We start from the raw sequence: 288,358 nt of genomic DNA, 5'->3' as shown, positions 1-288,358 counted from the left end.
AGGTGTGTAGCTTCATGTTTAATTTATACCCTCTGCTTCAATCGAACATCCGCTCCGTCAGCACAAGGTTTTTGTTTGAGCGGAAGGCATGGAAGCAGAAGGTTTAAATTAAGCTTAAGTGCTGGAACAAAAGCATGCTCACCATACAACAGGTTGGGATTTGGTTTGGTGACAAAACACAACCAAGCCCCCCCGTTCCACAGGGATGCTGGCCCATGTTGACTCTGACTCCAACGGATTTAACAAGTGACATCAATAAGGGATCATAGCTTTCACCTGGATTCACGTGTTCAGTCTATGTTGTGGAAAGAGCAGGTGTTCCTAATGTTTTGTACACTTAGTGTATAGCCGCTGCTGCCGAAATGAAATCAAGTCAGGACGCCAGACAGAAAGTCAGGCAGGACATCAGACAGGAGTGTCTCTAGCTCGGTCCCAAATAGCACCCTACTGTGTATGGCTCTGGTCAAAAGTAGTGCAATAAATAGGGAATAGAGTGACATTTGGGACGTAACCTGTGTTTACTCTCCCTTACTTTCAATGCTGCTTATCTGCCAACCCCAGCACACTGCCCTCTGAAGGCCATTCAGACAAAAACAAAAAGCTCAGTTGCCATACAAGACAGAGTGGTGAGAGTCAGAGACAAGATAAAAATATTAATCACACCAGGCATGTGAGAACCTCGCACTTCGGCTTAATGTACAAGGATTTAGTGCTCTATGGACTGTACGTGCGGTATGAGTCTATGTCATGTTTTGGTCCATTTAACACTGAAGCACTGGGCGGAATAGAGAATAGAGACATTTGAAAGGCAGAGCATTCTCTCTTCCTCGCTCTCTCTTTCTAACACAATGCTATCTCAGTCTGTTCATAGTACTGTAGTGCCAGTACCACAACAGACAAAAGACATCAAAAGCCATTTTCTTACTAACTGCTCTTTGAAAATGTATTAGGCAGTGTTTTCTGCTGCGTACATGGAATGGTTGATTTATGCCAGAGCATATAAGTCACCCTATACCTTACATACCCTATGGGCCCTGGTCAAAAGTAGTGCACTAAATTGGGAATAGGTTGCCATTTGGGACTCGATCACTGTATTGATTCTCCTACATCTGTTCGCTGAAAATGAAAGTCACTCAGAGGAGCGTTGATAAATGTAGGAGGGAATAGGGGATGACAGGTGAAAAGGTCCTTCAGAAAAACCAGCCAGAGAGAGAGTAAGAAAGGGGGACGGACAGACAGACAGACAGACAGACATAAAGAGAGAGACAGACAGAAAGAGAGAGAGTAAGAGAGGGGGGTTAGGGGGCGGACAGACAGACAGAGAGACAGAAAGAGACAGACAGAAAGAGAGAGAGAGCTCTGATTTTCTTCTTTCCAAATGATGACATTTGATTTTGGCTGCTGCTTTTAGTATGACAGGTAACAGAGAGGAAGATCGATAGCGCTCCTTTTCATTCTCTCACCACCTCCTCACCTTTCTTTTTTCTCTCTCTCTTTCTTTTTTCTCTTCTTGGTCTCCTTGCGTTCTTTCTCTGCATCTCTCTCCTCTTGGGTCGTTTCTCCTCTCTATCTTTGTATCTCTCTCTCCCCTTTATTTATTTATCCACTGTGCTTGTGATATCCCTCTCTCCCCCCTCTTTCACTCTCTCTCTGTCTTCACTACACATATCTTGTGGATGACAAACGATAATGGTCATTACCCCCTGATGTAAAGAATTTAGCAATTACTCTCTCTGCATGACAAGCTCCTGGAAAGCCCTAATTTAGAGATAAGATTCAAACACCCCATAATCATCAGCCAGCAACAAGGAAATGGAAAACACAAATAACAAAATGGTGACTATAAAATATTCACTGAATTCCACCTCATCTAAACATGTACATCTCTGACACTGACAGACATTCAACCAACTACTTTGCGGAGGCAACAGAGAGAAAATCCCCATTTGTGTCACGACTCAAGAAAGGATCTGGGATTCTGGCAGCTTAAGTTACACATGCCAGGATGCTGTGCTGTTCGAAAATACGCCATATGTATAGTGTTGATTTGTGTCCCTCTGGCTCGAGATGCGTGAGGATGTGGAATCCAAGAAGCTTGTCTCTGCTGCCAGTATCTCCCTCTGTGAGAGGATAAGGATGGTTGAATCGTGGTGTGGTGTGTAGACAGAGAGAGAGGCACACACACTGGGCAGCTATGCAGGCCCTGCTCCCTCCCTGGACCCCTGCTCCAGTGACCAGAGTCAGAAAGGGTGTGCATCCCAAATGGTACCCTGTTCCATTTGCACTACTTTTGATCAGGGCCCATATTGATCTGGTTAAAAGTAGTGCACTATATGGGTCATTCTATGGCATACAACTTCAAACATATATCAGGGAGACACATTTATTTAACTAGGCAAGAACAAATTCTCATTTACAATGACAGCCTACGCTGGGCCAATTGTGCACCGCCCTATGGCACTCCCAATCACGGCTGGATGTGATGCAGCCTGGAATTGAACCAGGTACTGCAGTGACACCACTTGCACTGAGATGCATTGTCTTAGACCAACACGCCACTTGGAAGCCCAAGTATGTGTGTGTGTGTATATATATACACACATGGTATATATATATAGGTATATATATAGGTATATATATAGGTATATATATTTTTAAGGTATCTGTGACCAACAGATGCATATCTGTATTCACAGTCATTTGAAATCCATAGATTAGGGTCCTTATATGAACTGTAAATCTTTGAAATTGTTGCATTTATATTTTTGTTCAGTATATATATATATTGAACAAAAAATAAATGCAACAATTTCAAAGATTTACAGTTCATATAAGGACCCTAATCTATGGATTTCAAATGACTGTGAGTACAGATATGCATCTGTTGGTCACAGATACCTTAAAAACAAGGTAGGGGCATAGGTCACGAAACCAGTCAGTATCTTGTGTGACCACCATCTGCCTCATGCAGCGCGAGGCATAGAGTTGATCAGGCTGTTGATTGTGGCCTGTTGAATGTTGTCCCCCTCCTATTCAATTGCTGTTTGAAGTTGCTGGATATTCACGGGAACTGGAATATGCTGTCGTACACGTTGATCCAGAGCATCCCAAACATGCTGAAAAGGTGACATGTCTGATGAGTATACAGGCCATGGAAGAACTAGAATATTTTCAGCTTCCAGGTATTGTGTACAGGTCCTTCCGACATAGGACTGTGCATTACAATGCTGAAACATGAGGTGATGGTGGGGGATGATTGACACGACAATGGGCCTCAGGATCTCGTCATGGTATCTCTGTGCATTCAAATTGCAATCGATAAAATGCAATTGTGTTTGTTGTCCGTAGCTTATGCCTTCCCATACCATAACCCCACCACCACCACCAAGGGGCACTCTGTTCAAAACGTTGACATCAGCAAACCTCTCACCCACACGGTCTGAGGTTGTGAAGGCGGTAGGACATACTGGTAGGTATTGTGTTGTGTGACACACCTGTCAGGAGGATGGATTATCTTGGCAAAGGAGGAATGCTCACTAACAGGGATGTAACCAAATTTGTGGGATCTTTTATTTCAGCTCATGAAACATGGGACTAACACTTTACATGTTGCGTTGATATTTCTGTTCAGTGTATTTCTCAAACACTTTGTTTGTTGCATATTTGAAATGTTTACCTAAATTCCTTACCACCTCACAAAATGTGTCACTACTGAAACATATTGGAAAAAGTAGCAATAAAGGGAGAACCATGCATAGAAATGATCATTTTGATTAACTTTCTGTTGCAGATACATTTTAGAAATTGTATTTCCATACCAAATTAACAAAACTGTAAAAACATGATTTTTAGCCTGATATTCAAAACCTTTCAATTGAATTTATTTACACTCTCCCTGCCTCTTTCTCCGTGTTCGTGCTTTTATTTGCAGATTGGGGACAGGTGGAGCTGATTGGGTCGTTAAGGTGACAAGTTGCACCTGGGTTTGGGATCAACTAAGATCCTAGTTCTCTCCTTCCACAAGCACCATTTTGTTTTGTGATCTGGTTGATTATGTTTTTGAATTAAGCGTACCCTTCAACACTTACACACATTTTACCTTCATCCATGCATATCCATTACATGCCTACTTTCACACTTCACAGGTTAGTTTTCCTTTGTAGTTGTATACTTTTAGTTATTTAATAAATATTTGTGTTACTCCTTAACTGCCAACATGTGGACTCCCTTGTTTGTCACCATCTAAGAGCCAGGTTGTGACAATTTATTTAGATAATATTATCTCTATTCTCTGTCAAATGTTCAATGTTGATTGTATGAATCTGAAACGTGTTGATTTGAATTACTTATGCATCTAATAATTGTTAGGCGAAACGATATTTAAACATCTTTATTTTGGCAAAATAACAGGCCCTTTGGTGTCAATCATAGAGATAAATAGAGGACTTTAGATGCAAATAACTCGTTTTGGTGTAGGCATTGCCATTGAGGGCTTCCACCATTTAAAAATAGTCAACTGGGTGGTGATTCCTATGGGTTGGGAGTGTTCAGCCAATGATCAGAGAGCATTGACTTCTTCAGATTGGTTCGACTATGGTATGCAAAATGAAATACTAAGGCAATCCAGTATCCAGGAGCCAAGACAAAGATGTATACCAGGAATTGGTCACAAGATCCAAACCCAGTGAGCTGAGACCATGACAATTTAAAGACATCATGTATATGGTCTCGAGTGGTCTCAATACCAAGACCACTAGATCAAGATTCCATTGGTCCTTTAATTGTAAGAAACTCAAGTCGAGTAAACTTGAGTACAGTACAATATAGCTCATTATACTGTAGACATCTATGTTTTGGCCAAATAGATATCAATGTTTGGGCTTTTGAAGGTTTGGAGCCCCCTGCTGGCTATGCATCTAAATACTTTTCCTGAAGTGTGCACTTGTCCACTATCCAACATGGTGGTCCTCTGTAGCCCAGTTGGTAAAGCATGACGCGTGTAAACTTAAATTGGAGATGGCCTCACTGGCTCTGCCCTTGCTGTCACAGACACCGTAATGGCACAGATACAAAGATGAGACCTCTGTATCTCTATGGTGTCAATTGTTATGGTTGTGACCGTTTCGGTTTGGACCATTTTGACTTATTTTAGACTTAATGAATCCCCATGGCTAACAATATGGCTATCTGTCTTTCATTTGGACAGATGTATATCCCAGCAATCATATACTGTATTTTAGTCCCAAAACCATACTTGACATATTTTGTGATATATTACAGATCGGTAGTGATGCCTCTTAAAAACACATTAAGATTTACTAACTTGCTCACTCTTTCTCCCCATGCTCACTACATTTTCTCCCATGCTCACCCATTCTACAGTCTTTTAAAGTGTGAGTTTCGGCAGTGACAACCAAAGTGGGGACAGCATTTTTCTGAAAAAAATGTTTAAAAATAAACAATGAATGATTAGATCAGCATCTTTCAATGTAATAATAGAACAACCCAAGATATTCTATTGAAATAAGTGTTAAAGCCTTATGGACAGCCACCTCAATAGAAACAGGTGTCTAAATAGTATACTATATTAATTTAACAATATGTTTGTTATTGCCTTAGATAGAATTGGAAGATATCATGATGTAAAGACATGTTCTAAGTTTGGAGACTTAACTGTTTTTTGGGGACAGCAATTTACACCCCCTTTTGTAGAATCACTCATACAGGGAATAATGTGCCATTTGGTATGCAACCAGGAACTGCATCAAAAGCGGTGCAGCTGTCCCTCTCTAATCTTCTGGGATGTCTTGCAAAGTTTCCATCTGCTTGCTCTAGTGGTGAGGAGCCAGCCCATCGTCCTGCCTGAGTCTGTTGTCTCTCATGGGACAGCCTGCGTTGGTCTCTCTCTCTCTCTCTCTCTCTCTCTCTCTCTCTCTCTTGCTCTCTCTCAAATGTTTTTCTAAGTTGGCTGCCAATCATAACATAGATATTGATGGGAGACATATGGAAATGCATTGCTGCACAAAGAAAGTGAGTGTCCTATTCAGAATCTTTATGATTCATCGCCTGTTGAATGGTCGTGCTCTCTTTCTTTCCATAAAACTTCAAAGACGAATGCAATGAAAAGACTCATTCCACAACATCGGTTGGACGTGTTTTCGCTGCATGTCAAGTAGAACATGCATTGATCTGTTTATGGAACGAAGCCACCTTTCAATAGAGGTGCAGTTCCTTGCTACCAAGTGGATATGGGTTTTTGTGATCTGGGTTGAGCTGAGACAGCGAGGTGAAAGAAAGAAACGAGACCAAGGGACTTGTTCAAGGATTCATTTGTCATCAAGACCTTTAGATACAAAATGTCAAATGCATATTCACCGTGGAGGAAGGATATGAGCAAGCAATAATGAAAGTTACACAGAAACACAGACAAACAGGGCAGGAGAAAGCCAGGGGGAAATTTAGGCAAAATTACATTTGACTTTATTACACCCTATGAGATGAGTTTTCTCTCATGTTGTTTACCGTGTTTTGGAGGTTTCAATTTACGCTGGCACCAGAGGAGGCTGGTGGGAGGAGCTATACGAGGACGGGCTCATTGTAATATCTGGAATGAAATAAATGGAACGGTATCAAACACAGGAATAAAGAACTCTCCAGGAAGAAGAAAGGTGGTGGTTAATGTTTAATGATTAACTACTCATGGTGTGATTGTGATAATGTACAGAAACTCAAGTCCTTTTATTCACCCGACCTAGAATACCTCAAAATCAAATGCAGATCACATTACCTCCCAAGATAATTATTTTCGGTTATAGTCACAGAAGTGTATATTCCCCCTCAAGCCGATACCACGACGGCCCTCAGGGACCTACACTGGACTTTGCGCAAACTAGAAATCACATATCCTGATGCCGCATTTATTGTAGCTCGGTATTTTAACAAAGCAAATTTGAGGAGAACTCTACCAAAGTTCTATCAACACATTGACTGTAGTACTCGCTGGTAAAATCCTCGACCACTGCTACTCCCCCTTCCAGGATGCCTACAAGGTCCTCCCCCACCCGCCCTTTGGCAAATCAGATCACGACTGCATTTTGCTCCTCCCTTCCTATAGGCAGAAACTCAAACAAGAATACCTGTGCTGCCTCCCGGGTGGCACAGTGGTCTAGGGCACTGCATCGCAGTGCTAGCTGTGCCACCAGAGACTCTGGGTTCGCGCCCAGGCTCTGTCGCAGCCAGCCGCGACCGGGAGGTCCATGGGGAGATGCATAATTGGCCTAGCGTCGCCCGGGTTAGGGAGGGTTTGGCAGGTAGGGATATCATTGTCTCATCGTGTACCAGCGACTCCTGTGGTGTGCCGGGCGCAGTGCCAGGTCGCCAGGTGCACAGTGTTTCCTCCGACACATTGGTGCAGCTGGCTTCCGGGTTGGATGCGCGCTGTGTTAGGTTGTGGTTTGTGTTTCGGAGGAAGCATGGCTTTCGACCTTCGTTTCTCCCGAGCCCGTACGAGAGTTGAAGCGATGAGATAGTAACTACTAACAATTGGATACCACGAAAAGGGGGTAAAGCACTTTTTTTTTTTTATAAAAAAAGAATACCCGTGCTGGTCTGACCAATCGGAATCCATGCTTCAAGATTGTTTGATCACGCGGACTGGGATATTTTTCGGGTAGCCTCTGTGAATAACATTGCCGTGTAAACGGACAAGGTGACTGAGTTCATCAGTAAGTGTATAAGGGGTGTTGTTCCAAATGTGACTATTAAAACCTACCCGAACCAGAAACCATGGACAGCTGGCAGCATTTGTGCAAAACTGAAAGACCGAACCACCGCATTTAACCAGGGCAAGGTGACTGGGAATATGGTTGAATACAAACAGTGTAATTATTCCTTCCGTAATACAATCAAACAGGCAAAATGGCAGTACAGAGGTGTCGCAATTCAACGGCTCAGACACGAGACGTATGTGGCAGGTCTACAGACAATCATGGATTACAAAGGGAAAACCAGCCACGTCGCGGACAACAACATCTTGCTCCCAGACAAGCTAAACACCTTCTTCACCCGCTTTTAGGATAACACAGTGCCACCAAAGTGGCCTGCTCCCAAGGACCGTGGGCTCTCGTTCTCCATGGCCGATGTGAGTAAGACATTTAAGCATTTTATACCTCGCAAGGCTGCCCTAGCAGCGTTTTTCGGACATATTCAATCTCTCCTTATCCCAGTCTACTGTCCCCACATGCTTCAAGATGGCTACCATTGTTCCAGGTAACTGAACTAAATGACTATCGCCCCATAGAACTCACTTCTGTCATCATGAAGTGCTTTGAGAGACTACTCAAGGATCATATCACTTCTACCTTACCTGTCACCCTAGACCCACATTATTTGCTTACCTCCCCAATAGCTCCACAGACGATGCTATCGCCATAACACTGCACACTGCCCTATCCCATTTGGACAAGAGGAATACCTATGTAAGTATGCTGTTCATTGACTATAGCTCACCCTTCAACACCATAGTACCCTCCAAGATCATTATTAAGCTCGGGACCCTAGCTCTGAACCCTGTCCTGTGCAACCCGGTCCTGGACTTCCTGATGGGCCGTCCCCAGGTGGTGAAGGTAGGAAACAACACCTCCACTTCGCTGATCCTCAACACAGGTGCCCCACAAAGGTGCATGCTCAGCCCCCTCCTGTACTCTCTGTTTACTCATGATTGCGTGGCCACTCACGCCTCTACCTCAATCATCAAGTTTGCAGATGACACAACAGTAGTAGGCCTGATTACCAACAATGATGAGACAGCCTACAAGGAGGAGGTGAGGGCCCTGGTAGAGTGGTGCCAGGAAAATAATCTCTCCCTCAATGTCAACAAAATGAAGGAGCTGATTGTGGACTTCAGGAAACAGCAGAAGGAGCACGGCTCTATCCGCACCGAGGGAAACGCAGTGGAGAAGGTGAAACGCTTCAAGATCCTCAGAGTACACATCACTGACAATCTGAAATGGTCCAGCCACACAGAGGATGATGAAGAAGGTGCAACAGCGACCAGCATGAAAGGATGTCTCGTCAACCTCAGGAGGCTGAAAAAATTTGTCTTGGTCCCTAAGACCCACACAAACTTTTACAGATGTACAATTGAGAGCATCCTTTCGGGCTGTATCACCGTCTGGTATGGCAACTGCACCGCCCGCAACCTCAGGGCTCTCCAGAGGGTGGTGCGGTCTGGCCAACGCATCACCGGGGGCACACTGCCTGCCCTCCAGGACACCTACAGCACCCGATATCACAGGAAGGCCAAAAAGATCATCAAGGACATCAACCACCCGAGCCACGGCCTGTTCTCCCCGCTTACCATCCAGAAGACGAGGTCAGTACAGGTGTGATCTTTACAGACAGTCCATAACCACGCATTCATTCTCTCAAGATGCTAAAATAAAAAATAATATTTCTACACTCCGGTTCCCGAGTCAAAATGTACATTTGGTGTATAATTTTACTGAAAGAAATGGTTCATTCTGTAGGTATTCTGACCTTGAACTTAACATGCTATTCACCAGCTATTAGTTTGGCCTCATGGTGGAAAGTGGTTTCCTTCCTTTCCCGCAACTGAGTTAGGAAGGACGCCTGTATCTTTGTAGTGACTGGATGCATTGATACACCATCCAAGGTGTAAGTAATAACTTCACCGTGCTCAAATAGATATTCAATGTCTGCTTTTTTGCAAGGCAATGGAAAACCTCCCTGCTTTTTGTGATTGAATCTGTGTTTGAAATTCACTGCTCGACTGAGGGTCCTTACAGATAATTGTATGTGTGGGGAACAGAGATGAGGTAGTCTTTCAAAAATCATGTTAAACACTATTATTGCACACAGAGTGAGTCCATGCAACTTATTATGTGACTTGTTAAATACATGTTTGTTATACTTTCTGAAGGCATTGTATGTACATGAAGGCAAGGTAAAGTGAATAGGCATCAGGATAGATAATAATACGATTAAAATAAAGAACATATTAGCAGCAGCATCTGATGAGTGTAAAAGTGTGTGTGTATGTTTGTGTCTGTATGTGCACGTATGTGTATGTGTGTAAATGTTGTGACAGTATGCATATGTATGTGTGTGGGTCTTGTGTGACAGTGTCAGTGTAGTGTGCGTGAGTGAGTGAGTGAGCGTGTATATAGTGTGTATACAGTGCATACGGAAAGCGTAGTGGAGGTGTTGTTGCCTACCCTCACCACCTGGGACTGGCCCGTCAGGAAGTCCAGGATTCAGTTGCAGAGGGAGGTGTTCAGTACCAGGGTCCCCAGCTTGGAGGGGACTATGGTGTTGAATGCTGAGCTGTAGTCTATGAACAGCATCCTCACATAGTTAATTCCCCTCTTGTCCAGGTGGGAGAGGGCAGTGTGAAGTGCATTTGAGATTGCGTCATCTGTGGATCTGTTGGGGCAATATCTGAATTGGGGTGAGTCCAGGGTGATGGTGTTGATGTGTGTCATGACCAGCCTTTCAAAGGGCTTCATAATTGTTTGTTTGTGTGTGCGTGTGTGAGTATGTGCATGCATGCCTGCTCCAGAGCAAATATGCAGATTAGAACAGAACAGCAAAGAGCTTCCTGCTGCACTCAGCTCCATAAGAACAGTGACGGTCACACACACACACACGGACGGTGCTTACAAGTGGTGTTGTGCTGTGTGGACGATGCTGGGGGTGACGGTGGGTGCACATCTGTCCTGCGGCTTATAGTTTCACACAAACAAACACCCTGCCTGGGCCATTTGTTTCTGTAACCTGGAAGGGAAGGGCAGCCACAGGCTGCGTGCCATAATGGTGGCACAGGTAATAAGAAAGATGATGTGTATGTACAGTATGTGTGTGTGATGTGTAAGGGTGAGAGAACATGAAAGGCCAAGAGCTCCGAGGGGTCACCCATAACAGTACAACAACAGGAGGAAGACAATTGTTGATAAAGTGCTGAGTATAGAAAAGTTACATTTTAAAACAAATTTGATACAATAAAATCATAATAAAACATGCAAACTGGATCAATTAAATAAATAGATAAATAAATAGTTACATAATTGGAAATCCCACCAAGGGATGAAGGGATTAAGTGCTACAAAGATAAGTGCTATTTTAAAGTGCTTGACATAATAAAATTCAATATAAAATCTAAAAAAGACGAAACCAGACTGAGAAAATAAATACGTTATTTTTTATTGAACTTCCTCCTCGTGTCGGTGGCCCCTTCAGTTCTCTAAATTAAGCCCTCACTAACTCCCACAGTCCATGCTTTATCCTACTCTTTACCACTCAAACCGAGTGGAGCCAAGGTCTTGAGTTTTGCTATCAACTGGTTATGGTTTGGTTTGTTTTAAGATCGGTGTCGGTTGAGCTAATGTGAGCTAATGAGCTAATGTGATTAGCATGACGTTTTAAGTAACAAGAAAATTTCCCAGGACATAGACATATCTGATATGGGCAGAAAGCTTACATTCTTGTTAATCTACCTGCACTGTCCAATTTAAAGTAGCTATTACAGTGAAATAATACCATGCTATTGTTTGAGGAGAGTGCACAGTTATGAACTTGAAAATTTATTAATAAACCAATTAGGCAAATTTGGGCAGTCTTGATACAACATTTTGAACAGAAATGCAATGGTTCATTGGATCAGTCTAAAACGTTGCGCATACACTGCTGGCATCTAGTGGACAAAATGTAAATTGTGCCTAAGATGGAATAATACAGTGTGACCTTTCTCTTGCATTTCAAAGATGATGATTATTTGATTTAACATGTTTCAAAAAAATGATTTATTATCTTTTACCAGATCTAATGTGTTATTTTCTCCAGCATAGTTTCACATTTCAACAAACTTCAAACTGTTTCCTTTCAAATGGTATCAAGAATATGCATAGGCAGTTAGATTTGGACATGTTATTTTAGGCGAAAATTTTAAAAAAGGATCTGATCCTTAAGGGGTTTCTGTTTATGCTGGTATCAAACCAGCCTATTGCAACTTTCTTCCCTGTTTCTATATTGTACATCCTACTGGTCTGGAGAGGGTGGGAGAACATTTGGTTTAGGTTTAATGTTAGGGTTAGGATTTGGTTTTGGGTTAATGTTAGGGTTTTTGTGGTTGTGTGTGTGTGTGTGTGTGTGTGTGTGTGTGTGTGTGTGTGTGTGTGTGTGTGTGTGTGTGTGTGTGTGTGTGTGTGTGTGTGTGTGTGTGTGTGTGTGTGTGTGTGTGTGTGTGTGTGTGTGTGTGTGTGTGTGTGTGTGTGTGTGTGTGTGTGTGTGTGTGTGCCTGCCTGCCTGCCTGCCTGCCTGCCTGTTTGTGCATGCATTTCTTTAGAGGGGAGTTGAGCACAGGTTTGTGTATTGAGGGTATAGTCTGTATCCTGTATATTATCATCTTAATGACCTAATAAGTCATGAAATGGTGTAGCAGCGTCACGTTAGAGAGCACAGTTGGAGACAGACTGGAAACAGCGTCCTCCCCGCGGTTTTATGTTTTAATCCACTGGGAGACCAATTAGCCTGACATATTTTGTATTAAGATATTGAGTCGAGTCATAATTTAGATGCTCCTGGTGCAGTTTGACACTCCTGGTGTAATTTTCCCTGCACAGTAGAACAATGTTATGACGGTACAGAGAGCAGGAACAAATCATCTAAGGTGGTAAAAGTTTGAATGAATTTTGTAATCTAGCAGCACTGGGCAGTGTATATTCCACTGATAGAAAGACGCTGTCAACCTGTTTTAATGATTAATGACATAATGTTCCTTTGATCTACAGTAGAACAAAAAGGTAAATGCCATTGTTTTATTCGTTTCTAATCTAACTTGCTTAGAAAATCTGAAATGAAACATTTATGGAGTTCAAAAACTATGCAGGGTAAAGTACGGGCACACTTGTCACACCGTTGAAAGAGATTCATTTTGCAATATGGCATCTTCAAAGTCTTCATGGTTGGCTAACATTCTTCCTAACAATGAGAGGAAAGGGATATGGAAAACATGCGTGATGGACTAAAATGTTTAAGTTTTTGTGTGTGTGTGTACATGCACACATGCACGTGCACAGATCCATGCACAGTCTAGCATAGCCTACATCCTCAACACCTCACAGTCAAAAACGTGTAAATGTTCGGTCTGCTTTTGCTTAGAACCATTATTATATGATTCCAGCACAGGTGCAGTAGCATGTGTATTATTTTACTGAGCATGTAGTACAGTGTAGCACAGTACAGGAGTGTACAGCATAGCACAGTACAGTATAGCACAGTACAGTACAGTATAGCACAGTACAGTATAGTACAGTACAGTATAGCACAGTACAGGAGTGTACAGCATAGCACAGTACAGGAGTGTACAGCATAGCACAGTACAGTATAGCACAGTACAGTACAGTATAGCACAGTACAGTATAGTACAGTACAGTATAGCACAGTACAGGAGTGTACAGCATAGCACAGTACAGGAGTGTACAGCATAGCACAGTACAGTATAGTACAGTACAGTATAGCACAGTACAGGAGTGTACAGCATAGCACAGTACAGTATAGCACAGTACAGTACAGTATAGCACAGTACAGTATAGTATAGTACAGTACAGTATAGCACAGTACAGGAGTGTACAGCATAGCACAGTACAGTATAGCACAGTACAGTACAGTATAGCACAGTACAGTATAGTACAGTACAGTATAGCACAGTAAAGCATAGCACAGCACATCAACATACAGTACAGTATAGCATAGTACAGTATAGCACAGTACAGTACAGCATAGTACAGTACAGTATAGCACAGTAAAGCATAGCACAGCACATCAACATACAGTACAGTATAGTACAGTACGGCATAGCACAGTACAGTACAGTATAGTACAGTACAGTATAGCACAGTAAAGCATAGCACAGCACATCAACATACAGTACAGTATAGTACAGTACGGCATAGCACAGTACAGTACAGCATAGTACAGTACAGTATAGCACAGTAAAGCATAGCACAGCACATCAACATACAGTACAGTATAGTACAGTACGGCATAGCACAGTACAGTACAGTATAGCACAGTACAGTACAGTATAGTACAGTACAGTATAGCACAGTAAAGTATAGCACAGCACATCAACATACAGTATAGTACATTACAATACAGTACAGTACAGTAAATTACAGAACAGAACTCTGCTCTAATTTAGATGCTGATTCATAGAATCACTTGACACCACCTCAGGGACAGGTCAAATGTGAATTATAATTTGAAGCCTATCATACAATTATGTAATAAGTTATATAATAAGGTATTATATATTCACTTGATTGCCTCACTACCATTACATCAAATCCATTAGTGCACTGATAGCACTCTTGGTAACCTTCAATTATACTGTACCTATTCAGTGCCTAGTGGAACAATCTTGTTGTAAATTCATTGTTTTCTTCTGCATCTCTGTTGTTCTGAATTTTTTATACGGATATAGGTAATTGTAATGAAGTTTACCGGAGATAATATTTATTGCTCATTTCCGTAAGGCCACAAGGTGTTGAAAATGTAATGTGGGATACCATGTGAAAACCTCCAAGACCCTATACTGTAGTCTACTTTTACCACCTCAAATACCTGCAACACTAAAAACAAAAGCCGGTGGGGAGAGGAGAAGATATGTTAGAGACCTAAAGAACCCGTATGCTAATTGCAGTGTTGACTGTAAACCATCAAACATTAATCTTGGTATCATGAAGCAAGCCGCTGGGTGCGTCCCAAATGGCACCATATTCCCTATGTAGTGCACTACTTTTGACTAGGGCTCATAGAGCTCTGGTCAAAATAGTGCACTACATAGATAATAGGGTGCCATTTGGGACGTACCCTTATATCTAGCTCTCAGCTCTTTTTAACTTGTCGGAAGTTCATGGGACAAATTGAGAATGATTAGCTTCGGGGTCCGATGCAGACTGTTTATTAAGGAGGAGTGCATTTGTGTTTACTACTGGTAAAGCGCTGAGGAAGAGGAATAAAATAAGGAATGATGACTCATGGCTTTGTCTGATTAGATGTTAGAACTCATCATAGATTCTACAGTTCTCTAAGTTCCGCTGATGAGCTCCGACCCTTCTATATTACTCTATTCTGTTCTCATTCCATTTTCATTTTATTACAGCTTTTCCATAATTAAGCATAATCTCCATCCATCTCCCCTGTGATATAAATTAATTTAGAAAATCTCTGACACCACAATTAATTTCCTGCCTGACAATGACAATTATTGATTCAGTGCTCCATCTGAGATCCCTTCTGAGATACAACACACATGTTGAAATAAATGTGAAATGTGTATAAGGATAATAGATCAGTTTGGAATGACTGTTAAAGAATGTGTGCATTTTTTTTTAGAAAGAATGTAGAAGACAGAGTGTTGTTGTTCTGAGAATCTATTTATCTGGAGTGGCAACTAGAGCTCCTGGTTTTAATCATAGCTCTCCATTTGGTTAATGAAGACATAGACCTCTAAATCTGATAATAAATGGTGTGGCTGTTGAGGGGACTAAATGACTTAGTGTTACCTTAGATAGTAAACTCTAGTTGACTCTTATCTTGATTATTGTCCAGTCATGTGGTCAAGTGCCGCAAAGAAAGACCTAGTTAAGTTGCAGCTGGCCCAGAACAGAGCGGCACGTCTTACTCTTCGTTGTAATCAGAGGGCTGATATAAATACTATGCATGCCAGTCTCTCTGGGCCAACAGTTGAGGAGAGACTGACTACATCACTGCTTCTTTTTCTAAGAGACGTTGTGTTGAAAATTCCTAATTGTTTGCATAGTCAACTTACACACAGCTCTGGCACACACTCTTACCCCACCAGACATGCCACCAGGTGTATTTTCACAGTCCAAAAATCCAGAAAGAATTCAAGAAAATGTACAGTATTATATAAAGCCATTATTGCATGGAACTCCCAAATCACATAGCGCATGTGAACAGCAAATCTGGTTTAAAAAAAACAGATTAAGCAACATCTCACAACACAACGCCTCTCCCCTATTTGACCTCAATATTTAGTGTGTATTGATATGTAGGCTATGTGTGCCATTTTTACATTTAGGTAGTTCTGTTCTTGAGCTGTTCTTGTCTATTAGTGTTCTGTATTATGTCATGTTTCATATTTTGTGCGGACGCCAGGAAGAGTAGCTGCTGCTTTCGCAACAACTAATCAGGATTCTAATAAAATACCAATACCAAGATATTAATATTGAATGGAAGGAAGTCATCTATCAAGTTTTCCAGGTTTGAAACTGATTCTTATAGATCTACATTCAAATTAGACATTGGGGTGAGATCTTCATGATAATGAGGTGGAATGAAGGCAAACCAGCATGTGAACTCAATTCAATCATTTCAGTACAACATTACTATCCCTCACGGGGAAATTCACTTGGCATCTGTGCACCTTATTAAAAAAGTAAGACGGCATAATCATACAAAGTACATTGCAAAGGCAACACACAAATGTCTCTCATACTGAACTAAGTGGCTCAGTTGGTCTAGCATGGTGGGTTCGATTCCCACGGGGGACCAGTGAGAAAATGTAGGAACTCCCAGACAGATCTTGAGACTGTCAATCCCCCTCCTCCCTCCATTTTATATCCACCCTCGATCCTTCACCCCCCCATCAACTTCCTCTTTAGATACCGACAAAGACCATTAATCAGTGCGAGAGAGAGAGAGAGAGAGAGAGAGAGAGAGAGCGTGAGCTGACTTGAAAATAGGCTGTAACTGCTAACTGCCTCCCTGCAGTTTCTGCCACAGATGATTATCGCTGTGACGATTAAAGCTGTGAGTAATATATCCTCCAGGGGTACTGAACGCGTACAGCCCGCCCGTCCATTATTACACCACCGCAGCTGACCTCTCATTAGCAACATCATGTCCACTGGACAGGAGTGGATGGGATAAGGGGACGGATATGGGATACGCTGCTGGGGAGTGTGATGAGGCTACTGCCCTTCCCTCAGGGAAAAACAATCACAGTTGATATGAGCACATTATTAAACGGCTGATGTGATGGCGTCTCTTCTCTTCTCAGTCATTTACAGCCTTGTTCAGTGTGTTGACCCTGTTTGACTTGATGAAAGAGTGAAATCTTAGTCATGTTTGGATTAGATTGATCATAATGAGGTGTAATAGTTTGATGAGGGTGTGGGGACCATGAAATGTTCATCAAAGTCAGATTGTGTTAAGCATTATAAAAATGTATTAAACTACTTAATAATAAAACGCAGCCGTTGAAAATCAACAAACTTTGGACGTTAGATTTCGAGTTGGTAATTTACGGCTTTCCATACAATCCTGCAGGATGCCAATGAGACATGGAATAAGGAGCTTATTATCATCACTCAGTAGCTCCATGCTTAGTCATTTTTCACCAAATATGTGTTCTGTGCTTTCTGGGGTGTGAAATCGCTCAAATAAATGGAGTCTCATTTTTTTTCTGCAATGTAATCGTCTGATAATGATAGGCTCAGAGCGAGAGGCGTGGACGCTAATTTCACATCAATTAATACCATTGAGGGGGAACTAGGATAATGTATTTAGTGTTATGCAAACACAGCAGACCATATTGCTTTCATTCCATGACCATTAGGGGATTATAATTTATAATTGGATATTTGAATATAAATCTAGATCCAGGAACCAGGTACCACACGTGTATTAGAAGAAAACACACTGATCAAGGTAAAACTTTTAAATATGGGTACATTAATAAACAGTAATCAATGCATTAGTTAATGCATTAGTTAACACTAGCTAATGCTTTTGGCTACTGCGTTTTGTAAGTATATTAAACCTGCTGGATGAAATGCAGAGGAAAGTTGTTGAGCCAGGTCACGGGGCCATTGTAACTAAGCTTGGGATCCATTTACTCTGTTAACAACTGTGAAAGGGAGTATACCAGTTTGGATTTCAGGGTAATTGTAACTAACAACCACTTTCATTCCCGAACCAATCATCCTGCATGCACATTCTGCACTCACTGGCAGTCAGTGGCTTGGCTGGTATTGCTGTATTTTCTAAGCTATTTACAAGTGGTATTCCAATCAATAGCAGACTATGTCTCTGTCCCAAACTGCACCCTATTCCCTATAATGTGCAGTACTTTTAACCAGGGCCCATAGGGCTTTGGTCAAATGTAGTGGACTATGTAGAGAATAGGGTGTCGTTTGGAGTGCAGCCTTAATGTCTACACAAATGGCCCTCTTTATCTGTCTTCTGTCAAAAGAATATTGTCTCCAATTGGCCTAAAACATTGGGTTATTTATCTGTCACAGACAGCCTGTTGCTGTTGAATGTTGTTGGTTAGTTATGTGTCAGAACAATATATAGAATTCTCAGCTGTCTATCTTTCTATTCCAGAGGTGACATGCATGTGTAGAGCTAGAACAACGTGTCTTGCCTTTTGCTTGAAGGGCATACCACTCACCCTTTCCTCCTTCCCTCACTCCTTCTCATCCCTCACTCCTTCTCCTCTTTCCCACTCCTTGATGGATGGAGGGAAGAACAGATCGAAGGTTGGAGAAATTGAATTTATGGCAGATGGTTCTACTCTTAATGATACTTGGTTGGTTGGTCCGCGGCACCTGCCTTCAATTCCCACCTACCGACACCCACTCACTCACTCACCCTTCAAGGCAACATGTTACATTCCTTTACCTGGGGTGGTTCCCAAATGGTACCATGCTACCTATTTAGTGCACAATTTTTGTCCAGGGCCCATATGGCGCTGGTCAAAAGTAGTGCACTATTTAGGGACTAGGGTGCCATTTGGGATAAACACTGTTGTTTCATTGCTTCAACCAATGCAATTTCAGTATAGTTTTTCCTTCCTAATTAAATATCAATTTTCTTAGATTGTTTTGGTCCCATGACAGTGATGTAGTTAGCTAGTGGAGGGGTCATTGATGTGAACTTGAGAGCCTGTAGTCACATATGCATTCATGCTAGATTTACAGCGGCAATAAGATTTCTTCCACAAAAGTCCAGGATCAATATTTAGCATTGAGCGTGAATGCATAATTTGGTTTTTATACATTTTTATACTTTTTTTTTTTTTTATATATATATAAAAAAGATACTGCCTTTCCTTTCAGAAAGGAAATAGGTATATAAGAACCCACTCTCTTTAGTAGAAAGAGTGGCAGTATCTTTTTTTCAAGACCATCGTTTCCTTCATTTGATTATAATTCATGTGAACAACTAACACAGCCAAATTTTAATTACCCTGCCTGCATCCAAAATGGCCCCCTATCCCCTATATAGTGCACTACTTTTGATAGGGCTTTGGTAGTAGTGTACTATATAGGTAATAGGCGGCCATTTGGGATACACTCAAGAAGATCACAAGATGTCTGCCAGCCTGTAGATTTGTTGAGGAAATCATGTTCAGCAGACTTGTTTCAAAGTCATGGCCAAAGACCCTGAAGGACAGATCCATCACCTGGGAAAAGGAATGGGCATCTCTGATGCATTCACTAACTGGGTGATGAATGAATTGCAGCTCCTAAATTTATCAGGGGCAGTCTACCTTGAAATCGGGCTAGACTTTCATCTCTCTCGTTTGCGCACACGCACGCAGACAGACAGACAGACAGACAGACAGACAGACAGACAGACAGACAGACAGACAGACAGACAGACAGACAGACAGACAGACAGACAGACAGACAGACAGACAGACAGACAGACAGACAGACAGACAGACAGACAGACAGACAGACAGACAGACAGACAGACAGACAGACAGAGAGAGAGAGAGAGAGAGAGAGAGAGAGAGAGAAGAGGATACACAAGGTGTCCTACTCTCCTTGACCTATCCCAGCCTCCCAGTATTCCATCAAAACCCTAACCCCTATAGCATAAAAAATATGGATGTTTGACCAAACATTTCATGGTTATGGGAATAATATTTTGTAAATAGTGCCAGTGGTGTAAAGTACTTAAGTAAAAATACTTTAAAGTACTACTTATGCTTTTTTTTCTGTATCTATACTTTACCTTACTATTTATATATTTGACAACTTTTACTGTTACTTCGTTATATTCCTAAAGAAAATAATGTACTTTTTACTCCATACATTTTCCCTGACACCCAAAAGTACATTTTGAACGCTTAGCACTGAATGTGTAGCCCCATTTCTTAGAAGTGAGCTATTGCTAGATTTCAGACATTCGTCTATGTATTCAGTTTGCCAGTTCGCACAGTTTTGAACAAAGTCACTGCACCTTGGGAGAGGGAGGCAGGCACCTTGGGCAAGTCCTACAGACACAAGGACCTGCTTACCATTGTATGGATGCCCTCTGTTATATACAGTATATTACCCATAATCCTACATTTACTGGTGACTGTCAACAACCACCACAATGTTGTTTTATATTTATTACATTTCATCCAATAATAAGATAGGAGACAGTACATTCAATTCCCATAGTTCTATCATAGAAGCTGTCTCTCGTTTACCTGTCTCATACTGTACACTCTTAGAAAAAAGGGTTCCAAAAGGGTTCTTGGGCTGTCCCCATAGGAAAACCCTTTTTGGTTCCAGGTAAAACTACTTTGGGTTCAATGTAGAAAAGGGTTTTACAAGGAACCCAAAAGTGCTCTACCTGGAACCAAAAGGGTTCTACCTGGAACCAAAAAATGGTTATTCAAAGGGATCCACCTATAGAGGATCACAAGAGTGAGGATGATTATATCGGACTGCCTTTCTGTTTTTCTTTCCCATTTCCTGTTAGTGTTCCATAGTGGTGTTACCGTGTCTTTACGTATTTATGATTATATCGGACTGCCTTTCTGTTTTTCTTTCCCATTTCCTGTTAGTGTTCCATAGTGGTGTTACCGTGTCTTTACGTATTTATGATTATATCGGACTGCCTTTCTGTTTTTCTTTCCCATTGCCTGTTAGTGTTCCATAGTGGTGTTACCGTGTCTTTACGTATTTATGATTATATCGGACTGCCTTTCTGTTTTTCTTTCCCATTTCCTGTTAGTGTTCCATAGTGGTGTTACCGTGTCTTTACGTATTTATGATTATATCGGACTGCCTTTCTGTTTTTCTTTCCCATTTCCTGTTAGTGTTCCATAGTGGTGTTACCGTGTCTTTACGTATTTATGCTTATTTCTCTTAGCCTGCTTTTTCCAAAGGATAATACTTCGATAAATAGATCACTTTCTCATGGTTCGAGTAATATGCTCAACCCAGCAACCCTTGGGTAAGAAGGCTTTTGGATGATTGACAATATTCAGGTTAGCTGATGAAACAGGGTCACCTCCTTTAGTAGTCGGGGGGAATTTAATTAGCATCACAACCCTGTGATGGGAAGAGAAGAGCAGCTGATTAAAATGTTCTATGCCTCTCGAATACGAGAAAGGACATTGAACAAAATACAATCTTCAATACCGCTTTAGTTTAAAAACAGCAGGAGCACGAACAAGGACCAGGGGTAAAGAATAGAAAAATAATCATTTCCACTGAGATTGAAGGCAACAATAAGAGGTCACAGCGAGGGGGAAGTGGTGGTGGAAAGAGTATGAACGTTGTATTTACCTTCCTGGCCTTATCTAAACCTAAGAAACATTTCTGGTATGATTTAGGTCCATGCTGATAATGAAGGCTACTGGATTCTCAAATAGTGTTTTGCGGAGGGGAAACTATTTGAATACACATTACAATGACCATACTTTTGCATCATAACATTGCATTTCTGGTGCTTGTTTTTCTCCTTTATTTTACTAGGCAAGTCCATTAAGAACAAATTCTTATTTTCAATGACGGCCTAGGAACAGTGGGTTGACTGCCTGTTCAGGGGCAGAACGACAGATTTGTACCTTGTCAGCCCGGGGGTTTGAACTTGCAACCTTCCGGTTACTAGTCCAACGCTCTAACCACTAGGCTACGCTGCCGCCCCGGTCACTCAAAAAATACATTTGCTACTTATTTACTGCAAACCCATATTTCTTTTTGGAATGGATTTTCTTAAAGTTCTAAAAGTGGGGCGAAAACAAAAGCATTCCTGTATATCATTTGAAAATACAGAATATTGTTAAAGGAGCCCAGTGCTTTTGTCTTGACTAGATACAAGGATTCAGAGGATTCAGAGGATTCAGACAGGGTAATTTACCCGTGATTTTCTGTTAATCCTGACCATCTATATATTTCACTGCAGAGATGTCTTTGCACTCTAAATGTACATGTAATTGCATAGGTTCACTTCCACCCTTCGGAGAATGTGATGTAAAGAGAGTGACAGAGAAAAAGTAAAGGAGGAGGTAGGTGGAAAAGAGGGATTGGCGTTGTTTACAGAAATGGTACATATTACCATGCGTGTCAAACCGTTAAAGTCAAACAACTATAGCAATTAGAATCAGCAAGATGAAACATAACTCCAAATCACAGATCATATCTATGTGATTATGGCTGTGTACCATGTTTGTTTGAAGTTCAGAAGTATTGTCGATGTAGAGTGAAGTTGATAAATGGTTCGAATTTTTTAAACTTTGATTTATACTTTTGAGTCCAAGTTTCTGGGAGGTTTCTTTTTTTTTGGAACTACCCCTGAAGTTTTCCTCTTTTTCACAATGAAAAGAAGGAGACTTGAGCAGTAGAAGCCACAGTAGATGAATGGTAGTTTATGATGTTTCACTTCAAGCACATTTAAAAGCTGGAACTGACTGGGAGAGGATTAGGAAATACGTTTAAAACTGATTACTGCACAGATTCTTCTTCTGCTGGCACCATTTTCTCAGATGCCAATAATTACATTCTTAAAAGTTTTTCTCTCTGAGAGGGTGATGGAATGTCACAGTAAGTATATGCATTGGCAAAATTATAAAGCCAAGAGAGAAAATCACTCCATTGATTTTTGAGAGAACTGTGATAGGACAGAGATTCTCTATGTTGACAACAGGGATGAGAAAGACGATAGAGAGAGAGAGAGAGAGAGAGAGAGAGAGAGAGGGGGAGAGATATGGAGCCAGCTAGGAGTAAAAGTCATTCAACTTAATCCATGGTAGAAACCATCAGTCAATCCATTTTTATCTTCTGTGGTGTCCTTCTCAATGACACTGCATCTAGCTACAGCTATACACCGACCCGATGAGTCATTTCAGAGACATACACTAAGTGCTTAAGGCAATTTTAAAAATCTAGTAAACATGTTATAATATAAGATATTAATTAATAAAACATGCATTCTGCTTATAATAGTAAAATATATATACTGACATCTGTAACTGTATATCTGCCTTTTGCCTTCCCTATTTTAACAACCTGTAGTCCTCACAACATGCTCAGTGAATCCAAAGAATGCATGAAAGGTACTGTAAGCAGTGGTGAAAGATGGTGAAAGATAAAGATAAAAGCTGCCTCTCCTCCCACTGTATATCTGACTAGCATCGCCATCGCATGACCTGGTTTGAACAAAACATACTTTTCACGCTTTCTGCTTTCTGTTCCTCTCTATTCTTCTTGCCCTGGAGTGGGTGCATTTTCTGTTTTCACTGAACTCTCATGGCATGTTGGAGCAGGGTCCAGAACTGGGTTCAAATACCATTTTAAATCTTTAAAATACTTTGAGCTTTTGCTTTAGCCTGCCTGAAGTGCCAGGTGTACTGCACTTTGAGACTTTTCTATTGGTTCCATTGCAACAGGTAAGCTTAATCTAGCACAGATACAGTATGTATGTACAGTAAATGATTTCAAATAGTATTTGAACCCATGTCTGGCAGGCTAATAGAAAACTCAGAGAAAATATGGAGGGCTATGAATCAGCATGATGTCACTGTTTGACTTTACTTGATAAAAAGACGACGGCCCTCCTCATGCCTGGCTGGGTTTCTACTCTCACATAGTGATGGAGAAATATAGGTTATGGCCATAGGCTGTGAATCACATTGAAGTGGGAAGTCTGAGTCTTGCTAAACATAACATGTCATTTTCTCTCTGAACTAGTAAATCTTCATCTTTGCAAAAAGGACAAAGATGTCTCTCAGAATTTGGAAGAAAAGCAGTTTCATTTGAGGGCAGCCATGTTGTCAAGTTATGAAGTCAGAGGTCAATTTTCTTGCCAAGTCCCTGAGTAAATACAGTGAGGAAAACAAGTATTTGATCCCCTGCTGATTTTGTACGTTTGCCCACTGACAAAGAAATTATCCGTCTATAATTTTAATGGTAGGTTTATTTGAACAGTGAGAGACAGAATATCAACAAAAAAATCCAGAAAAATGCATGTCAAAAATTTTATAAATTGATTTGCATTTTAATGAGGGAAATAAGTATTATTTTGGGTTATTTTACCTGAAATGCACAAGGTCCTTTACTCTGACAAATAATCCACAGATAAAATGATGAACCGAATTTGTTTCTCATCATCTCTCCTTCCTTCAGCCTTCTCTTTCTTCTTTGGACTTTATATGGCGGTTGGCAACCAACTTTACAGCATTATTACAACCAACCGGAGAGTGGACCTAAGTTCATCAATCACCCACGTGGGTATATGCTCCTAAAAACCAAAGATGAGATGGGAGAGGCCGTACTTGCTGCTCATTGAGAGTCACAAAAATAACCAATTTCTATTTTAGGGCCTGGCCACGCAGACACTCGCTCTCTCGCGCTAGCAGTGTGGGTGCAATGACTGAATAACATGTATGTGTAAATGTATTTTGCGACGCGAGCGGTGTGGTCAGCATGTTAGTGTTTCAGACAGTTGCAATTGACCTTCAAAGAAAGAAAGGGAGATTTCGGTTGTTGTTTTTTTGCCACCCGTGAAGATGTTGTTGATATGGATTTTGTGAGACACTTGATACGTGGTCATCTACTAGCTTCCTCTTTGCCTTCACAAACGTCTAAGAGCTGGGAGTGTAAGCTACATTTTAGCACCAGATCCCATCCAGCACGGCAGCAGACATACATAGAAACTGTAAATGAGAACAAGCATACGGTCACCACTTACCAGAACACTTCGTTCTTTGATGTCTAATTGCACAATGCTATTGCTATAGTTACCTGTGGAACTTTTTAAATAAACACGGCGATTGTCACCAATACGAACTAACTGTCAACAGTGTGAAACTCAAATAAATCCAGAAGATGTCAAATGTGTCTCAGGGCCACTATTCAAAAAGCATCTTAGAGTAGGAGTGCGTATCTAGGATCAAGGTCCCCTATCCAATCTTATATATGATCTAAAAGGGAAAATGTATCTTGTATCAGTACACCAGATCTGAAATAGTGAGTGAAACACAGTGAAATAAAGTCTGTGAACATTTATTTTTATTTATCCGTTATTTTACCAGGTAAGTTGACTGAGAACACGTTCTCATTTGCAGCAACGACCTGGGGAATAGTTACATGGGAGAGGAGGGGGATGAATGAGCCAATTGTAAACTGGGGATTATTAGGTGACCGTGATGATTTAAGGGCCAGATTGGGAATTTAGCCAGGACACCGGGTTAACACCCCTACTCTTACGATAAGTGCCATGGGATCTTTAATGACCTCAGAGAGTCAGGACACCCGTTTAACGTCCCATCCGAAAGACGGCACCCTACACAGGGCAGTGTCCCCAATCACTGCCCTGGGGCATTGGGATATTTATTTAGACCAGAGGAAAGAGTGCCTCCTACTGGCCCTCCAACACCACTTCCAGCAGCATCTGGTCTCCCATCCAGGAACTGACCAGGACCAACATACGAGTGAAAGGTTAAAATCAGAGTGAATCTCCACTGACTCACTAGAAATGGACAATGTGACTTTTATTTGTGATGACATTGGTTGTAGTGCTACAAAGACAGGTTTGGAAAATATCCAGAACAAGGTTGTCATTCTGTAGTATGCTATGTCAGAGGGCTAAATCCTTCATATTGTAATAACAAATCTATGTCAGAGGGCTAAACCCTTCCTATTGTAATAACAAATCTATGTCAGAGGGCTAAACCTGTATATTATAAAAACAAATCTATTTCAGAGGGCTAAACCTGTATATTATAAAAACAAATCTATGTCAGAGAGGTAAACCTGTATATTATAAAAACAAATCTATGTCAGAGGGCTAAACCCTTCATATTGTAATAACAAATCTATGTCAGAGGGCTAAACCTGTATATTATAAAAACAAATCTATGTCAGAGGGCTAAACCTGTATATTATAAAAACAAATCTATGTCAGAGGGCTAAACCTGTATATTATAAAAACAAATCTATGTCAGAGGGCTAAACCTGTATATTATAAAAACAAATCTATGTCAGAGGGCTAAACCCTTCATATTGTAATAACAAATCTATGTCAGAGGGCTAAACCCTTCGTATTGTAATAACACCTCTATGCCAGATGGATTCACCTCTATATTATAATAACACATCTTATTTATATGTTGCTTTTACAGATGGTCCAAGCTCTTTTCACAGTACAGAGACCTTGAGATTGTGTCTGGTACATTTATTCTGTACATATGGAGGGATCCTCTTAGGCTTTGTACATAAACAACCTCATTACACTGAAAATAACCTGCTCACTCTCCATGCATTGTGTCTCTCCATTCATGTTTAATAATGATCTCTAGTCTGTTAATAAGGCCATCGCTTGTGTATTGGGTGGTGGCATTGTATATTGTAGAGCTGCTAGCAAAGATGCTTTACACTGAGTGGCACACAAAGAGACATACAAATGGTTTGAGGTCATTCCAGTGTGGTTTGCATCCCAAATGGCACCATGTTCCCTATACTTTTGACCAGAGCTCTGTGTGCCCTGGTCAAAAGTAGTGCACTATAAGGAAATAGGGTGCCATTTGGGACGCACACTTGGATATGTTTTTACCCAGGTAAACAAAACTGGCACACTATAAACTTAGCTCCTCCGTCGCCATCTATTTTGGATGGGAGCAACATGGTGCAGCAAGCTCTGCAACATGGTGTAGCAAGGGCTTGTTGAACCATAATCTCAAAGTTTTTGTGAAGCCACCCACATCAGTTGCGCACACAGACACACATGTGGATGCAATGCACACAATCACATGCACACATACACAATCACACATGCACCAAAAGTTTTGGAAAAGTATTTTAAGAATTTTACACCATTGATTTTACATGTGTTGATGACAACAAAAAGCAGAACAATATGCTTTGTACTTACACATCTGAATTGTTCCTGAATGACAAGGACAATTGTGACATATTTTTCCAAATCCTCCACTTTGTTCTTCATGAAATGTTTTTATTTTTATTTTTTACTTAGCCTTTATTTAACTAGGCAAGTCAGTTAAGAACAAATTCTTATTTACAATGACAGCCTACCCCAGCCAAACCCTAACCCAGACGACGCTGGGCCACGTGTGCGCCGCCCTATGGGACTCCCAATCATGGCCGGTTGTGATACAGCCTGGAATCAAACCAGGGTCTGTAGTGATGCCTCTAGCACGGAGATGCAGTTCCTTAGACCGCTGCGCCACTCGCGAGCAGATTTGAACTTCAAGCTGGGTCATTTAGGACCATCAAGTCTGCATAACCCTTCAGAGCTGTTTTAGAGGCTAGACAGCCTTTCAAATCTCCATTACCTACATCCAACTTCTCAAAACTTACTGTACCAATTATTATTTCATTCAGCTTTCCACGGACAAGCTACAAAGACATGCAGCAGTGGATCCAAGGCCTTTCTGTGATGCCACCTCCCTATATTATTATTTTTTCCTCTTTAAATGGTTCTACTATAACCCCTTTATCATCTAAAGATTTTTCCTAGAACCCTGTATGAACGGTTCTACCGAGAACCCTTTTACCTTTAACGGGTTCTTTCTATAAACCCTTTATAAATAGTTCTACCAAGAACCATTTTTTTCCTTTGAAGGGTACTTCTTAGAACCCTCTAGGAACGCTTCCTCCTGCTGTAACGGTATTCGTCGTCTGAGTAAGAGGAATCATCGGACCAAAGCGCAGCGTGGTAAGTGTTCATGCTTTCTTTATTAAAACTGAACACGATAACAAAATAACAAAGGGAATAACCGAAACAGTCCTGAAAGGTGCAAAACACTAAACAGAAATTAACTACCCACAAAAACCCTGTGGGAAAAAGCTACCTAAGTATGGTTCCCAATCAGAGACAACGATATACAGCTGTCCCTGATTGAGAACCATACCCAGCCAAAACAAAGAAATACAAAAACATAGAAAAAGGAACATAGAATGCCCACCCATATCACACCCTGACCAAACCAAAAAAGAGACATAAAAAGCTCTAAGGTCAGGGCGTGACACCTGCCTTGTTAGTCTTTAAAATGTAAATCTTTATGACAATACATTACAAGGCCTTTCTTTGAGGGCCTAGTTATATCCTATCACAGCGGTGTTAGGAAACTCCAGAGGTGAGTTAGAGGCAATAATCAAACTGTATGTACATGTAATAGAAAGCCTACACGTCCCCTAACATTAACAAACAGTTGTGGCTAACACAAGTCAAATGGAATATGTTAGCTAGTGTTAGCTAACGTTCACAAACTATTTTCCTTGTTGAACGCACCACTGGTTTACAGGCCACATCAGACCACATCACATCAGACCAGAATCACATTACACTGGCTTTCAAAGTGATATGTAATTCCTATTGGAATCCAGACAGAGTGAGGATATCCAACAACTGGAACTTTTAATCACCAGCAACTTGCATTCAGAATGACTTCTTCTTCTTTGGAATTAGGCTGGCCGATCACATCCAACTTTTAGGTGTATAAACCGCCACCCACTGCACTGGAGTAGGCCAGTCACGACCTACCTAAGAAAGTGAAATATAGACCTAGACACCACCACTTACACTACCCGATTCCACTACTTTGACCCTATCTCCTCCAGCACCATGCCAATGGCCTGGGAGGACAGGACACCACCCCTCACCACACCCTGCAAGTCAAATCTCGTATACCCAAACACATCTCAGCAGCTGCCACCACAACATCTATTTTCTGTGATTTACATTTCATTTCTGCGGTTACAGTTGATAACCATTGCAATGAACGCTAATAAGCCAACCTTACTGAAGCATAAGTCACTTGTTGGCCCATCCCTCTGTGCTGGCACAAATATACTACTCACTGGAATCCTCTCAGGATCCCGCACCCTTGACCCATCCTCCTCTACTCTCTTCGCTGCCTCAGCATACGACACTCTCTGCAATACTCTGACTCTTGCCACTTCAACCTGCCTCTCTCGCACCGGACACTTCCGACCCCCAGCAACATGGGCATCCCTACAGTTAACACATAACTTTATCCACCAAAACTACACATTCCTCTGTCCCATGCCCTCCTGCACACTTCCCACATCTTGGATTCTCCTTCCTACACACTGCTGTGACATGACCATAAACATTGCACCTGAAACAGCACAGTGGATTCTGCACAAAAGCTCTAACAGGATAACTGATATATCCTAACATGACTTTGTCGGGTAGAGATTCTGACTGAAAACTCAAAAGGACTGACAGTGACTCCTCTGTTTCACCAAGCTCTCCACCGGGTCTGCGATGCACCAAACGGCGGGCCTCACAAACACCAGGAATCTTCAACTTCAATTTCTCCATCTCCACACAACGCTACTCCAGAAATCACTCCTTTCAATGGTGCCCTGTTCCTAAGAGCAAAGCAAGAAACAGATCTTGACCCAAGTTACGTGACATGAAACACCTGCTCCCTCTGATCCGAGGAGACACAAACAAATATCACAAGTCCACTACAGGTAACCTTCACTGACTCAACTGCACCCAACTCTTTTCACACCCACCCTGAAACCAATAATGTCAATCCTACTGGGCCATATTCTTCTTTATCATGCCCAAACTCGGCAGTCCTCACTACAGGTACTTCATCTTCACTCTCGTCAGGTTCCATCTCTGAGCTAGTGGAGCACGTATCCCTCTTTTTGCAATTGACAACCAACCATCCCCACCAAACCGCTTCCCTCTACACTCTCGTCACTTTCAATGACAGCCAGAGTACGGTGGATTTATAGGTGAAATCATCTGAACTGGAACAACCATTTCAGTAATGGTTGCAATAAGGTAGTGGCAGGTAGCCTAGTGGTTAAGAGTATTGGACCAGTAACTGAAAGGTTGCTTGATTGAATCCCCGACCTGACAAAGTATTTAAAAAATCTGCCCCTGAACAAGACAGTTAACCCGCTGTTTTCAGGCCATCATTGTAAATAAGAATTTGTTCTTAACTGGCTTGCCAAGTTAAATAAAGGTTTTGAAAAAATAAGTCCAACTAGTAACAGATTGGATTAGTTTAGAGAAATTTATGTTATTTATATTTGTGTAACATAACATAAAATCAACCAATCATTGTTCAGGCAAAAACACAGATACTGAAACAAACAACTTTGAAAATCAACCTGCAATAGAGCATGCTGGGAAATATGATAATAATGGGTGTGGTGAAATTCAAAACAAATTGTATTTGTCACATGCTTCGTAAACAACAGATGTAGACTAACAGTGAAATGCTTACTTAAGGGGTCCTTTTCCAACAATGCATAGTTAAAGATAAAGATAAAAACAGAAATAGTGACATGAGGAATAAATACATTGTGAAAAATGAATAACAATAACAAGTAAAAAATAACATGGTTACAGTATATACAGGGAGTACCAAGTACCAAGTCGATGTGCAGGGGTACAAGGTAATTGAGTTATATATGTACATACAGTGCATTCGGACAGTATTCATGCCACTTGACTTTTTCCACATTTTGTTATGTTACAGCCTTATTTTAAAATTGATTAAAAAAACATTTTCCTCATGAATCTACACACCATACATCCTAATGACAAAGCAAAAACAGGTTTTTAGACATTTTGTATGTCACATGCGCCGAATGTAGACCTTACCGTGAAATGCTTACTTTACAAGCCCTTAACCAACAATGCAGTTCAATAAATAGAGTTAAGAAAATATTTACAAAATAAACTAATGTAAAGACATGTAATAAAAGTTAAACAATAGAATTACATAAGAATAACGAGGCTATATACAGGGGGTACAGGTACCGAGTCAATGTGTGGGGGTACAGGTTAGTCAAGGTCATTTGTACATGTAGGTAGGGGGTAAAGCGACTATGCATAGATAATAAACAGCGAGTAGCAGCAGTTTAAAAACAAGGGGGGGTCAATATAAATAGTCCGGGTGGCCATTTGATTAATTGTTCAGCAGTCGTATAGTTTGGGGGTAGAAACTGTTAAGGATGCTTTTGGACATAGTCTTGGCACTCCGGTACCGCTTGCCGTGTGGTAGCAGAGAGAACAGTCTATGACTTGGGTGACAGTCTATGACTGACTGGAGTCTTTGAATTTTTGGGGGGGCCTTACTCTGACACTGCCTAGTATATAGGTCCTGGATGGCAGAACGCTTGGCCGCAGTGATGTATTAAGCCGTCCGCACTACCCTCTGTAGCACCTTATGGTCGGATGTCGAGCAGTTGCCATGCCAGGCGGTGATGCAAGTGGTCAGAATGATCTCGATGGTGCAGCTGTATAACATTTTGAGTATCTGGGAACCCATGCCAAATCTTTTCAGTCTATTGAGGGGGAAAAGATGTTGTCGGACTCCTAATTTTTTCAAATCTTAAATCTTTGTCCAGTCGCAGGTAAGTAATAGCTGTTCAGATGTCCAGAAGCTGTTTTCGGTCCTAAGAGACGGTAGCAGCAACTTTATGTACAAAATAAGTTGCGAAAAAACAAACAAAATAGCACAGGTGGTTAGGAGCCTATTAAATGACAGCCATCTCCTCCGGTGCCATTATTATGTAGTCAGTACTTTGTTGAAAAACCTTTGGCAGTGATTACAGCCTCAAGTCTCCTTGGGAATGACACTACAATGTATTTGGGGAGTTGTTTCCATTCTTCTCTGCAGATCCTTTCAAGCTTTGTCAGGTTGGATGGGGAGCATTGCTGCACAGCTATTTTCAGCTCTCTCCAGTGATGTTTGATCGGTTTCAAGTCTGGGCTCTGGCTAGTCCACTCAAGCCACTCCTGTGTAGTCTTGGCTGTGTGCTTAGGGTCATTGTCCTTTTGGAAGGTAAACCTTCACCCCTGTCTAAGATCCTGAGCGCTCTGGAGCAGGTTTTCATCAAGGATCTCTATGTACTTTGCTCCATTCATCTTTCCCTCGATCCTGACTAGTCTCCCAATCCCTGCCGCTGAAATCCCCACAGCATGATGCTGCCACCACCATGCTTCACCGTAGGGATGGTGCTGGGTTTCCTCCAGATGAGACGCTTGGCATTCAGGCCAAAGAGTTCAGTCTTGGTTTCATCAGACCAGAGTATCTTGTTTATCATGGTGTGAGAGTCCTTTTAGCTGGCTGTCACGTGCCTTTTATTGAGGAGTGGTTTCCATCTGGCCACTCTACCATAAATGCCTGATTGGTAGAGTGCTCCACAGAGGAACTCAAGCTCTGTCAGAGTGACCATCGGGTTCTTCGTCACCTCCCTGACCAAGGCCCTTCTCTCCCGATTGCTCAGTTTGGCCGGGAGGCCAGCTCTAGGAAGTCTTAGTGTTTCCAAACTTCTTCCATTTAATAATGATGGAGGCCACTGTGTTCTTGGGGACCTTCTACGCTGCAGAAATGTTTTGGTTTCCTTCCCCATATCTGTGCCTCAACACAAACCTGTCTCAGAGCTCTAATGACAATTCCTTCAACCGCATGGCTTGGTTTTTGCTCTGACATGCACTGTCAACTGTGGGACCTTATATAGACAGGTGTGTGCCTTTCCAAATGATGTCCAATCAAATGAATTTACCACAGGTGGACTCCAATGAAGTTGTAGAAACATCTCAATGATGATCAATGGAAACAGGATGCACCTGAGCTCAATTACGAGTCTCATAGTAAAGGGTCTGTTTTTACTTTAATAAAATGTGCAAACATTTCTAAGAACCATTTTTTGCTTTGTCATTATGGGGTATTGTGTGTAGATTGATGAGGGGGACAAATTATGTCATCCATTTTAGAATAAGGCTTTAACGTATCAAAATGTGAAAAAAGTCAAGGGGTCTGAATACTTTCCGAATGAACTGTATATAAAATGATGAAGGGAATACCAGATACATGCACAAATATTCCTATTTAGGTACAGTTGAAAACACTCTTAAACCTGTATTTTAAAACAGATTACTCAAACTCCTGATGTTAAAGTTTAAACACTGAGGTAAACACTAAACACTATTAAAAGAAAGGAAAACCAATACAATAAAAAAAAGCTTCTGGCCTTTCAAAAAAAATCAACAAAGAACCCTTTCTTCCAAAAACGATTGTTAGGATGTGAATGATTCTAGGTAGAACCCTTTGCCTTACAAAGAACCCTCTTCTTCCAGAAAATAGTTATTCGGGTGAAAAATGTTCTTGGTAGAATTTTTTTTTCTAAGAGTGTTATTGCAAACAGCATAGCCACATTCACTAATGTACCAGTCAGAACAGAAGGCTCTGTTAGATTCTGTTATTTACTTCAGCAGAATAGTCCTTTCTAAGAGACATAAACTGTAGGATCTTCAGATGAAGTAAATAAAGTACATCAGTGGCAGCAGGAGCCAAATGTATACCTCAACAGTGGACCTATCTCAGGTCAGCCACCTCTACTTCTGTCTGGTGGAACATACTGACTCTCTCTCTCTCTTTCTCTCTTTCTTGCCATGTCTCTCTGTTTATCTCTCTCTCCAGGAAGGATAGGAATTTAGATGTAATAAATACATGAACAATGGAGAAAGCACTCATCTCCAATGATAGTCGACATAAAGCATCTCTGATCGCCCTGCTTCTTTGCTGCACAGGAGATGTAAAAGCTAGTTCATAATAAAATTTATCTTTGGCTTGCTTCCCAAATGGCACCCTATGCCCTACATAGTGCACTCATTTTGTCCAGTGCACTGTGTAATGAATAGGGTGCCATTTAGGGCAGTCTTTATGTGCCAACCAGGGCAATTGGACACCAAAATGTAGGGCTAAAATAATGAATAATTTACATCCTCTAGAGCCATAGGCAGCCTTATATACCAACGACTGTAATAATTGTACTATAAATATCGATGTAGATTTCGGGTTATGAGCATATTTACCTGTCATGTGGAATGGAATAGGACTGACATGTTTGAGTTGTGATATAACAGGAACTAATAGCAAGAAAGTGGTTTTATTCACTCCTGTATATTATTTAACCACAACAGGCAACACATGTACGCCTGCTTGCTTTTGGCTTAATTAAAGGTTAAAGTAAGTAATTACACAATTCTTGACAATAACTTATACAGTGTTAATGCTGTCAAGTAAAAGGTAAGTGTGTGTGTGTGTGTGTGTGTGTGTGTGTGTGTGTGTGTGTGTGTGTGTGTGTGTGTGTGTGTGTGTGTGTGTGTGTCTGCTCGTGTGTAGGGTGAGTATTGGTAAAGTGGGACACTTTCAGAAAAGGTGCTTTCCAGAACTGCCAAATTGGGACACCTTGATTGGCAGAGTGGGACACGTGCTGTCAAGTAAAAGGTGTGTGTGTGTACACTTGTGTGTGTATGTGTGTGCGTGTATGTGAGTGTGTATGTGCATGCACGTGTGTGAATGTGTCTGTCCCTCTCAGGTACAGAATGACAGAGCAAGCTTATACCTCGAGCTTAAGTCGTCCTCTCTAATCCTTCCCAGAGGGGAAATATAGTCATTTAGTTTGAGGGGGAAACCTGTCAATCATAGAAATCACACAGAGGTCAAGGACAAGGTTTTCATGTCTTTCTCTGCTTGCTAAATCAAGTACATCCTACATTCAGGTAACACGGATATTCTTCACAAAATATAAAACAGAGCAGAATTTCTCAGGCATTTTCCTACAATTCAAACTATTCTCCAGATGGAAGGGAAAATCAAATGACCACTGTGAAAAATAATGAAGTACCAGGTACCATGTACCAGGGAAAATAGTATTTGATCCACTGCTGATTTTGTACGTTTGCCCACTGACAAAGAAATGATCAGTCTATAATTTTAATGGTAGGTTTATTTGAACAGTGAGAGACAGAATAACAACAAAATAATCCAGAAAAACACATGTCAAAAAATGTTATAAATTGATTTGCATTTTAATGAGGGAAATAAGTATGACACCCTCTCAATCAGAAATATTTCTGGCTCCCAGGTGTCTTTTATACAGGTAACGAGCTGAGATTAGGAGCACACTCTTAAAGGGAGTGTTCCTAATCTCAGTTTGTTACCTGTATAAAAGACACCTGTCCACAGAAGCAATCAATCAATCAGATTCCAAACTCTCCACCATGGCCAAGACCAAAGAGCTCTCCAAGGATGTCAGGGACAAGATTGTAGACCTACACAAGGCTGGAATGGGCTACAAGACCATCGCCAAGCAGCTTGGTGAGAAGATGACAACAGTTGGTGTGATTATTCGCAAATGGAAGAAACACAAAAGAACTGTCAATCTCCCTCGGCCTGGGGCTCCATGCACGATCTCACTTCGTGTAGTTGCAATGATCATGAGAACGGTGAGGAATCAGCCCAGAGCTACACGGGAGTATCTTGTCAATGATCTCAAGGCAGCTGGGACCATCACCAAGAAAACAATTGGTAACACACTACGCTGTGAAGGACTGAAATCCTGCAGCACCCGCAAGGTCCCCCTGCTCAAGAAAGCACATATACATGCCGGTCTGAGGTTTGCGAATGAACATCTGAATGATTCAGAGGACAACTGGGTGAAAGTGTTGTGGTCAGATGAGACCAAAATGGAGCTCTTTGGCATCAACACAACTCGCTGTGTTTGGAGGAGGAATGCTGCCTATGACCACAAGAACACCATCCCCACTGTCAAACATGGAGGGGGAAACATTATGCTTTGGGGGTGTTTTTCTGCTAAGGGGACAGGACAACGTCCCCGCATCAAAGGGACGATGGACGGGGCCATGTACCGTCAATCTTGAGTGAGAACCTCCTTCCCTCAGCCAGAGCATTGAAAATGGGTCGTGGATGGGTATTCCAGCATGACAATGTCACAAAATACACGGCCAAGGCAACAAAGGAGTGTCTCAAGAAGAAGCTCATTAAGGTCCTGGAGTGGCCGAGCCAGTCTCCAAACCTTAATCCCATAGAAAATCTGTGGAGGGAGCTGGGAGAAGATCTGCAAAGAGGAGTGGGACAAAATCCCTCCTGAGATGTGTGCAAACCTAGTGGTTTGCAAGAAACGTCAGACCTCTGTGATTGCCAACAAGGGTTTTGCCACCAAGTACTAAGTCATGTTTTGCAGAGGGGTCAAATACTTATTTCCCTCATTAAACTGCAAATCAATTCATAACATTGTTGACATGCATATTTCTGGATTTGTTGTTGTTGTTATTCCGTTTCACTGTTCAAATAAACCCACCATTAAAATTATAGACTGGTCATTTCTTTGTCAGTGTGCAAACGTACAAAATCAGCAAGGGTATCAACACATTTTTTCCCTCAATGTATGTTCTACTTTAGAAATACTTCAATACTACTTGAGAATACCATCATCCTCATGTTTTAATATATTGCTATCGTTAAGAATACATGTGCATTCCGTTACTCTACAATGTTTGTTTGTTGGTTGATAGTGGTACTCTAACACGTAATATTCAACAAAACTTATTTTCTCAAGTATTTTCCTCAACTATCATAATTTCCTTCCATTACATTCTAGGGCTTTTGTCATAACATTTTGTGGAGCCTCCTGTCTCCCAGAACCACAGCTGTGCCTGTCGCTCTCTGATCCTCACACGATTCATACCTGATATGTAGTGGAAACGCTGGAAAGCTGCCGCCCGAGGACGGATCTTTGAGGCGTTTGTTGGAGTACTGCACGACAGAATTCACTCTCTTTTTCTCTCTCTCACTCTCTCTACACCTTAAAGATGTCGTTTACAGTCGTCAATCTAAATATGTTAAAGGCCACCATTCTGTCTGAAATGGAATGCTTGAATGTTAGTAATTGTGTTTTAGGATATTGTGAAGAAATTATCAATCTATGCTGTAGGTGATGGAGGGTGCATTTGGTTGCGTTCCCATCAATGTTTCTAAGTGTTCTCTGTTGGCTCAATCTTCTCTCTCTCACTCACACACACACAAACTGCAGCAAAACCACCAACACATCCCACAATCAAAAGTGTTACAGATAAATTGAAATAAAAACACGAAATCCACCCTCTGTTCTTTGTTCCTTGTAAACCAGCAGGATATAACTCACCCCTTTCAATTTCTCAACATACTGCTTTGTCAAATTCTTATTAAAGGTAATTTGATTGGGTTGTCGAACCCATTCCCTACCATGACTTTATAGAATTGAAATAGCTCAAAAGCATAATGCAGCCTGATGGCATGCCGCGCACATCCTCAACCATCGTCTCTCTTCACTTGTTCTCTCATTAGAATTTCATGCCGTGACGGTAAGATTCTGTTCTTTCCCCCTCGATTCCTTCACTCAGAAGAGAACATGGATTGTGCCCCTTCCCACCTCCCTCCCTCCCTCCCCCTCTTCTCTCCCTCCGCCTCACCCAGCTAGTTATGACTACAATTCACCCTGTATCGACATTGAGCCTCCTCTCATATTCCTCTGAAATTAAAAGTTTAGTTATATGGGAGCTACTTGGCTTTAACAAACAGAAATACAGTACCAGTCAAAAGTTTGGAGAAATCCACTCATTCAAGGGTTTTTATTCATTTTTACTATTTTCTACATTCTAAAATTACAGTGAAGACATCAAAACTATGAAATAACACATATGGAATCATGTAGTAACCAAAAAAAGTGTTAAACAAATCAAAATATATTTGAGATTCTTCAAAGTAGCTACCCTTTGCCTTGATGACAGCTTTGCACATTCTCTTAACCAGCTTCGTGAGGTAATCACCTGGAATGCATTTCAATTAACAGGTGTGCCCTCTTAAAAGTTCAGTTTTGGAATTTCTTTCCTTCCTAATGCGTTTGAGCCAATCAGTTGTGTTGTGATAAGGTAGGGGTTGTATACAGAAGATAGTCCTATGTGGTAAAATACCAAGTCCATATTATGGATCAGCTCCAATAAGCAAAGAGAAATGACATTACATCATTAATTTAAGACATGAAGGTCAGTCAATGAGGAACATTTCAAGAACCTTGGAAGTTTCTTCAAGTGCAGTCGCAAAAACCATCAAGCGCTATGATGAAACTGGCTCTCATGAAGACCACCACAGGAACGGAAGACCCAGAGTTACCTCTGCTGCAGAGGATAAGTTGATTAGAGTTAACTGCATCTAAGATTGCAGGCCAAATAAATGCTTCACAGAGTACAAGTAACAGACACATCTCAATATCAACTGTTCAGAGGAGACTGCGTGAATCAGGCCACATGGTCGAATTGCTGCAAAGAAACCACTACTAAAGGACGCCAATAAAAACAAGAGACTTGCTTGGACCAAGAAACACGAGCAACAGATATTAACCACCGGTCCTGGGATTCATCATTACGCACACCTGGCATCAATCATTACGCACACCTGCACGTTATCATGATACTCACCTGGACTCCTTCACCTTCCTGATTACCTCCCCTATATCTGTCACTCCCTGGTTCTTTCCTCAGTCAGTATTGTTCCTGTGTTTATGTGTAGAAGGTACTGTTATGTGAGAGAGTGAAGGAAAAGCAGAGTGAAGGAAAAGCAGCCAACAAGTGCTCAGCATATGTGGGAACTCCTTCAAGGCTGTTGGAAAAGCATTCCCCATGAATCTGGTGGAGAGAATGCCAAGAGTGGGAGGTTACTTTGAAGAATCAAAAATATTAAATATATTTTGATTTGTTTAACACACTTTCATAGTTTTGATGTCTTCACAATTCTACAATGTAAAAAATAAATAAAAACTCTTGAATGAGTAGGTGTCCAAACTACTGACTGGAAACTGCAGATGTCCAGAGTATGAGACTGTACAATTGGGGATCAAATATAACCTGTAATATCGAGATGGACGCAAGCACTCTAGCTGGTAATGTTGTGTTTTTCTCATTTTAATTGAGTACCTGAGTACAGAACTGAAATACAGTACTTGTATAGTAACCTCAACCTAATTGCTGCGTGCATTAAAAGTAAGCCGGCTGGTGGACGAGACTACTTCTACAGTTATACAGTTACATTCCCACAGCACTGCTTCCTTTATGTAGGTAGAAAATGATATACAAAGTACTCAACATTCATCCCCCTTATGAGAGCAATCTAGTTACATAAGTAATTATTAACCTGGTCCTGTGACGCAAATACACAGTGTGTTAACCTGGTGGAACTAGCCTGATCGCTGTGTATATTGTCATTAGCAGAAAACTGTTTCATAAGAGGCCATCTCATTGGAGAGAGAAATTCTCTTCTGGTGCCTATGACCTCTCGACTGGGCCCTTCAATGGCACATCAACACAACCCACACAGCCTGATGAAAAAGAGAGAGTGATGTGAGGTTTTAAAGAGTGGTATGTTCTGTGGGACTGACCTCGAGGGTGAGAACTTAACCCTTTCAATAGAAAGGGAGCTGCTTACATAACCAACAGAGCAGTCACCAAGGTGGGTATAGCTAGCTAGAGTACAAACCCATAACCCTACTCATGGTGGGGAATCATTTGCTCAGCTGGATTTGTCCTGAGGAAACACATTACGACGAGAAAATGCCGCTTTAAGAATGGGAACGATTGCTCATGGCCCCTCTTAAGAACTATACCCTGGCAAATCCCAGACTCGTCTTTGATGGGCTTTAACTGAGCTATTTTGGACTACTTTAGTGGAAGCGTAAGACAAAGTATGTCCAGAAAGAAAGAAAGAAAGAAAGTTACAGCCGCCCCTGTGCTATTTATGGTTTCACAAATTCCATTAAAGATCCTGCTATTTTCCTTCTGTGCCTTGAGGTATAAGAGGTTGAGAATGTAGCAGACAACAGAAGCAAATACTTAAAAACAGCCATTGGCCATTCCTATTTCTTGAATCAGTGAGGGCTACTCTGAGCCTAATGTGTGTGCCAAGTGTGTCACAAATTGCACCCTATTCCCTATATAGTATGGGCTCTGTTCAAAAGTATATTGGGAATAGCGTGTCAATTGGGATTCAGACAGAGTACCTCAGGAACACTTTTAAGCTGCTCAGGAACAACTGATAACAATCAGATAACAACAAACGGGACAAAGGTAGTTCTCTAATATTTTAACTGCATAGTTATTACTTAAATAAGGGAACAAAACAACAATTCATCTATTCGGTATTGAATAATCAGAATGAATGATTAGGAGAGTTGGGAATAGATGTTGTTGTTGTAGGGACTAAGTTTGATGAACTTTTTAATCCAATATTGCCCATCCCCAAACATGCTTTTTTTGTGGGATAGAGTCTTTAGTCACTGCAGTCTCTCCCCACTGGGCACTTTAGTTTGGATTTAGGATAAAAGTTGGGTAAAAAAAGATGGAATTGAAACTTTTCTATGTCCCGTTTCATGGCACCTGACCACATCACTGTAGTCCAGGTGTGACAAAATTAGGGCCTGTAGGACTTGCCTTGTTGATAGTGTTGTTAAGAAGGCAGAGCAGTGCTTTATTATGGACAGACTTCTCATCTTAGCTACTGTTGCATCAAAATGTTTTCTCCTCTAAGGCCAATTTATTGCCTACCTCTCTACTCTTCTACATTTGCACACACTGTACATATATTTTTCTTTATTTTCTTTTGTGTTATTGAGTGTATGTTTGTTTATGTGTAACTCAGTGTTGTTGTTTTTGTCACACTGCTTTTCTTTATCTTGGCCAGGTCGCAGTTGTAAATGAGAACTTGTTCTCAACTGGCCTACCTGATTAAATAATGGTGAAATAAAAATGAATAAATAAAACATGTTTTGACCATGACAGTATACAATCCAGGGTTACTCCAAGCAGTTTAGTCACCTCAACTTGTTCAATTTCCACATAATTCATTACAAGATTTAGATAAGATTTAGCGTTCAGTGAATGATTTGTCCCAAATTCAATGCTTTTCGTTTACATATTTAGGACCAACTTATTTCTTGCCATCCATTCCGAAACTGACTGCAGCTCTTTGTTAAGTGTTGCAGTGATTTCACTTGCTGTAGTAGCTGACTTGTATAGTGTTGAGTCATCCGCATACATAGACACACTGGCTAAAAGCCAGTGTCATGTCATTGGTAAATATTTTAAAAAGTAAGGGGTCTAGACAGCTGCCCTGAGGAATGCCTGATTCTACCTAGATTCTACCTTTACCTGATTCTACCTCTGTGTTCTGTTAGACAAGTAACTCTTTATCCACAATGTAGCAGGGGGTGTAAAGCCATAACACATCCATTTTTCCAGCAGCAGACTATGATGGATAATGTCAAAAGCTGCACTGAAGTCTAACAAAACAGGTCCCACAATCTTTTATTCATGGATTTCTATCAGCCAATCATCAGTCAAAAGTGTAAGTGCTGTACATGTTGAATGCCCTTCTCTATAACCGTGCTGAAAGTGCTGAATGACTTTTGCTTCCCTCCAGGCCTGATGGCACACACTTTCTTGTAGGCTTAGATTAAAGATGTGGCAATATTGTCCACTATTATGCTCAGTAATTTTCCATCCAAGTTGTCAGACTCTGTTGGCTTGTCATTGTTGATCGACACCAATACTTTTTTAACCTCTTCCACACTCACTTTACGTAATTCAAAATTACAATGCTTGTCTTTCATAATTTGGTCAGTTATTCTTGGATGTGTAGGGTCGGCGTTTGTTGCTGGCATGTCATGCCTAAGTTTGCTAATATTAGCAATAAAAAAAATCTATCAAAAAGCAATTTCCTTTAAGGTGCTTCAAAGCTTTTTACTACCATTCTCTATATAATTGATCTTTGTTTCATAGTATAGTTTGTTCTTTTCATTCAGTTTTAGTCACACGTTTTCTCAATTTTTGATCTGAGAGACTAGATGGAAATGGCAGAGGTTTCACTTGAACATGGGAGGGGACAACAAGATTAAAGACAATATGTAGGCTTCTAGCTGCTTCATATGATCATGTGGGATGATTGTTCACGGTTTGTTTTCTATTGCAAAATGCTGTAAGTCCTTAAATCACAGCATAGCTCAAACAGGTTATGTAGCTATTGGCCTATAGTTACTTTATACAGTATCATCGTGGGATGAGCCCCATTTGTTGGTTTGTCATTCTATTGTAAACTGAAAATGCCCTCTCTTTGCTGTAAACAAAATAAAACATTTTGGTCATTCAAGTGATTAGCCGGAACATTAGAGATATGAAACACACTAAACTAATCTGGAGAGACTACAGCTAATCGGCTTGCTGTGTTGTGTTTGCAAAAACACAAGTGCCTAACATGTTTGGGCAGCCGCCACTGCTAACACTAATACACTGAGTGGTCCGATTGTTATTTTGTTGCTTTGTGCTGTTTTCTGTCCCCATCTCTGGCGGGGAGATAAAAGCTCTCATTTATGAGCAGAAAGAGAAAAAGTGTTCCCGCTCATCTCCAGAGCAAACAAATCAAATTATAAGAGCCTGTTACTTTGTCAAGCATTTCCTCTTTTATCTTGCACTGATTAAAACTCCCGTTGGAACCGTGCGAAGACACACTCGGCTGCGATTGCTGATAATGTTTTGAAGTCGCTGCAGTGAGTAAGGAAGCAGGGAGCAGGGAGGGGGCAATGACTTCAAATGGCAATCTAACTCGAGATTTATGTTTTTGTCCCTGTAGGCAAAAAAGAAAGCTTAGCTCATGTCCATGAACGATTGCAGATCTCATTCTTGGTAGCAGAGCAAAATACTTGACTATGTCACGCCCTGATCTGTTTCACCTGCCCTTGTGATCGTCTCCATTCCCTCCAGGTGTCGCATATTTTCCCTGGTGTATTTATCCCTGTGTTTCCTGTCTCTCTGTGCCAGTTCATCTTGTATGTTCAAGTCAACCAGTGTGTTTTTCCCGTGCTCCTTTTCTATTCTCTTTTTACTAGTCCTCCTGGTTTTGACCTTTGCCTGTTCTTCTGGACTCCGTTCCCGCCTGCCTGACCATTCTGCCTTCCCTGACCTCAAGCCTGCCTGCCATTCTTTACCTCTGGAACTCTGAACTGGTTTAGACTTTTTTCCTGTCCACGACCATTCTCTTGCCCTCCCCTTTTGGATTGTTAATAAACATCTTGGACTCTAACCATCTGCCTCCTGTGTCTGCATCTGGGTCTCGCTTTGTGCCCTTATAGACTAGCTAGACACCATAATCCATCATGCATCTTTAGGCTATTGTTAAGCAGGGAGTAGAGTGCTCTAAACAAAACACAAAATCTACATTTGACAGAATGGTTTACTTATCTCAACTAAGTCTGAGTCTGTTATTGCATAAGCATTGTATCTCTTGAGAGAGTTGGGGGGGGACAGAGACAGTAGGCAGGTTTCCATTGACCCAGGCTTATTCTACAAAAGCTATTTTTCTAAAGATCAACAAAATGTTGACAGGGGTGGATTTTAATTTTATTGAACCTTCTTTATTGTGACAAATTATGATGGAATGGTGTTTATTGATTTTTTTTTTGGCTGAATTCATTTGAAGTGGGTCACATGATGTTAAACGTAACTATAAAGCCCCACTCCACATTTAACTCTAAATGCCTACTGCTTGCGAAATACATTTTTTCAACTATGAAAAATAAAGTTTCCTTGCAGGGCAAGGATGGTCCTGACTTTCAAGAATGCCTGGATTACTTCGTCTTTCTTTTCTGGTTGGTTGGCAAGTTTCACCATCCAATTATTTCAGATCTAGAGGAGTGCAAGTTCCTTTGGAACATGAGAATTATTAGAATATGGCAAATCTTTGTCAATTATTGCATTCTATCCTTGCTGGCTTTCGCAGGCTACCTGAGATATGGAACAGATAGGTGGGAGGGCATACAGGCTATGGACAATTTTTTTAATGCGGAATTTGTCTAAATGGGTAATGGAAACTCTTCAACCACTACATTTCTATTCGACACTAGGTGTTTTTTTTTATAGGTGTGACGCCATTATGTCCAGCTGTTTTGGTCGACACAAGATAGTTAAATTTGAAACGCACCCTAGCAGGGAATTGTTGCATCTATTTTCTATGGGAACTTTCTAAATGTCGACTAAAAATCACTGCACAAGTGAATGGAAACAGCTACTGACAGAGATAGCGAGAGACACAGAAAGAGAGGGAGGGAGAGAGAGAGACAGAGAGTGCGAGAGGGGTGGGGAAAGAATGACATATTCAGTCACTAATAATGTAATAAAAACAACATTTCTCTGTGATTTACTCTCTGCATATCATGTGCTATTGTTTGAAGGACGAAAAATGCAGCGACCTGTTTGTAGAAAACATAGCGATATATAGGCCTACAGTAGATACACAACACATTATAGATGTTATAGTCATTTATAAGACCATGCAGATGGGAGGAACTCTAGTTACATCTCCTACATGCCTCGAGTGTCTCGGGACTCGGGAGCAACAGCTGGTGCCGGGTCATAAAGTTGATCCATATGTTGTGTATAAGCACTCAAGGGAGAAATAAACAACGCAAGCTGATTGCAATAGCACCATTGTCCTTGGTGCTGAAATGCGGCTGAGACTTTGGCAGCGAGAGATCTGCGTTTATCTTTCACCACACAGCACTTCAAGGGTGTTAACTATGATTTTAGGGAGTTATCACGGAGCACATTTTTTATTTTCAAGGAATATGCAGTTGTTGAAACTGTTGAGCTGAGTTCTAAAGAGGCTACAAAGACACACACCAATTTCCGACCTAAAACAAACAACGACTTCAGCTAAAATAGTGTGGCAAATAAGTGTATATCTACACATTTAGCTACCCCACTCTTACAGAGTAGCTAAATGGACTAGGAAATTGTTGTCAATTTAACATGGCTGTTTACTCGCATTGTCTGCAACAACAAATATATTTCTGAAACTTAAGCTTTCAATCGAGTTGTCTGAAAATGTTTGAAGATGTGGTCCTGCTTATATTCAAGTAATGCTAAGCTTCAGATCTTAATCAAATACTTTGTGCTACACTTTCAATGATTAAAGACTAATCTGAAATATTACACATGAATATATTATTTCCCTCAGGGTTGTGCATGGTGGTTTTTTCCCGAAGTGATAATTGCAGTTATCAAATATGAGAGATTATTTGCCTTGATCTTGTTATTCTTATTGGCATAATTTCAGAAAAACTATCATGCCAGTGTTCAATGTTGATTACATTGTACGCTACATTGATCTATATGCTGCCATAGGCATACATGTGGTGTTCTTTGAATACATCTTGCATGTATTTTTAAAGATCAAAGAAATATACAAACAAACAGGCTACTATGTAAGGTCTAACTGCATACTGCTAAATGCTAGTTTAGGACACATATATGGAGCAATTTCAGTGCCAACAGAAATTGTGTTTGAATTTTATAATTTATAATTTGTATTAGGATATTGAATTTTAATTTAATATGTTTGAATGTTTAATGCACAAATTTATAAATATAATACATTTGACTAGTATTTCATCATTTGAGAATGAATTTTTCATTCAGTTTTCAAAATCTATATTTAATTGAATATTCAAATTTGATATTTCTATATTCAGTTTCAATATGGTAATTATTGCATTCATTGTTTAGAAACCATCATGGGGCTAACACAGCCTAGTGACATGCAGGAGACCTGGTTCGAACCCAGTCAATCACAAGAACAAGATTAAATGGGTAGTGGAGAGGCTATCCTTAGAAGGACTATAACTGGGCATTTCAACGATATTCTTATAGGGGCCAGATTTGAGTTTTCTAACGCAGCATGTCATCATAGAAGGGAACAGAAGGCACATCCTAGCTCCAGAGAGTAGTAGCTTTCAGGAATAGCTCCTAGCCAAAATGTATCAAACACTAGAGCCAAATTAATTGAAGGAAAATAAATTAAACATGCCACCTTGGCTTCAGAAACTTACGACAGTCAGCGTTTGAATCTATCTGTTCTCCTCTACCTGTCCTGGCTTGCAAAGTACCAGGACATTGTCTCTGGCTTTGAATCTGAATTTAGAGAACTGAATTTGAAAACTGCATCTGAGAAGTTGAATTTGAAACTTTGATAAACTTGAAATGATTGTCTGTGTATCAAGTTTACAAACTATGAAAGCAATATCTACCATATTGAAACTGAATATTTAAATATTGAACTATATTGAAAGATCCTTAAATGAATAATCTTGCTCTTCTGTTACACACACACACACACACACACACACACACACACACACACACACACTCTTTAGTCTGGTGAGTTAGTGACAAACTATAATGATGCTGACGCTAGCTTTTCTTTTCACGGATAGTTGAGAAATGGACCAATAATGAGTGTGTGATTAGAAGGCCGTGGGAGCCTCTCTGCCATGCCATCAGTCCTGCTAATGTCCAGGCTGGGATGCTTACAGGCCCCGGGTGTATTCACATGGGAGGACTGGTGGGAGGGGACACAAACACTGGTGGTTTAAGAGAAGGAGAGAGAAGGAAAAAGAGACAAAACAGGTAGCCTGCTGGTTCCATTACCATATACTGTAGTCAACGTTTCTGCAAATGAGAGTTGTAGACTGAATCATAAATAGACTGGATTATTAGGCTAGCACAGTATCCAGGTGTACAGGGGGAAGGAGGTCAAAAAAGAGAGGGGTTAAACATACTAGTATATCTGTCTGTGCTATAACATTCACACTTCAGACAGAGGCTTCCATAGGGAGTGTTTTCATAGCACACTACAATCACAACCAATTTATTTCTAATTATTATGGTGTTTGCTTTTCCAGATGTGTCTGAAGGTGAAATAATGAGTGTGCACTGCACAGTCATCTTATCTTACATCCATGCAAGAACCGTGGCTTTCCTCCTCAATTTGACCAACATTAACAGCAAGAGTTTGCTGAGATATATTCAACATAATCTACCACGTTTACCACGATAATCATCAGCTGCCTAAAATGACAGAGCGTCTATTGTATCATCTTTATATACAAAATATCAAAAACTAGGACATTTGGCTAAGAATTAAGACATGGCATATGCTCTGCCTATAAATATATGGCAATATGTTTGTTTGAAGTGCTTTGTTCACAGGCAGTGCAGCAGACAAGCTGGTTGGTAAGAACACAAACACCAGTGAAATATCCCTGAGTAAACTCATCCAAGTGCTTACACTGCATATAAACAGCACAATTTTGTAACCATGTCAACAATAATTACACAGCAGTATCATTAAAACAGCCTCAATCAATAGCTTCAACAGACGGATGGTGCCAGAAACAGACACCTCACAAGTCCTCAACTGGCAGCTTCATTAAATAGGACCCGCAAAACACCCGTCTCAACGTCAACAGTGAAGAGGCGACTCCGGGATGCTGGCCATCTAGGTAGAGTTCCTCTGTCCAGTGTCTGTGTTCTATTGCCCATCTTAATCTTTCATTTTTATTAGTCAATCTGAGATATTGACTTACAAGATGGCGTAGCAGTCCTGTTTTGTTTGTCTTGTCCCGTCCCCTGTATATATCGCTTTCTTCGTATATATTTTTTATATTTTTAATCACAATTTCCATCTACGGACTGAAAATACTCTCCTGCAACCGCCTCACCCAATGTGGTATGGATCTGCTATTTCTAATACTTTAGAACCAGAACTCCCATCAGAAGCTAGCCAGCTAACTAACTAGCTACTAGCTAGTAGTCAGTTAGCCACTGCTAGCGGTCATCACCATTAACTCATGTGGCGGATGAATCAGAATTAGTTGGGTAACATAGATAATTAAGATGTCTTATCTGCATAATATGCTTATGTGATATACTTGTTATTAGAATGTATCCCTTTAGACTTTGGTGTTGGCAGTTGCACTTCTTCCCTCAGCTGGGGCTCAGTCACTTGGGGCCCAGAGAGGGGAGAGGTCAGGCTTGTCTTTCACATGTCCTTGGTGCTATGCAGAATATCAGAAAGGGAAGAGGACAGGATGGAACATTGTCTTCATATGTGAATGTGTCTTTACCTATTCTTAAACCATGTGAAGGGATGGCGTGATTAATAGGGAACCAATTACTTGTCTCCACAATGTCTGTGCGCAAGTCACTCTCTCCTTTGGCACTGGGGGAGGTGTATGGCAGTGTCTGGAACCATTGTATGTCATCTCTGGTGTTGCACTTATCCTGGGATAGTATATGACCTAGAGGCTCACTCCCCTCAGTGAGCTTGTCCAGGAGTGGGGTCAAGAAGGGGTTTTACTTGAGATTGGAGTATCTGGAGTTGAAAATTGATTTACGCCATTGGATGAGTTGGTGTTATTGTGCTATGAAGTACCAGGAACTCCCGGTCACTTTTCACTAGGACTCCCGGTCCTAGTGAAAAGCTAACTGTCCCGGTTGATATATTATCGAATAGATATTTGAAAAACCCTTGAAGATTGAATATAAAAAACATCTGACATGTTTCTGTGGACATTATGGATATAATTTGGAATTTTTGTCTACGTTGTTGTGACCGCTCTTTCCTGTGGATTCCTGGGCATAACGCACCAAACTAACAGAGGTATTTGGATATAAAAAATATCTTTATGGAACAAAAGGAACATTTGTTGTCTAACTGGGAGTCTCGAGTGTGAAAACATCCGAAGATCATCAAAGGTAAACGATTAATTTGATTGCTTTTCTGATTTTCGTGACCAAGTTACCCGATGCTAAGTGTACTTATTGTTTTGGTCGAGCGATCGATAAACTTACACAAACGCTTGTATTGCTTTCGCTGTAAAGCATAATTTCAAAATCTGAGATGACAGGTGGATTAACAAAAGGCTAAGCTGTGTTTTGCAATATTGCACTTGTGATTTCATGAATATGAATATTTTCTAGTAATATTATTTGACTGTGACGCTATGCTATTCAGCGTTGCTAATGACAATTATCCCGGATCCGTTATGGGTTGTTCAGAGAGGTTAAGTATAACTCTGACTCATGTGATAAGTTTGTCTCTCCTCATTTGATAAAACAGAAATTAACCACCACACTCAGACATCAGCCAGCGTCAGCCCGGTCAATTCCTGTCAGTCTGCTCAGCATGATATCAACCTAGAGCCTATCGGACTGCTTTTGTCTACCACATCTCCGGATTCCTACTACAAACTCTGAACCTTTACAGCGGATCATCACAGCTAGCTAGCTGCTATCGAAGTGGCTACTCCTGGCTAATGTTTCTGTCCCGAAGCAAGCACCAGTTAGCCTGGAGCTAGCTTTTGCCAATTGGGCATCTGAGGGGGTTTCTACAGGCTCTTCTGTTGCGACGTCCCCCACAGGCCCATCTGCTTGCCTGCCAACCCCGGTCTGCTAGCTGTCAGAATCACCGTGTCTACAGCTCGCCTAGTTACTCACTGGACCCTATGTTCACTCGGCTACACATGCCTCTCCCTAATGTCAATATGCATTGTCTACTGCCGTTTTGGTAAGTGATTGTCTTCTTTCACTGTAGAGATTCCAGCGCTGCTCAATATGCCTTAGCTAGCCATTTTGTTCCACCCCCAACACATGCGGTGACCTCACCTGGCTTAAATGGTGCCTCTAGAGACAAAACCTCTCTCATCCTCACTCAATGCCTAGGTTTACCTCCACTGTACTTACATCTTACCATACCCTTGTCTGTACATTATGCCTTGAATCGATACTTCCATGCTCAGAAATGTGCTACTTAGACTCTGTTCCGAACGCAATAGATGACCAGTTCTTATTACCTTTAGCCGTACTCTTACCCTACTCCTCCTCTGTTCCTCTGGTGATGTAGAGGTTAACCCAGGCCCTACAGCCCCCAGCATCACTCCCATTCCCCAGGCACTCTCATTTTTTGACTTCTGTAACTGTAAAAGCCTTGGTTTCATGCATGTTAACATTAGAAGCCTCCTCCCTAAGTTTTTTTTTCACTGCTTCAGCACACTCCGCCAACCCGGATGTTCTAGCCATGTCTGAATTCTGGCTTAGGAAGGCCACCAAAGAATCCTGACATTTCCACGCCTAACTATAACATTTTCCGACAAGATAGAACTGCCAAAGGGGGCGGAGTTGCAATCTACTGCAGCGATAGCCTACAGAGTTCTGTCATACTATTCAGGTCTGTGCCCAAAAACTTTGAGCTTCTACTTTTAAAAATCTGCCGTTCCAGAAACAAGTATCTCACCGTTGCTACTTTTTATAGACACCCCAGCTGTGCCCTGGACACCATATGTGAATTGATGGCCCCCATCGATCTTCAGAGTTCGTACTGTTAAGTGACCTAAACTGGGTCATGCTTAACACCCCGGCTGTCCTACAATCTGAGATAGTTGCCCTCAATCTCACACAAATTATCAAGGAACCTACCAGGTACAACCCTAAATTCAAAACTATGGGCACCCTCTTAGATATCATCCTGACCAACTCGCCCTCTAAATACACCTCTGCTGTCTTCAACCAGGATCTCAGCGATCACTGCCTCATTGCCTGCATGCGTAATGGGTCCGCAGTCAAACGACCACCTCTCATCACTGTCAAACACTCCCTAAAACACTTCAGCGAGCAGGCCTTTCTAATCGACCTTGGCCCAGGTATAAGGATATTGACCTCTTCCTGTCATTAGAGGATGCCTGGTTCCTCTTCAAAAGTGCTTTCCTCACCATCTTAAATAAGCATGCCCCATTCCAAAAAAATGTAGAACTAAGAACAGATGGTTCACCCCAGACTTGACTGCCCTTGACCAGCACAAAAACATCCTGTGGCATTCTGCATTAGCATCGAATAGTCAGGAATAGTCAGGAACCAATATACTCAGTCAGTTAGGAAAGCTAGGCTAGCTTTTTCAAACAGAAATGTGCATCCTGTAGCATTAATTAGTTTTGGGACACAAGTCCATTGAGAATAAGAGCACCTGCTCCCAGCTGCCCAATGCACTGAGGATAGGAAACACTGTCACCGCCGATAAATCTACGATAATCAATCATTTCAATAAGCATTTTTCTACGGCTGGCCATGCTTTCGCCCTGGCTACCCCTACCCCGGCCAACATCTCAGCACTCCCTGCAGCAACTTGCCCAAGTCCCTCCCCGCTTCTCCACCCAAATCCAGACAGCTGATGTTCTGAAAGAGCTGCAAAATCTGGATCCCTACAAATCAGCTGGGCTAGACAATCTAGACCCTCTCTTTCTGAAATGATCAGCCAAAATTGTTGCAACCCCTATTACTAGCCTATTCAACCTCTCTTTCGTATCGTCTGAGATCCCCAAAGATTGAAAAGTTGCCACGGTCATAACCCTCTTCAAAGGGGGAGACACTCTAGACTGTTATACTGTTATAGACCTATATCTGTTATCTGTTATATCCAAACTGTTATAGACCTATATCCATCAGGCCCTGCCTTTCTAAAATCTTCAAAAGCCAAGTTAACAAACAGATCACCAACTATTTAGAATCCCACTGTACCTTCTCCACTATGCAATCTGGTTTCCGAGCTGGTCATGGGTGCACCTCAGCCACACTCAAGGACCTAAACGATATCATAACCGCCATTGTGCGGTCTTCCGGCGCCGAGAGAGATGGCCGCCTCGCATCGCATTCCTAGGAAACTATGCCATTTTTTTTTTTTACGTGTTATTTCTTACATTGGTACCCCAGGTCATCTTAGGTTTCATTACATACAGTCGGGAAGAACTACTGAATATAAGAGCAACGTCAACTCACCATCAGTATGACCAGGAATATGACTTTCCCGGAACGGATCCTGTGTTCTGCCTTTCACCCAGGACAACGGATTGGATCCCAGCCTGCGACCCAAAACAAAGACGTCGTAAAAGAGGGAAACGAAGCGGTCTTCTGGTCTGGCTCCGGAGACGGGCACATCGCGCACCACTCCCGAGCATACTTCTCGCCAATGTCCAGTCTCTTGACAACAAGGTTGATGAAATCCGAGCAAGGGTTGCCTTCCAGAGAGCCATCAGAGACTGTAACGTTTTTTGCTTCAAGGAAACATGACTCACTCGAGAGACGCTAACGGAATCGGTGCAGCCAGCTGGTTTCTCCACGCATCGCGCCGACAGAAACAAACATCTTTCTGGTAAGAAGAGGGGTGGGGGCATATGCCTTATGGTTAACGAGACGTGGTGTGGTCACAACAACATACAGGAACTCAAGTCCTTCTGTTCACCTGATTTAGAATTCCTCACAATCAAATGTCGACCGCATTATCTACCAAGGGAATTCTCTTTGATTATAATCACAGCCGTATATATTCCCCCCCAAGCAGACACATCGATGGCTCTGAACGAACTTTATTTGACTCTTTGCAAAATGGAAACCACATATCCTGAGGCTGCATTCATTGTAGCTGGGGATTTTAACAAGGCTAATCTGAAAACAAGACTCCCTAAATTGTATCAGCATATCGATTGCGCAACCAGGGCTGGTAAAACCTTTGATCATTGTTATTCTAACTTCCGCGATGCATATAAGGCCCTCCCCCGCCCTCCTTTTGGAAAAGCTGACCACGACTCCCTTTTGTTGCTCCCTGCCTACAGACAGAAGCTAAAACAAGAAGCTCCCGCGCTGAGGTCTGTTCAACGCTGATCCGACCAATCTGATTCCACGCTCCAAGACTGCTTCCATCACGTGGACTGGGATATGTTCCGCATCGCGGTGAACAACAACATTGACGAATACGCTGATTCGGTGTGCGAGTTCATTAGAACGTGCATTGAAGATGTCGTTCCCATAGCAACGATTAAAACATTCCCAAACCAGAAACTGTGGATTGATGGCAGTATTCACGTGAAACTGAAAGCGCGAACCACTGCTTTTAATCAGGACAAGGTGACCGGAAACATGACCGAATAGAAACAGTGTAACTATTCCCTCCGCAAGGCAATCAAACAAGCTAAGCGTCAGTATAGAGACGAAGTAGAGTCGCAATTCAACGGCTCAGACACAAGAGGTATGTGGCAGGGTCTACAGTCAATCACAGAATACAAAAAGAAAACCAGCCCTGTCACGGACCAGGATGTCTTGCTCCCAGGCAGACTAAATAACATTTTTGCCCGCTTTGAAGACAATACAGTGCCACTGGCACGGCCCGCTACCAAAACATGCGGACTCTCCTTCACTGCAGCCGACGTGAGTAAAACATTTAAACGTGTTAACCCTCGCAAGGCTGAAGGCCCAGACGGCATCCCCAGCCGCACCCTCAGAGCATGCGCAGACCAGCTGGCTGGTGTGTTTACGGACATATTCAATCAATCCTTATCCCAGTCTGCTGTTCCCACATGCTTCAAAAGGGCCACCATTGTTCCTGTTCCCAAGAAAGCTAAAGTAACTGAGCTAATTGACTACCACCCCGTGGCACTCACTTCCGTCATCATGAAGTGCTTTGAGAGACTAGTCAAGGACCATATCACCTCCACCCTACCTGACACCCTAGACCCACTCCAATTTGCTTACCGCCCAAATAGGTCCACAGACGATGAAATCTCAACCACACTGCACACTGCCCTAACCCATCTGGACAAGAGGAATACCTATGTGAGAATGCTGTTCATCGACTACAGCTCAGCATTTAACACCATAGTACCCTCCAAACTTGTCATCAAGCTCGAGACCCTGGGTCTCGACCCCGCCCTGTGCAACTGGGTACTGGACTTCCTGACGGGCCGCCCCCGGTGGTGAGGGTAGGTAACAACATCTCCACCCCGCTGATCCTCAACACTGGGGCCCCAAAAGGGTGCGTTCTGAGCCCTCTCCTGTACTCCCTGTTCACCCACGACTGCGTGGCCACGCACGCCTCCAACTCAATCATCAAGTTTGCAGACGACACTACAGTGGTAGGCTTGATTACCAACAACGACGAGACGGCCTACAGGGAGGAGGTGAGGGCCCTCGGAGTTTGGTGTCAGGAAAATAACCTCACACTCAACGTCAACAAAACTAAGGAGATGATTGTGGACTTCAGGAAACAGCAGAGGGAGCACCCCCCTATCCACATCGATGGGACAGTGGTGGAGAGGGTAGTACGTTTTAAGTTCCTCGGCGTATACATCACAGACAAACTGAATTGGTCCAACCACAGACAGCATCGTGAAGAAGGCGTAGCAGCGCCTCTTCAACCTCAGGAGGCTGAAGAAATTCGGCTTGTCACCAAAAACACACAAACTTCTACAAATGCACAATCGAGAGCATCCTGTCGGGCTGTATCACCGCCTGGTACGGCAACTGCTCCGCCCACAACCATAAGGCTCTCCAGAGGGTAGTGAGGTCTACACAACGCATCACCGGGGGCAAACTACCTGCCCTCCAGGACACCTACACCACCCGATGTCACAGGAAGGCCATAAAGATCATCAAGGACAACAACCACCCGAGCCACTGCCTGTTCATCCCGCTATCGTCCAGAAGGCGAGGTCAGTACAGGTGCATCAAAGCTGGGACCGAGAGACTGAAAAACAGCTTCTATCTCAAGGCCATCAGACTGTTAAACAGCCACCACTAACATTGAGTGGCTGCTGCCAACACACTGACTCAACTCCAGCCACTTTATAATGGGAATTGATGGAAATTGATGGAAAATATATCACTAGCCACTTTAAACAATGCTACTTAATATAATGTTTACATACCCTACATTATTCATCTCATATGTATATGTATATACTGTACTCTATCATCTACTGCATCTTTATGTAATACATGTATCACTAGCCACTTTAAACTATGCCACTTTGTTTACATACCCTACATTACTCATCTCATATGTATATACTGTACTCGATACCATCTACTGCATCTTGCCTATGCCGTTCTGTACCATCACTCATTCATATATCTTTATGTACATATTCTTATCCCTTTACACTTGTGTGTATAAGGTAGTAGTTTGGAATTGTTAGGTTAGATTACTCGTTGGTTATTACTGCATTGTCGGAACTAGAAGCACAAGCATTTCGCTACACTCACATTAACATCTGCTAACCATGTGTATGTGACAAATACATTTTATTTGATTTTGATTTGATTTGTCTTCAATGACCTGGCCAAGGCTTTCGATTCTGTCAATCACCACATTCTTATTGGCAGACTCAATAGCCTTGACTTCTCAAATGATTGCCTCACCAGGTTCACCAACTAATTCTCAGATAGAGTTCAGTGTGTCAAATCGGAGGGCCTGTTGTTCTGGATCTCTGGCAGTCTCTATGGGGGTGCCACAGGGATCAATTCTTGGGCCGACTCTTTTCTCTGTATACATCAATGGTGTCGCTCTTGCTGATGGTGATTCTCTGATCCACATCTACGCAGACGACACCATTCTGTATACATCCGACCCTTCTTTGGACACTATGCTAACAAATCTCCAAACGAGCTTCAACGCCATACAACAATCCTTCTGTGGCCTCCAACTGCTTTTAATGCTAGTAAAACTAAGTGCATGCTCTTCAACCGATTGCTGCCCGCACGCACCTTCCTGCCTGACTAGCATCACTACTCTGGACGGTTCTGGCTTAGAATATGTGGACAACTACAAATACCTAGGTGTCTGGTTAGACAGTAAACTCTTCTTCCACACACACATTAAGCATCTCCAATCCAAAATGAAATCTAGAATCGGCTTCCTATTTCACAACAAAGCCTCCTTCACTCATGCTGCTAAACATACCCTCGTAAAACAGACTATCCTACCGATCCTTGACTTCGGCAATGTCCTTTACAAAATAGCCTCCAACACTCTACTCAGCAAACTGGATGTAGTTATCACTGTGCCATCTGTTTTGTCAGCAAAGCCCCATATATTATCCACCACTGCCACCTGTATATGTACTGAGGCCTTCACTACATATTCGTCACCAAACCCACTGGCTCCAGGTCATCTACAAGTCTTTGCTAGGTAAAGCCCTGCCTTATCTCAGCTCACTGGTCACCATAGCAACACCCACCCGTAGTACACGCTCCAGCAGGTTTATTTCACTGGTCATCCCCAAAGCCAACACTTCCTTTGGTCACCCTTCCTTCCAGTTCTCTGCTGCCAATGACTGGAAGGAATTGCAAAAATCACTGAACCTGGAGTCTTATATCTCCCTCTCTAACTTTAAGCATCAGCTGTCAGAGAAGCTTACCGATCACTGTACCTGTACACAGCCAATCTGTAAATAGCACATACAACTACCTAATCCCCATATTATTTATTACGCTCTTGCTCTTTTGCACCCCACCATCTCTACTTGCACATTCATCATCTGCACATCTATCACTCCAGTGTTAATGCGTGTTAATTGTTAACAGTGTTAATTGTGTTAATTAGCCAGGTCGCTGTTGTAAATGAGAACATGTGACGAGTTTCAGAAAAAAGGTGATTGTTTCTGGCCATTTTGAGCCTGTAATCGAACCCACAAAATGCTGATTCTCCAGATACTCAACTAGTCTAAAGAAGACCAGTTTTATTGCTTCTTTAAATCAGCACAAGTTTTCAGCGTAGCTAACATAATTGCAAAAGGCCTTTCTAATGAAAAATTATCCTTTTAAAATTTCTGAAACTTGGATTAGTTAACACAACGTGCCTTTGGAACACAGGAGTAATGGTTGCTGATAATGGGCCTCTGTACACATATGTAGATATTCCATTAAAAAGCTACAATAGTCATTTACAACATTAACAATGTCTACCCTGTATTTCTGATCAATGTGATGTTATTTTAATGCACAAAAAAAGTGTTCTCTTTCAAAAAGAAAGACATTTCTAAGTGATCCCAAACTTTTGAACAGTAGTGTAAGTATTCAGACCCTTTACTCAGTACTTTGTTGAAGCACCTTTGGTAACGATTACAGCCTAGAGTGTTCTTGGGTGTGGCACACCTGTATTTCTCCCATTCTTCTCTGCAAATCCTCTCAAGCTCTGTCAGGTTGGCTGAGAAGCAGAGCATTGCTGCACAGCTATTTTCAGGTCTCTCCAGAGATGTTCGATCAGCTTCAAGTCCGGGCTCTGGCTGGGCCATTCAAGGACATTCAGAGACTTGTACCGAAGCCACTCCTGCATTGACTTGACTGTGTGCTTAGGGTCTTTGTCCTGTTGGAAGGTGAAACTTCACCCCAGTCTTAGGTCCTGAGCGCTCTGGAGCAGGTTTTCATTAAGGATCTCTCTGTACTTTGCTCCATTCATCTTTGCCTCAATCCTGACTAGTCTCCCAGTCCATGCCACTGAAAAACATCCCAACACCACCATGCTTCAACGTAGGGACGGTGCTAAGTTTCCTCCAGATGGGACGCTTGGCATTCAGGACAAAGAGTTCATGGTCTGAGAGTCTTTAGGTGTCTTTTGGCAAACTCCAAGCAGGCTGTCATGTGCCTTTTACTGAAGAGTGGCTTCCGTCTGGCCACTTTACCATAAAGGGCTGATTGGTGGAGTGCTGCAGAGATGGTTGTCCTTCTGGAAGGTTATCCCACCTAAAGCTCTGTCAGAGTGACCATCGGGTTCTTGGCCACCTCCCTGACCAAGGCCCTTCTCCCCCAATTGCTCATGATGGTCGGGCGGCCAGCTGTAGGAAGTTCCAAACTTGTTCCATTTAAGAATGATGAAGGCCCCTGTGTTCTTGGGCACTTTCAATGCTGCATAAATTAAATTAGGTATTAGATGAGGGGAAAAAAATACAATTTAATTTAATCTATTTTAGAATAAGGCTGTATCGTGACAAAATATTAAAAAAATTCAAGGGGTCTGAATACTTTCTGAATGCACTGTATTCTGAGGCAGAGCAGAGTGGTTGTAAAATAGACTGTAATGGCAACAGATGTGGTGTTCCATAAGACATTACATTTCTAACATCTACCACAGACTGCCAGCCTATAACAGGACATGATGGGAGAGGAGAGACATTGTCTTGATGCTTCAAATAAGTAACAACTGCCCTCCCTCCTGATTCCACAACAAATAGATGCGTTTCCTGAACAAAGCAGGAGACAATAACTCTCATTGATAACAGAGGGGATGTGCACGACAAGTGAGGTCCTGTAATGTGTAACACACACATTCACAAGCAGGCACAGAAACGCACACACACTGCCTTCTGCAATAGCCCTGACATAGCTGTGCACCAAATTGCCTTTGAACAGCCAAGAGGAGAGGCAAAAACAATTACCTGACAAGTGAAGGAAAGGAGGGAGACATATAATATCATTAAACGGTTGGCGTGGGGTCTTGGAAAAGCTAATTGGAGTTCATTTCGCTCAATTTTAATAAAGCTAATGAAGGGAGCAGTGTTGTCGCATCACACAACACTTCTCTTCCCATTATCTGGTAACCATAGCAGCGGGATGGCAGCGGTGTGTGCGTGTGTGTCTGTGTGTGTGGGTGTGCAGGATGGCGGTGTCTGGATGATGCAGCATGTAGATTTGATGTAGGAGAGAGAGAGTGAGTGTCACATGTAGTCATTAGGAATGGGACAGGAGTGAGAGACAAGGACACACAAACACAGTCATTAGGACTGGGGTAGGGTGGGAGTGACATGCTGAATACGGGAAGCATGCACCTGCGGGGAGCAGAGACGTTTACATACGACTCCAGTGGGGACCATCAGTAAGCGGGCAAGGCCCTAGGAGTCGCGCGACACCAGCCAGAGAGAAGGGGCGGACACTAGGGTGTACAGGGAGGGACGAGGAGAAAGAGGAGGAAAGGGAGGAGGAAGGGGAGGACGATAAGAGGAGTCACAGGGAGGGAGATGGCCCCTATAGGAGCACCAGCCAGAGAGAAAGAGCAGAGATTAGTGCGTATCGGGAGAGAGGAGGAGAAAGAGGAGGAGGCGGGAAGAAGGAGGAGATGGTAGAGGAGGAAGAGAGACACAGGGATGGATGGGTCCTTAGGAGGAGCAGTAGCACCAACCAGAGAGAGAGGAGGACAGTCACAGCAAACAGAGGAAGAAAAGAGCCACAACTCACCCCGCCCCGATAGGACGGAAGCAACAAACTGACATTCAGCCTGTCTGTCACGAGGGTTCTGGAACCATTATCACCTATCAGGATTGAGGGAAAGCAGCGTCAGCAACCAGCCCTCGACAACCAACACCCTGCTCTCACATTCACACAGGCAGACATTCTCCCAATCAATGGGCTTTAATGACATCCATTTTCCCTCTTTCCCCTTCAATAAAGCCAGGAAAATGTCCCCAGGTCAATAGCTGCTAATAGCTGTATGTGAGAGGGAAATGTTTCATGCAGTGTCTGGGGAGCATTGAAGAAGGAAGAGTGTCGTTAGTTTGGTGTCACACTCGTCTATTACCTATATAATAGCCATGAGAGGGTGTAGATGGTCCCTAAATATGTCTTCTAGGGCCGGGGATTAGCTGTATTTAGCAGACTTCTCTCAATTTATTGCTTTAATTACATGGTATTTTCCCCCCGTTATTTAACCAAGTCATTGAGAACACATTCTCTTTTTACAATAACGACCCGACCAAGACAAGGCAATAACCTGTGCAGCAAAGAAGAAAGGTAAGGACATTACAAAGCACCCATTTCCTAAAAAAACTCCAGAAAAACCTTAATACATATTTACACCACATATCATTAAAACACAGGGGACACAACTAATAGCTACTGACTCTAAAAGCAGTCACAAGGCTAGATAACCAGGTCATGTAAAACTGTTAATGAAACTGGGGGTGGAGATGAATTGGTTGGGTTTGAAATCCTGCCGGGCTTTATTCCAGTCAGTAGCACCAGTGTTGAAATGTTTAGGAGCCAGAGTTGGAGCAGGATGTGGTTCACGTTTTACTTTCACCCCCCCACCCCTCCGCAATTACTATCCATTGTTAGTAAAGGAGGGTGGTGTTGACATTGACATAAGAGTGTGTAGGAGTGTATCGATTATCCTTGACGCTGCCATTCAACGAGAGGCTTGACCCTACAGTAAACTAGTCTCCATAGGCAGACGGGTTGCCTCCCACAAAGTATGCAATGTTCCAGCATACATGTATGCACATAATAGAACATCAGTTTGGCATAAGAGGAACTAAGTCACTGCCGCAGCTGTGTGTATCCCCACACCACATTTTCATTATTGAATCTTTAATTAGGCAAGTCAGTTAAGACTAATTTCTTATTTACAATGACGGACAACCGGGGAAGAGTGGGTTAACTGCCTTGTTCAGAGGCAGAACAGATTTTTACCTTGTCAGCTCAGGGATTCGATCCAGCAACCTTTCAGTTAGCCCAACGCTCTAACCACTAGGCTACCTGCCGCTAGTTTGCATCAATTATCTTCCCTAAAAATCACTGCCAATGCTTTGCCTACCAACTTTGGTTTCGAATTGCGACATTGTTGCATGTCTGCCTCATGATTTGTTGGGACAGTGGTCTGTCTGAAGAGGACCCACCTTTTCCTCAAAGTTACCAAAAGAGCATGTATGTCATATCCACCAGACCCTAGTCACTGCTGTTGCCTAGGGTCGTATTTATGAGATTAATGGTAAACAACGACAAAGAGTCCTGTCTGTCATGCAGTACTATGATCTCAAATGATGACACTATCATTTATAACATACAATGACTGAGGCTGGAATTCAATCCGACATGCCATCTTAAAAAAGAAAGAAAGAGGAGGGAGTGTACCTGGTAGCAGCAGTAGTAGGTTAGCCCAAAACCCCTCTGTGACTTTGGTGAAAAACAGCTACTTTTTTAATATGATACGACTGTATGGGTTCAACTGAATCAAGCCCTACGTCATCAGCTTGCTTTTATTATATATTTTTTTAAAGAGTGAAAGAGGGCAGATTTCCTGTCTGCTGTCACTATGTTGAAAGCAGACGCAGGCTTTTGAAGGACATTTATAGAGAACATACTCCATATGCCCGCGCCTCCCAAAAGGCCAGACCTAATCTGTCTTCAAAAAGCGAGAGACCTTTACTGAAGGGCCCCTGAAGACCCCTGTGGTTTCCGCAGTGCTGCTAGTGTGTGTGTGTGTGTGTGTGTGCACAAATGCGAGTATGTGCTGGTACAAGCTCATTCAGACTGATGACTCCATGAGAGAGGCTGTCATCAAAGACATCTGTACCCACCTAACATCTATCCCTCAACACTATGACAGTGTCTATGTTCCAATGGTACCCTATTTCCTATTTAGTGCATTGCTTCTTTTGACAGGGGCTCTGGTCAAAAGTAGTGCAATATAGGGAATAGGGTGCCATTTGGGACACTACCACAGTCTCTCTCCTGCTCTCACCCCTGGCCTTACTGAATAATATATGGAGGAAGCTGAGACGTGGCCGCTGAGGGGTAGGGTGAGGAAAGGAGTTGGTATTCTGATTCTATTTGGGTGCAAGGGGTTGCTGGTGACAAGAAAGCTGTCCAGATATCCCTCCCTGCCCCATCAGATCAAATCAGAACAATAGTGATCTCACTTTCTCCAACAGGACCCAAAGTCATTGCTAAGATTATTACTTAAAGTGGCATGCATGCTCCGGAACGTTGCAAGCTGAAGTATGTCTAGGGCAATGTCTGAGTAGAGGTTAACTAGTAAAATCACTGGTCAATTTATGCCCAGTTTAAGACAGTTCTGAATAAATGAAAGTATGAGGAGAACAGAATAGTTACCTACTTTATCCTGCAAACATAAATCTTACAAATAGCTTTCTGGAAAACGTACTAACCTTGAAATGACAAAAACCTCGTTCAAAAGACCCTTATTTTCCTCTCAAATGGAACTATTCTGAATGCCACGACATGTACTGTCAGAATTTTCTACATGTATTTATTTAAAAAGAATACTGTATATAGGCACCAACATTATATTCTGCTGCCAAGCAACCAAAAGTGAATTCTGTCTTCTTCTGACTTTTCTATGATCTCTATTCTCTCCTCAATGAGTTGTTTTTGTTTTGATTAGTAAATGGTGACATATTATTATAAACCAAGCCAAGCTCTTGAGCATGCTTTAAATATAAAAGAAAATATGCAAATTAATATAGTCACACTAAGAGAATAGACTCCCACTCAATGGACGATACAGAAATGTAATACTTGTGTTTCGCACAACATACCACCAGCTTCCATTAGAATCTAAAGATGATTGTTTTTAAATCTAACAAAAATAACTGTCTCAAAATAGGGTGCGAGTGTGAAAACACGGCACATGTATTGACTCAGACAAGGTGCAAGGCATAGTACTTGATAGTAGACATTAAACTTGTTGATTATCATTAGGCATTTCTCTTTGATTTAGAGCCTCTTCACACAAACCTTTCATAAAAAATACCGTCAGCTTTTCTATTACTCAAATGCAAACTTGCGTACTTTCTACATCTCGACCACCATCTCTGGAAGTAGCGCATGACACTCGCCCAACTGTTGCACCACTTGAAGCAGGGCAGTGTAAACAGAATTGTCCAGTTGAGCCAACTATCCTACATTACATGAATGGTAATAGTAGGGCAATGTTTTTGAAACAGCTGAAATGTATATATATTTTCCTGATATTTAAAGAATTGTGTTTCATTGAGTTAACTGAAATTGCAGTAACAGCCTGTTATATTCTGAAATTGTCGCAGTAGCTGCCTGCTGGACTGAGTCACTTACAGTATGGAAGCCCATCCCCCACCACCAGAAACATGTCAAATGTAGATCATACAAATAGAATATGGTTTTCCTAGGGCCATAGTAATACATCAGCTGTGCTGTGCTACGATGGGACCAGATTTGTTTTCTAATCAGGGCATAAGGTTAAAATTAAAAACTCCTGGCCCTAGGGAGGATGAAAACAATAAAACCATTTACAGACAAATCAAAATCAAATTGTCACATGCTTCGCAGATAACAGGTGTAGACCAACACTGAAACGCTTACTTTTCCAGCAATGCAGAGTTGTATTAATTAAAACATTAAAATAGTGACATGAAAAATAAATAGTAGTCCGGGTAGCCATTTGATTAACTATTTAGCCGTCTTATAGCTTGGGGGTAGAAGCCGTTGGTTCCAGACTTCTGCGATTGAACAAAAACTAACATGGCTGAGCTCGCAGTATGGAGGATTGCATTGTGTAGGCCTTCCCAGCTAGCACATTTGGTTCCTTGGAAGTTGTGGGATAGAATGTTTTTGGTTTCCCATTGGTTCTGGGAACAAAGCCATACATTTCCTGACCGGTAAAATTTGTATTCTTTTTTCATTCTGAGAACAAAAGTGAACATTGCTTGTTCTGGGAAAACATTTTTTAGATTGCAGGTAGGTACTGTTTTTCTGTGCTCCATTTGATTTACTTAACAAATAAGAAACACTCAGAATGTGCACTTATAAATCATAACAATTTTAATTAAAATACAGCTGTAGACAGAAGTCAAAGATCAAACATCACACATACAACTGATGTCTCTCATGAGTTCTGCCCCATAGGAAAAGTCCAAGTTGCTTTTATCTTGCTTGTAGTCAACCCCCTGTGATGTCACTGCATACGTCATTACCTGCTACTTCTCAGACCAAGCCCATGCATACACAGCTATACTAACTTGCAAGAGATACAATAGTTCCAGTGTTTTCTAAGGCCTCGGCAGTAAATGTCCACTCCTCCAAGTTGACTTATAGAGGTATGTCTGACTAGCCTCTTATCTCTTCTACTCTCCTGCAGGGCTCTTTGTTCATCTTTGTAATGCTTTCTCACAGACCCCATTTCTTTCTAAGAGGCAGAGACTTAGAAAAGATTGGAACAATTCTTAAACCGTACAATTAATATATATTGTTCATCTGTAGTCTAGGACCCTTTAAATGTAGAGGGGTCCCATAGCCCCGCCCCTTCTATTAATACAAAATAAGAATAATCAATTATTATAATACATCAAACATTTGGTGCAGCCCCTATCATGACCCCATCAGTACTGTGAATGTTTTACTATGGTTCCCTGAATGTTTTCCTAGGTGGTTCCCGAGAACATGTTTCAATAAGTATTTTAATAACCCTCCTAGCTTAGTTTGTATTAGAAGCAGAGTAATTTTGCATGTTGACAAATCATGAGGAATTTTATTTAATGTTTTGGGTGGCGGGTATTCGACTTTCACTTATACCCACATTTTCAGTCGCATTTTGCTTTTACCACATGTAAAGACTTGCAAGATATTAATAAAAATAAAGCCTGGTTTGTTATAATGTAAGTTAAGCCTGTACTTTTATATTCAGATAAGAGGGTTAATCGTTCATTTTTGATAGGCTAACGTTACTTGATGAAGACATGCTATAATATCCTCTGTGCTTTAGTCTTGAAGCTGAAATGTAATATGTAGCCTACATACGAGAAAATAAAGCCTTTAATTGCTAGCACATACATGCTTGTGAATTGTTGCATTAGTCAAGAGTGTAATATGTTATGTTTCATATGTAATATGAAATGTCTGTTATTGTTGGATAGTTTGTGATTACTGGCTAGTAGAGGCTACTGTGATATTTATGGTCAATCAAGATTTGGACCAAGAATGTTTAGTTTCCAGTCATAATAAAAGGTAAGGCAAGGTTGTAATGTGAATTGAAAAGTAGAATTATCTTTCGCCACCAAGCTCCTCAGACTCTCCTTCATATCTCGTAGCGAGACTAGGGTTAGAGACACACACACACACAGACGGATAGGGAGAGCAGTGGTGTGTATTCATGGATGCCAAGGGAGCCAGGCTTCCCCCCAAAAAAATGTATCAAGAGAGAGATTTTTAAAATTTAATTTATTGTTAGTCCTCTCTGTGTTTCATAATTTCCCTTCAATTCACAAGAGGCTGAATGTATTTCACCGGAGAAAGCATCAGAGCGAGCGAAACAGCGCCCCTCTGTCTCTGTATGTGTAGCCCATCTATCGGATTCTGTCTGGTCAAAATTAGGAGGACATTGTTGCCTCCTGTAGGATTGAATGCAAGGGAAGCCAGTGAGCATTTGGCCTCCATTGCTAAAAAGTATCAAATCGGTGTTGGGCTAAACTGAATGAACTGAACTTTGAATGGTCCTGGCGCACCAAGATAAAGTGTCAAGGGAAACTTGAATTGTTGCGTCGTTGTCCTCCGGTGGCTAACTAGCTAGTTAAAATTTGCCCCTTCCTAAATTAGCCAAGGATGGAGATACAGATTTGTACATGTGGTATACTTAATTCTCCGTACTGGCCAATGATAAAGGCGATTTTGATCCAAACATAAATTCATACATTGTTGTGCCTCTGGCCTGAGATGGAAGTTCAATATGTAGCTAGATGTAGTAGGCCAATGTTAACTAGCTGTCTTATTGTTGCCCATGAAAAGGAAGTTAGGCTAGCGAGCAGGCACTTTAGCCAAGTAGGTTAGGATAACAAAAACTAAAAGCGTGCACTGTATGACAGAGTCAGAGACTGTTTTGCCAACATGAAAGAAGATGGCATTGGTGTTTCTCTGCAAGTAGGGTGAGTCAACATGTTTTTTCTACTTGCACAAACGCACACAGAAATCAGAACCATGGCCAGCCACATCATATTTAGCTTATGTTGGACAAAAGTACTTTTGGTATCTTTTAGTTGTCACTGCATTAGACTAAGCATAGGCGATTTGATGTTGAAATGGTGCTGGAATAGTGGAGGCAACTCATGTTGTTTTCTTTGCGACTTGCGTTAACTCTCCATGGTTCTAAATCAAGAGTTGTTTAGTAGTCCGAAAATGTCAGAAACATCACCCACATACAGCTACTTAGAAAGAGGCGGAGACAGAGAGGAGGGTGGAGAACAGGGAGTGGTGAGGGAGGGAGACATTTTCTCTGGAATGTTGGAAGCTATCAGAACTGACATGTAACCATAGACATTCTCAAATCTCTGGCTTTATCTCTGTGCCTGTTGACCTGCATCTGTTGATATCTACCATCTGAACCCTAGCAGCGCATTGGAAAGAGGTGCCTCTCTGTTACTTTAACAAGAGGAAAATATGGTCCGTCACGTTTACAAAATGGTCCACTAGGCCATGGATTGGCTGTGTTTTCTTCAATTGGTAGTAGACATATTTTGGTTTTGGTGACAGCTAGATTGGCACTGCTTTGTAATTCCTTTGTAAGAGCAAGCATCTATACTGTCTGCCTCCTTGACAATTGCTTGTCGCATAATAACCAAGGCCCTTGTGATTCACAGAGAGAAATCTGCTTCTCAAATGGTACTCTATTTCCTATATAGTGAACTACTTTTGACCAGAGCCCAATGGTCCCTTGTCAAAAGTAGTGAACTACATAGGGAATAGGTTACCATTTGGGATACAAAGATGATTCGATGTGCAGGAAAGTCATTTGAGGGGAAAAATCAGTCACCGCAAATGACAAGTGCAACGATCATCACTCTATCAAGGATGCCTGATTTTGTACTGTGTTGTACAAAGGTTTTCAGGTACATGTCAGTGAGTTGCTAATAAAGGACGGTTTTCAAATGGTCTGTTTACAAACAAATCATTAAGAAAGTGTAATCATAAATGGAACAAGCTTCATGATTTGCTGCAATCACAGTAACCTCTGGGGGAAAAATATTAGAATATTTATGCTGGGAGTACACTGGTGCATAGCCCGTGTACTCCCAGCAGAGGGAGCCAACGTCATGGCACGTACCTCCCCTCTATCACCAACCCTCGGTGTAGACCTCCCGGGATACCACTATGTGGTATCGACATTGGCTCCCTCTGGTGGGAGTACACGGGCTGGGCACCCCGACACGGATGGCTCCAAGTAGAGGTAATTAGGGGAGAGTGCCAACCAGCTGTGGAGGCCACATAAAGGGAGCACCGTGGCACACTGCGGGAGAGAACAGAGAGACAAACACGGAACAGAAGCTGAGAAGAAGGACCGAGCCAAAGCTACGTGATTTCGTTATGTTAATTGTATTGCCTAGTAAAGTCGTGTTTGCTGAGTAGAACCTCCCCCTCGGTGTTAATCTCTGCACGCTCAACCCAACACCCCACAGTTTACCACAAACGGTGGAGAATGCAGGCAACTCAGTAGCTTTGGGTGCCGTGGGGTCAAGCGTACAAAGGAACTGGTGGCTCAGTTTATCCTTAACCAGCAGAAGCAACATGCTCTCCAGGAGCAAGCACTGGAAGAGCAGCACCAACAAAACCTCAGACTGGTAGAGGAGGTAGCACAGTTGTTGGCAGGGATGGCCCAGGAGTCTAGCCCGAATCAGTTCCGGCATCCCCCAGCTCCGGGGTAAACCGGATGGCGAGTTTTGTTACCTGTTGGGCGCACACCGAGACAGCCCCGCCGATGATTCTTGTAGAAATCGATGGTGTCAACACCAGTGCTCTACTGGACACCGGCAGCATGGTGACCCTGGCCCACCCGCAGTGGCTGAGTGTCCTGTGATGAGTGTCGTGTGTACATGGGGACACGAAGAGGTACCCAACTGAGCCGGTGTGGATAACCACCCCAAGGGGAGAGTGCCAGATGCGCGTTGGGGCTGTTTCTAACCTGCCCGTACCCATTCTCCCCGGTAGAGATTTCCCTCTTTTCCAGGCACTGTGGAGGAGGGACCTGGGGAGGCACGCACACGAGGTAGGAAGGAGAGGAAAAAGGAGAGGTGTCCACTGGGCCCGAGATGAACCCGGACGAGAATGTGCCGGGAAGCGAGCCATCGTCTGAGGAGGACCTCAGGCTCCTCTTCATGGAGTTGGAAGCACCAGACGGACCTCCTGACATGGGAAAGTCACACGGGTCGGTTCGGGATGGCCCAGTTAGAAGACCCCAACCTCCAGAACGTGAGGAGCCAGGTGATTGCGGTGGATGGCATGCTGTTACCTGGGGTAAGGGAGTGACGCTAACCCAACTTCGCCATCAAGCATAATTTATTGTAACAGGTAGTAAAGCACAAAGGGGAGACAAAATAGTTGTTACCCATACCCACCCTGTAAGTTAGGACTATCTAGCAGATGGAGAAAACCAGGGAGCAGATCGGGAAACGGTTCTACTGGCCCAGAGTCAAGCACGCCTTGGAGGACTACTGCCGTACCTGCCCGGAGTGCCAGATCACAGCTCTGAGGGCACATTATAGAAACCCTTCAGTTCCCTTGCCCATTATAGGGGTGCCGTTTGAGCGGGTGGCGATGGTTTTGGTGGGTCCATTGGTGAAGACCACGAGGGGACACCAATACATCCTGGTAATTGTGGATTAAGCCACGCGGTATCCTGAGGCGATCCTGTTACGCATGGCGGCAGCGAAAGGTATCGCACGAGAGCTCTTCCATTTATTCTGCCAGGTGGGTATTCCGCTGGAAATTCTGACTGACCAGGGCACTGCATTCATGTCGCATGTAATGAAAGTCTGCAATCTATTACGAATCAAACAGGTGAGGACCAGCGTGTACCATCCACAAACAGACGGGCTAGTCGAACACTTCAATAAGATCCCTAAAGCAGATGCTGAAGAAGGTCATCGAGAGACGGGAGGAACTGGGACCAGCTGATACCCCACCTGATGTTCTCGGTGCGCGAGGTATCCCAAGCGTCCACTGGGTTCTTCGTCATTGAGCTCCTGTATGGCCATCAGCCCCGTGGGCAGCTGGACCTATCCAAGGAGGTCTGGGAAGAGCAACCAATCCCCCTGCGCAGTGTGGTGGAGATGAGGGAGAGGATGATGGCGATTTGGCCAGTGGTGAGGGAACACATGGCCCAGGAGCACGTATACATCCGGGGGGGCCCAACCACGAGAGTTCCACCCGGGTGATAAGGTCTTGGTGCTGATCCCCATAAGAGAGCAAATTCCTGGCTATGTGGCATGGGCCCTATGACATCGTTGAGTGGGTAGGCGACATCAATTATAAGCTTTACCATGATAACTTACTGAAGAAGTGACACGCACGAGAGGCGCTGTGCGTAATGTGGACCCGGCCACTGCAGAACCAGCCATCTGTCGAAGTTGCCATGAGGGAAGACCTCAGCCCGATCCATTAACAAGAGCTCAGAAAGTTGGTTCAGCGGAATACGGCCGTGTTCTCCGAGGTGCCAGGGCCCACGGATCTTGTGGAACAAGGACACGTCCAAGTGAAAAAGTGAGTTAAAGGCCATACCGGATACCGGAAGCACAGAGAGCAGCGGTCAAGCGCGAAGTGACGACAATGCTAGAGATGGAGGTACTGGAGGAGTCACAGTGAGTGGTCTAGCCCTATAGTGCTGGTACCAAAACCAGACTGAACCGTCCGCTTCTGCAATGACTTTCGGGGCCTGAACGAGGTCAGTAAATTCAACGCCTACCCCATGCCCCGGGTGGACGAACTGATCGACCGCTTGGGGAAGGCAAGATAAGTCAGCACCCTGGACTTAACGAAGGGGTACTGGCAGGTTCCACTGGCAGCGACCTCCCGGGAGAAGACCGCCTTCTCCACCTCAGGGGGGCTACCGGGATCTTCGTTTCGGGCTCCATGGGGCCCCAGCAATCTTTCAGCGACTCATGGACCCCGTCCTGCGCCCGCACTTAGTACGCTGCTGCTTATTTGGATGACAATCGTGCACAGTGACAGTTGAGAGTCCCATCTCTGTAGGTTACAGGCAGTGGTGGACGCGCTAAGGGATGCGGGGCTAACCGCAAACCCCCACAAGTGAAAGCTGGGCTACGCCGAGCTGGAGTCCCTGGGTTATCAAATCGGAAGGGGAAATGTGAAGCCGCAAGAGGAAGAAAAAAACGCTGCCATTAGGGAATGGCTGGTCCCCCGAACCAAGAGGCAGGTGAAGTCGTTCCTGGGGTTAGCAGGCTACTACAGTCAATTTGTACCGAACTATGCCACAATAGCTTCTCCACTCACATATCTAATGAAGGCACGTCTACCCCAGACTGTGTCTTCCATCCATCACACCAAGGTGGTGTTCCACTATGTTCGCAACCAGTACTCATCACCTTGGACTTCTCAAAACACCTCCTGGTCCAGACAGACACGTCTGACACAGGGGTAGGGGCTGTCTTGTCACAAGAGCAGGAAGGCAAGGCGCACCTCATGTATGTCAGCAGGGAGCTCCTTGATTGTCGAGGAGTGCCTCGCCGTGAAGTGGGCACTGTACACCCTCATGTATTACCTCAAGAGGAAGTTCACCCTGATCACTGACCATGCCCCCCCTTATGTGGGTGGCAAGAGGTAAGGACACGAATGACAGTGCCACCCGCTGGTTCCTATCCTTATAGCGATTCTCTTTCTCTGTCATCTACAGGTCGGGGGCCCAGCACAGCAATGCGGACACCCTCTCCAGGAGGGATGCAAACCAAGCCCTGAGCACGCCTCCCTCCTGGTCCATAACACCATCTCCTCCATTCTTTACGGTTGGAAATACACATGCAGAGATCATCCGCACACCCACAACGTGTCTCACAAAGACACGACGGTTGGAACCAAAAATCTCCAATTTGGAAATTGGACAAATTTCCACCGGTCTAATGTCCATTGCTCGTGTTTCTTGTCACAAGCAAGTCTCTTATTAATGGTGTCCTTCAGCAGTGGTTTCATTGCAGTAATTTGACCATGAAGGCCTGATTTATCCAGTCTGCTCTGAACAGTTGATTCTGAGATGAGTCTGTTACCTCTCCTCTGTGAAGCATTTATTTGGTCTGCAATTTCTGAGGCTGGTAACTCTAATGAACTCTGGGTCTTCCTTTCCTGTGGCGGTCCTCATGAGAGCCAGTTTCATCACAGCGCTTGATGGTTTTTGCAACTGCACCTGAAAAAAAAATGTTCAAAGTTATTGAAATTTTCCGTATTGACTGACCTTCATTTCTTAAAGTAATGAGGGACTGTCGTTTCTCTTTGCTTATTTGAGCTGTTCTTGACATAATATGGAATTAGCCCTATTTGGTAAAAGACCATCTTCTGTATACCACCCTACCTTGTCACAACACAACTGATTGGTTCCAACACATTAAGAAGGAAAGAAATTCCAGAAGTGTACTTTTAAGAAGGCCCACCTGTTAATTGGGCCGCTCACGGACATTCAGAGACTTGTCCTGAAGCCACTCCTGCGTTGTCTTGGCTGTATGCTTAGGGTCGTTGTCCCATTGGAAGGTGAAACTTCGCCCCAGTCTGTGGTCCTGAGCGCTCTGGAGCAGGTTTTCATCAAGGATCTCTGTACTTTGCTCTGTTCATCTTTGCCTCGATTCTGATCGGTCTCCCAGTCCCTGCCGCTGAAAAACATCTCCACATTATGCTGCCACCTGCCACACCAGGTTTCCTCCAGACGTGAAGCTTGGCATTCAGGCTAAAGAGTTCAATCTTGGTTTCATCAGACCAGAGAATCTTGTTTCTCATGGTCGAAGTTTAGGTGACTTTCGGCAAACTCCAAGCGGGCTGTCATGTGCCTCTTACTGAGGACTGGCTTCATCTGGCTACTCTACCATAAAGGCCTGATGTGGTGGAGTGATGCAGAGATGGGGAGAACCTTCCAGAAGGGAAACCATGTCCACAGATGAACACTAGCGCTCTGTCAGAGTCACCATCGGGTTCTTGGTTACCTTCCTGACCAAGGCCCTTCTCCCCCGATTGCTCAGTTTGGCCAGGTGGACAGCTCTCAGATGAGACTTGGTGGTCCCAAACTTCTTCCTTTTAAGAATGGAGACCATTGTGTTTTTGGGGATCTTCAATGCTGCAGAAATGCCAAGTGTGTGTTTGCGCCTTTCCAAATCATGTACAATCAATTGAATTTACCATGGGTGGTAAATCTCAAGGATAATCAATGGAAACAGGATGCACCTGAACTAATTTTCGAGTCTCATAGCAAAGGATCTGAATACTTATATAAATAACGCATTTCAGATATTTAATTGGCAAACAAAAATCAACCGTTTTCGCTTTGTCATTATGGGGTGATGTGTGTTTAATACATTTTAGAATAAGGCTGTAACGTAACATTAAATAGTACACGCAAAACACCAGTCTCAATGTCATCAGTGAAGAGGCGACTCAGGGATGCTGGCCTTCTAGGCAGAGTTCCTCTGTCCAGTGTCTGAGTTCTATTGCCCCCATCTTAATCTTTTCTTTTTATTGGCCAGCCTGCAACTCTGCCTAGATGGCCAGCATCCCGGAGTCACCTCTTCACTGTTTACGTTGAGACTGCTGTTTTGCGGGTACTATTTAATGAAGCTGCCAGTTGAGGACTTGTGAGGTGTCAAACTAGACACTAATGTACTTGTCCTCTTGCTCAGTTGTGCACCGGTGCCTCCCACTCTTTCTATTCTGGTTAAAGACAGTTTGCGCTGTTCTGTGAAGGGAGTAGTACACAACGTTGTATGAGATCTTCAGTTTCTTGGCAATTTCTCACATGGAATAGCCTTCATTTCTCAGAACAAGAATAAAGTGACGAGTTTCAGAAAAAAGGTATTTGTTTCTGGGTTTTTTGAGCCTAATCGAACCCATAAAATGCTGATAATGCTCAACTAATCTAAAGAAGAACAGTTTTATTGCTTCTTTAAATCAGCACAACAGTTTTCAGCTGAACCAACATAATTGCAAAAGGCTTTCCTAATGAACAATTATCCTTTTAAAATTTCACACAGGAGTGATGGTTGCTGATCATGGGCCTCCGTAGATATTCAATAAAATCCTTTTATTTTATTAAAATCAGCCGTTTCCAGCTACAATAGCCATTTATAACATTAACAATGTGCATTTCTGATCAATTTGATGTTTTTTTTTTAAATGGACATTTTTTGTTTTTTTATTTCAAAAACAAAGGACATTTCTAAGAGACCAAACTTTTAAAACGGTAGTGTATATCTCCACACTGAGGTTGGAATAATACTTTGAGACCGCCTAAAATGTGCCTGTTTTTTGTGGGATGGAGTTTTGGCCTGCCTGGTGGCAACAAGGCTAAATAAATAACCAAGTGCTAAACTAGTTAATAGACCAATAAGAAAGAGTTCCAACCCTCTCCGCCAATAACAGCTAGTTTTCCCCTCCCCACTCAGACCAGTCCCAGACAGCTTTATAAAATTTGAGTTGCAGAAAACATGGAATCACATATTGCAGACATTAAATCCAAATTCAGCAACACTCAAAATATGTATTGAACTTAGGAAATCAAGTAAATGTATTGAACTTCATTATTTGCCCATGTTAATCATAAGACATGAACAAAATGTACACAAGAATGCCCGTGTGCACGTTGTGCGCCTATGTCTAGTCTACTCTTTGTGTAGCCGTTAACGATAATGCTAATGATAACTGTCTGCGAATAGATGGAAAGGCTTTCCCAAAAACCTTCTCAATTAAACATTAACAAAAAAGAGAAAACAGAATGAATTTTCCCCCTGAAATACTTAAATCTGATTTTATAGGACCTCTCTTAAGACCACCAAAGGCAAGTCTAACAGATTGTACTGAGCAAGAGAGCTTTGGGCTGATGCGCTGCACACACACAGGGTAGAGTGAATACAGTTTAAGGAGAGGAAGGGGCTGCCACATACAGACACACAGTAGGAGGCTGCTGGGGTAGGGGGGGGTGAAGCTGATGGATTTTAATGATGCCTTGGGTGTGCCTTTATGCACACAAGCAATAACCACAGTGCAAAATGTCTCTAATGAGAGTTTCCCAACACATACACTGTGGGTGGAAGTGATGCTGATTTTCATTTACTAGCCCATTTATAGGCCACTTGGTGATAACGCAGTCAATATGCATTTTCAACAGCCAGCTCCTTAAATCAACATCATCCATGAGAGCTTTCAGTCCTGCAGAGCAATATGTAAATATATGGCTCTGGCCTAAAACAATGGTCCTGTACTCAAAGAAAATCAACACGTGGATTTTTACACTCACTGTCTGCCCACGTAGCAGATTCTATTGTCCTCAACCAAAGTGTCCATGTCAGTTTCCCTCTGAGCCAGGCGAGTGTGTGTACGTGTTAACAGCAGCAGTCACATGCAGGTTTGGTCAGATGGCTCGCTGAGATTAGGCTACAGAATTTAAATCAGACTTTTATTAACATCACTCCGGTTTCGGGTTTTAGGAACAATGTGGTGTAGAGCTCTGTATTCAACAAAGTGTCTCAGAGTAGGAGTACTGATTTCGGACCAGCTTTGCCCTTCAGATCATGAATACGACAGGAGGAAACCTGGTCCTAGATCAGCACTTCTACTTTGGGAAGATATGTAATAGAGGTTCTGAACAGGTAATTACATCCATTTAGAGAAGACTGACGTCAGTAGTACAGCAGGGGAATGGCAATGTCAATATTCACACTCCTGCTCAAAACCCCCATTACACTTTGCTCTGAAATATCTGCAAATCACAGAGATGAGCCATTGATCCAGGATCAATTAAAAAAATGGCTTGGGTGAAAGCGAACATGCGGTAGTTAGATTTGTGACTGCAGACACACGCCAACAGTAGATTTATGACTGATGATACACACAGAGAAAGGCCCAGCCAGCAGAAAATGTCCACAGTAATAATGGCTATCAAGTAAATGCTATTCCATTAGCATTGCTACCCCATCACAAGCCACAAAGAGACCAATTCTTGATTAAAACTAACTAGACAGGAGAAAGCCATTTGTTACAGGCTCATTTAAAAAAGGACAGAGACACTGAGCACTCTGATCACATATGGGGCTTCCACAAACAGAGGTCAGGGCCTTGCATTTAGCGCCGACTAAGCAGCAAAAACACATTAATTGCCGATCCTTGAAAGGACGCTCCATTATGCGAGGCAAACAAACCTCTCATCGGGTTTAATTCAGATGAGGGGTGTAAAGGAGACATGAGACAAACAACAAAAAGGCACTGAAGACATTGATGAATATTACTCCTGGCAGGGCCTATTGATTCAGAGTGTAAAGGTTGGGAGAGGGGACATTGGATTTTAGTGGGGAAGGACTTGTCGGACATTTCTACCTCAACAATCAGGGTCATAGAATTGAGATGGTGAGGCAACAGGTAAGGTAGAAACTGACCTGTTGGCTAAGTTAAAGTGGGTATGAAGAGTTGTTAACATACCAGTACAGTGGTATGTGATCGGTGGTGACTGACAGGTGTACTGTATATAAAGAATAATGAATGTATCCTCAACAGCAATGGTGTAAAGTACTTAAGTAAAAATACTTTCAGCCTGAAACTCTTTCTAAAGACTGACTTCTAGTGGAAGCCCTAGGAACTGCAATTTGGGATGACTTGGGCTTATAATTATAGTACTAGCCATTGAAAATAGTGGTATAAAGAGTTTTTTGGGGGCATTTGTACTTTACTATTCAACTTTTACTACATTCCTAAAAGACAATACTCCATACATTTTCCCTTACACCCGAGAGTACTAGTTACATTTTTAATGCTTAGCAGGACAGGAAAATTGTAAACTTCACGCACTTATCAAGAGAACATCCCTGGTCATCCCTACTGCCCCCGATCTGGCAGACTCACTAAACACAAATGCTACTTTTGTAAAGATGTCTTCGTGTTGGACTGTTCCCCAGCTAGCCATACATTTAAAAACTAGAAAATGGTGCTGTTTTGCTTTTACTCAAGTAGTATTTTACTGGGTGACTTTTACTTGAGTCATTTTCTATTAAAAAAGGTATTTTTACTTCTACTCAAGTATGACAATTGGGTACTTTTTCTACCACTGCTCAACAGTAAGTACAATGCATTCAGAAAGTATTCAGACCTCATGACCTTTTCCACATATGCTACATTACAGCCTTGCTCTAAAATTGATTAAATAGATTTGTCCCCCTAATAATCTACACACAATACCCCTTAATGACAAAGCAAAAATATGTTTAGAAATTTTAGCAAATGTATTTTTTTTTAAATGACCTGCAAGATCACATTTACATACAGTACCAGTTACCTTGGACAGGAATATTCATTCAAGGGTTCTTATTTATTTAGATAATTTTCTACATTGTTGAAAAATAGTGAAGACATCAAAATAATGAAATATCACACATGGAATCATGTAGTAACCAAAAAAAAAGATATCAAAAGATATTTCATATTCTTCAAATAGCCACCCTTTGCCTTGATGACAGCTTTGCACACTGGCATTCTCTCAACCAGCTCCATGAGGTAGTCTGGAATGGAATGCATCAAATAGGTGTGACGCACAAAGAATCGCAGTGGCTGTACCAACTCCAACAGCATACCCCCAGAGAGCCATGTTTCCGTGAAACAGAGTATGCTACATTCCCTGATGTCTCTCTGGAAAGCAAACCTTGTCCTAATTTTGTCTACCTTGTTATCTAGAGACTGGACACTTGCGAGTAATATATTCAGAAGCGGTGGGAGGTGTGCACGCCTCTGATGTCTGACCAGAAAGCCCCTCAAGTCTACATCATCTGCGGCAATGTTGTTTTGGGTCAGCCTCTGGAATCAGTTTGAATGCCTTGGTTGGTCTTAACAATGGATCAACTTCGGGAAAGCCGTATAAATGGTTGTAGTGCTGGTAAGTTGACGCCTCTGATATCTAATAGTTATTCCCGGCTGTATGTATAAACACTTAAGGTTACCTGGGCTAACAATGTAAGAAATAATACATATAAAATACCGCAAAGTTTACAGACAAGCCAATCAGTTGTGTTGTGACAAGGTAGGGGTGGTATACATAAGATAAACCTATTTCGTAAAATACCAAGTCCATATTATGGCAAGAACAGCTCAAATAAGCAAAGAGAAACAATAGTCCATCATTACTTTAAGACATGGTCAGTCAATGCGGAAAATTAAGAACGTTGAAAGTTTCTTCAAGTGCAGTCGCAAAAACCCATCAAGCTCTGATGGAACTGGCGCTCATGAGGACCGCCACAGGAAAGAAAGAACCCGAGTTACCTCTGCTGCAGAGGTTAAGTTCATTATCGTTACCAGCTTCAGAAATAGCAGCCCAAAATATATGCTTCGGAGTGTTCAAGTAACATCTCAACATCAACTGTTCAGAGGAGACTGCGTGAAATGTATTTAGAATTCAAGGCACACTAAACCAGCATGGCTACCCCAGCATTTTTCAGCTATACGCCATCCCATCTGGCATGCACTTAGTTGGACTATAATTTGTTTTTCAACAGGACAATGACCCAACACACCTCCAGGCTGTGTAAGAGCTATTTGACCAAAAAGGAGCGTGATGGAGTGCTGCATCAGATGACCTGGCCTCCACAATCACCCAACCTCAACCAAATTGAGATGGTGTGGGATGAGTTGGACTGCGAAGTGAAGGAAAAGCAGCCAACAAGTGCTCAGCATATGTGGGAACTCCTTCAAGACCCTTGGAAAAGCAATCCAGGTGAAGCTTGTTGAGAGAATGCCAAGAGTGTCCAAAGCTGTCAAGGCAAAGGGTGGCTATTATGAATAATCTAAAATGTATATTTTGATGTGCTTAACACTTTGTTTTAACACGATTCCATGTGGATTATTTCATAGTGAAAATATAAACTATCATTCAATGTGGAAAATAGAAAAAAAATAAGAAAAACCCTTTAATGAGATGTCAAACTTTTGACTGGTACTGTTACATTTTCCGACCCTTTACTCAGTACTTTGTTGAAGCACCTTCGGCAGCGATTACAGCCTTGAGTTTGACACTACAAGCTTGGCACACCTGTATGAGGAGTTTCTCCCATTCTTCTCTGAAGATCATAGCATACTCTGTCAAGTTGGATGGGGAGCATCGCTGCACAGCTATTTTCAGGTCTCTCCAGAGATGTTCGATCGGGTTCAAGTCCGGGCTCTGGCTTGGCCACTCAAGGATATTCAAAGACGTGTCTTGAAGTCCCTCCTGCGTTGTCTTGGATGAACCTGAGCTCAATTTCTGGTCTCATAGCAAAGGGTCTGAATACTTTTGTAAATAAGGTGTTTCTTTTTTAAAATAAAATTACAAAATTCACTTCCTCATTATTGGGTATTGTTTGTAGATTTGTCAACTCAAAGGCAATAACATCTTTAATAAATGGAACGCACAAAACGTACAAATAGAAATGGTTAAGTTTCATCTTCCCAGCCAAGTCCGATAGCTATTCCACGAGTGAATTAGACTCATCTAATGTCAATATCACAGATACAAATTAAAACCTTAAGTCAATTCAATACATTATATATATTTTTATAAGCAATAAAAAGGTCAATATAACAGGAGCAAAAAAAACTATAAACAGACAATTTACCAGATGAAAAGACAATATGAAAATGTGTCCATTTCCCCCTCCTCCACGTATTAATGGTGCAGTTCAGACAAGCGTCGCTCTTAGAAAACATGGCATGATTCCGGCTGAACGGCAGATCAAGGAAACTGTTACTGAAATGTGTTAAGTGTAGAAATAAATGTAAGTCCTATCCATCAGCTTTGAGCCCCTATGCACTTGTGTAGATCTGAAAGGAATGGATAGTGTAAGCAAAATGGAAATAGTTCAGAAGTCTCTCAGGCATGGTGGAGCTATTACAAAATGTCTTATACCAGGGCAATCCATTCCTTTCAGCTCTACACAAAGCCTACAGGCTATTTGTAACAGGGATTGAATCATGACAATAGAATAAAAACCTTCTAGGTAAAATGGTTCTACCTGTGCTGGAAGATGGCCAAAAATGTAAAAAGAAATTTAAAATGTTTAAAAATATATAATGGACAGAATGCTTGGTTACAGTCTTCCTCTTCCCTTCCAGTGGTCCTGATTGGTTGCAACTAGGGATGCAAGATAGATCTGTGAGCATATCAGAAATCTACCGATATTAACAAAAAATGCCAACATCGGCATTGGCCCTATGTCTAGTTTAACGATGATGTGCAAAACCGATTTCAAAGCTGATGTGTATACCTATATAATGTAGGAAGATGACGTAATGACACCACGAAAAATACAGCACTACACAGAAAAGCAGAAAAATACTAAGCGCACACTTCCAACAACTAAACATCTGTTCCAAGATAGCGTAGCACTCGGACTTCTGTTTTTGTTTTGTAAATCTAGTTAAAAAATATATATATATATCTCAATTTCCATCTACACTGAACATAATCTCCTGCAAACCGCTTCACCCAATGTGTTATGGATCTGAATTTTTTTATACTTTAGAACTGGAACCCCAATCAGTAGCTAGCCAGCTAACTTGTTAGTGGTCAGTTAGCTTGGACATAAGCCAGCCTCTTCGGGACAGCCTCCGTCTCTGTCCCGAAGCAAGCACCAGTTAGCCTGGAGCTAGCCTCGAGCTAGGACCATCTCCCGGCTAGCTGAAGAGATCCATCAGCCAATTCCTGGGCTTCAATACCTCTTTTGCAAATTGGCCTGGACCCCTTTACTGCCGACACGGAGCACCGCCGATCCATCACGACTGATCTGCCGACGACAGCGTCCGAGGGTGTTTCTACAGGCTCTTCCGTTGATGTCCCCCGCAGGCCCATCTGCTTTCCCCGGCCTGCTAGCTGTCTGAATCTCCTTGTCTCCAGCCTAACTACTTACTGGACCCTATGATCACTCAGCTACACATGACTCTCCCTAATGTCAATATGCCTTGTCTACTGCCGTTTTGGTTAGTGATAGTCTTATTTCACTGTAGAGCCTCCAGCCAAGCTCAAAATGCCTCATCTAGTCATTTTGTTCCACCCCCAACACATGCGGTGACCTCACCTGGCTTAAATGGTGCCTCTAGAGACAAAACCTCTCTCATCCTCACTCAACGCCTAGGTTTACCTCCACTGTACTTACATCCTACCATACCCTTGTCTGTACAATCTATTCTTCCGTGCTCAGAAATCTGCTCCTTTTACTCTCTGTTCCCAAACACACTAGACGACCAGTTCTTATTGCCTTTAGCCGTACGCTTACCCTACTCCTCCTCTGTTGATGTAGAGGTAAACCCAGGCCCTACAGCCCCCAGCATCATTCCCATTCCCCCAGGCGCTCTCATTTTTTGACTTATGTAACCATAAAAGCCTTGGTTTCATGCATGTTAACATTAGAACCCCCCCCCCCACAAAAAAAAAAACACTACTTCAGCACACTCCGCCAACCCGGATGTCCTAGCCGTGTTTGAATCCTGGCTTAGAAAGGCCACCAAAGAATCCTGAAATTTCCACCCCTAACTATAACATTTTCCAACAAGTTAGAACTGCCAAAGGGGGCGGAGTTGCAATCTACTGCAGAGATAGCCTGCAGAGGTCTGTCATACTATCCAAGTCTGTGCTCAAACAAATTGAGCTTCTACTTATAAAAATCCACCTTTCCAGAAACAAGTCTCTCACCGTTGTCGCTCGTTATAGACCCCCTTCAGCCCGAGCTGTGCCCTGGAAACCATATGTGAATTGATCACCCCCATCCATCTTCAGATTTCGTACCTAAACTGGGTCAACACCCCAGCTGTCCTACAATCTGAGATAGTTGCCCTCAATCTCACACAAATGATCAAGGAACCTACCAGGTACAACCCTAAATCCATAACCATGGGCACCCTCTTAGTTATCATCCTGACCAACTCACCCTCTAAATACACCTCTGCCATCTTCAACCAGGATCTCAGCGATAACTGCCTCATTGCCTGCGTGCGCAATGGGTCCGCAGTCAAACGACCACCTCTCATCACTGTCAAACACTCCCTAAAACACTTCAGCGAGCAGGCCTTTCTAATCGACTTGGCCCGGGTATCCTGGAAGGATATTGACCTTATCCTGTCATTAGAGGATGCCTGGCTGCTCTTCAAATGTGCTTTCCTCACCATCTTAAATAAGCATGCCCCATTCCAAAAAAATGTAGAACTAAGAACAGACATAGCTCTTGGTTCACTTCAGACTTCACTGCCCTTGACCAGTACAAAAACATCCTGTGGCATTCTGCATTAGCGTTGAATAATCAGGTCAGGAACCAATATACTCAGTCAGTTAGGAAAGCTAAGGATAGCTTTTTCAAAACAGAAATTTGCATCCTGTAGCACTAATTCCAAAAAGTTTTGGGACACTAAAGTGCATGGAGAATAAGAGCACTTGCTCCCAGCTGCCCACTGCACTGAGGATAAGAAACACTGTCAGTCGATAAATCTAAGATAATCGAGAAATTCAATAAGCACTTTTCTACAGCTGGCCATGCTTTCCAACTGGCTACCCCTACCTCGGCCAACATCTCAGCACTCCCTGCAGCAACTTGCCCAAGCACCTCAAACACGCTGAAGGTCTTAAACGATATAACCTCCACCGATAAAAGACAGTACTGTGCAGCAGTCTTCATCAACCTGGCCAAGGCTTTCGACTCTGTCAATCACCGCATTCGTATCGGCAGAGCCAATAGCATTGGCTTCTCAAATGACTGCCTCGCCTGGTTCACCAACTACTTCTCAGATAGAGTTCAGTGTGTCAAATCGGAGGGCCTGTTCTCAGGACCTCTGGCAGTCTATGGGGGTGCTACAGGGTTCAATTCTCAGGCCGACTCTTTTCTCTGTATATATCAATGTTATCGCTCTTCTTGCTGGTGATTCTCTGATCCACCTATACACCATTCTGTATACATCCAACCCTTCTTTAGACGTTGTGCTAACAAATCTCCAACAGAGCTTCAACGCCATACAACATTCTTCCGTAGCTTCCAACTGCTTTTAAATGCTAGTTAAACTAAGTGCATGCTCTTTAAACGATTTCTGCCCGCACCCTCCCGTCCGACTAGATTCACTATTCTGGACGGTTCTGACTTAGAATATGTTGACAACTACAAATACCTAAACGTCTGGTTAGTGTGAACTCTCCTTCCAGACTCACATTAAGTATCTTCAATCCAAAATTAAATCTAGAATTGGCTTCCTATTTCGCAAACAAAGCCGCCTTCACTCATGTCGCCAAACATACCCTTGTAAAACTATAATACCGATCCTTGACTTCGGCGCTGTCATTTACAAAATAGCCTCCAAGACTACTCAGCAAACTAGATGTAGTCGATCATAGTGCCATCCGTTTTGTCACCACCCACCACTGCGACTTGTATGCTCACTGGCTGGCCCTCGCTACATATTCGTCACCAAACCCACTGGCTCCAGGTCATCTATAAGTCTTTGCTAGGTAAAGCCCCACCTTATCTCAGCTCACTGGTCACCATAGCAACACCCACCCGTAGCACGTGCTCCAGCAGGTATATTGCACTGGTCATCCCCAAAGCCAACACTTCCTTTGGCCACCTTTCCTTCCAGTTCACTGCTGCCAATGACAGGAACGAATTGCAACAAAAAAAATCTCCCTCTCTAACTTTAAGCATCAGCTGTCAGAGCAGCTTACCGATCACTGTACCTGTACACAGCCAATCTGTAAATAGCACACGCACCTACAGCATCCCCATATTATTACTTACCCTCTTGCACCCCAGTATCTCTACTTGCACATTCATCATCTGCACATCTATCACTCCAGTGTTAATGCTAAATTGTAAATATTTCACCTCTATGGCCTATTTATTGCCTTTACCGCCCCGCCTGACTCTTCTACATATGCACACACTGTACATAGATTTTCTACTGTTATTGACTGTACATTTATGTGTAACTGTTGTTTTTGTCGCACTGCTTTGCTTTATTTTGGTGTGTGTAACATTTAACTAGGCAAGTCGGTTAAGAACAAATTCTTATTTACAATGACGCCCTACCCCGGCCAAACCCAGAAGACACTGGGCCCTATGGGACTCCCAATCATGGCCAGATGTGATACAGCCTGGATTCGAACCAGGGACTGTAGTGAAACCTCTTGCACTGAGATATAGTGCCTTAGACCGCTGCGCCGTTTGCGTGTTAACTATTTAACTGTACTAGAATGCTTAAAAGGCCGCAAAAATGTTACATATCGGGTATCGTTTTATTTGGCAAGGAAAATATCAATATCGGGCAAAAATGTTATAATTGGTGCATCCCTAGTTGAAACTTCAGGAAGTCATTGAGGCGGGGGATCAACATGAGTGAAGCCACATACTTTACTTACAAAAAGAGATAGAATGAGGGAGATGCTATAGAGATGGATGGAGAAATGCTATGGAGATGGATGGAGAAACAGAAGGGGCATGTGTTCTATGCCGCTGACCGCCGTCGGATGACAAACGCTCCTCTCTGCAGTTGTCCCAGGTAGATCCTCATCTTTGTGCTGTCACTGGTCTTCCTCACCCAGATCTGTGAGGGGGAAACAGAACAAATTACTCATTAGCTCTCCATGCAATAAGAAAGAGCATATCTGTAGGGGAAAATCACAAGTTCAGTGGATGAAAAAGCAGCAAAAATTCCTAACATTCCACAGCATTTTAAGTCATGCAGTCTAAGATTCCAAAACTGTAGAAGACATACAGCTAAAACGCATAGCTGTAGCTGTGTAGCCTGGCACCAGATCAGTTTGTGCCGTTTTGAACTACACTGAACAAAAATGCAACAATTTCAAAGATTATACTGTGTTACAGTTCATGAGGAAAAATCTGTAAATTTCTATCAATTACGCCCTGACCTATGGATTTCATATGACTGGGAATACAGATATGCATGTGGGTCACAGATACCTTAAAAATGTAGGGCCGTGGATCCAAAAACCAGTCAGAATCTGGTGTGACCAACTCTTGCCTCATGCAACATCTCCTTCAAATAGAGTTGATCAGGCTGTTGATCGAGGCCTGTGGAATGTTGTCCCGCTCCTCTTTAATGGCTGTGCTTAGTGGCGGTAACTGTAACACGCTGTCGTACATCGATCCAGAGAATCCCAAACATGGGTGACATGTATACAGGCCATGGAAGAACTGGGACATTGTCAGCTTTCAGGAATTGTGTACAGACGCTTACGACATCAGGCCTTACATTTTATGCTGAAACATGAGGTGATGGTGGAGGATGAATGGCACGACATGGGCCTCAGGATCTCGTCACATTATCTCAGTGCATTAAAATTGCCATTGATAAAATGCTATTCTGTTCATTGTCTGTAGCTTATGCCTGGATATACCATAACCATGGGCACACTGTTCACGTTGTTGACATCAGGAAACCTCTCACCCACACAACGCCATACAAGCTGTCTGCCACCTGCCCGGTACAGTTGAACCGGGATTCATCGTGAAGAGCACACTTCCCCAGCGTGCCAGTGGCCATCAAAGGTGAGCATTTGCCCACTGAAGTCTTTTAGGTCAAGACCCTGGTGAGGACGACGAACACGCAGATGAGCTTCACTGAGACGGTTCGTGCAGAAATTATTTGATTTTGCAAATCCACAGTTCAATCAACTGTCCGGATGGCTGGTCTCAGACAATACCGCAGGTGAAGAAGCTGAATGTGGAGGTCCTGGGCTAATGTGGTTACACATGGTCTACGGTTGTGAGGCTGGTTGGACATACTACCAAACTTTCTAAAATGACATTGGAGGCGGCTTATGGTAGAGAAATGAACATTACATTCTCTGGCAACAACTGGTGGACATTCCTGAAGTCAGCATGACAATAGCACATACCCTCAAAACTTGAGACATCTGTGGCATTGTGTTCTGTGACATTTTAGAGGGTCTTTTGATTGTGTCCCCAGCAAAAGGTGCATCTGTAATGATTGTGCTGTTTAATCAGATTCTTGATATGCCACACCTGTCATGTGGATGGATTATCTTGGCAAAGGAGAAATGCTCACCACCAGAGACGTAAACAAAATTTGAGAGAAACACGCTTTTAGTGAGTATGGAACATCTCTGAGATCTTTTATTTCATCTCATAAAACATGGGACTAACACTTTAAATGTTGCGTTTATATTTTTTTGTTCAGTGTAGTATGCAAGGACTAAAGACAGCCGGTAGCCTGGTCTAAGATATTTGTGCTATAAGGGTCTGACACCCACCTCGTTTGTTCCCACAGAGCTGATGACACAGCTGATCTTGGTATTCTCCTTTGACTCCAGGTAGATGGCTTGGCCCTTATGGTACCTGACAGGATCAAGACAAGAACAAAACTACATGAGCCAAAAAAAACAGTAGCAATTAAACACTTCTCATGCTGGAAATGAAAGTATGATCATTATCTTACCTTGTAGTCAGTAGCCATTTCAGACATTTCTAAGCAGTGTCCTTAAAAAAACTGACATTTAAATTAAAAAGGCAAAATATTTAAATGTAGTTCCTCTAATGTTTAATCGACTGACATTGAGTGAGGGGGTAAGAGCAGGGATCAGTCCATTCAGGTAAGAATGTCATACAGTACCAGACAAACGTTTGGACACCTACTCATTCAAGGGTTTTTCCTTTATTATTACTATTTTCTACATTATAGAATAGTAGTGATGTCATCAAAACATATGGAATCATGTAGTAACCAGAAGTGTTAAATATAAAATATATTTTGATTTGTTTAATATTCTTCAAAGTAGCCACCCTTTGACTTGATGACAGCTTTGCACATTCTTGGCATTCTCACAATCAGCTTCACCTGGAATGCTTTTCCAACAGTCTTGAAGGAGTACCCACATATGCTGAGAGCTTGTTGGCTGCTTTTCCGCCACTCTGCGGTCCTACTCATCTCAATTGGGTTGAGGTCGGGTGATTGTGGAGGCCACGTCATCTGATGCTGCCCTCCATCACTCCTTGGTCAAATATTCCTTACACAGCCTGGAGGTGTGTTGGGTCATTGTCCTGTTGAAAAACAAATGATAGTGGGACTAAGCACAAACCAGATGGGATGGCGTATAGCTACAGAATGCTGTGGTAGCCATGCTGGTTAAATAAATCACAGAGTGTCACCAGCAAAGCACCAGCAGACCGCCGCCATTCTTCACGGTGGGAACCACACGTGGAGATCATACGTTCACCTACTCTGCTTCTCACAATGACACAGTAGTTGGAACCAAAAAAGTCAAATTTGGACTCAGACCAAAGGACAGCTTTCCATCAGTCTAATGTCCATTGCTCGTGTTTCTTGGCCAAAGCAAGTCTCTTCTTATTGGTGACCTTCTGAAGTGGTTTCTTTGCAGCAACTCAACCACGAAGGCCTGATTTATGCAGTCTCCATTGAACAGTTGATGTTGAGTTGTGTCTGTTAATTGAACTCTGACACTTATTTGAGCTGCAATTTCTGAGGCTGGTAACTAATGAAAATATCCACTGAAGACGAGTTAACGCTGGGTCTTCCTTTCCTGTGGTGGTCCTCACGAGAGCCAGTTTATCATAGCACTTGGTTTTTGCAACTACACTTGAAGAAACTTTTTTTAAAGTTGAAATCTTCCAGATTGACTGACCATGTCTTAAAGTAATGGACAATCGTTTCATTTTGCTTATTTAAGCTGTTCTTGCCCAAATATGGACTTGGTCTTTTACCAAACAGGGCTGTCACAACACAATTGATTGGCTCAAACACACTAAGTAAACAAATCCCACAAATTAACTTAAGGCACACCTGTTGAATGAAATACATTCTAGGCGACTATCTCATGAAGTTGGTTGAGAATTCCAAGCATGTGCAAAGCCGTCAAGGCAAACGGTGGCTACTTTGAAGAATCTCAAATATATTTTGATTCGTTTAAACACTTTCTTGGTTACTACTTTATTCCATGTGTTATTTCATAGTTTTGATGTCTTCACTATTATTCTACAATGTAGAAAATAGTAAAAAATAAAGAAACCCTGGAATGAGTAGGTGTGTCCAAACTTTTGACTGGTACTGCACACACTATCTATTTAATGTAATTTTAAAAGGTAATCTAACAGAATCTGCTTGTTCTGTATGACAGCCAACCAGGTAATCTTGGATTATCATATACTCTGTCTGGGGAGAGTCATCCTGAGGTAAGAGCAGAAGCAGCTGGAACAGACTAAACAGACAGTAATCATTTTGAAAGGAGATGTAGATAGTACATTTCCCTGTGGACGTGGTATATCCAGTATCCTCACCAAAGCCATATAGTTTCACAGTTAACAACAGAGTGAGACTGATAGCAGCAAGCACTACTTAGTGGTCCATCACCTGAGCCCTCCCTCATTTCAAAATTTAGAGGCTACATGAAAGTCATGGAAAGGAACACGTTTCAAATTTCCTGTCTTCAAAAGGAATTATTCATTGACGTTTGATGTCCTATGCAGGGAGCGCTCGACTCTCCCCCTCTACCATAAGGGCCTGAGAGGACGGATTATCCAAGTAAAGCCAACATTCAGTCCTTTCTGTCAGAATGGCCAATGCCATGTTCTTGCTCCATGATAGTGGAATGTAAATCCATGGTAGCAGATAACTAACATTCCCACCATTAGTAAGACATAACCTTTCTCTATTGACCAGAGGGCAGATAGTATTTTGTAGGTAAGTCCACTAAAACCTTTGCAGACATGCCAGAAATACAGCCAGTAAAGGCTACAATTCCTGTTGTATAGTATTTATACGGCTGTGTGGCCATCTAGTGGCTAATAAGTCAACTGCATCATGGATTAAAAACTCAAAATTCTATAATAATAAACCAGTTTAGTAGGTCACATGTTTTGCCCCATTTTTGGGGATTTTTTGGGACCTAAGTTTGACTTTATCAACCTAAATGAAAATCCCCCTTTTCTTCTGCGTTTTTAAAAAAGTCTAATAAAACAAATTAAAGTGAAGATAAACAAAGGCCATTGTGATTGAACAAGCTTCGCATGCATTTACATTAAACTTAAATTAAAAGCAGTCTCCGATAGCCACCGGTCCCTTTTAAAAGGGGCGGCAGGTAGCCTAGTGGATAGATTGTTGTACCAGTAACCGAAAGGTTGCTGGATCGAATCCCCAAGCTGACAAGGTAAAAATCTGTCATTCTGCCCCTGAACAAGGCAGTTAACCCACTGTTCCTAGGCCATTGTAAATAAGAATTTGTCCTTAACCTACTTACCCATTAAAAAATTTAAAAAACACATTTCACTGCAATTACATGGGATTCAAGGCACGCGGAATGAGAATGGTGCTGAAGCTCGAAAATCAGGGGTGCATGATAGGCAGCGAAGTCTGACTTTTGATGGATTTGTCATTACAATGTCTATACGGTCACATTGAGTTTTCAAAAATGTTTTAAGCAAAAGCTGTGTGCATTAAGGAAATAGATGTGTGGCTAAAATAGAAGCCCGTCTCCAATAACCGCTGGTGTGTTCAGTGATTGAAAAAAAGTGAAAACTACTGGGCTATTAATTGAAGTTTTACAGTATGTATGTACAGTGCATTCAGAAAATATTCAGAGCACCTCACATTTCCCAAATGTTCTGATGTTACAGCCTTATTCTAAAATTGATTGAAGACATTTAATTCCCTCAATCTACACACAACACCCCATAATGACAAAGACAAAACATGTTTTATTATACACTGCTCAAAAAAATAAAGGGACCACAAACAATGTAACTCCAAGTCAATCACACTTCTGTGAAATCAAACTGTCCACTTAGGAAGCAATACTGATTGACAATAAATTTCACATGCTGTTGTGCAAATGGAATAGACAACAGGTGGAAATTATAGGCAATTAGCAAGACACCCCCAATAAAGGAGTGGTTCTGCAGGTGGTGACCACAGACCACTTCTCAGTTCCTATGCTTCCTGGCTGATGGTTTGGTCACTTTTGAATGCTGGCGGTTCGTTCACTCTAGTGGTAGCATGAGACGGAGTCTAGAACCCACACAAGTGGCTCAGGTACTGCAGCTCATCCAGGATGGCACATCAATGCGAGCTGTGGCAAGAAGGTTTGCTGTGTCTGGAGGCGCTACCAGGAGACAGGCCAGTACATCAGGAGACGTGGAGGAAGCCGTAGGAGGGCAACAACCCAGCAGCAGGACCGCTACCTCCGCCTTTGTGCAAGGAGGAGCACTGCCAGAGCCCTGCAAAATGACCTCCAGCAGGCCACAAATGTGCATGTGTCTTCTCAAACGGTCAGAAACAGACTTCATGAGGGTGGTATGAGGGCCCGACGTCCACAGGTGGGGGTTGTGCTTACAGCCCAACACCGTGCAGGACGTTTGGCATTTGCCAGAGAACACCAAGATTGGCAAATTCGCCACTGGTGCCCTGTGCTCTTCACAGATGAAAGCAGGTTCACACGGAGCACATGAGACAGACGTGACAGTCTGGAGACGCCGTGGAGAACGTTCTGCTGCCTGCAACATCCTCCAGCATGATCGGTTTGGCGGTGGGTCAGTCATGGTGTGGGGTGGCATTTCTTTGGGGGGCCGCACAGCCCTCCATGTGCTCGCCAGAGGTAGCCTGACTGCCATTAGGTACCGAGATGAGATCCTCAGACCCCTTGTGAGACCATATGCTGGTGCGGTTGACCCTGGGTTGCTCCTAATGCAAGATAAAGCTAGACCTCATGTGGCTGGAGTGTGTCAGCAGTTCCTGCAAGAGGAAGGCATTGATGCTATGGACTGGCCTGCCCGTTCCCCAGACCTGAATCCAATTGAGCACATCATGTCTCACTCCATCCACCAAAACCACATTGCACCACAGACTGTCCAGGAGTTGGTGGATGCTTTAGTCCAGGTATGGGAGGAGATCCCTCAGGAGACCATCCACCACCTCATCAGGAGCATGCCCAGGCGTTGTAGGGAGGTCATACAGGCACGTGGAGGCCACACATATTTTAGTGTTCCCTTTTTTTTGTTGGAGCAGTGCATTTTAGCAAATGTATTAAATATATATATATTTTTAAAAACCTTCATTATTCAGACCCTTTGCCATGACACTCAAAATTGAGCTCAGGTGCATCCTGTTTCCATTGATTATCTTTGAGATGTTTCTACAACTTGATTGGAGTCCACCTGTGGTAAATTCAAGTGATTGGACATGATTTGGAAATACACATACCGGTCTACATATTGTCCCAGTTGACAGTGCATTTCAGAGCAAAGACCAAGCCATGAGGTTGAAGGAATTGTACTTAGAGTGCCGAGACAGGATTGTGTCAAGGCACAGATCTGGGGAAGGGTATCAAAACATTTCTGCAGCAATGAAGGTCCTCAAAAACACAGTGGCCTCCATCATTCCTAAATGGAGGAAATTTGGGACCACCAAGGCTCTTGCTTGAGATGGCAGCCCAACCAAACTGAGCAATCGGAGGAAAGGGTCCTTGGTCAGGGACGTGACCAAGAACACGATGGTCACTCTGACAGAGCTCCAGAGTCACTCTCTGTGGAGATGGGAGAACCTTCCAGAAGGACAACCATCTCCGCAGCACTCCACTAATCGGCCTTTATGGTAGAGTGGCTAGATGGAAGACACTCCTCAGTAAAAGGCAAATGACAGCCGCTTAGTTTGCCAAAAGTCACCTAAAGGCCTCTCAGACCATGAGAAACAAGATTCTATGGTCTGATGAAACCAAGACTTAACTCTTTGGCCTTAATGCCAAGCGTCACCATCCCTACGGTGAAAAATGGTGGTGACAGCATCATGCTGTGGTGATGTTTTTCAGCAGCAGGGACTGGGAGACTAGTCAGGATCAAGGGAAAGATGAACGGAGCAGGGAGATCCTTGATGAAAACCTGCTCCAGAGCGCTCAGGACCTCAGTCTGGGGCAAAGGTTCACCTTTCAACAGGACAACAACCCTAAGCACACAGCCAAGACACAGGAGTGGCTTCTGGACAAGACTCTGAATGTCCTTGAGCGCAAACTTAAACCCGATCGAACATCTCTGGAGAGATCTGTTTTTGCTTTATCATTATGGGGTAGTGTGTGTAGATTGGGGGGGAAAAAAACAATTTAATCCATTTTAATATAAGGCTATAACGTAACAAAATGTGGAAAAAGTCAAGGAGTCTGAATACTTTCCGAATGCACTGTATGTACCATCTCTTGTCATAGTAGAGCTTTCCTTCTTCGATGCGGGCTTCATAGCGCTGTGAAGGGACCTCTACTGGAGTGGTGGGCATATGGTCTGGAGAAGACGGAGACACTGGGGGAGAAAACATGGCATGAGAACACAAATCTATCTAGTCATTTCAATGTAAATAGTTAACTTACTAACACGGCCTGGGCAGGTTTTTATATTAAACAATGGTATCTAAAAATTAATATAATATTTTCTGAACTAAAATCCTTTAATAACTTGATGTACTTTTTCTCATTTTAGCTGAATAGGTCTTTAGACTAACTGAAACAATCATAAGAGTAGTAAAACCTGGATGCTTGGGGGACTTCAGCTGCTTGTTCAGTGTTCGCAGATCTTCCATTATCTGTTCGTCTGTTAGCAAATAGTTTAACTGAGGTGTGCCTAGTTAAGGACAACTCTTATCATAATTTGTACCCAGATACTCCAAATAATATTTCTGTAAATAGCAATATTTGTTATAACAGCTGTGCAAATTAGAAATGGGAAATGTACTGTAACGAAAGAAAATAAGTAAAGACAAGATTGTTATTGAAGACAGATGGATTCTGCACAGCGCATAGCTTGTGTCAACCCTTATATAAACAAGCAGAGAGTTGTAAAGGATATCAGGTGCAGGTTTCCTTCGTTTGTCTGGAATGGGGACTGGATCGTTGGGCCTCCTCCTCAATTTCCGGGTCATGATGGGTTTCACCTCCATAGAATCTAGAGGGAAACAAACCATGAGCTCACTGCAGCTGACACTCAAAGAAATAAGTAAAACAGATTAAATGTATATCAGTATATTGATAACTATAATATATGTAAAGTATTCTCATTACGTAAAGTTACATGACCTTACAGGTTTTAATAACATTACTACACAGTAACAAGATCATCAGCTGAGTGATTAGCATGAAATATGCACATTTTGAGTAAGAGAACACAATTCATCTAAGACTAGGCCATTTTAACTGGCACCCATGTTAATACCAAGGCTGTGAGATCTGAGATTGGCTTAAAAGCTCTCCCTCTCATCTCTAAAACACTTCCACTGCATGAACAGAAATAATTTAGCCTACATAGTCTTCTTTCCTCAAATTTTCTCTCTTTCTCTCATTCTTTTTAATCCCCATATGAGGGGGGAAGATTTCTCTGTTATCTTTTTCAATGATTCTCCTTACCGCCGGTCAACTCCATTGTTAATTTCTCATTCTCTATCATCTTCTTCTTTTCCTCCAGCTCAGAAATTAAATTTTCCTTCAGCTCAACCTTCTTATCGTCAAACTCCTTCACCGCCGCTTTTTTCTCTTTGATGTGGTTCCTTTCCACCTGTTCTGTCTGTGATAGACAGAAAAAGAGGAGAGGCACAGGGATGTTCACTGTGTCAAAAGGACATCATGGCAGGCTAATTATTCAATGGAATTACAATGTTAAGTAATAATATCAAACATGTCTTACCTCGAGTTGGAGGAAGAGATCTGTAGGAAACAGACAACACAATGGTAACGCTCATGTTAACTGAAACATCAGTTACTCCCCGTATGTCGCATTGACTTGTCACAAAATCTGCACATCCTTGGGTGAGTTCAAGATCAAATTATAAAGAATATGGACTCTACACGTGGAAAACTACTAAAAACACCCATCTAGTTCAAAAACAGTGCACAGTGATCTTACCAGCATTGCGAAGTCTCTCTTTATATTGCTGGTCCAGCTTCTTCATTCTCTTCTGGTACTCCTGAAGTGTTCCTGCAGAGATGAGAAAACAGCATGTAACGTCCAACGTTCAACCAATTTTTGCAAGGAACAACACTACCTCTGAAGTGTCATCGTAACAGTTGTGTCAAATGATAAAGGTCTGCTAAGCTACTACTTCAGCATGTTGAGGGATTTATGACATTGCTTATCAAATAGATTGTAATTACAGTGAGGATGATTAGAGTATAGGATAGGCCAAATTCATAAATAAAGTAGCCTTTCACATGCCTTAGCTTGCGTGAGACAGAACAGCTCATAGGAGCAGGAGCCTATGTCTGTAGCGTGAGGCAGCTTGATGTACAAATATACCCCATGGACAGGATACTAGTCTATCACAGGGCTTTACCGCCAATCTCCTAGATGCATCGGGTCCCATTTTTACAGTCTTGGTTATGACTCAGCTAGGACCCAAACTCCCAATCTCAGGGCGGACACTAACCACAAGGCCACGGAGTAGGTTGAATTCATAAATTAAAGGGCTCCCGAGAGAGGCAGCGGTCTAAGGCACTGTATCTCAGTGGTAGAGGCGTCACTACAGACCCTGGTTCAATATCACAACCGGACGTGATTGTGTGCCGCTCTATGGGACTCCCAATCGGCCCAGTGTCTTCCAGGTTTGGACGGGGTAGGGAGTCATTGTAAATAAGAACTTGTTCTTAACGGACTTGCCTAGTTAAATTTTAAAAAACAATAAAATAACTGCAGTGAGGATAATTAGAAACAGTGACATTACCTTCTTGGAGTTGCGTCAACTGCCTTTTCAATGATGCCAACTTGTCTTTGTACATCCTGCAACAAAACAAACATGATTATCACAACCAACTACTGTATCTGTACATTTAGTCCTTCAAGATCGGGCTACATTTTGAACATCCCATTTGGTCCATGTTGTCATCTATTCCAGGGCTCTCCAACCCTGTTCCTGTACAGCTACCCTCCTGTAGGTTTTAGCTCCTACCCCAGTTGTAACTAACCTGATTCAACTTATCAACAAGCGAATTATTAGAATCAAGTGCGCTACATTAGAGTTGGTGTGAGGGTTGGAGAGCCCTGATTAATCTATCCAGCGTAAACATGCATTTTGGGGAAAACTCACTGTTCTTTAATTTCCACATAGTCATCCTCGTTGTGTTTCGCTAGGTCAGTTTCACTGGCGTCTTCAGTGTCTGAAAAAGGGCAAAAAAGCCTGATGTCAGTTATTAAAGTATACTAGCTATAACCTTAAACCTTAAACCTAAAGTACCAAATTAGGCAATATCATATGGCATGCCAAGACATTTTCAGAACACGTTGGTCAATCCCATTCCCAAACCAATGATATGAATACTTTTAGGACATGCGGTCCTCCATAAAGAGACCGGAAATCGTAGTAACGTTAAGACTAATAAAAACATATGCACACAGTAAAGTTAACATTATTTGCGTCACCCATGACTCGGATACCAGGCATTTGTTTAAACTTACATAAACGCATACCAAAACACAGAAAAACGATGTGCGGAGGCTGATAAAAGGGCACAGGTTCCCCCCCACTGATACATTCAAATATAGCTTGGGTAGTAGCTAAGTTAGGTAGCGAACTACCTAGTTTATCCTAACTGACTTAGCAGGCTACTACGGTCACAAGCAAAGTGGTAAACTAGCACGCTAGACATTCCGCGAACAACCTGGCTCTTTTGTATCAACAACTTCTCGCTGAAACGTCGCAGAAAGAAATGTACTACGGCAGAAAGCTACCGACTCAAGTAATTAGTCGTTTCTCATTTGACCAGCCAACTAATTCTCAATAGCGAACGGTTTACCTTGAGCGCCGAACGTTTGCCGCATGTTGACTTGCTAGCACAGTTGCTATTGCGTAGCTGATGGAGCCAAGTTCCAGGCGTGCGGTGTGATGTGGCAAGCTAACGTTAGCTAGCTTAGCAACGACTCACTCAGAAGACTTGGTTAGTTAGCTAATTAAGCGAGTTTCTTAGATTCAATCTCGTGAGCTTGACCTGTGTTTTGCCGAACGTTGCGTGACATTACCTACCTAGCTACCCTGACTAGCTCGTTAGTCAACTAGCAAACGTTGGTTGCCAAGCTACTGAGCTTGCCAGCGCAAAGGTTTTGCCGGTTACTTGTCAGCGGATTGTACTTTAACGTTAGCTAGATATCTCCTAGTCGACAAATTACGCTAGCTAGACAGTTTAAAAATGGATGACCTTACCTTTGATAAAACGACTATCCATCAAAGTCAGTTAACATTGTTGGCTAGCGTCATTGCTGAAAATTTGAATGAGCTTGGCCGGGCCTCAAAATCTAACTATCCAACCACCATCGACATGCAAGGATAATTACAAAAATACAACACGTTTCATATATATTTCACACCAAGAATGTGTCAGAACAGGCCAATCAATTAAATCATAGGTGGTAAAGCCATTTTCTTGTCACATGTCAATGTTCTAACGTTACTGAGAATTACTGCCTGCCCTGACTTGTTTCTAACTTTACTACTAATATTTTTAACATTAAATGAGCCAGATGGCAGAATCGAGACTCCAGTGCATGGGGGTAACAAGATGAACGCGTTCTACGTTAACTTTAGCAATCTGTCCACCACCAGACCAGAACACGGTTTGCTGTAACGTTAACTCGTTAGAAGACTTTTACAACCAGGCTTGGATGCAAACCATGAAAGTTGAAAAATACATGAACTCCTCCCCGTGACAGGTAGCTTTCTTGCCAGCTAGCTACTAACATTACTCCTCGTGTGAACCAGAATATGGCGTTTAAAATGAAAATCGCCATATTCAACGTCTCCTGTAAACCCTGCCTGATTCTGGTTCACTCGTCGTGGTGCCAGATCCACCACGAATCAGAAGCCTGTGGTGTAGTGATGGGTCGTTCGCGAACGAGTCGGATCTAGAGCCATCTCGCATATCAGAAGAGCCGAATCTATTTATACAAATATAAACAAATTAAGATATGAATAATCAAAAGATTTGAATTAATATAATTAACTAATTCAAAATACGAAATAAATGAATAATAAGCCTAAATGCTCAAGCGCACACACATTCGTTCTGACCCTCTGCTCAGACTAACAGCCTCACCTGTTCCTGTCAAATCAGACAGTGTCAACCAATGACCAAATATGCGTAAGGGAGGGCCGAGCCGAGCAAACTCACTCAGTCACACACTTAGCAGCAGAGGAGAGAGAGGAAGGACAGCTGTGAAAACAACAGCTGGAAAATTAGTCGGAAGCACAGTAGCATTTGGATGCATTTTAATAATGTAGACAATGTTAGAGCACGGTGTAGAATTTGCCAAAACAAAATCTTATAAAGCCAGTTCTACGCAAAACCTACACCGGCATATGCAAACTGTGAAGCTAGCGAAGCTTCGAGAAACTAGCGAGCCTGCTAGTGATAGTGGTGGAGCCAGCACCTCCACACGTGGAGATGTATCCACTCAGTTAAGTAGGCCTGCTCCGCAACCCACAGCAACACAGTCTTCTATGGACCGGTTTATGCCAAAGTCTGTCTAGCAAAACAAGGCCAAATTGATATTGCATTGGCTAAAATGATTGCCACAGATTTCCAACCGTTGAGGACCAAGGTTTTGAAATTGTGTACATTGGATTTAGACTATTGCTATCATTTCTAAGCAGGAAACCCTTTCAAAATCACTTACTCCACAACTGTAAGAGAGCACACAGGCTTCAGTGCGGGAAGGAGTCCAAAAAGCTACTGCAGTTTGCCTGACTGCTGGACATCAAGGGTAACCAGTTCTTACATGTTGGTTACATGTCACTTCAATGAAGATTTTTCAATGTCTAGCTGTCTTCTGGACTGCTTGGAGTTCAGCGACAGACACCTCAGAGAACTTGGCAGAGGAATTGTTGAGTGGCCAGAGAATGGCAAGTAGATGGAAAAGTAGTCTGTTGTGTTAGCGACAATGCAGCTAACATAACCAAAGCCATAAATGTTTAAATGGACCCATCATCCATGTCTTGCCCACACAATCAACCTGATCGTAAGAGATGCTCTGAAGGTGATGAAGCCCACTGTGGACAAAGTGAAAGCAGCTGTGGAATACTTCCACAGGAGCACAGTAGGTGCTGAAAAACTAAAGTCTACACAATGCCGGATGTGGATAACTGAGCTGAGGCCTAAACAAGACTGCACTACAAGGTGGAATTCAAAATTGTATATGTTTAAGCGGTTTCTTGAGTCAAAGGATGCCATCATCTCTACCATGGCCATTGTCAATGCACCTCTGACCCAAGAGGAATGGGAGGTGGTGGAGGTGTGCAGAGTCCAGGAATCCTTTGAGCAGGTCACTGTGGAGAGGTACAGTAAGTAACATGAACTAATAAGTAACTTTTTTCAGCTATGTGACAGCCTCAAATGATATTCCTGTGACAGGGTCTGCAGCGAATCACAGCCAGCCGCTAGAGAGAAGCAAATGTAACCACAGGACATGCGACAGAGTTGGACACCCTATTTTCATCAATGGACAGAAAGTTTCACAGAATGGAATATAATCACGTGCTATCAGAAACTGCGGCACTTGACCCCAGGTTTAAGAAGTTAGCCTTCAGTGATGCCAGAGCGATTGATAAGGCTCTTCAAAGAATAACCTCAGCAGCAGGGAGGGACAGCCCCAGCAGTCAGTTGGCTCAGGCACCAGGAAGAAGAGGGAGCAGAAGCACCAGCAGTAGTGCCACACCTGTCTGCTGTTTGGATGCTGTTTGACGAGAGAGAAACTGGGGATGCAGCACGAAGGAATCCCTCAGCAGATGCCATAATGGAGGTCCGATCCTATTTGGAGGAGCCCCTCCTACAAAGATCTGCAGATCCTCTGAGCTGGTGGAAGAACAAAGCCTCTGTCTACCCATGGCTTACTAAAGTCATGACAGGGAGACTGCATGGTGGCCACATCAATTCCCTCTGAGATGGTCTTCTCAAAAACGGGACAAATAATTACTGAGAGAAGAAACCGCATCAGCCCCTCAAGTGAGGCAGCTTGCATTTCTGAATGCAAATCTCTCATAAAAGCAAAATATGGTCAGCATTGCTGTGTGCTGCTGGTTATAACATGGCACTAAAGAAGAGAGATAAGAGGGACTAGTTTAATGTTTTAAGTGGGTTGCTGCAGTTATGCACATTTATTTCTCGTTGATATTGTGCAATATTCTATTATGTTCAGATTGTATTCGTTTTGAATGGTTAGATTTATGCACTGTTTATATACATTAAAGTTATACTTTAAATGCAAATGTTTAGTAGCATTCTTTTTCATAAACCAATGCATTTTTAAATAGATTAAAGGTAGAATATAATTTCATTTATAATAATTTAATTGTTTTAACATCAATTATAGTCAAACTATTGCAAACTGTTTGACTTAAAAAATACAAAACATTTTTTTTAAAGAGCCGTTAGGGAGCCAAAAGAGCCGTCTCTTTTTGGTGAGCTGAGCCGACTCACTGAAAAGAGCTACTGTGTTGTTGATTAAACTGGCCAGTCATCTTTTTTTTTGTTTGTTTTTTTTTCTATTAAGTAACAAAACAAATACAATAATAGAAATATACAAACAAGAGTACATAAACCTAACAGTGTTACATATCGAGATTGTCATGTCTCTTGTCAGAAGGCATGGACCAAAGCGCAGCGTGGTAAGTGTTCATGATAAATTTATTACTCAAAACACTCGAACAAAATAACAAAGAGTGAAAACAGAAACAGTCCTGTCAGGTGCAGACACTAAACAGAAAATAACTACCCACAAAACCCAAACGAAAAAGGACAACTCATATGATCCCCAATCAGAGACAACGATAGACAGCTGCCTCTGATTGGGAACCACACCAACATCGAAATAAAGAAACTAGAATGCCCACCCTAGTCACACCCTGGCCTAACCATGATAGAGAATAAAAGCCTCTCTATGGCCAGGATGTGACAGTGATACATTTTCAATTTGTCAAAAAGGTTTATGATACCTTTTGGTTTTTACACTTACTGATAGAATTTAAATGTAATTTTGAAATTTTCTTAGACAAATGTGTAGAGGGGTTTGTTCACTTCATTTCATGGATAAATTGTCTGCCATGAAAAATAAACAAATTACCAATTAAAGTTAAATCAGGGTCCATATCATATGGATCAAATTAAAACAATATAAGAGTCTTTCAAATTAACATTAATAGTAGCTAGTTTCTTTTAAAATAAAATATTTTAACTCAACCCAAAATCTTCTGACATAAGAACAATCCCAAAATAAATGGTCAAGAGTCTCTGGGCTACAACCACAAAATACATGTTATCAATAGTTATTTTGAAACTGTGTATAATAAAGATTTTACAGGGTAGATTCTTTGAATTAGTTTGTATGATATTTCTTTCACCTTTTTAGATATACAGTATTTCCCAGACAACAAGACTTTGTTCAAGTTCACTTGTCCTAGGGCTGCATTTTAGTATATTCTAGCAGAGGGAATAGTAACATCTTGACAGTTTTCTTTTATACACGTTATTACATTTATAGTTTAAAATGTCAATTCATTCTAGTCATACGGAGGCTACAAAATCCTCAACAGTAGCACTTGGAGTACTGTTATATTCTCACAAAAGAAGAATAGCACCTTTAGGGACAGCTCTAACAACTATTTGAAACTCCTCGGGATTTGTGTGTTCTCATGAATTCTGGATAATCATATAGTTGTCCATCATTATGCAATCATTGTTTAACCCAGATATGGAAAAACAAAGACTTGTTTTTGTATCTTATGACTATTATTCCAGATTGTATATCTATGTGGGGGAAAATTGTTTGTACATGAGGTTCCAAGTTAGAAGTACTTGTTTATGAAAGTTAGCAAACTTAATTGAGATCTAACCCACATCAAAGTTGCATTTGAACAAGAATTCTAGACCACCAATCTGTTGGAATATTACATTTGGGACTATATTCCAAATGCAATCCTTATTTCTTAAATAGTTTTGTATCCATTTTAACTTAGATTATATTATAAGTTTTAAAATCCAGAGCATTCAACCCTCCCTCACTTTGTGTTCTACATATTACCCCTTTTCTTAAACAATGAGGTTTAGTCCACCATATGAAGTAAAATCATTTAGTATCAACCATTTTAGTTACAGAGGAACGTCCAAGGCAAGGGAGGTAAACACCAACCTTGACAGACCTTCAGATTGACAAAAGTACACGTCCAGAAAGAAAGATCTCCTAATAACCAGCAGTTAAATCTCTTTTCAATTTTCTCTACAATATGAGATACATTTAAGTTGTCCCTTTCTTTCTGATCGTTGCTAACTTTAATACGAAGATATGTGATCACATCTTTTACAAGGATATTACATAGAGTTTAAGGTCACATTTTTTCAACGCAAATAAATCACATTTTCTAATATTCAGGGATAAACCAGATACACGTGAGAAGGCATTAATACATTCAATAGCTTTCCTGACTTCAATATGTTATTTAAAAAAAAATGTGGTGTCAGCAAATTGTGAATATTCTCTCTTTATCTTGTATCTGAATACCCCTAAAACTATACATATTGATATTTTGCCATAACTTGTGACCCCAAAATATAAAAGCTGGCCATCCTTGTTTAATTCCGCGCCTAATGTCGAATCTCTGTGAAGTTAATTGGGATAATTTAACAGAGCTGTTACTATTATTGTAAAGTGTCTTAACTATACTTCGAAAATAGACCAAACCCCCAAAAAGAAAATGTTCAACTGTATCAAAAGCCTTGTAAAAGCGTACAAATAAAGCTATATTCCATGTGTGGTTAGCTAGTTAACTACGGTACTGTAGCTATCGTTACATCGTTGCTCAAGCTAACGTCAGCTCAAACGTACTGCCTTTACAGTTAAATGGGAATGAGTTTATAAAAAAATATTTTTTTAATATAATATTTAAAAAAATCTAACGTGAATTAATGTTCCTTAGTAAATATAACAAGTGTAATGCGTTAGCCAGCTAAAGCTAACTAACGCGTCAGTGACCCTAGCTAGTTTAGCTAACGTTACCTTCTTCCGAGTCTATTCCCCTGAAGCTTCGATCATCGTCCTCGTCCACACTATCAAGTTCTTCTTCATCATTGTAATAATCTACCATCGGTGATAGTAAAGTGGAAGCCATATGATGGCTAGCTAGTAAAATTGTAAACAAACGTTAGATAAACAATCGATTTGAATTGCTGTACATAACAAAACAGCGCCTACGTCTGTTAAGACCCCAATATATGTGAGATGGCCGCCAACGCGCCTGACCAAAATCTCAAATTCACAAAACTAAATATATATTTTTGGGGGGTGATTTTATCACACCGTTGTGGTTAAAACATGTACTAATTGAATCACGTGTACGTTAAATAGCCGTTTTCCCTATAACTGCACCTGATGTGTGTTGTCTAAGTAGGCATTTACGAGGTCAGTCCTCGTGCAGAGCGCCACGATTTTCGAGGTGTTGTTGTTGCTGTTGTTGTTGTTGTTGTTGTTGTTGTTGTTGTTGTGATGATTCTTCTTCTATAGTATTTAGAGGTGCATGCCGCCACCTACTGCGTGGGGTGAAAACTGGGGAACTTTAACGTAGAAAACACAGGGGGGAAAACAAAAACATAATGCATTGTTTCAGCCATAAAGTCCTGGAGATCCAAAAGCCTTTTTGTTGCATTCACAATTATGTCATGTTTCTTCGATTTCTTGCTAGTTTTACTTGTACAATGTATCACCTGCACAATATACACAACAAAATAAACCTTCTAAACTTTCAGCACTTCAGGATCCCTCAACTGATGAACAACACTTTCTGCAGGCTGCAGGGGCATCCATTGCCATTTCTTACTCATTTGCACTTGCTCCTTCTGCCATTTGCCTGCCTCTTTATAGGAGACTTGGTGGAAAGCCCGGATTCTTGCTACTTCGACCTCCTTCACCAATACAGGGCCTTCCTGGAACTCGGGAACGTGGTTTCCACCACAATTGCAGCACTGTGTATCCACTGACTCTTCCACAACATATTTATTCCGTCTGCACACACTTGCCACAAGGCCCAACTTTTTAAATTCAAGACACTGTAACGGTCCCTTCCAGACTCCTACCACCCACCAAAGGACGTTGGAGTACAAAAATCTGTTAACCACTTAACCAAGGATCTAAATTTAACCTTGTGTAATACCCTAGATGCAGTCACACCTCTAAAAACAAAAAACATTTGTCAGAAGAAATTAGCTCCCTGATATACAGAAAATATCCGAGCCCAAAAGCAAGCTTCCAGAAAATTGAAACGGAAATGACGCTCCACCAAACTGGAAGTTTTCCGAGTAGCTTGGAAAGACAGTACCATCCAACATTTTTTTTTACTGTCGCGTAGCTAACTAAAAAGTAGCATTCCCAAGAGAGGATGGCCTTCACTTCAGCAGTGATGAATTCATGAACATTTTTGATGAAAAGATCATGATCATTATATAGCAAATTACGGACTCCTCTTTGAATCTGCATATTTCTCCAAAACTCTGTTGTCCTGAGTCTGCACAGAACTGCCAGGACCTAAGATCAATGGTGTCCTTCAAGTTTTTTCTTCCTGTATCTCTCGACACATTCACGAAAATAGTAATGACCTCTAAACCTTCCAGCTGCCTACTGGACCCTATTCCAATGAAACTACTGAAAGAGCTACTTCCTGTGCTTGGCCCTCCTATGTTGAACATAATAATTGGCTCCCTATCCTCCAGATCTGTACCAAACTCACTAAAAGTGGCAGTAATAAAGCCTCCTGTAAAAATCCAAAACTTGACCTGGAAAAAATAAAGAAAAAAGATTGGCCTATATCGAATCTCCCATTTTTCTAAAACATTTTTGAAAAAGCTGTTAAGCAGCAACTCACTGCCTTCCTGAAGACAAATAATGTATACGAAACGCTCCAGCCTGGTTTTAGACTCCATCATAGTGCTGAGACGGCACTCGTGATGATGTTAAATTACCTTTAAATGGCATCAGACCAAGGCTCTGTATCTGTCCTCGAGCTCCTAGACCTTATTGCCGCCTTTGACACCATCAATCACCAAGTTCTTTTGGAGAGATTGGAAACCTTAATTGGTCTAAATGGACAAGTTCTTGCCTGGTTTAGATCTTATCTGTCGGAAAGATATCAGCAGTGTTGTGTTCGATTCACCTGAAGTGAGACAGATTCAGATTCAAGACTGGGGGGGGCAAGACCGAGTCAAAACCGAGTCCGGGAGGGGGACAAGGGGTCCCTAGACCGAGTCAAGACCAAGACCCGAAAAATGCCAGAGTCCAATTTCAGACCATGATTGAATTTTTGTCAAATCAACACAGTAATAAGAGTTCAAAATGTCCAGTATTTCTGTGTTCATATTTCAGAAAAAACATATGGAAAAGACATTCAGAATGGTGAAAAAATGCATGCCGAGGGAAATTAGAGCCACTCTACAAAGTATTACTAACTCAAACCCAGTGGGAAACAATGAGGGCCTTTTTAGGACTTACAAAAAATAAAATATGAATAACTCTAATTCTACTATTATTTTCAATGATGTTCTTATTTAATCTCTTCAGTTTTTATTGGAAAGGAAATGGTTAACACTGAAGCGAGGCAAAAATATCCAATCAGGATTTTTCTTTGGTGGTCTCTGAGGAGAAAATTCTATCTAGCTAAATCAGCCATTGGCTAGGAAAGAGGGTGGGAAGAAAAGCCGATCAAGGATGGGTGTGACGGGGAGGAGATGGCAGAAACTTAAGTTTTGTTTGAAATTGCTAGTGAGTCGGGTGAAGCTAATAGTACAGAAAGTAGGAATGAGTGGGTTACATTGGTGAAGAAAAAGAGAAACGAGAAGTAAAGCTGTAGTAGGAAAATAGGAAACCACTAGACACGTTTTTAGTCGGAGTGAAGGTTTTGGATCAATGCTACTTGGGAAACATTCCAAGGAAAATCTGAAATGTGTTGGAGGAAAGTGTGGTGTCGGTGAGAGACTTCAGAAGAAGTCTCAAAAAGATGGAATGTTTCTTGTATGGATTTTCGTAGCCGGGCACCTATCAAGGGAGTTATTTCTGGGGTTGCGTAAGAAATAAAGGCAGAGTATATTACTGAAGACATTGATGGAGTGGTTGGTGCACGTCAACTGACCTGTATGGTAAATAAATTCACTTCATCCATGCTACTGCTCTTTGAAGAGTCTCTCCCTTCTCATATAAAGTTAGGATTCATGTCCTGTAAGATTTTTGTGCACAATTTTTTTTGTGCACAATCCCCTTCAGTGTCATAAATGTCAAGTGTGTGCAGAAGGGAAGAGTATTGTATGCCAGATGAAGTCAAATGCTGCAACTGTGGAGGTGAACATTTACCTGAGTTCCTGGAATGCTCCGTTAGGGTGAAGGAGAGTGAGGTGGCAAGGGTAAGGAGTGTCCAGCGTGTCTCCTTTTTTGAGGCGGTGCGAAGATTGGAAGGAATGAGTAGCGAGGAAGAAACAATTGTAGTAGTCATCACCATGAGCAGTAAGGGGTTTTCATCAAACAAAGGATAGTGAAAAACTACATGTTAAAAAGGTGGACTCTACGTTTTTGGGGTCTTTGTGATTTCAGAGCCGAGGCTGTGCAAGAAATCCTGTCGGTGAGTCTTCTGCCATCACAGGCCCATGAGCCTGTGTAGGGATGTATTTTGGAGTGGACTGTGATTGAAGAAGTGGGATGGGTTTTGTCAGTTGATGTGTTTAATTTTGAATTTTGTATGGTGTCATTTTCCCCCTTTCCCGCAATGTTTTTTGTTTCTTATTCAATACCATGTCCAGCTGGTGGCGGTAATGCACCATTAACATTGGATGCCCATCGCCGCATCGAAGAAGAAGCCATTGATTGGCTAGGCCATCAGAAGCTAGATAGAAGGCATCTGCCATTTAACTGTATTAGGGCAAACTTTGTGAGGGAATAAACCAATCACATTGTGACTTCTAAAGGGTGGGACCGATTTTACAAAAACAAATGGAAACTTCTGCCTTCTCAAAGGCCAACAGGTCACTGTGCAATTGCAAGCTGTAGTTTTCCCACAGACTAGTAAGCCATCTTTTGTTATAGGCTAGTTTGCAGTGGCTGCAGCAGGTGTTATTGAAGAGGATGTTGTTTGTAATTTGTTAGCTTCTCCCTTTTCAAGAATAACTTTCAACAAGAAGTTCATTTTCAAATTATCGTCATCTGGTGAGTGGAACTGTGTTTGTTATTGGAGCTCGCTAGCTGTTGTTAGCCATCTCTTTGAAAATAACATGTGTGAAACATTGTTGCATTTAAACTTTAGGTCCCTAAGTTACTTTGTGCTTAATGTGAAATGTTTTGTTGTAATGGGAAGTAATAATTTAGATTGGTCAATTTTGATTGGGAAATGCTTAGCCTAATGGTTGTGTTTTTGTATTCTTATTATAGGGACCTACTGGCTTATGTCCGAAGGAATGGACTGCTTATCCTTTAACATCATGCTGTGTTTGACTGCTGTCTTTCCATCGGCCCTATGCAGTGGTGTTGTGGTGCCTGGAGAAGTGGGTATACTCAAATTTTGGCCAAGATTTCTCAAATGGCCTACCCAGTGAAGGAAAGGCTCCTTATGTGAAAAGTTTTCCTATATATTTAAACACTCAATCACACTTAGAACATAACATTTGTTGTTTTTCTATTTAAAAAAAAAACTAAGTCCACAACAATGCTTAAACCAAATAAGGAGACCATTTTGGAGAAGTGAGGAGTATTTTTGTAATAATAATGTATTCTTTATTTGTTTTTGCTCAATCTGATTTAGTGGGCCTGGCTCACTAGTGTGTGGGCATGTGTCCAGGCCCACTCATGCCCACGCCCCTGATGCAAACAGTACACGATGACTGACCTGCGCATCACAAAAAGCCTTTGGACCAAACTCATTCAATACATGGTTTGCATACCCATTGTTGCCTTAGTTAGCGTTTTCTATCTACCCTACCGATGACATTCCTCTGTGCGCTCCATGCCAAACGCATGTGACTTTATTTCACGTACTTTGTGATTGTGTAGGTTAATTTGTGCATGATGGTACTACATAGATTGTACTACATAATTGATAAGTCATATACCTACACTACTCTAATATGCATCAGTGGGGATTAAGAAGTGAGTATAAGCAATGCTCACTGGAAAAAAAGGTGGTTATATGATATATACAGTTGAAGTTTACATACACGTAGGTTGGAGTCATTAAAACTTGTTTTTCAACCATTCCACAAATTTCTTGTTAAAAAATTATAGTTTTGGGAAGTCGGTTAGGACATCTACTCTGTGCATGACACAAGTCATGTTTTCAACAATTGTTTACAGACAGATTATTTCACTTATAATTCACTGTATCACAACTCCAGTGGGTCAGAAGTTTACATACACTAAGTTGACTGTGCCTTTAAACAGCTTGGAAAATTCCATAAAATTATGTCATGGCTTTAGAAGCTTCCGATAGGCTAATTGACATCATTTGAGTCAATTGGGGGTGTACCTGTGGATGTATTTCAAGGCCTACCTTCAAACCCAATGCCTCTTTGCTTGACATCATGGGGAAATCAGCCAAGACATCAGAAAACAAATTGTAGACCTCCACTAGTCTGGTTCATCCTTGGGAGCAATATTCAAATATTCAAATGCCTAAAGGTACCACGTTCATCTGTACAAACAATAGTACGCAAGTATAAACACCATTAGACCATGCAGCCATCATTCCGCTAAGGAAGGAGACACATTCTGTCTCCTAGACATGAACGTACTTTGGTGCGAAAAGTGCAAATCAATCCCAGAACAACAGCAAAGGACCTTGTGAAGATGCTGGAGGAAACAAGTGCAAAAGTATCTATAGCCACAGCAAAACGAGTCCTATACCGACATGACCTGAAAGGCCGCTCAGCAAGGAAGAAGCCACTGCTCCAAAAACCGCCATTAAAAAAGCCAGACTACGGTTTGCAACTGCACATGGGGACAAAGATTGTACTTTTTGGAGTGGAGGAGAAGCATCAGCGTAGCCAGGGAGTGAAGCAGTGACAGGACTATGATACAGCTCACTTCACTACCAGAGATTACCCGGTTTACCCGAGATTGCCCTCTGGTCTGATGAAACAAAAATATAACTGTTTGGCCATAATGACCATCATGATGTTTGGAGGAAAAAGGGGGAGGCTTGCAAGCCGAGCGGGGGTGGCAGCATCATGCTGTGGGGGTGCTTTGCTATAGGAGGGACTGGTGCACTTCACAAAACAGATGGGCATCATTAGCAAGGAAAATTATGGGGATATATTGAAGCAACATCTCAAGACATCAGTGAGGAAGTTAAAGCTTGGTCGCAAATGGGTCTTCCAAATGGACAATGACCCCAAGCATACTTCCAAAGTTGTGGCAAAATGGCTTTAAAGACAACAAAGTCAAGGTCAAGTGGTCATCACAAAGCCATGACCTCAATCCTATAGAACATTTTTGGGCAGAACTGAACAAGCGTGTGCGAACAAGGAGGACTACAAACCTGACTCAGTTACACCAGCTCTGTCAGGAGGAATGGGCCAAAATTCACCTAACTTATTGTGGGAAGCTTGTGGAAGGCTACCTGAAATGTTTGACCCAAGTTAAACAATTTAATGGCAATGCTACCAAATACTAATTGAGTGCATGTAAACTTCTGACCCACTGGGAATGTGACGAAAGAAATAAAAGCTGAAATAAATAAATCATTCTCTCTACTATTATTCTGACATTTCACATTCTTAAAATAAAGTGGTGATCCTAACTGACCTAAGATAGGGAATTTTGAAAAACTGAACGTATTTGGCTGAGGTGTATGTAAACTTCTGACCTCAACTGTACCTGCACATAGCATCTACTACAACACTGGCCCTTTTGTGTTTTACAAAATTGTACTTCTGCGTTGGTATTACAGTTGCTGTTCTTTCAGTATCATGACCTAAGACCTAGGTCCAATAGATATAAAGACTGTTCAGGAATTAATGTATCAAGAAGTGTGTGTGTGTGTGTGTGTGTGTGTGTGTGTACAGTTTAAGTCGGAAGTGCATCACGTCATGCCAGGGTTTTTTCCGCTATACTCGACTTGAGTGGGTTGAGTCACTGACTTGATCTTCCTGTCCGGTTTTGCGCCCTTTCGGGCAAGTGAATTGGAGATCTTCATGGGCTATACTCACTCTTGTCTCAGGGCAGTAAGATGGTGGTCTGTTGATATCCCTCTAGTGGTGTGGGGGCTGTGCTTTGGAAAAGTGGGTGTGGTTATATCCTGCCTGGTTGGCCCTATCCGAGGGTATTGTCGGAAAGGGCCAAACTGTCACACCACCTCCTCCTCTATTCTTCTGTAGATTTTGGCAGCTAACTTTAAGGTGCATTACTGCCATTAACTTAACTGGAGTGTGGACCAGAGACAGGGAAGGTCTAAATCCTGGAGGCGAAAGAAACCCACACCTGTTTAGGCGAGGTGCTGGCTAGTGGAGTAGAACACTTGAAAAAGAAAAGGAGCTCCGCACACTCTAGGAGCTCAGATGCAATAATTTAATAACCTAATAATTTTAATAACCTATTAAGGTCTAAATGTTACCCAATATTCTCATCTCCCTAAGGAAACAAAATATATAATTAAATACTACACCCCCTGAAGATTTCTCCAGCAGTTCATTTAATTTTGGCTCTTCAACCTCATTACGCCTCAAATCTAATAAATCGCTCCTTTTCCCTCCCATATTTCTGGCACTGAAACAAAACATGTTCCACTGTCCATCTCCTCCTGACAATGATCACACCTCCCAGTCAGATGTTTCCCCACCAATTTCAATGTACTATTGAGCCTTGTGTGTCCCAGTCTCAGCCTTGTGATTACACTTTCCTCCCTTCTCTCTCAGCCTGATGACCTCCCTGCCCCCACCTGTTCCTGAATCTTATACAAGTGTCTTCCTTTTCCACAACCCTTGCCATTTTGTTTTTAACCACTATTTTTAATTAACCTCATGGCTTCACTGATTTGACAATTCCATCTCAACATTAGGATATTTAAGAGCCTGCTTGGTGATAACCTGCCATCCTCATTCCCCTCTACTCCCACATGAGCTGGTACCCATAGGAACATCACAAATACCCCCATCTGTCTCACCTTATACAACCACTGCAAAACTTCGTACAACACATCCTGTCTGCTGAGAGGCAAATTAATTTAAGCTCATCAGTGCTGCACAGGAGTCCGAGCAGATGACTACTCTGTCTGACCTCACCACCTCCACCCACTCTGCAGCCAAGAGTAGGCCCATCAACTCCATTGTGTAATCAGATAAATGACCTGTTGCTCTTTTTATCACTGCCACCGTAAAACTCAGGAACACTAAAAGCTGCACCTGTCCTTCCTGCTTAGGGTCCTTAGATCCATCTGTGAATATATTCAAGAAAGCATAGTATTGTGTTCAATGTTCACGTACAACTGAATCTACTCCTTCCTCAACAGCTCTTACCCTCTCAATCAACCCTAGATATATCACTGGCTTAGGGAGCAACCAAGGTGGGATAGCAGAAAGAACCACAGAGGGGCTAAACTCTCTCCCTCTCTCTCTCTCTCTCTCTCTCTCCATGCCATTGCCTATCCACCCAAAACTTGTATTCAGATTTTGTTCATGTACCCAGCACTGTGAGCACCTTTTTCTGTAGACTGTGTAACAATATGTTGTTGTAGATTTACCCAATATGTCATGGTTAGCTGTTGTCTTCTTAACTTTAACAGCATCACTCCCAACTCTACCTGTATCGCTGCCACTGGAGAGGTCCTGAGTGCTCCTCAAAATATTCTCAAGGCTTGGGTCTGGATTACATATTGCTTTTTTAAAGATGCCTGAGCTGCTGATCTATATGCTACACTTCCATAATCAGTGATGACCTTAACAGCGCTATATATAGCATTTAACTCCATTCTATCTGCCACCCACTCCATTCCTGATGGGCAACGCATCACATTCAATATTTTTTTTCCCTTTGACAACTACTCTGTTAATATGCTCTGTTCATGTCATTTGAGTGTCAAACCAGACCCCCAGGAGCCTAAACACTCCTATCCTCTCCAGATTCCTTCCATACAACTTCAAGTATATTTCCACCCCAATATCCCTTCTAGAAAACTTCAACTGAAAACTTGAAGCCCCACCCGATGGACCACTGCTCAACTTCACTGATTGCTTCTTGAACTCTCCTGGCTGTATGGGCAATATTTCTTTAGCTCTTCCACAGTGCCCCGTCATCCACAAACAATGACCTCTCAATATCAGGTCTCACCTGGTATAATACATCCTCATTATGGAGAACAACAAAAATTACTTGACACTTCCCTGGGGGTTACCATTATCTACCTCATAGCTTTCTGACATAGAGCTCCCCATGTATTGATCGCCCAAAAATGAAATCCTTTATCTAGTTAAAAACCCTTCCACCAACCCCCATCATATCCAGCTTTAAGTAGGCCTTCCTTCCAAATCATAGGTCTTCTTAACAATGAAGAAAACAGCTACCACCACCTCCTTATTTGCCTGTGCCTTCTGTATTACTGACTCAAGTTACAGTACAGGATCCATCGTTCCCCTGCCTTTCCGGCACCAACTTTGATTTGGTGATAATAGTCGTCTACTCTCCAGAAAGTAAGTCGGCTTTTCCGTTATCATCCTTTCCATAAGTTTACATACATGAGATGCCAACGTTATCGGGCCAATCGCTTGAAGGACTAGTAGGTTCTTTCCCTGGTTTCCATATCGGCACTACAGCCTGCTTCCAACTTCCAGGCAGTTTCCCTTCCTGCCACACCTTATTGTATAAAGGCCCAATACTTTCCCCGTCACTGAACTGAGCCATCATGATGTAACACATCTCATCATTTCCAGGAGATGATAAAGAGTGCAGTAGCTTAAACTGTGTTATCTCAGCAAATGATCCTCCTCACTACTGATTTATGTTTCTTTATACTGAATCAGGTGCTGGTAATTATGGGACCTTTTCAACATTCTGAAAGCCCTGATCCTATTCTTCACAGCTTCTCTACACTCTTCAGTCCACTAGGGAACTGTGTTACTCTTTCTCCCCCTTATACCCATAGGAATCACCTGCCTTGCGGCCCCTACTATTGCTCCTCTTACTCAATCATTTACTGTTTCTATATTTGAATCGAGATCAAATATCGCTTAACTCCTGAAACTGACCCCACTCCGTTTTCCCAAATATCCATCTCCTCAATCCATTTCCTAATGAATCTTCCACCCTCATTCCTACAATACACATGATATGATAGTGATCACTACCCACTGTAGATTTCTCCCAAACCTCCCAACTACATCTGCCTGCCGTTGAATTTGAGTTAGATCCTGAGCAGATTAATTTGTAGTTACTGGGTCAATCCTTGTTCCCATACCATCATTAAGACTCACAAGCCCTTTCTCATCAAGTAGTTCCTCCAACACTTGTCTATTGACATCAGTCCGTAAGCCTCCCCAGAGCGTACTATGAGCATTAAAATCCCCACACCACATTATCTGTCTCCTATCTTGACCTTTTACATTCCCAAGGGCCATCAACTCTCTAACACAGGTTGTAAAAGTTCACTATACCATGTTCCCAACCACACCTCTACCTGTTCAATTCCCTCTCCCACATGCCTACACTACCGGTCAAAAGTTTTAGAACACCTATTCATTCAAGAGTTTTTCAAAATTTGTACTATTTTCTACATTGTAGAATAATAGGGGAGTGGCGATAGCATGTTGGAGTGAACGGCTGTTTGAGAGGCTCCCACAACTTTCTACGAAACAATCTAACTTAACCTACTTCATCGCACTTTTTACATGCGTCTCTTTTTAATACAATAGTTTAACTTTTTATGTCAACATGTTGAGTAATAGGCGACTAAAGGACAAGAAATCTCCATCGGAGGCCTCCTCCCCACCAAACAACGAGACGGCCATGGCGGAAGGCACAGGTAATATCATGACACTTTCAGAACTTACCCTGGCTCTGGGAGAACTATGTGTTGCTATAGCTGAGGATTTCAAGGCTGCTATTGAACTGGACTTAGAAATCGAGAGCACCATTCGAACAGTTGCTTCGCAGGGCCAGAATATTGTCGATCTTGAAGGCTTCTGAATTCAATGCTGGTAGGATCGATGAGTTCGAGAAGCTATGCACATCTTTGCAGGACATTGCACAGAGGCTTTCCGTGAATGTGGTCGACTTGGAGTGCCGGTTCAGAAGTCATAACTTTCTCATTGTTGCTCTGGCAGAGAGAGTGAAGGCTGGCTCTCGACCCAGCAACTTCTTTGCCAACCTACTGAGGGATACAATGGAATCGGAAGTTTTGGCTTCTGATCCGCAGCTGGATGTTCAGGAGTCTTATGGCTTGGGGGCAGAAGCTGTTTAGTAGCCTCTTGGACCTAGACTTGGCGCTCCGGTACCGCTTGCCATGAGGTAGCAGAGAGAACCGTCTATGACTAGGATGGCTGGACTCTGCATTTTCTTCTTTGGACTTTATATGGCGATTGGCATCTAACTTTCATAGTTACCATGACGACCAAACAAACTCAGTTCATCTTTCAATCACCCATATGGGTATCTGCTTCTATAAACCAATGAGGAGATGGGAGAGGCAGGACTTGCACGGTGCTCAGCATCACAAATAGAACTGACTTCTATTTTAGCACGCAGACACTCATTGGCTGACACTCGTTGGCACACGCACAAGCAGTGTGGGTGCAAAAATTGAATACATTTATATTTAAATGTATTTTGCAACGCTCGCGCACGCGACACGAGCGGTGTGGTCAGTATGTAAGGCAGCTCCAAAATGCAAGTGTTTCAGCCTAGATCAGTGCTTTCTGTAGTGGTGGTCAAGTCAGCAGAAAATACCAAGCATTGTGCCTGATTGACAGAACTGAGCCACTTATGGGACAGTATATCACTAAGTCTAAGGTTAGAGTTAGAAAATTTTAGCCCCTTGGGTTCTGCCATAGAGTTTTATTATAAGTGCCCATCCAAGAAGTTCTAAGGTCATTGGCCACAGATTGACATCAAATCACGTTATATCTACAGTCGCTTTGATAGTACTTTCAAAGTCTTAGCTAGCAATCAAACATTATTGGTCACATACTGTGGATGATAGCGGGGTGAACAGGCAGTGGCTCGGGTGGTTGTTGTCTCAGCTTAGAGCGCTGATCTTGGATAAGTTTCTGGCTTTTTAGAACATAACGAATATGATAACATGGATAGGGGGGGCCCTTATCCAAAATCAGCACTCCTACTTAATACAGGCTGAAACAGATTGCCACCCAGTGAGAGGTGGACCCATAGAGTAGCTGGTGAAAGGAACAACTGCACTACTAGGTCCAGTTAGAGGGGGTGATGACTCAGTGGAAACCGGGGGAAAAAATAATACAGGTTTATTGCCAGCCTCATACACCAGAATTACAGGAGAAACAGGAAGTAGTGATATAGGAAGTGTGACATGGTATCTATAGAAGACAGGAATATTTATTACACAGTGGTATAGCTAAAGATATACCAATAGTAAGAGTATTAGCAGATAACATGGAATACAATAACAAGGCTATACCAATAGAAATGTCAAGTGTACAGCAGGAGGATATTCATAGGTAGGTGTAATGGCAGGCTATAAATGTGATTTAACACAACATTGATAAAATCTAGCAAGGAATAGGAAGCAAGCTAACATGTTAAACAATTTAACATCCTCAACCGTTAACAATTTAGCTTAGCATGTTAGAATTCCGGATATCATGAGGGGCCGCCATCTTGGAATGGTCACATTATAATAACTGGAAGTGGCGGGTACGGTAACGCATGTTGGCCAGAGGCCATATTGAATATGGAAAAATAACCTTGCGGCCATCTTGAACCTAATAGGTTTCAATGGCAAGTAGAGTAAATATTGGCCCAACAGAAAAATGATTAATAACGCGACCATAAGGGGATAAACTGGCTATGTAACATGATATACTACAGCAACATGATATTGATATCGCTACCAACTAAGTAACAATAATGACTAGTAACAGCACATACAGAAAGTAACTATAAAAGCACTCTGGCTGCAAAGTCCATTTACTCTGGGCAGTGATGCACACACACACACACACACACACACACACTAAAGTAGTCCAGAGGTTGTAGCACAAAAGGTGTTCACCAGTTGTAGTCCTTGGATGTGGAAGTCCAGAAGTGAAGGGTGCAGTTTGGATGCGCCTGTGTCTCTAATTTCCCTGTGCAGCTGGAGTAGGCTGAGGTTAGAGCAGCCTAAACTGGTCCAAACCAGATCCCTCCTTAATGGTGATTGGTTGCATCAGTCTGGTGATCAGTGATATTTTCCTGGCTAAATGGCAACCAATCAGAGGTCAGTTGACCAAGGTCAGGGGAGGTGAGAGATCTTCAGCCAGACACATCGGCACTGGAATGAGGAGAGGTGTCAATGAGGAGAGGTCTCGGTATGCATCTGGACCCTGACACCTCTTTTGATGAACATATCAAAAATATTTCAAAAGCAGCCTTTTTCCATCTTTGTAACATTGCAAAAATCTGATATTATTATTTTTTGTCCAACAATGATGCAGAAAAGCTAATCCATGCTTTTGTCACTTCAAGATTAAGGCACTACACAAGCTTTAGCTAGTGCAAAATACTGCTAGAATCTTGACTAGGACCCAAAAATGTGATCATATTACTCCAGTGCTAGCCTGGCTTCCTGTTAAGACTAGGGCTGATTTCAAGGTTTTACTGCTAACCAACAAAGCATTACCTGGACTTGCTCCTAAATATCTCACCAATTTGTTCCTGCTGTACATACCTACACATACGGTATGGTCACAAGACGCAGGCCTCCTTATTGTTCCTAGAATTTCTAAGCAAACAGCTGGAGGCAGGGCTTTCTCATATAGAGCTAAATTTTTATGGAATGGTTTGCTGATCCATGTGCGAGACGCAGTCTCAGTCAGTCAAAGCCTTTAAGTCTTTATTGAAGACTCATCTCTTCAGTACGTCCTATGATTGAGTGTAGTCTGGCACAGGGGTGCGAAGCAGCACGGGCCTGACACTAGAGTGACGAACCACCCTTGCTGTCTCTGGCAGGCTTGCGCTTCGTGCGGCGGTGGAGACCTTCGTGGGCTATACACGGCCTTGGCTCAGGGTAGTAAGTTAATGGTTTGTTTTATATCACTTTGATGTTGTGGGGGATGTGCTTTGGCAAAGTGGGTGTGGTTATATCCTGCCTGGTTGGCCCTGTCCGGGGGTAAATTTGGACAGGGCCACAGTGTCGTCGCTTCCTCTTCACACCAAGACCTGAGCCCTAGGACCATGCCTCAGGAATACCTGGCCTGACGACTCCTGGATGTCCCCGTCCCCAGTCAACCTGGTCGTGCTGCTGATCCCGTTTCTGCTGTTCTGCCTGCGACTATGGAACCCTGACCTGTTCACGGAATTTGCTACCTGGAATTTTCATTTAAAAAAGCCTGTCAAAACGCATCACTGCTGCCCTGGCCCCCTGGACTGCAAGGGAGCCATGAGGCATATTCATTTAATTTGTTGCCTGTTTTTGGATCTATCATTCTCAGGTGTAACACCAGATGGCAGTGTCGCCTCAGATTTTATGAACATTGTCACGTGACACATTCGGTCAGAATTGACATTTCTGTGACCGACATTCACGATTTCAGTGTTCAATTAACATGTTCGTTTGATGTGGGCATGAATAATGGACTGAGACCTCATACAGTCTGCCCAAGTATTCATGATCGTTTTTAACATTTTATATTTATTTAAAGCAAAGGAAGGATGTCTGTGATGATCGCTTATAGCAGATAACCGATTAAATTGTTGTCCTCTTCTGTGACTCTGAACTCGATTGTTTTGCCTTGTAATACATTGCACATAATATTATGTCAAATTGTGTCGAGTTAAATGTCAAATTTGACAAGAAGCGTTCTGATCAGTGCACTTTTGATCAATAATCAATGGACATTATCTACACAATTGTGGCACATATAGGGGAAGAAAGGTTGAATGCTTGTTTTTGTGACAAACTATAACATTTCTGGAGGTGCATCGAACTGCTTCTTGACACAATCTACGAATTTATTTTTCAGCCTGTCAAACTAGCTGTCAGTGACGAGGGGCTGTACTCGTGTGTTAGCAGAGGACTCTCTAGCCCTCATTCAGGAAGTCCTGACAACTCTTCAGAAAGTCAAGTCATCTCCTCCGGAGTTGGACTAAATGTTATTGGAGACGTGGGATTCATCACTGGTCAGTTTATACATTGGTTTATTCATGATGTGTATATCTTATTGATTTCAACGTTTTACTGTTGTAATTTGCTGACCTCATGCAGTACGAGAGACACTTAAGTTCCTACAACGCTGCCATCGTGCCTTAGTTTCCACAAGCTGAAGTCGAAGTATGTTACTGTGAATTGAGTATTTCCTAGTCATGCTACCAGGCTAATGTAGATTCGTCTTCATCATGACTCATAGCTTGCCAGATAACATGACTTACTGCCAAAGTTAAGATTTGAACGCATCTGTTGTATTAACGTCAGTCTGTGACCAGATAGGCAGCCAGTGGAGTGCGTATGGTAGTTAAACTGTGCAAGCCAGTTAATAACTGTTCTGTTGGTTGGTTACACCTGCTCGCAAAACAATTCTCACTATCGGTTTCATTGAACATTGTTTGTACATACAAGGCTATTTAATCGATGAAAGTATTGCTTGGCAAATGAGGAACAGAGGACGCGTTTTCATAAAAGCACCTGAGCTCATGGGTAAGTGTATTGCCAACAAATGACAAGCCAGTGTGGTACGCAAACTGAATCGCTCGATAAATAGTACACCATGTTTTCAAACCTGTATTCAGTTGATCAAAAGCATTTAAACTTTATTTTGCTGTCAATTTCGAAAATGGTCATTTTGTTCCAAGAGACGTTTTACTTGATCATTGGCGAGTTGTCACTAGACAGATGGGTCTACAGTGTAGCCAGACTGTCTGGCTGTGACAGACTGTTTTCCAGCAGACACATTGTTGCGACTGAACGCTCTACAACCATCTACTTGATCATATTCTGGACATTCTACGATTGATTGATTGCCATACATCGACGACGATGGCATAGCGCAATGCACATGTTAGACAATGTCAATGGAATGAGCCGATATAGACAATACAGTAACTGACAGACAGAAAAAAAAGTACAGTGCGCCTATTCTATTTGTGCTCGAAGCAAATGTTGGACTTGTGTACACTGGGTAGGCTAGTTTAATGACATTGACGGTTACATTCAAAACATTATTCTGTTTTCATTTCCCGTCTTTTGTCATTTGTGCAATGATTTCAAGCAGAGCTTAGCCACTAATACAGAGCTTTTGTTTCCGTAATCTGCATAAAAGTAAATGTAGGTTAACATGACCCGCTTGAAATGAATGATTTTAAATGGCTAAAATAGCAGCCAGTGGAACAGCCTACAAAAAGCAACCTGACTTCATGATGTCATCTCTTTATGTATAGAGCTTGAGTAGCAAACTAACATTTGTTTTTAATGAACATGCAATAGCTTGCAATTTCCCAAGATATTGCCTTAGCCATGTGAGGTCATGAACTACCATATTTAGCATATTGGTATTCAGAGCTTGTCTTGTTTATTCTGGTTGCCAGGTGTATGTTGAAACCATATTCGTCTTTTAGAGGGGTTTGTTTATTTTATTTATAAATTTAAAAAAACAACTTGAGTTAAGGAAACAAATTAATTCATAAATAAACATATTCTTTCATTACATAAATTGCATAAGCCTATGCTTTCCCATCCAGTAACCTCAAGTAGGCCATCTAGGTCATCAGTAAGTCTCTGGTTCTGAGAGAGAAGTAGCTATGAACCAAAAGTTACAGTGCCAGGCCTACTTTTCGTTCCATAAGGATGCCTGCATCGCCTGGCTATCTAGCTGATAATACTGGTATCTAGGCCAGTTAAATGTTTATTGTATCAGGATGAATGTTTAATTGAAGACAATAGCCTGTAATAGGTGTGTGTGGCCAAAGTTCAACTGAACTTGCCCTTTCAAATAAAATTGTATTTGTCACATGCGCTGAATACAACTTTACCGGGAATTGTTTGCTTCAGAGCCCTTACCAATGATTCAGAGTATAAAAAAACCACACAAGGAATAAAATGCATAAGAATGAAGCTAAATATTTGTATTTTACCATTATTTAACTAGGCAAGTCAGTTAAGAACAAATTCTTATTTACAATGACGGCCAAACCCGGACGATGCTGGGCCCAATTGTGCACCGCCCTATGGGACTCCCGATCACGGCCGGATTTGATTCAGCCTGGATTCGAACTATATACAGGGAGTACCAGATCAGTGTGCAGGGGTACAAGGTATTTGAGGTAGATATGTACATTAAGGCATGGTAAAGAGACTAGGCATTAGTATGGATAATGAAAGTAAGAATTAAGAACAGAGTATATGATGAGTGTGAAAGAGTCTTGGTGGTGTGTTTATATAGTGCCTTCAGAAAGTATTCATACCCTTGACTTGGTCCACATTTTTTTGTGTTACAGCCTGAATTCAAAATGGATTAAATGTATATTTTTCTCACCCATCTACACACACAACCCCATAATGGCAAAGTGAAAACAAGTTTTTATAAAATTTGGCAAATGTACAGAAATATATGATTTACATAATTATTCACACCCCTGAGTCAATACATGTTAGAATCACCTTTGGCAGCGATTACAGCTGTGACTATTTCTGGGTAAGTCTCTAAGAGCTTTGCACACCTGGATTTTACAATGTTCACACATTATTCTTTGAAAAATTATTCATGCTCTGTCAAGTTGGTTGTTAATCATTGCTAGAGAGCCATTTTCAAGTCTTGCCATAGATTTTCAAGCAGATTTTAAGTCGTATGTAATTAGGTCACTCAGGAACATTCAGTGTTGTCTTTGGTAAGCAACTGCAACTATATGGGTCCTTGTATTTTAGGTTATTGTCCTGCTGAAATTTGTCTCCCAGGGTCTGTTGGAAAGCCACCTGAACCAGGTTTTCCTCTAGGATTTTGCCTGTGCTTAACTCTATTGTTTTTCTATTTATCCTAAAAAACACCCTAGTCCTTCCGATGACAAGCATTATCCATAACATGATGCAGCCATGCTTGAGAATATGAAGAGTGGTACTCAGTGATGTGTTGTTGGATTTGCCACAAACAATGCTTTGTATTCAGGACACAAAGTACATTTCTTTGCCACATTATTTGCATTTTTACTTTAGTGCCTTATTGAAAACAGTATGCATGTTTTTGGAATATTTTTATTCATTACAGGCTTCTTTCTTTTCATAATGTCATTTAGGTTAGTTTTAGGGATGCACAATGTAGCGGTGAACATATCGGAATCGGCCGATGTCTGTTTAATTTAACGCCGATGTGCAAAACCGATGTCAAAGCTGACATGCATACCTAATAAAACGTAGGTACATGACTAATGACGCCACGTAAAATGTTGTGCAACACAGCATTCCTAACCTAGCCCACAGTCTGCTGTGTGGATCAAGCAGTCAACAAGTCAACAAGTCAAGCAGTCATTTGAAAGAGTAAGAACATTTCAGCGAGACAACTCAAAGGCGAAATCCATTAAAGCCAAGATAATGGAATTCATTGCCCTTGACAATCAACCGTTCTCTGTCGTGGATGATGTTGGCTTTCGCCGACTGGTGGAGCACCGGTACACACTACCAAGTGCGCTATTTTTCAGATGTTGCCCTACCGGAGTAACACATTAATTGCGTCACTGTTTTTAGCTTCATGACATACTGTCATATTATGGAAAGCCGTTTGGATCTTTGCGTGTCAAAAAAGATACAGTAGCGCTGTGAAGCTGTACAAAACAATCTGCAAACACCGGCCACAAACGATGTGTGTTTACAATACCGCGTTGGTAATAAAGCATAATTTGTTCGACCGCAACTTGTAGGGTAGCTAGTGTTAGGTTAGTACCTAGCTTGCACCAATACAACTAGCCTGAAAACAATGACCAGTAGAAACTGCAGTCATTTTCATTACTCTTAGCAATGATTTAGGAATCCTTATGAGTAAGTATTTGCTTGGTTGCCACTTGGTGTTCTCCTATTGAAATGGAACTTCAGTTCATGAAAATAAATAGCTAGCCAGCTACTTAACCCTGTTGCCCAGAGCTAACGTTATAAGCAGCCAGCTAGCTTCATCTGGCTAGTGAGGCTAGTAACCGGACCGGGTTATGTGTTGTGAAGCTAGCCACAATAAGGATTAGGCACAATAGTGGAATTTGTGGTTTAACTTCAAAATAAAATAACGTCATTGACAGTGATGCGAATACAATTTTATTTTGAAGGCTAAAGCCCACTGTTGTGGCTAATCCTTATTGTGGCTAGCTTCACAGATGGGTCTGACCACGATTAATCAAATAAGAACTGTCTTATAAATTAGGGTTATTTTAGATGACACCTAGATATATAGTTTGCTAGCTAGCTATAGCTGCTGAAACAGATTTGTCGTTTTGCCATGTTTTTGGGGAAGAACATTGACAGAACATTATGACAGCAATGTAGGTGCACGATACAACATTACCAGCATCGTAGCATACGTATCGGTGAATCGTTGTGACATGAAATACGAGTGATTGTGTAAGAACTATGTAAAAAATTCAAGAACGTGTTTAATTATTATGTGACGTGCAGTCATATTCAGGTCCTGATTGGTCAACAACTGTTATTTGACATGCGAAGACCCAAACGGCGTTCCATAAGTCCTGGTTGAGAATGAAACGACTGATCAAATGCACAATGAAACGGCACAGCAAGTAAGTGAAATAAATAGTTTTTGATTATGTTTTACTGGTATTGGAGACATACGTAAATGCCAACAAAATAACTTTTTTTGTGTGTGTATCCTTTTATTTAACTAGGCAAGTCGGTTAAGAACAAATTCTTATTTACAATGATGGCCTAACCCGGACAAAGCTGGGCCAATTGTGCGCTGCCCTATGGGACTCCCAATCACAGCAGGATGTGATACAGCCTGGATTTGAACCAGGCACTGAGATGCAGTGCCTTAGACCGCTGCGTCCGTGTGTGTGTGTGTTAACTATTTAACTGTACTAGAATGCTTAAAAGGTTGCAAAAAAACGTTTATCGATCATTTTTTGGGGGGTTTTTTTTGGCAAGGAAAATATTGGATATCGGTATCGGCCAAAAATGTAATATCGGTGCATCACTAGTTAGTATTGTGTTGTAACTACAATGTTGTTGATCCAGCCTCAGTTTTCTCCTATCACAGACATTCAACTCTGTAACTGTTTAAAGTCACCATTGGCCTCTTGGTGGGTTACTGGGTTAAGAACGCCTGTATCTTTGTGGCGACTGGGTGTATTAATACACCGTCCAAATTATAATTAATAACTTCAAAATGGTCAAAGGGATATTCAATGCGTTCTTTTTTATTTTTACCCATATACCAATAGGTGCCCCTCTTTGTGAGGCATTGCAAAACCTGGTTTTGTGGTTGAATCTGTGTTTGAAATTCACTGCTCGACCGTACGATTGTATGTGTGGGGTACAGCGATGAGGTAGTCATTCAAAAATCATGTTAGCCACTTATTACACACAGTGAGTCCATGCATCCTTATTATGTGACTTGTTAAGCACATTTTTACTCATGAACGTATTTAGGCTTGCCATAACAAAGGGGTTGAATACTTATTGACTCAGCTTTTAATTTAAATAATTTGTAAACAATTCCACTGACATTATGGGGTATTGTGTGTAGGCCAGTGACACAAAATCTCAAATTAATACATTTTAAATTCAGGCTGTAATACAACAAAATGTGGAAAAAGTCAAGAGGTATGAATACTTTCTGAGCTCACTGTAGTGTGTGTGGTACAGTGCCTTGCGAAAGTATTCGGGCCCCTTGAACTTTGCGACCTTTTGCCACATTTCAGGCTTCAAACATAAAGATATAAAACTGTATTTTTTTGTGAAGAATCAACAACAAGTGGGACACAATCATGAAGTGGAATGACATTTATTGGATATTTCAAACTTTTTTAACAAATCAAAAACTGAAAAATTGGGCGTGCAAAATTATTCAGCCCCTTTACTTTCAGTGCAGCAAACTCTCTCCAGAAGTTCAGTGAGGATCTCTGAATGATCCAATGTTGACCTAAATGACTAATGATGATAAATACAATCCACCTGTGTGTAATCAAGTCTCCGTATAAATGCACCTGCACTGTGATAGTCTCAGAGGTCTGTTAAAAGCGCAGAGAGCATCATGAAGAACAAGGAACACACCAGGCAGGTCCGAGATACTGTTGTGAAGAAGTTTAAAGCCGGATTTGGATACAAAAAGATTTCCCAAGCTTTAAACATCCCAAGGAGCACTGTGCAAGCCATAATATTGAAATGGAAGGAGTATCAGACCACTGTAAATCTACCAAGACCTGGCCGTCCCTCAACTTTCAGCTCATACAAGGAAAAGACTGATCAGAGATGCAGCCAAGAGGCCCATGAACACTCTGGATGAACTGCAGAGATCTACAGCTGAGGTGGGAGACTCTGTCCATAGGACAACAATCAGTTGTATATTGCACAAATCTGGCCTTTATGGAAGAGTGGCAAGAAGAAAGCCATTTCTTAAAGATATCCATAAAAAGTGTTGTTTAAAGTTTGCCACAAGCCACCTGGGAGACACACCAAACATGTGGAAGAAGGTGCTCTGGTCAGATGAAACCAAAATTGAACTTTTTGGCAACAATGCAAAACGTTATGTTTGACGTAAAAGCAACACAGTGCATCACCCTGAACACACCATCCCCCTGTCAAACATGGTGGTGGCAGCATCATGGTTTGGGCCTGCTTTTCTTCAGCAGGGACAGGGAAGATGGTTAAAATTGATGAGAAGATGGATGGAGCCAAATACAGGACCATTCTGGAAGAAAACCTGATGGAGTCTGCAAAAGACCTGAGACTGGGACGGAGATTTGTCTTCCAACAAGACAATGATCCAAAACATAAAGCAAAATCTACAATGGAATGGTTCAAAAATAAACATATCCAGGTGTTAGAATGGCCAAGTCAAAGTCCAGACCTGAATCCAATCGAGAATCTGTGGAAAGAACTGAAAACTGCTGTTCACAAATGCTCTCCATCCAACCTCACTGAGCTCGAGCTGTTTTGCAAGGAGGAATGGGAAAAAATGTCAGTCTCTCGATGTGCAAAACTGATAGAGACATACCCCAAGCGACTTACAGCTGTAATCGCAGCAAAAGGTGGCGCTACAAAGTATTAACTTAAGGGGGCTGAATAATTTTGCACGCCCAATTTTTCAGTTTTTGATTTGTTAAAAAAGTTTGAAATATCCAATAAATGTCGTTCCACTTCATGATTGTGTCCCACTTGTTGTTGATTCTTCACAAAAAAATACACAGTTTTATATCTTTATATGTTTGAAGCCTGAAATGTGGCAAAAGGTCGCAAAGTTCAAGGGGGCCGAATATTTTCGCAAGGCACTGTACCAGTCATGAGTTTGGACATCTACTCATTCAAGGGGTTATCTTTATTTGAACTATTTTCTACATTGTAGAATAATAGTGAATACATTATAACTTTGAAATAACACACATGAAATCATGTAGTAACCAAAAAAGTGTTAAATAAAGCAAAATATGAGATTATTTAAAGTAGCCACCCTTTGCCTTTAACAGCTTTGCTCACTCTTGGCATTCTCTCAACCAGCTTCACCTGGAATGCTTTTCCAACAGTCTTGAAGGAATTCCCATATATGTGACCGACCGGCTCAAATCGGTCTTATGTAGTAACATTTGAAATTGTGTTTTTTACATTGGATAAAATGATTGACTTAGAGCTACCAAATGGTTTATCATATACTACAGTTAAGAAACAATGGGAAAGTATTTTTGCTTTTAAACTTGTAACTTTAAACTTTTGAGAAAATGTCCTCCTGAATCTTTTAGTACTACTACTGGAGAGCCCTTCTTTGTCTACAGCCATTCAACATCGTTCAAGTTCCTAAGAAATATTGTTTCCCAACGAGAACCCACTGAACAGACAGAGACCTAAAAAAAATAATATTCTGAACAGTTAGTCCTCTGGGTTTTGCCTGCTACATAAGTTTCGTTATACTCAGACATGATTCAAACAGTTTTAGAAACTTCAGTGTTTTCTATCCACATCTACTAATAATATGCATATCTTATATTCTTGGCATGAGTAGCAGGAAGTTGAAATTGGGCACGCTATTTATCCAAAAGTGAAAATGCTGCCCCCTATACCTTCAGAAGTTAAGAGAGCTAGCTAGGTAAACAAGGAACCATAATCACAACTAATGATGTTACTAACCTGCATGAATCTGCAGGTAGCTAACCTACCAGGTTCAATGCTAACTAACTAACATTAGGCTATAGCTAGCTATGCACATGGCTCTTTCTGTCAAAATTAGAAATGTGTAATATCTGAAAATGTAGTTAGCTAGACTGTTTTACATCATTCGTGGATGGACGTGTCTCCTGTTGCCATGGTTGCCCTTAGTTTGAAGATGTAATCCGGAGACAGGTGTTAACTCCGTCTCCTTAGTTATCATAATCGAATTCCACAGATTTTCAAAACTTGGTCCTCCAGAAAGTGGAGAGCAAAATTTATGCTGTTTTGATACACGATACATAAAACAAAAAAAGCTGCGTTGGACAGAATTACCTAGACTTACTGACCAGCTCAAATAGTCAAACATGCTACATGGCAGACTGATCTCCCAGCATGTCAAGCCCACTCATGATCTCTGCCAATCATGGCTAGCTGGAAGGTTGGTGTCTTTTTATGTGGCTAAACCAACTAGGCTCGTAATACATTTTTTTTGCCTTTTTTTCTGCCCAATTTCGTGGTATCCAAATTGGTAGTTACAGACCTGTCCCATCGCTGCAACACCCGTACGACGGACTCGGGAGAGGCGACGGTTGAGAGCCGTGCATCCTTCGAAACACAACCCAGCCAGTCCTCATGAGTCCTCACGAGAGCCAGTTTCATCATAGAGCTTGATGGTTTTTGCGACTGCACTTGAAGAAACTTTCAAAGTTCTTGAAATGTTCCGGATTGACTGACCTTCATGTCTTAAAGTAATGATGGACTGTCGTTTCTCTTTGCTTATTTGAAATGTTCTTGCCATAATATGGACTTGGTCTTTTACCAAATAGGGCTATCTTCTGTATACCTCTCCTACCTTGTCAGAACACAACTGATTGGCTCAAACGTATTAAGATGGAATGCAATGAACCTTTAACAAGGCACACCTGTTAATTGAAATGCAGTCCATGTGAATACCTCATGAAGCTGTATGAGAGAATGCCAAGAGTGTGCAAAGCTGTCAAAGGGTAGCTACTTTGAAGAATCTCAAATTTAAAATATATTTTGATTTGTTTTACACTTTTTTGGTTACTACATGATTCCATATGTTATTTCACAGTTTTGATGTCTTCACTATTTTACAATGTATACAATAGTAAAAATAACGAAAAACCCTTGGACACGTCTACTCATTCAATCTTTTGACTGGTACTGTATGTCTTGTGAGTGTGTGTATAGTCAGTACAAGATAATTAAATGTTTACACTGACTAACAATTCAGTACTTTTATGGCTTGGGATAGAAGCTATGTCAGAGCCTGTTCTTCCAAGAGCCAATGTTCCGTTACCGTTTGCTTGACAGTAGCAGAGTGAACAGTTTATGGCTTTGGTGGCTGAAGTCTTTGACAATTTCCTTTGACACTGCCTGATATAGAGGTCCTGGATGGCAGGGAGCTGTCCCCGGCATGTACCGGGCCGTCCGCACCACCATCTGTAGCTCTTGAAGGCGGTGCATTTGCCATACTAAGCGGTGACGCAGCCAGTCAAGATGCTCTCGATGGTGCAGCTGTAGAACTTTCTTCCATTCACCGCCCCCTGTCATCTGAACACTGTTAGTTTAGCTTGTCTGTTAAATATTCCGATGTGACATCCTCTCTGCCTCCCAAATGGCTCTGTATGTAGTGTACTACTTTTGACAAAGGCCCATAGTGCACTACATAGGGAACAGGGTGCCATTTGGGATGCACACCCTGTCAGACATATTGTGTATCCATGATCTTTTGGCTGGTTCAATGGTTGTGAGTATATGGTATGTGTGCATTACATACAAGTAGCTGTCGGAGAGAGAAAGAGACTGAGCTTGTGTCTCAAATGGCACCCTATTCCCTTTATAGTGCACAACTTTTTTGACCAGGGCCTACTACTTTTGACCGATTCCCAAATGGAATTGGGTGACATTTGGGACAATGGCAGGCCCAGCCTCCAGGTCTCTCTCACAGGCAGGCATACTCTATTTCAGGTGGAGGTTTATATACTGGCAACAAAAAATAAAATACAAAAAAAGTATTGCTCTGAAACTCGAAATTGAGCAAAGCATCCCGTTTCCATTGATCATCCTTGAGATGGTTCTACAAACTGATTGGAGTCCAGCTGTGGTAAATGCAATTGAATGGACATGATTTGGAAAGGCACACCTGTCTATATAAGCTCCCACAGTTGACAGTGCATGTCAGACCAAAAACCAATCCATGAGGTTGAGACAGGCTTGTGTCGAGGCACAGATCTGGCAAAGGGTAACACAATATTTCTGCAGCATTGAAGGTCCCCAAGAACACAGTGGCCTCCATTCTTAAATAGAAGAAGTTTGGAACCACCAAGACTCACCAACCACAAAGACAACCTGACACAGCTTGAGAGAATCTGCAGAGAAGAATGGGAGAAACTCCCCAAATACTTATGTAAATGTGATATTTCTTTTTTAAATTTTTTTATGTATTTTTCCTTTGTCATTAGGGGGTATTGTGTGTAGATTGATGAGGGGAAAATAAAACAATTTAATCCATTTTATAATGAGACTAATGTAACAATGTGGAAAAAGTGAAGGGGTCTGAATTCTTTCCGAATGCACTGTATGTCAAACAGCGGTTAAGGTTAACGGCAAATCACTTTTAGTGTAATCCTGAATAGGCTAATTTAAGAGCAGCGAGCAGTCAGCCACTAAGCAGGTGAGCAGAGCTACAAGGGCCAGCATGTGGCCTGAGAGGACCTGGGCCCATTCTAATTAGCACTGATAACAGTGCTCCAAGGAAAGCCTCATCTCTAGCGCTCTCTCTCTTTCTCACCTTATGTCTTTCTTTCCTCCCACTGTCACTCTACCCCACCAGGGATATACATCTTCCCTTTCAAGACGATTCAATACATATCTAGATACATGGGCTCCAATACAGTGCAGGAACGATCCATTTTAGTTTGAAACGATTCGATGCGATACTGTTTGATTAGAGGAACGAATCGATGTGATGTGCTGACATTTGTTCCGTTACAAATAAAAATCTGCTGCTGATGGAGCTTGTGAGCTGAATGGGCAATACAAAATATTTAAGTGCCTTTTTAAATGGGGTATGGAAGTATTAAAGTGACTATGCATAGATGGATAATAAACAGACTAGTAGCAGCAGCGTAAATGGGGGGGGGGATGCAAATAGTCTGGGAAGCCATTTGATTAGCTGTTCAGGAGTCTAATGGCTTGTGCATCGGTTTGAGTGCGTTAAGAACTGCAATGCTGCTGGGTTTTTCATGCTCAACAGTTTCCCGTGTGTATAAAGAAGGGTCCACCACCCAAAAGACATCCAGCCAACTTGACACGACTCCATTGCGTCCCACAGTTAACATGGGCCAGCATCCCTGTGGAACTCTTGACACCTTGTAGAGTCCATGCCCTGACAAATTGAGGCTGTTCTGAGGGCAAAAGGGGGTGCAACTCAATATTAGGAAGTTATTCCTAATGTTTTGTACACTCTGTGTATGTAGTCACCTGAGCTGTAATGGAGGCAGACTAGTGGTCATCTACCACCTCACTAACAGAAAAGGGGGGGGACAAATGTAGCCTATGCTTTTTTTCTCCTCATACTTTTGATCCAAAATCACCATCACCCACTTGTCTTTTTTCCAGATGTAAGTGTTTCAACTGGTAATGTATCAATATTTACAGTAGGGCAAAAAAGTATTTAGTCAGCCACCAATTGTGCAAGTTCTCCCACTTAAGATGAGGCCTGTAATTTTCATCATAGGTACACTTCCACTGACAGACAAAATAAAAAAATCCTGAATCACATTGTAAGATTTTTTTATGAATTTATTGGCAAATTATGGTGGAAAAGGATTTGGTCAATAACAAAAGTTTATCTCAATACTTTGTTTTCTACCCTTTGTTGGCAATGACAGAGGTCAAACGTTTTCTGTAAGTCTTCACAAGGTTTTCACACACTGTTGCTGGTATTTTGGCCCATTCCTCCATGCAGATCTCCTCTAGAGCAGTGATGTTTTTGGGCTGTTGCTGGGCAACACGGACTTTCAACTCCCTCCAAAGATTTTCTATGGGGTTGAGATCTGGAGACTGGCTAGGCCACTCCAGGACCTTGAAATGCTTCTTATGAAACCACTCCTTCGTTGCCCGGGCGGTGTGTTTGGGATCATTGTCATGCTGAGAGACCCAGCCACATTTCATCATCAATGCCCTTGCTGATGAAAGGAGGTTTTCACTCAAAATCTCACGATACATGGCCCCATTCATTCTTTCCTTTATACGGATCAGTCGTCCTGGTCCCTTTGCAGAAAAACAGCCCCAAAGCATGATGTTTCCACCCCCATGCTTCACAGTAAGTATGGTGTTCTTTGGATGCAACTCAGCATTCTTTGTCCTCCAAACACGACGAGTTGAGTTTTTACCAAAAAGTTATATTTTGGTTTCATCTGACCATATGACATTCTCCCAATCTTCTTCTGGATCATCCAAATGCTCTCTAGCAAACTTCAGACGGGCCTGGGCATGTACTGGCTTAAGCAGGGGGACACGTCTGGCACTGCGGGATTTGAGTCCCTGGCGGTGTAGTGTGTTGTTTCTTTGGTCCCAGCGCTCTGCAGGTCATTCAGTCCCGTGTGGTTCTGGGATTTTTGCTCACCGTTCTTGTGATCATTTTGACCCCACGCGGTGAGATCTTGCGTGGAGCCCCAGATCGAGGGAGATTATCAGTGGTCTTGTATGTCTTCCATTTCCTAATAATTGCTCCCACAGTTGATTTCTTCAAACCAAGCTGGTTACCTATTGCAGATTCAGTCTTCCCAGCCTGGTGCAGGTCTACAATTTTGTTTCTGGTGTCCTTTGACAGCTCTTTGGTCTTGGCCATAGTGGAGTTTGGAGTGTGACTGTTCGAGGTTGTGGACAGGTGTCTTTTATACTGATAACAAGTTCAAACAGGTGCCATTAATACAGGTAACGAGTGGAGGACAGAGGAGCCTCTTAAAGAAGAAGTTACAGGTCTGTGAGAGCCAGAAATCTTGCTTGTTTGTAGGTGACCAAATACTTATTTTCCACCATAATTTGCAAATAAATAAATAAAAAAATCCTACAATGTGATTTTCTGGATTTTTTTTCTCATTTTGTCTGTCATAGTTGAAGTGTACCTGTGATGAAAATTACAGGCCTCTCTCATCTTTTTAAGTGGGAGAACTTGCACAATTGGTGGCTGACTAAATACTTTTTTTTTGTGTGTGTGTAATTTTCTCTAATTCATTATGCTGTGTTTAAGTTTAGCACCATCGTGCGTATCTGTGTTAGACAAGGGCTGATGGAATGACCCTATACACCTTTATTAACAGTGAGAAGCACACATTTTGATAAATGAGACTCAGTATGTGCAATGCAATATAACTGGCAAAGGCCTGCCTCCCTTCCCCCATGCCTATAAACTGACTTCCTGTGTATAGGGCACTGTAGGCCTCCCTGAGTTGGTGGTGGGGGCAACCTGTTGTGAGTGAGTCCCTGCTAGTGCATTGCATTCACATTTCCTCCTCCCCCTCTTCTGCTGATGCGCAACACAACTCTGTCATGTGTCTCAGCTGAAAGCCTTGAACTTGTTTCTCTTCTTTCCTTCTCCGCCTTCTGCCATGTGAGAGAAGCCTTACTTTTGAGAAATATATAATAAGGGGATGGTATATAATAAGAGAATTGTCAGTTATAGCCGTGTGTGTGTGTGTGTGTGTGTGTGTGTGTGTGTGTGCATACAGTGCCTTCAGAAAGTATTCAGACCCCTTGACTTTTTTCACGTAATGTTACAGCCTTATTGTAAAATTGATTTACATTGAGAAAAATAAACACACAATCTACACAAAATAACCCATCATGAAAAAGCAAAAACAGGTTAGACATTTTTGCTAATTTATAAAAATTAAAAACCCAAAATATCACATTTGCATAAGTATTCAGACCCTTTACACAGTACTTTGTTGAATCACCTTTGGCAGTAATTACAGCATTGAGTGTTCTTGGGTATTACGCTGCAAGCTTGACACCCCTGTATTTGGGTAGTTTCTCCCATTCTTCTCTGCAGATTCTCTCAAGCTCTTATGTTGGATGGGGAGCATTGCTGCACAGCTGTTTTCAGGTCTCTCCAGAGATGTTCGATCGGGTTCAAGTCCGGGCTGTGGCTGGGCCACTCAAGGACATTCAAGGACTTGTCCCGAAAACACTCCTGCATTATCTTGGCTCTGTGCTTAGGGTCGTTATCCTGTTGGAAGGTGAACCTTTGCCCCAGTCTGAGGTCCTGAGTGTTCTGGAGCAGGCTTTCATCAAGGATCTCTCTGTACTTTACTCCGTTCATCTTTCCCTCGATCTTGACTAGTCTCCCAGTCCCTGCCGCTGAAAAACATCCCCATAGCATTATGCTGCCACCACCGTGCATCACTGTAGGGATGGTGCCAGGTTACCTCCAGCCGTGACCTTTGACATTAAGTCCAAAGAGTTCAATCTTGGTTTCATCAGACCAGAGAACCTTGTTTCTCATGTTCTGGGTCTTTAGGTGACTTGGCAAACTCCAAGTGGGCTGTCATATGCCTTTTACAGAGGAGAGGCTTCCATCCTGCCACTCTACCATAAAGGCCTGATTGGTAGAGTGCTGCATATATGGTTTTCCTTCTGAAAGGTTCTTCCATCTCCACAGAGAGATCTATCAGAGTGACCATTGGGTTCTTGGTAACCTCTCTGACCAAGGCTCTTCTCCCCTGATTGCTCAGTTTCGCCTGGCAGCCAGCTCTTGATGGTTCCAAACATCTTCCATTTTGGAATGATGGAGGCCACTGTGTTCTTGGACTTTCAATGCTGCATAATGTTGTTTTTTGGACCCTTCCCCAGATCTGTGCCTCGACACAATCCTGTCTTGAAGAGCTACGGACAGTTTCTTCGACCTCATGCCTTGGTTTTTGCTCTAACATACACTGTCAACTGTGGGACCTTTTATAAAGACAGGCGTGTGCCTTTCCAAATCATGTCCAATCAATTGAATCTACCAGAGGTGGACTCCAATCAAGTTGTAGAAACATCTCAAGGATGATCAATGGAAACAGGATACACCTGAGCTCAATTTCGAGTCGTAGCTAAGGGTCTTAATACTTATGTAAATAAGGTCATTGTTTGTTTTTAATAAATTAACAATAATTTCTAAAAACCTGTTTATGGCGGTATTGTGTGTAGATTGCTGAGGCTTTTTAAAATTTTTAATCCATTTTAGAATGAGGCTGTAACATAACAAAATGTGGAAAAAGTCAAGGGGTCTGAATACTTTCCAAAGGCACTGTGTATGTGTGTGTGTGTGTTATATATATATATATATATTATATTGCTCAAAAAAATAAAGGGAACACTAAAATAATACATCCTAGATCTGAATGAATTAAATATTTTTATTAAATACTTTTTTCATTACATGGTTGAATGTGCTGACAACAAATTCACACAATTATCAATGGAAATCAAATGTATCAACCCATTGAGGTCTTGATTTGGAGTCACACTCAAAATTAAAGTGGAAAACCACACTACAGGCTGATCCAACTTTGTAATGACCTTAAAACAAGTCCAAATGAGGCTCAGTAGTGTGTGTGGCCTCCACGTGCCTGTATGACCTCCCTACAACACCTGGGCATGCTCCTGATGAGGTGGCGGATGGTCTCCTGAGGGATCTCCTCCCAGACCTGGACTAAAGCATCCGCCAACTCCTGGACAGTCTGTGGTGCAACGTGGCGTTGGTGGATGGAGCGAGACATGATGTCCCAGATGTGCTCAATTGGATTCAGGTCTGGGGAACGGCCGGGCCAGTCCATAGCATCAATGCCTTCCTCTTGCAGGAACTGCTGACACACTCCAGCTAGTATGTCTTACATTAGGAGGAACCCAGGGCCAACCGCACCAGCATATGGTCTCACAAGGGGTCTGAGGATCTCATCTCGGTACCTAATGGCAGTCAGGCTACCTCTGGCGAGCACATGGAGGGCTGTGCGGCCCCCCAAAGAAATGCCACCCCACACCATGACTGACCCACCGCCAAACCGGTCATACTGGAGGATGTTGCAGGCAGCAGAATGTTCTCCACGGCGTCTCCAGACTGTCACGTCTGTCACATGTGCTCAGTGTGAACCTGCTTTCATCTGTGAAGAGCACAGGGTGCCAGTGGCGAATTTGCCAATCTTGGTGTTCTCTGGCAAATGCCAAACGTCCTGCACGGTGTTGGGCTGTAAGCACAACCCCCACCTGTGGACGTCGGGCCCTCATACCACCCTCATGAAGTCTGTTTCTGACCGTTTGAGAAGACACATGCACATTTGTGGCCTGCTGGAGATCATTTTGCAGGGCTCTGGCAGTGCTCCTCCTTGCACAAAGGCGGAGGTAGTGGTCCTGCTGCTGGGTTGTTGGCCTCCTCCACGTCTCCTGATGTACTGGCCTGTCTCCTGGTAGCGCCTCCATGCTCTGGACACTACGCTGACAGACACAGCAAACCTTCTTGCCACAGCTCGCATTGATGTGCCATCCTGGATGAGCTGCACTACCTGAGCCACTTGTGTGGGTTGTAGACTCAGTCTCATGCTACCGCTAGAGTGAAAGCACCGCCAACATTCAAAAGTGACCAAAACATCAGCCAGGAAGCATAGGAACTGAGAAGTGGTCTGTGGTCACCACCTGCAGAACCACTCCTTTATTGGGGGTGTCTTGCTAATTGCCTATAATTTGTCTATTCCATTTGCACAACAGCATGTGACATTTGTTGTCAATCCGTGTTGCTTCCTAAGTGGACAGTTTGATTTCACAGAAGTGTGATTGACTTGGAGTTACATTGTGTTGTTTAAGTGTTCCCTTAATTTTTTTGAGCCGTGTGTGTGTGTGTATATATGTGCCAAGACAGTAGCAAAGCACATCAAATATTAAAGCGTTGCGCTGTCAAGCTTAATGTTCTGCACTGATTCTGCACCAAATGGCACCATATTCCCTTTTTAGTGTACTATTGTTGACCAGGTTCCATAGAGCTCTGGTTTAAAGTAGTGTACTATATAGGGAATAGAGTGCCATTTGGGATGTAGGTCGGGTTTAACTATAAGAATGCTTTCTCGGATGACTAGGAAAATTATGCTCCTCCAATCTAAGTACCCTACTTTTTCCTTTCTTTTAACCCTCTAGGCCTCTAGAATGCTGCTGTAGATTACTAAGAGTATAAGAACTCATTTTCTCACACATTTCAAGCAGACATGGCTCAAAAACAAATGACAATTACAAGTTAACTTTGTTTTAAAGAGCACAACCTCTTCTATAATATGGCACCAAAATCATGGTAATAAGAATACCATTATTTTGCCTTCCCTTGTGTAAAGACATTATCAGACAATTGTTAACACTAAACAAAAAAACTGAGCATTTAAATTGTAGTACATTAGACTAAGTTACTCAAGTACAATATTATTTACATATTATAAATAAACCAAAATGTGACCAGATAACAATATTTCAAAACCCACACAAAGTAGGCTATTTGATTGACAATGATTACTTCTGTAACAATGTAAAAATGCAACAAAAAAAAAAATCTAAAATGTCTCAAGATTTAGTACAAAATATAGAAATAGTTGCCTACTTTGACAATTCAGTGAATGCAAAATGTTTTAGATGGAGAAATATTCAGAAAAACTCCAAATGTACCAAGTATTAGATCTGTTCAGAGACCATTTTAGTATACAATTTCCCTAATAATATATGTAGGATAAATTCATATTTCACACACACTTTTTAGTGTTTGCATTTCACCTAAAACATGCCATTGAACTTCTGGAAGCATGGCCTTACATTATCTGCAAACCATTTCACACCATTTCACACTTCTCTGGAGCTTGACCTCCATAATGGCCTTGGAAGTTCTTTCGATTGGCCCTTACTGTGCCTCAATAATAGATGTTGGCGTCAAGCAAGCCTCTCACTAGAGGAATGGAGGAAAAATAGTTGTCTGCGTAAAGCTGGTGGTGTGACAATAGGTAGCCTCTTATGAGCTCCATTACAACTCTGTAGGCTAAGCTGAGCTATTTTGCTTCATCCCCGCATGTACCTACTTAGCTGCTCAAGGCGGTTGTGTGGCATTTTGCTAGCTATATATGGAACCCTGAGGGCTGCATCAGTAGATCAGTAGCCGATGAGAGGGTAAGCAGTGGATGCCCACGAGAATATTGATGCCTATGAAGCATTTAATCTCCTCTTAAAACGTGCCAAACCATGATGGGGAGGCATTGGATGTGTTGGCGGACAGGTTTGTGTTAAGAAAAAACTGACTCCTACCACTGTTTTAAAAACAACTCCAAAACCCCTGCCACTGTCACTTTAGGCCAAGGCTGTGTGGTACAAGGGTGAATGGTGGGACTTGGGGCAGAGCACTTCATGGAAACTTAGTCTCCCCTCTGATGTGCTCTTGCTCCTCCACTTCCTGTGCTTCTTGCTCTCACTCTTCTCACTCTCCTTTCCCTCTCAACTCTACTCTCTTCTCCCTCTTCACTCTCCTCTCTCTCCCCTTCCTCTCTCCACCCCTCCCTGCGCCTCATCTCTAACTCCTCTTCTTCCCTGCCTTCTGCTGCTGAGCCCTGACTCTCCACATCACTTCCCTCAGTTTCACTGACCAAGGAGGAGAGAGTGGGAGGAACAAAAAGGATACAATTTGTGGTCCGGATCATAATCTCTCTTTCACTCAAACACACTCTCTCCTTACCTTTCTTTTTCTCAGCTGCACACATACTATCTAATCAAGGTCAGTGTTTAGGGCAGTGTTTCCCAAACTCTGTCCTCGGGACCCCAAGGGGTGCACGTTTTATTTTTTGCCCTAACACTACACAACAAAGCTTGATGATTATTTGAGTCAGCTGTGTAGTGCTAGGGCAAAAACCAAAACATGCACCCCTAGGGGTCCACAGGACCGAGTTTGGGAGACCATGTCTTAAATTGTTAGTTACAACACACCATAACACAACCATGTGGTACCCCAGGAAGAGTAGCTGCTGCATTTGCAATAGCTAATGGTAATCCTAATAAACTAAATAATGATGCTATACAGCACTTTCATTCAACCAATCAATCATCAATGAAAATCATTTTATTAAGCCCTTAGTGGCCAGATTTTTTCTCAGTTCATTGTGTGCACACAAAACGATGTTCACAGATTATAACCGTAAAGGCGATTATATGGCACACACACTTCAAGACCCATGGTCAGATGACTTAGTTAGCTGTTTGTCTTTGTGGAGGGGAGTGAGATGATCATGTGACAGCGTTCGAGAGCGAAGCACAATGTTGCTGCCTCCACCTGACAGCCAACTACAGAGTTAGCTGATTAGTTACAAAACTGGGACAGTTTCCAAATGAATAGCATCAGTAGAAACATGACAAAACCATCAACTTGTTAGCTGGCTATGTAAACAAATATCACTGCAACTCAATATCATTGGAGCTCCACTGCACAGGCTTCTACCATAACGCGATAGCTAAGCAAGCTGTCAAATACAGTGGCTTGAGAAAGTATTCACCTCTCCTGGCATTTTTCATATTTTGTTGCCTTACATCCTGGAATTTAAATATTATATATATATATTTGGTACACAACCTACCTACCACTTTGAAGATCCAAATATTTTTTTGTGTAACAAACAAGAAATAAGACAAACTGAACTTGAGGGTGCATAACTATTCACCCCCCCCAAGTCAATACTTTGTAGATACACCTTTTGCAGCAATTACAGCTGCCAGTCTCTTGGGGTATGTCTCTAAGCTTGGCACATCTAGCCACTGGGATTTTTGCCCATTCTTCAAGGCAAAACTGCTCCAGCTCCTTCAAGTTTGATGGGTTCCACTGGTGTACAGCTATCTTTAAGTCATACCACAGATTCTCAATTGGATTGAGGTCTGGCCTTTGACTGGGCCATTCCAAGACATTTAAATGTTTCCCCTTAAACCACTAGAGTGTTGCTTTAGCCGTATGCTTAGGGTCATTGTCCTGCTGGAAGGTGAATCTCCGTCCCAGTCTCAAATCTCTGGATGACTGAAACACGTTTCCCTCAAGAATTTCCCTGTATTTAGCACCATCCATCATTCCTTAAATTCTGACCACCATGCTTCACTGTGGGGATGGTGTTCTCATGGTGATGGGAAAAGTTGGGTTTGCGCCAGACATAGCATTTCTCTTGATAGCCAAAAAGCTAAATTTTAGTCTCATCTGACCAGAGTACTTTCTTCCATATGTTTGGGGAGTCTCCCACATGCCTTTTGGCTAACACCAAAGGTGTTTGCTTATTTTTTTCATTAAGCAATGTTTTTTTTCTGGCCACTCTTCTGTAAAGCCCAGATCTGTGGAGTGTACGGATTAAAGTGGTCCTATGGACAGATAGTCCAATCTTCGCTGTGGAGTTTTGCAGCACCTTCAGGGTTATCTTTGGTCTCTTTGTTGCCGATGATTAATGCCCTTTTTGCCTGGTTCGTGAGTTTTGGTAGGCGGCCCTCTCTTGGCAGGTTTGTTGTGGTGCCATATTCTTTCAATTTTAAAAAAAATGTTTAGAATATTTTTTTTCTAACCCAACCCTGATCTGTACTTCTCCACAACATTGTCCCTGACCTGTTTGGAGAGCTCCTTGGTCTTCATGGTGCCGCTTGCTTGGTGGTGCCCCTTGCTTAGTGGTGTTGCACCCTCTGGGGCCTTCCAGAAGCGGGGTCTTTCAGAACCGGTGTGTGTGTATATGTACTGAGATCATGTGACACTTAGATTGCACACGGGTGGACTTTATTTAACTAATTATGTAACTTCTGAAGGTAATTGGTTGCACCTAATCTTATTTAGGGGCTTCATAGCAAAGTGGGTGAATACAGAAGCACACACCACTTTTCTGTTTATTTTTAATAATTTTTTGAAACAAGTAATTTTTTTCATTTCACTTCACCAATTTTTACTATTTTGTGTTTGTCCATTACATAAAAATCCATTTAAATGACAGGTTGTAATGCAACAAAGTAGGAAAAACGCCAAGGGGGATGAATACTTTAGCAAGGCACTGTAAAAGGAAATCAAGGCAATGTATAGCTTTTATGAATGTCTGTAATTTGCAAAGATGACAAACCATCAGATAAACACATTATTCTAATCTCTATTTTTTGTCTAGTTAGCTGGTTGTTTGTATGGCTAACGTTAGGTAGGGAAAGTGACAGCTTGACGCTTTGAGCGCGGCACACATTTACAGCTACACAACTTTTCTTGCTTGACAGATTATCCTGACGTTTCCCTAGCTAGTTAGCTAGCTATAGCAAGCAGCCTGGGTTGTTTCCATGTGAATTACTTTGGTAAAAACAAGATGAAACAACCAACTAGTTAACTGACTATACTGGACCCACAGCTAAACACTGTTCCACTGCTGATGTACTCACCTGTATCAACCCGGTGATCATGACAGTATTTGCTAATCTGAGTGCTACTCCCTAAATTACACAGCATCAAACATCGACAACACCAAACGCATATCTGCAGTTTACTTATTTCACTCACCTCTGTCATCACTTCTGAAGTCCAAGGACGTATCCAAATAATTTTCACCAACCAACATAAACACAGCATGTTGCACAGCTAAAGTCGAGTCCGCTTCGGGCCTTTCAATTTGAGTAATGAAGTGGGACAAAATAGTAAAAAGTAATGACTGCATACCTTGTTTCTGGTTGATGACAACAGCCATGCGAATAAGACATCAGGTTGTTGGCAAGTTAATTTTGCAATATTGACCAAGATATTAATGTTAGAAAAACCAGACCTTACGCGGCTGCTATAGTAATTTAAAGAATGTCCATCGAAGGCCGATATGGGTTCTTAAAGGGTTATTAATTATGATTTGAAAAGACCGCAAACCCTGCGTACTCTGGGGGTTTGAGGCGAGAGGTCAGGTCTTGTCCCAAATGGCACCCTATTCCCTATATAGTCCACTACTTTTGACCAGGGCCCATAGGATCTGGTTAAAAATGGTTCACTGTATAGGGAATAGCCAGGGTGCCGTTTCGGATGCTGAGTGGGTACAGATGTTGGGTAACGGGTACTCTGCCAGCACCACTATATTTAATTACCAATATTGACCGCATCCTACTACCACCTCACAATAGACACCCTATTCAGAACGGGTGTTACTCTAGGTCACTGTACGGGTGCCATGAAGGCAACATTTGTTTGTGTAACGAGGTGATCTGCTACACACCCAACCATTTTGTTAGGAAACGTGCAGGAGATACACAAGTGAAAAAGGTGTCTCTGCACACAGATGCAATTTCAGTATGTAATATCCAAGAGATGCAATTTCAGTCTCGCTTAAACATTTAGTCAGAATGTCTAATGACCTTCGTCGGAGCATAACCTATTGTTTGTTTGAACACCAGACCAGAAAGCTTGCCAGCCATACTGTCAGCCTAATCAAAGAGGTGTGTGTGTGTGGAAGATTGGATGCTCTGTCTGCTCTGGTTTCATGTCTAGCTTCTTCTCCCTCTGTCCTAATGTGCTGCTCCACTGTTTGTTTCAATGCCTGGAGGCCTAGCTGTCGCTCCGAGACATCCCTTCCCCTAGTTCTCTCTTCATCGTCTGGTGGAAAGTGTGCATTTGCCTCTTGGATGGATGACTGTGGAAAGAAGGAAGGAGTCACTGGGACATGTGAATGTGTCTGCTTATGGCTCATCATGGTCCACCAGTTGCCCCAGTCAAACCTAAATCACATGCAGGGGCTAGTTGAGCACACTCATGGGGAGAATTTCAATTGTATTTCCTTGTGTCCTCTTCTCGACTCCTCAAAAGACATTGGCTGAGAAGGTTTGAGGGTGAGGAGAGTGGATGTGACTCATGCGGAATCAAATAAATACATTTGAGATTCACCCTATGGTCACTAAGGAAGGTATGGTCTGTGTCTAGTGATTGGGAATGCTGTCCCAGTGACTGTACTCCCACCCAACACACACTCCAGAGGATCCATCCATTCTCAGTGTCTTTCTGAACTGACCATTTTAATCTGAAATACTTGGTTGGAACTTCGGGAGCAGCAGGGTGCAGCTGTCATCAGACAGGAACACAGAGCTGTGGAGCAGATATATTCAGTAGAGCAGCAGAGAAGCAGCCATTGAGACTCTAATGTAGGCTAACCAACGGCTATGTACATATGCCGACCTATTTGCGCCAGGCAAATGTCATAATTTTCTTCCACACCAATGTAGACTCTAGCCAGTCTCCTGGCTGGCTTGACATTTAATTCACCTTACCTACCCCCTGTCTTTACAGATATAGAACAGATTTTCTGCCGGGGGAAAAAAATGCTCTGTGAATCTGTCCCCCCCCCCTCTGCCACCAAGCTGCCTGTGACTGAGCCTACATGTGGGAATGTGCATCTCCCTCTTCATGACCGATTCGATACGCATCTAGATACATGGGCCCCAATACGATACAGGAACTATACTTTTAGTTTGAAATGATTCAGTTTGATTAGGGGAGCAAATTGATACAATTCGATACACTAAAATGTTTTGCATGAACTGATTCAATTTCCATTTAAAATGAATATCTGCTGCTGATGGGAGCTCAGGAGCTGGGCCTCTCTGAGCTGGATCTGTCTGAGAACTGCTCTAAACTGTGTGTGTGTGTGCGCGCGCATGCATCAATGGTGTGTGTGTGTGTGTGTGTGTGTGTAGGCACCTGAGCTGAGCCATAGGGCAGACTGCACCTAACACCCCACTATCAGATTAGGAGTGGGGGCAATTTATTATTTTTGTCCCCCCACTTTTTTATCTTAAATCACCATCACCCACTAATTCACTTGTCATTTTTGCAGATTAAACCATGTTTTAAGGTACTTCCATGTCAATGTTTATATTTAGAAATTAGCATGGCATTTAGAAAATTAATATAAAGCAGCTTTGGATTTGATCCCAAACTCAAAAGTGAAGGTTATGACCATTTGGAATTTTAAAGTGAGCTTCTCCCGCTCTGACCAGTGAATGAATGTGACCATGCGCAGCTGGCAAAAATGATTGCTGTAGGAAATGACCATGTTCATGTGAAAATGACTTAATACACCACTGACTGTTTAAAGCAAAACTACCTAAACTATTTATTATTTATCAAATCCCCGAGCTGACAAGGTACAAATCTGTTGTTCTGCCCCTGAACAGGCAGTTAACCCACTGTTCCTAGGCCGTCAATGAAAATAAGAATTTGTTCTTAACTGACTTGCCAAGTAAAATAAAGGTAAAAAAAATCAAATAAATTGCGACCAAGCTTTAACTTGACTGATGTCTTGATGTTGCTTCAATATATCCACATAATTGTCCTTCCTCATCATGCCATCTATTTTGTGAAGTGCACCAGTCCCTCCAACAGCAAAGCACCCCTACAACATGATTCTGCCACCCCCGTGCTTCACGGTTGGGATTGTGTTCTTCGGCTTGCAAGCCTCCGCCTTCTTCCTCCAAACATAACAATGGTCATTATGGTCAAACAGTTCTATTTTTGTTTCATCAGACCAGAGGACATTTCTCCAAAAAGTACTATCTTTTCCCCCATGTGCAGTTGCAAACCGTAGTCTGGCTTTTTTATGGCGGTTTTGGAGCAGTGGCTTCTTCCTTGCTGAGCGGCCTTTCAGGTTATGTCGATTATAGGACTCATTTTACTGTGAATATAGATCCTTTTGTACTTCCAGCATCTTCACAAAATCCTTTGCAGCACTGTTCTGGGATTAAGTTGCACTTTTCACACCAAAGTACATTCATCTCTAAGAGACAGAGTGTCTCCTTGAGCGGTATGACGGCTGTGTGGTCCCATGGTGTTTAAACTTGCGTGCTATTGTTTGTACAGATGAACGTGGTACCTTCAGGCATTTGGAAATTGCTCCCAATGATGAACCAGACTTGTGGAGGTCTACAATTGTTTTTCTGAGGTCTTGGCTGATTTCTTTAGATTTTCCCATGATGTCAAGCAAAGAGGCACTGAGTTTGAAGGTAGGCCTTGAAATACATCCACAGGTACACCCCCAATTGACTCAAATGATGTCAATTAGCCTATCAGAAGCTTCTAAAGCCATGACACAATTTTCTGGAATTTTCCAAGCTGTTTAAAGGAACAGTCAACTTAGTGTATGTAAACTTCTGACCCACTGGAATTGTGATAGTGAATTACAAGTGAAATAATCTGTCTGTAAACAATTGTTAGAATAATTACTTGTGTCATGCACGAGGTAGATATCCTAACCGACTTGCCAAAACTATAGATCAACTATAGAACAAGAAATTTGTGGAGTGGTTGAAAAATGAGTTTTAATGACTCCAACCTAAGTGTATGTAAACTTCCAACTTCAACTGTAGCTAGCTAGTTTACTGCTGCGGCTAGCCACAAAGTCATGTTTGAAAGTTGGACCGTTTTGAGGCTCTAAAAGTGTTCTTACACATTGATTTTGAACATTCAAAGTAACTGGGAAACGTCCATGGCGTGCTACAAAACTTCTGAGTGATAGGAAGCACAAGCACCACCACCAATCAGCCGACACCACTGTACTATACCACATACTATGACAACTAGCGTAGCCTTGTCAGCAAATGACTGTGGCCTGAACACACTCAAATCCGATTTGGTCACTTGTATCTTGTTGTTTGGACAGTCAGTAGTCCAAAACGGATTTGAAAAACAGAACTGAATTGAGCATGAAGGCCTGCAGTCTGAGCAAGGCTTTAGAACAGGGATATGCCTACCTCTCGTTAGCACGAGCAGATGTGTCTCCAGCACTGTGCGCAGTTATGACAGTCCTAAGCAGTTACGTGCACACACGTTTGATAGACTTCTGAACTGAAGGAGAGGGACGCATCAATTTAATCACGAGATAAGAGGTATTTTCGGGAATAGAACAATGCGAGTTAAAAACATTAGAAATCCCCAGTTCACTAATGTTTGAATCGGTTTTCTGACCTATGCATGTTGGCATCTTAAACATTTGTACCTGGACTGATACGCATCAGTGAATCCTTACATCTCTACTATATTGGCAGAAAAGCAGTAGGTCTAGGCTTGTCATACTGTACATCTACTGCTCTTCTCCCCGTATGTTTTCTTCGAGTGCGTAGACGTGTACAACCCGCTCAGTCATGACTCATGAGAGAGGAATTCTTGGCAAATCGGCCTACAATGACTGGGTGAGGGACGCAACGCTAGCGAGGAACTTAATTGCTACCTTTCCAGTACAAAATGCGCTGCCTCAGATTTTCTGCTGGGGGGGAAAAACGCTCTGTGCGTGTTTGCATCTGTCCCCCCTCTGCCACGAAAGCTGCCTGTGACTGAGCCTACATGATGAAGCCATACTGTACTTGCTCAGTTGAATAGGCCGCCATGGTTGTCATCACCCAGAGAAAGAGGCATGGCTGACGATTGTACTTGTCTTCTCTGCCCACTTGTAGGGTAAGGCCACTTCTTTATATGTCCACAGATTACTACATTCCAAATGAGTCTACTTCAGACATTTAGCTTCCCCCCAATTGTCCAAATATCCTCTCCAGTCCTTCTCACTTACTCCTCCTCGCTTCCTCTCCTTGTTTCCTCTCCTTCATCAGTACTGGTCTGAAATAAATTTACCTGCTGACTGATCTGAAAGCCAGACATAATGAGCGGTCTTCCACCATATTGTTTTCCCTCATCAATCACCCGATTAAGGGAAGGAGATAGGAATGAGAGGAGGATGAGAGCATGAGATTTTTTTGACTTTTGAAAAAGAGACATAGCTGATGGCTGTACTTGTCTCCGCTCTGCCTACTGTGCTGCTGTACACTGCCCCTGGGCCTAGGTTTAATTTAGCTCATTAGAATAAGGCAGAAGCTCAGTATTTTTAGACCGCATATACTGTATAGAGGGCCTGTTGATAAAATGTAAGTGTCATGGCTTTTATGTGCCATGCTGCGGTTGGATTCCCGAGCAAACCAACCGAACCCACAGCGGAGTAGCTAGCAGCTACAGTACGAGCTTCTAGCTAGCTAGCATTGCAGAGAGGGGATGCCAGCTTGGTTTAGAGTAGGTGATTGTGATGGACACATTTGCTGATGTGAGTGGGAAGTGAGGTAATGCACTGCGTCGGTCGGTCGTGGCGGATGGTTGTCTATTTTTGGGCTCTCCCTCAGTCTGCCTAAAGCGCTTTGCCTCACCATCACTCCACCACTCCACAACAGAGCTACTCGCTTCTCTGGCTGACCAACATAAGCTTTTAACCATTTCTAATCTAATGAAGTGTCCTTTTTGAGAGAATCATATTTGATTATTTGTTGGTTGGTATAGCTGGAGTGGCACCGTGACCAGTTGGTGGCAATAATGTAGCCTTCCCTCATTTATAGTGTGCTGCTGACTTATATTCTTTTAACGATATGTTTTCTAATTTAGCGATACCTACATAAAGCTGACTCTGGGCCTGATGATGTAGGTCAAGATGCTTGATCATCATCTGTTGGAGTTGGTTTCCCAGGGCAGAAACTAGGTCCCTTTCCAAGCTCTTTCACTCTCTGTGCCCTGGTCTCTTGGTGGATGTAGCCCTATGTAATGCTGGGACTGGATATTCTCCATTGGGTCAAGTGGAGATTTGCCTGGCCTATGATGAATCTGGGGAGACTGCGCCATGCTCAATGGGAGCCAGCAGTGAATCAGGCTAAATGTGATTTTATTTAAGTCTCTGACTCTCGCTCTCTCTCTCTCTCTCTCTCTCTCTCTCTCATTTTTTATTTTTTTGCCAGGAAACAACCCTGTTTGTCTGTGTGTGTGAGTTCCCTCTCTTTATCTATAATGCATCACAATGCCAACAAATAAATTGAGTTTAACCCCCTATTTTGAACCACTGGGCCATCTACTGTTGTAGATGTTGTTTTGCAGTCTTAGTAACTGATATGTTGGACTTTAACATTATAGCCCTCCCATAATTGCCACTAGGATCCTTTTTATTAAGCATTGTATTTGAATATTGTTCTAGAATCTATTGAATGGTGTTTTCATGCTCTGATTAAACAAACACAGTTCATATGTAAAGGGTATTATATTATCCATTTCTTGCTTAGTAGTCCATACTGCCTAGGTTTTATATGCCTTTGTGAGTCTGAAGAGCCTGAGGTTGAACTGAACAATAGCCCAATTAAACTGTGACTCGCTGTAAACTGTGCCATCCTCTCTCTCTCTCACACACACACCACTCTCTCCCTCTCTTGCGGACAGACAAACACACATTTTGTTCTTCTATCCTCGTGGGGACCTAAAATTAATTTCCATTCATAATTTTAAAAATCCTAACCTCTAAATGTAAACCTAACCCTTATCCTAACTACTATCCCTAAAGCTAACCACTAACCCCTTAACCTTACCCTAATTCTAACTCTAACCCTAAACCTAACCCCTAAGCTTAACATAGCCTTTGTCCTCATGGGGATGTGGGAAATGTCCCCACGAGGGAGAATTTTCCTCGTTTTACAATCCTTTTGGGGATTTTAGATCCCCACAAGGATAGAAGAACCAACTCACACACACACACGGGAATAGATGTGCTGCTCCGCACAGCTGATGGGCTCTGAACCCTACATAAATTCTTCTGTAGGAAATGTAATTTTCTGAGAATCAGAGTGAAGGAAACAGAGAGCAGGCAAGACAATGAAGAGAACCAACAGACGGCCAATCTCTGCCTCATCCTGCACACTGCCTTTATGACCTCACAGTCCGCTTAATACTTCCTGGTATTATGGCCAGATAATATAATGGACATAAATGCCCCTTTATTAAGGAAAACCTAATCTGCATCTGAAATGGAACCCTATCCTCTAGCTTAGTGCACTACTTTGTGGTCTTTTATCCAGTCGAGAATAGTGCATTATATAGGGAATAGGGTACCATTTCGGACGCATGGAACCCTACTCCCTATATACGGTATGAAAGTATCGTCGTCCTAGGTTAGGGCTGGGCGATATATCAAATGAACTAGTTTGTTTTAACGTGATATTCCAAATGCCTGTATCACAAGAATCAATTTATTATAATTTTTTCATTTTTATGAGCGTTTGTCCGCTTGTTCTCGTTGTTTTTTTGGTCTTGTTTCCTTCGCTCCTTTTGCTGTGACTGTGCACCTTCCCATTTAAACACACACACACCATACTCCTCCCCCTGCTACTCACAACAACAAAGATGAAAGCACTTGTTCCTCTCTGACAAGTGGTTTCAACTCGCTATTTGCCTTTGAGGTTTGGTCCAACAGAATCTCTCATAATGGACATCGAAACACATTGAGACATTATTTTACTGTAATAGATGAGAACTTAAACTTTCCAACGATTCTCTTTTTATGTCTCAACTCCTCAAATTGTGCGACAAGCAGATCCTACTAAAATGGGAGTATCAATGAACATTGATTTTGCTAAACGAATGTGCAGTTTCTGTCGTGCGCTGGTACCGCTAGCAGCATTTTAGCCACAGACTTATACTAACTAGCTATCTAGTCTGTGTTTTTATAAATTTGAAATTAACATAAAACACAATTATATAAGTAATTGGCAACTCATTCTGAGAAATAAGGTAGGCCACTTGATTTCAACATCTGAACAAAGTGGACAAGCTAGCATGCTGTTCAAACAGTTGCAGACAGACAAATTGTTATATGCACACCCTTCTAACTGTTATACATTGTTAGCTAGCAAATAGGTCCAAGTTGGCTATACTTGAAATATAAAGATTAGCTGGCTATTCTCTAGTACATGGGCTTATGCTTGAGAGAGAATGCCTGCTACAAGTTGGTACTTATTAATGAATGTGCATATGCATGGTTCTGGTTAAATTTGTAACAAAAAGGATATTTTGATAAACAGACTTGAAAGAAAGATCAGTGATTATTACCAAAAAAGCAGGTTAAACTATTTAGAAAAAATAATTACATTTTTGTTGGGTCTTATGGTTGTGGAAGCCTTACAGTGCATTTGGAAAGTATTCAGACCCATTTACTTTTTCCACATTTTGTTAAGTTACAGCCTTATTTTAAAATGGATAAAATTGTTTCCCCCCCCCCCTAAATAATCTACACACAATACCCCATAATGACAGAAAAATAATTTTTTAGACATTTTTGCAAATGTTTTAAAATTAAACAACTGAAATATCATCTATACATTGGGGCGGCAGGTAACCTAGTGGTTAGAGCGTTGGGCCAGTGACTGAAAGGCTACTAGATCGAATCCCCAAGCTGACAAGGTAAAAATCTGTCCTGCTCCTGAACAAGGCAGTTAACCCACTGTTCCTAGGCCATAATTGTAAATAAGAATTTGTTATTAACTGACTTGCCTAGTTAAATATATATTTTTAAGTATTCAGACTATTTACTCAGTACTTTATTGAAGCACCTTCGGCAGCAATTACAGCCTGGAGTCTTCTTGGGTATGACGCCAGAAGCTTGGCACATCTGTATTTGTGGAGTTTCTCCCATTATTCTCTGAAGATCCTCTCAAGCTCTGTCAGATTGGATGGGGAGCATTGCTGTACAGCTATTTTCAGGTCTCTCCAGAGATGTTAGATCAGGTTCAAGTCCGGGCTCTGGCTGGGCCACTCAAGGACATTCAGAGACTTGTCCCAAAGCCACTCCTGCGTTGTCCTGGCTGTGTGCTTAGGGTCATTGTCCTGTTGGAAGGTGAACATTCGCACCAGTCTGAGGTCCTGAGCGCTCTGGAGCAGGCTTTCATCAAGGGTCTCTCTGTATTTTCTTCCGTTCCTTCTTTCCCTCGATGCTGTCCAGTCTCCCAGTCCCTGACGCTGAAAAACATCCCCACAACATGATTCTGCCACCACCATGCTTCACTGTAGGGATGGTGCCAGGTTTCCTCCAGATGTGACGTTTGGCATTCAGGCTAAAGTGTTAAAAATTGGTTTCATCAGACCATAGAATCTTGTTTCTCATGGTCTGAGAATCATTAGGTGCCTTTTGGCAAACTCCAATGAATTTTACTGAGGAGTGGCTTCTGTCTTGCCACTCTACCATAAAGGCCTGATTGATGTATTGCTGCAGAGATGGTTGTCCTTCTGGAAGGTTCTCCCATCTTCACAGAGGAATTCTAGGGCTCTGTAAGAGTGACCATCTGGTTCTTGGTCATGTCCCTGACCAAGGCCCTTCTCCCCCTAATTGCTCAGTTTGGCTGGGCGGCCAGCTTAAGGAAGAGTCTTGGTGGTTCCAAACTTCCATTTAAGAAGATGGAGGCCACCTTTTTCTTAAGGACCGTCAATGCTGCAGAAATGTTTTGGTACCCTTCCCCAGATCTGTGCCTCAACACATCCTGTCTCTGAGCTCTTTGGACAATTGCTTCGACTTCATGGTTTGGTTTTTGCTCTGACATGCACTGTCAACTGTGGGACCTTTTTATATAGACGTGTGTGCCTTTTACAAATCATGTCCAATCAATTGAATTTACCACAGGTGGACTCCAATCAAGTTGTAGGAACATCTCAAGTATGATCAATGGAAAAAGGATGCACCTGAGCTCAATTTCAAGTATCCTAGCAAAGGATCTGAATACTTATGTAAATAAAGTTTTTTTAAATATTGTTTTATATATATTTGCAAAAATGTCATTATGGGGTATTGTGTGTAGATTGCTTAGTATCTTTATGTATTTAATCCATTTCAGAATAAGGCTGTAACTTAACAAAACGTTGAAAATGTCAAGGGTGAATACTTTCCGAAGGCACTGTATATTTACCCTAGGTATAATTTCACAAGCCCTGAATTCATTAGATTATTGCTGACTGTTTCAAATGCAGTGCATTTGACCTTTTTTTATTTGACAACAAAGCTTATTAAGAGACTAATTCCTGGAAAATGCTGTCACTTTCATAGCATATAGTGCTATACTTAGGGAATAGGGTGCCATTTCAGACACATCCCTAATCTATTATACCCCTGTGATATTCAATGGGAGAGTAAAGCCTGAACTGTGCCTTAGTGGAAATGGGAGAGCCTTAGGAGCCGTGCTCTCGGTATATTGAGCCTTAGGAGCCGTGCTCTGGGTATATTGAGCCTTAGGAGCCGTGCTCTGGGTATATTGAGCCTTAGGAGCCGTGCTCTCGGTATATTGAGCCTTCGGGGCAGTGCTCTCTGTATATTGAGCCTTCGGGGCAGTGCTCTCTGTATATTGAGCCTTCGGGGCAGTGCTCTCTGTATATTGAGCCTTCGGGACAGTGCTCTCTGTATATTGAGCCTTGATGCTGTTCTGCTCCCTGTGATATATTTCGCTCTTCTGAATGAAGTGGCTCTCCATGACTAATTCAGGGCCTTGTATTGCAAATATTTCATGAAGAAATACAAAGAAGATTTACCCAATGAATTATTGAAGTGAAACACAAGAGGAGATATGGTGTGTGTGGTCGTCTCCCTGGATGCTTGACCTAAGCAGAGCATGTGCTAGATCTCATGAGGGTGGGAGGTTGGTTGGGGGAGATTGTGGGGAGAGGGGCAGTGGTAAAAGTGCTGGTGATCCTCTGAGGAGGTTGTTAGCCGTGGTGGCTAGCCAGGCAGAGAAACGCTAACTAGGAGGATACACAGTTCCAGTACACAGTCGCAATTGCTAGTAGCAGTGCTGATGTGTCTAATTCTTCCAGCTTCTTCAGATATCGCTCCCCATTTGATTTCTATGAACCACTGCCAGAGTGGAGCTAAAGCACCATAACGGCATATTATATGTGGGGTATATTATTATTTGTGACCTGGCAATTTCACCCTTTAAAACCTCTTCAATGTAATGGCAAAACAGACATACCCAAAAGTAACTGCTATTCATCTGTAATTACATGATTGTGACATGCAAAAACGTGGTATATTTGGAAAGGAGACATCTGGGAGATTGTGAGGAAAGGATCAGAAGATAGGAGTTACATAGTTCAGAATACACAAGATCAAGCACACACAAAATGTTATTTTTTTTTATTTTGAAAGTAATCTTTCATTGACAAGCTATAAGTGAATTATTAATGACTAGAGCTGGAAACACATCAGATGGCTTCCACAACATATGAACAATATATAAAAAATGGGATTGATAGACCTAAAAACTAGAAATAGGCAGATATTTTACTAAGTGATGTCAGGTGTGGTCGCGGGACGTTTCCAAGTCTCTCTGAGCCAGGTAGCGATAGTTTGCATTACGCATAACCGGTACTAGGCCTTGCTTTGCTTTGTCCCATCCAGGTCATAGGTATATCCCTGGAAAGCTTATGTCATTGGCTACAAGAATGTCAATGTGCATAGTAGCCAATACACTGTGTAATGGATGCCTACAGTGCGTAAGCAGGCAACATCATATTTTTGATGCTCAAAGATAGTCACTCAGGGGACGTTCGACATTGCTATTAAGTCATACGTCATCAGATAACATTGGCAATAGGCTAGATTTGTTCCTACCAGCTTAAGGATTCATTTGATACCCCCTCCCCCTTGAGCTATAGCTCAAGCACAGACCAAATCGAAGCTTACATTGTAAGATGTTTGCTATTTGGTGAAAACTTTGTATAAAATAAATATTTTGACTCTTGGGCTGGTGATCAATAACGGTAGGTCACAGGCAGACAGAGAAGATATCCTTATGATCTGTGGAGTCCCGGCTTTCGGTGTGTATCCAACGTATTTCGTGTTTATTTCGTTTATGCTTCACAACGCTACCCGGAATGTAGGTAGCAGCCATCTTGAAATGAGGTCATTGGGTCGGCCTGCCCATATACATTATTATGCCCATATATGGTAGTAAGTCACAAAAGATTTTGAATGCACCAGTCAATAGCCAAGATACTCAGCTTCCGCAGACACCCTGCTTCTCATACCAGACTGAATTTTTTAAATTTCTTTTTTATCTAACAGGGTCCCCAAATATGGGTACTTACATTTTAAGAGGTTCACCCTTAATTTTCCATGTTGGGATAAATACAGTTGTGTTGAATTGACAGAGGAAAGGTGGAAGGTTGGCTAGGCAGAAAGGATGACACCAGAGCGGTTATAACAGATAAATATGGGCCACAGAGTGATGATATCGAGGATAGCCGACAACGGAGAAAGGTTAATGTGTACAAGAGCTGGCACTTCACAGCTGACTGGCTTGGCTGTACACTGACCAGAAGAGAGGAGGGCTATTTAAAGATGCAACAACTAGGATGGGTTGCTACTAATGACTTGGATTTTGCCTTTTGATTCTGGACAACGTAAGAAAAACAATATAACATGAGAAATGGCATAGTGGGCCCAATAGGGAAGTAAATTGTAATAAATTTGACAATTATATAATTACTCCTGTCTATGTACTTCACCAGAAAGCATGACTTGGCCACAGAGGAGTCGAGGATCATTAGCTTCTTTAAAAAAATTGTTGTGGATTGTTTCAAATCACAAGCTCGTAGGCCTATGCCTATTTGGCAAGCGTTCGTAGGAATAGGCCTAGCTGATTATTTCATTGCGGCTGTTACTGAAAAGCATATAAAATCTGTGTGAAGATAGTGTGTCTTGAGTATAATTAAACATTTTCAAGCAAGAAGAAAAAGGGTGTGGCGAAGATATAGGCGAGTTTCTCTCCAGAATGGCTCAGCTGTCTGCCGTCAATTCTTGCGTGTTCATTGTGTGAATTGTTTGCCCTTTGTTTATTTTGATCAGTTCGCCATTTACATATGTCATAAATAGTAAATGTACCGTTAATCTCCGTCCTTTGGTTACATACTGCCTGTATTCATTTCTAATTTACCGTTCTCATTCTGAGTGGAAACTTTGTTTGCAGAGTTCACCACCTGCTACACTTGTGAGAAACACGTTTTGGTTCATTTCATAACAATCTTTTCCAAATGTGTACCTTTTTTTTTTGTTGTTGTCTTTTGCTTGCTCCATGTGAGCAATGAGCATGTCTGGTTTCTCTGTCTTGATAATGTCGAGGGAGCGCGTGTGCCTGAGCACGCGTAGAAGTACCTGGCCTGCTGGCGGGAATGTATCAAAGTGCCCATTTGGGGAGGTCTGATTTCTGATTGTCTTTACTCACCATGTTTTTATGCATGGGCTTTTCTGCAACAGTTTCATTTACCAGCTTTTAATTTTTTTTGTATCTGCCGAAAGCTGGCAGTTTACTGGCTAACGGAAACCCTGACACACACACACACACTCACTGAGGTGAAAAGATGTTTTGACGGCTGAGCGCACAAGGAGAATTGTGTGCATGTCCCTGTTTGTGTGTGCAGTGAAGATGGGTGGGTGTAGTGGGGTTAAGGGGGGTTCTAGTGGTACTCACTATACCAGGAAGTCCATGCCTGTAGTGTCTTTGTATAGGCCGGTGTCACTCACTCACTGCTAATAATTTTAAAGGGATCCATCAATATTTCAGTGCCTTAGATTTAAAGACTCCATGGTTAAATACAGTTCTACAGCTTATTGAAGCGTATTGATTTTTTTAATGTAATGGTCCTCAGTATTACACGTCAGTAAATTACCCCTCGCATGATGTTTCCTAGCGTAAATCATTTCCAGGGAACTGCACAATTACAGCGGCACAATGCCACATTAGAATCATACTTCAGTCAATACTACTACTACTACCACTGGGTGTTAGCCTACCTAGAAACCATTGTGGGTCAAATAATACGTAAATTCACACAGCACCACAGGGCTGAATTCTAACCGTTTTATTGAGAGACACGATGATGCTGGGATGAAACCGAAACAGTGCAGCTGTGAGAAAAAAGAGAATCTCCTAGCTGTAGAGTTCTGAGCTTGCATTAATTCCCAAATTAATTGCAGGCAGACTTTACAGGGATAAAAGCTGAAATCCCAGTCCTAAACCCATGGGCCTTCTCCCTCTCCTCTCTCCCCTGTAAACTCCTAACCATGATGTACATAATTTATACTGTCAGTGTATATTAAAGAAACAGGCGGCGCAGAAGAGCACGGGGGAAATGACTCAGTGGCCTAGATGCAATGTTTCCTTTTTGGCGTTTCCTCCCACCCCTCTCTCTCTCTCTCATTCTTTCATTCTGTAGCTTTTTCGTTTTCTCTCACCATCTCTCTCTCTCTCTTGTGCACGCTTTTGTCTATTTTATTCCCTCTTCATCTTTCTCTGTTCTGTCATTCTTCATTTGTCTTTTTATGCCTGTGTTGATCATTCTCTCTTGTTCTTTATTGTTCATTCTTATATATATTTTTATAGGAGAACTAATGCAAGGATGTAGGCAAGGCTTGCTACATCGTCATGCCTAGGCCATGTCTCGATCCTTTTCATTTGCGCAACACACAACACTTGCACCTTGCTTTCACAACCAACCACTTCAATGGTACGTTTTCTCTTCAGGTCAAACTCGTCTGTTGACTTGCGTCTTCGCTTACATGCTTGTTTGCATCTTCGCTTACATGCTTGTTTGCAAATTGAATGAGAGTGCACACCACACGTATTTCCCTTGTTTGACAGACGTAAGGAGGAAGTTGCAGGGGATTTTTTGGCAGTTAAATTTTGCATGTCTACAGATAATGTTGTTTTTTTTTAACCAAAATCAACTGCCTCTTTTCAAAATGTCTGCCCCCTTGTTGGAAGGGTCGCTATAAATCTACTTCATCCAGCATATTATAAAGTTGATAGAGCTGAAAAGATGGTAGTTCATAAATGTTTGCCAATGAATCACAACCCTTCTGAGAGCTCAGTGGCTGGTCACAGCATGACATCATTACACCCACTTCAGGAACAAGGCAGAGAGAGAGAATCTGGGGCTGCGTCTCAATACTATACATTTTGCTTCCTTTCCTTCATTTGCACTTATGAAACTGACTGTAAATTCCCAATAGGTTCTAGTGCTGTCCTCCATATTGCTGTCCCATATCCTGTGTGGAAGAGAAAAAGAAGACACTATTGAGATTCACTCCTAGTATCAATGCGCTATCAAGTGTGTGTTCCGATCAGTACAGGGAAAGGTGAGGAAAGCGACATTAAACTATTGAGATGGACTCTAGGTCCAACCTTTTCTCCTTACTGACCTCCATACTGTGGATCAGTCAATGAAATCCAACTCCTGTCCTCTCATCCTGCCCTAGTTACGCCACCCTCTCCACCAAACCCCAAATCACACGAACAGATCTAGTCGTGACAGATCTAGTCGTGACACCTCATCTCGTTGCAGCGGGACATTGACCCCGTTAACACACTGATCTAATGTGTCGAGCCAAAGTGTAGTATCTGTTCATTTGATATTTTAAATATTTAATGGTGTAAAGCTCATGAGCGGCTCTGGATTTGCGTGTATGCCAGAGCCTGCCCTGGGATTGTACTGTGGTGGGTTTTGTCTTTTTGCGCTGCGCTTGATTCTGTGCTCGCTGTGAAACACGATTTGCATCCCAAATGGCACCCTGTTCCCTATATAGTGCATTGCATTTGACCAGAGCGCTATGGGTCCTGGACATAAATAGTGCACTATACAGGGAATATGGTGCCATTTGAGGTGCAGCCGTGCAAGCAGACCGCTATTAATCTTCCTGGTTCTCTTGATTGGAAAATCCTGTTGGGCTTTAGCATCAGAGCAGCCCTCTACTCCAGTCCCCCTCCCCTTCCTCCTCCTCTCTGAAACTAGATCAGTTAGTGTGCTAGTGTGTGTTGGGACACAAGTGGAATTGTGTGTAAATTGTGTAGGTGTATGTTATAATATAGTGTGTACAGGAGTGTTTGTGTTTGACTGTGTGTACACAGTACTGTCCAGTGTGTGTGTGTGTGTGTGTGTGTGTGTTTGCTCATCCACACACTCTTCTCATGCATTTTACATGGCCTAGTGGGAGCTGTAGCAGCAACTTGACTCACTGGCTTCTGTAGACATTTCAACACAAGCACTTGTTACGGTTGTGTCAGGGGCATCCATGGGACTGTGTGTCTACTCCTCCCCCATGTACTGTATCAGCTTTGCAGTTGGTAGTTGGCAGAGCTAGGCAGGCTTGTAGCAGCCAGCCTGTCAGTGGATGCTGAAGCTGTCTGAAACCAAACCCTAGCCATGACACAGTGGGTGTAATTCATAGTTAATCCATACACAGTGACGGACTCACATGGGGCAGATTTTATACTGCACCACTCGCCAGTATCTCGTTTGCAGGGCTGTTGAAAATCGATGTGGCTGGGAATTGATAGCGTCATAAACAGACCTAGGGTCATTGCCCAGTCCTAGTCGATGGCAATACAGTTGAGCTGTTTTCCACACTGATGGGAATGAGTACTTATCAAATGGTCTGATGTTCCTTTCAATATCTATAACTGCAAAGGCAGCCCCGTGTCAAACCATGGCTGTCAATCAGAAGACTGGGATCCAGTATGGGAATTACAATGACCTCAATATCCCCAGTATGATAGTCTTGGGTGGGGTACATCTCAGTAGTCTAAACCCCCATCCACATCGATGGAACAGTAGTGGAGAGGGTAGCAAGTTTTAAGTTCCTCGGCATACACATCACAGACAAACTGAATTGGTCCACTCACACAGACAGCATCGTGAGGAAGGCGCAGCAGCGCCTCTTCAACCTCAGGAGGCTGAAGAAATTCGGCTTGTCACCAAAAGCACTCACAAACTTCTACAGATGCACAATCGAGAGCATCCTGGCGGGCTGTATCACCGCCTGGTATGGCAACTGCACCGCCCTCAACCGTAAGGCTCTCCAGAGGGTAGTGAGGTCTGCACAACGCATCACCGGGGGCAAACTACCTGCCCTCCAGGACACCTACACCACCCGATGCTACAGGAAGGCCATAAAGATCATCAAGGACATCAACCACCCGAGCCACTGCCTGTTCACCCCGCTGTCATCCAGAAGGCGAGGTCAGTACAGGTGCATCAAAGCTGGGACCGAGAGACTGAAAAACAGCTTCTATCTCAAGGCCATCAGACTGTTAAACAGCCACCACTAACATTGAGTGGCTACTGCCAACACACTGTCAATGACACTGACTCTACTCCAGCCACTTTAATCATGGGAATTGATGGGAAATGATGTAAATATATCACTAGCCACTTTAAACAATGCTACCTTATATAATGTTACTTACCCTACATTGTTCATCTCATATGCATACGTTGATACTGTACTCTGTACTACTGTACTCTGCCAGGTCGCAGTTGTAAATGAGAACTTGTTCTCAACTAGCCTACCTGGTTAAATAAAGGTGAAAAAAAAAAAAAAAAAAAACTCTATATCATCGACTGCATCCTTATGTAATACATGTATCACTAGCCACTTTAACTATGCCACTTGGTTTACATACTTATCTCATATGTATATACTGTACTCGATATCATCTACTGTATCTTGCCTATGCTGCTCTGTACCATCACTCATTCATATATCCTTATGTACATATTCTTTATCCCCTTACACTGTGTATAAGACAGTAGTTTTTTTTGGAATTGTTAGTTAGATTACTTGCTCGTTATTACTGCATTGTCGGAACTAGAAGCACAAGCATTTCGCTACACTCGCATTAACATCTGCTAACCATGTGTATGTGACAAATAAAATTTGATTTGATTTTTGCTTCCTCCTTGTATGGATCCTGTCAGTTAGAATGGAAAATGCAATTACCTCCATGACCCTATTAATGCAGTAGTCTCGGGTTGGCTGCGTCTCAATAGTCTGAGGTGGCTCTGTCTGCAATGATGTAGCAGAGTTGGACAGGCTGGCTAGAAGAGGTTGGTCAGTCCCAAATGTATTTAATCCCAGTCAATTCAGGAAGTGAAGCGGACATGGACTTTCAATAGCCAAAGCAAGAGAACAGCAACATGGGGTAATTTGTTCAGCTCCGAATTCCCCATCATATTTACTAAAGTCTAGTTCCTTCATTAACTGGAATTGATGTGCAAATTGAGGTCAAGTGAAGTTTCTCCCTCGACTGATCTAGGGTCAGCCGTGCATTTTCCCGTATTGGTGAAGGTTAGGATTCAAGGGATAAGTAATCTGATCCTAGACCTCTTTACCCAGAGCAAAGGAATTGACTTCAATGTAGGACTTCAGTTTCTTATCCTGCTGAACTGGATTTCAAACGACAATGGCCAGCTCGTGAATTAGATCCATTGGTCTGGTTAGGATGGTGATTGAGAGATTTGGCAATTAAAGCCTAACCTCTTTTAGAATGTCATTAAGACCTACTTACCTCATGCCAACCTTTTGGCTTAATGCCCAGTCAACCCCTGATTTACAAACAGTCCATTCATCAAACCCCCCTGATCAACGGTCACTACTCCTGGGAGAGGCAATGGAGGACGTGATTGGACAGTAGCCTAATTGGACAGTAGGAGGAGTAAGTAGTCTGGTGTTGGCTAAACTACATGTGATAACCTTTAGCCTAACTAATGGATAAATACATAGTGTGGCCTAATGGCCTCCACACTGTATTAGGCCATAGCCAGTTACACAAAACAAGCCCACATGCATTAAGAGTTTGTCACATAGTCAGGAAAATGTCTTGGCCCGAAGAGAGAGTATATCAGTCTAATAGTTGGGCTAGTTTATGTATGAATTATTCTTCCATTCTGTTTTGGTAAGGTCGTCTTCCCAGAGAACCAAACTGTCAGTGAAAAGTTCACCGAATATTTTGGGATCTGTGACGGTGGTTCGCCCCCGTACGATGACGTGAGTTCACTCAGGCCTCGGGATCCTGTCTCTGACGAAGGGGGTGTCATGTCAGGGGACTGCTCCAACGTGTGGGTGTGTAGGCGGGCCACACAAACACTGAGCTTTTGCCCTTTTGCTGCCTCTGCTTGTTTACCAACCCGCCAGCAGCAATCATGAACAAACAGGCAGTACACACACACACACATGATCATCATAGCCTACAGTTTTGACTTCATCCCAATCAGAGCCGTTTTGGAATTTTAGGTTAGGGTAATTAGCCAGGCCAATGTACACAGTCATCGACTTAACTGTTGGGTTAAAAATAAACTTTTTTTCTGCAGCTTTACTTTTACTTTTACACTTTGTTAATATCAGTAGCATTTCATTATTATTCTAGTATACAAATTAAGAACTGTCAGATTGAAGAGGAATTCTGAAAAATACAGATTCTGATTTTTTTGACGCACCAAGTCCGATGTGTTTTTCCCTCTACTTTTCTCATCAATTTGCATAACGCTGCTGTGGTCATTCTCTGTGGCAATATGATGTTCAAAGTGGCTAGAGAGGATGCAGCAATGGGAGAAAAAACATATACTACTGGAAAAATGTGCTTCTTAAAATATTAGTTTACAGGCTATGCATCCTATAGGATGAATTATGAAAGGAGCTTGGCGACAGATCATTCAGTTGCAACCCATTTCATGAGAGAGGAAATGCAAAACTGGCACCTGTGGTCAAAGATGAAATCCAGACAAGCTAGGCCTACTTTAGGAAGCTTTCGGGAATGGCGATATTAGCAAACTCACACACGCACACCCACCTAAAAGGACCATCCATCAATCAAAGCCGACTCACTCAGATACAAAAGCAAATCACATTTGTCCTTTCCCAAAAATGTATTAAAAACCTTGCCTTAGCTTCAAATCCTTTCTGTACGATATTCCCCAAAAATTATAGGATAATGCTAAATCAGTGTAGCCCATCATATAAATTGACGAGGACATTTTTAAGAAGGTTATATAGAGACAGCTGTGATGGGCATGAAGATGAAATTGAATCCTCACGCAGGCAAGGTGCCCCTGAGCAACAACTGCACCCCGGGCACCAGTGACGTGGACATCGATTAAGGCATCCCCCCGTACCTCTCTGATTCAGAGGGGTTGGGTTAAATGCGGAAGACACATTTCGGTTGAATGCATTCAGTTGCATTCAACCGAAACGACTAGGTATCCCCTTTCCCTATAGTATTTATCAGCGTTGATTAGTCTATAAATTAAGAAAAGATTCCGTATCAAATTATACCATACCAGATTGGATAGGATTGGCACATTGTCCATTTGACACAACACTAGCACATTCTAGGCCTTCAAGCATGAACAACCTTGTCGACTGCTGTTGAATAATTAATGAATAGGCAGACACATCCAACATTTAAAATATCTATTTATTTACTAGCAAGCAATGAAAATCTGCATTGTATAAAATAAACTCTACACATCAAACTATTTGTTTTACTGAAGTGCCAAAGCCTAAGCAGGGCTCTCCAACCCTGTTCCTAGAGAGCTTCCATCCTGTGGTTTTTCGCTCCAATCCTAATTTAGCACACCTGATTTGATATAATTAGCTGGTTGATAAGCTGAATCAGGTTAGTTACAACTGGGGTTGGATTGAAAACCTACAGGAGGGTAGCTCTCCAGGAACATGGTTGGAGAGCCCTGGCTTATAGGCTAGCGCTTCTACACCCCCGCACATCTAGCGGATTAGCTTCTCGAGCATCAAACGACAGTTGGAAAGACGAGGAGTTATAGACCATTTAATAGATGGACTATAGAAGCAAATCAATTGCTTATAATAATTAGTAAACACGCGGTTAGGTGAAGCTTATCTACGTGAAGATAAAGTTAATACAAATGAATAAAAGGCCTATTTAAACGGTTTTGACGGTTATTATAATTTTCATGGCGGCCTTCATCCACAAATCAGTTACACGGTTATTCAATTACAGTCACAGCCCTAACCCCAGTCCCCAAGCACCTTTTCCAATGCTGGGTGCGTTCTAGTACTTCACTTGCGGAGTCCGCGAGAGATGTGTTTGTGTTGGCTTGATCTGTTACACCGAACTGGAATAAGTGTGTCAGTGAGTGAACAGATTAGTGTGTGTGTGTGTGTGATGCCAGTGGAAAATTACAAAGTTTAGAGGATGACAGTCGAGGCTGGCTGCATTTCTATTGTCATTTATCAGAATAACTGTTAGGCCAGATTTTTTCCCCTTCTACTTTTACAGTGCATTTACTTTTTGGTGCAAGACACACACACACACAGTCTGAGTCTTCCTGCATCTGTGTGTGTCTGTGTCTGTTTGTGCGTGACTGTGTGTGAGACTTTTGGACCAGAGATGTGCTCCCCTTCGCCCTGCATCTGCCTCTGACTGTAAACTATAGTTACAGGAGCAGGGTGAGCGAGAGGGCAGGTGCAGAGAAACCATAAAGCCTCCCCTTCACTCCCTACACATGGGGTACTTATTTTGTATTTAGTATATTCAAGTTGGAAAGACAAATCTAGGTTAGCTCCAGCCCTGGGGTGGAAGTAGATGTGTTTTTCCCCCCCTCTTGTTCTCCTGGGGAAATGACTAGTTGTTGAAGCACACAACTCCAAGAAACACAGATTGAGTGTTTTTGCAAAAGTCATCTTCAAATCCCACGCCATCGTGTGTATGTCAGGCCAGTGATTCAGCTAAGCAGAGGTGGTAGTAGATGCTCAGAATTCAGAACTCCTATCTACTGCCTTGCCCTTGTGCAGTGTGTATGTACACCACCGTGTAGGCTGTTGATGAAATCAAAAATGGAATCAGTTGATTCATCATGTGCACAGGAAACAGCGGGTGTAAACGGTACAGTGAAATGCTTACCTGCCGCTCGCCATCAACAGTGCAGAATAAATGTAAAGCAGCAAAGCTAATCAATAGACAGTAAGTAGATGAATAAGAAAAAAAGAACAGAACATGGAGGAGTTCATAGTAGATCTTGAAATAGATGACCCTACAGCCCACTATCAGTGCCCTATGGATTCTCTGACTGGATGCATCTCAACAATGAAATGTTGCTTCCTCTACCCAGAGAGAGGAGATGTGGAGAGGGAGAGGAGGTGCTACTTTGGACTTTGAGATGCACTCCCTGCTTCTCTCCCAATCCCAAATCTTGCATCACTCCTTTCTCTCTCCCTCCTCCTCCTTAACTCTATTCCTTGCCCATCCTTCCCTCTCCCCCTTTCCTTCCCTCTCTTCTTCTCTCTCTCACTCTTTCCTTCTCAGTCTTTCCTGTCTTTCCTTCTTTCTTTTCCCTCCTATCCTCTCGCTCTCCTCTATCCTCCCTCTCTTCTCCTCTCTCACTTTCTTTTCCCTCCTATCCTCTCGCTCTCCTCTCTCCTCCCTCTCTTCTCCTCTCTCACTTTCTTTTCCCTCCTAAAGATACTTTTACTTGAGTCATTTTCTACTAAGATAGATCACCTAGTAAAATTCTATTTGCGTAAAAGTCTAAAAGTATTAGGTTTAAAATATACTTAAGTATAAAAAGTAGAAGTAGAAATAATTTCTAAATCCTTATATTATGCAAACCAGATGGCACCGTTTTTAGAAAAATTACGGAAAGCCACGGGCACACTCCAACATTTAGACAAAATTTACAAACGAAGCATGTATGTTTAGTGAGTCTCCCAGAACAGAGGCAATACGGGATGTTCGGTTGAGAAGTGTGTGAATTGAACTATTCTCCTGTCCTGCTAAGCATTCAAAATGTAACGAGTACTTTTGCGTGTCATGGAAAATCTATGGAGTAAAAAGTACAACATTTTCTTGAGTCTAGTGAAGTAAAGGTAGTCAAAAATATAAATAGTAAATTAAAGTACAGATACCCCAAAAAACTACTTACAGTTGAAGTCGGAAGTTTACATACACTTATGTTGGAGTGATTAACTCTGTTTTTCAACCACTCCGCAAATTTCTTGTTAACAAACTATAGTTTTGGCAAGTCGGTTAGGACATCTACTTTGTGCATTGGATTTTCCAATGATGTCAAGCAAAGAGCCACAGAGTTTGAAGGCAGGCCTTGAAATACATCCACAGGTTCACCTCCAATTGACTCAAATGATGTCAATTAGCCTATCAGAAGCTTCTAAAGCCATGACATCATTTCCTGGAATTTTCCAAGCTGTTTAAAGGCACAGTCAATTTAGTGTATGTAAACTTCTGACCTACTGAAATTGTGATAGTGAATTATAAGTGAAATAATCTGTCTAAACAATTGTTGAAAAAATTACTTGTGTCATGCACAAAGTAGATCTCCTAACCGACTTGCCAAAACTTTGGGATAGGTGGGACGGTAGCGCCTGGCAACATCCGGTGAAATGGCAGAGCGCCAAATTCAAATTAAATTACTATAAATATTAATCTTTCATGATATAACAAGTGCAAAACATCAAAATAAAGCTTAACTTGTTGTTAATCCAGCCAAGGTGTCAGATTTCAAAAAAGCTTTACGGCGAAAGCAATGCGAATATCTGAGGACAGTGTCCAGCACACAAATGCATTCCACATCATTTTCAACCAGGGAGTTGCGACACGAAAGTCAGAAATAGTGCTATTTTATATGCCTTACCTTTGAAGATCATCTTCTGTTGGCATTCCAAAAGGTCTGTTACATTACAAATGGTCATTTTGTTCGATAAATTTCTTCTTTATATCCATAACTCAGTTTAGCTGGTGCGGTTCAGTCAATTATCCATTTAGTTTTCATCGGTCAAAATGCATACAAAATGAATCCCAAACGTTACAAATAAACTTATCCAAACAAGTCAATCAACGTTTATAATCCATCCTTAGGTTCCCTAATACGCAAATAAACAATCAAATTTAAGACAGAGAATCGTTATTGTCTTTAGCGCGTTCTTTTTGTTTATCTCCGGTATCTCGGCCATGCGCATGGGAACACTACAGCCAAAATGGGAGGCCTTAGAAAAACTACTTCTCCCTAATTTTTCCAAAAACCAGCCTGAAACTCTTTCTAAAGACTGTTGACATCTAGTGGAAGCCCTAGGAACTGCAATCGGGCATGATTTCGCCCTATTATAAAAGTGCCAGCCATTGAAATCAGTGGTAGGATGCAAAAACATTTTTGGGATGGTTTGTCCTCGGGGTTTCGCCTACCATTTCAGTTCTAAGAGTCTTAGAAACTTTAGTGTTTTCTATCCAAATCTACCAATTATATGCATATCTTAGCTTCTTGGCCTGAGTAGCAGTTTACTTTGGGCATGCTTTTCATCCGGACGTCAAAATACCACCCCCTATCCCAAAGAAGTTAACAAGAAATTTGTGGAGTGGTTGAAAAACGAGTTTTAATGACTCCAACCTAAGTGTATGTAAACTTCCGACTTCAACTCTGTGCTTGTAGTTTGTCCACTTTATTATCCAGCGATTGTACCAAAGGCCAATTGTACCGATGGCAGATTAGCTACTGGTCGCCAGATCCTTACAAGGCACCCCAATCTCTTTCCGCAATATCTCCGTCTTTTTCTCCTGCGAATGACGGGGATGAGGGCCTCGTCAGATGTCTGGAGTAAATCCCTCTCGGCCGACTCATTAAAGATATATTCTTCATCCACTACAAGGCGAGTAGTCGCTGTTCTCATGTCAATAAGCTCTTTTCGGTCATAAGAGAGGTGCAAAATAAGTTACAAACAAAACAGCATAGTTGGGTAAGAGCCCATAAAACGGCAGCTATCCCCTCCAGCGCCATTCTCTCAATATGTTGTGTATGTGAGTGTGTGTGTGTGTGTGTGTGTGTGTACAGTGCCTTAGGAAAGTGTTCAGACCCCTTGACTTTTTCCAAATAATGTTATAGCCTTATTCTAAAATGGATAAAAACAATTGATTTAAAAAAATCCTCAGCTATCTACACACAATACCCCATAATGACAAAGCGATAACAGTTTTTTAGAAATTTTACCAAATGTATTCAAAATAACAGAAACCTTAAGTATTCAGACCCTTTGCTAGGAGACTCTAAATAAATTGAGCTCATGTGCATCCTGTTTCTGTTGATCATCCTTGAGATGTTTCTACAACTTGATTGGAGTCCACCTGTGGTAAATTAAATTGATTGGACATGATTTGGAAGGCCACACAACTGTCTAGAAAAGGCCCCACAGTTGACAGTGGATGTCACAGCATAAGCCAAGCCATGAGGTCGAAGGAATTGTCCGTAGAGCTCCGAGACAGGATTGTGTTGATGCACAGATCTGGGTAAGGGTACCCAAAAATGTATGTGGCAATGAAGGTCCCCAAATACACAGTGGCCTCCATCATTCTTAAATGGAAGAAGTTTGGAACCACCAAGACTCCTCTTAGAGCTGGCCGCCCTGCCAAACTGAGCAATTGGGTCGGAAGGGCCGTGGTCAGCAAGGTGACCAAGAACCTGACGGTCATTTTGACAGAGCTCCAGAGTTCCTCTGTGGAGATGGGAGAATCTTCCAGAAGAACAACCATCTCTGCAGCATTCCACCAATCAGGCCTTTATGATAGAGTGCCCAGACGAAAGCCACTCCTCAGTAAAAGGCACGACAGCTCGCTTGGATTTTCCGAAAGGCACCTAAAGATTCTCAGACCATGAGAAAAAAATATTATCTGGTCTGATGAAACCAAGATTGAACTCTTTGGCATGAATGCCAATTAACACACCTGGAGGAAATCTGGCACCATCCCTACGGTGAAGCATGGTGGTGGCGGCATCATGCTATGGGGATGTTTTTCTGCGGCAGGGAATGGGAGACTAGCCAGGATCGAGGGAATGATGAACAGAGCAAAGTACAGAGAGCTCCTCGATGAAAACCTGCTCAGGACTTCAGACTCGGGGCTCAGGTTCACCTTCCAACATGACAATGACCCTAATCACACAGCCAAGATGACGCAGGAGGTGCTTCAGGGCAAGTCTCTGAATGTCCTTGCATAGCCCAGCCGGAGTCCGGACTTGAACCCGATTGAACTTCTCTGAAGAGACCTGAAAATAGCTGTGCAGCAACGCTCCCCATCCAGCCTGAGAGAGCTTGACCGGATCTTCAGAGAAGAATGGGAGAAACTACCAAAATATGTCATACCCAAGAAGACTCAAGGCTGTAATCACTGCCAAAGGTGTTTTCAACAAAGTACTGAGTAAAGGCTCTGAATAGTTATGTAAATGTGACATATCCTGTTTTTTTATGGTAAGTTAGCTAACATTTCTAAAAACCTTCTTTTGCTTTGTCATGATGGGGTATTGTGTGTGTCGAACTATTTAATCAATATTACAATAAGGCTGTAACAAAACAATATGCGGAAACGGTCAAGGGATCTGAATACTTCCTGAAGTCACTGTGTGTATGATAAAAATGTAAAAATCATGCCATATAATTGTGAGTTAAGCCAAATTTGACTTTTGAACTAATTTAGACTTGCCTAAAAAAGGGAGTGAATACTTATGCAGCTATTTTATTAATTACATTTTTATTCATTTGTATAATTGGGATTTTATTTTCACTTTGACATTATGGAGTATTTTGTGTAGATCAATGACAAAAAATTACAATTACGTCTAATTCAACCGCACTTTGTAACACAACAATGAGAAAAAAGTTCAAAGGGGTGTAGACTTTATAGGCACTGTATGTCTAAAAGACACATCTGGATTCCGAATTTGTCAGGATATGGTGCACATTCACAAAACTGCAACTATGGAAATGTTCTGTATTCTCATTAATGGGTATTCAACTCTTACCCCACGAGGTCCAGAGCCTGCTGGTTTTCTGTTCTAATTGCACACACCTGTCCCAGGTCTAAATCAGTCCCTGATAAGAGGGGAACAATGGAAAATGCAGTGGAGCTGGCTTCGAGGTCCAGAGTTGAGTTTGAAGGCTCTAGAATATAAAAAATGTGTCATGTAAAGATATCCCCTGATATGGACCCCTTTCACCCAGTGTGTCCTGACACTAAGGTTGGGCTACCGTTTTTAGATTAGACACAGATCAAATGGGTCTAGACCAGAGTAAGGGTCAATGTATATTTAGTACTCTATGAGGACAGCAGTACTGTAGTAGCACTGTAATTATAGTAGCACCCCGCCTCACACGTCACTCCCTATTGACTCAGCTGTTTACGGCTGCCTGCCTGTCATAGGTGCTTGATCAGGTATGATGGCGTGGTCTTTTTTTCTCTTTCTGCCTCCTTTTCATCCATATCGCTCTCTCTCTCTCTCGCTTCCTCCACTTTCTCCCTCTGCCTTCCATCTGTCCATACCCCTCCCCTCCCCTTCTCTCTCTCTCTCTCTCTCTAAATCCCTCTCTCCTCCATCCCTTCTCGCCCTCCCTGATTCTTTAAATGTGTAATGATCCACTGTGAATGGCACTGGGACACAATCTCAACTGAATGTGTAAAACTAGCTGTGAGTGATTGTTTAAATATTTACTCCATTGGGTGTGGAGTGATGGGGCACTTTGCTTGTTTGTTTCATTCATGTTGTGTGTGTACTCTACGTTTGAGGACATGTCTTGCACTTACTCACATACACTAAAACACTACACACTCACACACACACAAACCCTGCACACACCGCATTCAGCCAATCACATTGTTGTATGTGGGTGTACTGTGTATCCGTTTGACTAGTCTTGCACTTATTCACACATGTAAACACACACAGCACAAGCACAGGATAACACCCTGTATTCCAAAATGATGACCACAGCCATATTGATCTCAACAAACGACCTCAACTTGGAATTGAGAGGTCATCTTTTCTCTGACCCTAAAGAAGCTCTATGGCTTTAATATCCAACTACACTTTGCTCAGGGTGAGAGATGGAGGGGGATAGTGGCCCGGTAAGTTTAACGTTTGTGTGAGTGAGACCGTGTGTGTTTATGCCTATGCCGAGTGTGTGAGTGCCTATGCTCCCAGAGACGAGGTGTTGCATGGGAGGTGTTAAAGAACATGGAGCAGTCCCTAGAGCCTTGCCAGAGCAGCTACGTTTTTAAGCTGGGCCAGGACTGAATATTGCATATTGCCACTTAGATGGATCATATATATGTGACCGACCGCCTTGATTTGGTCTTATGTAGGAACATTTGCAATATTTATTTTTATTTTTACATCGGATAAAAGTAGAGACTCAAAGTTAGAAAGTTACATGTCATACACTGCAGTTGAGGAACAATGGGAAAGTAATTCTGCTTTGAATGTTGATAAACTTGTCACCCCACTTTTGAGAAAATGGCCCTTGAATTATTGGGAACACCTACTGGAGAGCTCTTTTTTTTGTCTACACCCATTCAGCATCGTTTACACCCTCTTAAGCCTTAACCCCACCCATCTATTTAAGGATTCACATGAGGCCATGTGGTAAACACAAACTAATTTGATTTGATATAGCATATCTGTCACATGCATAGGATACAGATGGTATAAACGGTACAGTGAAATGGGTTGCAATATCAAAAACAAAGTGTCCAGATATAAATTATTGATCATTATTAGATTACCCGACACACTTGTCGAAATTGATGGGTGAAGAAAATGCTATAACCCCCCTCCAGCTCCATCTAGCTTAGTGGATGGGTCACTATTGTCTAGACATGTACACACGTTCATGAAGTACAATCGAAAATCCTTAATCACCACCAGACACACCTGGCAAATTTGATGGGTCATGTAATAATCTGGCCAAAGTGGAGTCTTGTTTAGACATGTAGCTAGCTAGCTAAACAATTAACCGGCATAATCCCAACTCATACTACTACCAATACAAACGGTTTGTCATAGCTGTTGTGTGAATCTGCATGTAGCTAAAGCTAACAAACTAGGTTCAATATTAGCTAGCTAACATTGGGCTATAACTAGCAATGCAAATGGATTTCTGATTAGAATAATATTACTACACAGATCATACAAGTAATGTTAGCTAGCGAGCCAGCAAGCTATCGTTTGCTAGTTAACTAACAGTAGCTTTTACATTGCAATAAAAATGACTTTCTGACAAAATTAGTAACTTCTAACTGAAAATGTAGCTCGACTCTTACCTGTATACATGGATGAACACTTCACGGCAGACTAACCATTTAACTCTGTTTTGTTTGTAGCTACATCTTGTTTGGCCAGCGTTGTGTCAAGTCACTCCGGTTCACACTGAATGTAGCAAAACTTTTGTCGTTCTCGATGGCTAATGTTATACCTTTCAAAAACGGCGTGGTTGAAAGGACTGGCAACACATACTGAACAGCTCACGTTACAAAAGCATTCTACATGCTTAACCAACCAGGTTTGCAATTTAACAATTGTATTAGTATTTATGGATGGAATACACGTTTGTTATTAAGATTCATGAAAGTTCACGTTCCAGAAGGGATTTCTGCCTAAAAAAGTATTTTGATAACATTAATTTTTTTAACGTTAAAATGCCTCTCCTGTGAAGTAGTGACGTGCGGCATACGCCTAGTTTCTTGAAACGAGTCTCACACACACACACACACACACACACACTATTAGTAGCTATATTAACCCCTGGTGAAGCGGTCACTCATAGTATAGGTATATTACTGTAAAGTGAACTGTAGAGGTGGGCCTTTTATTGGGTAGAAGTCATGGGGCAGTGCCTGTATTCATAAATGCAGTGCTTCAGAGTAGTAGTGCTGATCTAGGATCAGGTCCTCCGTGTATTCATCATGATCTAAAAGGCAAAACTGATCCTAGAGCGTTTAATGAGATCTATTTTAGCCTAACTCCCATGATTTGTAGTGAATCTTCATAGAGTAGGGATATTATGTTCACAGTGTCACTAAGCTGTTGAGATGTGAGCTGCTCAGACTGCTCTGAAAATCAAAAATATTCTGCTTTGTAGCAGGAGACTGTGTGTGTTATTATTCACCTTATCTGAGATGAGTCACTTCTATAAAATCCCAGCTGGCACCAAAACAGGACTCAGAGTTAACTGCCATGTTTGTACATGCTGTAATCAACTGTAGGCCTACATCATGTGGTACAGGTGTGTCAAAAAGCAAGCATTGGTCAAAACAAGCTTTGTGATTGGTTGAGACGCATTTTAAGACTTGCTTTAAAACCTCTAGTGTCGAGCAATCCCGTATCCGGGAGCATAATCATAGCCTCAAGCTCATTACCATAACGCAACGTTTCCTATTCATGAAAACCGCAAATGAAATGAAATAAATATATTGAAACACAAGCTTAGCCTTTTGTTAACAACACTGTCATCTCAGATTTTCAAAATATGCGTTACAGCCAACGCTAGACTAGCATTTGTGTAAGTTTAGCATGTCATAATGCTATGCTAGGCTGTGCTGGCAGCAGGCAACATTTTCACAAAAATAAGAAAAGCAACCAAATTAAATCATTTACCTTTGAAGAACTTCAGATTCTTTCACTCAGGAGACTCCCAGTTAGATAGCAAATGTTCCTTTTTTACAAAAATAATATTTTTGAAGGCGAAAAACTTGGTTGGCTGCTTGGCTGAGAAATCGACCGAAAATACTTCAACTATACTTCAACTATAACGCCAAACTCTTTTCAAAATTTGCTCCATAATATCGACAAACACGGCAAACGTTGTTTAGGATCCATCCTCAAAGTGTTTTTAACATATGTATTCAATAATATATCCGTGAAGGCAGTTGGTTTCTCATAAGAAACTATTGGAAAAATGGCTACCTCAGTATTTTACGCAACGTTTTCTCCGGGAGACACCATGCGTCCACTCGCCCTATATGGTCTCTTACAGCCATTCTCCAATGGAAATGCCTAAAAAGACGTCACAATGCTGCAGACACCTTGGGGAAAACGTGGAAAACGTAAGCTGACTCCTAGCTGCTTCACAGCCATATAAGGAGTCATTGGCATGAGGCTGTTTCAAAAAATGTGTTACTTCCTGATTGGATCTTTATCTGGGTTTCGCCTGTAACATCAGTTCTGTGGCACTCACAGACAATATCTTTGCAGTTTTGGAAACGTCAGTTTTTTTTCTTTCCAAAGCTGTCAATTATATGCATAGTTGAGCATCTTTTCGTGACAAAATATCTTGTTTAAAACGGGAACGTTTTTCATCCGAAAATTAAAATAGCGCCCCCTATATCCAAGAAGTTAAATAAAAAACTGTTTTACAACAGGTAGGCCTACAACACAAAAATAGGCTACTTGTTTTCTGTTCTGAGTATGATCCCTGTGCATCCACTGTCCCATCAGCCCAGCCAGGCAATTTGTTAACTTGATCTCAACTGTGAAAAGCATTATTTCTCCTTACTTCTAGCCTAACATTTGGTTTGCAATAACGTGGGCTTGTACAAATGTTGCTGTTTGCCTCCTCACCTTTGCATCATTGTTTCAATTTTGAATAGCGATCTCCACTGGCCCATATGAACGTGTCAGGACAGACAGCTTTTCTGATGCTGGCAAAATAATGCTTTAGCATACTTTATATATATTATTGACTGTATTACTCTTATTGACTGTATGTTTGTTTATTCCATGTGTAACTCTGTTGTTGTATGTGTCGAACCGCTTTGCTTTATTCTTGGCCAGGTTGCAGTTGTAAATGAGAACTTGTTCTCAACTAGCCTACCTGGGTAAATAAAGGTGAAATAAAGGTGAAATAAAATATGCAAAGACGTGTCAATCTAATAACAAGTCAAACTAAACGAAATGCAACTGGTTTGGTGTCTCTCCAGCTAGCAAAATGGAAGAGCTTGCATAGCATCATCTAGTGGGTGATTGAAATAAATAAATTGTCAGTGTTATGATTACAATAATTGCCTTTTCTGTAAAATGGCCTGGCAGTAGGCTACAAGTGTAGACTGTATTTCTGCTTGATGAGTATCGATGATTGACGCACTATATTCAGCACCATTGACAGCACTATCACTGTCAGCAGCAGCACTAGCAGTGCCTGCCTGTCCATAGCAACCTGCCCAAACGGACATTGCCAATCGAACTAACTACACAGAGGGGTTGGATGACAACGATGCCAATCAAACGAACGACCTGTCGGTTTGAATGATAGTAAATCAAACTAATGACCAGTTGGCCCTAGATTTGTGTTGGGTCTATATTCTCATGATGAAATAGTAGCCTGTGAATACATTTGATCAAAATAGTGTTTTTTATTTAATTGGTAACTCATTGTAAAAAAAAGCAGTTTCCTAAACACATTTTTTATCACTGTTAAATAACATTTTTTTGCACAGCTGGGCTGTGGTCTTAGATGCAGGGTGCCAGCTAAAAAATGTGTAACAAGCCATCGTGAACAATTGCTTCAATTCACATAGTAGGCCATGCCAAAAACAAATCACTGTCTCTGTGGCCTACCGAAGACACTGACAAACACACACACACACACACACACCAACCATCCTTCTTTCCTATCTGTCCTCATGTAACAGTATAACTTTATACCGTCCACTCGCCCATACCCGGGCGCGAACCAGGGACCCTCTGCACACATCAACAACAGTCACTCACGAAGCAAAGCCGCGGCCCTTGCAGAGCAAGGGGAACTACTACTTCAAGATCTCAGAGCAAGTGACGTCACCGATTGAAACGCTATTTAGCGTGCACCACCGCTAACTAAGCTAGCTGTTTCACATCCGTTACACTCAGACACATTCAGCCAGGCTGTGTCTCTGTTAGCCAATAAGTGTCTGAAAGATGTCTTTGCGGGTACACTGTCTGTTCTGCCCATAGATCACTCGCTCGCGCGCGCACACACACACGGTTACACACCAATAACAGTGTCTGAAGGCCATCTCCTGCCATTGGCTACGAGGCCTTCTCTGACCTAGCTCTGTTAGTTACATCACCCAATATATAGGACCCCCTCTCGTTCCCTCTCTTGCCCTTTGACCACTATCCTCCTCTCCTCTTCTCCCCTCTCTCTCTTTCTCTCTCACTGTCTCTCTGAGGAGAAGAGTTGAGGACTTAACTTTCCCGAGGCTCCTGCCTCCTGCGTCAGTTTTTGTTATAAATCATGCAGCAACACTCACAAGAAGCACAATATCACTTTCCTTTATTTTTCAATCTTTTTATACCAAACCTTATCCTGAGGCTTGTGGTATCGAACAGTAATAAGTCGTTTGGAGAAAAGAGGAACTAGTTCTCTGAGTAAGAGGTCAGGGGTCCTTGGTTGAATAATAGTCTATTTTCTCTTGGCTGATTTTTGTCTGGGTGGGTATTCATAACGTGTTGTTGTGGTGTTTGGCCACTGACAACATGACCAGACTCTAGCTAGGTGCCAGAACAGGGTTGTTCTTGTGTCTTTGTGGATGAGGATGTTCCCACCACCTGTCAACTCAGTGTATGATAGGACTGCACTATACTCTAGTCTGAGCGATTTAGTACTTTTTGAGGTCGTTTCGGTTCCATTCTTATTTTTTTTAAATCATGGTTTTTGTTTGCGATTTCAAAAAATATCTTTTTTTTTTAATGCTGTAACAACGCAGAATAAAACCAGTGTTTCCCCTATGTGCAGGAATAGTTTGCTTTAACAACTTGAGAAAATCAGATCTGGGTTAAAATAGATTATATAGTTATTTTCTGTGTATTTGTCACATGCTGTTGTGCAAATGGAATAGACAACAGGTGGAAATTATAGGCAATTAGCAAGACACCCCCAATAAAGGAGTGGTTCTGCAGGTGGTGACCACAGACCACTTCTCAGTTCCTATGCTTCCTGGCTGATGTTTTGGTCACTTTTGAATGCTGGCGGTGCTTTCACTCTAGTGGTAGCATGAGGCGGAGTCTACAACCCACACAAGTGGCTCAGGTAGTGCAGCTCATCCAGGATGGAACATCAATGCGAGCTGTGGCAAGAAGGTTTGCTGTGTCTGTCAGCATAGTGTCCAGAGCATGGAGGCGCTACCAGGAGACAGGCCAGTACATCAGGAGACGTGGAGGAGGCCGTAGGAGGGCAACAACCCAGCAGGACCGCTACCTCCGCCTTTGTGCAAGAAGGAGCAGGAGGAGCACTGCCAGAGCCCTGCAAAATGACCTCCAGCAGGCCAAAAATGTGCATGTGTCTGCTCAAATGGTCAGAAACAGACTCCACGAGGGTGGTATGAGGGACCGATGTCCACAGGTGGGGGTTGTGCTTACAGCCCAACACCGTGCAGGACGTTTGGCATTTTCCAGAGAACACCAAGATTGGCAAATTCGCCACTGGCGCCCTGTGCTCTTCACAGATGAAAGCAGGTTCACACTGAGCACATGTGACAGTCTGGAGACGCTGTGGAGAACGTTCTGCTGCCTGCAACATCCTCCAGCATGACCGGTTTGGCGGTGGGTCAGTCATGGTGTGGGGTGGCATTTCTTTGGGGGGCCGCACAGCCCTCCATGTGCTCGCCAGAGGTAGCCTGACTGCCATTAGGTACTGAGATGAGATCCTCAGACCCCTTGTGAGACCATATGCTGGTGCGGTTGGCCCTGGGTTCCTCCTAATGCAGGACAATGCTAGACCTCATGTGGCTGGAGTGTGTCAGCAGTTCCTGCAAGAGGAAGGCATTGATGCTATGGACTGGCCCGCCCGTTCCCCAGACCTGAATCCAATTGAGCACATCTGGGACATCATGTCTCGCTCCATCCACCAACGCCACGTTGCACCACAGACTGTCCAGGAGTTGGCGGATGCTTTAGTCCAGGTCTGGGAGGAGATCCCTCAGGGGACCATCCGCCACCTCATCAGGAGCATGCCCAGGCATTGTAGGGAGGTCATACAGGCACGTGGAGGCCACGCACACTACTGAGACTACTGAGACTGACTTGTTTTAAGGACATTTTAAGGACATTACATCAAAGTTGGATCAACCTGTAGTGTGGTTTTCCACTTTAATTTTGAGTGTGACTCCAAATCCAGACCTCTATGGGTTGATAAATTTGATTTCCATTGATAATTTTTGTGATTTTGTTGTCAGCACATTCAACTATGTAATGAAAAAAGTATTTAATAAGAATATTTCATTCATTCAGATCTAGCATGTGTTATTTTAGTGTTCCCTTTATTTTTTTGAGCAGTGTATATCCAAAAGCATTCAAATATTCATTGAACGCAGGTCTGTGGAGAATCACAACTAGGCTATACAGCCAACTCCTTGATAAGTGCGCGTTGGATAAGTGCAAACAATTTCACAACATTTCGAAGCACCAATGCATTTATCAGGAGTCTGACTGTATTTAAGCTATGTGATATGTAAAGTGTTTTTTGACCACATTCTTTAAGCATATCCTCTCCCATTCTGTGTTCCCTCAGGTTTTCCCCCATCTGTTCCAGTCATGGAGCAGCGGAGTGGGCTGTAGACCCACTCTGAGCCCAGAGAACAGCAGCAGCCCCTCATACACTTTCTAAGGTAATGTGGTCGTCTAGCACTAGTAGAACATTTTTGTCCAATGCCTCCTCCAGGTAACCTATATTCAGACTAGTCTGTACTGTATGCGTTCTGTGCCAGAATCATCAGTCAACCATCAGAACATGTCCTCAAAATCAATATTCAATCCATTCTGATCGATAAATGTATTCACTTTGAACCATTTAGTCCTTTGTCAATCAAGCCTGCTCCCTCCATATTGTATTGCAACCAAGCAGGCGACTGTAATGGTTGCTCATCTGTTGCTGCTCTACATACGAGAGCCGGTGTGATGCTGCCTTCGTGAACCAATCACTCAGAATTCAACTCTTCTCTGGGAGAAGAGAAGCAAGCTTTCTCTTGCCACAGCTTGCTCCAGTTTCTCTCCCCCCACACACACACACAGACCAATATCGCTCGGAGGAAAGCTGGCTGCTGAGTCAGAGTAGTGCAGAGCCCAGGCAGAGCGCTGGGGGGGGTCCTGGGGAGGGAAGGAGTGGGAGGGAGTGTCCCTATGTGTGTCTGTGTGAGATTGAATGACCTAAACCCTGTATTAAAGTGTGTTATTTTCAAGAACACATGTACTCATTTTACATTTCAGTCATTTAAACATGCTCTCTAATCCAGAGTGACTTGCTCAAGATATTTCAACTAGTTGGCTTGGGGATTCGAGCCAGCAACCTTTCGGTTACTGGAATGACACTTAGCTGCTAGTCCACCTGCCACCAGGGCTGATGAGTCCAAGGCTGTCTGTCTTGATAAGTATGGCTTTAATAAAGTGAAGTGATTCTCTATGGGAATAAATACCATAGTAGAATACCCTATGAAAAGCCCTAATTCTACTCTGTTATGTCATGGTATCATGAAGTAATTTTCACTCTCTCGCCTTCCTCTCTCCTCTCTCTCGCTATCTATCCCACCATATGTTATCTCAACGCACAATTTGCCAAGTTTATCTTTTTCTTTTATTACAAGTCCCCGGCTGCGTTTGAATCCGTTAAGAATTCCCACAGTCTGTATAATTCCTGATTCCTTAATGCGGAGGGCCGTGAGCCGCTAAACCCGCTGCCTTCGCATTCAACTCACTCGTAGGAGTTCAAATGGAATACACAATCATTGGGAGAGATGGAGAGAGGAACAGAGGAGAAGAGAGGGATGGAGTGAGTGAGAAAGAGCCATTGCATCCTCCTCAGAGTTCATGTTTGGCCGAGTGTAAGAGATGAGACAGAGAGAGAGAGAACTCCTCAGTGTGTTTTCACCCAGTCCATCTACATCAATCTCACTGTACCAGGCAGCTATCAGTGGAGTAGAGCTCTGGCATATGTGTTACTGCATGTGTGCGAGTAGCCATGCATGGGTGCATGTGTATGTGCACGCACATCCATGCGTGTGTGCATGTCAGAGCAGAGCTATAGAATATAATATTCAGCAGCCTGATGGTGGTCTTTCATAGCAACACGTTTAGAGATGAATTAGTAATGGCAGTGCAGGGACCTCAGGGAACTCACAGCGTGAGAAACAACTGTGTGCGTGCTTGCATGTGTATTTGGGCAAGAGGAGATGTGAGGGCATGTCTGTTTATGAATATTTGTAATGGGAGGGTGTGTGTGTGTGTGTGTGTGTGTGTGTGTGTGTGTGTGTGTGTGTGTGCGTGCGTGCGTGCGTGCGTGCGTGCGTGCGCGCGCGATCATCATTATAACTCTAATAAACTAGTCCATCGCAATTACATTACCTCCCCTCTCTCGCTCTTTACCCACACGCCTACCCACGCACACATAGTGCCTTCAAAAAGTATTTCTCCCCTTGACCTTTTCTACATTTTGTTTTTAGAAAGTGGGATTTTTGTTTTAATTTTTGGACAACGATATACACAAAATACTCTGTCAATGTTTACCAAAAATGAAAGAAAAATCAAACACGAATATTTCTTGATTAGATGGGTATTCACACCCCTGAGGCAATACATGTTAGACACCTTTGGCAGCGATTACAGCTGGGAGTCTTTCTGGGTAAGTCTCAGAGCTTTGCACACCTGGATTGTACAATATTTCCCAATTATTATTATTTTTTTAATCTTCAAGCTCTGTGAAGTTGGTTGTTGATCATTGCAAGAAAGCCATTTTCAAGTCTTGCCATAGATTTTCATGCCAATTTAAGTCAAAACTTTAGGTCACTCAGGAATATTCAATGTTGTCATGGTAAGCATCTCCAGTGTAGATTTGGCCTTGTGTTTTACATTATTGTCCTGCTGAAAGGTGAATTTGTCTCCCAGTGTCGGTTAAAAAGAAGACTGTAGCAGGTTTTCCTCTAGGATTTTGCCTGTGCTTAGCTGTCTTCCGTTTCTTTTTATCTAGGCTACCCGGGGCGCCAGGGTAACCTAGTAGTTAGAGCGTTGGACTAGTAACCGAAAGGTTGCAAGTTCAAATCCCCGGGCTGACAAGGTACAAATCCCCGGGCTGACAAGGTCGTTCTGCCCCTGAACAGGCAGTTAACCCCCTAGGCCGTCATTGAAAATAAGAATTGGTTCTTAACTGACTTGCCTAGTTAAATAAAGGTACAATAAAATATTTTAAAAACCCCCTAGTCCTTGCCGATGACAAGCCACATGTTTTTCAGTATTACTTAAGTGCCTTGTTGCAAACAGGATGCATGTTTTGGAATATTTATATTCTGTACAGGATTACTTCTTTTCACTCTGTCATTTAAATCAAATCAAATCAAATCAAATTTTATTTGTCACATACACATGGTTAGCAGATGTTAATGCGGGTGTAGCGAAATGCTTGTGCTTCTAGTTCCGACAATGCAGTAATAACGAACAAGTAATCTAACTAACAATTCCAAAAAAAAAAACTACTGTCTTATACACAGTGTAAGGGGATAAAGAATATGTACGTAAGGATATATGAATGAGTGATGGTACAGAGCAGCATAGGCAAGATACAGTAGATGATATCGAGTACAGTATATACATATGAGATGAGTATGTAAACCAAGTGGCATAGTTAAAGTGGCTAGTGATACATGTATTACATAAGGATGCAGTCGATGATATAGAGTACAGTATCTACGTATGCATATGAGATGAATAATGTAGGGTAAGTAACATTATATAAGGTAGCATTGTTTAAAGTGGCTAGTGATATATTTACATCATTTCCCATCAATTCCCATTATTAAAGTGGCTGGAGTAGAGTCAGTGTCATTGACAGTGTGTTGGCAGTAGCCACTCAATGTTAGTGGTGGCTGTTTAACAGTCTGATGGCCTTGAGATAGAAGCTGTTTTTCAGTCTCTCGGTCCCAGCTTTGATGCACCTGTACTGACCTCGCCTTCTGGATGACAGCGGGGTGAACAGGCAGTGGCTCGGGTGGTTGATGTCCTTGATGATCTTTATGGCCTTCCTGTAGCATCGGGTGGTGTAGGTGTCCTGGAGGGCAGGTAGTTTGCCCCCGGTGATGCGTTGTGCAGACCTCACTACCCTCTGGAGAGCCTTACGGTTGAGGGCGGTGCAGTTGCCATACCAGGCGGTGATACAGCCCGCCAGGATGCTCTCGATTGTGCATCTGTAGAAGTTTGTGAGTGCTTTTGGTGACAAGCCGAATTTCTTCAGCCTCCTGAGGTTGAAGAGGCGCTGCTGCGCCTTCCTCACGATGCTGTCTGTGTGAGTGGACCAATTCAGTTTGTCTGTGATGTGTATGCCGAGGAACTTAAAACTTGCTACCCTCTCCACTACTGTTCCATCGATGTGGATGGGGGTGTTCCCTCTGCTGTTTCCTGAAGTCCACAATCATCTCCTTAGTTTTGTTGACGTTGAGTGTGAGGTTATTTTCCTGACACCACACTCCGAGGGCCCTCACCTCCTCCCTGTAGGCCGTCTCGTCGTTGTTGGTAATCAAGCCTACCACTGTTGTGTCGTCCGCAAACTTGATGATTGAGTTGGAGGCGTGCATGGCCACGCAGTCGTGGGTGAACAGGGAGTACAGGAGAGGGCTCAGAACGCACCCTTGTGGGGCCCCAGTGTTGAGGATCAGCGGGGAGGAGATGTTGTTGCCCACCCTCACCACCTGGGGGCGGCCCGTCAGGAAGTCCAGAACCCAGTTGCACAGGGCGGGGTCGAGACCCAGGGTCTCGAGCTTGATGACGAGCTTGGAGGGTACTATGGTGTTGAATGCCGAGCTGTAGTCGATGAACAGCATTCTCACATAGGTATTCCTCTTGTCCAGATGGGTTAGGGCAGTGTGGTTGAGATTGCATCGTCTGTGGACCTATTTGGGCGGTAAGCAAATTGGAGTGGGTCTAGGGTGTCAGGTAGGGTGGAGGTGATATGGTCCTTGACTAGTCTCTCAAAGCACTTCATGATGACGGATGTGAGTGCTACGGGAGCGGTAGTCGTTTAGCTCAGTTACCTTAGCTTTCTTGGGAACAGGAACAATGGTGGCCCTCTTGAAGCATGTGGGAACAGCAGACTGGTATAGGGATTGATTGAATATGTCCGTAAACACACCGGCCAGCTGGTCTGCGCATGCTCTGAGGGCGCGGCTGGGGATGCCGTCTGGGCCTGCAGCCTTGCGAGTGTTAACACGTTTAAATGTCTTACTCACTTCGGCTGCAGTGAAGGAGAGACCGCATGTTTCCGTTGCAGGCCGTGTCAGTGGCACTGTATTGTCCTCAAAGCGGGCAAAAAAGTTATTTAGTCTGCCTGGGAGCAAGACATCCTGGTCCGTGACTGGGCTGGGTATCTTCCTGTAGTCCGTGATTGACTGTAGACCCTGCCACATGCCTCTTGTGTCTGAGCCGTTGAATTGAGATTCTACTTTGTCTCTGTACTGGCGCTTAGCTTGTTTGATAGCCTTGCGGAGGTTAGTATTGTTGAGGTTAGTATTGTTGAGTAACTGCAATGTTGTTGATCCTAGGGCTGTTGCAGTGACCGTATTACCAGCAGTTATGAGTCATGACCGCAGTAAAATTCTAAATGACTGTTGAGTCACAGTAATCTCCTTTTATGCACTCTGGACATGTGTTAGTAGTATCCAACTCGCTAACGATCATCAGGTAACTAATGGCCTGGTACTCAGGGCTTGATTGTCCCTCTAACCACTCTGACATCAATGCAAATGCAATTGAAAATCACATCAAACACTTATCATTCAAACAGTATGTGCTTTTAAAACTCACCTCACTGTGATTGATCAATTTGAAGAAAGAAGTTCAACAGCAGATTGAAACTGAGTGTAAAACATGGTTATTGTGGATGTTATTTCAAAGCCTAGCACATGAAATGGACAGAGCTTTTTAAGGTGATAATTAATTCAAAACTACTATATGCATATTATAGTTTATGCATAATCATAGGCCTATATATAAGCCCAAGTCTAAAATCAAATCTGAATTAAAATAATGATTGTGCTGTTACACAATGCATAGCCAAGACATATTACCCATGGCAGAAAAACATTTAAAAAATGATTTGAAGTCTTTGGTACATAATTGGTAGCTTAAATTAAACAAATTCAGAGTTGGCCTACAATTAAAGTGAATTTGTATTTTATTTTGAATAGCCTAGTAAAAGATAAAAAAAATATTTTCATTTATATGCTGACACATTACCTTTTAGCTACAGGAAAATCTCACCACCGAGCGTCTCCATCTTCTCCCCTCATTCCTTTCTAAAGCGGGCAGAAAGAGAGCTGTCAACAGTTTAATGAAATATGTTTTGTTGTGAAAACATGTTACTGTTGATGTTCCTGGACAGATTTAACTTGGTTTCCCAAATGAAGGACTGGGTAGCTGTAGGAACAGGGTTCGAGAGCCTATGGAAGGCTGCATGTTCCTCAAACAGTGCTTGATGAATTGAGGGAATTAACCGGAATAGACTTCCAGACCTGAGTGAAACATTTAAAAATGGCCGCCATTCCAGTGCATACAGATGACTTGTATTTTGTCTCCTGCCCATTTGGTAATGAGTCATTCTAAATCAAAACTATTTTAACAAATGAGTAAAGACTAGATTAAATTGAAAGTAGGTGATGGGTGAAAATGTGATCACTTGAAAAGGGAACAGTGGGTGCAGCCTATAGCCCCATCATTCTATATCATATATCCTTTTGATTTCTAAGGCATTCTAAGGTTTGTATCATTCACAGCTAAAGTTGCCAAATAACTCTAAATCTAGCATATAAGAGCTGTTTCAAATGACCACTTTTACGCTCAACATAGCCACTTCATATGTGCACTCGCACAAATATCCTTTCTGTTTTATTCAGCTAACCTCAATTATACGTTGTCTTAATATAAAACCACATGATATAAAAGAATGGCACGGGACTTAAGCATATCTTGTCTGCTAAGTGAGCAAGCCTATGGCATGGTGCACAGCCAGATAACATTCAGTAGGCCAACTCATATTCTGTTCTTCCTGAAATACATTTTTTTCATATCATGTTTCTTTAGACCTGCCTAAAATAAAGTTGATTTATTTTGATGGTGTACAGTGCCTTGCGAAAGTATTCGGCCCCCTTGAACTTTGCGACCTTTTGCCACATTTCAGGCTTCAAACATAAAGATATAAAACTGTATTTTTTTGTGAAGAATCAACAACAAGTGGGACACAATCATGAAGTGGAACGACATTTATTGGATATTTCAAACTTTTTTAACAAATCAAAAACTGAAAAATTGGGCGTGCAAAATTATTCAGCCCCCTTAAGTTAATACTTTGTAGCGCCACCTTTTGCTGCGATTACAGCTGTAAGTCACTTGGGGTATGTCTCTATCAGTTTTGCACATCGAGAGACTGAATTTTTTTCCCATTCCTCCTTGCAAAACAGCTCGAGCTCAGTGAGGTTGGATGGAGAGCATTTGTGAACAGCAGTTTTCAGTTCTTTCCACAGATTCTCGATTGGATTCAGGTCTGGACTTTGACTTGGCCATTCTAACACCTGGATATGTTTATTTTTGAACCATTCCATTGTAGATTTTGCTTTATGTTTTGGATCATTGTCTTGTTGGAAGACAAATCTCCGTCCCAGTCTCAGGTCTTTTGCAGACTCCATCAGGTTTTCTTCCAGAATGGTCCTGTATTTGGCTCCATCCATCTTCCCATCAATTTTAACCATCTTCCCTGTCCCTGCTGAAGAAAAGCAGGCCCAAACCATGATGCTGCCACCACCATGTTTGACAGTGGGGATGGTGTGTTCAGGGTGATGAGCTGTGTTACTTTTACCTCAAACATAACGTTTTGCATTGTTGCCAAAAAGTTCAATTTTGGTTTCATCTGACCAGAGCACCTTCTTCCACATGTTTGGTGTGTCTCCCAGGTGGCTTGTGGCAAACTTTAAACAACACTTTTTATGGATATCTTTAAGAAATGGCTTTCTTCTTGCCACTCTTCCATAAAGGCCAGATTTGTGCAATATATGACTGATTGTTGTCCTATGGACAGAGTCTCCCACCTCAGCTGTAGATCTCTGCAGTTCATCCAGAGTGATCATGGGCCTCTTGGCTGCATCTCTGATCAGTCTTCTCCTTGTATGAGCTGAAAGTTTAGAGGGACGGCCAGGTCTTGGTAGATTTGCAGTGGTCTGATACTCCTTCCATTTCAATATTATCGCTTGCACAGTGCTCCTTGGGATGTTTAAAGCTTGGGAAATCTTTTTGTATCCAAATCCGGCTTTAAACTTCTTCACAACAGTATCTCGGACCTGCCTGGTGTGTTCCTTGTTCTTCATGATGCTCTCTGCGCTTTTAACAGACCTCTGAGACTATCACAGTGCAGGTGCATTTATACGGAGACTTGATTACACACAGGTGGATTGTATTTATCATCATTAGTCATTTAGGTCAACATTGGATCATTCAGAGATCCTCACTGAACTTCTGGAGAGAGTTTGCTGCACTGAAAGTAAAGGGGCTGAATAATTTTGCACGCCCAATTTTTCAGTTTTTGATTTGTTAAAAAAGTTTGAAATATCCAATAAATGTCGTTCCACTTCATGATTGTGTCCCACTTGTTGTTGATTCTTCACAAAAAAATACAGTTTTATATCTTTATGTTTGAAGCCTGAAATGTGGCAAAAGGTCGCAAAGTTCAAGGGGGCCGAATACTTTCGCAAGGCACTGTATATTCAATTGATTTATTATACTTAAAAATGTAATGTTCCAAAGGCGCATATCAGCTGCTTGCATGCATGGATGCTAAACATGTTTGTTAATTAACGCTGAATTACCATGTTACCGACAGTCTTTTGCATGACATTAACCGGCTTACAAAATGTCGTGACCGCCACAGCCCTTGTTGATCCAGCCTCAGTTTTCGCATATCACGACCATTAAACTCAGTAACTGTTTTCAAATCACCATTGACCTCATGGTGAAATCCCTCTCCAGCATCTGATTTGGGAAGGACGCCTGCATCTTTGTAGTGACTGGGTGTATTGATATACCATCCAAAGCCTAATTAATAGCTTCACCATGCTCAAAGGGATAGTCGGCGTCTGCTTTTAAAAAAATGTTTACACATCTACCAATCGGTGCCCTTCGTTGCGAGGCATTGAAAAACGTCTTTGTGGTTGAATCTGTGCTTGAAAATCACTACTCAATTGAGGGACCTTGTAATTATCTGTTTGTGTGGGGTACAGAGATGGGGTAGTCATTCAAAAATCATGTTAACCCCTATAATTGCACACACAGTGATTCCATGCAGCTTATTATGTGATTTGTTAAGCAAATCTTTACTCCTGAACTTATTTAGGTACGCCATAACAAAGGGGTTGAATACTTATTCACTCTAGACATTTCAGCTTAATTTTTTTAATGAATTTCGAAAATGTTCTACAAACAGATTTCTACTGACTATGCGGTATTGTGTGTAGATCAATGACACAAAATCTAAATGTAATCCATTTTAAATTCAGACTAATGCAACAAATGTGGAACAAGTAAGGGGGTGTGAATACTTTCTGAAGGCTCTGTACTATATGCACCCACTCATTCATTCACGCGGACCCAAATGCATGCTTGTGCACTCCCCCATACACACGTGAGCATATTTACACACACACACACACACTAATCTAAACCGCTTCCCTAAACACCTCCCTTAGCACAACGGCATTCATAGATCCTCAAATTATTCCTGAACACACACCAAACGGTGTAAGTGGGTAGAGGGAGGACAGGGAAGCAATTGTTGAACCAACCCAACAGCACTGTTACAACCTGTTGTTGCCTCGTTGCGTCATATCACACATTTCTACTGAGAAGGAGAGGAGCAGGAGGAGAGCAAAAAAAGAGGGAAGAGAGGGAAGTGAACTGTCCCTTGAGTGAGCATGTGGCTTATTCATTTTCTCCATTTCTATCTTGGACCCTCTCCCCTCTCTCCTTCTATCACACTCATTTACACTGTGTGGACAAAACATTAGTACTGACTGGGTGAATCCAGGTGAAAGCTATGATCACTTATTCATGTCACTTGTTAAATCTGTCTAAAAGACCAGTTAAAGAAGGAAGTCTTGAGACAATTGAGACATGGATTGTGTGAATGGGCAAGACAAAAGATTTAAGTACCTTGGAACGGGGTATGGTAGTGGGTGCCAGGCGCACTGGTTTGAGTGTCAAGGACTGCAACGCTGCTGGGATCCTCACCCTCCACAGTTTCTTGTGTGTATCAAGAATACTCCACCACCCAAAGGACATTCAGCCAACATGACACACTGTGGGAAGAATTGGAGTCAACATAGGCCAGCATCCCTGTTGAACACTTTCAACACTTTATAGAGTCTATGCCCCGACTGAGGCTGTTCTGAGTGCAAAAGGGGGTGCATCTCAATATTAGGAAGGTGTTCAGAATGTTTTGTGCACTCAGTGGCTTTGAAACCTTTTGAAACCCCTACCACGTGGGTAAAATCACTGATGCTCTCTCTCTCGTGCACTCTTCTCTCTCCTTTATTTTCTCTCTTTATCTCACCTCTCTCTCTGTCTCTCTGTGTTCTTTTATCTGGTGGAAGCTGTCTATCCAGATTGAGCGGGGGGCTTTACGTCAGGTTTTATTTGAAGCTCTTACTGGAGAGGTTTGAGCTCAACAGGAGGAGAGGGGAGACCGACCAGGATGATGCAATGAAGAGACACACACACACACACACACACACATTTGGAATACTTTATTTGGATTCACTGTCAAGCCTATAATCATGGGAAACAAAAACACGGTCTCTGCACTCTCTCTCACTCACACACACACACACACACACACACACACACACACACACACACACACACACACACACACACTCACACTCACACTCTCTCTCACAGTGTGTTTTCCCTGTTGGCATGTCGGAAGGGCCAGTGAACGATTGCAGGATGTTTGAATACATTATGATTTTCTATAGCTAAAGGGTGTATTTATCATTCTATGTAAGGTCTATAACAGCAGAGGCCAGTAAGAAACATGGCGCCTATTTCATTCAGAACAATCTGACCATGAACTGAGAAGTTGCCAGTAGTTTACCCATTCCTAACTCTGATATCAGTGGTGGAATGAATCAATGTTTTTAAAAACGTCTAACCCATATTTTTCACAGGTTTTGCAAAGCAGTAATTATGTAAGTTGTATGTGTGAACTGAACTTTAGTTTAACAGAGTAACGCTTCATTCTAAAAAGCAACGGTTCCTTGTGTATCCTTTAGGGGTTCTTCAAATTGAAACTGTGGGGGAACCCCTATAAGTTCTTTGAAGAACCCTTTTAATGGGTCCTCAAAGAACCTTTTGAATAACCTTTTGCGGTTCATTTTTGAACTAACCCCATCACCTAATTATTATTGTTATTATTATTATTCACAGTAATATGCATAACACTAATATCAATAACACAATATTTTAGTTGTCCGTGTTTAATGATTTCAGTGGCAAAGCAGAATAAAAAATCCAAGTATGAGGTAAACTCCCAGCAGGGCCCCAAGTCCAATGGGTATATCCACTGGTGTGTTGCTATTGATGTTCTCCGCATCCATAGCCAGAATGATTTTTGCAGTGCATGGTGAATCGAACGGGCTTCCTGTTATATTCATCAGAGGTGTAGGGAGGTTGAAGTCTCTGAATCCCCCAAAATAGTAATTATACAGATCATTAACAAAATATGCACACGACAGCATTCATACCTTGTGAATGAAAAAAAAAAAATGTTTTGATAATGTTTTTCACCTTGTCCATAATGTAGAGGCCTATGGGATGAGGTAAATGTGATCTGCATAACATACCAATAGACATACCTCTTGTATGCCTCCTCGTCTGTATACCTACAGACCCAAAAGTGAGCAGTTCAGTCATCCTCACCCAATACAGCCAGCCTTCAACACATTCTTATAGCCTACATATTCTTACCTCTTTGTTGGTTGATATCCATTGAATTGTGTCCGTTTTCTATTTTTTATAAAGATTGGCACAAATATAAAAAGATAGATGGTATCATCATAAAACAATATCAATTTAGACATACATGGGACAAACCTTAAATTGAGGAGATCTTACAAATGTTCAGTTAAGTGCCTGCGCCTGTTGTTCTTTCAACTTCAAATCCAAATATTTCAGTTGGGCAGTTAGGTTCCTGCAAGAACCCCCACCAACTAAGGAGGTTCCTTGATGAACCTCACCTCCTATAGGGTTATTGGAATAACCTTTTTGGGGGCAAATTTCAGTGCCAAGAACCCTAAGGTTCTTCAAAAAATTGAGAGGATCTTTTTGAACCCATCATGTTTTGAGTGTATAGCAAGAATCTAACACAATGCACAGTATTGTAATGTACACATTAGAACCCTTGTACCCAGGCTGTCATGCATCGAGAAGAGGGCACAACAAAGCCTATTCCCCCTCAGGAGACTGAAAAGATTTGGCATGGGTCCCTCAGATCCTCAAATGGTTCTACAGCTGCACCATCGGGAGGATGGTTGCATCACCACCTGGTATGGCAACTGCTCAGCCTCCGACCGTGTACGGCCAAGCTTCCTGCCATCCAGGACCTCTATACCAGGCGGTGTCAGAGGAAGGCCCAAAACATTGCCAAGGACTCCAGCCATACTAGTCATAGACTGTTCTCTCTGATACCACACGGCAAGCGGTACCGGAGCGCCAAGTCGAGGTCAAAAAGGCTTCTTAACATCTTCTACCCCCACGCCATAAGACTCTTGAACAGTTAATCAAATGGCTATCTTGACTATTTTCATTGTCACCCCCCCCATTTTTATGCAGCTGCTTCTCTCTGTTTATTAACCATGCATAGTCACTTTAGCTCTACTTACATGTACATATTACCTCAATTACCTCGACTAACCGGTGCCCCCGCACATTGACTCTGTTCCGGAACCCCCTGAATATAGCCTCACTACTGTTGTTTTATTATTGCTCCTTAATTATTTATTATTTCATTTTTTTCTGGTTAAGGGCTTGTAAGTAAGCGTTTCACTGTAAGTAATTCCACGGATGTGACAAATACAATTTGATTTTATTATGGATACTTCCTACATATCCTATCTGTTTTTCACACCATAACGCCCTCAAACTCAACTCTGGACCTCGAAGACAGTTTCACTGCATTTTTTCATTGTTCCTCTCTAATCAGGGACTGATTTTGACTTGGGACACCAGGTGTTTGCAATTATCCATTTAATACCCATTTAAAAATGAAATTCAAATAATAATAAAGGAGGCGACAAGGACAAAACAATATAACTTGAAACTAACGTAAACCCCCTACAGTGGTTACACAAGGTTTTTGATATATTTTTGTATCTGGAAAGAAGACGTAACTCTTTAGTAAGAAGAAACTTGTGAGAATTATGATGACGATGTTGAGTGTCTGTGTGTGTTCCTGTCTCAGCCTGTGTACACCGTGTTTTTCTGCCTGTGTAAAAAAAAAATACAAAAAAAGTGTATGTGCGTAATCATGTGGCCCTCTGCTCTCTCTGTCTGTGTGTCCGTCCCTCCAATGAGATTAGGGGTTCTCCCATGGAAGTCATGGATGTTGAAGGCTGACCGCAGTAATGCAGGCATTGTTAGCAGAAAACAGGATCCCCAATTATAGTGAATGGAAAAAAGTAAATCTTTGTGTAAATTAAAACAATTCATTGAATACAATCATGGTACCAATAATTGCTTTCAACACTCCAGGTGTATGTCCTTTAACCGATTATTTTAAAATTGAAATGATAAGGATAATTTAGTTGCAAATACCAGCCTGCAGTACCCCAGTCGGCCTTCAACTTTAGTTACTCAATGAGAGGGGGCAGCAGTGAGCTAGCCTGCAACATCACTTCCTGGAGTAGCTCAAACTGCGCATGTTAAGTCTCCATGAGATGCCATCTTAACTGACTTAATTTGGCTTCAATGCGCTATTGAGTCTTCACATGGGAGGAATGGTGTCACGTGATCGATGGCATTGTTCATTTATATATACAGTCATTGGTGTGTCACTAACTGGAACAAAGCTCAGGCTATATGTCACATGTTTGATGGCCCAGCTGCAGTCTGGTGACTCACAACAGCCATACTTGCTGCTGCTAGCCTGTGCATCCGAGTGTGTCAGTGTGTGTGCGCATGTGTGGAAGTGATGCACCAATGACTCACGGTGATCGAGCTGTCCAGTTTGTGTGGGTCTGTGAGTGTGTGTGTGTGCATGTGTGTATTTTCCTCCAACTGTGTGTGTCTGATCTTCTGCTTGGATGAGCAACAGGAGCAGACAGTGAGCAGTCCATGCCTTACCATCTTCTTCTGCCCCCTCTACCCTGCCAACTGTTCATGTGACATACACACACATTCAGCTTGTAATTCCTAGAAAGAATCAGGTTATATGGGGATGAGTAGGATATGGGAGCAGACAAGGTTGTACCGATTCAGTCTCTTGATCAGACTGTGTGTATGTGCATGTTTGTGTTGGTCTTTAGGTCCTGATTGTAAATGTAATCTCTGTTGTGTGTAGGCGTCCAGTAACTCCATCATACACGTGTCTGTGTGTGTGTGTGTGTCTGCTACATGGATCGTGCCTTTCCTGACAAGCTGCTTAAATACCAGCCCCTCATGTCACGCCTCGGCTATCAGTGCAAGCTCGCTGTCCCGGCCATGTTCACAGGCTGATAGTACGTGGCCTTCAGATAGCAGGCCTGCATAAGACGAAGCAGCTAGCAAGTTACTACTCGGTGTCAGCAGTTATGGGCAGCATTGCTGTGTGGAGACGGTGCTATCTGTTTCCTTAGGTGTCCAGATATCCCTGTTCTCAAATGTTTGAATGCTTATTGTATGAATTATGATTTGTGGATTCATAAAGTATTTAAAATTGTGTTTGTGTGTGTGTGTCTTCCATCCAGGTAGTGATCATAAATGCTGTCTGTCTGCACTGTTACGTCCTAACTTATTACCATCTCTCTCTCTACTTTTTGGCATGGGAAACGTGTACATTGCCAAAGCAAGTGAAATAGATAATAAACAAAAAGTGAAATAAATAATATTTTTACAGTAAACATTAGTCACAAACATTGCAGATTCTAGTAACTCTCTTGCTCTCTGTATGTTTTCTCTCGTCCAGGTGGGTATGGTAAATGCCCGGCGCGTGGATGAGGAGCAGCAGCTGCAGTGAGGTGGAACATCGCGGTAACCGTGGTACCGTCTAGCCCCGCCCACCATGCCCTCGTCCACGCGGAAGGGAGCGCTGAAGGACCCCGAGCTGGCCGACCTCTTCTTCAAAGATGACCCCGAGGAAGTCTTCTGTGACCTGCATGAGATCGGCCATGGCAGCTTTGGGGCCGTCTACTTTGTGAGTAGTACCTCAGGGCTGGATACTAAATTGAGAGATGTCTAACTCAGAAATTTACATTTCTTAAATTTGAATTAAAACATTTTATTTTTTAAATGTAATCTTCATTTAGCTAAGCAAGTCATTTTAACTAGGCATTACTGAAATAATTTTCACAATACATTCAGTACTTAGATAGTATTTGAAGTTATTGGCCAACTATTGAACAGGGCCTATTTCATTTCAATTTCTCAACCAATGGAAATGCTTTCATGGCGATTGTCAATTGAAAGTGCTATTTAGTCCAGGACTGGCCCTGGTCAGTGTGTGTGTTTATATGCATTGGGTGAGTGCAATCCCTACTATTCACTGTCAGGATCATGTTAGACACCCAGTCTAGCTGTCTGTGGCTATAGATGTCCAGGGACAAGATCACTCGCTCTCTCAAGGTTGTCTAATATTAATTCTACTGCCATTTCTGTTAAATTCTGTCTCTGCCGCATTTCTTAATCTGGTCGTCACTAATGACAGAAGGCCTTTAAATCTAAATCAACGCAGAGCGGGAGAGAGGGGAGGATGAATCTGCTAGCACCAATCCCTCCATCCTCCTCCCCTCCCTTCACCCCTCTCATCCCTCCCTCTAGCCCTCTCCTCCTTTTCCTCCTCCCCTCCCTCCATCCTCTTTCTTTCAACCCTCCCTCCATCTATCCTTTTCCCCCACCCCTTTCTTTCCCCCTCCCCCCCCTCCTCCATCCCCCAGCCTGTCCATATGCAAGGCTGGGGGGAGAGGGATAAACGGAAGCCTTTCCTCCTAAGACAGCTGTTCTGCGCGTTAAGTGGCGAGGCCAGCTGGTGATGGATGGATGGATGGATAGATAGATAGTAGGGCAGGCAGGAGATTTTACCTGGCCTGGTTGACTGACATTAGTGCTCCTCTAAGTCCAGTCATCTACCGGACAAGGCTACATTGATAGAAATATACTTATTAGAATGGGAAATGGTTTTAAAGTGGCAATCTCGATTCGAGGTCAATGGCTGTGTATCAATAATTTAACATTCCAAAATGGATATACCAATCCCAGAGTAGCCCTTTAAAATGTTCCAGTCAAATTGCCATAGTCTGAAGGGATTTGCCCATTCTAGTAATTCTATTTATATGGCTATGGTACTGTATGTCAGCATGCCACATGATGAGGCCATCAGTCTTGTCTGGCTGATTTGGCTGGCTAGTATGAAATCCTGGTGCCTTTTTGGTCATTGATACACTTCTTTACCCGCTGTGAGCTACTAGGATAGCTATCTGCAAGTGTTTGCTAGCTCATAGCTCTACTATGCATTCACATTCCTTCTGACCAAAGGCATGTGTATGGGGGGAAATGACTGAAATGGAACGAGGCACCATCAACATTTGTATGAGGAAGCCATCCATGTGTTCTAAAAGCCTTAGGGGTTTTAACACGTGCAATGTGCTAATTACTGTGTGGTTAAGTACCTAGCTAGCTAGCTTCTCTGTTGAGTTGCTTGTTTCCTCTATGCTTGTTTTCGTCTATGCTCATATTTGTAACTACAGGGAGTTTCCTACATATGTTTAGGATTGCCATCTTTTGAGGAGACAGTTGATTCTTGTTTCCCATTTACCCTCATTTGACTCAGAGCCATATATAGAGAGTGGCTACATCTCAGTCATATGACCCACTTGTACCAGTTTTTGGCTACCAACTGGATTCTAGCCAGCTGTTAAATATATCCAGACTACAGCTGTGTGTTTCTATTAGAAATGCCTGTTCTCACATTCACCTTTCTCTCCTGCTCTACATTTCTTTTCCCTCCTCTCACTCACTCCCCTCCTCTCCTCTCTCTTGCCTACTCTCACTGCCCTCTACTCCTCCTCAGGCCAGAAACTCCTACTCCAACGAGGTGGTGGCCATCAAGAAGATGTCCTACAATGGCAAACAGACCACCGAGGTGAGAGGACTGCAGCCTTTTACTCACTTTAAACACAAGTTGAACTAATTTAGCACTCTGTCTGCTTTATCAGTCACACCTCAGGCCTTGAAACAGAGGCTAAACAAGATGAGAGGACAACTAATACAAATGTTTTGAACTCCCTCTCAAACTCTTCCCTCTATGGCCAATGGGACGGTCACAACTCAGGACTTGAAATGGAGGTTCAACATTCCATGGGCAGTCCCTTCCTCTTTCCGCTATGATGGTCACAACTCGGTATCTTTGAAATCACAACCTGGCCACTGGAATGGTCACAACTTAGGCCTTGTAGCAGAGGTCAAATGAGACGAGAACAACTAACACAAACACTTTGAAATTACACACTGTTCTCACTCTGGCCACAGTATGGTCACACCTAAGGGCTTTAAACAGAGGTTCAACATTCCCTGCGATCCACAAGGCCTTGGGTTGGGGTCAAGGGTTGGGTTCAAACTCCTCTCTTGTGTAAATGGAACTGACCTATCCATAAACCCACTGCCCTGGCCAATATGTCAGGGCCAACATGCTGTGAATAGGGCTGTTTGCAGATGTGTTGCTGTTGTTGACTCTTACACACTCTCTCTCATTCTCTCCCTCCTTCTCTCCTCAGAAATGGCAGGACATCATTAAGGAGGTCAAGTTTTTGGAACAGCTGCGCCATCCAAACACCATTGAGTACAAAGGCTGCTACTTGAAGGATAACACTGCCTGGGTCAGTGGAGTGTGGCAGAGCTGCCAGGGAAACCACTTTTTCCCCCCTCTTCATCAGGCTGCTTCTATCTTTCTTTCAACTCTCTTTCTTTCTTTTCATCTCTCACTCTGACTCTCTTTCTCTCGGCCTCACCATTTTCTATCTTTCCCATTTTTGTCTCTCTCTCATCCCTCTTTTGCATAGTTTCTCTGATTCTCTTGTCTTTCACCATTTGTCTTCTTCTCTAAAACCTCCCTTTTACAACATGGTTTATGTCATGACCTTTTAAAATATGCACCAACCACTTCAGTGTAAAAGTCGTTAGGAGAATCTCTTTGCGCTTGACAGCACTTTCTCTAATTTTTGGTTTCCACCACCTCTGCTATGATGGTAATAAATGAGGCCTTCCTTGTTTTTGTCTGAGTCATTATATAATAGATATTTGGGGTTGTTGGCCATTTGTTTAAGGAGGCAACTCTCAATCTTGTGTGTGTTTTTGGGTGTCCACTTGTCTCTGACCTATGACCTTTCTGTCTCTTCCAGCTGGTGATGGAGTACTGCCTAGGCTCCGCATCAGATTTACTAGAGGGTGAGTAGTAAACACACATCCAGCGCGCACACACACAAACACACACACATACTTATTCACCTAAACACACACAGTTCATTCAAAGAGAAGTTACAAAATCGCAATGAGAATATCAGTGTTCATTTTGAGCATGTGCTTTATAAACCCATTAGTAATGCAACTTTCATGGTAAGCAAGGAACCTTTTATCTCTAAACAGGGTGTGTAATATTCCACTGTGAATGTTCCTGTTCAGGGTCTCCAAATATTCCACACCTTGGCCTACGTGATATATTTAGCACTTCTGTTTGTGTCCCGTCCTGGCTGTCATGAAAACTGTTTTAAACAGCCATGACAGTTGGCTGGTTTTGACCTATTTTTGTGTGTGTGTAGCACTTCTGAAATTCCTCCACTGTAGTTCTGCTTCCTTTGACTCTAAGGCAAGGCGTCGCTCTGCTAGCCTGGTCCCAGATTTGTTCGTGCTGTCTTGCCAACTCATATTGTCATCAAGTTGGTAAGACCGCACAAACAGATCTGGAGCCAGGCTTTCAGAGCAGCAATCCACCCACCGGGAATGTGTTTTATAACCCTTTTATCCCAACCCTGTTAGACTTTACACATTTAACAGATGCTTCTGGGGTTTGTGGTTGTGTGTCATATCAGGAAGGGCAGATTGCTTGTGTCTCTAGATAGCACTGACGGTTTTCCCCCTTGATGTATTTTCCTCTTCTTTGTACCCTCCATTCCAGTTCATAAGAAACCGCTCCAAGAGGTTGAAATTGCTGCCATAACCCACGGTGCCTTGCTAGGACTGGCTTACCTCCATTCCCATAATATGATTCACAGGTGAGCTTCCGGTCTACCTGTTTTCCATCTTCCCCCTCGTTAAAATGTTTGTCATCAACATCTTAAATAAGCCCCCGCTTCTCCTTCACCCAAATCCAGACAGCTTATGTTCTGAAAGAGCTGAAAAATCTGGATCACTACAAATCAACTGGGCTAGACAGTATGGACCCTCTCTTTCTAAAACTATCAGCCGAAATTGTTGCAACCCCTGTTACTAGCCTGTTCAACCTCTCTTTCGTATCGCCTGCAATCCCTAAAGATTAGAAAGCTGCCGTGGACACTAAACCCAAACTGTTACAGACCTATATCCATCCTGCTCTGCCTTTCTAAAGTCTTCGAAAGCCAAGTTAACCTCTAGCGACGAGCAATCCTGTATCCGGGAGGGTAATCATAACCTCAAGCGCATTACCATAACGCAACTTTTCCTATTCATGAAAATTGCAAATGAAATGAAATAAATATATTCAAACACAAGCTTAGCCTTTTGTTAACAACATTGTCATCTTAGATTTTCAAAATATGCGTTACAGCCAACGCTAGACAAGCATTTGTGTAAGTTTATCATGGCATAATGCTATGCTAGCGCTGCTGGCAGCAGGCAACATTTTCACGAAAATAAGAAAAGCAACCAAATTAAATCATTTACCTTTGAAGAACTTCAGATGCTTTCACTCAGGAGACTCCCAGTTAGATAGCAAATGTTCCTTTTTTACAAAAATATTATTTTTGTAGGCGAAATAGCTCCCGTTTGTTCATCATGCTTGGCTGAGAAATCGACCAGAAAATGCTACCATTACAACGCAGAACTTTTTTCAAAATGAACTCCATAATATCGACAGAAACACGGCAAACGTTGTTTAGGATCCATCCTCAAGGTGTTTTTAACATATTTATTTGATAATATTTCCATCGAGGCAGTTGGTTTCTCATAAGAAACAATTGGAAAAATGGCTACCTCAGTATTTTACGCAAGGTTTTCTCCGGAAGACACCATGCGACCACTCGCCCTATACGGTCTCTTACAGCCATTCTCCAATGGAAATGCCTAAAAAGACGTCACAATGCTGTAGACGCCTTGGGGAAAACATGGAAAACGTAAGCTGACTCCTAGCTCCTTCACAGCCATATAAGGAGTCATTGGCATGAGGCGGTTTCAAAAAATGCGGCACTTCCTGATTGGATTTTTATCTGGGTTTCGCCTGTAACATCAGTTCTGTGGCACTCACAGACAATATCTTTGCAGTTTTGGAAACGTCAGTTTTTTTTCTTTCCAAAGCTGTCAATTATATGCATAGTCGAGCATCTTTTCGTGACAAAATATCTTGTTTAAAACGGGAACGTTTTTCATCCAAAAATTAAAAGAGCGCCCCCTATATCTAACTAGTTAACAAAACAGTTCACCGACCATTTTGAATCCCACTGTACCTTCTCCACTATGCAATCTGGTTTTCAAGCTGATCATGGGTGCACCTCAGCCACGCTCAAGGTCCTAAATTATATCATCACCGTCATAGATAAGACAGTCCTGTGCAGCAGTTTTCATCGACCTGGCCAAGGCTTTCGACTCTATCACCGCGTTCTTATCGGCAAACTCAATAGCCTTGGTTTCTCAAATGACTGACTCGCCTGGTTCACCAACTACTTCTCAGATAGAGCTCAGTGTTGTCCAGACCTCTGGCAGTCTCTATGTGGGTGCCACAGGGTTCAATTCTCTGGCCTATTCTTCTCTCTGTATATCAATGATATCACTCTTGCTGCTGGTGATTCTCTGATCCACCTCCTACGCAGACGACACCATTCTGTATACATATGACCCTTCCTTGGACACTGTGTTAACAAACTTCTAAACGAGCTTCATCGCCATACAACACTCCTTCCGTGGCCTCCAACTGCTTTTAAATGCTAGTAAAAGTAAGTGCATGCTCTTCAACGATTGCTGCCCGCACCCTCCTGCTCGCCTAGCATCCCTACTCTGAATGGTTCTGACTTAGAATATGTGGACAACTACAAATACCTAGGTGTCTGGCTCACATTAAGCATCTCCAATCCAAAATTAAATCTAGAATCGGCTTCCTATTTCGCAACAAAGCCTCCTTCACTCATGCTGCCAAACATACCCTCGTAAAACGGACTATCCTACTGATCCTTGACTTCGGCGATGTCATTTACAAAATAGCCTCCAACACTCTACTCTGCAAATTGGATGTAGTCTATCACAGTGCCGTCCGTTTTGTCACCGAAGCCCCATATACTACCCACCACTGCGACTTGTATGCTCTCGTTGGCTGGCCCTTGCTACATATTTGTCGCCAAACCCACTGGTCATCTATAAGTCTTTGCTTATAATAATCCCCACCTTATCCCACCTTATCTCAGCTCACTGGTCTCCATAGCAACACCCACCCATTGCACACGCTCCAGCAGGTTTATTTCACTGTTCATCCTCAAAGCCATCACCTCCTTTGGCCACCTTTCCTTCCAGTTCTCTGCTGCCAATGACTGGAATTGAATTGCAAAAATCACTGAACCTGGAGTCTTATATCTCCCTCTCTAACTTTAAGTATCAGCTGTCAGAGCAGCTTACTGTACCTGTACACAGCCAATCTGTAAATAGCACACCCACCTACGGCATCCCCATATTATTACTTACCCTCTTGCACCCCAGTATCTCTACTTGCACATCATCATCTGCACATCCATCATTCCAGTGTTAATGCTAAATTGTAATTATTTCGCCACTATGGCCTATTTATTGCCTTACCTCCCTAACCTTACTACATTTGCACAATCTGTACATATATTTTTCTATTGTGTTTTTGACCGTACGTTTGTTTATCCCGTGTGTAACTCTGTTGTTTTTGTCTCACTGCTTTGCTTTATCTTGGCCAGGTCTCAGTTGTAAATGAGAACTTGTTCTCAACTGGCCTACCTGGTTTAAATAAAGGTGGGAAAAAAATACAAAAAAAATAAATACATTTAAACACGTTTGAGCTCTTGCTGAGACGAGATATGTGGTGCCTCTGGTCTCATTGTTAAGTAATAATGAACTCATCAGAGAGAACATTCTTAGAGTTGTCATCTGCCAACCCTAATCTGTATTTCAATGTGCATTCCAACAGGCCCTTTTCTTGAACATCACTTACGGAGAATGTTATGTGAAACCTTTATCATTTTACCACCATGACCCATAAAGACAAACATTACTGTTTTATCATGTTAAAAGTTCTGAAACCGAAAGGAAAGAAAAATATATATTTATTCACCACATAAATTAATTGTGAGATTGTATGCCTCCCCAAGTACAGGCCTAAATAAATGTCTGCTCCTCTCACTGTTCAGCTGAGCTCAAGGAAAGGCCTAAATAAATGTCTGCTCCTCTCACTCTTCAGCTGAGCTCAAGGAAAGGCCTAAATAAATGTCTGCTCCTCTCACTCTTCAGCTGAGCTCAAGGAAAGGCCTAAATAAATGTCTGCTCCTCTCACTGTTCAGCTGAGCTCAAGGAAAGGCCTAAATAAATGTGTGCTCCTCTCACTGTTCAGCTGAGCTCAAGTAAAGGCCTAAATAAATGTGTGCTCCTCTCACTGTTCAGCTGAGCTCAAGGAAAGGCCTAAATAAATGTGCCTAAATAAATGTCTCCTCTCACTGTTCAGCTGAGCTCAAGGAAAGGCCTACATAAATGTGTGCTCCTCTCACTGTTCAGCTGAGCTCAAGTAAAGGCCTAAATAAATGTGTGCTCCTCTCACTGTTCAGCTGAGCTCAAGGAAAGGCCTAAATAAATGTGTGCTCTGAACCATATCCCATCACCCTATTCTAACCCTGTTTGACGTGTCATCGCTTATTTTTTTTCTCTCTCCAGAGATGTGAAAGCTGGAAACATCCTGCTCACTGAGCCAGGCCTGGTCAAACTGGCAGACTTCGGCTCTGCCTCAATCGCCTCTCCTGCCAACTCCTTCGTAGGAACACCTTACTGGTCAGTACCTACCATTTTGAAGGTAGAGTCAGCGATATGACGTAGATGCATAAAGTAAACAGCATAGTGGGTCAATTTCCGCAACAACGAAGAGCGCTGAAGCGCGAGGCTCAACTTCTCTGCTGTTTTGGTCCTGTGGCTACCATGTTGTAAAAGTGTGAAGCGAGCCCGTGTACATGCGCAGATCCTGTGTTTGACTGTGGGAGCGAAGTCTTGCATCTTGCTCATCGTAATATGTCCGGTGCTGCTCTTGGCAACATAATTTCACTGAGTCTACCTTTAACAATACCTCACCACTACACTTTACTGGTCAGTACCTCAACACAGACACAAACACCGTACTGCTCAGTATCACCACACTAACATAATATATTGCTAGCCTAGTAGTATATAACATAGCTTTGCCTCTATAGCCTCTCCTGACAACTCTTTCGTAGGGACACCTTATTGGCCAATATCTTAAAGTCTTAGGGATGAGGTAGTAATCATGTAGGAATACACTGAGTGTACAAAACATTAAGAACACTTTCCTAATATTGAGTTGCACCCCCCCCATGTAGACTCCAATGCTCCCCACAGTTGTGTCAAGTTGGCTGGATGTCCTTTGGGTAGTGGACCACTTGATACACACGGGAAATTGTTGATTGTGAAAAACCCAGCAGCGTTGCCGTTCTTGACACAAACCGGTATGCCTGGCACCTACTACCATACCCTGTTCAAAGGCACTTCAATATTTTCTCTTGCCCATTCACCCTCTGAATGGCAAACATACACAATCCATGTCACGATTTTCTCAAAGCTTAAAAATCCTCCCCTTCATCTATTGAAGTGGATTTAACAAGTGATCATAGTTTTCACCTGGATTCACCTGGTCAGTCTATATCATGGAAAGAGTAGGTGTTCTTAATGTTTTGTACACCATGTACATTGTGCCAATGTTAGTGGTCAATATCTTAACACTGATGCAGTGTAAAGCTATATCTTGTGTTGTATTTGTATACTCTTGTATGTTCTTGTAGCTGTTATTTGCCTAGGTTCATCTCATTGAGACCTAGTCCAAAACATCTCCTTTGTGGGAATTCTGTGACATACTTGTCAGTACCTAACACACTACAATAGGGCATTTCCACACCAGTCCTGGGGCCTCCCCAGAATGCACATTTTTGTTCCAGCCCACCAATATCCCATTTGATTCAACTACTCGAGGCCTTGACGATTAGTTGATTAATTTAATCACATGTTCAGCTGGAACACGAATGCGGGACGCACTGGGACCAGATGGCTATGCATCATAATTTACAACTATTTATTATGTTAAAAAAACAATGGTCATTCACAAACCCTCATAGTAACGCTGGAGACAAACAAGCAAACAAACAAAACATAGGGAGAACTCCCAGAACACTGTCGATTCTCCTGATACTCTCTATTCATGATACTCTAAGCTCACAGTGTGCTACTTGTATCCAGCCAGGCTGTTAATTCGACACATAACGTACACCCTCTAGTCTTCCAGCAGCACATTACTCAGACCTGAGCTTCTAGCTAGGCTATCACTGCATACCAAAGGGACTTTAAGATATCCAGGCTTAACAGATTATGAATTTCCACAAATTTAACACTGGTGGTTAATTACTGACACGTGTGTGTGTGTGTGTGTGTGTGTCCCAGGATGGCCCCGGAAGTGATCCTAGCAATGGATGAGGGCCAGTATGAGGGGAAGGTGGACATCTGGTCCCTGGGAATCACCTGTATTGAACTGGGTTAGTGTGCATCTGTTTTTACTGGCTTATTTACATTTCAGTCATTGAGCAGGCACTTTATCCAGAGCAACTTAGTCAGTGCATTGGTACGTACAGTGCCTTCAGGAAGTACTCACAAACCCTTGACTTTTTCCACATTTTGTTGTGTTACAGCCTGAATTTAAAATGGATTACGTTTAGATTTTGTCACTGGCCTACACACAATACCCCATAGTGTCAAAGTAGAATTATGTTTTTAGAAATGCTTACAAGTTAATAAAACATGAAAAGCTGATATGTCTTGAGTCAAAAAGTGTTCAACCTCTTTGTTTTGGCAAGCCTAAATAAGTTCACAAGTAAAAATATGCTTAACAAGTCACATAATAAGTATTGGACTCTGTGTGCAATAATAGTGTTTAACATGATTGTTGAATGACTACCCCAGACATACAATTATCTGTAAGGTCCCTCAGTCGAGCAGTGAATTTCAAACACAGATTCAACCACAAAGATCAATGCCTCGCAAAGAAGGGCACTTATTGGTAGATGGGTAAAAAAAAAAAAAGAATAGCAGACGTTGAATATCCCTTTTAGCATGATGAAGTTATTAATTATACATTGGATGGTGTGTCAATACACCCAGTCACTACAAAGATACAGGGGTTCTTCATAACTCAGTTGCTTGAGAGGAAGGAAACAGTTCAGGGATTTTACCATGAGGCAAACAGTTAATTGAGGATGGATCCACAACATTGTAGTTACTCCACAATACTAACCTAAATGACAGAGTGAAAAGTAGGAAGCCTGTACAGAATAAAAATATTCCAAAAGCAGGACAATAACGTGAAACACAAGGCCAAATCTAAACTGGAGTTGCTTAACAAAGAGGACATTGAATGTTCCCGAGTGGCCTAGTTACACTTTGACTTAAATCGGCAAAGGAAGTCTATGGCAAGTCTTGAAAATGGCTTTCTAACAATGATCAACAACCAACTTGACAGAGCTTGAATAATCTTTAAAAGAATAATGTGCAAACATTCTACAATCCAGGTGTACAAAGCTCTTAGAGACCTACCCAGAAAGACTCACCGCAGTAATCGCTGCCAAAGGTGATTCTAACATGTATTGACTCGGGTGTGAATACTTATGTAAATAAATATTTCTGTATTTAATACATTTTTTTTCTCACTTTGTCATTATGGAATGTTGTGTGTAGATGGGTGAGAAAATACATCTATTTAAGCCATTTTGAATTCGGGCTGTAACACAACAAAATGTGAAATGCGTCAATGTGTTCGCTCCCTGTCGAGCATTGTCCTGCAACCAGTGTACATCTCAGAAGGCATCATTACTTGTTAGGAAAATGTACTTTTTATGGCCTTCCTCAGAATGTCAAAGAAACAAACAGATATAGATAGACCATCTTGGACTTCCCCATCTAGAGAGAGCAGTGACACACTCCTGACTGACACATGACAGTTGATTCACAATGTTGCTCAATCATGTGTTTGTCATGTGATTACCATGGCCCCTTGTGTGCTACATGTACACACACACACACACACACACACACACACACACACACACACACACACAGATGCACACACACACACACACACACACAGATACACACACACAGATAGAATAACATTGTCAAGGTCAAAATAATATATTATCTTTCCTCATGTTCAACCAGATATGATAACCCCTCCCTTTCTCTCTCTTCCTCTTTCTTTCTCTACTCCCCCTTTCCATATCTTTCTCCTTCTCTCGACCTCTCTTCCTCTTCATAGCGGAGCGCAAGCCTCCCCTGTTCAACATGAACGCTATGAGTGCCTTATATCACATTGCCCAGAACGACTCTCCCACGCTGCAGTCCAACGAGTGGTAAGTCCTCACCATCCCTCTGCTGAGCTGTGTGACCACACACACACACACACACATACACACACACACACCCTCTCATTTCCCTGGAAGTCCCAGTCTGTCTCTTGTGTAATTACCTGAGGGGCCGAGCTAAGGCCTTTCCTATTTAAAGAACCAAGCCTCAGGCTAAACTCACAGGCTACTACTGTACTGTACCATACACCAAACCACACTCTGCGGGAGGGAGGGATGAAGGTAGGGCGAGAGGGAGGAATGAGAGTGGGAGGGTGAGACCGATAGATGGGAGGTAGGCAGAGAGAGGCCTGTCTCCCTGGATGGAGACAGACAGCTAGACAAATGCAGGTTTGGAGGGAGCGAGGCAGAGAGTGTGAGGGGAGGAAGAGGGAGACTGTTGATGCCCTTTGAATTTATGGTGTGATGACTGCCAGTCAGGTCAAGAGGAGGATCCAGTCAAACATGACTCTGTCAACATTTACAATGTCATGATACTACAGCCAGTGGATGTTTATTGGGGGGGGTTGTACTCTACTTGACCCAAATAATGATGGATATAGGACTTTTTATTTTTTAATTGAACCATTTAACCTTTATTTAACTAGGCAAGGCAACTAGACTTATATGGCTCTAGGAGTACATTCCTTTCAACAAATAAAGAATCTATAACGCAGCTAAAACAAGTTGCAGCATTTGCATGAAGGTGTAAGTGTTGTGTTTATTTTCATAGTCCACGTTCCTTACTGAGGAAATCGATTTGTGTGATTCCAGAAACCCAAAGCAAACACATTCACAAGTAGCACATTCCAATAAATAAATATTTGATTGTCTTTACAGTATGCAACGGTTTAGTATATTTTGACAAATTAGCATTAAAAGCAAGCCTTAGTCTTGTACTGAAGAGAGTGTGTGTGTGAAGCAAGGTTATGGTCCTCCCATAGAGATACAATATGATTTAGTTTTCTATTACACACACACACACAGTAGTCAGTGTATTGTTGGAGGTGCTCCAAATAGGCCTCTGGCATGAACCTCTCTCTCATTAGCTGAGACTAGTTCAAAATGTATACCACTATGTAGACTGCATGGCATCGCCACACAGAGCGTTTGAAGATGGACTTTCAATAACACAGACAAATCAAATGTTATTTGTCACATGCGCCGAATACAACAGGTGTAGATCTTTACAGTGAAATGCTTACTTACAAACCCCTAACCAACATGATGAATAGCTATAGAAGCACCCTGGCTTTACCCTGACTCTAAGGCTTGAAAGGTGGGGAAGTGGATATACATTCCCCTATGTATGTGTTTGGACAGTGAAGCTAAAACTTTTAATTTGGTTCTATACACCAACCAGCATTTTGGATTTGAGATCAAATGTTTTACCCATTTTGAAAAGAAAGCACTTTGTGGTCCCACCATTTGATGGTATCGTACGTATTTGGACAAATTCACTTAGTGTATTGAATGTAGTCCAATGTTTAGTATTTGGTCCCCTATTCCTAGCACACAATGACTACATTAAGCTTGTGACTTCTCAAACTTGTTGGATGCATTTGCAGTTTGTTTTAGTTGTGTTTCGGATTATGTTATGCCCAGTAGAATTGAATGGTAAATCATGTATTGTCATTTTGGTGTCCCTTATATTATAAATAAGAATATAATATGTTTCTGAACACTTCTAAATTAATGTGGACCCAACTATGATTACGTATAATCATTAATGAATCATGAATAATGATGAGTGATACATTTAGAGGTATAAATGTCACCCCCCCCAAAAAAAAAAAAAACATTCTAACCTCCCCTTTTTTTGGTAATGGTGAAAGGTTAGCATGTTTTGGGGGCATGATCTTTATGCCTCTAAATGTATCACTCATCATTATTCACGATTCATTCAGGATTATCTGTAATCATGGGAGCATCCACATGTAGAAGTGTTCAGAAACATACTTTTATTGTAAATAACAATAGAATGACTCTAAAATGACACTACATTATTTACCATTCATTTCTACACAACCAAAACAGACTCCAAATGCATCCAACAAGTTTGTATAGTCACAAGCTTGATGTAATCACTGCGTGCTAGGAATATGGGACCAAATACTCAACTTTTGATTAGATTGAAAGGGCTACAAGTGAATTTGTCCAAATACTTATGACATCTTCAACTGGAGGGACTAGATAAATAGTCTTCACTTATAAAAGGTCAAATGGATATGTTTGAAAATACTATCAAACAAAAGGTGACATTCTGTACTGTCAGTCACCTCATTAACGTTTTAGCTTCACTGTACAAATAAATACGTAGGGGAGTGTATATATTTTTACATTTGAGTAATTTAGCATACACTCTTATCCAGAGCGACTTAGTTAATGCATTCATCTTAAGATAGCAAGGTGAGACAGCTATTGCCTTTTATTCCTGTCTAATCATGGTTGTATTCTGTTTTCTTCCAAATCCTTCTACCTCTTCACCTCTACTCCATCTCTTCTTCCCTCATCCCTCCACCTCTCCATCCCTCCACCTCTCCATCCCTCCACCTCTCCATCGCTCCACCTGTCCATCCCTCCACCACTCCATCGCTCCACCTGTCCATCCCTCCATCTTTCTACAAGGTCGGACCCCTTCCGGAGCTTCGTTGACTACTGCCTACTCAAAATTCCTCAGGACAGACTCTCGTCGGGGGAGCTGCTGCGAGTGAGTGCACTTCCTGTTATCTCTGACAGAGGCTGTGGCCTCACTTCCTGTGTCCAGTCCCTCAAAGACCATCTGGATGAATGCTTCCAAAATGGCACCCTATTCCCTAGTGAGAGAGTTAGACTCACAAATATCAACCACCCCCAGCTATGCTACATATGTTTGGAGTGTAGAGCCAATAGAATAAAAAATGCTTCACTGTCCCAATAATTACGGAGGGCACTGTAATGCACTACTTTTGACCAGAACCCAATGGGACCTGGTCAAAAGTAGCACACTCTGTAGGGTGCTATTCAGATACAGCTGATGATTCACTGCCTCCCACAGCTGTAGAGAAAATAGGAATGAAAGATTCCACAGGGGTTAAGATTTGTTGTTCACATATGCATGCACACACACACACACTGATCCCACAAGGGTTAGGGTTTTGTTGTTAAGCATTTTTTAACCCTTTTTTTGTTTTTGTTTTTATCTTGCGCTGTAGTACACCTCGTGTTGGAGGTTCATAAGACATCCATAGTGTGTGTGTGTGACCATATCCCCTTGACACACAATGAAAGCTAAAGTCAGACTGACTGCCCCCACAGACCCATGTGTTACAGTACAAGATCAGTCAGTTGTGTGTCAAGGTATTCTGCTAGCTAGCCTTTGTTTGTACATCCTAATTAGCCAATCCACTGTTTGTGCGTGTGTGTGCGCGTGTGCGTGTGTGTGTGACCATGTAATGTAGAGTTGATCTTTTTGTTTGTTTGGCCGAGAAGTAATCCTATTGGCCTGCTAAGAGTTTTATGTTCTTGATTGGTTGTCACACTCTCTCACTGGCCAGTCGGTCTTACCTGGCTGCCCAAGGAGGGGTTAGTGGGCTAGAGGGGATGAGATGGTGGGGGCTTGTCTGGAGCTCTGGGTAGAAGTAACCCTCATCCCTTAGGTGCAGATCTAGGATAAGCTTTCCCTCTCCCAAATCCTAACCTTAATTATTAGTGGGGAAAAGGTTAAACTGACCATAGATCAGTGCCTAGTAGGCAACTTGCTCCTAATCTGAGTCGGGGCAGGGGGCATCCAGATCACCGCCCCTCAAGCCCCTGATTAATACAAACACACACACACTCATTGCCCTCTGCCCCTCTTTGAGCTCTTTAGGAGAAATCAGGTCACTAATCTCTTTCCCTTCAGGTTCCACTTCCTCAATATAGAGTCAAACTTCGCTTCCCATACTCCTTTACTCCTACACCCAACCAAAACTTCACTACCACACTGTTCCCATGATCTTTGGAGAATTGCATGGTTGGGTGCATGCATCGAAAAAATGGGTGAGGAAAATGTAATGGAGTGAAGGGAAAGGAAGACAAGAATCCGAACCATCGGTCCGACTCCGTTCATGGTCCCCAGGATAGTTTTTTTTTTCGGGAAGGGATTACTCTGAAGATTAGTCCTCTCTCTCTCTCTCTCTCTCTCTCTCTCTCTCTCTCTCTCTCTCTCTCTCTTTTCTATCGCTCTCTCTCTCTCTCTCCCAGCCCCCTGGTACATGGCAGCTCTGGTTTTCTAACTCACACTTTCGCTCCCTCTCTGTTTGTTTGAAAATGGGAAAATGTTTCCTCTCTATTTCCAGACGATGATGTCATCCTTCTGAATCAGAGAGTCCATTACATTACTCCAGCCAGCATCTGTCAGATAGAAGGGAAGGTGTGTAGGGCGAGACATACATGGCCGTTTCAGCCCCCAAGTGGTTGCATACATTGCATTTCCACTAAGCAGGCATTTAGCAAGAAAAGATGTGTGTGTGTGAGCGCGTGTGCGTGCGCTACTGGTCAGTCCCATATGAACACTATTGGATGGAGTATTTTCTTTTTACACATTTTTTTTCTTTTCTTTTTCTGGTAAGCCAGCACAAGAAACTCTATCTAGGTTGAATAACCCACAGGCGCCCTCTAGTGACCAATGGGAAAAGAGCAAGAGAGAAATAATTATCTGAAATAATAATCACATGGAGTATTGATATAGAAAACATGTTTATAATACCATGGATTTATAGGGCTGTGTTATATCAGATGAAACGTTTAAAAGAGGTCTTCCCACATTTTGTGGACCTGTTTCTACACTTACCCTGACTGCCCTGTCAACACCCTTAGATTATTTATTTGGTACATATCTTACATATGTACATACTTTATAATCAGACAGTCAAACAGACAGACACTGTGTATAACTGCTGCCCTCTTTTGCTCCTGTCCACCTGCAGCATGACTTTGTGTATCAGAATCGCCTCCTGCGGATCTTCATGAATCCTAACCTCTAAGCCCTCCGCCCTCTCTCCTCTACCCAGCATGATTTTGTCCGTCGGGAGCGTCCCCCACGGGTCCTCACGGAGCTCATCCAGAGGACCAAGGATGCGGTGCGGGAGCTCGACAACCTGCAGTACCGCAAGATGAAGAAGATCCTCTACCAGGAGAAACACAACGGACCCATGGGGGAGAGCCAGGAGGAGGAGGAGGTGGACTTAACACCACTTAAACAAACCATGTTCACCAAAGATAAAATGAGTAGCATATGTGTGAGGATAGATTTAGCTTATTGAGTCAAGAAAGGCTTAAACCTCAAATGAACTCCTGTTCCTGTTTGGCACAAAAAAAAGATGACTGTCACAGAGGAGAAATATGTGTCTCAGAGGTCAGCAAAGGTTGACATGGAGAAGATACCTAATTCTTCTGTTTACAGGTCTTGAACCAGGCCCAAGGGTAAAGTAGTACTCACACATTCGAACTAATGTCAAATTGACCATTAACACCCATTTGTCTCAAACAAGGCCATTTCAGACAGACAGACAAGACAGTAGCTATGTCCTACAGTCGTGTGTCTGGCCTAACCGGGGCATTATGCTTCAGTGTGTCACACAAATAGCATGTGGCACAAAAGTGTTTGTGTGTTTCCCACAATTCCCTTACTGAATACTGATCTCCTGCTTCTGTCTGTCTCCAGGAATCTGAGCAGGCCAGCTGTAAGATGAACAGCCTGGGCAGTAATCACTCCATCCCCAGCACCTCGGTCAGTACAGGTAGCCAGAGTAGCAGCATTAACAGCATGCAGGAGGTCCTAGACGAGAGCTGCTCCGACATGACCATGATGCACCATGACTACGACAGCACCCTCGAGTCCTCCGCACACACCAAGAAGGTAACACTGACAGAGCGAGAGGGAGAGAAACACACACACACGCTAGCAGACACACACGTGTGTACACAGGAAGAAGGTAAGACTCATCTATCACTATCAGTGAACCGCCAGGTAGTCACCCACTCCAAACCTACTCACGTCCTCAAGGATAGCACAAACAAACAGGAACACACATGCCAATAAGCTACTGCTCATCTAGTACCCTCAGCCAGCAGCCACCTACACCAAACTTCAACCCACGTCCTCAAGATTGACAGCTCTCAGGGGTGCATCAACACACAAACAGGAAGACTCGCACTAACGAGTGAGCTTCCACACTATCACTCCAACCCACGTCCAAAGAAACACACAAACACACACAACCAACCTCTGAGGTTGATCATATGATCGTACTGTTCACAAACAAACCTAGCGCTGTTAAACATTGACACCATGGAAACCAGACACATTTTTCTCCCGCTCCAAAATCCTGCTTAGCTTGATTCCTATAAATATGCTCTTGATAGACACACACACACACAAACACACACACACACACACACACACACACGGAGATACACAGAGCCGGAGTTCATCAGTGCTGTGAATCACACCCTCAGAACAAAGATGCCCTCTCTTCTCCTCTCCTTTGGCATCTCCATGCAGGCTGAGGTTGACACACTGCTGAATGCCTGACATTCACTCTGAATACTCTTTGTCTCGGGCATCGTAGCACAACATACACACACACACACACACACACACACACACGTGCTTCAAACAGCAGCAGATTATGAGATGCCTGTCATTCCTCATCTTCAGCCACATCTTGTTCCTCGTCTTTGTCCATCCATCTGCCTGCAATGACGGACTGTTATTAAAAATGTCACTTGGTGTCTAGGTTGACGATGTGTCACAAGACAACCGTGGGTGTAGCAGAACATGAGGTGACAGACTACTGTCTTGTCTATAGAGTATAGTTCCTTTTCTTATGTAACTGGTCATGAACTATGTACTGTAGTGAAGTGCAGTATTGGCATTATGGCAATAAAAGATTACTAAAGCTCTGGGTTTATACTATAACCATCACACTTCGGGTTGAGTTTAATCCAAAACCTGTTCAGTACCATCCAAAAGTGCCCCTGGATTTTGCCATTTTCTCATCTGGTTCTGTACACAGTGAAAGTTATACTATTGTAGTGACAGGCCATGCAACTCAAAAGTGTATCTTCTCTTTTGTCAGGACCACGGGTATAACTGGGATGATGGTGTGAAACGTGACCACAGGCCCGAGCTGAGACCAGCCTCCTCAGACAAGAGCCAGGCACACAACTACCGCCACAACAACTTTTCTACCATCAAATCAGCATCGCTGGTAATGGTCGACACACCTTTGTCTCTCTAGCTTCATCGGTCTCACTCTGTGTCCACTATCCACCATCAAATCAGCATTGTGTGTAAGGGCTAACATCATAGTTTCGCTCTCCCTTTTTTCCCCCCCTTTGTCCGTCTCTATTTCCCTTTGCGTGTCTTGCTCGCTATCCTTCTCTCTCTCTAGCGTCCTCCTTCTCTCCCCTTCTTCATTCTTCTCATTCTCTTCCTCTTGTTTTCTCTCTCCTCTCTGTACTTTCCTTCCTGTCCTCCCCTCCTGCTCTTTAATATTGCTCTCGCCCCTCCCTCCCTCTCACTAGACCCCTTTGTCTTCTCCCGGTCCTTCACTATCCTTCCGTTTGCCTTCACCTCCTCTTCCCCTCCCTCCCTCTCTTCTCTCCTGTACTTTTCCCCTCACTAATATCAGTCTCATACCCCCTCTATGGTTGGGGGGGGGCAGGCAGTATGGAGTAATATTACCATCCTTGCCTTTCTCTTTCTCTCGCCCTCTCCATGTCTGTTGTCATGGTTACAGGGCTCCAGTAAGCAGCTATCTAGAGTGGTAATGGTGTCTAAGGTCTGTCTACCACTGGTTTTAATTGTGGTATTTGTTTCCTTCCGATCTCCTGGTTTCTGGACTAGCTATAGCACTGGGGGAACTGGGAGGAAACAGGGTTTCTGTGTGTCTATGTCCTTAACATGCCATGTGTTACAGAGCTTTACTGACTGATAGTGGAGTGTTTTCCACTGTTTTAGTGCTTTCTTTATCATTTGTCAATACGGATCCTTTCTTTGTTGTTGACTGTGTTCATCAGTTAATCTGAGTGAATTGGCTGTTTTAGTTCTTCTCCAAAAGAAGCAGGTTATAGTTGCATTCAGACAGCGTGTCGTCTGTTGCTGCTGCGGCGACTCGATGACATCATCTCTTTCTGGTTGGCGCGAGGCGAGCACACGGCCCCAGATGGACCCTGCACGGCTCCCGCTCAGACTGGAAAGAGCAGGTGGAGGGAGGAAGGGAGACAGGGAGAGGGGGAGGGAGGAAGGGAGACGGGGAGAAGGGGGGAGGGAGGATAAGCAACATATAATGACAAAGAAAAAGGGAGGGAGAAGAGATGAGCGGATGGGATGAACAGAAAAGAGGAGAGAGAGACAGGCAGACAGACGGACAAGAGAGACAGATGGAGAGCGAGGGAGAAAGACTGAAGAAGAAAGGAAGCGGGAGAGAGGAGAGACCGACAGACAGACAAATGGACAAGAGAGCGAGTCAAGTAGGCAGAGAGGAATGAGACTGAAGGCAAGCTAGAAAGTGAGAAAAAGCGGGAGAGGAGAGTGTGGTGTGCTCTGTCTGGTCTCACTGAATGAAGTGTTAGATGGCGGTTAAGAGGAGAGAGCAATGGGGGGGATGGAGAGGGAAAGAGAAGAGAGGGATAGTGAGCCCCATCTGGAGGAGAGAGGGATGAATGGGGTTATTACAGGTCAGCCAGACTGGGGAGACTGAGAGATGTTAATATAACATAGCATGTATTAACACTTTTTATGCCCATCTGAGATCTGTATATGTTTTGGTTTAGTCCACATATACAGTACTTTAGTTTGTTTATTTACATTGGAATATTATGGCTCAATTATATAGACAATGCTGACAGTTTCAATCCAACCATGCTTTGCTAAATGTTGCACATGTCAGTTACGTTTGGGTGTTGCACCAGTCATACACTAACAAGAGTTTAGATATGGGCAAAGGAAGGCCTTTTGTCGACCGGAACGTTGGTTGGCAGTTTGAAGACTGATGAATCTCAAAGGTTTTGGTTCTAAGTAACAGTCCCCTGTTTAGGATGTCAGTCTATCTAGTGGTCTTCTATAGGGACAGAGACCGAGAGGGATCTAGAGAGAGGAGGAGTGAGAGAAAAAGAGAGGGGGGGGGTCCTCTCTATGGGGACAGACAGAGAGAGAGAGGAGGAGCAAGGTCCTCTCTATGGGGACAGACGGAGATGTAGAGGCCCCAAGCTTATCCACAGGAAGAGAGGACTACTGTCTGACGGGGGCATTCTGAGGCCGCTGTTTCTTCTCTTCATCCTGATCACTTCACCATATGTCACTTAAGTTCTGTTTCCCCTATCCACTCCTCAAACACTCTTTGGCCTTTATTTATTTTTACAAAATTCTAAAAACCTGTTTTTGCTCTGTCATTATGGGGTATTGTGTGTAGATTGATGAGAAAAGGGCTGTAAACGTAACAAAGTGGGAAAAGTATAGGTCTAAATACTTTCCGAATGTTAACACAGAATAAACACAAAATAAATCAAACTTTACACACAAGACCCCCTTGATTAATCAGGTCATTGACTTAGTGGCTGACCTGACAAACAAATAAAACAAACAAATAAACCAACCAAAAGGTCCTTCCACCATTGTGTCCCAATGTCTTAATAGCCTTTGACCTGGAAGTGTTCCCTCTGGAGCGTGATTCCCTCCTTTGAGCCAGGCTGTGTGAATGGCGGTCACATGACGTGACTTGGCCCTTGGTGGCAGCGTGGCAGAAAGCAAGTGACTAGGATTGGCTCTGCATTACAGTAGGGGTATTGATTCAGATAGATTAGGAGGGGATCTCCCTCTTTCTCACCCTCTCTCCCTCTCCTTTTCTCAGCCCCCCCTCTCTGTCTTCGTTTCTGACAACACTTCTCCTCACCCTCTCTCTCGCCCTCCTCTCCCTCTCTCAATGAGGCTTTCATGTGACCCACCTGCTGAACGAGCGCCGCTCGGCCCCCAAAGAGCCCCCTCTGTTCTGCCTTCCCATGGAGCCCGCTCCCTCTCCCTCCCTCATTCACAGTTCACACGCCTGCCCCTGTGTTGCTGCCCCTGTGTAGCTGCCCCTGTGTAGCCCACAGCCGCCGTGTTTGTCCAACGTCGTTTGTCTAAACGTAAACCAACCAGCGCAGTTCTTGCCGATTTGTTGCTGGGTTGGGTAAAGCTGAGCTGAGGGGTTTGGGTGTAGGAAATGCCACACAGGGTTTCTGGATGCTTGCACGGTTGTTGAACATGAACGTCGCCATGATGCTTGGCCTTAAGAAGATGAGTTATGAGAAGATGAACGACTACTATGGGGACCTGGATAGTCCCTTTTGTCAGGTTTGGTTTGTTTGTCCTCAACTCTTTATATTGTTGTGATTTTGATTTACTTAGCTTAAGCCCTTGGCACCTATGAGGAATATAGGCCATTGACAAATGTCTTCCATCTCACTCGGTTTTGGGCTAGTTTTTACAGGTTGCACCTGTTAGATTGTTGTGAGGCGGGTAATAATGCAGTGGTCAAGAGCATTGGTGTTGGTTGGCTTTGTACTGTATAGGGGGATTGATCAGTCGGCAGGGCTGTGTTATAAGCTAAGCGGTCGGTGTGACTTCGTTAAAGCCTCTCAAACCTCTTTAACCAGCTCTGTCGTATTGAGTGTTTACAATGTACATATTTGACTGCCAGTTTAAGATGTTTTTTGTTGCGTTGTCCTGTTTCTTACAGTATTAACTCCATGCTCTCTAGCTTGGTGTTGCTTTGATGTTTCCCAATGTTGATCCGGGCTTTGGTAATGCATCCAATGTTGTTTGCAGTTAGATGTCACTTCATTCATGGTTCACATTACATCTTAGTCCACTCATAAGGTAAATCTATGCTGAGTAACCAGTTAGAATGAAATCAAATCTGCATGAACAGGGAACTCCTAAACCTTGAAGACCAAATGTGGAGGTTCTCCTAGCGTAGCATGGTATACCTGCTAGGGCTCCGTTCCAGTGTCCCCACTAGTGGTTGCCTGCATACCATCCATTTCCTGTATACCACTCCTGGCTGTACACCTTCACTCTTGACCTCTGATCTCTGCCCTCATTGGCCTCACTGAACCTTTCCTTTCGCCAGGTGACCAAGCAGATCCATGAGCATGAGCAAGAGAATGAGCTGCGGGAGCAGATGTCGGGGTATAAACGTATGAGACGGCAGCACCAGAAGCAGCTGATAGCTCTGGAAAACAAGCTGAAGGCTGAGATGGATGAACACAGACTGAAGCTGCAGAAGGAGGTGGAGACCCAGGCCAACAATGCCTACATAGAGCTGGAGAAACTGGCTAAGAGACACACCGTCCACTGTGACAAAGAGGTACGTTTGGTTGGGGGGGGTCCAGGGAGGGGAGTGGTTGGGGGTCCTGACCTAGAATCTGGCCTGTCCTAGAGAAGTGCCATGCCGTCCTCACAGAAACGGTGTCTGGGGAGGGGGTGTTAACCTTCTTACTTTGGGGAGAGGGCAACTCACTCATGTTATGGGTTGGGCATTGCTGCCACCCAATGTCGAGTAGAAGTTAAAAAGCTAACTAGGTCATCTGTAACTCTGCAGACTAGGCTAACATCCATGATCCAGCATGCCCTCCTTGTCATACAAGAACACCTGGAGGAATATAAGCCATAACAACATTAGGCATGTGTTTTCTCGCTCTGTTCCTCTCTCCCATATGAGGCCCCTTCACAGCTAACTAACATCTCTGCCCCTGCCATCTTATCTCCCCTCAGATGAAGACGACGTCAGCAGACGAGAAGAAGTTCCAGCAGCAGATAGTGGCCCAGCAGAAGAAGGAACTCACCACCTTCCTAGATAACCAGAAGAAGCAGTACAAGCTCTGCAAGGAGAAGATTAAAGAGGTCCGCAACGCTATGTTTGTTTATGTCCTCTAGCCAGCCCCTGTTTCCTGCCTCTAGCTGTGTGTCTGTTTGTGTCCGCTAGCTAGTACTGGACCCCCTCTTCCCCTGCCTCTTGTATAGTATGACTGATCTCAGCACCCTGAATCACAACAAACTATAGAATGATACATTTGGTACGCTGTGTTTTGTGCTGGATGGAATCAGCCCTCCTCCAAATACATACATATATACACACACAAACCTGCAAATACACAAACATACACAAGTACAGTATTTCCGTCATGCCTTTTACTGAGAAGGAGCTGAGTTTGGGCCTCCCGAGTGGCCCAGCGGTCTAAGGCACTGTATCACAGTGCTAGAGGTGTCACTACAGATTCGGGTACGATCCCGGACTGTGTCACAGCCGGCCGCGACCGGGAAACTCATGAGGCAGCGGGTCAGGGGAGGGTTTGGCCGGCCGGGATGCCCTTGTCCCATCGTGCTCTAGCGACTCCTGTGGTGGGCCGGGCGCATGCATGCTGACACGGTCGCCAGTTGGGCAGTGTTTTCTCCGACACAGCTGGCTTCCGTTTAAAAAATTTTTATTTTAACTTTATTTCACCTTTATTTAATCAGCTAGACCAGTTGAGAACAAGTTCTCATGTACAACTGCGACCTGGCCAAGATAAAGCAAAGCAGTGAGACAAAAAACAACAACACAGAGTTACACATGGGATGAACAAAAGTACAGTCAATAACACAATAGAAAAATCTATATACAGTGTTTAAAAATGGAGTAAGGAGGTAAGGCAATTAATAGGCCATAGTAGCGAAGTAATTACAATTTAGCAAATTAACACTGAAGTGATAGATGAGCAGATGATGATGTGCAAGTAGAAATACTGGTGTGCAAAAAGTAAATAAAAACAATATGGGGATGAGGTAGGTAGTTTGGTGGGCTATTTACAGCTGCAGAGATCGGTAAGCTGCTCAGATAGCTGATGCTTAAATTTAAGCGAGCAGTGTGTCAAGAAGCAGAGTGGCTTGGCAGGGTCGTGTTTCGGAGGACACACAGCTCTCGACCTTTGCCTCTGCCGAGTCTGTACGAGAGTTGCATCAATGGGACAAGACTGTAACTACTACTTGGATATCACGAAATTGGGGAGGAAAAGGCCGTTTAAAAAAAAGGGGGGAAGAAGACCTTAGTCACCCCTCCTACTCACTACGCGCGCACACACACAAGTTGTGTTTTTGTTTATAAGAACATTGACACACTATTTCTCAAAACTGGAGCCATTGTTGTGGATTGTTAGATACATCATGTTTCGTTTAGTGACAGGAACTAGGCCATCTCCGTTAGCAGGCATTGTTGGCCTGGACTGATGTATATCCTAACAAACTGTAGGTAGAGATGAGTCATTCCACACAGAAAGATCAGGGATCTAATACACTTAACAAAGTGTTTTAGCTTGAGAGTGTATTAAGACATGGATTCCCTATATAGTGCACTACTTTTCACCGGAGTCCAAAAGTAGTGCAATAAAAATGTAATAGGGTACAATTTGGGATACAACAATGGATTTATCATAACATCCATGAAACCGAATGGGGACAGACACTAATTGTAGCAGTGCAGGATAGTGAGGGGAGGATGGCTCATAGTAATGGCTGGAATGGGATCAATGGAATGGTGTCAACCATTGGAAACCACATGTTTGACACCATTCCATTGACTCCATTCATCCTACCCTCAGCAACCTCCACTGATCTGCAGGGATCAAAAACTGAATTTCTGTGATGCAGCCTGAGTCCGAATATGGTGACAGAGGGACTTCTGGCTTCTCCGACAGCTACTGATAATTTATTTTACTCTGTTTTCTATTTTACTCTGTTTTCTACACTACTATACATTTAGATAGTTCACCCCAAAATTTAAAATATGTCTGTATTTACACCTCAGAAGTGTTTGAGTGAGTGTGTCTATAATTCCCACTATTTATTGCTGTCTTTTTGCCTGAAATACATTCTTAGATAATGAGATGACCTGCTGCACACCTGACCATTAGTCCAAATAAAGATGTAGGAACAAAGTACAGTGCTGTGAAAAAGTATTTGCCCCCTTTCTGATTTACTCTATTTTTGCATAGTTTTGATACTGAATGTTGAATTTGATACTGAATGCAACCAAAACCAAATATTAGATAAAGAGAACCTGAGTTGACAAATGGCAAAACATATTTATACTTAAAAAAATATATTTGTATTTATTAAATTAACATAGTTATGCAACACTCAAGTCCCCTGTGTGAAAAATGAATTGCCTCCTTACGCTCAATAACTGGTTGTGCCACCTGTAGCTGCAATGACTGCAACCACCTGCTTCCTGTAGTTGTTGATTAGTCTCTCACATTGCTATGGAGGAATTTTGGCCCACTGCATTGAATCAGAGACATTTGTGGGATTTCAAGCATGAACTGCTCATTTCAAGTACTGCCACAACATCTCAACTGGGATTAGGTCTGGACTTTAACTAGGTAATTCCAAAACGGTTACTTTTTAGCTATTTTGATGTAGACTTGATTGTGTGTTTTGTATCATTGTCTTGCTGCATGACCCGGCTGTGCTTCAGCTCACAGACGGATGGCCTGACATTCTCCTGTAGAATTCTCTGATACAGAGCAGAAAGGATGGTTCTTTCTATTAAGGCAAGTCGTCCAGGTCCTGAGGCAGCAAAGCATTCCCAAACTATCACACTACCACCACCACCATGCTGTTAGCCATTTTGATGCAGACTTGATTGTGTGTTTTGGATCATTGGTCCTATTATAACTGGCGAAAACCAAACACTACATTCCACAATAAAAACCTCATACCAATGGTCAAGCATGGTGGTGGTAGTGTGACGGTTTGGGGATGCTTTGCTGCCTCAGGACATGGATGACTTGCCTTAATAGAAAGAACCATCCTTTCTGCTCTGTCAGATAATTATTTTTATTTTTTCATGTATTTTTTATTTAACTAGGCAAGTCAGTCAAGAACAAATTCTTGTTTACAATGACGGCTTACCCCAGCCATACCCAGACAACGCTGGGCCAATTGTGTACTGCCTGAATTCGAACCAGATACTGCAGTGATGCCTCTTGCACTGAGATGCAGTGTCTTAGACTACAGGAGAATGTCAGGCCATCCGTCTGTGAGCTGAAGCTGAAGCGCAGCTGGGTCATGCAGCAAGACAATGATCCAAAACACACAATCTCGTCTACACGAAAATGGCTAAAAAGCAACAAATTTGAAGTTTTTGAAAGGCCTAGTCAAAGTTCAGACCTAATCCCAATTGAGATGATGTGGCAGGACTTGAAACGAGCAGTTCATTCTTGAAAACCCACAGCAGTTCTGCATGGAAGAGTGGGCGAAAATTCCTCCACAGCAACATGAGAGACTGATCAACAACTACAGGAAGAGTTTGGTTGGAGTCGTTGCAGCTAAAGGTGGCACAATTATTTATTGAGTGTAAGGGGCAATTACTTTTTCACACAGGGGTATTGGGTGTTATTAATAAATTAAATAAGTATGGCATTGTTGTGTTATTTGTTCATTCAGGTTCCCTTTATCTAATAATACGTTTTGGTTATCTGATAATATTCAGCATAAAAAAATATGAAAAAGTTGAGAAAATTGTGTATATATATTTATTAACCTTAATCTGTCTTCAATCTCCATCCCTTCAGGAGATGAACGAAGACCACCACACCCCTAAGAAGGAGAAGCAGGAGCGTTTGTCGAAGCACAAGGAGAACTTGCAGCACAGCCAGGCTGAGGAGGAGGCCCATCTCCTCGGCCAACAGAGAGTCTTCTATGACAGGAACTGTAGAGGCTTCAAACGCAAAGTCATGATCAAGAGGCATGAGTTTGAACAGGAGCAGATACGAGAGGTACAGTGTATAGGTGTACAGATAGATATTTCAAACGAGAGGCGAGGAGGAGTGGATGATGTGTGGAGAATCAGTGGGATGTGTGTTGTTTTTGGATGTACACACGTTTTAGTTCAAGTTCAGTCTGTAGTGATGTGCAGTGAACACTATTTAATCCAATAGGGATATGAATGTCACATGTCCAACTCCAACTGATTATCGATAACATTCACATGGTCAATGTTGTAACATGAAAAGCAATGTTGTTGCCAAATCGTAGACGTCTTTGACCAATACCAGTATTCCAATTGTTTTGTGAAAAACACAGAGAATGGGTTTTGCATCTCGTGGAAAGCAGATTAGAAAGTATAAGCAAGGCAACAATGCAGTAATCTCCTAATCTGCTCTGTAAATCAGGAGAGGGGGAGTAGGACAATATTAGGAGGTCTGAGACCTTATATGGGCATCCACCCGGAACCTAGGGACACATTGGATGATACCCTAAAGCTAGCCTGGTCCAAGATCTGCTTGTACTGTCTTGTCCACTCAGCACAAACAGCCCTGGGACCAGGCTACCAAAACCCAGCCAGCCCTGAAACTGCTCCTCTCATATGCTTGAAGGATAGAAATAAGGGAGATTTTTAGGAGTATTTGGATATAGTGTCTGTGTGTTATTGCCAATTGTATGGTGGCACTGTTGTGCTTGAGATGTTATTTACCTAGTGACATTGTCATAGCATAGTAGAACAATAGGAACCTTGAAAAAGCAGAAAACAAATGCACAAAGAATTGAAGTGTAGTCTTGTGTCTGCAATGTCCATAAGGGCAACACCACGTGACACTGATGCTCCAGTCCTTTCTCATACAAAAGCAAAGTTTGTGTCATGGATGACCATTATAATTCCCATCTCTTCCTCCCTCTCCTCTCCTCCCCTTCCCACTTTCTCTCTCCATTTATCCCTCCCTATCTCTCAATATCTCTCGCTCCCTCCCCCTCTCTCTCCCACTGATCAGGAGCTGAACAAGAAGAAGACCCAGAAGGAGATGGAGCATGCCATGCTGATCAGACACGATGAATCGACCCAGGAGCTGGAGTATCGTCAGCTGAAGACCCTTCAGAAGCTCCGCATGGACCTGATCCGCCTTCAGCACCAGACAGAACTGGAGAACCAGATAGAGTACAACAACCGCCGCGAGAGAGAGCTCCACCGCAAACACGTCCTGGAGCTACGGCAGCAGCCCAAGAACCTCAAGGTGCGGGTGAGGCCAGGAACAGATTGCAAATGCAACCCTGGGAATGTGATGGCTACATTGGTAGCTACATTAGGTGTTCTCCAGGATCAGGCTCTGATCTAACCAGGTAGCAGATTATATAGAGCAAGACACAGTGAAATAGCAGACCATTAACCTCAAGGTGAGGGTTAGGGGTGTGCAGCCAGTGCACTCAGTCCTGGAAAAGGGGAAATCCTAACTGTTGGATACAAAAGACTTAAATGTAACAAACCATTGCATTCATCAGAAGTTGAACCATATTACGACAGGCAAAGAACACACAGTAGAAACGGAATGTATTGGGTCAACAGGATGCCTCAAATCCATCTGTGTGTGTGCTTGTGTTTAACACTCTCCTCATTCACCTCACCTGTTCAAATCTCCATCTCCACCAGGCCATGGAGCTGCAGATTAAGAAGCAGTTCCAGGACACGTGTAAGGTCCAGACCAAGCAGTACAAGGCCCTGAGACACCACCAGATGGAGGTTACGCCCAAGAGCGAGCATAAGACGGTGCTCAAGGCCCTGAAGGAGGAGCAGACCAGGAAACTGGCCATCCTGGCTGAGCAGTACGAACAGAGCATCAACGAGATGATGGCATCGCAGGCGGTGAGTCGGCACAAAATGGAGAACGGGTGTTTTGATGACCGAGTTGGGATTACTAACTATGTTTTTTTTGTAACTAAGAAAGTTCATATTTGATCATTTCCTTTGACAATCTCAAAGAACTAATTCATATAAATGTCACAGATCTTATTAATTAATATCTGACATTAAGAATAGTTCCATATGGGAATGAAATAATCTTAGGCCCCAAGACATAGGAGATTTAGGTCGTTGTAGGCGTTTGTAACCCTCTTTGCTTCTCTTATTCCCATCACTCGTCCGGTCTCTTCTTCTATTTCCTTTTCTCCTCACTTCTTCCTCTCTTTTCTCTTCTCTTCACTGCCCCTCTCCCTTCATCTCTTTCACCACTCTTATTCTATTCTCTCTCCCACCCTCTTTCCTCCCCCTCCCCTCCCCCTGTGTTTCCTTTTCTCTCACTCTCTCTTTATTCCCCCTTTCCTCTGTTGGGTTCTTCTCTTTATTTCTCCCCGTCAGCTGCGTCTGGACGAGGCCCAGGAAGCCGAGTGCCAGGCTCTGAGGCAGCAGCTGCAGCAGGAGATGGAGCTGCTGAATGCCTACCAGAGTAAGATCAAGATGCAGACCGAGGCCCAGCACGACAGAGAGCAGCAGAAGCTGGAGCAGAAGGTTTCGCTGCGCAGAGCCCACCTCGAACAAAAGGTAGAGGTGTCGAGGGGGGAGTGACAGACTGATGTGGAGAGAGAGACAGACCTATACGGACGGGGACACACGCATACACACACACACAGAGCCCACCTAGAACAAAAGGTTGAGGGGTAAGGAGGAGCAAAAACAGGCACAGATACCCAGACAGATGCGCAGAATGCAGACACACAGATATACACACACATACTCACACTCATGCAGGCAGAGCCTTTGCAGAGCACAATGTGCTGGAAGCAGAATCAACATGCACCCACAGAGACAGACTTCACATTCATTTGACACACATTTCACTCTACTAATTTGTAACTGAGGCCCAGAAAATGTGTCATGCACTCAGTTTTGGTTGCAAAATCCTATCATGTTAGTGTTGTATTATTCTTACGACATACTCTATATTTGAATCCTACCCAGTGTGTTAAAAATGAATAATTGATTTATGATATTAGATGATGTAATATGGTCCTCCATAACAATAAGACTTTACTTACTATTGTATTAATTGAATCATTGAGTCATGCACTCCTTTCTGTGTTCTTCAGTCTGGTGTCACAACACCTTCTCTTTCACCTCTTCTCCCCACTCAATACTTCTTCTGTACACCGCTGTTGACAATTTACATCTGAACAGTGGATGCTGATGGCCTGGCATTGCATACATTCAAATCACTGTAGGCCACTTTATCAGTCAGAATAGATTTTTATTTTTTATTCTTGAAAAATATGTTTTTCCAAGGCAATGATGTCATCGCTATATCGCTCCTTGATAACAAAGGAACATGCAGCCCTGATCCAGTTTCTGTTGCCCAGGCAGTAGCCTACAGTAGTATCATTACAGTATTATGCAACCAGTGGTGGTGTGCCGCCATCTGGTGACTATCTGTTGCCCTGCAGGCTTTCTGGATCAGGTGACGTCATTGTTAACCCTATATCAGGGTTGTATTCATCAGGACACGCAACTGAAGATGTTTTAAATTGTTATGCAACGGAAAACAAAAATGTGCATTTCTTATTGGACCAGTTCAGGTGGTCCCTCCCTGTTTCAGTTTGTCTTTTTCCATTTGGTTCCTAATGAACACACCCCAGACTTATATGCTTCCAGAGAAGTGCTCACTGCTGATTTCGATCCACTGTCTAGATAGCGTGTCTCAGGGGCCAGATGTAATCTGTATCTAGAGGCTTTATGGAATGGAATCAATATGTACCAAATGCTGAAAATGAAAGATGAACAGAAAATATTTATTGATTTAAGATGCAGACAACGGCTGTAATGGATTGATTGACAGTAAATTGTGTCTGGCTCTACTCATGGCTAGTGCAGGCATATTTCTGTCTGTAGTTAGTTGACGGAGTGGTTACAGAATTATGCTGAATTTCAAATCAACGCTGACCCAAAAATCTAAGCTAAGCAAAAAACTGAAAAGGCCTGCACACACACTACAGTGGCCCTTGCACAGGTCGAACTCTGCAATACTCATACCTTACTGGTTCCAAATGCTCTTGCTTCCACTAGTTTAATTAACTAAGTTGTGGTTTTGTAGATTGAAGAGGAGCTGGCTTCCCTTCAGAAGGAGCGTACAGAGAGGATCAAGCACCTGCTGGATCGCCAGGAGAGAGAGATCGACACGTTCGACATGGAGAGCCTCCGACTGGGCTTTGGTAATCTGGGGGCCCTGGACCCCCCCAAGGATGACTACAGATGACTAGGTCAGCCCTGGTGACCTCGTCTTCGTCGTCTGGTGTGACGACCCTCCTGTTCCTCCTCAGCCTTGTGACCTGATGTGACCTGGTCTGGTTTTGGTTGGACCGGGCCTTTAGCTACTGATTCCCACACACACACAGCTACACACATGAATGTGTGTACACACACACACACCAGCCACATACAAACCAGCCCAGTGCCTGCGCTGGTCTATAGCCAACGGGCCCCCCTCTCTCGTGGTGTCCGTCACAAGATGACAAAAAAATGCTGGATAACTTCCGAGGTTGTCTTTGTTTTAAAGAATAACATTACATTGTCACAGTGTTCCTGTTTCTTGTGCAATGATGACACTTTTAGTGTAACTGAAAGTGGAAACCAGAGGAAGAGAATAAGAGGACAATAGGAGTGAATAGTATTGTGTTGCTCAATGATCATGCATTAGAGGTTAATAATTTGTTCAAGCTGTGCAAAATCCTAAAGCCGAAAAACTAAAAACAAACTGGTCCTCCTTCTGCAGCCTTATTGTCTTCTTGTCCCTGCTTCCAGTTCCTTCAACTCTTTTTGCTTTTTATATTCATCAGGTAATTTTTATGGAAAATTTAAAGCAATTTGATAGGTTGAGAACATTGTTTAAAGTCATAGTCTACGTAATGGTACAGTAAATAAATGTGAGTCCTCCTTTGGAGATAATTTGATTATTGACTTTGACATGAGACACTGAAGAGGGAGACTTGCAATGCACCCTGATACCACTGTATCATACTGATTCTCTGCACTGGCAGGTAAATGTGAATACCACATGATTGAGTCATGACACAATATTCCCTATGTCGTGCAGTACTTTTGGGGCTCTGGTTAGTGCACTATATAGTATATAAAATAGTGCGCTATGTAGGGAATAGGGTGTCATTCCAGACACAGACACATGTGAATCCCTACTCCCAGGTAGCACAAAGGGCTTTGTCGGGGCTTGGGGAGGGACATGTATTTTGTGTATAGAAGGATTTTTTTTTGGAGAGCTTTTACTTATTTTCGTATTGTACTATTTTAACTGTTACTCAAATCGATTTAAAATAATAATAATGACATTTTTCTCCTTCCTCTTCGTTCAGTATTTGAAAGTCGAATCAATCGGGCAATGGGTTTCTTGCTCTGACATTTCCAACTGAAATGAATCCTTATTTTTGCTGTAACCTCCACACTCTACAAGCTGTGTATTTTCTTATAAACCAGATGAGTAAAATAAATGCTTTATTATTGCATGCACTTTAATTTCGTTTTTCAGGATTAAGAGAGAGCATGAGTCTGTCATCCAAGCTTTTAATTATATTTGTAAATAAAGTGCTCATCACACAAAGGTTTGACCTCATTGGATGTTTATTTTATTTTAATATTTTCCTTATCCGCACATGGTAGAGAGACTCCTCACACTGCAATCTATGCTCCCATGTGGTTTATTACTATGGGTATTTAATAGATGATCATTTATTAGATCCGACTGGTTACAGTAGAGTATATGTTAAATCGATAAACAGCACCTCAATGCTCAAAGTGCAAGGCAGTAAATATGTATTTTTTTCACATATACTGTCAGCTGACATTGATTGATTGTCCTTTTACAGATACAGGTCAGCTTGGCCACATTCAAGGTCCACTACTGAATGCATTTTCTATTTTTGGAATTGTTCCATGGCTTGTGCAGGCTCAGGTTTAATTTTCAGGGGCACTTCGACACGTTCTCATATGAATTATCTGCAGCACCATTGCCAGTGTCTACAAAAAGGAATACCGATTCTATAGGGAGTAACTAATTCAAACTGTAAACACACTAGTAAATGAGAATGATTACAGAGACTAGAACACAACTCTAGATTGAGTTGTTTTATTGTGACTGATCATGGGGATAGTGAGATGAATTTTCAATGTGTCATAATGAGAAAATATAGGTCATTGCTCACCGTACACAATGGTAAAGTAAGCCAGTGGCACAAACAAACAAGGCTTAATTGTTGGGGTTTCTGTAGTTTAGCTACATAATGTGAATCCCACGATACTCACAAGTCAATTTATATTGCAGCCAATTTCAGGATACTCATGCATCTCACAAGACTGTTTATTTTTCCAGCCAGTTGTTCATGGAGTTTAGGGACATAGTCATCCTATTCTGGATGATAGCAGGTCCCAGCTACGGGAGTTCCCAGTCCGTATGTCTGTCGAAAGACTTGGATCTTGATCTTTCCAGGGTTGTCTTGAGGTTGGTGAGGACCGGCTCGGTGCAGAAGAGGCAGCCTGACTGCGCATAGACCAGACATACCTGTGTAGACATGGAGGACAGATGGACAGGACCAGAGATGTGACATGGTCAATGATGGATAGAGGGTGTTGGTATACTCTAAAAGGATTATGGGAGGAGTAAGTTACCCCCATACCATTTCAAAGCAGTTCTTTTCCTGAAAGAGGAAATGCAAGGACTGATTCCAGGGGGCTGCACACTGGATTTGGTTGCACAAAAACAACACAAGGTGGCAGACAGAGGCCTGACTTTTTCTTCAGTGGAGTTTATCTGAGGTTGGCATTCAATGTTATGGTGCATTACCGCCACCTACTGTACTGGAGTGTGGGCCAGAGAGGGAGGAACTAAATCCTACCTGCCAGCCCTGTTTCTCTTAAAAAATATATATTTGGGACTGTATCTAATGATGTTCTACTCAGTATGCTCTTTAAACTCAATTTCTATATCCCCTTCTCCCTTATACTGGATCTCATTCTCTCTTTCCCGCTCATATCCACACTGTATCAGTACATGCTCCACTTTCTCTGTTTCCTGCCAGAAATCATACATTCCTGTTGGACGCTTTCCTATCATATTTAATGTCGTATTCAACCGGCTGTGTCCCACACGTAGTCTTGTAAAGATGGCCTCCTCTCTTCTGTCTCTTCCTGCCATCCTCCCCTACCCATCCATTCCGGAATGGATGCCTGTCCTGGCTTAGTGTCTCTGTTCCACTTCTGCTGCCATCTCTGCATCACCACTGTCCATATCAGTCCTTTGGGCTCTGCCTTGCTCATTGAGACTTCAACATCCATCTCCCCACTACTAAGACAGAGACCGGACTGTCATATGGATTGCCTTTGTGCCAATCACATTACGGTTAGCTCTACAGTTAGAACCTTTGGCCAATCACAAGTGCTATCAATCTCTCTCACTTCACTGCACTTCAACAGCGCACTGCTTGACCCAAATTTGCCATTCTAGATTATTAGATTTATGACGCCACTCTTGCTGATAGGCTAGGGATAATGGCACTTTGTTCTTATAATGTATGTTTTTTTTATGACCAGATTGTATTATTATTTTTTGGGGAAAAAATCCCAGAGAGGGAGGGAGGTCCTATTTCCAACAATTATTGGTCATTGTCAGGAACGCCTATAATTATTCTCAGTAGTAGTTGTCTATCAGCCAGTCAATTAACTTAAGTAACCCTGCCTCATCGATCAGTGCGGTGTGTATTGGTGTCCCCCCACTGAGGCAGTGTTGCCAACTCCTCAGTAAGGAAAGTAGCTATTGGCTGTCCTAAAAGTCTCTGAATGATGTCATCACCTGATTTGCATAATTGGCCATATACATGTAATTGTGATGGTCGCTGAAGGAGAGAGGAATAACACAGTGGGAGAGATAAAAAAAGTGAGTAAAAAACACCCCAAATATGTTTATAACTACAAATCCATGTAGGAGCCTACAACAAGTCACGGTAAAACATGAACATTTTTAACCAATACATTTTTTGGTATGCAATCTACATTAACAATCTAAATGGACCAAAAAGAGAGAATAGAAAAAACTGTCAATGGCAATGTGAGAAAATTATGGTAACTAGTCTGGCCCTAATTCAGGTTAAAAAAAAAATGTTAATGTAAACCAGGGCGGGATCAGCCAGTGGCGGTTTCCCGCATGCGTGATTAATTTGCAGTTTGGGCGCAGAGGGGTGAACACCTCCTGCTCTGACTGCAGCTGGGAGGGACTGCTGCGCAAGGACTGGGCCGCCTGTGAGTGCTTTGGGACAGGGGTGGGGCCCAATGCAGCACCCGCTGCTCGTTGAGAAGAGTAAGAATGATACATGCTTTCACGTCAGTCTCCAAAAGTCTCCGAAAACACTAGAAAAAGTCACTAGATTTGTCGCTAGTCGGTTTTTAATTTTTTTTTTGTCGCTAGAGGGGTCTGAATACTCACTAAATATAGGGACAAAGTTGCTAAGTTGGCAACACTGCACTGAGGTATAGGTGTCACCTAGCTAGCTGGCAGCCTCCTTCTACAGTGGGGTTTTTCAGTGGTTGGCATCCAATGTTGGTGCATTAGCACCACCTATTGTGCTGGAGTGTGTGCCAGAGACAGCGTTAGCAACCTCAATGGCAGTGGGCACAGGTGAAGGACACTGTAGGGTACCGGTGCCTTAGCTAGCTACTCCCCTTGCCGTAACAGAACTGTGGGAAAGCAGTGCTGGGTGGGGGGGGTGCATTACCGCCAGCTACTGTGCTGGAGTATGGGCCAGAGACAGCATTAGCAGCCTCAATGGCAGTGGGCTCGGTATGTAGAAAGTGACACGAAGTGGGGATGGCATGTTGTTTTATCAGACATTGGCAGTAGAATGGCCTTACAGAATAGATCCATGAATTTCAACGTGGCACTGTCACCTTTCCAACAATGATCACAGTTCTGCGCTGCTAGAGCTGCCCCGGTCAACTGTAAGTGCTGTTATTGTAAAGTGGTAACGTCTAGGAGCAACAACGGCTCAATCTCGAAATGGTATGCCTCACAACCTCACAGAATGGGACTGCTGAAGCGAGTAAAAATCATTTGTCCTCGGTTACAACACTCACTACCACGTTCCAAACTGCCTCTGGAAGCAACATCAGCACAAAAACTGTTAGTCAGGAGCTTCACGAACTGGGTTTCCATGGCAGAGCAGCCACATATAAGCCTAAGATCACCATGCACATTGCCAAGCGTTGGTTGGAGTGGTGTAAAGCTCGCCACCATTGGACTCTGGAGCAGTGGAAACACGTTCTCTGGAGTGATGAATCATGCATCTGGCAGTCCGACCGATGAATCTGGGTTTGGTGGATGCCTGGATAACGCAACCTGCCCGAATGCAGAGTGCCAACTACAAAGCAGTAGTGGTGCATGGGTAAAATCACTGGGGAAGTCAACCCCCCCCTCCCCCACCTATGTGTTGTGTAATTGTGATGTTTGCTCTCTAAATCCTGTTAATTCATGCCTTGTGACTGTGATTTCCAGGTCAAAACTGATTTTTAGACATTTCTACAAAAATATAACATAACATTTACGTAAGAATTCAGACCCTGTACTTGTACTTTGTACCTTTGGCAGCGATTACAGCCTGGAGTCTTCTTGGATATGACGCTACAAGCTTGGCACACCTGTATGTTGGGAATTTCTCACATTCTTCTCTGCAGATCCTCTCAAGTTCTGTCAGGTTGGATGGGGAGCGTCGCTGCACATCTATTTTCAGGTCTCTCCAGAGATGTTTGATCGGGTTCAAGTCCAGACTCTGGCTCGGCCACTCAAGGACATTCAGAGACTTGTCCTGAAGCTACTCCTGCGTTGTCTTGACTGTGTGTTTAGGGTTGTTGTCCTGTTGGAAGGTGAACCTTCGCTCCCGGTCTGAAGTCCTGATTGCTCTGGAGCAGGTTTTCATCAAGGATCTCTCTGTCCTTTGCTCCGTTCATCTTTCCCTTGATCCTGACTAGTCTCCCAGTCCCTGCCAATGAAAAACATCCCCACAGCATGACGCTGCCACCATCACGCTTCACCATAGGGATGGTGCCAGGTTTCCTCCAGAAGTGACGCTTGGCATTCAGGTCAAAGAGTTCAATCTTGATTTTATCAGACCAGAGAATCTTGTATCTCAAGGCGTGAGTCCTTTGTGCCTTTTGGTAAACTCTAAGTGGGCTGTCAAATGCGTTTTACTGAGGTGTGGCATCAGTCTGGCCACTCTACCATAAAGGCCTGATTGATGGGGTACGGCAAAGATGGTTGCCCTTCTGGAAGGTTCTCCCATCTCCACAGAGGAACTCTGAAGCTCTGTCAGAGTGACCACCGGGTTCTTGGTCACATCCCTGACCAAGGCCCTTCTCCCCCAATTGCTCAGTTTGGCCGGGTGGCCAGCTCTAGGAAGAATCTTGGTGGTTCCAAACTTCTTCCATTTAAGAATGATGGAGGCCACTGTGTTCTTGGTGACCTTCAATAATGCAGAAATGTTTTGGTACCCTTTCCCAGATCTGTACCCCGACACAGTCCTGTCTCTGAGCTCTACGGACAATTCCTTTGACCTCATGACTTGGTTTTTACTCTGACATACACTGTCAATGGTGGGACCTTATATAGACAGGTGTGTGCCTTTCCAAATCGGTTCCAATCAATTTAATTTACCACAGGTGGACTCCAATCAAGTTGTAGAAACATCTCAAGGATGATCAATGGAGACAGGATGCACCTGAGCTCAATTTCATAAGTAAGGTATTTTTGTTTAAAGATGTTACTAAATTAGAAAACATGTCAAAACCTGTTTTCACTTTGTCATTATGGGGTATTGTGTATGGATTTTTTTGTTTGTTACCATTTTAGGATACGGCTATAATGTAACAATATGAAAAAAGTCAAGGAGTCTTAACACTTTCCGAATGCACTGTGAATATATACAGTTGAAGTCGGAAGTTTACATACACTTAGGTAGGAGTCATTAAATCTAGTTTTTCAACTGCTCCATAAATTGCTTGCTAACAAACTATAGTAATAATAAATAATTCTCTCTACTATTATTCTGACATTTCACATTCTTCAAAAAGGGGTGATCCTAACTGACCTAAGACAGGGGATTTTCAATAGGATTAAACTATTTTTTGGGTCTTCCTCTGACACCGCCTAGTATATAGGTCCTGGATGTCAGAAAGCTTGGCCCCAGTGATGTACTGGGTCGTACTCACTACCCTCTGTAGCGCCTTATGGTCGGATGCCGAGCAGTTGCCATAACCAGGTGGTGATTCAACAGGTCAGGATGCTCTCGATGGTGCAGCCGTATAACTTTTTGAGGATCTGGGGACCCATGCCAAATCTTTTCAGTTTCCTGAGGGGGAAAAGGTGTTGTCATGCATCTTGTGACGGCCCTGAATTCTTCTGAACTGTCTCAGTGCAGCTCCTTCCAATAGGGCGCTTTCCCTTTAATTCCCAATTAAATAGCCAGCATCAGCTGCGCAAAAGTGGGGTTGTGATGGAGACGTGAATGAGGACGTGTTCAACCCTCAGTTCCGTAGCTTCTCTATTCCGTTTGTTTTGTAGCCTAATAGAGTTTACCCAGGATCGGATCCACTCTTTGCGTCCGTGGACTACACCTCTCCGTTCTTCGTGGCCTTTCTCGCTGGAGATCTATTGGCGGATTGGATTGTCTGACTGACCGACTGACTACCACCTTTTTGTATACGGTATTTCATTTGTTTTGATGTATACTGTGATTTATGTAGTTAGTTGTAGTTGAGGACTTAGTAAGAGTTGATACGCTTTAAAGTTCTGTGGGAAAATAATTGTTATATTGATTGTATGTTTAATACTGGGTTTACGCTACTCGGAATGAACGGACAAACATTGCGTGACAAAAGTCACTTGAGTTCACTGAACTCCTTTACCGAGCTGGACTCTTTTTAGGCCCGAGGTACAGGACATTTCTGGAGGAACCAGAACTCATTGTGATATTATTATATGTGTGTAATCATTGTTGTTGCTAATACAACCCACGCAAAAGAATATAGTTGTTTTTGAAGTTCTTTCCAATGTTTTAAGGGTTTATGAAAAGTTTATTTCCATCCTGACTTTTACATAAGTCCTTTGTATTGGTGTAGACTTGACGGACCAGATGGGACTCATTCCCACCCAAACTAAAAGGAGAAACCAATGTTTTCTCTGGTAGGCACAACCTACCTGGCACCCCTATAAATAATAACCTCAAGTCAAAACCGTTACATAAAAAATGGCACTCCAGATGGGACAGCTCAACATTGAGAACTAACCAAAGCAAATCTTTTGTGTGGAATTAAAACAATGGATTCACCCCAAGATAATGTGCTCATCCATGTCATACCTGTCAATGGGAATACACAGGGCCATTCTGACCATCAAGCTGACAATGCAAATCTTAAAGTTAATGGAGTTGATTTGGGCCAGAGCCCTGGGAATCTGAATGCTCGGTCTGGACCACAGCCCACAGGAGGTCTAACCAGTTACTCACTTATTGACATGGATCTGTGTGGAAGTACTGAGCTAGCCCTCCCTCTGACACCCAACCTTCCTCCATTGTCTGGTTTATCTCCAGAGGTTGTAGTCCTACAACTTAAAGGTGACATCCTTGATATTCGTCGGACTCAACAACATCTCCAAACTCTTATCCACCATAATTTCAAATGTCTGAGGGAAGAGCAACAACAGAGTGCCATGGAATTCAGAAACTCACTGAGCACTCTAACCCACACGCTGACAGAGCTCAGTGAGAGTGGAAGACGGGAAATTACTGGTGCCATGGACAGGCAGTTTGACTACCAACGAAACCAACTCACTGCCACTCTCCAATGGCGCCTGCAACATCACCACACTGAGGTCCTCAAGGACGTTAATTCTGTTTTTTCTCCCATGGTTGACACTGTAGACCACTTGCAGACAGAACTCTCTAATTGTGTTAAAATGTTGGATGACGTGTCTGTGGACATGGCCTCCATTAGGCACAACTCCTTACACAGAGTTTCCCTGGTGTCCACTTCTGTTCAGACCACTGAGGGCCAAGCTGGCACCTCTGAACAGCCAAGACAAGGCCATGCTGCAGCCACCCCTTGCAGGATGCAATCTACCATGCATCCTGGTGTTCATTTTCATTGTCCGATAACACCCTCCCCCTCTACTTCCTCAATCCCTCCTAGCTCGTTTGTTCATGGTGATTTGTGTAGACGTCATGTGGGGGCGATGCCCATTAAATTGCAATTTCCCACCTTTGGGAAAAAAGATGACAGTCCTGATCCGCTAATGTATCTAGAAAGATGTTGTGACTTTCTTGCCCTCAATCCCCTGGCTGACGAAGAGCTCCTTGCCACATTGAGGAATGTGTTGCATGGGACAGCTCGAGACTGGTGGGATGTTGCACGTCTCACCACTACCTCCTGGGCTGACTTTGAGGCCAAGTTTTCCTCTGCATTTCTGTCTGAGGACTACATGGATGAGCTGGCAGACAGAGTCAGGAATCGAGTGCAAAGCGAGAAAGAGAGTATCTGTGACTTTGCATACGGTTACCACTCCCTGTGCAGAAGGTGGAAACCTGGCATTGAGGAGGAAGAGTTCTTCAAGATCAATTTAATGACCATCAACCCACTACTAGCCAGTCAACTCCGAGAACGAGTCACCACTGTCGATGGACTGGTTCGCTTGGGACAGCAGTTTGAGAAGGACAGAGAATGCCAACAGCAATATGACCAGAGAAAGAAACAGACACCCAAACAGTTACCCAAGACAGACTATCAACAACAGCTAGAGTCTCCAGCCAAGACCCCTCTCATGTTCTGTTGGAGATGTAGCCAAAAGGGACATTCTTCAGCTACATGTCCAAGACCGTATCAAGTAAACCCTTCCAGAAACCACAAATCACAACAGGCCAACACACCTAACTCTCTTCGCAGGAATGACCATCCTACTCTGGGTGCTTTAACCAGAGCTGAAACTCCAAGAGTCACTGCCTACGCCCCCCCATCGACATCCCCTTCCTTTCAGTTAATACCGCACCAATCAGAAGCTACAAAGTTACATGATTGGGGTTCAAATGTGGCACTCTTCTCTGCCGTTGCTCCGGTACCACTAACCCTTGATAATCCTTCTGACGATCTCCTTTTACAGGCTGTGAGAAGAGCTCAGCTGGAACAGCCAGAGGAGTTAAGGCTGTTGGAACAGCTGCAGAATAATGCTGATGTATGTACTTCAAAGCTAGGATGCACCGGGCTCCTGAAGCACAAAATATTCCTTACACAGGAAATGCCGATCAAGCAAAAGCCATATCGTTTGTCCCCAGCGAAGCTAATCATCCAAAAGGGACTCATTAATGATATGTTAACACAAGATATAATAGAACGTTCCTCCTCTCCCTGGGCTGCTCCTGTTGTCCTCATCCCAAAAAAGACTGGTGGTCTTAGATTTTGTGTGGACTATAGGAAGACCAACAATGTTTCCCAGACTGATGCCTATCCTCTTCCTACCATCCACGAGATCCTGGAGTCATTGTCTGGCGCTGTTGTGTTCACTACCCTTGACCTCAACAGTGGTTATTGGCAGGTTGAGATGGACCAGGAAAGCAAGGACAAGACTGCTTTTGTCTGTGCTGAGGGCTTGTTTTCCTTTAAGGTGATGCCCTTTGGATTAAAGAATGCCCCTGCCACTTTCCAAAGACTCATGGAGATTGCGTTAGGTGAGCTCAAAGGGAAGATCTGTTTTGTCTACCTGGACGATATAATTATCTACTCTCAGAACAGAGAAAGACACTTTCAAGATCTTCAAGCAGTGTTGGACAAGCTAAGAGAAGCTGGTCTGACCTTGAATATGAAGAAGAGCAACTTCTGCCAAACCTCCCTGAAGTTCCTTGGGCATATTGTGTCTTTTGACAGCATTCATGTGGATCCTGAAAAGAAGAAGGCTGTACAAGACTTCCCTGTGCCAACCACACTCAAGGCCCTTCAACGGTTCCTTGGTATGGCTGGATGGTACCATCGGTTTGTGTCGAACTTCTCCCAGGTTGCAGAACCCCTCAACGCGTTGAAGCGAAAAGGAGTGAAATTCCAATGGACGGCAGAGTGCCAGACCTCCTTTGAAACCCTGAAACAACACCTCGTCACACCTCCCATTTTAGGTCATCCCAACTTTGATTGCCCTTTTTGTTGTTTACACTGATGCAAGTGATGTTGGACTTGGTGCTGTCCTAGTCCAACAGACTGGACTTGGCACTGAAGAAGTGCTAGCGTTCGCCAGTCGGACATTGAATGGAGCAGAACTGAACTACTCCACAACCGAGCAAGAGTGCCTTGCAGTTGTCTGGGCTTTGGAAAAGTGGAGGTACTACCTGGAGGGAAGACACTTCACTGTGGTCACTGACCATTCCTCCCTTGTGTGGGTGTTCAAGACCAACAAACCAAGTACCAGACTCATAAGATGGGCTCTACGGTTGCAAGAGTTCACCTTTGCAGTAGAATACAGGAAAGGAAAATACAACACTGTTCCAGATGCCTTGTCCAGAGCTCCTGCTTGTGATAATGGCCCTCATCTTACATGTGCTACTGTCCTGTCAAGCAGTCGAGACTCGCCCAAAACGGACTTTCCCATCTCTGATGAGGCCACAGGATGATCCAGAAGTACAGGCTTTGTACCAGACTATCCTGGAAGATGGAGAAAAGATGGTCAATCCTACCACAAAGCTGACCATCATTGAAGACAAAGTCTACCGTGTTGTACAACTACCTCACAGAACACTCTACCAAATGTACATACCTGAAACTCTACGCCTTCAACTGCTTCAACATTTCCATGAAGACCCATTAGCTGGTCATTTGGGCAGGTTCAAAACCTACAAGCGGTTGCAAGCGTTACTGTACTGGCCAAATCTGGGCATGGATGTGAAGTCGCACATCCGAAACTGTCAGGTTTGTCAAATGTACAAACCAGAAGGTAGGTAGCCTGCTGGCAAGTTGCAGCAAACGGTGGTTACCCGACCTTGGGAAATGTTAGGAGTGGATTTGATGGGTCCATTTCCTAGAAGCTCCAATCAGAATGTGTACATGCTTGTTTTTGTTGATTATTATTCAAATTGGGTGGAGCTATTTTCCCTGCATCAGGCCACAGCAAGGACCGTCTCTAACATCCTTACGAAAGAGATCCTGACTTGCTGGGGAGTGCCTGACTACATCCTGTCTGATCGAGGTTCCCAATTTGTCTCTGATCTCTTTGAGGAGACCTGCCAAAGATGGAACCTGAGACAGAAGCTGACCACGGCCTATCACCCACAGACCAATCTCACTGAGAGAGTAAATCGAACCTTGAAGACGATGATTGCTTCCTATGTAGGGACCCAGCACAAACACTGGGACAAGCATCTTCACGAGTTTCGATTTGCCCTGAATTCTGCTGTGCAAGAGTCCACTGGAGTCACACCTGCAGAGCTGAACCTAAGTCGTCCTCTCCGAGGACCCTTGGATATGGTGCTACAGCCCCAGCAGCTTACTCCAGACGCTGCTTGCTATGACCAGGTAGTCCATCTCCACGACTTGAGAGCTCTTGTCTCAAAGAACACGATCCAGGCTCGACTCAAGCAGAAGAGAAATTATGATAAGAACAGACGAGACATGCAGTTCCAGCTTCGTGATCGGGTGTGGCTTCGCTCTCATCCTTACTCGAAAGCTGAACAATTCTTCTCTGCCAAGCTCGCTCCTAAATGGCAAGGACCATATAGGATTGTGGAGCAGATGGGCCCTTTGAACTACCGAGTGGTGAAAGAGGACACAGGTGAAGATATGCGCGTTGTCCATGTCTCACGCCTTAAGGCCTGTTACCCCTCGGCTGAGGAATTGAGGCGATTGAGCGCCGCAAGGTCCTGGATATCTTTGAAGAGGAAAGTGAGGAGACTTTTCTTGGATTCCCAGACCCAGAAGTCTCACACCTTAAGGCCTGTGACCCCTCAGCTGAGGAGTGTGAGCTCCAAAAAGTCATGAATATTTTTGTAGAGGAAAGCGATGAAGAGACCTTTCTCGGTTTCCCCGACCAAGATGTGCCTTCCAGGGCAATGGTCGGCTTTTTCCAGGGGAGGGGGTGTGTGACGGCCCTGAATTATTCTGAACCGTCTCAGTGCAGCTCCTTCCAATAGGGCGCTTTCCCTTTAATTCCCAATTAAATAGCCAGCACGTGAATGAGGACGTGTTCAACCCTCAGTTCCGTAGCTTCTCTATTCCGTTTGTTTTGTTGCCGTTAAACGTGTGTTTTGTAGCCTAATAGAGTTTACCCAGGATCGGATCCACTCTTTGCGTCCGTGGACTACACCTCTCCGTTCTTCGTGGCCTTTCTCCGCTGGAGATCTATTGGCGGATTGGATTGTCTGACTGACCGACTGACTACCACCTTTTTGTATACGGTATTTAATTTGTTTTGATGTATACTGTGATTTATGTAGTTAGTAGTAGTTGAGGACTTAGTAAGAGTTGATATGCTTTAAAGTTCTGTGGGAAAATAATTGTTATATTGATTGTATGTTTAATACTGGGTTTACGCTACACGGAATGAACGGACAAACATTGCGTGACAAAAGTCACTTGAGTTCACTGAACTCCTTTACCGGGCTGGACTCTTTTTAGGCCCGAGGTACAGGACATTTCTGGAGGAACCAGAACTCATTGTGATATTATTATATGTAATCTTCTAATACAACAAAAGAATATAGTTGTTTTTGTCTTGTTTTGTGTTTGGACCATGATAGTTTGTTGGTGATGACGGACCAGATGGGACACATTCCCACCCAAACTAAAAGGAGAAACCAATGTTTTCTCTCCACTTCAGCCCTGTCAATGTTAATACTGTCTTGGTGTGTTTGGCCTGTTTGTCCCTCATTTTCCTAGGGGCCTGTTTGTCCCTCATTTTCCTATCGTCCACGATTGTCTTGCTCACATTGAGGGAGAGGATGTTGTCCTGGCACCACACTGCCAGGTCTCTGACCTCCTCCCTATAGGCTGTCTCATCGTTGTTGGTGATCAGGCCTACCACTGTTGTGTCGTCAGCAAACTTAATAATGGTGTTGGAGTCGTGCTTGGCAACTGCGGGTTGGTGAACAAGGAGTACAGGAGGGGACTAAGTATGCTCCCCTGAGGGTCCCCAGTGTTGAGGATCAGCCTGGCAGATGTGTTGTTGCCTACCCTTACCATCTGGTTACGACCCGTCAGGAAGTCCAGGATCCAGTTGCAGAGGGAGGTGTTTTAGTCCCAGTGTCCTTAGCTTAGTGATGAGCCTTGTGGGTACTATGGTGTTGAACGCTGAGCTGTAGTCAATGAACAGCATTCTCAGATAGGTGTTCCTTTTGTCCCGGGTGCGTGCTCAGTCCCCTCTTGTACTCCCTGTTCACCCACGACTGCATGGCCAGGCATGACTCCAACACCATCATTAACTTTGCAGACGACACAACAGTGGTAGGCCTGATCACCAACAACGACGAGACAGCATATAGGGAGGTCAGAGACCTGGCCGGGTGGTGCCAGAATAACAACCTATCCCTCAACGTAACCAAGACTAAGGAGATGATTGTGGACTACAGGAAAAGGAGCATCGAGCACACCCCCATTCTCATCGACGGGGCTGTAGTGGGTCAGGTTGAGAGCTTCAAGTTCCTTGGTGTCCACATCAACAACAAACTAGAATGGTCCAAACACACCAAGACAGTCGTGAAGAGGGCACGACAAAGCCTATTCCCTCGGGAAACTAAAAAGATTTGGCATGGGTCCTGAGATCCTCAAAAGGTTCTACAGCTGCAACATCGAGAGCATCCTGACCGGTTGCATCACTACCTGGTACGGAAATTGCTCGGCTTCCGACCACAAGGCACTACAGAGGGTAGTGCGTAGGGCCCAGTACATCACTGGGCCAAAGCTGCCTGCCATCCAAGACCTCTACACCAGGCAGTGTCGGAGGAAGGCCCTAAAAATTGTCAAAGACCCCAGCCACCCCAGTCATAGACTGTTCTCTCTACTACCGCATGGCAAGCGGTACCGGAGTGCCAAGTCTTGGACAAAAAGGCTTCTCAACATTTTTACCCCCAAGCCATAAGACTCCTGAACCGGTAACCAAACGGTTCCCCGGACTATTTCCATTGTGTGCCACCCCCCTTTTACGTTGCTGCTACTCTCTGTTTATTATATGCATAGTCACTTTAACTATACATACATGTACATACTACCTCAATTGGCCCGACCAACCAGCGCTCCCGCACATTGGCTAACCGGACTATCTGCATTGTGTTCCACCACCCGCCAACCCCTCTCGTTACGCTACTGCTACTCTCTGTTCATCATATATGCATAGTCACTTTAACCATACCCACATGTACATACTACCCCAATAAGCCTGACTACCCGGTGTCTGTATATAGCCTTGCTACTGTTATTTTCAAATGTCTTTTTACTGTTGTTTTATTTCTTGACTTTCCTACACACACAAACAAATACCTTTTTTTCGCACTATTGGTTAGGGCCTGTAAGTAAGCATTTCACTGTAAGGTCTACACCTGTTGTATTCGGCGCACGTTACAAATAAACTTTGATTTGATTCCAGTGTTTAATTGCTATATTGTAATTACTTTGCCACCATGGCCTATTTATTGCCTGCCTTACCTCCCTTAGCTTACCTCATTTGCACACAATGTATATAGACATTTTTTCTACTGTATTATTGACTGTATGTTTGTTTATGCCATGTGTAACTCTGTGTTGTTGTATGTGTCGAACTGCTTTGCTTTATCTTGGCCACGTCGCAGTTGTAAATGAGAACTTGTTCTCAACTAGCCTACCTGGTTAAATAAAGGTGAAAAAAAATAATATATATATAAAATGCCCCTATGCACAAAGGGAGATCCATACAGAAATTGTTTGTTGAGATCGGTGTGGAAGAACTTGACTGGCCTGCACAGGCCCTGACCTCAACTCCATCAAACACCTTTGGGAAGAATTGGAACGCCAACTGTGAGCGAGGCCTAATCACCCAACATCAGTGCCCGACCTCACTAATGCTCTTGTGTGGAAGCAAGTCTCTGCAGCAATGTTCCAACATCTAATGGAAAGCCTTCCCAGAATAGTGGAGGCTGTTATAGCAGCAAAGGGTGTACCAACTCCATATTAATGCCCATGATTGTGGAATGAGAGATTCGACGAGCAGGTGTCCACATACTTTTGGTCATGTAGTGTAACTGTTGTTTTTTAAACAAAAATGTAACGTTAGACGTTAATGTCCTAGTTGTATATTTTCGGTGAAAATCACTACAATACATGTGCTTTAGCTGTCACCCTGGCCTGATATTGGCTACACTAGATACTTCCCTACTGCGGCACGCGAATAAGGTGTCCTGTGTTGTCGGCTTGCAGCGTATACTCTGGAGCAGTGTTGACTCTTATGGTGAAATCCAGATAGTTATGCCTACTACCTTCTGTGTAGGCTGCTATCCTACTTGAAATAAAATCAAGTGAGATGGAACAAATTGGAGATGGTGACCAATACTTATTGTTATTTCGCCCTCGCCCTTCGACATAATAACTTTACAAGTTTTAATAAGTGCTAGATAACTAGGTTTAGCAAGATAACAAGCACTATGCGGCAATCGCGCCGCCATGAATTTCTGGGTGCTAAAATTCTAATAGTTCGCCTAATTTCAGTTTGTGACAAAACAAGCAGTCATTGTGTAGATATTCATTTTACCATCTTAACCGGTGAGAACTATATTTTCCATTACCTAAAATATAGTATTTTCAGCAGTTTGAAGTTGGTGTACAAAGCCGAAAGTAAAATATGCAAAAACGAAACAAAAGTTCGGGAAGCATAGAAATACAGCACATAGAACACATAAATGTTAGACTTGTTGTCAATGAGAATGACATATCTATAACTCTGTCTATGTGAATTTGGTCTGGTCGCACAAAAGGTTACATATTGCAACTGGGTAGGGCTTATCCGGACAACTGACTGAACCGTTTTGTCTCCACACTCGACTCAGCTACGCGACATGCGTCATCCATTTGGGCACGAGGCGTGTCCATAATGCCTCTCCCGGAGTAAACAGCCAGGTAGTCAAATAGGTTAGAATATGTAGCATGTGGCGGTTCCATGGAAAAGAGACATGTTAAATTATGACCTATGTATCTATTATTTACTCTAAGCAGTCTCATGTAAACTACGTGTCGAGTTTTCTTGTGTCATAGCACGTACAACAGGTAGTCAGGTAAACTGCTGACATTGGCAACCAAGCTTTTGTTTAACATGAAATCGGGCTATACAGCAGGAATAATCATGAAGGCATTCTCAGTTGCAATTTTTCTTTTTCTGTTCATGGATCAGACAGGTGAGTGTCCACTTGTGACATGTTTATGAATAGACTGTAACCTAAAAGGTGGACTTAGCCTAATAAGTGATACAGTGAAATTAGTTTATATTAGGTCAATGTTTTGATCTATGTGGTGCTCACTTCTACTATTTGATCATCGTCTCATCTCTTGCTTATTGTTTTTATGAAATTTGCAGCAAATGGGCGCTCAGATAAAACTGTAATTAAAACTCTGGGGGCGAATATTCTACTTCCGTGTTGGAACACTGCGATGAACGTGACTCCCTCCTTCACGCGATGGATGCAGAATGGACAGGTTATCATTGGCCGAAATCATTCCATAATTCTAACACCTTCAAGTGAAGGGCACCTGACGATAATGAACAATCAAAGCTTGTACATCAACGGACTAGCTTTATCAGATGAGGGGATATATCTTTGTGATTCCTTACCCCATGACAACAACACTCAAACAAGTCTGACATTGCAAATAGTCAGTAAGTATATGTTTCCTAATGTAACAGTGTTTGTGTTGGTGTCATTCTTGTATAATGACTTGTATATACATTACATTGCCAAAAGTATGTAGACACCCCTTCAAATGAGTGGATTTGGCTATTTCAGCTTCACCCTTTGCTGACAAGTGTATAGAATCGAGTATTTTGGTCTATTGCTCCTGGCTCCAAATTCCTTGAAACTGGTTCTTCCGGAATATTTGCTGCAGTGGCTAGTTTTGTGGATAACCGTTACTGTAGTAGTATGTTCATGTATCCTGTAGCCATTTGAATGAGCGTGATAAGAGGGTATTTGCGGGTGATCTTAAATACTGTACCTTGAAGAGCGTTGAAATGTCTGATATTAACCAATAAGGACTGAGAAGGATCTCTAAAGAGAATGCCTCGTGTGTATGTTGTGCTATCGTGTGTATGTTGCTCAATAATGAAACACTGTAACAATGCTTGATTGGGGATAATGTGAACACTGTATTCAAGTGGAATGTGTATGCCTACTAAACAACCTTATGTTGACCTCTATCAGGTGGTCCTGGCAATGGCATCACAGACATCCACCCAGCCACAACCCTTTCCAATGGAACCCTCATCGTCCACAGGGGTTCCACGGTGTTCTTCAACTGCTCCAGCTGGTCCTATCCCTCCCAGCATCTGTCCTGGGGGTTTCAGGGTGTGGCATCCAGAAATGACTCCCTGACAGCGGGCAGTGGGTCCTGGCTGGACTTCAGGATAGAGGACATCCAACCCACAGCTCAGGGGAACTACATATGTAGAGACCAGAACTCAGTTTCCCAGAAGGAAGTTGGCTGGAGCAAAGAGCTGCTTGTATACTGTAGGTGGCTATAAGGGTAATAGACTCACTTGTCTCTGATACTGGGATCTGTCTTCTGTGATTGCCATGGGCTTAGTGATAATAAAATGAAATAAAATCTCAATGTCATTACTGTTTTGTTTATCTGCAGATGCCACTGGCTGGTACCTGGTACCAAATGGTGCCCTAATTGATTAGATTAACCAAAATAATCAATCTTATTATCATAAAAATCTAAATGGTACCTGGTTTGTTATTACTGTGTAATTACTCAAATACTAAATCAATTCTACACCGTAAAATTAACTGCTTCCATTTCTCCTCTAGATTCCCCAGAGAAGCACCCGGAGTGTCAGTGGAAGATTGGGAAGGACCCGTCCCATGTCCAGTTTAACTGCAGCTGGTTTGGAGGCTACCCCTCTCCCACATTACTCTGGGGGGAGAAACATCAAGTGCCATCGAGCCAGGGGAACCAGGTGTTTATTTGTGTTTTTTTTGGTGGACAATTTAAAAACACAATTTAATGGGATACAATGCATTTGAAATCATTGATGGTAACACAAAAGTGTAACAACTTATTTCCATTGTGGTCCTCTTAGGTGGCTGGACAGCTGATGGAGTCGGAGGTGACAGACCATCTAGTGGTAAATCTGAACAGGTCGTTGTTGTTCGAGGGGCAGACGCTGAAGTGTGATGGGCATCATCCTATGATTAGTACAGAAGACGAGAAGTTCTGCTCCTTCACGCTCAGTAAGTCATACAAGAGACACCCTGCAAACTAGTCAACATCTGCTATGATTAATGTTTACTTTTCAGATTTATGGTTTCTGTATTGCAAATACTGAAGAAAGACGCCCTGAAATGTATCAATGTTTAGTTCACTTCAGTTCAGTTAAACGCTTTTTTTTATTTCAGCTTATAAACAACTGTATGGTTTCTGCAACTGTACAAAGCTCAGAATATTAGCCAGGTATGAAACCATTCAGTGGCACACAGCAAGTGTGTTTTTGCAATTCAAGTAAGGCGTGCCGAGGGATATTTTGAAGCGTTATCTTAGCACCATGAAAGTTTACTCAAACAATGAAAAAGTTCCAAAGAATCTCTTACTCAGCCACACATCTCCAGTGCGTGTGTGTGCATCCTTATATCTAATATAAATGTTTTTTTTTAAATGTTATCCGTTATTTTAACGGTTAAGTTGACTGAGAACACATTCTCATTTACAGCAACAACCTGGGGAATAGTTAAAGGGGAGAGGAGATGAATGAGCCAATTGTAAACTGTGGATGATTAGGTATGAGGGCCAGATTGGTAATAAAGCCAGGACACCAGGATTAACAACCCCACTCTTACGATAAGTGCCATGGGATCTTCAGTGACCACAGAGAGTCAGGACACCTGTTTAACATCCCATCTGAAAGTCAGCACCCTACACAGGGTAATGTCCCCAATCACTGCCCTTGGGATATTTTCTTTAGACCAGAGGAAAGGGTGCCTCCTACTGGCCCTCCAACACTACTTCCAGCAGCATCTGGTCTCCCATCTAGGGACTGACCAGGACCAACCCTGCTTAACTTCAGAAGCAAGCCAGCAGTGGGATGCAGGGTGGTATGCTTCTGGCTCAAATGTAATTATATCCCTGGCCCAGTCTAACACCATGTTTCTTCTCATCTCCCAGAGTCTCCCTATCCTGAAGGGGAACCACTGGTCACAGCTCTCGAAGGCACCAACATCACATTAACCTGTAAAGAGTCCAGCTCCCTGCCTCCAGCCCTCACCACCTGGCAGAGGACAGCACAGCAGGAGGACGTGGTACCCAGCTCCAAGTATGTCCTGTCACGACAGGGCCCCACCTTCACCCTCACCATAGTCAACATCATCAAGCAGGACGAGGGCCTCTACTTCTGCAGGAGCGAGAACCCACTGATGGTCCGCGAGCTGGAGATCTATTTAACAGTTAAAAGTGAGTTAAGACTGAGTTGAGTGTCGGTGCGTCTGTGTGTGTGCATGTGCCTGCCTAATTTTCCTTCCTGTAAGAAAATTGTGGGACTATGGGAAATTGTATAGAAACTTATCTAGAGATTGATTATGGCCCTAGTGATAGTTTGTTTATAATCATAAAGGCCAGGTGTGGGGGATCTTTATCAGAACAAAACCATTTGTGAACATGCTTAGTGCATCACTGCCTGGTATGGCAACGGCTTGGCCTCTGACCAAAGACTCCAGCCACCCTAGTCATGGACTGTTGTCTGCTACCGCACTGCAAGCGGTACCGGAGCACCAAGTCTAGGTCCAAGAGGCTTGAAACTGCTGCTCCAGTTTCAACTGTTCAATCGTTCTGCCTGCGGCTATGGAACCCTGACCTGTTCTCCGGACGTGCTACCTGTCCCAGACCTGCTGTTTTCAACTCTCTAGAGACAGCAGGAGTGGTAGAGATACTCTGAATGATCGGCTATGAAAAGCCAACTGACATTTACTCCTGAGGTGCTGACCTGTTGCACCCTCGACAACCACTGTAAATATTATGTGACCCTGCTGGTCATCTATGAACATTTGAACATCTTGACCATGTTCTGTTATAATCTCCACCCGGTACAGCCAGAAGAGGACTGGCCACCCCTCATAGCCTTGTTCCTCTCTAGGTTTCTTCCTAGGTTCTGGCCTTTCTAGGGAGTTTTTCCTAGCCACTGTGCTTCTACACCTGCATTGCTTGCTGTTTGGGGTTTTAGGCTGGGTTTCTGTACAGCACTTTGAGATATCAGCTGATGTAAGAAGCTTTATGAATAAATTATATTTGATTCTAAACAGCTTCTACCCCGAAGCCATAAAACTCCTGAACATCTATTCAAATGGCTACCCAGACTATTTGCATTGTCTCCTGACCCCCCTCCACTCCCCTCTCCACACTGCCACTCTCTGTTGTCATCTTTGCATAGTCACTTTAATAACTCTACCTACATGTACATACTACCTCAACTAACCGGTGGCACATTGAATCTGTGCTTAATTACTTGTTACTTTTATCTCTTATTCTTATCCATATATTTTGTTTAAGCTGCACTGTTGGTTAGGGGCTCGTCAGTAAGCATTTCACTGTAAGGTCTACTACACCTGTTGTATTCGGCGCATGTGACTAGTAACATTTGATTTGATTTGTAATAGAGGTCTAGACACAGAAGACCATACTTATGAACAAAACCTAACAAAGGCAGGTGCAGGAAGGTAGCAAGGCAACACCTTCTTTGGAATGTCGATAAACCTGTTAACTCTCCTTGTGAGAGATTCTTGTACATTCATGTCCCTTTAGCGACATGTAAGCATGCCTAATGAGAGACGAAAACATGTCTAATCTATTTTTTTCTTTTCTTTCTCAGCCTCATCTCAATACACTGGAGCAATCATTGGGATATTCCTAGCCATTTTGATCGTAGGATCTGGGATTGTTATCGCTAAAACAGTATATTCCAGCCGTGACCGAATTTGCCTGGGTAAAACCTTTTTTTCCCCATGAATTGCATTGTCCCTTTTGTTACAAAAGCTTTTAAATTAGCTCATCTGTCTTTGTTTATTATTGTGTCATTTCATGAAAGGTGAAAGAAAAAGATCCATCAAGCTAACCTTAAAGATAAGATATACTTTGATGACGACTGACTGGGAAAGTTACTGACTTGCTCAAATATATATATTTAAATACTAACAGCCAAATTTGATTACAGGTAATGGATTTGAGCGAATGGAGGAGGACAGGGAAGATGTGTTGAGCCTGGTAGAGTCCGATGAAGAGGTGTTTCCTGAAGCAGTACCCAGACTGCCACCTCTATCTCTGACTAACGGACACAACACTACTACACTTGTACAAATACATCGAATCTCATCCAGTAAGACATGATTCTAGCTGCTCCCTGCTTGTAGAAGGGGGGATTGCCCACTGGGGTACTAGCTGCATATATTTGTTTTGAAAAGGTGTAGGCCTGTTCTATATTGCATTATGAAAGCAAGTAATGTGATTGTAATGTTGTAATTGCATGTATCTGTAATATACAGTGGATAGAACTGCAACTATTCTGTTTCTGTTTTGTATTGACCTCATGCTGTATATGAGGCTCACACCCAAATCTGTAACCCATCTCTTTTTCAGATGACCATGAAGATGAAGAAATGGTTGAACATCCATTACAGCTAGAACACACAGATATGGAAGAACTTGTCACATTTTAGGTGTTGGAAGATTGATATTCTTTAAAACATTACATAAAAACAAAGATAACATTTTACTACCTATGAAACTGTGAAAAAATGTGTCATTATTGGTGGTTGGCTTTCACAGTAGCCGATGTAGATGTATGGGTCAGCTTTTTATCATCCATTTCACTTTTTTGGCTGATGAATGAATAATTATTTAAATGAATTGTTGCCATTTGTCTCAAATGACATTTTTCACAATAATGTAACATTTTGTATCACTCAAACACAAAATAAACCTGAATAAAAAAAGCATAGGCAAGGGTGAGTTGCACCCCCATTTGCCCTCAGCACAGCCTCAATTCGTTGGAGCATGGACAAAAAAAAGGGTGTTGAAAGCGTTCCACAGGGATGCTGGCCCATGTTGATGTCAATGCTTCAGTTGTTTCAAGTTGGCTGGATATCCTTTGGGTGGTGGACCATTCCTGATACACACGGGAAACTGTTGAGTGTGAAAAATCCAGAAGCGTTGCAGTTCTTTACACACTCAAACTGACTGGCACCTACAACCATGCCCCATTCAAAGGCACTTAAATGTTTTGTCTTGCCCATTCATCCTCTGAACGGCACACAAACCATGTCTCAAGTCTTAAAACTCCTTATTTAACCTGTCTCCTCCACTTCATTGTTACTGATTGAAGGGGATTTAACAAGTGACATCTATAAGGGATCATAGTTTTCACCTGGAATCACCTGGTCAGTCTATTTCAGGGATACTCAACTCTTACCCTACCAGGTCCGGAGCCTGCTGATTTTCTGTTCTACCTGATAATGAATTGCACACACCTGTTGTCCCAGGTCTAAATCAATCCCTGATTAGAGGGGAACAATGAAAAAATGAAGAGGAGCTGGCTTCGAGATCCAGAGTTAGTATGAGCGGTCTATTTCATGGAAAGAGCAGGTGTTCCTAATGTTTTGTACACTGTTTTGCTCTCTCTTTTTATTAATGAACAACGTATACAATTTACAAGTTGTAATGAGCAGGGGTGCAACTTTAGTTTAAGAAGTGGTGGGAACATTATTTTTTTGTATCCAGTTGGATAAACACTCCAAACAGCCTACCCGACGTCCCGAGGCGTCCGCATGGTCCTAAAGTTCACGGTGCCCTATTTGTATGACATTACAATGATAAAACTGGTGGGGACAAAAATGCCATTTCAAAATGTGGGGCGGACATGTCCCTGTGAATGAGTATGCTTATCAATAGATCAAACAAGCCCATGACGAGTCCATGTTACTTAATAGAAAACAAGGGCACGTGTGGCAAGGTAGCCAATCATATCGCATTGGAGGGATGGAATTTTACTGTACAGGAAATCAGATGAATTCTTCTTTGACTTACATTTCTCTACCGAAAGCTTTAAAAAAACACTACTTGGCTATTTCACGTCATTTAGCGTTCCGAATATACAGTATGCGCTCTATTTTTCTCTCGGAATATGGCATTTTAACATGGGATTATTGACTAGACGTCATTGTTAGATAATCAGGAAGTATAGACAGTAACCCGACCAAGAATGTGATAACCTGCTTCCGTCAACATCTACAATTGGCAAAAATGTGTTCATTGAAAGACAACAATCGGCGCATACGGCCAGGTACGTTCCATTTTATTTATAGGACTATAATAAAACAATATACAGGTAACTGCCAAAATAAAGGAAACACTTGAGTAGATTAGGGTTCTGGCGGCTCTGTTATGGTGTGGGGTGCATTTTGCTGGCATGGTTTAGGTCCGCTGAGGGCAAGGTAAACGCCAATAAATACATACACAGCCATACTGAGTGATCACCTTCAACCTATGATTAATCATTTCTATCCTGGTGGGAGTGGTTTCTTCCAGGATGACAATGACCCCATTCAAAGGGCACAAGTGGTGGTCAATGAATGATTTGATGAGCATGAAAACGATGTAAAACTAGATTCAGCTGCGGGACGATTTTCTCTTTGAGCGGATGGTCAGGAGACGGACATAATTACCAATAGTTTGTAGACTGCAAATTGACCGCAAGAAGCCAACACAGATATAACGTTTAACTAAAACAATAATTTCAAACATTGCTTTCATGTGTATATGATCACATATATCTCTGTATTATGGGTGAGAATACTTTGGAACAGATTTCCAAAATTAAAATCACTTGGAGCTGATTTGTTGGTGTGTTATTTTTTTGGGGGGGGCGGGGAGAAAATGGGGGCTGCCAGTTGGGGAACCCTGATGTAAACCATATCCCATGATCTCAACTCAAATTAACACTTTGATTCTTGTGGAATAATGGTGTAGTATCCCTCCAATAGAGTTCCAGACACTTGTAGAATCTATGCCAAGGCTGTTCTGGCGGCTCGTAGGGACCCAACACCCTGTTAACACACCTTATGTTTTTGTTTCCTTTATAGCTTTCAGAAACAGTCAATCCCATGTAGAAGTTGGGAGAAAGGAAAGGGAAAAATTGCCAACTGAACAGCTGGTGCACTAACCAATATACTCAGCAAAAAACGAAACATCCTCTCACTGTCAACTGCATTTATTTTAGCAAACTGAACATGTGTAAATATTTGTATGAACATAAGATTCAACAACTGAGACATAAACTGAACAAGTTCCACAGACATGTGACTAACAGAAATGGAATAATGTGTCCCTGAACAAAGAGGGGTAAAAATCAAAAGTAACAGTCAGTATCTGGTGTGGCCACCAGCTGCATTAAGTACTGCAGTGCATCTCCTCCTCATGGACTGCACCAGATTTGCCAGTTCTTGCTGTGAGATGTTACCCCACTCCTCCACCAAGGCACCTGCAAGTTCCCGGAAATTTCTGGGGGGAATGGCCCTAGCCCTCACCCTCCGATCCAACAGGTCCCAGACGTGCTCAATGGGATTGAGATCCGAGCTCTTCGCTGGCCATGGCAGAATACTGACATTCCTGTCTTGCAGGAAATCACGCACAGAACGAGCAGTATGGCTGGTGGCATTGTCATGCTGGAGGGTCATGTCAGGATGAGCCCTCAAGAAGGATACCACATGAGGGAGGAGGATGTCTTCCCTGTAACGCACAGCGTTTGACAACAAACTCAGTCTGATGATGCTGTGACACACCTTCCCAGACCATGACGGACCCTCCACCTCCAAACGTTGTTGCCGGTGATGTCTGGTGAGGACCTGCCTTACAACAGGCCTACAAGCCCTCAGTCCAGCCTCTCTCAGCCTATTGCGGACAGTCTGAGTACTGATGGAGGGATTGTGCGTTCCTGATGTAACTCGGGCAGTTGTTGCCATCCTGTACCTGTCCCGCAGGTGTGATGTTCGGATGTACCGATCCTGTGCAGGTGTTGTTACACGTGCGATCGATTGTCCGTCCTGTAGCGCTGTCTTAGGCGTCTCACAGTACGGACATTGCAATTTATTGCCGTGGCCAGATCTGCAGTCCTCATGCAGCATGCAGCATGCCTAAGGCACGTTCACGCAGATGAGCAGAGACCCTGGGCATCTTTCTTTTGGTGTTTTTCAGAGTCAGTAGAAAGGCCTCTTTAGTGTCCTAAGTTTTCATAACTGTGACATTAATTTCCTACCGTCTAAGCTGTTAGTGTCTTAATGACCTTCCATCAGGTGCATGTTAATTAATTGTTTATGGTTCATTGAAGCATGGGAAACAGTGTTTAAACCCTTTACAATGAAGATCTTTGAAGCTATTTGGATTTTTACGAATTATCTTTGAAAGACAGGGTCCTGAAAAAGGGACTTTTCTTTTTTTGCTGAGTTCATGTGGAATATTCTCTCAAATGTACTGTATTGTGGTAGTCCAACAACAGACATTTTTTCTATTCTAACTTCTCGCACGCTTCTCTCACAGCTTCCGATGGGCTGATATTGGAATTGAAATCCGCCCACCCTCCATCGCTGGAGGGGCGCGCTGGCTGCGAGACGTGGAGCGTTGATTTCTCTCCAGATGGATCCTGGTTTGCATGGTCCATGGGACACGGGATTGTGTGGGTGATTGCCTGGCCGCTTCGGCATGATAAGTATGTCGAGCCTTTAAAGACTATAGGCCTGTAAATATTCCTCATTCCTTCCATTCTTCCTTCCTTCCTAACATTCTTCCTTGCTTCCTCTCCTTCCTCATTTGAAGGTCTTGATGTTATTCATCAGCAACTCTTGAGTTTTATTCTTCATTTGTTTACTGTCAATGCTTGTCCATATAGGGTCAATAGGGTTGAGATTGCCCTAGAGAGCAACAGACAGGACAAGACCCTGAACTGTGGTCAGACAGTGTGGGGGCTGGCGTTTGGACCACGTCCATCAAAGACACCAGCACCTGGAGAAAAAGCAGCATCCCGTGAGAGAGAATCATCCAGACTGCTTCTGGCAACTGGCTTAGAGAATGGAGTGATCAAGATATGGGATGTTGAAACTGGTGGGATATGCAACTTAGGACACTGCTCTATTTCATTTATTGACCACATGATGCCAAGTCTCTAATGTTAACGTGCAACTCACTGTGCCCTAATTACATTTTCAGGTCAGCCTCGGTTTGACCTCAAAGGACATGAGGGTATTGCAAGGGACCTGGTCTTCACTCCCAACGAAAAGCTCACCCTTGTATCATCCTCTCGAGACAAAACCTTAAGGATATGGGATCTAACCCAGAAAGGTCAGCTATTGTTATACATCTAAAAATCATTCCCCCAAAGGACATTTCTCTCATCTCCTTCAAAAAATTCATATTAATTTTTATTGCATATGGAATTTACCTTAAACTTCTATATACGGTATCTTTTTCTCTGCCCTCCATAGGTGAGAAGGAGCCACATGTCCTCTCTGGCCACAAGGACTGGGTCAGCTGCTGTAGTGTCTCACCAGACTGCAGCATGATCGCATCGGTCGGCAGGTTTGACAGAGTGAGTTGCCCCTCACAGCAGAGGACTCTCCAAGAGAACCACAATAGTTGCTGAAATCGTGCTGAAAAGGAAATGTCTGAGCTAGCAGAGTTTGGTTTGACTCAGCATGGTAGTATGAAAAGGCTATAAAAGTTTTTTATTTTACCAGATGGTGTGTCTATGGAGCCTGCGGTCATACACCTTCATCAGGAATTTAACGGGGATCAACCACAAGACATTCTACCTGTTAGCTTCCTGTGACTTCTCTCCCGATGGGGCACTGCTCGCCACTGCAGCCTTCAGTGGTTCCCGTTGGTGGATCGATCTGTGGGATCCCTACACTGCACAGAAATTGTCTTCTCTAATGTACATCTGTGTGGATAATGATTTGATATGTGTAGCAGGATAATGGTGTGATATGTGTGGTGCATTAGTTGACACATTGTTGCTTTTTCTTTCCAATAGGGATTGCTCTGAGATGTATGGACAGAACCAAATCTCATCATTGAGATTCTCCCCCGAGGGTTTGCAACTGGCCATTGTTACTGAAGACAGGTAAGAGTTTAGTTAAGAGCTTTGCACCCTTCTCAACAAATTTAAAAGAGAAAGTGCTAGGCCTTCTGTTTCATGTGTTTCACAGAGCCCTCCAGATGTGGGAGCCAGGACAGAGGGGTATGGTGATGCAGACCAAGGAGGACCGTACCTCCAATGGGCTGTGCTGCAACTTCCATCCACAAGGGGGAGTCGTAGCCACAGGGTAGATTTACTTTACTGGCTCATTCTCATTAGAATAACTTGATACAAACATGAGCCTCCTACAAATCAAATCAAACTTTATTTGTCACATGCGCCAAATACAACAGGTAGACCTTACCGTGAAATGCTTACTTACAAGCCCTTAACCAACAATGCAGTTCAAGAAAGATATTTACCAAATAAACTAAAGTAAAAATAATAAAAAGTAACAATAAAATAACAACAACAAGGCTATATACAAGGGGTACCGGTACCAAGTCAATGTGCAGGGGTACAGGTTAGTCGAGGTCATTTTGAACATGTAGGTAGGGGTAAAGTGACTATGCATAGATAATAAACAGTGAGTAGCAGCAGTGTAAAAACAAATGGGGGGGTCAATGTAAATAGTCTGGGTGGCCATTTGATTCATTGTTCAGCAGTCTTATGGCTTGGGGGTAGAAGCTGTTAAGGAGCCTTTTGGTCATAGACTTGGTGTTCCGGTACTGCTTGCCGTGCAGTAGCAGAGAGAACAGTCTATGACTTGGGTGACTGGAGTCTTTCACCATTTTTTTGGTCTTTCCTGTGACACCGCCTAGTATATAGGTCCTGGATGGCAGGATGCTTGGCCCCAGTGATGTACTGAGTAGTACCTTACTACCCTCTGTAGAGACTTACGGTCAGATGCCGAGCAGTTGCCATACCAGGCGGTGATGTAACCAGTCAGGATGCTCTCAATGGTGCAGCTGTAGAACTTTTTGAGGATCTGGGGACCCATGCCAAATCTTTTCAGTCTCTTGAGGGGGAAAAGGTGTTGTCCTGCCCTCTTCATGATTGTCTTGGTGTGTTTGGACCACAAACTCATTTTAGATGCATCCAAGCTCTGTCAGGCCTGGATATAATCAACTATGAATTATAAGGGTAGAGTTAATAACATTGGAGATGGGGAAGACAATACCCCCTTATTTTACACTGATGTGAGACTGTTGAAAGCAATTTCCAGAGGGCTTTGTGAATACGGTCCTAGGAATTTGCCTTCACCTGTCTCTCATAGCAGTGCAGATGGGGATCAGGAAACAAGGAAAGAAAGCTCCTTCAGATGCACCTCTAAGATCCTGGCCGTATCCGAATAACTGTACTTGCGTTTTCTAAATAGTAGGCATTTTAGGTATGCAGAATTTTTTCGTTTTATAGGTTTAGTGTGCTTTAAATGCCAGGATGTCATACTCATTTGGAATTTTCATCCAGTTCGCTGCACACTATTAAGGGAATCGTCTTTTGAGACCCATGTCTGACATGGGTATATTACTGGAAACTTTCAAAGTTTACCAGTAAACTACTAGAATTTTGGTGTCTTTCAAGGATTTTATATAATATATCACAAGACATCTAGTGGCCCTTTTGAGTACTTCAGATTATCACAGGTGTCTGTAATTATTTATATATTTATATATATATATATATATATATATATATAAAATATATATATATATATATAAAATTTACTGTCTTTGTATTCAGTACACTGTTTTGGCATCAAACTGGTGGCAGTTGTGAAAAAAGTAAATAGTTAGAAGAGTTCCAGAGTTAATTGATAATGCCATTGTTAGGTCGATGCTTTTTTCATTAATTAGGCGATTTTCTCTTGAACCATATGGTCTATCTACTAGAAACTCATGGTCAATATGGACACAGATATGAAACATGAATCATATATGAATACAGTTTTTAAAAGTTATTCAAGTATAAATTACCAAAATTACGATTGCCAAAAAATGTATGTTTATTACCAAAGATTACTATCGTAATTTACCATTAGCTTTGCAACCCTAGTCTGACAACTGCTCATAATCAGCTGAGGGGATGCGCTGTACCAAAATAAACTAATGTTGGGAAGGAACACAATTGCGCATTAGATGACGCATTCTAATTAGGATGAGCCTTGTATGCTGATATTAGTTGCTTACTACATACTAAACCTTACGTTCTGCAGTTTAAGTAAGTAGTGGGCAAGACAGATTTTGGACACGACACCCAATGTTGTTGCAGTTTGTCTTTTTAGAAATGAGTCTTATTTAGTTAGCAGGAAGGTTAAAACAAGGCAAACAAATTGGCTAATACCCTGTGTGTTATTGTTGCAGGACCAGAGATGGCCATGTGAGGTTTTGGATGGTTCCCAGGTCAGTGCCCAGTCTGTGCCACCTGTGCCGCTCCGTCCTGCGCCACTCAGTCTCCACACACCAGGTGGAGGCCCTCCCCATACCACGCAGGATCCTGGAGTTCCTCACCTACAGAGACATCCCGGACCACTCAGAAGCACGATCTGACCGCTCCTCGGATGAGGAGGAATAGTGAATTTTGGAATGGGTGGAGGGAATGTTTCTGGACTCCATTTGTAATGCATTTGAGTTGATGGAAGTATTGACTGACTAATGATGGAACAGTCAAAGGAGGAGAGCTTATTATTTGCCTCGTTTACAAATGCATAAAAAGTTTGTGGTAATGTTGTCTGACTGAAATGATGGGACTTTTTAGGACCTTGAGTGGAGTGGATACTTTGTGGTTTACACAAAATCAGTCATGTCTGATCAGCTATTTGTCCAAGGAAATTCTCAGGATGTCAAAATGGAAATTCACCTGGATGCAATTAGCTAGTGATTATACAGATGAACTTTTAAAAAAAACAACTCTTAAATCCTAACAAATTTACATAAATTGCACCAAAAAAATTGAAGTTACTAGATCTATATTTTGTGCTACGGATATATTATAGTATGTAAAGTGACGTGTAATTTTGCTGAGAGTAAATATACATTTTGTATTGTGTAAATTGGTCTATTAAATCATAATTCCATGACAGTCTAAAAAAATACACAAATTATAATTTTATTAAACAAATTCAACTTAATGGACATAAAGGAATATTGAGCAAACGGAGACAACACAAGTGTGTCTTTATGATGTTAGTCTCAAGAGTTCTCTCCCCTGTCGCTTTCATTGATAAATGTTATATTTAAGTGAACAGGGTACGCAGGCCTTTTGTCCCAGCCCAACACTAGCACACCTGACTCATAACCATGGTAACCAGTAACCATGGTCTCGACCAGCAATGTATTAATTGCATCAGGTGTGTTAAAGATGGGCTGGAACAAAATCATGCACACCCCGTAGCTCTCCAAGAACTTGGTAGGCGACCAATGTGTATTAGATCAGGGGTTTCTAAACTTTTTCACTCAGGCCCCCCTTCCAGCAATGGGGAGCATTCGCCCCCTCCCGCGTTTGCGCCACGACTAGTTCTTTGGGCACAAGCACTGTTCATGACACAAACTGTTCACACCCCTCTTGTTGGAGAGAAAATGTGGCAAGTTTAAAGATTTTTTCCTGCAATTCAAACATTTTGTGAAGGGGTGCAGAGAAAATGTTGCCGTTTTCAATCATTTTCTTGGAATTCTATAAAATGTTGCCATGTCTAATGTGTATTTATGTTATTTGAGTCTCAAACATTACAACAAAATCTATGGGCTAAAAAAACATTAGCTGACATGGACATTTCTGAAAAGTTATAAACAGCTCTAAGGTATGCAATGACTGAAATAACAAGAGGAAAACTGATGATGCACTACCCATTTTTGAAATTACATCTTGTGCGTTCTACTATTACAACTTTCAAGAGTAAGTTGAAAGGTGCACCGAGTTCCTTAAAAAAATAAAAAATATATATTTGGGGGGGCACAGTTTGGGAAGCACTGTACTAGATGGTTGTGACTGTTTGGGGACCGCTGGTCTGGGTGGCATCATTGACCCAAATCTCTCTCTCATCGAGCTCAACTGGGTCTTCTCATTGAGTCCCGAGGCCAGCCGGTACCTATGAGAACAAAACACATTATCAAAAAAGTGTAATATATTAGTTATCCTAATTCACATTTAACGGACGCTGTTTTCCAAAGTGACTTACAATTTGTTGGGTATATAAGCAACAGCAATACTGAAGATACAGTGGGGCAAAAAAGTATTTAGTCAGCCACCAATTGTGCAAGTTTTACCATGTAAAAAGATGAGGCCTGTAATTTTCATCATAGTTACACTTCAACTATGACAGACAAAATGAGGAAAAAAAATCCAGAAAATCACATTGTAGGATTTTTAATGGATTTATTTGCAAATTATGGTGGAAAATAAGTATTTGGTCACCTACAAACAAGCAAGATTTCTGGCTCTCACAGACCTGTAAGTTCTTCTTTAAGAGGCTCCTCTGTCCTCCACTCGTTACCTGTATTAATGGCACCTGTTTGAACTTGTTATCAGTATAAAATACACCTGTCCACAACCTCAAACAGTCACACTCCAAACTCCACCAGAAACAAAATTGTAGACCTGCACCAGGCTGGGAAGACTGAATCTGCAATAGGTAAGCAGCTTGGTTGAAGAAATCAACTGTGGGAGCAATTATTAGGAAATGGAAGACACACTGATAATCTCCCTCGATCTGGGGCTCCACGCAAGATCTCACGCCGTGGGGTCAAAATTATCACAAGAACGGTGAGCAAAAATCCCAGAACCACATGGGGGGACCTAGTGAATGACCTGCAGAGAGCTGGGACCAAAGTAACAAAGCCTACCATCAGTAACACACTACGCCGCCAGGGACTCAAATCCTGCAGTGCCAGACGTGTCCCCCTGCTTAAGCCAGTACATGTCCAGGCCCGTCTGAAGTTTGCTAGAGAGCATTTGGATGATCCAGAAGAAGATTGGGAGAATGTCATATGGTCAGATGAAACCAAAATATAACTTTTTGGTAAAAACTCAACTCGCCGTGTTTGGAGGACAAAGAATGCTGAGTTGCATCCAAAGAACACCATACCTACTGTGAAGCATGGGGGTGGAAACATCATGCTTTGGGGCTGTTTTTCTGCAAAGGGACCATGGCGACTGATCCGTGTAAAAGAAAGAATGAATGGGGCCATGTATCGTGAGATTTTGAGTGAAAACCTCCTTCCATCAGCAAGGGCATTGAAGATGAAACGTGGCTGGGTCTTTCAGCCTGACAATGATCCCAAACACACCGCCCGGGCAACGAAGGAGTGGCTTCGTAAGAAGCATTTCAAGGTCCTGGAGTGGCCTAGCCAGTCTCCAGATCTCAACCCCATAGAAAATCTTTGGAGGGAGTTGAAAGTCCGTGTTGCCCAGCAACAGCCCAAAAACATCACTGCTCTAGAGGAGATCTGCATGGAGGAATGGGCCAAAATACCAGCAACAGTATGTGAAAACCTTGTGAAGACTTACAGAAAACGATTGACCTCTGTCATTGCTAACAAAGGGTATATAACAAAGTATTGAGATAAACCTTTGTTATTGACCAAATACTTATTTTCCACCATAATTTGCAAATAAATTCATTAGAAATCCTACAATGTGATTTTCTGGAATTTTTCTCTCATTTTGTCTGTCATAGTTAAGTGTACCCATACTTTTTTGCCCCACTGTACATAAGCACTTACTCAATATCTGCCAACTTGATAAGCAAACCCATCTGAAACACATGAGGAAAGTCCACTGTAAGAAACCAAAATACATGGTTAATTTATACCAAAGAAGTGTTTCAAATACTTCAACCTCACATCTTAAAATTAACAGGTGTAGCAACGTCACGCATTGATCCTACGCCTCAGCGTCGATGATGCGGAACATTCAGCCGGGATGACACCAGTATCTCGAAACTCGTTAGTATCATGGCAAGGAAACAAAAAAAAGTGGATTTAACTTCTTCAGGAAAACAGCCCTAGAGTTGGGCTGTTTTTTTGGAGTCATATTTATTTATTTTCTAAGCTATAGCACACAACATTTTCCATAGGTTTTTGAAGTACCAAAGAATTAGGTCTGCTTCATGGTGTCCCATGAAAAAAATATTACAATACTGATATTGTAACAGCCCTAGACAGTCGCATGTTTTTGGGGAAATGTACACATACAATTCAATGCATACCTTGGATACCTTCAGAAAGTATTCAGACCACATTACTTTTTCCACATTGTTACGTTACAGCCTTATTTTTAAATTGATACAATTATATTTCCCCCCTCATCTACACACAATACCCCATAAATGACAAAAGAAAAAACAGGTTTTGAAATTGTATCTAATTTATTACAAATAAAAAACAGAAATATTATATTTACATAAGTATTCAAAACTCTTTACTCAGTACTTTGTTGAATCACCTTTGGCAGCGATTACAGCATTGAGTCTTCTTGGGTATGACCCTACAAGCTTGGCACACCTTTAATTGGGGAGTTTCTCCCATTCTTCTCTGAAGATCCTCTCAAGCTGTCAGGTTGGAGCGTTGATGCACAGCTATTTTCAGGTCTCTCCAGAGACGTTTGATTGGGTTCAAGTCCGGGCTCTGGCTGGGTCACTCAAGGTCATGTCCCGAAGCCACTTCTGTTTTGCCTTGGCTGTTTTGCCTGTGCTTAGGGTCGTTATCCTGTTGGAAGGTGAACCTTCACCCCAGTCTGAGGTCCTGAGCCCTCTGGAGCAGGTTCTCGCTCTGTACTTTGCTCCCAGTCTGCTGCTGAAAAACCTCCCCACAGCATGATGCTGCCACCACCATGCTTCACCATAGGGATGGTTCCAGGTTTCCTCCAGAAGTGATGCTTGGTATTTAGGCCTAAGAGTTCAATCTTGGTTTCATCAACTGAGGGACCTTATATAGACAGATGTGTGCCTTTCCAAGTCATGTCCAATCAATTGAATTTTCCACAGGTGGACTCCAATCAAGTTCTAGAAACAGCTCAAGGATGATTACTGGAAATAGGATACACCTGAGTTAAATTTCGTGTCTCATAGCAAAGGGCCGGAATACTTGTGTAAATAAGGTGTTTTTTCCCCCATATATTTGCACACATTTCTAAAAAACAGTTTTCGCTTTATTGTTATGGGGTATTGTGTGTGGATTGATGAGGAAAATGTAAAAAAAATAATGTTAAAACATTTTTTGAATAAGGCTGTCACGTAACAAAATGTGGAAAAGTCAAGGGGTCTGAATACTTTCCGAAGGCACACACACACACAGAACGCACTGCAACTGCCTCTGCAACGCAATGCTGTAAGGCAAACATAGTGTTCTGCTGGAGATGAATGTACTTCTGGTGTACCAAAACGCAATGGCGCTGTCGGTCTGACCCCCCCCCACACACCGTCCTTGTCTGACCAGGAAGGACACCTTATTCCAAACAAAATGTGTTAAATCTACAATCAAGACAGGGCGGAGGCATCAACCAATCTCCTTAAGTCACAGGAGACACCTCTCCATGGGGAGAAAGATCCCCATTCTTCTTCAATGGCTTCACTTCATCCAGGAAGACACCCAGCTAAGAAAGAACCCGGCCGTCAAATGGCCACAGTTTGAATGTCAAAGGAATTAGCTTCGGTGGAGTCTGCCCCAAATGGTTCTCAATCAATAGTAGATCCTTTACGTTTGCACAATGAAGAGACGTAGCAGAGTGAAGACCCTGGGTAATACCAAGGGACTGGACGACTACAATGAAAAGACAAACTATTATTTCTGATAGCCATCGTAACAAATTACTGACTGTAATTCTGTATGTCTTTCACTTTGTGTAATGAATTTCAGATATTTTCAAGCAATCATGAATATTAAGTTATTGCCATGTCAACCACAAGGAAATGACATGAAATTTAAATAGATTTTGTGACTGCACAAAGAAGGTACAGACCGTTATGGACATAATAAATAAATAAATAAATAAATATATATATATATATATATATATGAACAGAACCTAACTAAACCACACCTTCTTTCACACCTGGACTCAAGTGAGTGAGTGAGTGAGTGAGTAATCTGAAGCTTGGCCAATCAGACTTCAACACAGATGAATAAGTATACAAGTGGATTGCCTTACTTTCCTCAAATGCATTGGTGTTAAAACTGTAGGCCTAATCTTATGATTTTGTGTATTGATTAATGTACTGCACTTTTTAGGGTCTGGACTCCTACAGTGAAAATGCTAATAGATCACTAGATCATCATCTGGGCTCCCGAGTGGCGCAGCGGTCTAAGGCATTGCATCTCAGTGGTAGAGGCGTCACTACAGACCCTGTATCACAAGCCTAGAGTCCCATAGGGCGGCACACAATTGGCCCAGCGTTGTCCGGGTTAGAGTTTGGTCAGGGGTAGGCAGTCATTGTAAATAAGAATTTGTTCTTAACTGACTTGCCTAGTTAAAATAAAGGTTAAAATAAAATAAATGTATGATGTACCACAGACGAGACATTCTCTCTCAACTTCTTTCAAATGTATGCCTCTGCCTACACCTTTTGCCAAGTGTTGCATCTGTGCTGCTTTAGTGCTGACTTACATGTAGCTCTCCCATTCCTGTTTTCCACTCAGGAAACCCCATTCTTTTATTCTGCATCATTTTACAGTTTGCATCGTTTGTTTGTTTTATCTGTTAGTAGATGTTGTGTGTTTACAAGCGTGTGGTTCTGGTACCAAACAGTTCAAAAGTATTTACGATGTCTTCAGAAAGTTGGATGATAATTGATAAAAGATTCATTTAAGACCAGATTTTTTCCATAGCCTCAAGATTATGGACAGTGTCCCGTATATTTCATAACTAATAACCAAACCACTTATCACATTATCACCATTGCCTCTTTATATATCGAGGGACACCTCTTTAATATACCCTACAGAAGTGTATCATAAAATTGATGAGAATTATAAATAACTATGAAGTCCTCTATGGTAAGGCCTGATGAATCTGCCAAGATAGTTACGTAAGAACAGAAATACATAACCTCAGAAATAAGACAATTATTCATAATCATAAAAAACTAAATCTCGCTATATTGTTCATTTCAATGCTAAATCGTAGCAGTAGTGGTGCGTACCATACTACCGAGGGCAAGCCATTCCTCCTACCGTGAAAACACCGGTAGTCATGGCAACCGCGAGGGGTCTCTCAGGACACCAGACCAAGAAAACATCTAGTCACAGTGCAGATAGTATCAAATTCTGGCCTGGTAGGTCTTCTCTCATATACTGTGTCTGTTTAGAATAGATCTACCAAATATAACATGACAATATACATTGCCTTCGGAAAGTATTCACACCCCTGGACATTTTCTACATTTTGTTATGTTACAGCCTGAATTAAAAATGTATTAAATTGAGATTTTGTGTCACTGTCCTACACAATACCCCAATACCCCATAAAGTGTAATTATGTTTTTGGAAATGTTTACTAATTAATTTAAAATTTTAAAAATGATATGTCTTAAGTATTCAACCCCTTGGTTATGACAAGTCTAAATATGTTTACGAGTAGAAGTGTGCTTAACAAGTCATAATAAGTTGCATGGACTCACTGTGTGCAAAAATAGTGTTTAACATGTTTTTTGAACAGTTACCTCATAAAAAAAGGTATCTGGACGGTCCCTTAGTCGAGCAGGGAATTTCAAACAAAGATTTAACCACAAAGACCAGGGAGGTTTTTCAATGCCTTGCAAAGTATTGGAAGATGTGCTAAATTTAAAAAAATAATAAAAAGCAGACATTATTAATAACACTTTGGATATCAATACACCCAGTCACTACAAAGATACAGGAATCCTTCCTATCTCAGTTGCCGGAGAGGAAGGAAACTGCTCAGAGACTTCACCATTAGTCCAATGGTGACTTTAAACAATTACATGGCAGTAATAGGAGAAAACTAAGCATGGGTAAACAACATTGTAGTTACTCCAAAATACTAATCCAATTGACAGAGTGAAAAGAAATAAGCCTGTACAGAATAAAAATATATTCAAAAACATGCTGTTTGCAATAAGCCACTTAAATAAAAAATAAAAAATGTGGCAAAGAAATGTACTTTATGTCCTGAATACAAAGCATTATGTTTGGGGCAAATCCAACACAACATGTCACTGAGTACCACTCTTCATATTTTCAAGCACGGTGTGGGATGCATCATGTTATGGGTATGCTTGTCATCGTCAAGGACTAGGGAGTTTGAGGATAAAAAGAAACAGAATAGAGCTAAGCACAGGGAAAATCCTAACGGAAAACCTGGTTCAGTCTGCTTTCCAACAGATACTGGGAAACAATATACATGACCTTCGAGTAGGACAACAACCTAAAACACAAGGCCAAATATACACTGGAGTTGCTTACCGAGACGATGTCCCTGAGTGGCCTAGTTACAGTTTGACATAAAATGGGCTTGAATATCTATGGCAAGACTTGAAAATGGCTGTCTAGCAATGATCAACAACCAACTTGACAGGAGGTCCTACTCCAGTCTCCTTTTGACCTCGTTAAACACCCAATTTACTTAACAAAAGGTACATCTCAATAGGTGGTCCAGGTATGATCTATCACCAGTGGGTAGGCCTTTCCTATTTTGTCCTCTATTGTTCCTCAAGCAAGTGGGAGGCTGATGACATCACATCGGACCAACTCCTTGAATGCCTTACTCCTTAAAAGTTTGCAGTTGTGTCAAAAAAAAAACACTATTCTGCTCAAAACATATTGTTTTACCTTTAATTTGTACATTATTTAGGATATCGCTTTTCAACACAAACATTAAAAAAATCTCTGGAGGACGTCTTTAAAGCTATAATCCTTAGTTGCTACATCCATTTTTGGACTTATACATTAATGATATATACCCATTGATTCTTGGAGAATATAACATAAATACCTCATGAGTTTAGTTCAACTATCATACCCCATCAGAAACCAAAATATCAGCTTGTTTTACTCCAATGTTTGTAAACAATGTAAATAAAAACAGTATAGCCTCAAAACATGATTAAAACTCAAATGTTGATATCATGGATGGTTAGTCCTTGCACCCGTAGGCAGCTCGGTCTATGAATTTGACAGTGGTTACATTTATCCAGGCCCATCCCTCAGCTTTTCACCAAAACAGAGGCGGGGAGTCACTTTGATATTTTGAAATTAAGGATTCTAGCTTTAACCTACACTGTTCTGTAAAAAAGTATAAATGACTGTTCCTGTATGCAGAAAACCCTCTCACAGACCTTCTCACAAGGCAGGTTCTTGAATTAGCGTATTTAATTGCCTGCTGATGGACCATCAACTGTGGGCTTCCCATTGTATTCAAACTGGTTAGGTAGGTTTATGCTACCAGAACATTCACACCTGTCCCAATGGGCAATCCACAAGCAGAAGTCTAGACTTTACAGAAAAGTGAACATTCACACAGTTGCAATGTATTTTTTCAAACTGATACATCAATATGAAATCGAAAAAATGCTACTAATATTGATATTCCATATTGGTGACCATCACTAGTTAATACATTCATTTTGATCAGCAATAAAAACTGAACACTGTGATGCAATTGACTACATTTAGCTACACACTGGTAATAGGTTTTTCCGTACCTGCAGTACGTTGAGTGATCTTCTCATGTCTCCCGATGATAGGGTCACAATAGCTTTTATTCCATCTGGAGTTATATCAGTTCACTGGTCACGATGGCAACACCCATCCGTAGCACGCGCTCCAGCAGGTGTATCTCACTGATCATCCCTAAAGCCAACACCTCATTTGGCCGCCTTTCGTTCCAGTACTCTGCTGCCTGTGACTGGAACGAATTGCAAAAATCGCTGAAGTTGGAGACTTTTATCTCCCTCACCAACTTCAAACATCAGCTATCTGAGCAGCTAACCGATCGCTGCAGCTGTACATAGTCTATTGGTAAATAGCCCACCCATTTTCACCTACCTCATCCCCATACTGTTTTTATTTATTTACTTTTCTGCTCTTTTGCACACCAATATCTCTACCTGTACCTGTACATGACCATCTGATCATTTATCACTCCAGTGTTAATCTGCAAAATTGTAATTATTCGCCTACCTCCTCTTGCCTTTTGCACACAATGTATATAGACTCCCCCTTTGTTTTCTACTGTGTTATTGACTTGTTAATTGTTTACTCCATGTGTAACTCTGTGTTGTCTGCTCACACTGCTATGCTTTATCTTGGCCAGGTCGCAGTTGCAAATGAGAACTTGTTCTCAACTAGCCTACCTGGTTAAATAAAGGTGAAATAAAAAATAAATAAAAATCAATGCTGCAGGGACAAGATCAGACACGCCTCTGATTAAAAGGCAAGAATAAAACCCAGCACAGAGTGTCTTTCTGGGACACTAAAAGCCTGCCCCTCCAGATACCCTCGGGCCTCTCTAGACCCCCTCACCTCTCCTGTTGGATAACATACTCCAGCCTGGGGATCATCTGGTCCTGAGACAGGACGGAACCTGGTGCATCTGGAGTTATAGGTCAGGCAGAATGCGTGTTCTCTGTGTACTTCTCAATGACTGTAGGAGTGGAAGAGCGAGGTAGAGGGGGAGGAGATCAATAATGGAGAGGGAGCAAGAGGAGAGAGAGGAAGGGAGAAATGGATGTCAATGTTCTGAAGATCAGCGGACATAAAAATGTAAAATACAAAATATTAACCCGCTGTTAAATCAGTGGGATCTATTACAAGCAATTGCAGCACATTCATATTGTAAATCATTAGCAGTAATAACAGGGTAATATGCAGTATCCCCCTCCTAAATGCATTCAACATTTTGTTTGTCGTCTGATGTTTGTCGTCTTATCTCATGTTACAGTAAGCACATCTTTTAATCAGTGAGAATGACTGGATAGCTGGCAGGCAGCTCCTTTGGCCAGTTGGTGCACAGCAGATGGTTACCTCGCCGCAATGCATTCTGTGCATCCCGGGTCATAGCATCGGCCTCGTCCAGTATCACCAACTTGAAACCCTTCCTAGAAGACAAAGACAAAAAATTAAACACACATTTTGTGAATTGAAGTAAGGGCTGCCTGTGTAGGATACGGGGACTTTAAATAATCATGTGTTCAAATCAAATTTAATTGGTAGCATACACATGGTTAGCAGATGTTCTTCCGAGTGTAGCGAAATGCTTGTGCTTTTAGTACCGACAGTGCAGCAATATCTAACATGTAATCTAACAATTCCACAACAACTACCTAATAAACACAACTCTAAGTAAAGGAATGGAATAAGAACATATATATATAAATATATGGATGAGCAATGACAGAGTGACATAGGAAAGATGCAATAGATGGTATAAAATACAGTATATACATATGAGATGAGTAATGCAAGATATGTAAACAATATTAAAGTGGCATTATTAAAGTGACTAGTGAACCAATTATTAAAGTGGCCAATGATTTAACGTCTGTATGTAGGCTGCAGCCTCACTGTGTTAGGGATGGCTGTTCAACAGTCTGATGGCCTTGAGATAGAAGCTGTTTTTCATTCTCTCTGCCCCAGCTTTGATGCACCTGTGCTGACCTCGCCATCTGGATGGTAGCGGGGTGAACAGGCAGTGGCTCGGGTGGTTGTTGTCCTTGATTATCTTTTTGGCCTTCCTGTGACATGGGGTGTTGTAGGTGTCCTGGAGGGCCGGTAGTTTGCCCCCGGTGAATCGATGTGCAAACCGCACCACCCTCTGGAGAGCCTTGCGGTTGTGGGCTGTGCAGTTGCCATACCAGGCCGTGATGGAGCCCGACAGGATGCTCTCATTGTGCATCTGTAAAAGTTTGTGAGGGTTTTAGATGACAAGCCAAATTTCTTCAGCCTCATGAAGTTGAAGAGACGGTGTTGCGCCTTCTTCACCACACTGTCTGTGTGGATGGAACACTTCAGTTTGTCCGTGACGTGTACTCAGAGTGCTCCCTCTGCGGTTTCCTGAAGTCCACGATCATCTCTTTTGTTTTGTTGACGTTGAGTGAGAGGTTGTTTTGCTGACACCACACTCCGAGTGCCCTTACCACCTCCCTGTAGGCTTTCTCGTCGTTATTGGTAATCAAGCCTACTACTGTTGTGTCGTCTGCAAACTTGATGATTGAGTTGGATGAGGGCATGGTCACACAGTCATGGGTGAACAGGGAGTACAGGAGGGGGCTGAGCACGCACCCTTGTGGGGCCCCAGTGTTGAGGATCAGCAAAGAGGAGGTGTTGTTCCCTACCTTCACCACCTGGGGGTGAAGTACAGGAAGTACAGGACCAAATTGCACAGGGCGGGATTGAGACCCAGGGCCTCTAGCTTAATGATGAGCTTTGAGGGTACTATGGTGTTGAATGCTGAGCTATAGTCAATGAACAGCATTCTTACATAGGTATTCCTCTTGTCCAGATGGGATTGGGCAGTGTTATGGCAATTGCATCGTCTGTGGACCTATTGGGGAGGTAAGCAAATTGAAGTGGGTCTAAGCACTTCATGATGACAGATGTGAGTGCTACGGGGCGATAGTAATTTAGTGCAGTTACCTTTGCCTTCTTGGGTACAGGAACAATTGTGGCCATCTTTAAGCATGTGGAGACAGCAGACTGGGACAGGGAGAGATGGAATATTTACGTAAACATACCAGCCAGCTGGTCTGAGCATGATCGGAGGACGCGACTAGGGATGCTTTCTGGGCTGGCAGCCTTGCGAGGGTTAACATGTTTAAATGTCTTATTGATTCCGATTGGTCAGACCAGCATTGAATATTACTTAACACGGGTACATCCTGTTTGATTTTATGCCTAAGGAAGGAACAAATTGGAGTCATGGTCAGATTTGCCGAAAGGAGGGTGGGGGAGGGCCTTGTATGCATCGCGGAAGAAAGAGTAGCAGTGATTCAGAGTTTGCTGCTAGAATGTAGGTAGCCTTGTTCTCAAATTTGCTTTGTTAAAGTCCGCCGCTACAATAAATGCAGCCATAGGATATATGGTATCCAGTTTGCATAAAGTCCAGGGAAGTTCATCGAGGGCCATGGTAATGGCTTGAGGGGGGATATACACAGCTGTGACATTAACAGAGGAGAATTCTCTTGGGAGATAATACGGTCGGCATTTGATTGTGAGGAATTCTAGGTCAGGTGAACAAAAGGACTTGAGTTCTTGTATGCTGTTACAATTACACCATGAGTCGCTAATCATGAAACATACATTCCCTTGTCCTTGCTGAAAAGACTGGGAAACTGATTGCGATATGGTAGCTAAATGACCTACTTCTCTAAAAGGATTATTGTTAGGGATTGTAACGATTTACCGATATGGATCGTTTAAGATAGGAGTGTGTGTCGGGTCCACGGGAGCCCAAATCGATCCAAAAGTTGCATGCGTCATCAGAAAATTAATTCAAACATTATGAACCGCCAGTTCACTAAAATGTTTTACTCATTTAATTGTACCCCCCCTGAAAATACTTCTAATCTTTTGTGACTGAATTTATGCATCATCTCACCCATTAGCCAAAATGTAATTAAGCATGTAAATGTGCATGACAGTCACTGATCTCGAAGTCAGTTAACAGCTGTGTGCACAGAGCATAGCTGCTCGTGCCAACGAGAGGTAGGCTTATCCCTGATCAAATATTTGTACATCTGTGCAGCACCTTCCGCATTCAAATGCTTGTAAAATGGCTTTCGCAATGTCAAATCATAGGCTTTATTAGTTGGGTGACATCCAATGTAATTTGCTCAGTCATTGTTACCAAATGCGGTGTAGAAAATGGTGTTTTACCAGTGAAGTTGTGTAGGCTAGGCTATCGGAGTGGACGCAACTCACATCTAACTTTTCGATTGGCGTGTTCACCATAAGAAATAGCTTTGGTAGTTTTGCTTTAAAACAGTCGTCAGTGCATTGGTCATTTGTACACGAACAGGGTAAAGTTGTAATTTAACAAGAAGGACAGCAATAATTTTGCAAGCTGCACTCGGTTGGAGCGGGAGAAGAGCTCTCCTCCATAAAGTTTCAAAAGGTCAAAACCCTTCACTTTTGAGAAGGGGCCGAAATCCAAAGCTGGTGTACCAAAACGCAATGACGCTGTCGATCTGATTGAGGCGTTTAGAGCAGAGTCACCCCCCCACAACCTCGTCCACACCGTCTGTCTAGGAAGGACACCTTCTTCCAATCAACATCTACAGTCAACACAGGATTGAGGCGTCTACTAGGGCAGCAAGTAACCTAGCGGTTAGAGCGTTAGGCCAGTAACCGAGCCAACAAGGTGAAAAATCTGTCGATGTGCCCTTGAGCAAGGCACTTAACCCTAATTTGCTCCAGGGGCCCCCTACTACCATGGCTGACCCCATAAAACAACACATTTCACTAAATCTATCCACTGAATGTGACAATAAAACTCCTCAATTCATAGGAGACAACTCTCCATGGGGGAGAAAGATCCCCATTCTTCTTCAATGGCTTCATGTCATCCAGGAAGACACCCAGCTAAGAAAGAACCCGGCCGTCAAATGGCCACAGTTTGAATGTCAAAGGAATTATCCTCGGTGGAGGCTGCCCCAAATGGTTCCCAATCAATGGGAGGCCCTTTACGTTAGCACGACAAAGAGATGTTGCAGAGTGTAGGCCCTGGGTGATACCAAGGGACCGGATTGCTAAAGTGAAAAGCTGCAAAAAAACGACAAAAACCTTATATTGTACTTTTTCCAAAGGACACAGAGTTCCAAAGAGTATTTCTGATATCCATCATAACAAATGAATAATTGTGTAATTATGCTATGTCTCTCACTTTGTGTAATGAATTTCAGATATTTTTGAGCATTCAATAGATCTGAAGTTATTAGCATGTCAATTTTGGTATGCAAGGAACCACAAGGAAATGAGAAGAACATTGAAATAGGTTTTGTGACTGCACAAAGAAAGTACAGACTGTTATAGCCATAATACGTTATGAAAAGAACCTAACTAAACCACACCTTCTTCTGCAACTGGACTCAAGTGGGAGTGATTGATCTGAAGCTTGGCCAATCAGACTTCATCACCGATAAATATCTGTGTTATATTAATTGGCTAAGTCAAAGCTAATTTCTAAAGATAAATATTAACATTTTACTTGCTAAAAAAAAATGTATCTGCTAAAATGGCAAGTGATTCAGTGGGTGATGGGGATTTCAGATTGCCTGTCCCCACCTAATCTGATAGTTATAGATGCTCAGTCTGCCCTAATGCTCAGCTCAGGGTCATACACACACCATAGGACTGTAAAGCACTCACTTGCACAAACAGAGTGTCACTCAGCTCAGAGAAGTCAGATCAGATAGATCCAGTTTAGAAAGGCCCAGCTCCTGAGCGCCATCAGCATTTAATATAGACTGTAAAATGAATGTGTTCATGCAACAAATGTTAGTGCATCGAATCGTTTTGAATCCTGAACCGAATCGCATTGATTCCTTCCACTAATCAAACTATTTCACTGAATCATTTCAAACTAAAATAATTGTTATTTTATTGTATCGGAACCCATGTATCAAGATGCGTACCGAATTGTGCTTGAAAGGAAAGATTCACATCCACTATTATTATTGTCTTACTTGAATATGGTCCTGGTGCTGGCAAAACTCTGGATGGGTCCTCAAACCACATCAACACCTCGGTCGTCGGACACATTTAGCTAAAATAAATGTATTAACATGTAAGAACAATAATTTGTTATAATAACAGATACAGTGCATTTGGAAACTATTCAGACCCCTTGACTTTTTCCACATTTTGTGGCGTTACTGTAAGGACCGACACCAGAGATGAGAAGCAGGTACCGGGTTTGAACATTTAATGCAAAACAGACAGGTAACAGGACAGTAACAGCGTCAGCACACGGGTATACAAAGACATACAAACATTAATGCAAAAGCAGGGAACAGAGCAGGGAACCAGACAGATATATGGAAGGTAATGACAGAGGTGACTGAGCCAAGGTGAGTCCAATAATCGCTAATGCGTGTGACGGGGGGAAGGCAGGTGTGTGTAATGATGATAGCAGGAGTGCACAATGCTGGGGAGCCTGGCGCCCTCGAGAGCCAGGGGGGGGAAGAGCGGGAGCAGGCTTGACAGTTACAGCGTATTCTAAAATTGATTCAATTGTTTATTTCCCTCATCAATCTACACACAAAACCCCATGATGACAAAGTAAAACAGGTTTTTAGATATTTTTGTAAATTAATTCAAAATAAAAAACAGAAATATCATATTTACATAAGCATTTACTCAGTACTTTGTTGAAACACCTTTGGCAGCAATTACATCCTTGAGTCTTCTTGGGTTCTTCGCTACAAGCTTGACACGCCTGTATTTGGGGAGTTTCTCCCATTCTTCTCTGCAGATTCTCTCAAGCTCTGTCAGGTTGGATGGGGAGCGTCCCCTGCACAGCTATTTTCAGGTCTCTCCAGAGATGTTCGATCGGGTTCAAGTCCGGGTTCTGGCTGGGCTACTCAAGGACATTCAGAGACTTGTCCCGAAGCTACTCCTGATTTGTCTAGGCTGTGTGCTTAGGGTCGTTGTCCAGTCTGAGGTCCTGAGTGCTCTGGAGCAGGTTTTCATCAAAGATCTCTCTGTACTTTGCTCCGTTCATCTTCCCTCGATCCTGACTTGTCTCCCAGTCCCTGCCACTGAAAAACATCCTCACAGCATGATGCTGCCACCACGCTTCACTGTAGGGATGGTGGCAGGTTTCTTCCAGACGTGATGCTTGGCATTCAGGCCAAATAGTTCAAGCTTGGTTTCATCAGACCAGAGAATCTTCTTTCACATGGTCTGAGAGTCCTTTAGGTGCCTTTGGTCAATTCCAAGCGGGCTGTCATGTGCCTTTTACTGAAGAGTGGCTTCCATCTGGCGAATCTACCACAAAGGCCCTGATTGGTGGAGTGCTGCAGAGATGGTTGTCCTTCTGGAAGGTTCTCCCATCTCCACAGAGGAACACCTAAGGCTGTCAGAGCAACCGTCGGGATTTGCTCTGACATGCGCTGTCAACTGTGGGAACTTATATAAACAGGTGTGTAACTTTGCAAACATTGTCCAATCAATTGAATTTACCACTGGTGGACTCCAATCAAGTTGTAAAAACATCTCAAGGATGATCAATGGAAAAAGGATGCAGCTGAGCTCAATTTCGAGTCTCATAGCAAAGGGTCTGAATACATATGTAAATAAGGTATTTTTTTTATTTGCAAAAAAATCTAAAAACCTGTTTTCACTTTGTCATTATGGGGTATTGTGTGTAGATTGATATTTGCTGTTCACAAATGCTCTCCATCCAACCTCACTGAGCTCGAGCTGTTTTGCAAGGAGGAATGGGAAAAAATGTCAGTCTCTCGATGTGCAAAACTGATAGAGACATACCCCAAGCGACTTACAGCTGTAATCGCAGCAAAAGGTGGCGCTACAAAGTATTAACTTAAGGGGGCTGAATAATTTTGCACGCCCAATTTTTCAGTTTTTGATTTGTTAAAAAGTTTTAAATATCCAATAAATGTCGTTCCACTTCATGATTGTGTCCCACTTGTTGTTGATTCTTCACAAAAAAATACAGTTTTATATCTTTATGTTTGAAGCCTGAAATGTGGCAAAAGGTCGCAAAGTTCAAGGGGGCCGAATACTTTCGCAAGGCACTGTAAATCAAATTGAACATGTTTCATTATTTATTTGAGGCTAAATTGATTTTTATTTATGTATTATATTAAGTTAAAATAAGTGTTCATTCAGTATTGTTGTAATTGTCATTATTATTACAAAGACATTTTTTTTAATATAAATCGGACGACTAATCGGCAATCGGCTTTTTTGGTCCTCCAAGAATCGGTATCGGTGTTGAAAAATCATAATCGGTCGACCTCTAGTAAAAATAAATCGATATAAAATATTTTGGATTGAAAAACACTTTCATTGTAAACATTAACGACTAAAATAAAGTATGCAGAAAAGATAATGGACCTATATTTTTTATAATATAGTCTTTGAGAACTCCACAATCACCAAAAAAAAAGAAGCTAGACAGTCAGGGAAAATGGAAAATTCCAAAAACAATGAATTTAGCTGTTTAGGTGTTATGTTTGAGCAAAAAACAAAATGTGTAGAGCTGCAGGAAATTGGCTTTAAAATGCAAAAATGTCTCTACACCACCAAGATGGAGGTCTCTAAAATGTTCTCTAAAATTCCAAAAATGTCTATCTGCAGATTGCGGTTACTACACAAAACAAAAATAACGCAACATGTAAAGTGTTGGTCCCATATTTCATGAGCTGAAATAAAAATCTTATTTTGCTCACATTCTGTGCACAAATGTGTTTACATACCTGTTTGTGACCATTTTTTCTCTGCCAAGATAATCTATCCACCTGACAGGTGTGGCATATCAAGAAGCTGATTAAGCAGCATTATCATTACATATGTGTACCTTGTGCTTGGGACAATAAAATGCCACTCTAAAAGGTGCAGTTTTGTCACACAATGCCACAGATGTCTCAAATTTTGAGGGAGCATGAAATTGGCATGCTGACTGCAGGAATGTCCACCAGAGCTGTTGCCAGAGAATGTAATGTTAATCTCTATATCATAAGCCGACTCCAACGTCATTTTAGAGAATTTGGCAGTGCGTCCAACCGGCCTCATAACTGCAGAAGTCATAACTGTATGAAGTCGTCTGGGGGCGAGTGGTTTGCTGATGTCAACGTTGTGAACACAGTGCCCAATGGTGGCGGTGGGGTTATGGTATGGGCAGGCATAAGCTACGGACAACGAATTGCATTTCATCAATGCCCATTTGAATGCACAGAGATACTGTGATTGAGATCCTGAGGCCCATTGTCGTGCTATTCATCCACCGCCATCACTTCATGTTTCAGCATACTCACCAGACATCACCCATTGAGCAGTTTGGGATGCTCTGGATCGACATGTACAACAACGTGTTCCAATTCCCGCCAATATCCAGCAACTTCGCACAACCATTGAAGACGATTGATACAACATTCCTCAGGCCACAATCAACAGCCAGATCAACCCTATGCAAATTAAATGTGTTGCACTGCATGAGGCAAATGGTAGTCACACCAGATACTGACGTGTTAAAATTTTTATTTTTAGGTATCTCTGACCAGCTGCATATCTGTATTCCCAGTCATGTGAAATCCATAGATTAGGGCCTAATTTATTTAAATTGATTGATTTCCTTATATGAACTGTAACTCAGTAAAATCGTAAAGAATTTGTTGCATTTTGAGTTTATATTTTTGTTCAGTATACATGCCACGCCCCCACTACATTCTGTGCCCACTATGTGTCACTAACTACATGTCGCGCCCACTGCCATTGAGGCCGCTAGTGCCGTCTCTGGCCAGCACTCCAGCACAGTAGGTGGCAGTAATGCACCAACATTGGATGCCAACCACCGAAAAAACCCACCGAAATAGGCTGCTAGCTAGCTTTGCTAGGGTACGCCGGTACAGTGTCTTTCGCCATCGCCTGCCAAGCACTGCTTTTCCGCAATTCTGTTAATGTTGCGGCAAGGGAAGTAGCTAGCTAGTGTAGCCAACCCAAATCACATTGATTCCTTCCACTAATCAAACCGTATTTCACAGAATAGTTTCAAACCACCAGGTAGTGATCACCCTCGCTGTAACGCCTCGGTCACACTGGCATGCGTTTTGGTACACCATAAGTACATTCATTTCCATGAAACGCTGTGTTTGCCTTGAAGCATTGCGTTGCAGAGGCAGCTGCAGTGTGTTCTGTGTGGTGCGTATGTTGGATTTATCGAATATATGCATCAAATTGTATGCATAGACGGCTTGACAGAAATGGTAGTAGAAGGTGAATGTTGAACTTTTGTTGTACAGTGTGTGCCGGCATCCTAGCTAGCTAGCAGCCTCAGTGGCATTGGGTGAAGCATGTCGTTTATGACGTGTAGAGGCCCCCGGCATGTAGTAAACGCCATCTGCAGATAGACCCTACTCTAAAATTCAAGCAGTAGGAAGCTCGCTCATCCATTATATGCAGATGATACAGTCTTATACTAAGCTGGCCCCTCCCCGGATTTGGTATTTCAACGCTCTAAAACAAAGCTTTCTTAATGCACAAGCTTTCTATGCCCTTAACCTTGTTCTGAACACCTCCAAAACAAAGGTCATGTAGTTTGGTAAGAAGAATGCCCCTCTCCCCACAGATGTGATTCCTACCTCTGAGGGTTTAGAGCTTGAGGTCGTCTCCTCATGCAAGTATTTGGGAGTATGGCTAGACGGTACACTGTCCTTCTCTCAGCACATATCAAAGCTGCAGGGTAAGGTTAAATCTAGACTTGGTTTCCTCTATCATAATCGCTCCTCTTTCATCCCCTGCTCTCAAAATAACCCTGATTCGGATGTGGTGTTGTCTGTGCCCAATAATGTGTGGCATTACCATGCGGCAGTACAGATGGAAGTAAAAGTGATCTATTGGGAAGGACCATACAGAGGCCAAAATGATCATGACGATTGTGTAAATGGAAATGTGTCTCTTGTAAGAATGACACTGGGACAATTCATCATTACTACACTTGGGTACTGCAAACCAGCCAACATAATGGCGCAAAATCAATACACACATAACTGTTCTGTGCATAATTTAGCATGCCATCATGCTGGGCAAGCTAGTGATTTGAAACCAGTACTCTATATGAAAACAACCAGTTCAATTTATTGATGTTGCTAGAGATGAATGTGACAGAAGAATATAAATGAATTAATTGTTGTAATGCGCCATTCTACGCGCCAGTCTGTTGGTAGCTCTGCCAGCCTATGAAACCCGTAAAACGACCAAAGAATAACGTTCATCTGTTCTAATATTAGCTTTGGTCGAACAGGGCTCAACTGATCTTCGCCAACTGACCGTACGGAAAATGGGGTTTAGAGATCCGGCAAAAACAACATACTGCAAAATGCATGTGCATCTGTAGGTCATATGGCGACTGCGCCCTTTGCCACGCCCACCTAAAGCCCGTTTTGATTCAGAAAAACATTATATAAAACATTGACAGGAATTAAATATTAATAACACATATATTTTACTCAGTTTGCAAATTGTTCCGCTTCTAAATGTTATGTAAAATGTAGCTTAAGTCAAGTGTTTGCTCTCCTATATTTCGCCCCAACTCTACTCTCTTTCAAACTACCTCTACCCTTATTGGCTGATAAAGCCCAATAATACCGATAACCTAATACATTTGGCTACGTGAGAATCTCTTTTGAGCATTTTGATCTTGACTAGGGGTTGAAAAATTGCTGGGACCGGGACTGCGTCACATACATTTAACATAACATTGCGGGACCGCGGTCGGGCTAGGGACCAGTTCTTGGTAGAGCTGGTAGGTGTCGGACAATAAGTCAGCGGGACGAAAAGTAACGTCATATTCATTGACATCTTACAATAAGATTAGCAGTGTGGTTAGGTCTAAAATCATTTTAAGGAGATAACTTGTAGAAATGGGCGGGGTTTAGCCAGAATTATCAGTTTGTGGCTGTGTTAACTAGTGACAACCCTAGCTAAATCCTGCTAAACGTAACGTAAACTACCTTGCTGGCAACACGTAAACTAGCTAGCTGATTCAACTTACCACGGCAAATTTCTTGACTGCAACGGTATCTTGCTAGTCGTTGCCATTTGCATCGTTGATTTTAGTTAGCAAGAAAAGAGTGCTTCACTAATCGGCAAAATTTTATTGGCGCGCTCCACTTCAACAAAATGTGTTTTACGTCACTAAACTAGGTTTTACGGCATGTTTGCAACCAATCGTATCCGTTTATTTAATGTGGGCGGAGTCAAATTAATCTTTATAATATTTCGCGGCAAGCCTCCATTTCTTTTCCGACGACGTACCTCTCCAAGCAGCAGCTTTTCTCGTTCTGTTCGTAAAAGACAAAGAAACATGTCCGACGAAGGAAAACTTTTCGTCGGTGGCCTGAGCTTCGACACCACAGAGCAATCTCTTGCGGAAGCTTTCTCCAAGTACGGAAACATCGCAAAATGTGATGTCATCATGGACAGAGAAACAGGAAGGCCTCGTGGATTCGGCTTTGTGAAGTACGACAATGCCGAGGATGCTAAGGACGCAATGGAGGGAATGAACGGTCAGTCTCTTGACGGCAGAACCATCCGTGTGAATGAGGCAGGCCAGGGTGGCGGTCGTGGCGGCGGTGGAGGAGGCGGTGGATTCAGAGGTTCCCGAGGCGGTGGTGGATATGGTGGTGGCGGCGGTGGATATGGTGGCGGCGGTGGCCGTAGCTATGGTGGCGAAGACCGGGGTTACGGAGGTGGTGGCGGATACAGGAGCGGCGGCGGTGGTGGAGGCCGAGGCGGTGGATACTCCTCCGGCGGTGGCTACAGGGACAATAATTAGGGCCTAGGGAGGCTACGGGTACCTCTTGAGGCTCCTACAGGGACAGTTACGACAGCTAGCTATGCTGTAAACGAGTAACACTCCGATTCAAGATCATTTGGCTGACTCTTCAAGAAATGTCCGTGTTGACCGAAAGACTTTTGTTGTAATCTTAGTCCTATTCTGTGTTTAAGTATCTAGCTCGAGCATCTTTACATTTAGCCACGTGTGTCGGCCATTGATTTACAAACCATGTTCATGGTCTTGCCCAATAACATTCCACCTTGGGGGCGATTTTGTATTTCTGGTCTGTATCATCAACATTTAAGATTATTTTTTGTCAATTGTCTTCATTGCGCCTATTAAAACGATTTGTTGAAACAAAATATCTCACCAGTCATTAGTGAAGCCATTCTGCCATTTCAAAATAACGAAACAGCGTTGATGTGATGTATTACGGTTTTTGTGCATTTTATTCACTACAGATCTACCACATTAAAGGGACGGGTCCTTTAACGACGAAAAGGACTACTCGAAAGTAGTACATGGGGCAAATTCTGACATGGTCATATTTGAGCTAAATGACCACGCGGTGTTCATAAATTTTACATAGTATTGACGCCCATTCTCAAACAATACGAGCCTCAATCCGGAAGTAAAGCGGAAGTGGTCATCACTTTCAGCTGTGCTAGGATCATTTTCAGTTAAACGGTGAATCGCAAAAACACGCCAGAAGCTACTCACTTTGTTTAAGCGTGTCTCGTTTTCTACCGAAACGCCAAAGGCTTTTAAAATGAAGTTAATCATTCCATTGTAGAGTGCATTGGTGGGAGAGGTAACCCCACGATTGACTTAAATTTAGTTGTGGCCCCCCTGCCAGTTTCCCCTAGTTACCAAAGGCAAAATTGGGTTTATCGTGACCATGAATGCAAACAAAGTGTGTTGGTGAGGTCTCAAGTTTAAAAACTAATTGTATGAGATATTGTGGTCCACAATGTATACTGTTAGTTGGATTGTACAGACAGGTATGCTAATCATTTGGGAATACATTTGACTCACTGCATGCATGCAAATGTAGCCTAGTAGCACTTAGATGCGCTCTTATCAAAAAGTGATTGACATTTGTCTTTTAATCTGGCAGTTGAATCAAAGTACTTAATTCAAGAGACAAAATAGGGTGCCAAAAATCATTAACCCAAAGAGTCTTGTTGGAGGCTCAGACAGCCTACAATAAACTCTTTTGATTGCCTGTTTGTGCTTGATTAGCTGTATTTCTGATCACATACTCTACATTAGGCGCAACACAGACCTCATTCTAGAATTCACTAGAAACTGGGCAATGTAGTGTAGCCTTGGAAGCCAAGTATCACTTTTTACTTGTGTGATGAGGGATTTCCAGCAGGCAGCACAACACACAGCACCATGCCTGTTCAGTCCAGCAGTGAGACACAATGCTGTCTGCCTCTGCAGGTGATGGAGGAAATGTCATAATCACTGGTTCCCCACTACCTGCCTCGTTCAAGATGACACTCGTAACGCTCTATATCGCCCACCTGTTTATTTCCCCCCACCCACAGAAGAGAAAGAGCTGTCATAAAGTATAATTCAGTGAGAGATGTTGGCCTGGCCTACTCAGGCTCACTCAGCGTTCTGTGATTTAATTTGGACATACAGGCAATAATTTGCAGTTAATTTGGAGTATACAATTGTAACAAAATGTATGGTTATTGTGTGTGTGCAGTGGAGGGTAAACACAAGTACTTTTTTTGCACAACAGCTTGCTCACCTTTTGTTAAAAAATGTATTGAAAGTATAAACTTTTTCACTGCAAGCAGTGATCAGTTATTTTTTACTACCACATCTGTGTGTGTGTGTGTGGATTGACCAAGATACAAGTAGCCTTAAAAGGGCAGATGTAGAAAAGCCTAGATAAAAAAATGTATCCCAATTTGGTTTGGTGAAAAATGACAATACATTCCAATTATAATGTGGAGCTGATGATGGAAACTACCTACTGGTATGAAGTTAAAACTGAGTTCACGCTCACTGCACGGATATAATCTCGCGATAACTCCTCCTACATGCAGCATCACTCGTTGATGGTGCCCCAAACTGTGCCCCCCCTTCTCCCGCAGCTTCCATGGGCAATGCTGTTGCTGTGGATTTGATTGACGTGAAACATGTCGGTGTGGTGGTGGGAGCGAACCGGGATGCAGCTGCTGGCATGTGTGACGGTAGAACCTGTACCCAATCCACACAGCATCACGTTTAAAATGATTATAAGAAGCTGCTTTAGTGTTATTGATCAGTTATGATTTTTATTTGAAATGAACAAACAGAACGCTGACTGGATTTATTAGATAAGGCTTGATCGGTTGTGTTCTGACTTGTATTTCTGTTGAGGAGGTATAGCCTAGGCTATCTGCATAATGTGTTTGACGATATAGCCCTCAGCATCAGTACCAGGCTCAATCAGAAACACCTTGATGAACCACCACCTGGAATACAAGGACTATTGCAATGAAGTCGACTTTCACATAGATCACATCTCGTTGCTAAACCAGTGTATATAATAGATTATAACACCACGCTGGCTGGCGTTTTGCAGGGTACTTTATTACATGGAGCTATTTCCACCTTTTTGTCCCCGAGTAGAGTATTTTTTGTTGAACTACACATAAAAACGACCACTGCTCGCAAACTATGGACGAGGAGAATATGACAAAAAGCGACGAGCAGCATTTGAGTTTGCAAAAAGCTTTGCAGCAGTGCGAGTTGGTTCAAAATATGATAGACATAAGCATTTCCAGCTTGGAGGGTTTGAGGACCAAATGTGCCACATCCAACGACTTGACACAAAAAGAAATACGAACGCTGGAGGTAAGCAAAAGCACCCATTCTGTAGAATGAATAGGCTACGGCTACATTGAGGCTAACCAAGCTATGCATTTTGATCTAAATCAATGTGGGGTTGGCTGTCACGTCTGTCAATCAACATCAATGTACATTATTCAATTTCGTTGAAACGGCTGACTACTATACAATTGGAATACTGTGTTATTTATATGTTATATGCCTACAGCCTAAATGTGTTTTATGCAGTGTAATAAATCAAGAAGCTGTAGCTGCAGTGAGCGAGCTGTTGTGGGCTTGCGCATTCTGCAGGTGGTGGAAAGAAGGTGGAATGTTCAGCTTTAGCACGGTGCACTCTTCTCCACCCGAATTCTCCATGAGAACTTTGAGGCCTAAACATGATTTGTGTATGATATATATTATTATCGTCATCATTGCCATTATCATCAGCTCGCGCCTCTATTATCCGCCATGCTATATTGCCACGACTGTTATGCAAGTGTGTATTAGTGAAATTGCTTCAAATTGTCATCTGATTTAATTGGCCCACAGGGTATTCCGTAAATTGCGTTATGCAATGGCCAGGATTTTATCAAAATCCAATGTTGTGTTTTTTATTATCAAAACATAGATATATTTGTTTGTCAAATTAATAAAATAGGCATACCCTGTATACATTTCAGATGCACTTAGGCCCCAATGTGGTTTAGACTACGTAGACATTCCCTGGTGTGTTCCAGGCGGTGATTTCAAATGGAACTATATAAACCCGAGGCCCAATGTCATGGGACTTGATGTGTGTGAGTAAAATAGGGAAACTTCATTATCCTAAACATGATGAGATGGCATTGGCCTGCAATAAATGTATAATGACGTTTATGTGACCACAGATGAAGGAATAGTATGCATATACTGTTTGTTTATTAACTTAATCATGTAGTTTCCCTTTCCCCACTGATACAAGGAAAACAAATCCACATCTGTCACTCATATGGACTTCATATGTATATAGGCACACCATTTTACAATATATTTTTAGGGATACTGTAAGTAGGCCTAGAGGCTGGAGTTGAATTGAATTTCAGTGTGGAGTAGATATTGAAAACATACAGTAAGGCCCTATAACTAGGCCTTCAGTATGGCCACAAATTAACTCATTAGCCTACATGTTAGTGTGAATAGAACATGCTGAATAGATGCCATGATATGTCTAGCTGCAACAATTATTTGATCTAACAGAAGTTCACAGTGTGAAGTTCCTCACTCCCTAGCTACCAACCAAAAACACCACTTTGAAATGTAGGGCTAATAGTTTGACTCAGCGAAACTGTGCTGTGTCATGCAGGTATCTTCAGTCAGGAAAATCATGGTCGCATTAAAAACAAAAAAAATAATTTCTACCATTGACAATGGGCCTCTTAAGGCCCATTTAGCTGTAGTGTATGTGCAGGTGTTTGCATGCACATTGTTTGGGCCTTCTGAGGCAGAGGGCACAGTAGATGATTTACATAAAGTTGCTCTTCTTCCTGATTAGTTCTAATAGCATTTCATTAGCATGATGTAATAATGTATTCACAAGTGGTCAAAAGCAGTTGCCTGTCTCGCAGGCTGTTGATGTAAGAACTTTATGAATACATTTCATTGACTTATTATTTTTTTGATTGGTTGATTGATTGTGTTGTACAAAAGCTTTAGATTGTATACATTAAAAGGACAATCTGCAATTGGTACATCCATTTTTGGACTTTTCAATTAATGACATACGGTGCCTTCGGAAAGTATTCAGACCCCTTTACTTTTTCCACATTTTATTACGCTACAGCCTTATTCTAAAATGGATTAAATAGTTTTTTACCCTTATCAATCTACACATAATACCCCATAATGACATAGCAAAAACAGGTTTTTAGACATTTTTGTATTTGGAGAGTTTCTCCAATTCTTCTCTGCAGATCCTCTTAAACTCTGTCAGGTTGGATGGGGAGCATTGCTGCACAGCTATTTTCAGGTCTCTCCAGAGATGCTAGATTAGGTTCAAGTCCGGGCTCTGGCCGGGCCACTCAAGGACATTCAGAGACTTGTCCCGAAGCCACTCCTGCGTTGTTTTGGCTGTGTGCTTTGCTCGACTAGTCTCCCAGTCCCTGCCACTGAAAAACATTGCTACAGCATGACGCTTTCATCACCGTGCTTCACCATAGGATTAGTGCCAGGTTTTCTCCAGACGTGATGCTTGGCATTCAGGGCAAAGAGTTCAATTTTGGTTTCAACAGACCAGAGAATCTTGTTTCTCATAGTCAGAGAGTCTTTAGGTGCCTTTTAGCAAACTCCAAGTGGGATGTCATGTGCCTTTTACTGAGGAGTGGCTTCCGTCTGGCCACTCTACTATAAATGCCTGATTGGTAGGGTATGGTTGTTCTTCTGGAAGGTTCTCCCATCTCCACAGAGGAACTCTGGAGCCCTGTCACCATCGGGTTCTTGGTCACCTCACCGACCAAGGGCATTCCCCCCGATTTCTCCTTTATGGCCGCGCGGCCAGCTCTAGGAAGAGTCTTGGTGGTTCCAAATTTCTTCCATCTAAGAATGATGGAGGCCACTGTGTTCTTGAGGACCTTCAATGCTGTAGAAATGTTTTGTGACCCTTCTCCAGATCTGTGCCTAGACACAATCCTATCTCGGAGCTCTACAGGCAATTCCTTCGACCTCATAGCTTGGTTTTTGCTCTGACATGCACTGTCAATTGTGGGACCTTATATAGAGAGATTTGTGCCTTTCCAAATCATGTCCAATCAATTGAATTTACCACAGGTGGACTCCAATCAAGTTGTAGAAACATCTCAAGGATGATCAATCGAAACAGGATGCACCTGAGCTCAATTTCAAGTCTCATAGCAAAGGGTCTGAATACTTATGTAAATAAGGTATTTTCTGTCTTTTATTTTTAATACATCTGCAAACATAAACAAAAACTGTTTTTGCTTTGTCATTATGGTGTATTGTGTGTAGATTGCTGAGCAAAAACATTTATTTAATCAATTTTAGAATAAGGCTGTAACGTAGCCAAATGTGGGAAAAGTCAAGGGATCTGAATGCTTTCCGAAGGCACTGTATACCCATAATTTTTTAATAATATAGCTGTTGTACCCCTTCAAGCCCTAAATATAAACTTGTTTTACTCCATTGTTTGTAAACAATGTAATGTAAACAAACATTGTAGGCCTAGCGTAAAAACATAGTTGAAATACATATCATGGTATCATGGAGTCCTTGCATCTATGGCTTTGTCTATGACATTGGTTACATTTCTCCAGCCCCATCCCTCAGCTTTTTACCATAACAGTGGCAAAAAGTGGTGGCGGTACAGTATGCTTTGTTATTGTTTGACCTGCAGATTGCCCCTTTACCTTGTCTCCTCCAAGTCGGGTCAAGTGTGTAGACTCATTGGCAGGTGATTTATGCATTTATAGCAGAATCATGCACCAGTTGCACTCCATCGATCTTTGCTGCACTTGTTGCTTCTTTGTTGAATTTCGGACAAAGTCCTGTGTTAACCCTGATATATGCATTATTATAGAAACTACTATTTCGAATATGAAAGCATCTAACCATTGCAATTTTGGGATATTACTTAATTTGTAAAATGTCCACTTGCACTGTTCAGTACTTTGAACTTGTTCTTACATCACAGATTTGAGGAGCTTTGGGTTCACTTAGATTTTTTACTTGTGCACAAAAGAGCTGTCTTGACCTTTTGTGCAATGCTAATTTGAAGGACAATTTAACCATTGTTAAACCAACGTTATCATTGTACAGGAGGTTTCTGAATGTTTGGATGGCTCGTCTAATGTACTGTGGGGTGGTTTCCCTGGCAGATTAAGCCTATAGCCCTGGACTAAATAGCACTTTGACTGGTGATTCTCCTTTGAGCTTGCTTTTTAGTCCAGAAATAGGCCTGATGTGTGTCAGAGTATGTTTCCCAGTATCTCTGTTGTAAAGTAAGATGCACGTGGGATAGGTTTGACTATACGGTATCTCAGATGCCTTTTTCATCATATAAGATTTTGATTAGGTTCTCAGAATCAGATTCACTTTTATTTGCCAAGTACATTTACATATACCTGGAATTTGACTCAGTGAATTGGTGCTGCTAGCAATAGACAACTGTACAGACAAAACACAGACAGAGGAATTTACACAAATTCAACAAACAGAAAATACAAAATAAACACAAACAGAGTACAGGCTGATTTACAGTGAGGATATACAATTTGCAGTGGGGATATATTTATATATGCAGAGGGAGGGGTGCTGCCATGACGTGTATATATCCAGTGCATAACCAGTGTTGTGCCGAGGTATACATAGTGCAAATGCAGTATAGTGAAGTTATTCGTTTTGCAGGTCAACGATGGCAAGGTGCAGTGGTTGGCACAGAGTGCAACGTCTCTTTATCCCTATGAGCCCGATGGCCGGTTGGTGAGGGCCACAGCACAGGGGAAGAAACTGTTCAGGTGGCGGGTGATTTTGGTCATGATTGACCTGAACCATTTGTCAGAGGGGAGTTTTTGGAATAGGGGATGTCCGGGGTGGGCGTGGTCGATGATGATCTTTACTGCACGCTTTCTTGAAAACTCCTCACCCTAGTTATGAGCTCAAACACACTCACGGGGACCTAGGATTAGTGTGAAAAGACAACCTCCACACAAACCAGTGTTTACTTCTGTTTCTCTGGTGGTATTGACTGCTACTAACCCACTTTTGCCATTCACCCCTTGAATAATGGAGTCTTCTCCTATTGAAAACAAGCTTTTGACCTAGTCCTAAAAAATTACAATTGGACAGAGGACGATTCATACACCACTATCCAGGCCCATGAACAAGAGCCTTAAAACATTTGGTACAACTAAAGATGTGGGTAGAAACTGTCGAACCAATAACGTATTCTCATGGCAATGCGAACACAGGAACAAGTGTCTATGAATCTGCCAAGCTCCTTAGAGACCTACTGACATATAAAAGATTCACATTGTGGAGGTTTAGTGTTTTAGACTTAGATAATTCAATTGCTGTGTGTAATGAGTTAGAGATAGCAGTCCTCCTTCCTCCCATGAGAAATGTCATGGAATGGAATATTGCTTGATTGTTTATGTTTTTGTTGGTGAGTATCCATGTCAAATGTTTACTTTACTTTACTTTTGTATTGTACAATAGCTTAGACCTGTTTCAGTAATTGTAGTGCTAGTGGCTAGTTGTTGCAGTTAATTTTTGTAGTGTATTTTGTAGTGCACTGTATAGGAAATAGGGTGCCATTTGGGACGCGCCACCATAGCTTCACCAAAGGGACATTTCATTATTTACGATTCAGACTTTGTTTTCTAATGGTTAAAAAAAAGGAAATAGATGGTACTCAGTGTGTTTATCAATGTCAATACATGCCATGGGCAGGGTAAAGTGGAGAGATGTACCGTCGTTCAGTTTGTCCAGGAATTTGTTGTTGTTCTATTGATATATTGGCACAGCCAGTAAAGGACATTTAATTGAGAGTGAATTATCTCAAATTGCTTTGAACAAATAAATGATAGTTTCATAAAGGCCTAGAGAAATTCTGTTTTGGTTTAAAGTTTATACATTTTGAACAGGTAAATTGACTGAGAACACATTCTCATTTACAGCAACGACCTGGGGAATAGTTACAGGGGAGGAATGAGCCAATTGGAAGCTGGGGATGATTCGGTGGCCTTGATGGTCAGATTGGGAAGTTAGCCAGGATGCCTGGGTTAACACGCCTACTCTTATGATGAGTGCCATAGGATGTTTAGTGACCACAGAGAGTCAGGTCACCCGTTCCCATTGGAAAGACAGCAGCCTACACAGGGAAATGTCCCCAATCACTGCCCTGGGGCATTGGGATATTATTTTTTGGACCAGAGGAAAGAGTGCCTCCTATTGGCCCTCCAACACCACTTCTAGCAGCACCTGGTCTCCTATTCAGGGACCGACCAGGACCAACCCTGCAAGTGGGTAGAGACCTTTAATGTGGTTCTGCAAATACACCAGAAGTCACGGTCATTATTTTATATATCTAACTTCCTGCCGTATATCCTGTTCACAGAACTGATATGCAAATATTATTATAACCATTATTTGCAGTAGTAGGGATTAGAAGGTCCTGTGTAGATTGTATTTTGCAACCAGCAACTACCAGGAAATAACAATGATCACATTTTTTTCACACTTTTACAGTGTTAGTTTCATCAGCTGTTGTCCAATATTATATCAAACACAGAAAAATGCATTTTTACTGCACTGAACCTTTAACACGTGTGCTTAATGAACATGGGCAGAGTATGGAAAATATGGATCTCACTTTTTGAGAGTGCAGTTTTGGTAGTTGGTAGTTAATCCAAACTACACTATACAGGGCATTCGGAAAGTATTCAGACCCCTTCCCCTTTCCCACATTTTGTTACATCATAGTCTAAAATTGATTAAATAAAAACATTTCCTCATCAAATCCACATGCAATACCCTGTAATGACAAAGCCAAAACAGGTTTTTATAAATGTTTGCAAATGTATTAGAAATAATAAACAGAAATGAACATGGGCAGAGTATGGAAAATATGGATCTCACTTTTTGAGAGTGCAGTTTTGGTAGTTGGTAGTTAATCCAAACTACACTATACAGGGCATTCGGAAAGTATTCAGACCCCTTCCCCTTTCCCACATTTTGTTACATCATAGTCTAAAATTGATTAAATAAAAACATTTCCTCATCAAATCCACATGCAATACCCTGTAATGACAAAGCCAAAACAGGTTTTTATAAATGTTTGCAAATGTATTAGAAATAATAAACAGAAATACCTTGTTAAAATAAGTATTCAGACCCTTTGGTATGAGACTCGAAATTAAGCTCAGGTGCACACTGTTTCCATTGATCATCCTTGAGATGTTTCTACAACTTGATTGGAGTCCACCTGTGGTAAATTAAATTAATTGGACATGATTTGGAAAGTCACACACCTGTCTATATAAGGACCCACAGTTGGCAGTGCATGTCACAGCAAAAACCAAGCTATGAGGTCGAAGGAAATGTCCGTAGAGCTCCGAGACAGGATTGTGTCGAGGTACAGATCTGGCGAAGGGTACCTAAACATTTCTGCAGCATTGAAGGTCCTCAAGAACACAGTGGCCTCCATCATTCTTAGATGGAAGAAGTTTGGAACCAGCAAGACTCTTCCTAGAGCTGGCCGCCTGGCCAAACTGAGAAATCAGGGGGGAATGCCCTTGGTCAGGAAGGTGACCAAGAACCCGATGGTCACTCTAACAGAGCTCCAGAGTTCCTCTGTGGAGATGGGAGAACCTTCCAGAGGGACAATCATTTCTGCAGAACCCCATCAATCAGGCCTTTATGGTAGAGTGGCCAGACGGAAGCCACTCCTCAGTAAAAGGCACATGACAGCCCACTTGGAGTTTGCCAAAAGACACGTAAAGGACTCTCAGACCATGAGAAACAAGATTCTGTGGTCTGATGAAACCAAGATTGAACTCTTTGGCCTGAATGCCAAGCGTCACATCCGGAGGAAACTTGGCACCATCCCTACACTGAAGCATGTTGATGGCAGCATCATGCTGTGGGGATGTTTTTCTTGAACCCGATCAAACATCTCTGGAGAGACCTGAAAATAGCTGACAGAGCATGAGAGGATCTGCAGAGAAGAATGAGGAAACTCCCCAAGTACAGGTGTGCCAAACTGGTAGCGTCTTACCCAAGAAGACTCAAGGCTGTAATCGCTGCCAAATGTGCTTTAACAAAGTACTGAGTAAAGGGTCTGAATACTTTTTTATTTTATCTTATATTTCACCTTTATTTAACCAGGTTGGTCAGTTGAGAACAAGTTCTCATTTACAACTGCCAAGATAAAAGCAAAGCAGTGCGACAAAAACAACAACACAGAGTTACACATAAACAAATGTACAGTCATTAACACAATACTTATGTAAATGTACAATTTCATTTTTTAGTTTTTAATACATTTGAAAAAAATTCCAAAAAACGATTTGAAAAGTACTGCTCTAATGGACTATGATTCAATGCATCCAAAACTTTTGGTTGTGCTCCTCCATCTCTAACTCACACATGTCCCTCTGTCCCCCCCTGCAGGGAAAGCTGGTGAAGTACTTCAGTCGCCAGCTGTCCTGTAAGGTGAGAGTGGCCTCACAGGAGGACAGCACTGAGCTACAGGACTTCCCCAGACTGGGACACTGGTTCCGCATCGTCAACCTGAGGAAGGAGGTCACTGAGGTACATTGATTTACATCTACGTATCACTATCAATGCAAGGAATACCATCTTTCTAATAGCCGATGGTCTGCAAAACTTGTGCCAGTAAGAGTAAGGGAAAACAAGAAAATAGTTATGTTTTTAGTATTGAAATCCCTCTGGCAGTAGGTTGAAAGACACTATATGGGTCTGGGCCAGGGGTGTTACCCTGGTAGTGTAGCCGATGTGAAATGGCTAGATAGTGCTCTATGCAAGACAGAGGCTGAAACATTAACTTTTTCATGGGTGACTTTTCTTAACATTGAATAAAACAGAGGACTAGAATAAGGCTCAGACGGCTTTCACTTCTCTTCATGAGGATTGAGTGGATCTAAATAAATAACTGCTATAGGCCATACATTCAGGTCGGCTGCCACCAACAAGGTTGTTGTCATAAATGCAACATATCTATTCAGAACACTTCTATATGGGAAAAATCTAACTGATGCATTCAAATGGTTTTTAATAAATGATGGGGTGCAACATGGTAATGTCAGGAATTTTACACAAATATGTCAGGTATAACAGCGGGCTATAACCACTTGATCAAAAGATTCAAATTGGGATTTCAGCAATATTATAATCAAGACTTTATTTGACAAAGGAGAAAGATTTGTTGGGGCAAGGAGAGGGACGGAAGCAACACTGTTACAATAGGAATGGAGCCACTCAGTGTCAGTGGGTCTAGACCAGGGCCTATATTTACGAAGTGTCTTATGGTAGGAGTGCTGATGTAGGATCAAGGATTTCCAAGTCCATATAATGATGAGCATGTAAAAGGCAAGCCTGGTCTTATGTCAGCATTCTCTTGATACTCTTTGTAAATACAGGCCCAGTGTTAGTAGTCTGCTGGTTTTCGTTTTTTCCCCTCTAAATCAGTGTCTGATTTAGACCTGGGAAACCAGGTATGCTGACTCCCTGTGTGGGAGAAATTATAACCTGCAGTCGCTATTGCCTGCAATAACTGGAATTTGACTTATAGTACTTGAGTGTTACCCTGGGTGCCAGTCTGTTTCTGCTTTTTTGCCAGCTCCTTAATGGAATTGTCAATGACAATGGAGTAACATACTTGTGTGTGTTCTGTAGGAGATGGATCCGGGCGACGTGACTCTGGAGGGGCTGCTGAAGATGAGTGATGAGCAGGTGTGTGAGGCCATGGAGAAGTTTGGAGCCAACGACGAGGAGTGTGCCCGGCTCAACGCCTCTCTGTCCTGCCTCAGGAAGGCCCACCAGTCCGGTAGGAACCCTATACACACAAAGGGAGGGAGGGAGGGAGGAAGGGAGGAAGAGGGAGGGAGGGAGGAAAGGCGAGAGGGATGAAAGGCAGACAGTGGGGACAAGTCAGGTAGGGCCCTAACACATGCAATCGCTGAGGAAGGGACAGAGAGAGGGAGGCAGGGAGGGAGGGAGGAAAGGCGAGAGGGATGAAAGGCAGACAGTGGGGACAAGTCAGGTAGGGCCCTAACACATGCAATCGCTGAGGAAGGGACAGAGAGAGGGAGGGCACTCTGGAATGTAACCGTGACTCTTCTTCAGGTTGTTATTGCCTCAGCAAGGCCCAAAGCCAGTTCTTGGGGAGCTTTCAGTTAGTGTACTATACAGTAGCCTCATACTGCCATTCCTGATCTCGTGAGCTTACGTATGTTTCGCTACAAGCTACACGCAAAACATATTTATGTAGCTCGTGCGATCAGGATGGTAGTACTAGGCTATCTATACGTACAGTTCATGAGGAGTTTTCATAATATGGTGAATGTCGCCCCCTGTTGACCAGATTTTGCAACATATTATGAATTCAGTAGGCTGCAATCTCAGAAATGTGCATTCAGTGTGGAAACAGTAAAAGAAAATCTGTTGATTCCGCTAGTTTATTGTGTTGTGTTAGTGCTGGACTAGGGCAAAATCCTGCAAGGTTAAAATAATACAAGGCTTGATTTGGCAAAAGCCCAGAATGGAACAGAAAGGGAAATATCTAGAAAATATCTAGGGGATAAAGGATCGATATTGAGTCATTAATAACTCTTGCCATTATTGTATTAATTCAGCATTAGTCTCTCTGCCCTCATATACTGTAACAACTAGAGCTAGTCAACCCCTTATCTGTGACTGAGTGATATTCTCATAGTAGTCTTGTCTCCTCATTCCTCTCCATGGGTGTATCTCAATTGTTAAAAGGCTCTCCTAGCCTCCTTTTCTTAATCTCCACTGTTGTAAAATAATCAGACAGGTGAAACATTTTGCTTTCACCTGTCCAGTGTTTTCAGATTAGCATAGATGAAGGGTGGATACGAGGAGAGGAGGCTGCTGTAGATCAGTGGTTCCCAACCAGGGTTACTAGGACCCTGGGGGTACTTGGCCTATCCACAAGGGGTACTTGAGAAGATTCATGAGACCATAGGCCTACTGGTAAAATGCACACGAGGGGGTAATGCACACGAGGGGGTAATGCACACGAGGGGGTAATGCACACGAGGGGGGTAATGCACACGAGGGGGGTAATGCACACGATGGGGGTAATGCACATGGGGGGGTACTTCAGCGGTACTCAGGGCAGAGCAACATTTTGTTGTTGGTACTGTAACTGAGAAAGGTTGGAAACCACTGCTGTAGACTAATGTGATGCACGCTCTGAGCACACAGGGCATTTAGTCCAATGCTACGTTGTCCAATAGAGGGCAGCACAGACCACATGTTTATTTTCTGAACTGAGCAGCATAGTGTTGTAGTGTTGCGGGCTGAACAGAAGGGGGCACTAGACCATCAGGAAACCAGCACTATCACTAGGTTTGATAACCTGTCATGTTATATGCGTGTGTGTTCCTCCTACACACACATACATACACACACACACACACCTAAATGTTTGAATTAATGCCCATCAGATGTGTCTCTCATATGTTTCACTGGGAATACTTTAGGACATGTTGTCAAGCCAAGTTGAGAAGCGTTGCATTGTCACCCCAGTGTTCTCCTCATTAAAGCCATAACACACAGTTTTCTTTTCTCCAAATGAAAAAGGGCTGCAGATCTTGCTTCAGGAAAACCTGTTCACGTACCAAACTGTTGTCAGATAACACAGCGCCCCGTCTGCCCAAATGCTCATCATCGGCTCACTTCCCTTCCCTCCTTTGATTCTACACACAGCTAACTCCAATAATAATAATAATAATAATGAATTGGATTTATGTAGCACCTTTTTACCAACTGAGGTACACCAAGTGCTTTACATAAGGGGGAAGGGGGAAACACACGTCATCCACCATTAATGTGTGCCACCCACTTGGGTATTGCACGGCAACCATTTTTTGTTCCAGAACACTGAGCTAGCATGGTGGAGCGGTAAGGAGTGATATATGCCAATTAGGATTGAGGGTAAGATTAGGTGGCCATGATGGAATGGGGCCAGGTCACCGGGATTAACACCCCTACTTTTGTGTGTGTGTGTGTGTATGTGTGTGTATATCCAGCCACTCTCTCACCGCAGCCCAGAGCCTATTCAACACCCACAGGTTACAATGAACCTGCCTACTGCCCTGCGTAGGGTGCCATGGGATGTTTAATGACCACAAAGAGTCAGGGCATCCGTTTAACGTCCAAACCGAAAGATGGCACCCTACGTAAGGCAGTAGGCAGGTTCATTGTAACCTGTGGGTGTTGAATAGGCTCTGGGCTGGGGTGAGATAGTGGCTGGACACACACACACACACACACACACACACACACACACACACACACACACACACACACACACACACACACACTGGTCTGGCCTGGTCTGTGTGTCTGTTCCTGAGGCATAATTAGATTGTAGCCGGTAGCTGATTGGTGACTGAGTTCTGACTTCCTCCACAGGAGCCGGCAAGGCGGTAGGACGCCCATACAGGGTCCAGCTGGGTGTGTGTGTCCTTGTGTTTGTCCTTCTTCTGTGTGTATGTTTTGTGTGTCTGTCTCTCTCTCTCTCTCTCTCTCTCTCTCTCTCTCTCTCTCTCTCTGTGTGTTTGTGCGTTAAGCCTGAAAGATTATCACTCATAGGCTAGGTGTATACATGAAATAGATCCAACCCAGCCCAACTCACCCCAGCTATACATTAGATAGCAATGCACAACATGGATAACTAAGACTGTAGCTCTGTGTTATACAGACAGTTCCATTAGTAAATGCTGCTACTACTGCTGTGCTTGTTCTCCAGTCCTCCTGGTTCACAAAGGCAGCAAAAGGCGCCGGACACACACAGACACAATTGTACGGGCACACACACACACACACACACACACACACAATTGTACGGGCACACCCACACACATTAATGGGCTCTTTTCAAACGGATGGCTGGGGAGAGGTGTGAATGTAATAGCAACACCACACACTGCGCTGCTGCTATAATGGCCACTCATACTCAGAGCGAAGGGGAAAGAAAGGCCTATTCTATCTCCCAGCCCTTTCTTTAAACCTAAAGGGAAAGAATATAACCACCACTACACCATCACGCTCAGCCACCACTTTTAAATATTACATTTTTTTGTTGAAATGATCTGAGAGGAACGGGGTCCGTTGGGAGGATTCGTCATCGTCCTCTATGGAAGCCTGTCTTTGTAACTCCTACGCAGACCATGAATACGCAGAATATTCTCTTGCCTCGAATCACATGAAAAAGTAATAATTGTCACATTATTTTGTAAGGACTCTTAAGGCCATCGCAGACTTTGTTGGCCAGCAGCAGCAGACAGTGACTATTGAAGACTTTGTGGTGTACAGGATTTGTAACCTCACTCAGACTCTTCAGCTTGAAAAAATCTCCACCCGCGCAGCTGAATTGCTAGCTTTTTGGTGGCGTAGCTAGTTAAGATGTTTTCAAAAGGGATGGTATAACGCCCCCACTGGGCACATTACGTCATTTCAGTGTGGCTAATCGGGTAAT

At 42.5% G+C, this 288,358-nt stretch overlaps 6 protein-coding genes and 1 long non-coding RNA gene across 13 annotated transcripts in view; 5 read left to right on the top strand and 2 right to left on the bottom strand.

The window, feature by feature from the left end:
- Positions 1 to 82,731: 82,731 nt before the first annotated feature.
- On the bottom strand, positions 82,732 to 100,835 carry suds3 (SDS3 homolog, SIN3A corepressor complex component). 5 transcript variants are annotated; one of them, XM_024418230.2, is made up of 11 exons: positions 100,620 to 100,835; positions 93,670 to 93,739; positions 93,307 to 93,362; positions 92,493 to 92,564; positions 92,274 to 92,293; positions 91,997 to 92,153; positions 91,443 to 91,538; positions 91,125 to 91,211; positions 90,794 to 90,899; positions 84,857 to 84,941; positions 82,732 to 83,166 (listed from the first exon to the last, which is right to left on the bottom strand). In XM_024418230.2, exons 1-11 carry the CDS (start codon positions 100,729 to 100,731, stop codon positions 83,068 to 83,070), a joined length of 960 nt encoding a protein of 319 aa, XP_024273998.1. In that variant the 5' UTR covers positions 100,732 to 100,835; the 3' UTR covers positions 82,732 to 83,067. The 5 variants fall into 5 exon arrangements, 4 of the variants coding, with proteins under 4 accessions (XP_024273998.1, XP_024274001.1, XP_024274000.1 ...); XM_024418233.2 differs by lacking the exon at positions 100,620 to 100,835 and adding an exon at positions 94,780 to 95,649; XM_024418232.2 differs by lacking the exon at positions 100,620 to 100,835 and adding an exon at positions 94,376 to 94,762.
- Positions 100,836 to 115,772: 14,937 nt separating this feature from the next.
- On the top strand, positions 115,773 to 221,068 carry taok3a (TAO kinase 3a). Of its 3 annotated transcripts, none has more exons than XM_024418227.2 (21): positions 115,773 to 115,922; positions 173,097 to 173,193; positions 187,764 to 187,991; positions 189,864 to 189,935; positions 190,567 to 190,668; positions 191,191 to 191,236; positions 191,964 to 192,060; positions 195,917 to 196,030; positions 197,702 to 197,793; positions 199,566 to 199,659; positions 202,279 to 202,360; positions 204,684 to 204,851; positions 205,337 to 205,531; positions 206,754 to 206,885; positions 210,789 to 211,025; positions 211,433 to 211,561; positions 215,269 to 215,472; positions 216,466 to 216,705; positions 217,119 to 217,331; positions 217,824 to 218,006; positions 219,550 to 221,068. In XM_024418227.2, exons 3-21 carry the CDS (start codon positions 187,860 to 187,862, stop codon positions 219,709 to 219,711), a joined length of 2,694 nt encoding a protein of 897 aa, XP_024273995.1. In that variant the 5' UTR covers positions 115,773 to 115,922; positions 173,097 to 173,193; positions 187,764 to 187,859; the 3' UTR covers positions 219,712 to 221,068. The 3 variants fall into 3 exon arrangements, with proteins under 3 accessions (XP_024273995.1, XP_024273996.1, XP_024273997.1); XM_024418228.2 differs by lacking the exon at positions 115,773 to 115,922 and adding an exon at positions 116,226 to 116,436; XM_024418229.2 differs by lacking the exons at positions 115,773 to 115,922; positions 173,097 to 173,193; positions 187,764 to 187,991; ... (9 more) ...; positions 205,337 to 205,531; positions 206,754 to 206,885 and adding an exon at positions 209,607 to 210,010.
- A 15,469-nt stretch (positions 221,069 to 236,537) lies between these two features.
- On the top strand, positions 236,538 to 242,724 carry LOC112248865 (V-set and immunoglobulin domain-containing protein 10). Its single transcript, XM_024418226.2, has 9 exons — positions 236,538 to 236,887; positions 237,067 to 237,366; positions 237,908 to 238,213; positions 238,520 to 238,668; positions 238,792 to 238,942; positions 239,871 to 240,155; positions 241,567 to 241,680; positions 241,909 to 242,070; positions 242,331 to 242,724. Exons 1-9 carry the CDS (start codon positions 236,806 to 236,808, stop codon positions 242,408 to 242,410), a joined length of 1,629 nt encoding a protein of 542 aa, XP_024273994.1. The 5' UTR covers positions 236,538 to 236,805; the 3' UTR covers positions 242,411 to 242,724.
- A 982-nt stretch (positions 242,725 to 243,706) lies between these two features.
- Positions 243,707 to 250,715, top strand: wsb2 (WD repeat and SOCS box containing 2). The gene is made up of 9 exons (XM_024418224.2): positions 243,707 to 244,032; positions 246,285 to 246,453; positions 246,634 to 246,845; positions 246,951 to 247,082; positions 247,226 to 247,329; positions 247,478 to 247,674; positions 247,774 to 247,863; positions 247,949 to 248,065; positions 250,182 to 250,715. Exons 1-9 carry the CDS (start codon positions 243,993 to 243,995, stop codon positions 250,390 to 250,392), a joined length of 1,272 nt encoding a protein of 423 aa, XP_024273992.1. The 5' UTR covers positions 243,707 to 243,992; the 3' UTR covers positions 250,393 to 250,715.
- A 195-nt stretch (positions 250,716 to 250,910) lies between these two features.
- On the bottom strand, positions 250,911 to 262,977 carry LOC112248864. Its single transcript, XR_006083240.1, has 6 exons — positions 262,407 to 262,977; positions 260,796 to 260,869; positions 260,295 to 260,415; positions 259,475 to 259,677; positions 253,539 to 253,570; positions 250,911 to 251,905 (listed from the first exon to the last, which is right to left on the bottom strand). It is a non-coding gene; the product is annotated as an uncharacterized LOC112248864 (long non-coding RNA).
- An 8,756-nt stretch (positions 262,978 to 271,733) lies between these two features.
- On the top strand, positions 271,734 to 272,651 carry LOC112248863 (glycine-rich RNA-binding protein 1). Its single transcript, XM_024418225.2, has one exon. The coding sequence runs from the start codon at positions 271,816 to 271,818 to the stop codon at positions 272,284 to 272,286; it is 471 nt and encodes a 156-aa protein (XP_024273993.1). The 5' UTR covers positions 271,734 to 271,815; the 3' UTR covers positions 272,287 to 272,651.
- A 1,804-nt stretch (positions 272,652 to 274,455) lies between these two features.
- The window catches only part of LOC112249536 (kinase suppressor of Ras 2-like), a 73,566-nt gene continuing 59,663 nt past the window's right edge, over positions 274,456 to 288,358 (top strand). The window contains exons 1-3 of the mRNA XM_024419342.2: positions 274,456 to 275,145; positions 283,282 to 283,422; positions 284,527 to 284,677. Of these exons, the coding sequence (XP_024275110.2) occupies positions 274,969 to 275,145; positions 283,282 to 283,422; positions 284,527 to 284,677 (469 nt within the window). The 5' untranslated portion in view covers positions 274,456 to 274,968. The remainder of the gene's footprint in view (positions 275,146 to 283,281; positions 283,423 to 284,526; positions 284,678 to 288,358) is intronic.

Source organism: Oncorhynchus tshawytscha, linkage group LG04, assembly GCF_018296145.1.
Source record: "Oncorhynchus tshawytscha isolate Ot180627B linkage group LG04, Otsh_v2.0, whole genome shotgun sequence".
Classification (NCBI taxonomy): Eukaryota; Metazoa; Chordata; class Actinopteri; order Salmoniformes; family Salmonidae; genus Oncorhynchus; species Oncorhynchus tshawytscha.
Note: the sequence above shows the minus strand (reverse complement) of the source record. Positions and strands in the feature narration are given on the sequence as shown.

Excerpts from the sequence above, each read along its gene's own strand:
- LOC112248865 (XM_024418226.2), top strand. The coding sequence starts at position 236,806 with ATGAAATCGGGCTATACAGCAGGAATAATCATGAAGGCATTCTCAGTT. Across the intron at positions 238,669-238,791 it reads CATCGAGCCAGGGGAACCAG|GTGGCTGGACAGCTGATGGA; the intron begins GTGTTTATTTGT and ends TGGTCCTCTTAG. Across the intron at positions 241,681-241,908 it reads CCGTGACCGAATTTGCCTGG|GTAATGGATTTGAGCGAATG; the intron begins GTAAAACCTTTT and ends ATTTGATTACAG.
- LOC112248863 (XM_024418225.2), top strand. The coding sequence starts at position 271,816 with ATGTCCGACGAAGGAAAACTTTTCGTCGGTGGCCTGAGCTTCGACACC.
- suds3 (XM_024418230.2), bottom strand. The coding sequence starts at position 100,731 with ATGGCTTCCACTTTACTATCACCGATGGTAGATTATTACAATGATGAA. Across the intron at positions 92,565-93,306 it reads GTTGACGCAACTCCAAGAAG|GAACACTTCAGGAGTACCAG; the intron begins GTAATGTCACTG and ends TCATCTCTGCAG. Across the intron at positions 84,942-90,793 it reads CTCTACTATGACAAGAGATG|GTACCATAAGGGCCAAGCCA; the intron begins GTACATACAGTG and ends TGATCCTGTCAG.
- taok3a (XM_024418227.2), top strand. The coding sequence starts at position 187,860 with ATGCCCTCGTCCACGCGGAAGGGAGCGCTGAAGGACCCCGAGCTGGCC. Across the intron at positions 192,061-195,916 it reads TCCCATAATATGATTCACAG|AGATGTGAAAGCTGGAAACA; the intron begins GTGAGCTTCCGG and ends TTCTCTCTCCAG. Across the intron at positions 215,473-216,465 it reads AACAGGAGCAGATACGAGAG|GAGCTGAACAAGAAGAAGAC; the intron begins GTACAGTGTATA and ends CCCACTGATCAG.
- wsb2 (XM_024418224.2), top strand. The coding sequence starts at position 243,993 with ATGTGTTCATTGAAAGACAACAATCGGCGCATACGGCCAG. Across the intron at positions 247,330-247,477 it reads CGGTCGGCAGGTTTGACAGA|ATGGTGTGTCTATGGAGCCT; the intron begins GTGAGTTGCCCC and ends TTATTTTACCAG. Across the intron at positions 247,864-247,948 it reads GCCATTGTTACTGAAGACAG|AGCCCTCCAGATGTGGGAGC; the intron begins GTAAGAGTTTAG and ends TGTGTTTCACAG.